This window comes from Rana temporaria, chromosome 4, assembly GCF_905171775.1.
Source record: "Rana temporaria chromosome 4, aRanTem1.1, whole genome shotgun sequence".
Taxonomy (NCBI): domain Eukaryota; kingdom Metazoa; phylum Chordata; class Amphibia; order Anura; family Ranidae; genus Rana; species Rana temporaria.
Window position 1 is genome coordinate 433,616,786 of NC_053492.1, and position 288,358 is coordinate 433,905,143.

General features: G+C 43.6%; 1 protein-coding gene across 1 annotated transcript; it reads right to left on the reverse strand.

Annotated features, from left to right (window-relative positions):
• Positions 1-8,712: 8,712 nt before the first annotated feature.
• KCNK2 (potassium two pore domain channel subfamily K member 2) lies at positions 8,713-214,634 on the reverse strand. Its single transcript, XM_040351449.1, has 7 exons — positions 214,126-214,634; positions 160,710-161,020; positions 114,220-114,337; positions 48,249-48,409; positions 41,682-41,868; positions 38,226-38,365; positions 8,713-9,399 (listed from the first exon to the last, which is right to left on the reverse strand). Coding segments are annotated over exons 1-7 (1,236 nt in total). The 5' UTR covers positions 214,127-214,634; the 3' UTR covers positions 8,713-9,081.
• Between the last annotated feature and the right edge of the window lie 73,724 nt (positions 214,635-288,358).

Here is a 288,358-nt window from a genome sequence, read left to right on the forward strand (position 1 = left end):
AAGTTGATTGCTGAATGTCTATTTTGTTGTGGTATTTATGATGTAGAAATGCATTTTATTTTGTAGATCACAGCGAATTCCCTTCCTTCTTCTTCACAAACTGTCCTAATCCAAGTTTACAAAATCGTAAGCTAACACAAGTGATAGCTCCACCATTTCCAGCATAAAACATCAATTCCATGGATAATTCTTGAATTATAGTGAATGATAGCCCAGTGCCTTAATATAGATAGGTTACCTACATAAAAAAAGTGGCAACCATTTTCTAGGTACACGTTTACCACTGATGGATGGCAACACATAACAACTAGTCAAATTTCACAGATTCACTGACCTTGGTAAACTGAAATCTGATTGGTTGCCTGGGTTGCTGCAAGGTGAACATCGCCATCTGTACTGCCTTTTTTGAGTGTTTGTACCTTGTGTTAAATGAATGCCATTATTTTTAAGCAGCTGATTGGCTAATTCCCATGAAAATCCACAGTGAGTAGGTGACAGGTCCTTTTTAAAGCTCTGCATGCGAGTACTAAACATTTCAAAGGACAAATACACCCAATGGTTTTGGGTGGCAGTGCTAAAGAAAACCTGTATTCTCATTTGAAGAAAGTAGTAGAGCTACCTAACAGTCACTGTCAGCAGGTACATTTTTTTCATCCATCTTCTGCCATCAAAATGCAGCCCAGAGTTCCAATAAAAAAAATTCACGCAAGTATTTTGAAGGTTAGACACATTCTCCCATTACAATTTGTACTATACGGACTGTGGCACAAACAACCTATTGGCACGTTTGTGCTTTACCATGTGGGGGCTTTAGAAAGTCACGTTTGGATACCTGGCTTAGCAGATCAGAAGATGAATGACTTGTATAGCGCTGCACATGCGAACTAAATCGCCTCTAGGCGCTTTTTCCAGCCAGTGTCTGCTTGGCTGGTGCGGTCATTTTACCCCGTAGGATCCCGACACGCTTGGGACACACAGATATACATATATACACAGGCATACCCCACTTTTAAGTACACAATGGGGTTTATTTACTATCGCTGGAGAGTGCAAAATCAGGCTCACTTCTGCATAGAAACCAATGAGCTTCCAGGTTTTATTACCAGGGTTAATTGAACAAGCTGGGGTTAGAAGCTCATTGGTTTATATGCAGAAGTGAGCCTGATTTTGCACTTTCCAGCGATAGTAAATAAATTCCATTGCATACTTAAAAGTGGGGTATGCCTGTACTGGGCCAATTTTTGGACGAGATCCAATTTACCTACCAGCATGTCTTTGGAGTGTGGGAGGAAACCGGAGTACCCGGAGGAAACCCACGCAGGCACAGGGAGAACATGCAAACTCCAGGCAGATGGTGTCGTGGTCGGGATTCGAACCAGCGACCCTTTTGCTGCTAGGCGAAAGTGCTACTCACTACACCACTGTGCTGCCCTTTGAAAGATGAATGAGGATGAAGGAAAAGGATCCTTCTGAAAGTTTATACTATCAGCTATGATGAGCACCATAGATTTGGCCAAATGAGGTTCACTTTACCTAAAGGTCAAACTTTTTAGTATGCCTTCCTAATGGGAAAACTTTTTTGTACCGTTTTGCAAATAGAAAATATTCTGACACTGAGAACTGTAAGTGGGGAAAAAAATATGCCACCCCTACAAAGTACAGAGTAGGTAAATCGTCCAGCTAATGAGCATAATGCCGCGTACACACGATCGGAAATTCCAACAAGAAAAATCCGATGTGAGCTTTTGGTCGATCGGACTTCTGCTGTCGGAATTTCCGCCAACAAAAGATTGAGAGCAGGTTCTCTATTTTTCCGACGAAAAAAGTTCCTATTGGAAAATCCGCTTGTCTGTATGCAATTCCGACGCGGAAAAAAAAACACGTATGCTCAGAATCAAGCAGAAGAGCCGAACTGCCTATTGAACTTCATTGATCTCGGCTCGTCGTACGTCTTGTACGTCGCTGCGTTCCTGACGGTCGGAATTTCCGTCAAGATTTGTGTGACCGCGTGTATGCAACACAAGTTTGAGCCAACATCCCATCAGAAAAAATCCACCATTTTTCTTGTCGGAAATTCTGATCGTGTGTACCCGGCATTAGCCTTCATTTTAATGGAATTTAATGTGGTATGGAACTCCAGGAAAACTGGAAATTCCAATATTTTGGGTTGTACCCTATGTGCGTTAAAGCAATCTTGTGCTGAACAAAGAAGTAACCAATAAGTAAATGCAGGCACCATAAACTATAAGTACTTATCAGAAGTCCTTGAAAGTGGTCTTCAGAAGCTCAGGTAGTCCTTCAAATGTGATATACTGCTGCATAGTAGATAGAATTGCCACCAACCTAAAATACAATGAACTATGTCTGATCATCTTCTAGGAACTGCTTTGTGCAAGACGTGTCTATTCTGAAACTATGTGAAAGTCATAATTTGTAGATAACATTCATGGGGCTTCTGCTGTGTGCTTCAAGATCAAAGCTGCCAACTTGGGCTGGTTTATTATTGCTGTTATGGTAGGCAAATTGGCAAACACAGAGGCCCAGATTCACAAAGACTTACGACGGCGTATCTCCAGATACGCCGTCGTAAGTCCGAATGTCCACCGGCGTATCCATGTGCCTGATTCATAGAATCAGTTACGCATAGATTTGGCCAAGATACGAGCGGCGTAAGTCTCCTACGCCGTCGTATCTTGGGTTGCAATAATTACGCTGGCCACTAGGTGGCACTTCCTTGATATCCGCGTTGAATATGTAAATGAGCAAGATACGCCGATTCACGAATGTACGTACACCCGTCGCAATTAGTTACGCCATTTACATAAGACATACGCCGGCATAAAGATAAAGCATGTCTCTAGGTGGCGCAGCCCATGCAGAGTATGAACGTCGGAACAAGCGTATCTTTTTACATCGTTTGCGTAAGTTGTACGCGAATAGGGCTGTGCGTAAGTTACGTTCATGTCACAGGCATTGCGCCGACATATCTTTGGGCGTAAATACGACGTGATACTGAGCATGCGCGCGCATGCGCCGTTCGTTCGGCCATGCATCTACAAGGGGTCAAGCCTCATTTAAATACAACACGCCCCCTACCAGCCTACTTTGAATTACGCGCGCTTACGCCAGCCCATTTACGCTAAGCCGCCGTAACTTTAGACGCAAGTGCTTTGTGAATACAGCACTTGCCTCTCTAAGTTGCGGCGGCGTAGCGTAAATACGCTACGCCCACGCAACGTAGAGCGGCCGTACGATAATCTAGGCCAGACACTTCTATGAGTTTCTAAACCTCTAGACCAGCTATAACTCTCTGTATGTCATCACACAAATATTTGTTTGCCAACATTCCATCCCAGAGCACATTGATTCAGAAAATCAATTGGAACAAGGCACCTACCACTAGTAATATTTACATTTCTTTCCGTATGGAAAGGATGGTGGTAGGTTGTGTTCATCCATTGGATTGTTTTTTTAAAAGCTGTTTGAAAATGACTGAAACTGCTAGAATTATTGCTGTGTGTGTAGCCAACTTTACTGCATAGCTCCCAACTGTCCCTGATTTCAAGGGACTGTCCCTGATTTGGAACAATGTCCCTCTGTCCCTCTTTCCTCCTCATTTGTCCCTCAGTTTGGTCTGATTTATATACCATATTTTCCGGCGTATAAGGCCTTGTACACACGAGCGGATCTGTCCGATGAAAACGGTCCACGGACCGTTTTCATCGGACATGTCCGCTAGCAGATTTTGGTCTGATGGTTGTACACACCATCAAACCAAAATCCCAGCGGACAGAGAACGCGGTGACGTATACGACACCGACGTTCTCTGACGCGGAAGTTCAATGCTTCCGCGCATGCGTCAAATCACTTCGACGTCATGCGCGGGTTCTCGGGAGAGCAGACATGTCCGATGAGTCATACTGACCATCGGACATGTCCGGCGGACATGGTTCCAGCGGACATGTTTCTTAGCATGCTAAGAAACATTTGTCCGCTGGAAAATTGTCCGGTCGGCCGTACAGACGATCGAACATGTCAGCGGAAACTGGTCCGCGGACCAGTTTCAGCAGACATGTTCGGTCGCGTGTACGAGGCCTAAGACGACTTTTTAACCCCTGAAATTCTTCTTTAAAGTCGGGGGTCGTCTTATACGCCAGTAACCTAACATGCTTACCTTATTCATGACATGCAGACCGCGGCCGTCCATTTTTCAAAAGCCGCGAGGACGAGAGGGCATCCGTGATAGGTGGAACACTGAACACAGTGTCTCCTGAGTGTTCCGCCTATCACGGAACAGCAGAAAGAGGAGGCGGGGCTTTTGAAAAATGGACGGCCGCGGTCTGCATGTCACGGATAAGGTAAGCAGTGACACACTGAGGCATGTAATTTGGCACAGTGAGGCATGTAGTGGCGCACAGTGAGGCAGCGCTCCATAGGACACAGCAGTGCCAGACAATCCCCTCCCCACTCAGTGAGCAGAGAGAAGCTTGCCATCCGTCGGCTCAGTGGAGATCTGCGGACTGATCTCCCGCTGAGCCGATGGGAGCAGGCGACGGAGTCCGCCAAGTGTGAATGAGGCCTAATTCTGTATAATTTTGTTACTTTTTTATATAATTCCCAGGGGTGTGTCCTATGCCTACATACTTTGGCTAATAAGTGTCCCTCGTTCCCATCTCAAAATGTTGGGAGGTGTGTTACTGCTGTACATGAATGGTCATTAACCCCTTCTTTTCACACTCATTCCCCTAGATCAATGTGTTCTGGTGCTGTGTGGTTCAGCATAGGATCGCTGTTTTCACAGACAGTTTCCTGGTGCAGGATGAGAAGAGTATACAGAATAGGGTTAAGCTTATTACAGACTCATTTCAGAAGTTGCCTGGAGTTCAGCATTAACTAAACTCTTAAAATCAGCAACAATTTTTAATCCTTATGCTGTTAGCATTAGTAAAAAAAAAAAAGAAGAAGGGTATTTTATATTTACTTGTTTTACATTTCTTTAGTTACTTCCTGGTTTCTGGCCTAGGCCACAATGATGTTATACATCGCAGGAGTCCTCATGGCAATTTTTTCTTTCATCTAAAGTAGGGGAGGAGGGTCTTTCTCAGCTAAGCACACCCCCCTGCTTGCATGTCTGAGTTAGGGACAGATGGATTCCAAGAAGGGAATGCTACATCAATCTTCTGCCCTTACTCAATATGGCAGCAGCTAGAAATACTAGAGTTCAAAGTGATTGCTCAACAAAATTAGGCATGGAGACATGGATGGATGGGTTTGCTGTAAATCTAAAAAAATAATGAAATATTGTTTCCAGTATGCGATACAGTTGAGTTCTATTTTAAAGGGGTTGTAAAGGTTTGTTTTTTATTTTTTAAATAGGTTGCTTTAAGCTAGTGCATTGTTGGTTCACTTACATTTTCCTTCGATTTCCCTTCTAAATGTTTTTTTTTCTTTGTTTTCTTTGTCTGAATTTCTCATTTCCTGTTCCTCCTCAGTAAGCTGTTCAGTAAGCTGTTCTGGCTGACTAACCACTGCTCGGATGATAGTGGCAAGCTTACTGAGGAGAAACAGGAAGTGGGAAATTCAGACAAAGAAAATTTTTTTTAGAAGGGAAATCGAAGGAAAAGGTAAGTGAACCAACAATGCACTACAATTGGTTAAAGGAACCTATCTATAAAATAAAAAACAAACCTTTACACCCCTTTTAAGTGTTGAGAAGAAATGTGACTTCATTCAGGTCTCTTGCAGTAGAGGGGTGAATGTATATGGAGAGGTAGATGTGAGCAGTACAGGTAAAAGCTGCAGATGGAAATTGTAATAACTGAATGTGGAGAGTGGCAGTGATGTGTGACCTTGCTGTGCTTGGTTGTCTCTCCTACTATGTGACGTCTATTGCAATTCACCTTGTCTGCCTGATGAATTCTACATTTCTGATGAGCACCAGGAAAGGAGGTGCAGGCTCCGCTTTGCTCAGCAGGGATCGCTCCGTGGATCCCCGCTGAGCAGGAAGATGACAGGTCTGCCTCTGCACACTGTGCAGGGACCGACCTGTCAGAGCCCCGCTCTCCCCTATGGGGGAATCGGATGACGACAGACCGTAGAGTCTGTTGTCACCGATCCAAACCGCCAGACGGAAGGAAAAGTAGGGTTTTCCTCCGTCACACTTTGGTGGATCAGATCTGGTCGGATGTCACCGCTGACATCCGTGGCTCCATAGGAGCATGGAGTGCCCATGCAGGTCTGCCTAAAAAAACTGGCAGACGGACCTGAACGGTCTGCTCGTGTGAAAGGGCCCTTAGGATCCTTTAGTGAGCCTTCACGGTAACAGCACTGGGAAGAGCAGTCAAGAAACCTATGCGTTTTTGCACACATGGCATTTTTTCTAAATAACAATAAGCTCAAGTGTGAAATGCATTCCTCCTTTGCTTTTCTGACTGACGTTGCATGTCTTTTACATTGCTCAGTAAAAGTTTCTAAGGACTTTACTCAATGGAGCGTGACCGTTCTTGTGATACAATTGTCAAGCTAAGCTGGTATACCAAGGGTCAACTCCCAGAGAATGTGTTTGTATAAAGGGTTAGTATCCACACTTGGTGAGCATGTTCTGTATTGAGTTACACTCACTATATTGTCAAAAGTATTGGAACACCTGTCGGATTGAGGCAGGCCAGTCAAGTTCCTCCATCTCAAACTCGCTCATTCGTGTCTTTATGGACGTTGCTTTGTGCACTGGTGTGCAGTCATGTTGGAACAGGAAGCGGCCATCTCCAAACTGTTGCCACAAAGTTGGGAGCATGAAATTGTCCAAAATGTCTAGGTATGCTGATGCCTTAAGACTCAAGTCACTTCTATTGCCGCTAATGGGGCACGACTTGTCATGCAACTTTGAACTCTCGAGTTGCATGACGCAGTGTGAACCAAGGCTTAAGGAGGCTATGGTAAGTACAAATGTTTTATGGTGCTTGCTGATGCAATGTTTGATCCTATACAATAGTGTCAAACGTTTTTTATTTGACTCAGAACAGGTATACTTTAAAGCGGATGTAAACCCTATTCATGAAATTTGAGCTGCGCACATATATCTGCAGTGTTTTGTTATCACTCTTCAAAGCACTATGTCCCTGTAGCTGTCTCCTGCTCCGTTCTTCTGTTATCAGCCTGATAACTCCTGACAAGTTCTCCGTCACATATGATAAAAGCAGCCTGAGTTTTGTGTAGGGGAGGTTGCTACAAATAGATTAGCAGAGCCCTGAACCATTCAATGTACAGAGCTGAAAGTCTCTACCTATGAGGAGAGGGGTGTGACCCTTTCCTTCAATCAGCTATCTTGGCTGTATGCCGAGGTTTCACTGCAGTGCTAACCAGGAAGAGAAAATCTCCTAACACAATGTGCACTTTCTAAACAGTATATAAAGCTGAAGACAGCAGATATACATGTTAAACTTTAGTAGGGAGATTTGTTTATTCTCTGTGTATCATCTGAGGCTGTTCACTTCACTAGGTATATGTGAGGGTTTACATCCACTTTAAAGTAGAAGTTTTGCCAGGCTATGGGCATTCAAATATTTACATGTTCATGAAGCGGAAATTCACCCCCCCCCCCCCTCTACCACATTTGGTACATAATTATTTTTGATAGGATATCCTAGGCAATCCGAGCAGAAGTTATGGCCTCCCTCTCTTTGCCCGCAGCCTTCTGGGACATGTCACAGATCTCAGAAGGCTGCGGGACCATTCACAAAGTGCATATATTTCATGTTGCCTAGTGACAAGCAAGACACGTGGTTTTGTACCCCAAATGTGACAAGCAAAACACGTGGTTTTGCGCGTTAAAATAAAGAGTGGCAATAATGGCAAAAGTTCTCAAAGGTGGATGAGCTTCTTTGCCACATTTGCCACGTGTGGGGCAGCCCATTAAAATGAATAGGCTGTCCCATTGAAATGAAAGGGCCCTATGTATGAAGCACGGCATCATGTTAATGGGGCTCAGATCAGTTGTAAATTTAAAGATGAATTGCTTTACTGTGTCTGCAGCTAAAGAGATCACTGAAGTTCTAATAAGATTTAGGAGTCACCTCCTCATGCAGATAAATTGAACGGAACTTCTAGCGCTAATTTGCGGAATTCATCTACAATGCCACCTGCTGCTAGTTTAGTATTACACAACATGGGACCAGCCATAAAATACGGTTCTCTGCAGGCAATGTTTTATATTCATGGTCAACCGTCAGTCTGATTACTGAAAACAGGGAATGGTGAGATTGTGATGCCCATATACTGCTGAATAAAGGAGTTATTTAAATATGTATTGTTTTCGGAAATCTGTCTAAAGTATTACTCCTCAGTAACCGCTGGGTGGATTTATCCTTTAAATTCCTTTGCCATCCTGTCTTTTCCTGCCTTGCATTGAGGCACTGCTGTAGTTATTCATCAAAGCAACAAGAATAAGCCAATAAAATACATTCCCCAGTTTAAAGGGCACCCGTCTGGATGGCTATTACCTCTCACTGCCCAACTCCCAGAAGCAGTGCTGGTCACAGACTTTGCGTTATGGTGCGGTGGTGTGTTTTTTCCCCAGATGCAGCACCACTTCCAGTATTTGGGCAATTGTGCCCTCCAACATGATATAGGAGCATTTTCTGTTGCAGGTAATTGCCATCCTGACAGATCCCCTTTAATTAAAAAAAAAAAAAAGAAAAAAATCAGCTATGGAGGTTGTGTTTCTTTACGTTTTAAGGCACTGATATGAAGTTTCTTAGGTTAAAGGCTGTACAGTATCTTAATGATTTTTCCAGTTACAAAAATGTAGTCCGTAAAACAATCCATTCCTTCGCCAAGCTGATCTCGAACATTAACAGGTTTACCAAAATTATGAAGATTATATTTCCGTAATGTTGCAGGTTTTTATGGCACATTAGAAAATAAAAATAGTCTGGGCATAGAAAGGCATTAGACGTTGTCGAACGTAGTAGCCATTATGAACTATGTATATTCTGTCTACATTGATTCCGAGCTCATGCAGAAATGCTGGTAGTCTTATCTATGGCGAATGTAGCATTTGTAGGTGGAGTTGGTGCAGGGGTGCTACTTAAAGTTTTCGATCACAGCGATCTCCTCAGTAGCACAGTGTGGAGTCAAGCCATTCAGGTAGATACTGTCGTATTTAGTCATAGATGACAGGGTCTCTTTTTCGCTGCTCAGGTGGTTCACGGACAAGGTTCTCTTGCACGGGGTCATCTCCTGGGTGGGGCTCATCCCGAGCTCCGCTGATAGTTTGCGTTTAACGGAGGTAGCCCGTTGGAACTTGTCATAGATCTCCACGCTCAAGCGTCTTCGGGTCTCTTTGAACTCAGCTGTGACGTTGGCTGTCCATTCGGCAGCGTGCATCCTGAATTCCCCTACCTGCAGGTACAAAAAATGTAGAAGAATGGGAAGGTCAGGCAATGTGCAATCAACAGAACATCAATGTGCAATCAACAGAATATTATTCAGTGAAGCAAAGCAGAGAACACTGATGATATACAATGGGGTTGATTTACTAAAACCAAAGGCCCAGATTCTCGTAGAATCGCGCAAAACTGTAACTATATCTCATTTACGTTACGCCGCCGCAAGTTTTACAGGCAAGTGCTTTATTCACAAAGCACTTGCGTGTAAAGTTGACGCAAACAACGTACATTTTTAAATTTCGACGCGGGAATGACGGCCATACTTAACATTGGTTGCCCCTCATATAGCAGGGGCAACTTTACGCCGGGCAAACCTAACGTAAACGTCGTAACTTCACTGCGTCGACCGGGCGTACGTTCGGGAATTCGCGTATCTAGCTAATTTGCATACTCGACGGGGAAAACGATGGAGGCGACACCTAGTGGACAAAAAAAAATTGCATTTAAGATCGGACAGCGTAAGAGCCTTACGCCTGTCGGATCTAATGGATATCTATGCGTAACTGATTCTAAGAATCAGTCGCATAGATACAACGGCCCAGATTAGGACTTACGACGGCATACATGGCGTTGCGCCGTTGTAAGCCCTTTGAGAATCTGGGCCAGAGAGTGCAAAATCTGATGCAGCTGTGCATGGTAGCCAATCAGCTTCTAACTTCAGCTTGAATGGACCTTGCCAAAATATGCATCATCACAGGGTGACTGATTGCTGTGGATGCAACGTCCCGGTATTATGAAAATGGAAACTAATCTAAACTCGAAAAAATTGACTCTAGATATTTATTGTAGAAAATATATATAAAAAAAGTATCTAAACTTATAATACAGTATTACATCAGCATGGGGACCCAGCGGGTATTCCAATAACACTTCCAAAACCTTATAATAATGCAAGTACGTTCACATCATGAGAATACATAAACATTAAACAGTAAAAGTGCATATAGGATTTGTGTCCTTGAAACTGGGTCCAGTATATGCGGGATATTAGTTCTTACTTTGCTCAACATGTTTCGCGCATGCGCCGTTCGGGAAAAACGTTCGGGAAAAACGTCAATCACGTCGGGTCACAGTAGATTTACATAAAACACGCCCCCCTGATCCAAATTTGAATTGGGCGGGCCACCGCAACTTACAGAGCAAGTGCTTTGAGAATACAGCACTTGTCCGTGTAAGTAGCGGTGGCGTAACGTAAATCAGATACGTTACGCCTGCCCAAAATTGCGCGGAGATACGAGAATCTGGCCCTATGTGCCCCGTTGTGTTGGTCTATCACATAAAATCCCAATAAAATACATTTATGTTTTTGGTGGTAACATGACAAAAATGTGGAAAATGTCAAGGGATATGAATACTTTTTCAAGGCACTGTATTATACAGCTTCAATTGATTTCCATACCACATCATGCTTTACTCATCATCCATGACCCCTGATAAGATGAACGTATACCCCTCCTTTTACCTCCAGTATACCATCATAGGCGTTCATCTCTTGAACCTATGGCCAGTTGCCAGACCCCTGGGTCACCTATTACTGGCCTGTAATATTTACCTTTCATGAGGATGCAATCAGAAGTCGTACAACTTTATTACAACCTTGTGTGTATGTGATTGCTATATATGTATGTATATAGGTATGTAATCATGTAACTGTGGTTTCAAAATGACAACTGTTTTAAAAAAATAATAATAATTGGAAGTAGATATCAATAATTTTTTTTCTATAATTCTACAGTTTCTTTGGGGGTAATCCACAAAAGGGATACGCCGGCGTATCTACTGATACGCCGTCGTATCCCTGTTTCTATCTTTGGAACTGATCCACAGAATCAGTTTCCAAGAGATAGACAGAAGATCCGACATGTGTAATTGAATTACACTGTCGGATCTTAAGGATGCAATTCTAGGCCGGCCGCTAGGTGGCGAGGCCATTGCGGCCGGCCTAGAATATGCAAATGAACACTTACGGCGATCCACGAACGCTCCGACGAGCCCGTCGCTCTAATGCTACGTCGTTTACGCCGAGTTACGCCGTGTAAAATAGGGCTGAGTCCTATTTGACTAAGCCCTATTAAGTATGGCCGTTGTTCCCGCGTCGAAAATTCAAACTCTATGTCGTTTGCGTAAGACGTCCATGAATGGCGCTGGACGCCATTTACGTTACCGTCTAAGCAAATGACGTCGGAGCGACGTCAGTTAGCGCAATGCACTAACGGACGGAGCATGCGCAGTACGTCCGGCGCGGGAGCGCGCCTAATTTAAATGGGACTCGCCCCATTAGATTCGGCGCGCCTTGCGCCGGACGGATTTGAGTTACACCGCCGCAAATTTCCAGGTAAGTGTGTTGTGGATCGATACCTAACTTAGGAAATTTGCAGCAGTGTAACTTAAATCACTTAAGTTACGTTGCGCTGCGGGGCTGTGGATTTGGCCCTTTGTGCTTGCCTTCCTGATGGAGCCGTTGACCCATGAAACGCGTTGAACTTCCAGCAAGAATCTCATCACCTTATGGGGTCATGGATGATGAGTAAAGCATGCTGTGAATTGGAAATCAATTGAAGCTGTATAATACATGTATTTTTACAATCATTACTATAATTCAACTGCTTTTTAACATTTGTCAGAATAAAATCTTGTTTTATCATTTGTGTGGTACCATTAACCACTTCCCGCCCGGCCTATAGCCGATTTACGTCCGGGAAGTGGTTATGAAATCCTGACAGGACGTTATAGAACGTCCTGCAGGATTTCATGCCGCGCGCGCCCGTGGGGGCGCGCATCGCGGCGATCGGTGATGCGGGGTGTCAGTCTGACACCCTGCATCTCCGATCTCTTTAAAGAGCCTCCGGCGGAGACTCTTTACCACGTGATCAGCCGTGTCCAATCACGGCTGATCACGATGTAAACAGGAAGAGCCGTTGATCGGCTCTTCCTCACTAGCGTCTGACAGACGCGAGTAGAGGAGAGCCGATCGGCGGCTCTCCTGACAGGGGGGGTTCGCGCTGATTGTTTATCAGCGCAGCCCCCCCTCGGATCGCCACACTGGACCACCAGGGATGCCCACCCTGGAGCACCAGGGTGGGCAAAAAAAAAAAAAAAAAAAGCCTGCAAAAAAAAAAAAAAAAAAGTCTAAAAAAAAAAAAGCATTAAAAAAAAGATGCCAGTCAGTGCCCACAAATGGGCACTGACTGGCAACCTGGCAAAAATCAGTGCTGCCACCCCAGTGTCCATCAGCGCCACCCCAGTGTCCATCAGTGCCACCCCAGTGTCCATCAGTGCCACCCCACAGTGCCCATCCATGCCCAGTGCCCACCTATCAGTGCCCATCTGTGCCACCCATAAGTATCCATCAGTGCCGCCCATGAGTGCCCATCTGTGCCGCCTATGAGTGCCCATCTGTGCCGCCTATGAGTGCCCATCTGTGCCGCCCAAGAGTGCCCATCAGTGCCGCCTATGTGTGCCCATCAGTGCCGCCTATGTGTGCCCATCAGTGCCGCCTATGTGTGCCCATCAGTGCCGCCTATGAGTGCCCATCAGTGTCGCATACCAGCGCCGCCAATCAGTGCCACCTCATCTGTGCCCGTCAGTACTACCTCATCGATGTCCATCAGTGCCATCTCATCGGTGCCCATTAGTGCCGCCATATCAGTGCCCGTAATTGAAAGAGAAAACTTATTTACAAAAAAATTAACAGAAAAAAATAAAAACGTATTTTTTTTTCCAAATTTTCAGCCTTTTTTTAGTTGTTGCGCAAAAAAATAAAATTTGCAGAGGTGATCAAATACCACCAAAAGAAAGCTCTATTTGTGGGGGAAAAAGGACGCTAATTTTGTTTGGGTACAGTGTAGCATGACCGCGCAATTGCCATTCAAAGTGCGACAGTGCTGAAAGCTGAAAATTGGCTTGGGCGGGAAGCTGCGTAAGTACCTGGTATGGAAGTGGTTAAAGTCCTGATTTTTTGTAGTTCATTTTTTTCTTGATGTCTATACATAGGATATGGTACTGGACATGGACATTAATACTGTCCAAAATTTAGAAGGGTTCCCCATATGGGGCTTCTTCCTCCAGACTGTCTCTGAATTTTCTATTTATGGATAGAGTTGGGCTTTAGAGAAGAAAGAGAAGGTTCAGAACTAAAGCATAATACATCCTTTCCAAGATTTGCTCCATATTAATGTTTCTGGGAAAGCGTACATTAATTAGTGAAACTTATACACCAGAGAGTTCAGACGAGTTTTTCTGCGGAAGTCCAGATGTATTCATAAGAATTCAGTCCCAGCAGACAGAGATTAAATCAATTCTTTATAAAGCCCTTTCTATCATTTCACCCCACTCACTGCACATCATAATAGTAAAAGCACTTAGTATTCCATCTGATCAAGGTAAATTGGACTGCATTAGGTAAATTTAATTTGCCCTACTTACTCACTGGTAAACAGCGTAATACGTTCTTCAATACACAAAATACAGAATAACTTAGGCGGGGGATATGTTTTTTATTTGTTCGGCTTTACCTATGTCTATTTAGAAAAAAATTGAAAATAGTTTATGTTGCTTTGAGGACTTTTTGTGATGATATGAAAAAAATTAGTCCATTCACCTCTATTTAAACATGCCTATGGCGGTTGCAGCACAATTAACCACTTAAGACCCGGACCTTTATGCAGGTAAAGGACCTGGCCAGTTTTTGCGATTCGGCACTCGCTTTAACTGACAATTGCGCGGTCGTGCGATGTGGCTCCCAAACAAAATTGGCGTCCTTTTTTTCCCACAAATAGAGCTTTCTTTTGGTGGTATTTGATCACCTCTGCGGTTTTTATTTTTTGCGCTATAAACAAAAATAGAGCAACAATTTTGAAAAAAATTCAATATTTTTTTACCTTTTGCTATAATAAATATCCCCCAAAAAGATATAAAAAAAACATTTTTTTCCCCTCAGTTTAGGCCGATACGTATGCTTCTACCTATTTTTGGTAAAAAAAAAAATCGCAAAAAGCGTTTATCGATTGGTTTGCGCAAAATTTATAGCGTTTACAAAATAGGAGATAGTTTTATTGCATTTTTATTATTATTTTTTTTACTACTAATGGCGGCGATCAGCGATTTTTTTTGTGACTGCGACATTATGGCGGACACATCGGACAATTTTGACCCATTTTTGTGACCATTGTCATTTTCACAGCAAAAAATGCTATAAAATGCATTGTTTATTGTGAAAATGACAATGGCAGTTTAGGAGTTAACCACTAGGGGGCGCTGTAGGGTTTATGTGTGACCTCATATGTTTTTCTAACTGTAGGGGGAGTTTTTTTCTTTATCCCTATATAACATTGGAAACCTTGAAACCACCATGTGATTGTGAGCTTGAAAGTTGCCATCACAACTGGACTCGGCAATGTCAGGAACCAAATTTTCCTTGCGAGATTAGGAGTTGGAGAATCGTCCTGACCTTAGGAGATCGATAAGGCCAACTGTATTCCTCATTGAGGTATGAGCTCTGGGAGCATTACGTTTACAAGAATTACGATGATTGAACACAGAAGAATCATTTGACACATCGTTTTAACACATTATTGGGAAGGACTTTTTACACAGCATAATCATTAGTTGTTCACATTATTTTGATATTGTGCACTTTGTTTATTTATCATTATCAGTTGAATTTATTTATTTCTTTATATTTAGAAAGTTGCACTGATCACTGTTCACTCATACCCATTTTTTGTGCACTGTGTACACTTAGACCCAGATTCTCAAAGGAGATACGACGGCGTATCTCCAGATACGCCGTTGTATCTCTGAGTCTGAGCCGTCGTATCTATGCGCCTGATTCTTAGAATCAGTTACGCATAGATTTGTATTAGATCCGACCGGCGTAACTCTCTTATGCCGTCGGATCTTAACTGCATATTTACGCTGGCCACTAGGGGCGTGTACGCTGATTTACACCTAGAAATATGTAAATCAGCTAGATACGCGAATTCACGAACGTACGCCCGGCCGACGCAGTACAGATACGCCATTTACGTTAGGCTTTTCCCGGCGTAAAGTTACCCCTGCTATATGAGGCGTACATGTGGCGTACCAATGTTAAGTATAGACGTCGTTCCCGCGTCAAATTTTAAAAATGTTACGTTGTTTGCGTAAGTCGTTCGCGAATAGGGCTGGGAAAGCATTGGCTTCTTGCGGGTTAATTTGGAGCATGCGCACTGGGATTCTTTTACGGACGGCGCATGCGCCGTTCATAAAAAGCGTCATTTACGTGGGGGTCACATAAAATTTACATAACACACGCCCACATCTACCACATTTGAATTAGGCGGGCTTACGCCGGCCTATTTACGCTACGCCGCCACAACTTTCTTTTGAGAATACTTGCCTGGAAAAGTTGTGGAGGCGTAACGTAAATAGGATACGTTACGCCCGCACAAAGATACGCGCATCTACGTGAATTCGGGCCTTAAGGTCTAGCAGCAGTTTTCACAATCATTTATCTATAAAATATATTTAATTGAGTTTAGTTGTTCACTTGGCAGCGCAAGGGATCTCATCTTAATTTGTGCTCCCTTCCTTCCCTCAGGCTCTGAGCCGCGCTACCTGGAGAAGATGGAGGAGGTGGGTGGAGCCAAAATCTGACAAGGTACAAAGGAGGAAGAAGTTCCTCCTCTGCTCTGAATGCTGGGGCTTCAGCCTCATGATGTGACGTCACTGGTTGCTAGACACCAATCAGCAGGTGAGTCTAGCAACCAGTGCAGTGGACAGCAGAGAGGCTAGCGGAAGGTGCAATAAGAGAGTTTAGGGAGTCGGGGCGGCGCCGCTGCTGCTGAATGTAACAGTAAGTGACTTTTCGGGAGCTTGCGGCGCCTGGGCGCGGTGCACCGTGAGGACACGCGCCCCGTGTGCAGACACCTTGCTCCGGGGGAGGTGCGTGCCCCCCCATGCGGACGCCCATGGATGTATACTGATGTAAACTGAACTGAACATGAATATTTAAACTAATGCACTAGGGATTCAGCTTTCTTGTACTTTTTTTCATCAGTTTTCTAGACAGAACTAGTGGCTCTTGTGTAAAAGGACCTTAAAGCGGGAGTTCACCCATTTATAAAATGTTTCCCCTTTTCCCCTTAGATTCCTGCTCGTTCGGTCTAGGGGAATCGGCTATTTGTATTAAAATATGAGCCGTACTTACCCGTTTTCGAGATGCATCCTCTCCGTCGCTTCCGGGTATGGGTCTTCGGGAGCGGGCGTTCCTTCTTGATTGACAGTCTTCCGAGAGGCTTCCGACGGTCGCATCCATCGCGTCACTCGTAGCCGAAAGAAGCCGAACGTCGGTGCGGCTCTATACTGCGCCTGCGCACCGACGTTCGGCTTCTTTCGGAAAATCGTGACGCGATGGATGCGACCGTCGGAAGCCTCTCGGAAGACTGTCAATCAAGAAGGAACGCCCATTCCCGCAGCCCATACCCGGAAGCGACGAAGAGGATGCATCTCGTAAACGGGTAAGTACAGCTCATATTTTAAAACAAATAGCCGATTCCCCTAGTAAAAACGAGCAGGAATCTAAGGGGAAAAAGTGCCCTCTAAGGGTGAACCACCGCTTTAAGGCCTTGTGCAGAGGGCAGCTGATGTCTGTACACTGTGAAGGGGCTGTTTGTTTATCCATCCCTTACCAGCAGGTGCTGCAAGCAAGCAGTCTATTCATGTCTATGAGGATGCAGTAGCTGTGTGATCGCAGCCACTCGTACTAATGTGACAGGCATGCAGGTACCATTGAGCGCCCCCCAAATGCACATTATCTGTGTTCAGGGCAGCTCTTCCACATCGACAACCCCTGTCACATTAGAACAAGCTGCTGTGAACATGCAGTTGCTGCATGCTCATAGACATGAATAGACTGCTTGCACGCAGCACCTGCTGGCTAGGGGGTGATTGAACAAATGGCCTGTTCACTGTGTACGGGCCTCAGCGCCCGTCTGAACATGACCGGATCTTCAAAAATAAATAAATATATAAGACATGCCCTTGTGTCACTTATGCTTTCTGGTGATTTTTTTTAGGCTGGCTTGCTCTCCTTTAATTATCACACAACAGCTCATTAGGCGCCTCATTAATGGTAAATACATTCTTAGGATTTTGTAAAAGTTTGGCTTAAGTCAATTAAATACAGTATTGCCACACATTTCAACTCAAATAATATTTATGCAAATGTATTTTAAGCAGCCAACTTGCATAATCTAACAGAGCTAATAATGAATGTTAATGATTCCAAATAACTGTGCTCATAGTGCGTGCATATAACATAACACCAGGGAAACTTTACTGCCGATAATCCACTTTTCTGTTCACAGTCAAAGAACAGCTTGCTTTAATAACAAGCAAGTTAAATTCTCAGATACTTATTATGTGCTGTAAATTAATTATACGTGGGCTAAAATTTCACAGCTGACAATAGGAAATTCTAGGAATTAAAAGTAAACTAGTCAGACATGAACATTTTTCATGTAAAGTGGTTCAGTAACACATTTGTCGTAGGGGCCCAGGCAGTCTTATATTCCCCTGTCCCCGATCCAGGGAGATATCAACTATCCAGCTTGTCTGTACAGCACAGCTGGTTGTCAAAATCTCCAAGGACTATGGAGAGCTCGTGCTCCATGCTCGTGCATGCTGCAAAAAGAGTGTACAGAACAAATGTGTGGGCCCAGCCAGTAGAACCTTGGCAAGCTGCACAGCCAATATCTTGCTGGATTGCTAACAGGTGTGTATGCAGGTAGTGATTACTGCTACTTCAGTGAGAAGTTAGGGGTTAACTTCCTTGTTTTTTTCTTGGTGGGTTTTGCTGAGTCTGACCCCCGGTCTTATGTGATATAAAAGGGATGGAGGTCCAGAACCAGAAGGTGAAGTAGCAAGGGAAAGAAGAGAAGAAGGAGATAGATCAGTTTATTCCTGATGCAGTTACCAGAATCTGTATGGCCAGTATCATGCCACAGTCGGAGCTAAGTTCCAGACATAGTTTCAGTCCGTATTGGACTTTTGCTTGAACAGGTATGCCAGGGCAGCTACAAGTCTGAAATTAGGGACTAGGGGCCAGATCCAGAGAGTAAGTACGCCGGCGTATCTACTGATACGCCGGCGTACTTTCAAATTTCCCGCGTTGTATCTTTAGTTTGAATCCTCAAACCAAGATACGACGGCTTTTGGGTAAGATCCGACAGGCGTACCCCTGGGGAGCCTGTGCTCAGGGAGTTCAACCCCCGGAGCCCCCCCTGCCCCCCCCCCCCATTTCCCCTCTGCTACCCTTGACCGCTCCTTCTTTCCTTCTCTTTGTCAGGGCCAAAGCGCTGTACTTCCTCCTTTAACACACCAGCGTAGTAGATTGGCTTCCCGGCGGCTAACTGGGCACTTTAGGCGTGTGCGCATACGCATGTGACCTCTCGGGGCCAATCACCAGCGTGACCGCCCTATTTAAACCAGCTCCTGTCAGTAGACAGATTGCTGGTTTATCGTCAGCTACTTCCTGAACCTGTGTCTCTGGAAACCATTTCCTGTTGGAATTCCGTTCGACTCACCTCTCACCTGGAACCTGACCTCGGATTGCTTCACCACTCTATTGAACTCTTCTGACCCCGACCTCGGCTTGTGACCTGGACTCTGTTGTTGTTTCTCCTGCCCTTGAACCTCTTGGCTTGTGACCCGGATCTGCTGTCTTCTCTGCTCCCCGAACCTTGGCTTGCACCCCGGACTTTCCAGTTTGTTTCTTGGACTCTTTCAGTACCGGTTATCCGGCTTCAGTATCATTTGTTCCTGTTTCCGTCTGCAGTCACCCAGAAGCACCTGTCATCTACAACCGTCACCGGTCAACGCTTCTCCACTGGCACCGGTACCGCCTCGTGCTTCCGCCACCTGTTCCAAAACTCAGTGGGCGGGCGCGCTTGGTCGTAAAGGTGAACCACCCTCGGCAGTTCGGTCTCGGTGAGTACTTGATTCCTGATACTCTTTCTCTCTGTCCTTAGTTCTGACTTTCTACCCTCTGGAATAGTACACACCCCCTTTTAGGGGGTCTTTCTTGAAATAAAGAGAAAATGTGGGGACCGGTCGCGTGACCCGGATACTTTGCTATAAATTGGCACAGTTGTTACTTTTCGTTGTATACCTAATCTATTACGTGTGGTGTGTGTATGGTTGTACCATGTCGGCCTGCGCGGGCTTGTCCCTGTTTACAAATAAACAATTTTGGAAAAAAAAAAAAAAAATGATGCAGCCCAGCACTAGTTCTGTAGACGAGCATTTAAACCAATATGTTGTTCTTTGATTCCAATAAATACACCAGAGGAAGGATTGATTGCACCCAGGCCACTGTTTCAGAACAATTGCTTTCCGTATAATTACGCATTCTTTTTCTATTTTGAAATAAATGTGCTCTATAAAAGCAAAGACAAGTGTAAAGAAGCCATAAAGTCACACCTGTGCCAAGCCACTCTACTTAAACAAATGAGATTTTGCAGTTTATTAGGCTTTCAATTACAAATATCTCTTATGTTTAGATAGAGATTTATAATGCTGAGCTTGTACTGATGATATCAAGAATAAAAAAAAAAAAAAAAAAGGCAGACACAAGCCGTCTTATCATAATGACTTCAAAAAATTCTTTATTTGTTTTTATCTGTTCCCTGCCTCTAAGGGAACCAAATGTTCTTTCAGCTGATGACAGCTAACTGTTTATTAAATTGGGAAATAAACAATAACAGGTCCCTAATAAACGTCAGTTATCTGCAATAGAAGGGGTAATACATTCATCTGTCTGATGGCTCGTGTCTTCTACTCTCCCTATGTTCCAGTGCTGCAGCCTTAGTCAGGAGGTATTGGGTGCCCGTGTATCCTGCTGCATGTCATGGTTTCTTCCTCAGACCCCTATGTAATTGCTAATGCCGCGTACACACGACCGTTATTCATGTCATTAAAAAAAACGACATCTTTCTCAACGTGATTCCTCTCAAGCCTGCCTTGCATACACACGATCGTGAAAAAAAAATGCTTGAGCAAAGCTTGGTGACGTACAACACATACGACAACACGTACAATGGCACTATAAAGGGAAAGTTCCATTTGAATGGCGCCACCCTTTGGGCTGCTTTTGCTGATTTTGTGTTACTGCGTGTTAGTAAGGCCTCATACACATGACCGTTTCCTCGACAGAATCCATCAAGAAACTTGGTGGCAGAGCTTTTTTGCCGAGGAAAACGGTCGTGTGTATGTTTTTCGTCGAAAAAACGGTCATGGAACTCGACGAGAAAAAAAGAGAACAAGTTCTCTTTTTCCTCGACGGGAGTTTAAATTTCCTTGTCGTGTTTCTCGTCAGGCTGGTTTACGACGAGAAACACGTTCGTGTGTATGCTTAGAAACCCGCGCATGCTCAAAATAAAGTATGAGATGGGAGCGTGCCTTCGGTAATAGTAGGGTTTGTAATGGAGATAGCACATTCGTCACGCTGTAACAGACTGAAAAGCGCGAATCATCTCTTACCAAACTTTTATTTAACACGCAGTAACATGAGATTAGCAAAAGCAGCCCCAAGGGTGGCGCCAGTGGAATGGAACTTCCCCTTTATAGTGCCGTCGTACGTGATGTACGTCACCATGTTTGAGAACGAGATTTTGTCTCGACAGTGTGTACGCAAAGAAAGCTTGTCAAGATTCTCGACAAGCCTAACAAGGAACTCGTCGAGGAAAACGATGTTTAATTTACGACGAGTTCCTCGATCGTGTGTACGAGGCCTAAAAGTTTGGTGAGAGACGATTAGCGCTTTTCAGTCTTCGTGCTTTTCAGTCTGTTACAGCGTGACAAATGTGCTATCTCCATAACAAACGCTAGTTTTACCAGAATGAGCGCTCCCGTCTCATAACATCGCTTCTTAGCATGGGCGTTTTTTTTACCCCTCGTTAAAGCCTACACACAATCGTTTTTCACAATGTGAAATAGAACGACGTGAAAAAACGCAGAGAAAAAATAGAGCAGGTTCTAAATTTTTAACGCCCATTTTTCACGTCGAGAAAAATGCTCTGTAGCCTACACACGACCATTTTTCACGACAAATTTATAAAAATTGCACTTTTCTCGTCATGAAAAACGGTCGTGTGTACGTGGCATCAGACCTCTAGTGATCCTGGGGTCAGAGGATTTGAATGGGCTGAGCTAAAAGCAACACATCCGGCAACGTAACTCATAGTTACTCATAGTTATTAAGCTTATAGGAAGGGAAGAAAGCGTCAAATCGGCATAGTGTAGCACAATTTATTAAAGTGGAGTTTCCATCCCAAAAATTTTTTTTTCATTATTGTGCTCATTAGACCTAAAAAAAAAAAAAAAATTGTACTCATCTGGAAATGCCTGTTGCTATGCGGTAAAAGAGAAGAAAAAGAGCGGAGGGCGCACCGACCTCGTGTGATACTGATAAAATGTATTTATTCAAATATTAAAATTAATAGTTATACTCACAAAATTGGAGTTAAAATCAGGCTTTAAAAATGAGTACAGCAGATGTCCAGCATCATCAGTGGAACACGAATAATCGTTTGAACGAGTATAACTATTGATTTTAATATTTGAATAAATACATTTTATCAGTATCACACGAGGTCGGTGCGCCCTCCGCTCTTTTTCTTCTCTTTTATAGTTTTATGAATTCCCACGATTCTGAGGAGGGCTGCAAGACTCTAGATGATAACTTTTAATTGAACTGCACCACTTCATAGTACTTCCTGAAAATATCAGAGCGCAGGAGATTTGTTTTTGTATATGTTGCTATGCGGTCCCACAAAATCTGCCTTTGGAATCACCAAGGATCCTGACATCATCTCCCTCTAATGCTCCTGGGAAATGTGTGTCATCATTTCCCAGGATGCAGTGCGCTACCCAATTATCACTCCCCATCCAAGACTTCCAGGAAGTAAGTGCTTGTGGGCTTCACAATGCCTACAAGCAAAATGACTAACTATGAATAACTATGCGGAGCGGCGGCGGATTGTAAAATAGTAAGTGATCGGATTTATATTATAAAAATGCATGACGAAAGGACATACATTTAAAAAATGCTAATTGTGGTTGGAACCCCGCTTTAAGTAAAATACCACATAAAACAAATAGAACTCACAAGCGGGTGAGGGGGAGAGAGAGGATGACAGTCCACAGTGGATTGTAATGAACTGGGAGCTGTGTGGTAGTCCTTGGTGGAGAAGAAAGCCGGCTGTGGTGGGCACATCGACTTTGGGCGGATGGATATACCATCACGGACACACAGGGCAGCCCGATGCCTGACAATCAATGGCACTGCAAGTTGGACACATTTTTTGTGTGTTCCTGGAATGCCTTTGGGATTGGTTTTAGCACACACAGATCCATAGCTTCGCTCAAGGCTGGCCTCTTCTGCACAAGGACAACCTGTGTTCCGGCCATCACAGTGCGTCTCCACTCTGTAGGCTAGGTTCACACTGCTGCGAATTCAAAATCGCGGTAAAATCGCGATTTTACCGCGATTTCGCGGCTGCGGTTTTGCCGCGATTTTCGCCGCGATTTAAGAGACATCTGTGCAGGGTTCAATGTAAATCGCGGCCCGAAATCGCAAAAAGTAGTACAGGAACTACTTTTTGAAATCGATGCAGCGCTGCAGATGCCGCGTCGCACCGATTTGGACGGTGCCATTGCCAACAATTGCCGGCAAATGCCGCCGATTTGAGATGCGATTTGACATGTGAAATCGCATCTCAAATCGTACCAAATCGTACCCAGTGTGAACCTGGGCTGAATGAAAATAGGAAAAAATCAGCCGCACTCCAATTAGCTCTTCTTAAAAATATACAGCATCTCACAAAAGTGAGTACACCCCTCACATTTTTGTAAATATTTTATTATAGCTTTTCATGTGACAACACTGAAGAAATGACACTTTGCTACAAAGTAAAGTAGTGAGTGTTCAGCTTGTATAACAGTGTAAATGTGCTGTCCCCTCAAAATAACTCAACACTGCCATTAATGTCTAAACTGCTGGCAACAAAAGTTAGTACACCCCTGAGTGAAAATGTTCCAATTTGACCCAAAGTGTCAATATTTTGTGTGGCCATCATTATTTTCCAGCACTGCCTTAATCCTCCTGGGCATGGAGTTCACCAGAGCTTCACAGGTTGCCACTGGAGTCCTATTCCACTCCTCCATGACGACATCACAGAGCTGGTGGATGTTAGAGACCTTGCGCTCCTTCACCTTCTGTTTGAGCATTCCCCACAGATGCTCAATGGGGTTTAGGTCTGGAGACATGCTTGGCCAGTCCATCACCTTTACCCTCAGCTTTTTTAACAAGGCAGTAGTCATCTTGGAGGTGTGTTTGGGGTCGTTATGTTGGAATACTGAAGTGCTCTGTGGCCCAGTCTCCGAAGGGAGGGGATCATGCTCTGCTTCAGTATGTCACAGTACATGTTGGCATTCATGGTTCCCTCAATGAACTGAAGCTCTCCAGTGTCAGCAGCACTCATGTAGCCCCAGACCATGATACGTCCATCACCATGCTTGACTGTAGGCAAGACACACTTGCCTTTGTACTCCTCACCTAGTTGCCACCACACATGCTTGACACCATCTGAACCAAATATCTTGGTCTCATCCGACCACAGGACATGATTCCAGTAATCCATGTCTATAGTCTGCTTGTCTTCAGCAAACTGTTTGTGGGCTTTCTTGTGCATCATCTTTAGAAGAGGCTTCCTTCTGGGACGACAGCCATGCAGACTAATTTGATGCAGTGTGTGGCATATGGTCTGAGCACTGACAGGCAGACCCCCCCCCCCACACCTTCAATGTCTGCAGCAATGCTGGTAGCACACATACGTCTATTTCCCAAAAACAACCTCTGAATATGACACTGAGCACGTGAACTCAACTCCTTTGGTCGACCATGGCGAGGCCTGTTCTCAGTGGAACCTGTCCTGTTAAACCACTGTATGGTCTTGGCCACCGTGCTGCAGCTCAGTTTCAGGGTCTTGACAATCTTCTTATAGCCTAGGCCATCTTTATGTAGAGCAACAATTCTTTTTTTTTAATCCTCAGAGAGTTCTTTGCCATGAGGTGCCATGTTGAACTTCCAGTGACCAGAGACACCTGCTCTCCATTCACACCTGAGACCTTGTAACACTAACAAGTCACATGACACAGGGGAGGGAAAATGGCTAATTGAGCCCAATTTGGAAATTTTTACGTAGGTTTGTTTTCGCTTTTGTTGCCAGCGGTTAAGAGATTAATGGCTGTGTGTTGAGTTATTTTGAGGGGACAGCAAATTTACACTGTTATACAAGCTGTACATTCACTAATTTACATTGTAGCAAAGTGTAATTTCTTCAGTGTTGTCACATGAAAAGATAGAATAAAATATTTACAAAAATGTGAGGGGTGCACTCACTTTTGTGAGATACTGTATTTAATATACAGCGCGTTGACTGCATACAGTGATATCTCCAACCCAAAGTCAACCTTCCTTGATGCGTTTCACCACTCATGGTATGCTCACAAGGATAGGTACTTTTTGATGCCTCATTCACATAAACACCTATAGACCGTGAATAGACCATGTTTTTAAATGGCTGGAGCCACCAGGTGCTGCATGCAGGCAGCCCATTCATGTCTATAGGAAAGCAGCAGCTGCATGGACAATGCTGCTCGTCCCAATTTGACAGTCATTCAGGTGGGAGTGAGCAGCCCCGAATGTGGGAAATGTGTGTTTGGAGCTGCTCACCCACACCTGCATGGCTATCAAATTGGGATGAGCTGCATTGTCGATGCAGCTGCTGCTTTCCTATAGACATGTGTAGCGCCCCCTTACTTTTAGTATGGGCACTACGCTAAAGTTAGTGGGGAATGGGAGAGTTATTTTGCTCCCATTCACAATTTGCTAAAATTGAGACTTCTGTCACTCCAGAAACGTCCACTGGGTCAGTCTGTGCTCCAGGGATGCAATACCATCCCTGGCCAGCAGTTGGCACCAGAGGGGTTCTGGCAGAGCAACTTTCCCCAGCAGCCAGTTAGAGAAGTTTCTTCCTCGCAAGGCATGCTGGGGAGGGGTATAACTGTGACAGGTGTCATGTGCTAGGCAAGTTTCGCAGGGTCCCGGTTCCAGGTGCGGCATCCACCTTCAGGGTGCGCGCATCCATGGACCCCGCCAGAGAGGCCCACCAGGCCAGAATTGCAGTCTACACAAACCCTCATCCGGGGGTAAAACGGGACTCCAGTGACTTACTGGGTCCCCAGTTCTATTGAAAGGATCCCAGGCTGGGTGCCGTTCGATTGGGGGGTCGGCTTGAGGAGAACCTGGAGGCAGGTTGTCCAACAGGGCTTGAACGAACCAATTGGGGATCTGGTGACCAGAATGTTGACAGGTACGTTTTGCTGTCATCCGGTGACCTATGCTAAAACCTACTGGGAGGATTCGCTCCATTTATCCATCTAACTCACCTAAAGTAATTGGCCTGTGGCAGAGGCCCTGGAGCCGGGTCTGTGAGAGAGATCTGTTCCTCCCAGCAAATCTAAGTGACACTTTGGCTGCCAAGCTTGTGAGAGGGGGTCTGTCTGGGGGCACTTTACCCACTCCAACTAGAGTGGCGACGAATAACAATTTGGTACTCTATTAAGCAAGTACTGCTCAATTAATATCCGGGCCTGACACTGCAAGGTTTTCCCTTTTCTTCATCAACCTGCTCTTCCCATTCAATGTTGATGTTGGCCGTGTTTGGCCAGGAAATAAAGCATTGGAGAACCTTTATTCACTGTCTGGACCTTCGCTCACTGCTTTGTTCTCCAACTGCACCCATACGCCACATTAAGGTAACTCAATATGCCGATCCCAATAACAAATCAGCGGCTCCTGCGGGGGAAGCGCTACACATGAATGGGCTGCCTGCATGCAGCATCTGGTGGCTCCAGCCACTTAAAGACATGGACCTTTCCACTTGTTACGGGGGTCTGGCTTTCTGTGACTTCATAGTTACCGTATTTATCGCGGTATAACGCGCTCCCGCGTATACCGCGCACCCCTAAAGTGGCCCCCAATCCTGTGGAAATAAGTTTTTGGGGTTTTTTGTACTTACAGTTTTGGTGTCTTGCGCGGCGTCCATCGGCGGCCTCGTCGGGTCTGGCGTCCTTCTGCGGCTTCGGGTGTCCTCTTCGGCGGGTCTGGTGTCCTCTTCGGCGGGTCTGCGGCGGGTCCGGTGTCCTCTTTGGCGGGTCCGGTGTCCTCTTTGGCGGGTCCGGTGTCCTCTTCGGCGGGTCCGGCGTCCTTCTGCGGCGTCCTTTCCGCCACGAGTTTGAATACTGCGCCGGCATATACCGAGCGCAGTACACTCGTGAATCTTCGGGCAGACTCGGCAACTGTCGCGCTGACGTCCTGTACGTACAGGACGTCAGTGCGAGAGGCGCCGAGTCTGCCCGAAGATTCACGAGTGTACTGCGCTCGGTATATGCCGGCGCAGTATTCAAACTCGTGGCGGGAAAGCGGGTATCGGCGTATATCGCGCACCCACGATTTTGCCCTGATTTTCAGGGCAAAATAGGTAATCCGTATTAGCTGCTGCTTCACTGTACAATTAGAATTCCTTGGTGGCCACAAAGGGAACTGTCACTGGACAGCACAATGGCAGTTGGCATTGCCTAGCCATCTAGGAACAGTTAAGCTTGATAACAAAAACTAAACAGGAGAGTAATACCGTGTGTTTCGACCGCACCAGTCAGGGGCTGTGTCCTTGAAGCCATGGGCTCACAGGAAGTGGGATGAATGATGCTAGATGTCATTCAAACTGGAAGAGTACAGGCCAGCAGGGATGGAGGAGGAGAAAGTAGAGACCAGGTGAGCAGCACTTTAAAAAAAAAAAATTGGCAACGGCAACAATTAAAAAAATAAAAATAAAGGAGCTGGGCTTTAGGTGATAGATGCAAAAAGAAAATACACTTAATCTGTTTTTGTATTTAACTTGCCAACTTTTTATATCGATGAGAAAACAAGAGGAAGTAATCTGTGCTCCTTTATTTCCGCCAGCTTCAAGAAAACAAACGAACGGCTGTTATAAGCCGCTAGCACTCGGAGTCACCTCCCCGGCGGCTGTTATTTACAGGGCACATTGAGCCTCTGGTGGAATTCAGAAGCCAGCTTGTTAGCAATACAAATAATTCTGCTATGGCTTAATGCTTTAATTGCAGGGCTTTATTTTTTCACACTTGAGGAATAAAGAAAATGCAAAAATGCGAAACAAAAATCAATTCACACAACACAAATCTCAGAGAGACCTTAACATAGTCTGATCCATTTCAATTATTTTGTGTTTGGTTTCGGCCAAATCCCCCGAATAAGATAGAAGACTTTTTATGTTTTAAATAAAATGAATGTATTTTTTTTCTTTCATTTTTCTTTCAGTGTCATTAAAAATGTGTTCAATCTTTCCCTTCTTCAAAATATACCATCTCCTTTGTTTAGAAATCAGTAACATCCTAATACATACAGCCAGGGCCGCCATCAGGGGGGTACAGGCAGTACACCTGTAAGGGGCCCGGAGGTCCCCAGGGGCCCGGATGGCAACCCCCTTTAAAAAAAAAACCTTTTATTTATTTATTTTTTATAAATATATATATATATATATATATATATATATATATATATATATATATATATATATATATATATATATATATATATATATATATATATATATATATATATATATTTTTTTTTAATATATTTTAATTTTATTTTTTATTAAAGGGCCAATTTTTTTGACAACCCCCTTTTTTTATAATTTTTTTATATATTTTTTTATTATTATTTTTTTATCCCTAGGGCCCCAAATGGCAACCCTCCTTTTTAAAAACAAAATCTATATCTTTTTTTTCTTTTTATTAAAGGGCCCAGAAGGCCCCGGATGGCTACCCCCCCCTTTTTTTATATATATTTTTCTTTATTTCTTCTTTTTTTGTAAAGGGCCCCCCCGCTTCTCAATTCGCGGCAGCCCCCCCGGTTCAATTTCAGGCGGCAGCACCCCCCCCCCCGGTTCTCTGCTCCAGGGGGCCCATGCCTGAAGCTGTGTAAGGGGCCCCATAATTCCTGATGGCGGCCCTGCATACAGCATATTATAGTAGTCATATGGAGATCATAGATCAAGAACTTTCATTCTTTTCAGATCTTTCCTTTGAAGCTGCAGGACCCCTGACCTGCAGTGCTGATTAAATGCACTCTACCAAAAAAAAAACCTCTCTAACAATAAACACCAAACTGAGCATGTGCAGCCTGTCCCGTAGCCCCTGTTCAATCAGGAGATGGATTAAGGACAGTGGAAGAAGGGGAGGAACAGAAAAGACAGGATCAAACAGCCTTTTTACACAATGCAGTGGATAAGCCCCCTAGGTTCCACAGTGAGTATAACAAGCATGCTTTATGCTTTACTGTAGATACATAATGATTTTACTCTTGTGGGTTTAGCAACACTTTAATGCCGCTTCGATATCACAGCTTGTTCTTAATGCCCCCACAGATAGGGAATATTCTGCCAGCTAACATTGCATTGCCATCTTCTATGAATCTCAACTCTGCCAGAGGCAAAACTCATCTCAAAAAGTATTTTGTTTCCAACTGGCAACGATGTGTTTAGGTGGAAATAGAAAACAGAATATCATAAAATGTGTTTAAGGGAATTTTACTTGCAGAACTTAATAACATCAGTGTTTAGATGGAACTGCACAGTGTTGGTTATTTTGTTCTACCTTTGGGGAAAATAGAAACTGAAATTTTAATAGATGTGATTATTTCAAACAAGCAACAAAAATTCACAATATATAGGCAGGGTACATATTGTGCAGTCATGATTGAGTTGAGAGCATTGTAAATACGGCTATTAGGGTAAGTTTTTGTGTTGAATAAGAATGTGTTAAATCACCAATTGTTAAACTAACTGTAGCCATCTAAAAATGCAACCAGACTAACAATTTTTGTGTCATCTTCATGTTAAAGTGGAAGAAAAGCATAACTATTCCGAAAAATGTTCCCTTCCCCCTCTTCCTACCTATCCTGCCTAACCGGTATAAAAAAGATGTGTGTACTTACCTATTCTCAAAAATAAGTTTGGCTTTAAATACAATTCAAATTATTACTAAAGGCTCTGGGGCAGATCCACAAAAGAATTACGCCGGCGTATCTATTGATACGCCGCGTAATTTTAAAGTTCCCGCGTCGTATCTTTGTTTTGTATCTACAAAACAAGATACGACTGCATCTGGGATCGATCCGACAGGCGTACGTCCTAGTACGCCGTCGGATCTTAGGTGCATTTTTCCGCCGGCCGCTAGGTGGCGTTTCCGTCGAATTCCGCGTCAAGTATGCAAATTAGCTAGTTACGGCGATCCACGAACGTACGTCCGGCGCATTTTTTTACGTCGTTTGCGTTCGGCTTTTTCCAGCGTATAGTTAAAGCTGCTATATGGTGGTGTACTCAATGTTAAGTATGGCCGTCGTTCCCGCGTCAAAATTTGAATTGTTTACGCCGTTTGCGTAAGTCGTTCGCGAATAGGGATTTGCGTAGAATGACGTCACCGTCGTAAGCATTGGCTTGTTCCGGTTTAATTTAGAGCATGCGCACTGGGATACCCCCACGGACGGCGCATGCGCCGTTAAAAAAAAGTTGTTTACGTCGGGTCACAACGTATTTACATAAACCCCCATCACATAGTTTTAAATTGTGCGACCTTACCCCGCCAAAGATAAGTTACGGCGGCGTAGTGTATCTTAGATACGCTACGCCCGGCGGGAATATGCGCCGCGCTACGTGGATCTGCCCCTCAATGTTTTTACCTTAAGACCCCTTACACACTGGAGGCGGTTTTTAGGCGCTTTAACGCTAAAAATAGCGCCTGTAAAGTGCCTTAAAAATGCCTCATCTGCAGTCCCAGTGTGAAAGCCTGCATTCTCTCACACTGGGGCGCTGCGCTGGCAGGGCGTTAAAAAAAAAGTCCTGCGAGCAGCGTCTTTGGGCACTTTAGCAGCGGTGAAATCCATGAGCAGCGCTGCTGAAGCACCTGCAAAGCACCGTGGCAGCAACACTCGGCTGCTACTGGGGGTGGTTAAAAGCACCCCGCTAGTGGCCGAAAAGCGACTCTAAAACAACGGTAAAGCGCCGCTAAAACTAGCAGCACTTTACCGCTAACGTGGCCGCGCTGTCAGTGTGAAAGGGCTCTGATCCATTCACAGCAATTAGGTAAAACTCGTCCCAGTACATGTGGCCCCCACCCTATTTCCAGAAACTCCCCTGCAGTTGTTGTCAGCCTGGGATCGATCTGTACCATTCCCTGAACTTCCTTCCTCTGTATGACACTGAAAATGCTTTCACACTCACAGCGCCCCGGCATCAGCGGTAAAACGCCGCAATTTTTAGCTACGCTTTTAACCCCTGCTAGTGGCCGGAAAAAGGTTAAAAGTGCCCGCAAAGTGCCGCTACAGCGCCGCTGCCCATTGATTTCAATGGGCAGGAGCACTTTAGAAGCGGTGTATTCACCGCTCTTAAAGCGCTGCAAACAAGCTGCTGGCAGGCATTTTTTTGACACCCTGCCAACGCAGCGCCCCAGTGTGAAAGCACTCTGGCTTTCACACTGGGATTGCAGCTGAGGCTTTTTTCAGGCGCTTTACAGGCGCTATTTTTAGCGCTAAAGCACCAGAAAAACGTCTCCAGTGTGAAAGGGGTCTGAGGGAAGCTAAGGGATAGGCTTCAATCAGAGCACTTTCACACAGATCTGCTGGAAAAATTTGGCAAAAAAGATTTTGCCATAATTTCATCATGTATGTGGTGCGGTTATTTAAAGGATATGTGGCTCAAAAACATGCATTGCTGGTGCATTTTCTCTGCATTTTTACCGCATTTCTCATTGCTTTCAATGGGAAGGTGTGTTTGCTTTAACTCCCCAAACATCAGGGCTTTTTTTCAGTAGGAACGCGGGGGAAAGCAGTTCCGGCACCTTCTGGACTGACTGTATGTAATGGCAAGGGGTGCTGGGGTGTGCTGCAGGGTATTGATGCTCACTGCTGGGGATCTATTTTTGCAGGGGGGTTCTATTATTGTTGCTGGGGGGGGGGGTTATGTTGCTGGTTGACAGTTGTTGCTGAAAGAGATCTACTGTTGAGGGAGGCGTCTATTGTTGATGGCAGCCAGAGAGCCTATTAATGCTGGCTGTGCGGAGATCTATTGATGCTCCTGGGAGTCTAGTGTTGCCGGCGGGGGGAATTTTGTTGTGGGTGGTCCATTGTTGTTAGGGGATCTATTGCTGCTGGCTGCAGGGGATTTATTTTACTGCTTTTCTTGATATCATTACCAAATCCCATACAAATTACTTAGCACCACAAAATGATACTTGGTTCTATATTGTCTAAAAGGGACGGTACTGGGGAGGTGGGTAGGGGCGGAGAAAAGGGGCGACTCAGAAAGGGGGAGTTCCTGCACCTATTGTCTGAGAAAAAAAGCCCTGCCAAACATGCTCCAAAAATGGAGAAGTGGAGGGAGTTGTGTGTGTCTATTAGCACACACTTAGGGCCAGATTCACGTAGAATCGCGGCGGCGTAACTTATCCTAGATAAGTTAGACCGCCGCAATTTTTCATCGCAAGTGCCTGATTCACCAAGCACTTGCGATGAAAACTACGCCCGCGGCCTCCGGAGTAAGGCGGGCCAATTTAAATGGCCGTGTGCCATTTAAATTAGGCGCGCTCCCGCGCCGGACCTACCGCGCATGCTCCGTTTGCGAACTTCCGCCGTGCTTTGCGCGCCGTGATGTCATTTCTTTGAACGGCGACGCGCGTAGCGTACTTCCGTATTCCCGGACGGCTTACGCAAACGACGTTGATTTTTAAATTTCGACGCGGGAACGACGGCCATACTTTAGACAGCAATACACTTGCTGACTAAAGTTAAGGCACCAAAAAAAAAAGTGTAACTCTGCGACGGGAAACTTGACTATGGACGACGTAGCGAACGCGAAAAACCGTTGTGGATCCGCCGTAACTCCTAATTTGCATACCCGACGCTGGTTTACGACGCAAACTCCCCCCAGCGGCGGCCGCGGTACTGCATCCTAAGATCCGACAGTGTAAAACAATTACACCTGTCGGATCTTCTGGCTATCTATGCGTAACTGATTCTATGAATCAGTCGCATAGATAGAACAACAGATACGACGGCGTATCAGGAGAAACGCCGTCGTATCTCAGTTGTGAATCTGGCCCATGATTTTCTCCTTTCCACCTGGCTAGAAAAAAGAAGACACCCGCAAACATGCAGTAGGGGACAGCCATCTTGGGCCCCTCCAGGACAAAAGCAAATAAACTCAAGGACAAAGATATGTGACAATTGGCATGTCTGGACTTCATTTTTTGAACTTTAAAAAAGAGGGTTTAATATCACTTATATTTTATTTTACAATACTGTTTTTTTATTTATTCTACAGTTTCGGTTCCGAACAGGTACTGGTCAAGGGAAGATGCTGAGGAAATCACGCTCTGCCCACTGAGCAATGCCTACTATACATGCTGTAAAAATATGTAAACGTAAACTAAAGGGCCGTACACAAATTCTGTCCGACGAACAATCTTCCGATTTGCGGATCGTTAGTATGGTGCTTTAGACAGCCGACTACATAAAAGCTGGATGTGCAGACTATAAAATTTCTTACACAAACTCAACGTCCGATTTTCGTATAATAAGTACAGTTTTAGTATGAAAAAAATCGTAAGAGCTCAGAAACGAAAGTATAAATATAAAACTAGTCAACACATTACATTCTAAAGTTGTATTCTGTCATACGAGAATTTTCATATTGTGGGTAACCTCTTTATTTTCGACATGAGACTAGCATGCAACAAAAAACAGATGTTCGGTCTTCTGAAAATCTGATCGTGTGTACGAGGCTTTGGGTTGGCCATGCATTATACAATCTACCTTGTACAATTTTCCTTTAAATTTACCCAAACCATATAATATGAAAGAGAATATATTTATAGAGCTTACACGTTAAGAGATAGAGAAATAGCCAAAAGCATTGCCGTCCCTGGTATGGAAAATGGATATATGTTCCCAATTAAGGGATGTGGCATGGGACTGTATGAATGCTATTTGGATGTAACGGGCATGAAAAAATATGGAACCGCAGGAACCATACACCATGGACACAACTTGTATATATATAAAAAAAAAAGTTTAATTTGACACATTAATTCATACAAAAAAGTGCTAAAAGAGATCATATGAGATGTTGTATTTCACCATTGGTAGAATTACAGGCTGTTATATACAATAAGTCCGACATGTTTCACCCATTCGGGCTTCCTCAGGGACATGTATGTATATAAAACAATCTATGAATGAATGAAAATATGTAAATACATAGAGATACAGAATCATATTTTTTGATATGTATATTCCATATGATTCTGTATCTCTATGTATTTACATATTTTCATTCATTCATAGATTGTTTTATATACATACATGTCCCTGAGGAAGCCCGAATGGGTGAAACATGTCGGACTTATTGTATATAACAGCCTGCAATTCTACCAATGGTGAAATACAACATCTCATATGATCTCTTTTAGCACTTTTTGGTATGAATTAATGTGTCAAATTAAACTATTTTTTTTTATATATATATACACGTTGTGTCCATGGTGTATGGTTCCTGCGGTTCCAGAGCTAATACCATATTTTTTCATGCCCGTTACATCCAAATAGCATTCATACAGTCCCATGCCACATCCCTTAATTGGGAACATATATCCATATAATATGAAGTCAAACCTAAACACTTTCAATTTGTATGCAATCAGGCAGACCCCTGCACTGCATAGTCAAAGGTAAATCTACAGGAATTTAAACAAGAAAATTGTATAATGCATGGCCATCCTTAACCTTTACTTTTGAAGATTCTGATGTTGCCATTTCTGCTGTTCCCAAGGGCACTTGACTGCCAGAATCACAGATTAGAATGCAGAAGTGTGAGCGAGACATTATGGTACAGAGGATCGAAAGCCGGGTACTTAGGCCAACAGATGCTGGTTTCCCTGGAGCTATGAACCAGTAATTTGCAAATCAGCCTTTACTGACTTTAAGAGGGATCCCCAAGCTCCCCTGATGGCATAGTAGTACACATATATTAGAAGTACTACATGGCAGGTTTTATCTTTAAAGGATAGCTGTACTTTTAAAACACAAGTAAACTTTTTGGAAAGAACAAAATATGTAGAAGAATACACCTCAACTGAGGAAAAAAAATGTTTTTTTTATATATTTTTGGGGGATATTTATTATAGCAAAAAGTAAAAAATATAAAAAAAATTCAAAATTGTCGCTCTATTTTTGTTTAAAGCGCAAAAACTAAAAACCGCAGAGGTGATCCAATACCACCAAAAGAAAGCTCTATTTGTGGAAAAAAAAGGACGCCAATTTTGTTTGGGAGCCACGTCGCAGGACCACGCAATTGTCAGTTTAAGTGACGCAGTCCCGAATCACAAAAAGTGGCCTGGTCTTTGACCAGCAATATGGTCTGGAGCTGAAGTGGTTAAGCTAGTGCATTGTTGGTTCACTTACCTTTTCCTTACATTTCCCTTCTAAATGTTTTTTTTCTTTGTTTTCTTTGTCTGAATTTCTCACTTCCTGTTCCTCCTCAGTAAGCTGTTTTGGCTGACTAACCCCCAGCCAGAACATGGGGGCAAGCTTACTGAAGAGAAACAGGAAGTGAGAAATTCAGACAAAGAAAAAAAACATTTAGAAGGGAAATTGAAGGAAAAGGTAAGTGAACCAACAATGCACTAGCTTAAAGGTACCTATTTAGAAAATAAAATGAACTTTAACAACCCCCAGCAGAAGGATGTAAACAATGCCATGGGTCTCTGAGTGATATCTAGGTACTGTAGGTATAGGGATTGGGAAAGGGGGGATAGACCTGTTTTAGGGGGGCAGGGATAAAAGGCTAAATTCATTTTGTCACCCTTTAATGTTCACATCAAAACCAAATAAAAAAATTATCTTAGTGACTTTGGCGTTGACAATATTGTTTGGGAGGGCTGGTTTGAGTATTTCTGTTAGGCCCCTTTCACATTGAGGAGTTTTTCAGGCGGTACAGCGCTAAAAATAGCGCTGCTATCCCGCCTGAAAAACTCCTTCACTGCAGACTCAATGTGAAAGCCCGAGGGTTTTCACACTGAGACGATGCGCTGGAGGGAGACAAAAAAATCTCCTGTCAGCAGCATCTTTGGAGCGTTGAGAGGAGCGGCATGTATACCGCTCCTTCACCGCTCCTTCCCATTGAAGACAATGGGAAACCGCGGCAATACCGGCCGCAATGCGCCTCTATAGAGGAGCATTGCGGGTGGTATTAACCCTTTATCAGCCGCTAGCGGGGGTTAATACCGCACCGCTAGCGGCTGATTCCCACGGCAATCCCGGCGGTATAGCGCCGATATTTTTAACGGCGTTATACCGTCACCGCGGCTCCCGCCCCAGTCTGAAAGGGGCCTAACTGATGATCTAGTGGGATATTTACACACAACAGTCTCTAGAGTTTACTCAAAATGTGAGCACCAGCAGAGGAAAATGCTAGAATGGGAAATCCACAGCATGAATGTGCAGCTGACAAATCCACAGAAAGTTCTTGATGAAGTTATGTTTACATGGACCAGAATGTAGCCATGTTTGTGGAATGTTTAAAGGGGTTGTAAAGGTTTGTTTTTTATTTTCTAAATAGGTTCCTTTAAGCTAGTGCATTGTTGGTTCACTTACCTTTTCCTTCAATTTCCCTTCTAAATGTTTCTCCTCAGTAAGCTTGCCCCCATCATCTGAGCTGTTCTGGCTGGGGGTTAGTCAGCTTGCTCGCCCCCTCCCTTGAGACAACATCCCTGCAGGGAGACGCAGTGAAAGTTCACAACGTCTCCCTGCAGGGGTGTAGTCCTAAGTGAGGGGGCGAGCAAGCTGACTAACCCCCAGCCAGAACGGCTCAAATGATGGGGGCAAGCTTACTGAGGAGAAACAGGAAGTGAGAAATTCAGACAAACAAAAAAAAACATTTAGAAGGGAAATCGAAGGAAAAGGTAAGTGAACCAACAATGCACTAGCTTAAAGGAACCTATTTAGAAAAAAAAAAAAAAAACCTTTACAACCCCTTTAATCAATGCCTGCAAAGAACAGGGGACCCTACTCAGAACATAATGTCTCCAATAAATTGCTCGGTGAGTGTAGGTTGTATTGATTATGTCAATGGACCAATGTAAAAATTGATTTCTCTTCAAGCAAATGAGGAGAAGTATGTCCATCCTATTACTCATTTATTGTAGACCGAACAGCAGTTGTCTTAACCACTTAAGGACCAGACCAATATGCTGCTAAATGACCCAAGGGGTTTTTACAATTTGGCACTGCGTCGCTTTAACAGACAATTGCGCGGTCGTGCGATGTGGCTCCCAAACAAAATTGGCGTCCTTTTTTCCCCACAAATAGAGCTTTCTTTTGGTGGTATTTGATCACCTCTGCGGTTTTTATTTTTTGCACTAAAAACATAAATAGAGCGACAATTTTGAAAAAAATGCAATATTTTTTACTTTTTGCTATAATAAATATCCCCCAAAAACATATATACATTTTATTTTTTTCCTCAGTTTAGGCTGATACGTATTCTTCTACCTATTTTTGGTTAAAAAAATCGCAATAAGCGTTTATCGATTGGTTTGCGCAAAATTTATAGCGTTTACAAAATAGGGGATAGTTGTATTTATTTTTTACTACTAATGGCAGCGATCAGCGATTTTTTTCGTGACTGCGACATTATGGCGGACACTTCGGACAATTTTGACACATTTTTGGGACCATTGTCATTTTCACAGCAAAAAATGCATTTAAATTGCATTGTTTATTGTGAAAATGACAGTTGCAGTTTGGGAGTTAACCACAGGGGGCGCTGTAGGAGTTAGGGTTCACCTAGTGTGTGTTTACAACTGTAGGGGGGTGTGGCTGTAGGTCTGACGTCATCGATCGAGTCTCCCTATAAAAGGGATCACTCGATCGATGCAGCCGCCACAGTGAAGCACGGGGAAGCCGTGTTTACACACGGCTCTCCCCGTTCTTCAGCTCCGGGGAGCGATCGCGAGGGGGCGGCTAACGAATAGCCGCGCCCTCGTCCCGGATCGCTCCTGAAGCCACGGGAACCGCCGCATGTACGGGGGGGGGGTCCCGATCGGACCCCCGACCCACGTCTAGGCAGGCACGTAGAGGTACGTTGATGTGCCTGTCCGTGCCATTCTGTGGACGTAAATGTACATGCGGCGGTCCGGAAGTGGTTAAAAAAGATGATTCACAGAGGATAGATCATGCACTGATCTCTACCTTCTGACTGCAACTGGTAAACATAGAATATTATTCACATGCAACATTTCCTATTTATAATAAATATATATATATATATATATATATATATATATATATATATATATATATATATATATATATATATATATATATATATATATATATATTTATATAAAAACAATGTAGAGTCCCTTTCAAGTCATTAGAATATACTCCAGACTTAGGGCTTATGCTTCTTTTTTTAATATCTACCACAGCTGTGGTTTTACAATTCTTTTCTTACTGGACTGTCCGCTAACCACCATGTCAACTAGCCAGGAGGACTTCTGTATGGGCATTCGTAAAATGATTAGTCAGTGTCAGCTCACCTCTTCCTTGGTTTTCTTGGATAGCACCCTCAGCCAGTCCCCAATCATACTAAGAACAGCAGCAAAATAAGCGAGACCCACCAAAATCCAAAACCACACCACTGGCTTATAGAAGTCGAGATACTCAATATCTGAGCCACCTAGAATATAAAATATTGAGATTACAGACCACACGTCAAATCATTTCTTTACAATTTCAATAACAGTCCTTAAAAGTGTTACTAAACCCAGGACCATGTATACTATATCTGGTCTCCCACAGTACATAGAACATGGAAATGCAATTATTTTAGTAAACAAACTGCTAAATACCTTTAATATTATGACATCTATCAGTCAAGCCAACCAAGCACTGGTTAAAGCTTGTAGGAGTTTTCTGACTGTCCTATCAGCCTACAAGACCCCTGACCCTCTGTCTGGACAGTGCTGATCATATGCACTCTCCTAGGGAAAAAAAACCTCTCTAGCAACACACACCAACTGAGCATGTGCAGTCTGACTCCATAGACTCTGTGGGCCAGATTCACATAGATTAGCGGATCTTTAGATCCGCGTAATCTATGTGATTTACGATCCGCCGGCGCAATTTTGCGAGGCTAGTGCAGTATTCACAAAGCACTTACCTCCAAACTTGCGCCGGCGGATCGTAACTCCCCCGGCGGAATTAAAATTCCGCGGCTAGGGGGAGTGTACAATTTAAATCAGGCGCGTCCCCGCGCCGATTTAACTGCGCATGCGCCGCCGGCGAAATTTCCCAGTGCGCATGCTCAAAATGATGTCGCTAGGACGTCATTGTTTTCGGCGTTAACGTAAATTACGGCCATCCGTATTCGCGACCAACTTACGCAAACGACGTAAAAATTCAAAACTCAGCGCGGGAACGACGGCCATACTTAACATTAGCTACCCCTCATACTCATATAGCAGGGGTAACTATCCGCTGGAAAAAGCCGAACGCAAACGACGTAAAAAAAAAGCGACGGGCGGGCCTTCGTTTCTGAATCGGCGTATCTCCTCATTTGCATATTCGTCGCGAGTAAAACACGAAACGCCACCTAGCGGACAGCGGAAGATTGCAGCCTAAGATCCGACGGTGTAAGTCACTTACACCTGTCGGATCTAAGGGAGATCTATGCGTAACTGATTCTTATGAATCAGTCGCATAGATCCGACCGTCGGATCTCAGAGATACGACGGCGTATCAGGAGATACGCCGTCGTATCTCTTTGTGAATCTGGCCCTGTGTTATCAGAAAATCATCAGGGGACAGTGGAAGTAGGGGAGGATCAGAGAAGCCAGGATCAACCTTTTTACACAATGTAGAGAATTAACCCCCTAGGTGCCACAGTGAGTATAACAAGCATGCTTTACTGTATATACAGACTCGATTTACTGTTGTGGGTTTAGTAACACTGTAATAGAAAATCCCAAATATCATGAAATTGTATTTCAATTCAGGTAGTATAATTAGCAGAAGTTTGTTTTTGTTATCGCGTACAAGTTGAAAGTTGCAATAAGACTTTAAGTTGTAGTTGCATTCTTCTAAAGCAGGGATATGCAATTAGCGGACCTCCAGCTGTTGCCAAACTACAAGTCCCATCATGCCTCTGCCTCTGGGTGTCATGCTAGATGCTGTCAGAGTCTCGCTTTGCCTCATGGGACTTGAAGTTTGGCAACAGCTGGAGGTCCACTAATTGCATATCCCTGTTCTAAAGCCTCGTACACACGATAGGTTAACCAGAGGACAAGGGTCTGAAGGACCGTTTTCATTGGTCAAAACCGATCAAAAACAATAGGTTAAAAAAAAGCCAACTTTAAAATTAACCTATGGATTGGTAACCGATAGGTCAAAACCGATCGTTAGTAGGCACGACCATCGGTTAAAACCCCACGCATGCTCAGAATCAAGTCGACGCATGCTTGGAAGCATTGAACTTCGTTTTTTTCAGCACTTCGTTGTGTTTTACGTCACCGCGTTCTGACACAATCGGTTATTTAACCGATGGTGTGTGGGCGTGACGGACCATCAGCTTCATCGGTTAACCTATGACAACGGTCCTTCAGACCGTTGTCCTCTGGTTAACCTATCGTGTGTACGAGGCTTTAGATGCAGAGTAGAAAGTAGAGTGGTTTAGTTGGGCTTACAAGAAGGAAATAGTGCAGATGCTTTTGAAGTCAAATGCTAGGATTATAAATTCTTAGTAATAGGACTACTGCCAATAATTCTATATGGGAATCTTAGATTCTATCACTATTTTCAAGCAACACAAAGGAAATTATTTAAGACAAATAGACTGATCATATTCCAAGGGAAATTGTACTTTGCAAGAAAAATTTTCTCGAGAGAGGAGGGGATGTGCTAAATGTCCACCTTGCATAGAATATCTAATCGCGTGCAAGAAAAATAAAAAAACAAAATTTTTCCTCGCATGTGGTTGGATGATAGAGCTTCCCCTCATTCACCAAGATCTGGGGTAAATTCCCCTGCAAAGTTGACTTCTATTGCTAAGCGACCAGTCTATTTGCTTTTAGTAATCAACCCCAGTGGGCCATATTCTGAGTATAGTTACGACGGAGTATCTCAGGATACTCCGTCGTATCTCTCTTTTTTGGCCCGCGTATCTATGTGAGTGATTCTTAGAATCATTTTCGCATAGATACGCTTAAGATCCGACATGTGTAAGTCACTTACACTGTCGGATCTTAAATGTAATTACCCAGCCGGCCGCTAGGTGGCGTTTACGTTCAGGTCTCATTTGTTTATGCAAATGAGCCTGATACGCCGATTCCCGAACAAATTTGCGTCGCGTAACCGTCGCTTACGCCGTTTGCGTAGGCGTAAGGTTACCCCTGCTATATGAGGGTAACCTTACGCCAGTCCCACGTACGCCATGTTAAGTATGGCGTCGGGTCCGCGTCGTGTTTTCCTGTCGGGTACGTCGTTTTACTAAGTCGTTCTTGAATACGACTTTACGTCAATGACGCACACGTCGGCGTCATTGACGTTTTACGCCAAGAACTGGAGCATGCGCACTGGGCTATTTTAAGCCCGGCGCATGCGCAGTTCGTTAGAATCGGGGGCGCGCTTAATTTAAATACAAGCCGCCCCCCCTTGGATTTACGCGGGGATACACCGGGCCAATTACACTACGCCGCCCCAAACTACGGAGCAAGTGTTTGGGGAATACAACACTTGCTCCTGTAGGTTGGGGCGGCGTAGTGTAAATGGTTTACGCGCCGCCCGCCTACAATGTAGGAGAATATGGCCCAGTGTGCCTAACTGCAATGCTATAATGGATTTGCAGAAAGCAGTTATATACAGTATGTTAACATGCGGGACACAGGGCTATAAACAGATAAAATGATGTGACACTTCAGTTGGACTATAAAGAATTTGCATTCTAGATTACGTAGAAAATGACTGATTTCACCCGTTATACACAATCTCAAACGTACCTGCCACGTAGTCTCCAAATCCAATTGTTGTTAAAGTGATGACCACAAAATAGAAGGCATCGAGGGTATGCCAGTTCTCGATATGTTGAAAAATGAGCGCTGGAATGGCGACGAAAAGTATACATCCAAATAAAATAAAGATGACAGTGGAGATGATACGAATTTTTGTCTGACTTACATTCCATTTCTGTAAAAAAAAAGTATGAGATTAGATAAAACACTGCTTTGGCCATGATATACAGTATTATTGATAAAGTGTTACTAAACCCACAACAGTAAAATCAGTCTGTATATGCAGCATAGCATGCTTGTTGTACTCCCTGTGGAACTTAAAGTGGAGGTTCACCCTCAAAAAAAATTCTGACATCACACGGAGTCGAGCCATCCTACCGACAGAATGCCGGTGGTTCTTTTTTCTCAGCACATACCTCGTTATCACGATTTTCACCTCACGGCAATCCCGCGGGAGTGGGCGTTCCCAAGCACTGCCTGTGATTGACAGGCTTCCGAACGGCGTATACTGCGCGTCACAGGTTGCCGAAAAAACCTGAACGTCTGTGCGGCTCTATACAGCGCCTGCGCACCGACATTCGGGTTCTGTCGGCAACCTGTGACGCGCAGTATGCGCCGTTCAGAAGCCTGTCAATCACAGGCAGTGCTTGGGAACGCCCACTCCCGCGGGATTGCTGTGAGGTGAAAATCGTGATAACGAGGTATGTGCTGAGAAAAAAAAAAAACACCGGCATTCTGTCGGTAGGATGGCTCGACTCCGTGTAATGTCAGAATTTTTTTTAAAGGGTGAACCTCCACTTTAAGGGGTTAATCCTCTGCATTGTGTAAAAAGGCTGTTTTATCCTGTATGGACAGATCCTCCCCCTCTCTGCACTGTCTATCTGGGGAAGGCCAGCTAACAAAGGCAGAGTAGCATACCTGCACATGCTCAGTTGTGTCTTTTATGCTGGAAAGAATAATTACTTATTCTCAGAGCTAGCCAGATCACATGATACTGGCATCACACATGTGGACGTGTATACAGGCTGAAGTGGAAATCTCCTCCAACCTGAACTCTCAGCACTGGAGAAACTGTGCAGTTTATCACTGATCGTGGTATACAGATCAGCCAAAAGGGTATATAGTGGCAGTATTTTAATGTAAAAAGAAGATTTATAAGCTGTGGGCACTGTGGGGGTGCAGATGAACTATTTTTATATTACTGGGTCTAGTAACACTTTAACCCAGGTTTTTCAGGCAAGTGGCTTAAAGCCCATAAATCACACTCCCGCTTACCTGGAAAAGCCAATAATACAATCTTTTCTCCAGCACAGAAGGGGTGCCAGCCCAGTTAATCACTGCACATGAACAAATACAAATTTGGATGGCTGCACTCCCTTTACCTTCAAAGCAACTCTTTAGTAAATGAAAAAATGTCCATAAAAGCAGCAAACGTACAAAATTACACATCAGGGGAGAGGTGCGACGCGTTTCACATTAGCTGTACTTCTTCCAAACAACTAGTGTGAAATGCATATCCTCTATCTCTCCAACATGTGTACTTTTGTACATGTTTGCTGATTTTATGGATAGTTTTTGGTTCAATAAAGAGTTGATTTGAGGATAAAGGGAGTGCAACCATTTGGATTGGTTTCTATGGCTTAAAGCCCAGCTCCATGATTAGAAAAAAAAACACTCCCCCATACTGCATAGTTATGTCTAGGCAGTGGTGGCTGGTGTTAAATATTTCAGGGGGGGGCGGAAAACTAACGCCAGCCCCCTCCAAGACGGACGATCGCCGCAAGCAAAATTTACCGTGAACACACCCCCGCGGGAGATGCGCGGTGGACGGGGAAGGCAATCGCACAAGCACCGGACACCCCCGGCGGCAGCAGAGACTAACTATAAGGAGGCAGGGGGAATGAAGAATTCTCCGTTCTCCTCCGGGCTGAACAGGATGTGTCCTGAGACATGATTGGCCAGTGTGTCCTAAGACACGATTTGTAGTCCTAAGACTCCCTGGCCAATCAGGTCTCAGGAGCTGCTTCCAGATGGGCCAGTAGGATAATCAGAAAGACAATAGCAAATATTCATTCGCTATTGTCACACAAGTGGGTGTGCTCAGGGTGCAGTACTTTGCGCCCCGAGCCCACCCTTTTTTGAAGCCTATTAGAGCCTCAGGGCTCTTATCATTTTGAATCCAATGCATCTGGTGCCCGGCATGTAGATTAGGGGGGCGGATGCTAGATGGGGGGCCTGCATTATGGGCTGCCACTGTGTCTATGGGATTGAAGATGTTCTTTGTTTACATTGATCCCCATTCCAGCTCTCTTTGGTGCGATTGCAAGTGGCCGGCGGACATCGCAGCGAAGCGCTGCGGGCATGCACGCCTGCTATAGCTATTAGAGAAGAGAAGGGATCACCGCTCCAGGTGGGTCACTATGTAGAGATGGACTGACTCAGGATGCCGTGGGTGCTGGCAATGCACTGACCATGCATAAGATACAAAGAAAGAGGATGGATAGCCGCACTCCAATGACCAAACGGTTGTCTTTTATTCAAAAAAACACAGCAAGTACATCACTTCACAAGGTGCAACAAAGGAACAGGTAGATAGCCGACGCGTTTCGCACTGAGCTAGTGCTTAATCATGGCTAGGCTAGTGCATGATTAAGCACTAGCTCAGTGTGAAACGCGTCGGCTACCTGTTCCTTTGTTGCACCTTGTGAAGTGATGTACTTGCTGTGTTTTTTTTTAATAAAAGACAACCGTTTGGTCATTGGAGTGCGGCTATCCATCCTCTTTCTTCGTATCTTATGCTATAGCTATTAAACGGACCGACGTGCAGCTACGGCGATTCGCGCAGCCGAGCCAACCTGCCGCAGTAGAACTGCAATGGCTGGTCGGCAAGCGGTTAACAGACCAACCTTTCCAGCAAAAGTGATAGTTAAAGGGTTGAGGCAAACCATTTAACACTGATAGGGCTACTTACAATGAAAAACAGTGTGAATGATATGAAAATGTTAACTTTTTGCAAAAGTCTGGAGCAATGCCCTAATCTCAATCTCTAGCCTCTCCCCAGGTGGGGAATTATGCAGAGACAAGATAACAGTTACATAAGTTGTTTTCCACATGCTGGCTAGGACTGACAGCCCCGGGGAGGGGGGCTCCTTCTCTATGGTGTGTAATAGGTGTGGGGGAATTGCAGGGTCTTGGCAGACACCGTTAGGCAGAGCGTTTCTTCGCTCGATTTGCAGTGTTGAGTTGTTTATCAGCTGAACAGTTTGCATTTGGCAGAGGATTCTGTAAACATTGGCAGAGGAAAAGGTTGAAAATCTATTTCATCTTTTATTTGCACCAAAAGACAGGATTATATCTGCCATGCTGCAAATGTCTATTGTAAATTCTTTGTAAATTCCTTAAATAAACTAACAAAACATGTTGACTTTGTATACCTCTATACTTTTTTAGGGTTTTTGGTAAGGTTTAGAATTTTTTAGCATCAAGCAACCATCTTTCACAACTTAAATAATCCAAAAAACAGGCTAACCTAAAAAATGTTCATACACCACCCCTCAGCTCTTCCCACTATCCTGTGCAATATACACAACGATGATACATCAAATAACCACTTCAGCTCCAGAAGATTTACCCCCTCCATGACCAGGCCATTTTATGCAATATGGCACTGCATTACTTTAACCACTTGTCCACCGGGCCTATTTTGGCACTTCTCTCCTTCATGTAAAAATCAACATTTTTTTGCTAGAAAATTAATCAGAACCCCCAAACTGTATATATTTTTTTATAGCAGACACCCTAGGGAATAAAATGGCGGTCATTGCAACTATTTTCTCGCTCGGTATTTGAGCAATCATTTTTCAAACGCCTTTTTTTGGAGAAAAAAAACGGTTTCAGGAATAAAAAAATAACAAAACAGTAAAGTTAGCCCAATTTTTTTGTATAATGTGAAAGATGATGTTACGCCAAGTAAATAGATACCTAACATGTCACGCTTTAAAATTGCGCACACTCATGGAATGGCGCCAAACTTCGGTACTTAAAAATCTCCATAGGTGACGCTTTAACATTTTTTACAGGTTACTATTTTCGAGTTACAGAGTAGGTCTAGTGCTAGAATTGTTGCACACGCTCTAACGCACGCGACGATACCTCACATGCGGGACTTGCATGCGTTTTCACTTCTGCGCGCGAGATAACAGGGACAGGGGCGTTTTTTTATTTTATTTTTATTTTACTTAATTTTTTTTATTTTTACACTTTTTTTTACATTTTTTTTTTTTTTTTTATCACTTCTATTCCTATTACAAGGAATGTAAACATCCCTTGTAATAGGAATCAGTGTGACAGGTCCTCTTTATGGAGAGATGTGGGGTCAATAAGACCCCACATCTCTCCTCCAGGCTTACAAGCATGAAATCGGTGAAAAAAAATCACAGATCACATGCCGACAGCCGCGATTGCGGCTTTGTTTACTTCCGGGTACCGGGTGTGACGTCATAACGTCGCGCCCGGGCCTCCGACGGTCATAGAGATGACTGGTGACCATCTGGTCACAAGTCATCGCTATGCTTTCCAGGCAGCACCGACCCTTTCGCTCTCCGGGCCCCCGATGGCACGGGAGAGCCCGAAGAAGCACCGGATGGCGGCGGGAGGGGGGGACGTCCCCTCCCGCTGCCTATAAGAATGATCAAGCGCCGCTTTGATTGTTCTTATCATGCACAGATTCGGCGGCTGAAGACGGCAATATCTGAATGATGCCTGTAGCTGCAGGCATCATTCAGATATCACCGCAGAAAGTGGAGGACGTCATATGACGTCCTCCCGTGGACAAGTGGTTAAGTAACAATTGCGTGGTAATGCGACGCTGTACCCCAAAAAAATTGATGTCCTTTTTTTCTCACAAATCAAGCTTTTCCTCTTTTGGTCACCTTTGCAGTTTTTATTTTTTTCGCTATAAACCATAAAAAAACTGACAAGTTTGAAATATTTTTTTACTTTCTGCTATAAAACATATCCAATATAATAAAACATATGAATTTCTTCATAAAGGCCAATATGTATTCTGCTACATATTTTTGGCAAAATAAATTCCAATAAGTGTATATTGATTGGTTTGCAAAAAGTTTTAGCGTCTACAAACTATGGATAGTATGCAATTTTTATTTTACTAGTAATGGCGGCGATCAGCAACTTATAGAAGGGATGTGACATTGCAGCGGACAAATCAGACACTTTGAAACTTTTTTGGGAACCAGTGACACTAATACAGTGATCAGTGCTCCAACCCTCCGGCACAGCAAGTTCCCTGTGGGGGTGCTGGGGGAGGGGGGCCCATTGTGCCCGTCCGCCTGTGGGTTTGGGACCTCTGTGGCTGACTCGGGGTTCACTGGTCTTGCAGTTTATGACATGTTTTGAGGGGGATATGCTCCCTTTCTATATGCGCTATAGGTGATCACCTCTTTTGTTTTTCATTTTTGGTCTGTATCCAGTGTTTAGATAGCTTGTGCGCATTGATTTTTTGTAAAACTGCGATTGTTGTATCCCATCCTCTGATCTTACTTTAAGACAATATCCTGTCTTTGCAATTTATTATTTGTTACTATGTTTCTTCTTTTTCGAAAATAAAAACGTTTTGAAAGAAAAAACAAAAAGTGTTCTAAATTGAACCCGTTTTCTTTGGAAAGCAGCCACAGCCTGAGGCCTCGTACACACGACCGAGTTTCTCGGCAAAAACCAGCAAGAACCTTGCTGGGAGATATTTTTTTGCCGAGGAAACCGGTCGTGTGTACATTTTCGTCGAGGAAACTGTCGAGAAACTCGACGAGCCAAAAAGAGAGCAAGTTCTCTATTTTCTCGACGGGAGTCTGATTTGGCTCGTCAAAATCCTCGACGGGCTGGTTTTCAACGAGAAACTCGGACGTCTGTATGCTAAGAAACCTGCGCTTGCTCAGATTAAAGTATGAGACGGGAGTAAAAGTAGCATTTGTAATGGAGATAACACATTTTTAAAGCTGTAACAGACTGAAAAGTGCAAATCGTCTCTTACCAAACTTTTATTTAACACGCAAACACATGAAATTAGCAAAAGCAGCCCCAAGAGTTTAGCCAGTGGAATCGAACTTCCCCTGCCGTTGTATGTCACCGCGTTTGAGAATGAGGAGATTTTGGCTTGACTGTGTGTACGCAAAGCAAGCTTGTCGAGTTCCTCCACAAGCCTAACAAGGAACTCGACGAGGAACTCGATGTGTTTTGCCTGTCGAGTTTCTCGGTCGTGTGTACGAGGCCTGAGTAGAAAAGCCTGTTCTCTGCCAACTTGCTGCAGAGAAGGACCCTTGCTCTCGGTGTGGAAGACGTGGCCAGTTGGCCACTCTGTAAAAGTCTGAAACAACCCCTGCTGAGTCAGAGCCCTCCAATCAGCATGGAGCAGGAGCTTTGGTAGTTTGGTTAATTTTTGTTGCAGCTTCTCTGAAAAATGTAATTTTGGTACTCAGTCATTTAGTCATGTCTTTTAAATAATTATAAAATTGAATATAGTATACTGTATATACTTACTACAAATATGTCTTCCACTCGGGCTATCCCTTTTCCAAATATAGTTCCCAACTGATCTCCAACCCCGGCTAACAAGAACCCGAAGAGAGGAATTCCCAGAAGAGCATAGATAATGCAGAAAATCTTCCCACCCTTTGTTCGAGGCGAGATGTTTCCAAATCCTGCAGACAAACACATGAAGAGCTATTAGATTCATATGGGAGATGAATGCAGTGGAATAGTACGTAATATTAATAATAACATGAATAATAAATGGAATATACTGTGAATATTAGCAACCTTTAAATATGACAAATACGATGCAGTCTGTCATTATCATTAACATAGAAGTTTTTATTTTTTTTCAGGTGTCCCTCCTCTAAAATCGTTTAAAGCGGAGGTTCACCCATGGAGAACACATTTTCCCTATAGCTGGATGCTCGTTTTGTCTAGGGGAATCGGCTAGTTGTTTTAAAATATGATCCGTACTTACCCGTTTACGAGATGCATCCTCTCCGTCGCTTCTGGGTATGGGCTGCGGGACTGGGCGTTCCTTCTTGATTGACAGTCTTCCGAGAGGCTTCCGACGGTCGCATCCATCGCGTCACGATTTTCCGAAAGAAGCCGAACGTCGGTGCGCAGGCGCAGTATAGAGCCGCACGGACGTTCGGCTTCTTTCGGCTACTAGTGACGCGATGGATGCGACCGTCGGAAGCCTCTCGGAAGACTGTCAATCAAGAAGGAACGCCCGCTCCCGAAGACCCATACCCGGAAGCGACGGAGAAGATGCATCTCGAAAACGGGTAAGTACGGATCATATTTTAAAACAAATAGCCGATTCCCCTAGACAAAACGAGCATCCAGCTATGGGGAAAAGAGAAAAAAAACGCAAATGGGTGAACTCCCGCTTTAATTACCTGCCTTTCCAGCAAGCAGATTTGTTATTTTTCCACATGAGGTTGGGGAAAACCATCTACTGTAACACTGACAATGCCCAGCTTTTTATTCATAGGTTTAAAACTTTTCTCCAACAGGAAAAAAAGTTGCCATAACTGCCTAAGAAGTGTTAGCTGGAGTTAGGCTTTATTATTTGTCTCTTACTTAACCACTTCCTTACTGGGCACTTAAACCCCTTCCTGACCAGAGGACTTTTTGCGATTCGGCACTGCGTCGCTTTAACTGACAATTGCGCGGTCGTGCGACGTGGCTCCCAAACAAAATTAACGTCCTTTTTTCCCCACAAATAGAGCTTTCTTTTGGTGGTATTTGATCACCTCTGCGGTTTTTATTTTTTGCGCTATAAACAAAAATAGAGCGACAATTTTGAAAAAAAAAAAATATTTTTACTTGTTGCTATAATAAATAGCTAAATTTTTTTTTTTACGTTTTTTTTTTATCCTCAGTCTAGGCCGATACGTATTCTACATATTTTTAGTAAAAAAAAAAAAAAAAAATCGCAATAAGCGACTGGTTTGCGCAAAAGTTATAGCGCCTACAAAATAAGGGACAGAATTATTTTTTTTTTTATTTTTTTTTTTTTACTAGAAATGGCGGCGATCTGCGATTTTTATTGGGACTGCGACGTTATGGCGGACACATCGGACACTTTTGACACATTTTTGGCGCCATTCACATTTATACTGCAATCAGTGCTATAAATATGCACTAATTACTGTATAAATTTTTTTTTTTACTAGAAATGGCGGCGATCTGCGATTTTTATTGGGACTGCGACGTTATGGCGGACACATCGGACACTTTTGACACATTTTTGGCGCCATTCACATTTATACTGCAATCAGTGCTATAAATATGCACTAATTACTGTATAAATGCTTTTTTTTTACTAGAAATGGCGGCGATCTGCGAATTTTATTGGGACTGCGACGTTATGGCGGACACATCGGACACTTTTGACACCATTCACATTTATACTGCAATCAGTGCTATAAATATGCACTAATTACTGTATAAATGTGACTGGCAGGGAAGGGGTTAACACTAGGGGGTGAGGAAGGGGTTAAATGTGTACCCTAATTAGTGTTCTAACTGTGGGGGAGGGGGGGGTGACTGGGGGGGGTGACCGATCTGTGTCTATGTACAAGAGACACAGATCCGTCGCCTCTCTCCCCTGACAGCACCGCTGTCTGCGAGAGCCGGGAATGAGAGATGATCTCATATGTAAACATATGAGATCATCTCTCATTGGCCGCACAGATCGCCTAGGAAACGGCCGCTCCGATTGGCCGTTCACGGCGATCTGTGACTGGCTGTGTCCAAGGGACACGGCCAGCACAGCAGTTCCCCGCTGCGCGCTCGGGAGCGCGCGCGGGGAACGCGAAAAGGGGAGGCCGTAAAAAGACGGCCTGTTAGGGATTGGGAGCCGCGCTGAGGCCGTACAAAGTCGTACGGCCGTCAGCAAGTGGTTAAACGAAAAGAAAATTCCTAGCTCAACTTACCAACCAGCCTGCAACCAACCCAATTATCTAACAGTACGAAAAGAGAGATAACCCCCCGAATGGGACTTTAAAGGCCAAAACACAATATAGATATAAAAAATATTTATTAGGACAAAATGGACCTATTGACATTGGCTCTGAACGCACATTCAGCACCTAAGTACATAAAAACATAAAACATATTCCATATCCATATGGAATCACCAAAAAGCAATGCGTGTGTCGGATGGCAAAAAGAAAAAACAGAACATAACACAATACACAACGTAAACTGTAACATCAAAAACACTCTCCAAATGGTAGATGCTGCCCGATGCGTTTCTGTTTTTTGTCAAACCATCATCAGGGGCTTCAGGAGGGGATATTATGCGAGATTTGACATTATGCTCTCGAAAACTGTGACACCTGGTAAATGGTCGACATACAGCTGAAAAAGTAGATGTGGATCTCCCCAGCGTTGTTCGTATGCATAAATTATATGCAGGAGAAGATAAATAATTATAGCTTCACAAAGAACGCTCCCGAAGAGTGGAACTTGGGTAGAGTCCAAGACCTGCTGATATGTATGCAGACAGGTGGTTGTCCAGATGCCCATGGGAATCATAGGACAATTTTCTATATTGGTCAGAATAGACCTGGGAGGTAGTGAGGATCGCTAGGGGCGTTATCCCCAAATGTGGATGGGTGCCTGATAACGCCCCTACCGATCCTCACTACCTCCCAGGTCTATTCTGACCAATATAGAAAATTGTCCTATGATTCCCATGGGCATCTGGAAAACCACCTGTCTGCATACATATCAGCAGATCTTGGACTCTACCCAAGTTCCACTCTTCGGGAGCGTTCTTTGTGAAGCTATCATTATTTATCTTCTCCTGCATATAATTTATGCATACGAACAACGCTGGGGAGATCCACATCTACTTTTTCAGCTGTATGTCGACCATTCACCAGGTGTCACAGTTTTCGAGAGCATAATGTCAAATCTTGCATAATATCCACTCCTGGAGCCCCTGATGATGGTTTGACAAAAAACAGAAACGCGTCGGCCAGCATCTACCATTTGGAGAGTGTTTTTAATGATACAGTTTACGTTGTGTATTGTGTTATGTTCTGTTTTTTCTTTTTGCAAACCGGCACACGCATTGCTTTTTGGTGATTCCATATGGATATGGAATATGTTTTATGTTTTTATGTACTTAGGTGCTAAATGTGCGTTCAGAGCCAATGTCAATAGGTCCATTTTGTCCTAATAAATATTTTTTTATATCTATATTGTGTTTTGGCCTTTGAAGTCCCATTCGGGGGGTTATCTCTCTTTTCGTATATACCAGGGATGTGGCCAACACCACAATTGTTGGATTCAGTAGCACCTCCTCCTATATCAATTATCTAACAGTATGCGTTAAAAACATGGGTTTCATTAACACACATTTGCAAACCGTGGTGGTGCGTCCATTATGGGCGCACGGATACTGCCCCCTCTGTCATGCCACCCCTCCTCTATGTAAAATGGATAGATTCATGCAAAGCATTGACAGAGAAGCATGGAGGATGCAGGAGCCGTCGCCTGACCCACTGCCTGTCCCACAGCTCGCCGTCATCACCCTCTGCGGATGGGGTAAGTGCCGGTGAGCAGGCATATGATGGACACAGAAGGTGCATATGATGGGACAAGAGGCTGCATATGATTGGCACAGAGGCTGCATTTTATGGTCACAGTGGCTGCATTTTATTGTCACAGAGGCTGCATTTTATGGGCACAGTGGCTGCATTTTATTGTCACAGAGGCTGCATTTTATGGGCACAGTGGCTGCATTTTATTGTCACAGTGGCTGCATTTTATTGTCACAGAGGCTGCATTTTATGGGCACAGTGGCTGCATTTTATGGGCACAGAGCAAAAGTACAAACAAATGGCCATTGCCCCACCTATAACTGGTAGCAAGGAGCACATGGAAGGGTGTCGCATATCAACTAAAGAAAATTCCCAGCTCAACTCACCATCCAGCCTGCAGCCAACCAAATTTTCCTGTTTAACAGTATGTGTTAAAAACAGGGGTTTAGATTGCACACATTAGTAAATACATGCGTAAGCTGCAGAGCCACTTCATGGCGCCCAGCAGCACAATGCTGGGTGTCCAGTGTGCCTTTAAGGAGGGGTGGGCTCCCTCCAGGCTCACCGGCCCTCTGCCTATCCATTATAATGCATGTGCTTCCACTGTGGAGGCTCTCAAAATTTAGAGTTAAAACGGAAGATAATATCGAGGTGCTGTCAAGAGGCAAACTAAACTCCTGTTTTTAATGCACTCTGTTAAACAGAATAATTCAGTTGGTTGCAGGCTGGTCGGTAAGTTGAGCTGGGAATTTTCTTTGGGTTTTGTTTGACATGCGTGGCCCTTCCATGTGCTCCATGCTGCAAAGGCCAGTTATAGCTGGGGCAGTGGACATCTGTTTGTACTGTTGGATTACTTAAACTAAAGTCCCCAATACTTACCTCTCCTTCAATGGCTCAGTGTAGCCCACTGGCACCAGCATCGTCTGCCTGTCTTCTTTGGGGTGCTGGGCTGCAGCCATCTTCATTGGATGGTGTGGGATGATGTCACTATTGTGCATGCGCATGAGTTGCGTCATTCCAGCATACAGGATCTGTGCTGAAATGTAAACTGCGCATACATTCCAGAGAAGACTGCAAGCAGGCAGGTAGGTTTCTTTTATTGTTGAAGAGACATTGCATGTCTCTTCTGCAATAAAGAATATGCCTGCAGCGCTCACGGACGTGCCAGGCAGGAGAGTGGTGGGAACAGCTGACTGCGACTCTTAGCCACAGCCTGAGAGGCAGAGCCAGCAGTCAATCAGGCAGCTGGGTGGATCCGGACATTATTGTCCTTCCAGAGCCCGGAGCGGCTCTGCCATGTCAGCCGACAGTGTGCTGTCAGTGATTTCTGGGTCAAAAGCGTGCAAGAGTAAAAGCACTCCTGTGACTAAGGCTGCTTTGACACTGAAAGCGCCCGGGCGTCAGAGGTAAAACACTGCTATTTTTAGCGATGCTTTTTGGGGGTGAAAAGCGCCCCGCTAGCGGCCGGAAAAGGATTAAAAGTGCCCGCAAAGCCCAGCTACATCGCGATTTTCCGGCGGTTCGGTGGCGCTGCAAAAAAGCTGCTGGCAAGACTTTTTCTGACACACTGCTAGCGCACCGCTCCAGTATGAAAGCCCTCAGGGCTTTCACACTGGAGTGAATGGAGCGGCTCTTTCAGGGCACTTTGCAGGCGTTATTTTTAGCGCTATAGCGCCTGCAAAGCGACTTAGTGTGAAAGGGGTCTTACAGGAGGAATATGGCCAAAAAGGCTTACCAAACGTATAACATAGATATATGGCAGCAAGGCGTACTAGGGACGTGATTTGACACTTCCGGGTAGGGGGCGGCAATACTGTGATTAAATGTCGATAAGCAGATGCCGGCCAATCTATCACTGACGGCACCCAGTGATAGTCATGAATGTAGACTGGATAGGGCTCTATGTAAACAAGGCAGAGCCCTGTTCTGTCAGTGGAATAAGTAGTAGATTTTCTATCCCCGCAAAGCAGGAAACAAAATCGATTACTTCCCCTAATAAAAGCACCTCCCATAGTAAACCAAAACACTGGCTAGGTACACATTTAACCCTTTGATTGCCCTAGATGTTTAACCCCGTCCCAGCCAGTGTAATTAGTACAGTGACAGTGCATATTTTTAGCACTGATCACTATATTACTGTCACTGGTTCCCAAAAAGTGTTAAAAGTGTCAGTCTCCGAATGTCCATCACAATATTGCAGTCCCGCTATAAGTCACTTACTAGTAAAAAAAATAATTCAATACAAATTTCAGTATATATCCCATAGTTTGTAGACACGATAACTTTTGCACAAACCAATTAATATACGCGTAATGGGATTTATTTTTTCACCAAAAACATGTAGCAAAATACATATTGGCCTAAATTTATCCCAAAAAATAATTTTGTACATTTTTTTTATTGGATCTGTTTTATAGCAGAAAGTTAAAAATATTATTATGTTTTACTTATTTTTAAATTGTCAGTCTTTTTTTTGTTTATAGCACAATAACTAAAAAATACCCAAAAGAAAGCTCTATTGTGGGAAAAAAAGGACATACATTTTGTTTGGGTACAGCGTCACATGACTGCGCAATTGTAACACAGTGCCATATCGCAATTTTTTTTTTTAGATGTGATGGCTGCATTATTTTTCTTTAGGCATTCTTTGCTTTACTTGATCTAACCTGTAAGTCTGTTATTCTTCAACAGAACATACAATTCTGCAGATGTAGCAGTTATAGGGTTGAGACAAGTCATTAAACACTGACAGGGGTGCTTACAGCTGTCACACATTTGTCGTACAAACTTAAAAACAAACTTGCATGGTCACAATCTTTGTAACGCCAATAAAATAAGCCCAAAAAAATGACTGGTTGCCATGGGAACCTGCTCTTTGTGCCTTATCTTTTTTTCTTTGCACTGAATTATTAAATGAGACTGTTAGAAATGAGATCGAGTAGTAGGAACTGCCAGAAATAAGGTGGTTTAGTAAAACTAAAAATGGAAAAGTATTTATTGTGGTAAGCAGTGGTCTCCAAACTGCGGCCGGAGGCTGGATGCTTGCTTTTATCTGGCCCTTGGGGTGCTATTTAATTCACTGACACCAATGAAGAGCACAATTTCTCCCAATGACACCAATGATGAGGCACAATTCCTCCCAATGACATTAATGATGAGGCACAATTACTCCCAATGACATTAATGATGGGGCACTGTGTAAATCGATCGAGGATACCGCTCGATCACACAGCGGAGAGGCATCGCAGGATCCAGGGACAAGGTAAGTAATTCCCTGCCTGTGGACACTGCGAGGCGATCCAGAGTCTGGCTCGGGGTTACCACTTTTGGTTCTGAAATTTCACCCCGAGCCAGAGTCTGGAATACTGCCAGGGGGGTTAAAGTTTTTTAGTACAAAATGTACATATCCCAAACCCCACTAACCATCTTCCATAAACCTCCTTGTACTAAATACACGGTTCAAATCTCTGCCAATTCAGCAGGAAACGGCCGTGATTCGAACTGTATATGGGCAGGCTAAATGTACCAAGATTGTCAATCAACTTGGGTACAACTAGCATGCCAGGTTTTACCTGCGATTATCGCTAGCGGCTGCTATAGCTGCTAGAAATAATCAGCTTCCCCTGCCCTCCCCCACCTTCACGCCAAGAGAGGACAATGGCCCGGCAGGAGGGATTGCCGTATCAACACAGTTTGTGTTGATGGGGGAATAAAGCAAATTTCGCTCCATGTATGGCCGGCCTTAATTATTGTAAATCAGTGACCAGAAAGATGGCACTTAGACAATGAACACACTCAGTTGCCTAAAATAATTGAATTTACTGTGCCACATTGTCTGAATTCTGTATCTGATAATTATTGTAACCTTGAGTATTTTGACAGGGTCTAAATAAAGTAACATGGGAAACCGAGTGGATAGGTACTACCACACTTTAATCATTTTGGTGATTTGTTTCATCAATCACAATGATTTTTATCTGGATGTAGTATCCTGGAGCTCTCAACCTAGAAGTCTATCTAAGATCAAATAAATTACAGTAGTGCTGATCACAGAGTCCCTAACCAGTTGTCCCATAGTTTGGACACCCCCTATGTTGATACACCAGTTTCTCTTGTGGCAGTAGAATACCAACTGGATATTTCCATAGCACATGAGTAGGAGGACTAGGAGATCTCCTCCTATCAGCTTCTGGTCGATAAACAACAATCTAATAATAGTGGTATATTTATGCAGAAATAATTGTTAGCCTCTTCAGCAAAATACATATAGGGCCAGATTCACATAGATTTACGTTACTCCACGGCGGCATAACCTATCCCATTTACGTTACACCGCCGCAGGTTTACAGCGTAAGTGCCTGATTCTCAAAACTCTTACCTTTAAAGTTGCGGTGGTATAACGTAAATGCGCTCGGCGCAAGCCCGCCCAATTCAAATGGGGCGGGCACCATTTAAATTAGGCGCGTTCCCACGCCGAAACGTACTGCGCATGCTCCGTCGGGAAAATTACCCGACGTGCATTGCGCTAAATGACGTCGCACGGACGTCATTTGTTTAGACGTTAACGTAAATGGCATCCAGCGCCATTCACGGACGACTTACGCAAACGACGTGATTTTTTAAATTTCGACGCGGGAACGACGGCCATACTTAATATGGCTTAGAACACCTAGGGCTCAGCCCTAATTTTACGCAGCGTATCTCGACGGAAACAACGTAAAGTTAGATCGACTGGCAGCGCGGACGTTCGGGAATCGCCGTAACTAGTCATTTGCATATTCTACGCCGACCGCAATGGCCTCGCCACCTAGCGGCCGGCCTAGAATTGCATCTTTAAGATCCGACAGTGTAATTCAATTACACCTGTCGGATCTTAGGGCTATCTATGCGTAACTGATTCTATAAATCAGCCGCATAGTTAGGACGGCCGGAACACAGAGATACGACGGCGTATCTCCTTTGTGAATCTGGCCCATAGTTTGGTTAATAGTGGTACCATCATCCTAGAATTAATTCAATAGAGATAGGGCTTAAGGGACCCCAAAACCCAAAAAGATTCAAAAATTGAGAAAACGGGCAGTAGGGCTTTTACAGTACAAGATGAGTAGATAGACTCAGAAAGAGCAGGTATATTAGAATTTTGGATACATTTATTAACATAGTATTAAGATAAAAACATCAAACAACAAAAATTGAGAAAGCAGGCAGTAGGACTATTACGATACAAGATGAGTACACTCAGAGCAGATATATTAGAATTTTGGATACATTTATCAACATGATATCAAGATAAAAACATCAAACAACATAAACAATAAAAGATAACAATACAAATATCGTGACAACCATACGTGTCACCGAAAGTGCAATCGCCTTGGGGAAATCCCAGTGGATCTGTTTCGGTGACACATATGGTTGTCACGATATTTGTATTGTTATCTTTTATTGTTTATGTTGTTTGATGTTTTTATCTTGATACCATGTTGATAAATGTATCCAAAATTCTAATATACCTGCTCTTTCTGAGTCTATCTACTCATCTTGTACCGTTTTCTAAATTTTGGGGTTCTGGGGTCCCTTAAGCCCTATCTCTATTTGTATATTTATGCAGGGTGTAGTGATCTCCATCTAATAACTAGACATATGCACACTGAAATATTTTGTTTCGGAATTTTGCTTTCGTCCAAAAAATACATTTATTTAGTTACTCCCGATATTAGTTTTTATTTATTTTGTTTCGTTAAAAAATGCAGTTGTCCGAAAATCCGAATTAAGGTCGAATCTGTCAATTGAAGGCTTATGGTGTCTGTCGAATGTTCTAAGAAGATTCGACGAAGCAGCTAAACTGTACGACGCAGCAATCGTACATTTCCAGTTGAACGCTCTGGCCACAAGCTATAGTAGAATTCTAATGTTTTATGACTAGTAATAATTATATTTATAAATTATTATTACTAGTCAACCAACATTAGAATTCTTCTATAGCCTATGGGCGGAGCATTTGACCGTAAATGGCCGTTAGTGGCGATCGTATGTTTTTAGCTGCTTCGTCGAATCTTCACGTCTCTATAATGTCGAATCTTTTCTCTTTGTGTCTAATAATCTTGGACTAAAGTTAGGTCAGGCGCATTCAACCGCAGATTCGATAGACACAGGTCGCTATTGTCACCGTCATCTCTAATCTTCTATCTATATCGAACTGTTGTCGCAACAGAACAAAAATAAAGCATTTTTTATGTTGGATCTTTCAGATTTCTGTATACTACAGACATACCCCACTTTTACGTACGCAATGGGGTCTATTTACTAAAGCTGGAAAGTGCAAAATCAGGCTCACTTCTGCATAGGATCCAATAAGCTTCCAGGTTTTATTACCAAAGCTTAATTGAACGAGCTGGGGTTAGAAGCTCATTGGTTTCTATGCAGAAGTGAGCCTGATTTTGCACTTTCCATCTTTAGTAAATAAACCCCATTGTGTACTTAAAAGTGGGGTATGCCTGTATATGTATTATTTCATATTTGTTCTACCTAAAAAAAGGAAATAAAAAATTAGTATTTCGAAACCCTGATCATAACATGTATTATTCCCCCTGTTGTAGAGCGATACCTCATGGCCACAGAAGCCAGATCTGGGAACATCAGACTCCCTGAAAGGTCTAATAAACTAATGTGTGGAGGAGCCCACCGGAATCTTCCCTTAACTGTAACAGAATTGTATTGAGCTTAGACTGTTACAAACATTACAGCCTGACTCTTTGGCTATGTAGAACAAGATAAGAATCATCATTAATTTTAGTTTCTTATTATTTCCATTAAAAATAAACTATGCTTCGCTGAAGCACTATAGCATAGAAATACGCAACCAACTTCATGTACCTGCCTAAGAGCAAGAATGAAGGCTCGGCAATTCTGGTTGGAAGCAGCGGTATGATGTGGAAACCCTAATGTTCTGCTCAGTGATGCAATGGGCTTCAATAAACTTCGCCTGAGAAGGAAATTGCTTGGGAAGGGATGGGTTCATCTGTCAAGTGTCTTGTGTGACGCCATTATCACCTACAAGAACAGAAAAAAACAAAGGAGAGCTGTCACACTTTTGTTTCTCAAGGTCAAAAACAAATTTACAAGGCAATAAATTTTGCACTGGCATTATTTATAAGTCCAAAAAATATGGAACTGTGCCAAAAGCCTGGTAGCCTTTTCTAAAGGGCTGAAAGTTAAGAGGTGTATCTTTATTTTACCTTTCGTTCAAGGGAAGGCATAATTTGTTTTTAATCCTGAGTCGTGTTCTCCTAAGATAACTACTTAAATTACAGCTCCAGCATTACTTTATTATTAAAAAAAGATAAGTAAAAAGTGTTTGTTAAATTTAGGCCGATGGTTTTCTTTACTTTGTGTTATCTAATTACAAATACAGTGGAACCTCGGATTACGAGCATAATCCGTTCCAGGAGAATGCTCGTAATCCAAAGTACTCGCATGTCAAAGCGAGTTTCCCCATTGAAGTCAATGGAAACGAAAATAATTTGTTCCGCATTGACTTCAATAGCATGTAATACCGCATGCAGCCAGAGGTGGGGGGGGGGGGGCGGAGAGCCTCGGAAATGGCCTAAAAGGCCCGAGGACACCTCGGCTGACCTCGGAAAGACTTTGTTCCCGAGGTTTGCTGAGGTCAGCCGAGCTGTCCTCTGGCCTTTCCGTGCATTTCCGAACGACGCTATTTGGCTCCACTAGGTCCCCCCAGCTCAGGCCAAACACGGTACTGCACACCGCTTTGGCCTGAATCGTGCTCGTTTTCGAGACAACACTCGCAAACTGAGTTACGATTTTTATAAATACAGTGCTTGTATTGCAAAACGCTTGTTAACCGCGTTACTCGCAATCCGAGGTTCCACTGTAGTAGTTTCTAGTCTATATTGTCTGATTTAGGCAGGCCATAGATAGTGTGAATTTCTTTCCTGCAACCACAGGCTGCAGGAAAGATATTTGCACAATTCCTCCATCAACACAGACCGTGTTGACAGGGGAATCCTTCCTTCCGGGCCATTGTCTGCTTCCGACAGGGGCAGGGGTGGGAAACCATCTCCGCTGGGAGAAGACAGTGTTTATTACTAACGGTTAGAGCAGTTGCTAGTGAGATTCGCAAGCAAGACTGGCAGGGTTACAACCCAAGATGATAGATCAATCAAATAGTTACATTCAGCCTGCCCACGAACGGTTCGAATCTCGACCGTCTATGGCCAGCCTTACTCAAAATAACAAAAGTGAAAAATACTGTATACAAATAATTTTCTAGGAATTTCTATGGATGATGTTATGTGTGTACTGTAAGCCATTTCTGGCTCTCCTTGCTTTTGAAGCATCCCCATAATCACATGGGTAGCTTAGACCACTCTTTTTCAACCAGGGTGCCCAGGCACTCTGGGGTGCTTTGAGGTTTCTTCAGGGGTGCATTGGCAAAAATTGGTTTAAAAATTGTATACAAGCCAGCAGGTGGATCAAGCCTGCTTTTAGTTACACAAAGCCTTTCTAGACACTGGCATCCTAACAACCAATTACATCAGTTAATAAGGAGGATGAATGTTGCCTCCACAGCCACCTTGTTTGATCCTCCTGTGCCCCTTTCCCTCAGCACTGGGGCCACATTAGCTGACTGAAGGAAAGAAGTTGAGGGATAAGAGAAACATTGGAATACTAGTCTGTACCAGTGTGCAAATGTGTGTTTGTTTTGGAAGAATAAATCACCTCTAGCGTTGGGTGTCCTGCATTATTTAAAAGCTATTAGAATATTTTTTTTTACGTTTTAGAATGGGGTGCCTCAAGACTGTCCATAATTTGAAAGGGTGCCTTGACTGAAAAAAGGTTGAGAAACAATGGCTTAGACCATACTCATTCAGTCATAAGGCCAGGGCCACAATCAACCTTGACAAAGTAGTGAAATAAGAGATGGACAGAAAGTCCTGGACTTCGCTACTGGGGGGAAAGGGGGGTCCTGACTGAACTCTGGTGGTAAAGACAGTTTGAGGCCTAGCTAGCCTGGAAAGAAATGAAGAAATCGTGCTACATGTGTATAGAGTGATAACCAGGGGATTGCTACACAGTAACTTAGTTTAAAGAAATGGTACAAAAAGTTCCAGCGACTTCAGAGCGCTTAGTATAGCAAGTTGCAAGTCCATATTGCTCAGGCTTTAGAAGCTCAGAGAAAAAAGAGGAGAGCCACAGGGTCATATATATAGTTCTCAAAGAGGACTATGCACTATTTAATTCTATATGTAGATCCCAAGAATGTTATTTATAGAAGAGCATTATAAGTTATAATGCTAATTCTGCGCCATAAACCTTAATAAGTAGTTTCAAAGAAAGTTGATGTTTTACACGTAGCTACCAAGGAATGGCCTGCTCTATAGCACTCAATAGGTAGCTCCTAAGAAAGGTCCTGCATCACAGACCATTATAGGTAGGTCTTAAATGGATTCCTTTATCTTGGTAGATCTTTATAGGTATATTCTAAGGCCTCGTACACACGATAGGTTAAACAGAGGACAACGGTCTGATGGACCGTTTTCATCGGTCAAAACCGATCGTGTGTGGGCCCCATAGGTTATTTAACCATCGGTTAAAAAAAAGCCAACTTGCTTTAAATTTAACCGATGGATTCCTAACCGATGGGAAAAAACGATCATTAGTAGGCACAACCATTGGTTAAAAATCCAAGCATGCTCAGAATCAAGTCGACGCATGCTTTGAGGCATTGAACTTCGTTTTTTTCAGCACGTCGTTGTGTTTTACGTCACTGCGTTCTGACACAATCGTTTTTTTAACCGATGGTGTGAGGATGTGACTTCTCCATGGAATTCTACAGAAAACTCGTAAATAAGGTCCTACATCACAGAGCTCTACATGTATTTCCTATACATCCATATAGCAGTATAAGTAATTACTAAAGAACCTAGGTGGCCCATTAGGCAGGTTCTGTGTGTATCTAGATACATCCCCCTCTATGGTTGCACCAGATGATCCATCTCATTGCATCCCCTAAGACTTTGCGGACTCAATGATAATACAAAACACTGACTAATTATTATTGAATATACAGGTAATTCCTACAAATTTGGATCTAACTTGCCATTGTGCTCTCAACCAATCCAGGAAAATTACAATGTTTTTGTATACGATATATAATTGTATTGTTATTAAGTCTTCTTGTATGTTTTTCGAAAAAAAAAAAAAGTTTCTATTTTTAGTGTGTACAGTGCCTGATAAATAAATTCTCCTGAGGAAGCTACTACTCATGGTGAAACATGTAGAGAACTATTCAGTGTGCACCTTTCAACTGTACTGTATGATCAGATTTTCATATTTTGGCATTTTACATTTTCAATAAATAATATTTTTTCAATATAACTTTGTTGTAAATTTGCACCTTCAAAATCCCATAAATTCCCCACTTTTGTATAAATAGTTACTAAAGAAGTTTCTGTTCCATAGAGTTTTACAGGCAGTTTCTAAAAAAGGTCATGTACTATAGACTGGACTGGTTCTTTAAGCAGTTTCTGTGCAAATTCTGTGCAATAGATCAATAGAAGTATATCATAAGAAGGCGCTTTGTCTGTACTTCCTGGGGGAAGTGGAGGGGTTTGGGGAGAAGAGGTAGTGGCAGGAAAGATGGTAGGGGGGGAACTTTGAACTTTGAATAGCAATGGGAGGTCAAATGATTTATTTCACATAGCTCCAGCTTGCCTTATTCTTCAAATAAAAAGTAGTTCTATAAAACCAATGGAAAATATTAAGGAACATTAAACTAACGCTCATTTTAACATTTTATCTGTTGTAAAATGATTATAATGTACTGTATGTGTGGTTTCATCAGTCTCCTGTCATCCTTGCTGTATAGTTGGTGGAATACAAAAAAAAAAATTGTTGCTATGCTTTCAGCTTCTAATTTTCACAAGTGATACTACCCTTCATCTTATATATATTCATAATGCATGATGTTATAGTAAATGCATCAGTTATTTGTTTAATCTTTCATCTATCTTGTCAGAATGATGTGTGTCAGCTGTCTTTTATTCACTATTTTAGGTACATACATTTTTCTTCTGTTGAGTATACAGGATTATTGAAGACGTGTGCTTTATTTGTATAGTAACTAGACAAGAACAGACGTTAGTCAGTGTTTTTTTTTTCTTTCAGTCGGTTAGTGGGTAATGGGCACCATGGTTGATGTGGATCTACATCACTACATCTACATAGTTTGACTATGGGTGTACATTGTGGGAATATGTTATTATTGTTAAAGAGGAAGTAAACCCTCTTGAAAAAAAAAAAACCCTGCAAGAAAAAGGCATAATGAGCTAGTATGCATAGCATACTAGCTCATTATGTATTACTTACCTGAGATCGAAGCCCCTGCAGCGGTGCTCGTTCCTCACCTCCGCCGCCGCCATCTTTCCCCGAGTGTCTTCCTTGTATTGCGGCTCCGGCGCTGTGACTGGCCGGAGCCGCGATGACTTCACCTCCACAACCACCAGGCCTTGGTTGTAGGGAAAAGGACTTTGTCAAAGGTTCTTTGTCAGGCGGTACAAACCCTGGCAAGATGGTAGGCGCATGCGCGCAGCTTTCAAGATGGCCACCGGCGTCTGAAGCTCCGCTCCACCACGGCCTAACGCTGCTCACCGGAGCTGACTAAACGCCCCCACAGCTCTCACACCGGGACCATCGGGTAGGGGAAGCACCCCTGAACCCGCGGATGTCTTTACCGCCAGTCCGGAGGGACTTAACAGGCCAGATGGCGGCGTCTCCCGGCCCCCTCAGCTATGCCAAGATGGCGGCTCCACGAGGCCTGCTAGAATCGGAGCAGAAGGAGGACTCCATAGCCGACCAGGACCATTCCCCCCCGCAATCCCCAGGTACTGGATTCCCCCCTTAGCTGCAGCAGCGTCTCCTTCATCCACGGAATCACTGCTGGGCAGGATGGGATCCGCATTCCCCACTACCCCCATGCTTGACCCACATACAGGCCTCCTGCTTACTGTCAGTGAGGTGCAGGAGGAGGCCCCCACCCCCACTGACTTTCCCTCTATGATGGCTGCTTTCTCCCAAATGCTGTCCAGGAGCCTGGCACTGAACGCAGCACAAATTACATCATCAATCCATGCAGACTTGCTGCAGTTGGGGATGAGGATGGACACTATAGAGCAAAAGGCGGACCAGGCAGTGGCACGTATCAATCAGAATTCCACTAGGTTACAAGAGGTACAGGATCAACTGGAGACGGCATTTGCTAAGATCGACGACCTCGAGAACCGATCGAGACGCTATAATTTTAGGGTGAGGGGGCTCCCGGAATCGGACAAGGAGGTACAAGCGGCAGTGAAAACCCTGATTAAAAGCCTCATCCCGGACATAGCTGAGCACCGTCTTGAGCTTGACAGAGCACACAGAGCCTTACAATCCCCCCTATCGGATGGCCTGCCCAGGGATATCATTGTGAAACCGCACTACTATGCTGTCAAAGAGGAGGTGATGAGGAGAGCTAGGAGATCGGACAATCTCACTTTAAACGGCCACAATATCCAAATTTTTGCGGATCTGTCACCTTACACAGTGCAGAAGAGGCGCTCACTCAAACCGCTGCTGCAGGTCCTTATGGGAAAAGAAATCACTTATAGATGGTCCTTCCCGCTACGAGTGAATTTTTCCTACAGAAACAAAAATTTCGGCTTCTCATCATTCCCAGAGGGGGAACGCCTACTAACCCAACTAGGACTGATTGTCCTGGAACCGCCTTCTTCACAGTCCGGCAGGGGGACACCTGGATCCACGAAGAGACCGCCGCCTGCAAGCCCGCTGCAGAAGAATTGGCTGACACAGAACCACAAGCGTTCCAAGGAGAACTCTTTCACATGAGAATCATCATCTGAAGTACTACCAGTCCTGACTGGTCTGGTCCACTGAAGAACTATCCATCCCACATTGGTATGGAGGGTCCCTGTTTCCCCCCCGGTCCCAACGTTGGCCCTTATGGGAACTGTCTTCCTATGCCATGAACTGGTTGCCTTGTTGAGGCCTATCGGAACTCTGATAAGCAGTTACTTTTTTTTTTTTTTTTTTTTTTTTATTATTAGCTTGTGTTGCTCTTTTGTCATGGCTTAGGGACTGGGACTTTTGTCTGGGACTCTGGGGGGGGATACGATTTCGGGAGCCCTGGGGGTCCCGGGGGGACTAGGTTCTTCAGTATGGTCGCTAGGAATTGTTTATCTTTGCACAACTAAACCTTGCATAGGAGGCTAGGGGAAAATCAAGGTCACAGTTTGGTCGAGCGGGGGGGGGGGATGGATCTCAGTTCTTATAATGCTAACGCACTAGGAAATGGGGGTGGGTTTTACATGGCCCACGGGCTCCACAGGCTGGCATCTTATAATACGGGTTAAGTCACTGGATACTGGCCCTTTTCCTTTTTTCCCGCCTCAGGTTAGTTTTTTGTTGGGGGCTCGGTTACAATTTGTGGGCCTTGGCCTACACGGAAGGGGCGTTTAGTTTTTGGGTATCATAGGCTCCCGGTTAGCCCTAAGTGATAGAATAGGGGTGACGAGGCCGTGGTGGATTCAGTGCACCTCCATTGGATCGGGATCACCTTTGGTGAAGCCAGATCCGTTACCGGTAGCCTGGTTTTAGGGTCTTACCGGTGCCCTAAACTTTTTGGGGTGAGGGCAGTTTTGCCCACTTCACCCCGGGGAGGGGGGGGGGTCAGGGAATGGATTCCAGTCCCTCAGCCCAGACCCAGGTCCCGCGACGCTACGAGTGCCCGAACTACGGAGGGAATACTCGCGACAGGACACAGGTAGGCTGCATTGGTATAGTGGGGCTCCCAAACCTCTGATCCATGGCTGACACAGGTCCCCCGCCACCAACACTCAAGATCATCTCCCATAACACTCAGGGCCTAAATTCCCCCGTTAAACGCAGGAAGCTCCTCCAGTCATACTACTCTATGCACGCAGACGTCCTTCTGCTGCAGGAGACGCATTTCCCGTCCACCTACAGACCCACGTTCCTCCACCACCGTTATCCCCAATTTTACCTGGCCTCGGCCGACACTAAAACGAAGGGGGTGGCCATATGTTTCGCCAGACACATCAACCTTTCCTTGATGGAATCAATAGTGGACCCGCTGGGCCGTTATATCCTGGTCTCAGGCCATATCGACGGGGAACTATACACCTTCGTCTCATATTACACCCCGAATAAGGGCCAAAGACCCTTTTTCGACTCACTATTACGCAAACTACAACCACACTTGAGGGGCACTGTCTTCCTGGGGGGAGACTCGAATATGGCGTTTGACTTCTCACTGGATAAGACGGCTAACGGCACATCTAAACCTAAACGCCCCTCCAAACAGAGCTCCAACATAGCCAAGCTCCTCCACTCGGTAGGGTTAATTGATGTTTGGAGAGAAGTAAACCCACGCACAAAAGATTACACCCACTTTTCTGCCCCCCACAACTCCTATGCCAGGATTGACCACATTTTCACCCACGCCACGACACTTCCGTTACTATGTAACGCCAGGATTGTAGACACCCCCTGTCAGATCACTCAATGGTCACTCTGCTCACTAGGAGACCAACGGGCTCTAGAAACCCGCCTCGCTGGCGCCTGAATGAGTCGCTTCTAAGCGATCCGGTCCAATGCTCCTTACTAGAGGAGGACATTAAGGAATATTTCCTTATCAATACAACGTCTGAAGTCTCCCCTGCCACGGTCTGGGCCGCGCACAAAACGGTCATCAGGGGAAAACTGATACAGGTAGCTGCTAAACTTAAAAGGGAACACAGGGCGGACAATATCAGGCTTACAGAGACCTTTCACAAGCTGAAAAAAGCACACAAACGCCAACCCACGGCTGATTCGCTTGCCAGACTGGACGAAGCGAGAGCTCTTCTTAACTTATCACTGACGACTGCGGCCGAGAAGCACCTCAGGTGGTCCGGGGCTAGGTTTTACTCCCAAACTGACAGGATAGGCTCACGCCTGGCCACCAAACTGAGCCCCAAACAGCGGGCGCTTGCTTTCCCTAAAATACGGGTCCCCACAGGGGAGCTGACACAGAACCCAACTAAAATAATGGACTCATTCCTTCAATTTTATTTGGGGCTCTACAAGCCTGCTCAAACGCCCCCTTCCCCGGCAGGGAAGGACTTTTTGGACGATCTCCCATTGCCATCCCTGACGGGGGAACATAGGGACATCATGGAATCTAGGGGTGTAACGGATCAAAAAACTCACGGATCGGATCGATCCTCGGATCAGGAGTCACGGATCGGATCATTTTCGGATCAGCGCAAAAAAAAAAATGTGTGTGTGTGTAATATATATATATATATATATATATATATATATATATATATATATATATATATATACACATACACACACATACATTTCACGGGTGGATTAAAGAGGAAGCAGGTGAGGCTGTTTGGGACTTGTTAAAAGTACAATCTTGATGTTTTTACAGCTATATATATATATATATATATATATATATATATATATATATATATATATAATTATATATAGCTGTAAAAACATCAAGATTGTACTTTTAACAAGTCCCAAACAGCCTCACCTGCTTCCTCTTTAATCCACCTGTGAAATGTGCTCTCCCCCCCCCCCCCCTCCTCCTCTCACACTAGTGCTTCTCTGCTACTATTCCCTCTCCATGTCGGCTTGCCAGAGCCCAGTGCACAGCGTGACACGCCTCCCCGGGGAGGCGGGGAGGCGTGTCACGCTGGGCTCTGGCAAGCAGACTGGGTGGAGCAAGATCGCTCCGGAGCTAGGCCGAAGCCGGGGACTTTCCTAGGCCTAGGCTCCGGAGCGCTCCGCGGATCGCGGGGTGTGCCGATCCGAACGGGGTGGCCCGTTCGGATCACGGATCGGTGACGATCCGTTACACCCCTAATGGAATCCCCTTTCACTCAAGAGGAAGTTCTGTCCACAATTAAGGCCCTCAAGCTGGGTTCATCGCCGGGCCCGGACGGCTTCTCCACCGGTTACTATAGGAAATTTGGTCCATGCCTGGCCCCTCACTTGACGCGACTGTTCAACTCACTCAGGGATGGAGCCCAACTGGGGACAGACCGAAACTCTGCCTACATCTCGGTCATTCCGAAACCAGATAGGGACCCTAGCGAGGTGTGTAATTACCGCCCCATTTCACTGATTAACAACGATATTAAAATCATGACGAAAATACTAGCGAACAGACTGTCCGGCTTCATAGCCTCATATGTACACAAAGACCAGGTGGGCTTCATCCCTGGGAGACAGGGAACAGACCAGATCAGACGGGCTATAGACATCGTCTCCCTTCTGCATTCACAGTGGGACGGAGGACCGCGGCAGGGGGGTTTCTTATTATCTATAGACCTACATAAGGCTTTTGACACTATAGACTGGGCGTACTTGAGGGAGGTTCTGAAAAGGTGGGGGTTTGGACCCAACTTCCTGAGCCTCATTGGGTCACTTTACTCCAGCCCCTCCGCCCAGGTGCGACTTATGGGCAGATACTCTGAATCCTTCCCGATTGGCAGAGGGACCAGGCAGGGGTGCCCCCTTTCCCCGCTCCTGTTTGCAGTGGCTATCGAAACGCTGGCGGTAGCACTGAGGTCGAATCCTGACATTAAGGGGGTAATCTGTGGACCAAAGGAACACAAATGTGCCCTGTATGCGGACGACCTCCTACTCTTTGTCACTTCACCCCTTAATTCCACGACGAACATACTCCAGACCCTACGGGTTTTCAGCGAGGTGTCTGGCCTGCGGGTAAATGTGGGCAAATCTCTGGCTATAAATATCTCAGTTCCCCCGGACCTACTTAAACAGCTCACTGATACCTTCGACTTTCAATGGGCTCCCTCACACATTACGTACCTAGGCATCAAGCTCACACCCCATATCGAAGGTCTATTTAAAGCGAACTACCCCCCGATGATCAGCAAGTGTAGAGGGGATATTGGGAGGTGGGCTAAAGGTGGGCTGTCCTGGCTGGGCCGGGTGAACGCGGTAAAAATGACCCTTCTTCCACGTATGCTATACCTATTACGGTCGCTCCCGATCGCGGTACCGAAACATTTCCTTAATAAATTCCAAGCAGAGATTACACGGTTTGTGTGGGGGAAAAAGGGGTATAGGTGTCCATCAGGCGTTCTCTACCGTTTAAAAACACAAGGAGGTATGGGGCTTCCTAGTTTATGGGGATATTTTCAAGCAGCCCAACTAACACAAATTTCGACGGCCTTCTTCCAGGGTTCGAAACCGGACTGGCTCGCAATGGAGAGGCAGGCCATCCCATCGCATACCATTGATTATGTCTTGGGGTGTGACTCCAAACGCAGACCAGTCATTCTAACGCCCACGCTATCTCACTCCGTAGCCCTATGTTCTAAACTATTCGCACGCCCCGGTCTGATTTCCCCTCTGAAACCCCTCTCGCACATATTCCATAACCCAGACTTTCCCCCAGGGATGGACATCAAGGCGTTCCGGTGGTGGACGGATAAAGGAATGTACAGGATAGGTCACTTCCTAGCTAGAGAGGGCCCACTGTCACTAAAACATTGCAAAAAACAACTGGATATGCCCTCCGAGGAATTTTTTAGGTTCTCCCAAATCTCCCACTATCTCCACACTATCTGGAAGGACAAGTCAGCTGCCCCGAGGATAACGCCTTATGAAAACTGGTGCGCAAACTCTAGGGATCAGAGGGGTGGGATCTCGTTAATTTATATGACCCTGATGTCTAAGACTGATAAGCCCTCGTACGCCTGGGTCTGGGAGGAGGAACTGAACACGTCTTGGAGCACTGCAGTCTGGCACCGAGCAACGGAGCGAGCATATAAAGGTATTCTCAATACATGTCTCATAGAAGCTAGTCTTAAGGTGATGTTTAGGTGGTATTACGTCCCCTCTAGACTGGCTAGAATGTTCCCGGGGTCCTCTCCTTTATGTTTTAGGGGATGCGAATTGGAAGGTAACATGTTACACATTTGGTGGTCCTGCCCCCGCATTAGACCCTTCTGGAAAAGAGTCTTCCGCACCATGGGCTCCTTGCTAGAGAAAAGGATACCTCCACAGCCTAACACGGCGCTCCTGAATCAGTACATCCCAGGCCTACCTAAACACTCCAGGATTTTATCAGTTTTCATTTTATTGGGGGCCAGGATGACCATAGCTAAAGCTTGGAAGAAACCCGCAGTTTCTTTCCAGATGTTTAGGAGGAAAGTCTCCTGGATAATGTCACAAGAACAAATAGTAGCAAAGCGGGCGGACCAGACTGACAAATTCAGATCTATATGGGAACCCTGGGCTACCTTCTGCAACGTTTCTCTCCTGCCTGGAGTACCACCTGGAGGTGGGATCACCCCATCCTGATCCTCACTAAGCTTCTCTGTCATTTTCCTCTTTACCACGTTTCTCTATCTCTTTCCCTCTCTCCCCCTGTAAGCACCTCCCTTGGTGCTTGATGCTGCTGTCGGGTAGGATGTTAAATTTCAGGAGAGGCCCCACTTTGTGGGGTCGCCTCGAGAGCGGGCAGACCTCATCCCCCGAGGGGGCAGAGTGCGGCTGATTTATACCGGCCCGGGCACCTGACCCTGGTACTCGGGACGCAGTGTGATCCCTTATAGGGGCGTCCGGTGTGCCATGGGTTATGGGACCTGAGCGGTACTAAAGTATTAGTAGGAACCTTGAAATGGCGCTCACACTACTGGTTTTGACATTGTGATCTGCTCGCTCTAGAGGAGTTCATTGACTTTGTTCTGTAGGATTAGGGGAGTTTCTCTCCCGACGTGAATATGTTAGATGTAACTGACGCATCTTATACATGTACCAATGTTAAATGACATGTTGTTCTTTGGAAAAACTTTCAATAAAAACATTTAAACACAAACCCTGGCAAGATACACCCCCACCCCATTTTCAAGGCATGTAGCCTGGTATGATTCAGCAGGCCCTTCCAGACTGCATGTCTGGTCACATATCTGGTATGGTAGGATTTTTTTGGGGGGCCCCATACTTTTTTTATTTTTCTTGATCTTTGCATGGGGTCAGTCCTGAAGGGTCTGGAATTGAATTTGAGTGGAACCTCACCTTGTTATATTTTTTTTTTTTGCGTGGGGTCCCCTATAAAATTCATACCAGAACTGAAGGACCTGAATGGAATTGCAGAGGAACCCCCATGCATTTTTTTTTTGTGGGTATACCCCATTGACATCTTTACCAAATCATCATCTAGGATAAGGGTTTGGTATAGATAGAGGGAACCCCTGGCCGCACTGTTTACAGACAGTATGAAGCAGCTGTGAGCTGTCATTTTGGCAGTAATTTAATCACACTTTTTTGCTGTAGTAGGTTATAATTATACAAATCTTAACCAATACCCGAATCATACCATGGTGGGTGTCACCACAGAAAATTAAACTAACCAAAAATTAGGGGGGAAAAAGTGGAACTACCGTGTACTATAGAGAAAAAGGAGGGTATCCCCCAAAAATACACAAGGGGCTTTAAAGGCAACTAGTAAACAAAGTATATTTACAAAAAAAGATTTATTTAAATATTGTTAAAATATTGGTGCATACATCATCATGTATCAACATATCAAAAGATGAGACAGAGCTGAATAAGTTGAGAGTGTATTGTGACCAACGCGTTTCAGGACCTGTGAGGAGTCCTTTCTTCAGGAGCATTCCATAAGGAGATAAACAGTTTACAACACTATAGTGAAACATAACTTAAATTAAGATTTAATGAAAGCATTGACAAACCTGATGCAGACTTTGTTGAGCTGGTATGTTTCCAAAGGTCACTATCTACGATGCTCAAGTCTACATCAAGTTTGTCAATGCTCCCATGTTTCATTGATTCTTAAATGTATGTTATGTTTCATTATAGAGTGTAGTAAACCTTATCTCCTTATGGAATGCCCCTCACAGGTCCTGAAACATATCAGGCACAATACGAGGAGAATACACACTCAACTTATTCAGCTCTGTCTGCTCTGTCTCATCTTTTAATATGTTGATACATGATGATGTATGCACCAATATTTTACCAATGTTTAAATAAATCTTTTTTGGTAAATATACTTTGTTTACTAGTCCCTTTAAAGTCCCCTTGGATATCATTGGGGGATACCCTTCTTTTTCTCTATGGTTCCAATTTTGGATGTTGGCAACAACAACAACAACCGCTCCCAAACTTCCCCAAAGATGCTGCTTGCAGGACTTTTTCTAACGTCCTGCAAGCACACCTCCCCAGTGTGAAAGCACTTGGGCTTTCACACTCAGACGGCATTAGAGGTAGTTTTCAGGCCCTTTCCAGACGCTATTTCTAGCGCTAAAACGCCCGAAAAATGCCCCAGTTTGAAAGTAGCCTTAGTATAACTGATTTTGTGTTGCCTTTTTAAATATTTTTATTTTGTGTTTTAATCTTTTTTATTGAGTTTTCAAGTAAGAACGAAAACAATATAAAATATCAATATCAGTACTGCCATCATAGTCAGCAGGGCAGCCATCAGAAATTTTGGTGCTGCTGAAAATAAAAGTGTTTTCTCTCCTCTCTTCAGCTGCGACATGAGAGCGATGAGAATGGGGGGGGGGCCCTGGGAACATTCGGGCCCCTTACAGGTGTAATGCCCGTACCCCTCTGATGGTGGCCCTGATAGTCAGTGTATATAAGAATGGAGAAATCAAAAAGAGGGGTTAATCATAGTTCCATAAAAAGAGTTTATTTTATTTTAAGATTTGTTTGTTGATTGTAAAATGTGTTTATAGACCTTTTTGTCCTAGCCATGTTTTATAGGGTCATTTCTGAACACATGTTTTTAAATTAGTATTGATTGGAGTGATACAGCTTTGTCGGTAGAAAAAATGGTACTACAGCGCTACTACAATATAATCACAAAAGGAAAAAAGACACACAGCAAATATAACCAAATAGTAGAGCTGCAAACATACAATATAAGCTACAATATAAGCGGAATTGAACTCACCCCAACAGAAATGATTACTTTGGATAAAGGTCTAAAATTTGCTCCAAAAAGAAATCTAAATAAGTTTGATGTATTTGTTGATGTCCAAAAATATACTAGAAGATTAAACATCAAAAAATATATGCTGAATCAACCAATTAGGAACCAAGCGTCTAGAAATATGGAAGATGGGAGGGTACAATACAGCACCCTAAGGAATAAATCCCTCTTCAATCCGCAGGTTTCTAATAACCATCATGTAGAGGTGTTCAATAAAATGGTTTTGAGGGACCTTGAAAAATTAAAAGTCAAAAGAATACCTGATTCTAAGGCCATTCACAAAGGCATAAAGGAATTGGAAGAAAACAAAGAAATTATTATTAGGCCAGCCGATAAAGGCGGGGCAATAGTGGTCCTATCGAAGGAATACTATTATGAAGAACTTGGCAACCAATTGAGTGATACTGATACATATATCAAACTCAGAGGAAATCCAACTATAGAGTATAAAGAAGAACTCCTCGAGTTGGTACACAAAGGGAGGATAAAAGGAGTCTTGAACAAAAGAGAGGAAAAATATTTGGCCCCAGATGTCTGTAGAGTTCCAATTATTTATACAGTCCCAAAGATACACAAAAATCCCCTGAGACCACCAGGGAGGCCCATAATAAATGGAATCCAATCCATCAATTCCAGATTGGGCGAGTATGTTGATCAGTTTATGCAACCATTGGTGCCCCAAACAAGGGCATATCTAAGGGATACTAAGCACTTAATCCAAATTTTGGATAAGATTGTTGTTGATGCTGAATCTACATATCTGCTGGCCACAGCAGATGTGGCATCGTTATATACAATCATTAACCATGAAGAGGCCATTGGGGCCTCTAAATGGGCTTTGAACAATTTTAGTAATCTTGTCTCAAAGCAGAAACGGTTTATTTTAAGATCTTTAGCTTATGGCCTCCAACACAATTATTTTTGGCATAAAACGGATTATTTCAGACAATTAAATGGAATAGGGATGGGAGCCAAATACGCTCCAAGCGTAGCCAACATCTTTATGTCTGAGTGGGAGGAAACTGTGATCTATAACAACATACCAGAAGAATTAATATTGTATCGGAGATATATAGATGATTGTATAATAATATGGAAAGGTGATAATACTTCATTAAAACAGTTTTTTGACAAACTGAATGAGAATGTGAAAAACATCAAACTGACGTACACAATAAGTGAAACTAATATTCAGTTTTTAGATCTTGAAATCTCATTACAGTCACAAAAAATCACCACAAAAACCTATTTTAAACCGGTGGACCGCAACAGTTATATACCAGTGGACAGTTGCCATTTTGAGCCCTGGTTGATAAACATCCCGAAAGGCCAAATGATACGAATTAAAAGAAATTGTTCAGACCCCCAAATATTTTTAGAACAAGCTGAAATGATTGGCACCAAGTTCATCAAGAAAGGATATAACCAGTGCTTCGTACAAGATCAAATAAAGAAAGTCCAAGATATTCCAAGACCTGACCTAATAAAAGATAAAGAAAAGCCTCAGAAATCAGAACATGAACTCCCTATTATTTTAAATTACAACGTTCAGCATAAACAAATTGAATCCATCTTTAAGAGACATTGGCCTATCCTAAAAGCTGATAGGCAGTTGCAAAGTATATTACCAGTTGTACCTAGGGTGGTATATAGAAGAGCGCCCACTTTGAGGGATCTAGTGGCTAAAAATGTCCCTGACCCACCAACTAAATCTAGTTTGCTGACCTTCTGGCAAGGGAAAGGGTTCTTCCCGTGTAAACGTTGTTATGCATGCAAGAAAACAAACCAAAATGGCCAAAAATGCACAAAGTTTATATCCAATGTAACTAAAAGAGAGTACGAAATAAAACATCTGATTACATGTAGAACAGAGGGGGTGGTCTATGTTCTGCAGTGTCCATGCCTATTGCAGTACGTGGGACGCACCAAAAGACCGCTATGGAAACGTATTAGGGAACATGTGCAAAACATAGAAAATGGTTTCCCGAAACACAACGTCTCTAGGCATTTTGAACAGTGCCACCAGAAAGACCCCAAAGGCTTACAATTCTGGGCAATAGATAAATACACACCCCATTGGAGGGGTAGCCACAAGGTACGAGAACTAAGCAAAACTGAATCCAGATGGATCCATGAGATGGTCACTTTAGCCCCTAATGGCTTAAACATTGAGTTTGACCTGAATTGTTTTATCGCGGACTATTAATCATGGGTTAATATTTTTTAAATATTTTAAATATATTTTTAAATATATTCTTCAAGAATTATTTTATACTTTTTATCTGTTGTAATTATACAATTTTTTAAAAAAAGGGTAGTAATATATCATTTTATAACATTACATGTGTGGAAATGGATGCATCCCATCAATGAACATTAAGCAAGAATGGGATTGCTACTTACCTGTATAGAATGGCTTAATAGCCATTGCCTATTTTTATGGTATTGTTTGAGATTGATGACTTTGTCTTAATGCAATTCTATTAACACCCACTGGAGGGAGTGTGGTTTCCTGATGTGGGCTTAGCCATGTCCATTGAGGAATCCTTGTAATAGCGCTCCATTGACCACTGGGGGCATACAGACCTTGTCCTTGCCAAACAATTCCTTTTTAATTCTTTTAAAATTGGATTGTCTATTATAAAATATTTGGATTATGTAATTAAAGTCGGATATCACTGTAAATGAATATGCTTTACTATATGGATTATGGTATATGTCAGCAATGATGTGATTGATCCCTCCGTCGCAAGTTTTTTCCTCCACAGCCAGCACAGATAAAAGCTCGGCTGATAGGGTCACTTGGTTAACCCATGACTAAGTCACGTGCCTAGTGACGTAACGCGTGGGGGAGGAGCCTAGTGACGCGATCGACGGGAGATCCGTCTGAATGAGGAGATCGCAACGCTGAGCGGCTTATCCCATTTTCTGCCTGAATGCTGTGATTGATCGGGGGTTTCGTGAGTGGTTTACCGCACTGATTACCTTTCTGCTACAATTTATTATACAGTCTTGCACTATGTCTTGTCTCCTTTCTTACATGAGCTGACATCTCCGGATGAATGGATATTCATCAGCTGCCTGATATCATCGTGTGTAGCACTATCAAGTTCATTTGGGACTGACCTTTTCAGGCTAATCTATCAGCCTGTGTGTGCAATATCCCTAAGCAGCCATTAAGACTTCCTTTATTTAGTGTGTCACTAATTTTTGTTCTTTTACAAACACTCGCACAAGGTGTGAGTATATAGGGATGTTTTAGTTCCTTTCTGGGGCTTTTTTTTTTTTGGCATATAATTGTACTTGAATTGTATATATTATTTATTTTGCTTATTTTGCACATTCTGATTTATTCATTTATTGTTACCTCCTGAGAAGGGTGTATATGAGGTATCGTTAATAATATTTGTACTTACATCAGCAATTGTTGGTAATAGCGCAGCACATATGTTTTAAACAGCTTTGTCGGTGACTCCTCCATGCTCCGGGCTGTGTTTAAAAGGCAGAGGAGTATTGTAATAAGCCAGCTATGATTAAGGCTTGGGTTGAAACGCATTAGAGTCTTGTTGTCTCTTGATATCTAGGACTGTTTTCCATTTTAATAAATAAAGGACAATTCAGGATTATATGTGAATTCCCTCCTTTGTATTACATTACACTGATACGTAAACCCCCTACACCAGGGGTGTCCAACATTTTTTCAAAGAGGGCCAGATTTGATGACGTGAACATGCGTGAGGGCCGACTATTTTGCCTGAAATTCTTTGAACCATTAAAATTCGGTCTAAGTGTGTTCGTCTGAGCACCAATACACTGCCCAACAAGAATTCTCTTGCCTTTGTGGCTGTGTGTGGTGAAGAGATGAGCTTGGGCGTGTTATTTGGATATACCGTATTTATCGGTGTATAACACGCACCTTCACTTTAAGAGGTAAGTTTCAGACAAAAAAAATGTTTTTTTAATTAAGAACTGTGAAGCAAAATAAGGGTCAATGCCCATGAATGCAGCCTAATCAGTGCCCATGAATGCAGCCTCACCATTGCCATAAATGCAGCCTCACAAGTGCCATGAATGCAGCCTCACCATTGTCATCAGTGCAGCCTGATCAATGCCCATCTGCAGCCTTGGATGGGACAGGGAGGGGGGTGGGACGAGCGCCAACAGATTGCATACAGGAGAATCTCCTGCTTACACGGCAGCCTCTTTAATACAAAGTCCCGACTCCTATTATAGAAAGAACGATCATCCAATGGCAGCCCAGGAGACAGGACTCCCTATTACAGATGCCGCAGAGTAAACAGGAGATTCTCCTGTATGTAATCTGACGGCACTCATCCCGCTCCCCTCCTTGTCCCATCCGAGGCAGTGTCGATAAATACAGTATATATCATTTGTGGCCCTGGGGGGGGCCACAAAAGATATATATATCCAAATTACCAGGGGGGGGGCCACATTAAACCAGAACGCGGGCTGCAATTGGCCCCCGGGCCGGACTTTGTACATGCCTGCCCTACACGATTGCTGTAACAGGAAAGTGGAGGAAAGACCATGAAGACGGTCAAAGTCAATCTGACTGCATATCTACTTCGGTCCCATCGGCTTTCAGCAGTCTTCAGACACATACACAAAGTTCTGTGATCTGAATGTGCAATCATATCAAAGAAGCATTACAGGTTCTCCCCCTTCGGAAGGCTAACCCACACATTTCTAGCAGGGGTGAAGTGGGAGAGGCTCAAAGAGGGTATGTGGTCTACTCAGTGCCGGCCCAAGAATGAAATGCTGCCCCCCCCCCAGAAAAAAAATCACGCCAACCAAAAGGCCCCCACATTCATTATATTATATCATGATAACTAAAGGGGATCCGTCATGGCTCTATACATGTATAAAGGAGTATAACGAGGACCTGTCATTGCTCTATACATGTAAAGGAATGTCAAGAGGACCTGTCATGGCTCTATAAATGTATATAGGACTATAAAGAGTACTTGACATGGCTCTATACATGTATAAAGGAGTATAACGAGGGCCTGTCATGGCTCTATAGATGTATAAAGACAACCTGTCATGTCATACATGTATAAAGAAGTATAAAGAGGACCTGTCATGGCTCTATACATGTATATAGAGGACATGTCGAGACTCTTTACATGTAAAGGAATATAGAGGACCTGCCATGGCTCTATAAATGTATAAAGGAGTATAAAGAGGACCTGTCATGGCTCTATACATGTATAAAGGAGTATAAGAAGGGCCTGTCATGGCTCTATAGATGTATAAAGAGGGCCTGTCGTGGCTCTATACATGCATATAGGCGTATAAAAGGACCTGCCATGGCTCTATACATGTATCCAGGAGTATAAAGGGACCTGTGAATTGCCGACGGCCACAATGTCTTTTGCGCAAACTAATCAATGTACGCTAATTGTGGGTTTTTTTTGGTACCAAAAATATGTAGAATAATACATATTGGCCTAAACTGAAGAAAATTGTTTATTTTTCTAAATTTTGGGGATATTTATTATAGCAAAAAGTAAAAAAATATATATATTTATAGCACAAAAAATAAAAACCGCAGAGGTGATCAAATATCACCAAAAGAAAGCTCTATTTGTGGGAAAAAAAGGACATCAATTTTATTTGGGTAGCGGAGCTGGCGGAACGGGCTGGCGGGCATCAGTATGCTGCCCCCCTAAAAGTGCTGCCTGGTACCCATGGTACCACCCGGTCCCATCATAGGGCCGGCCCTGGGTCTACTCAAGGCGATGTCCTGTGTAGGAAGCATCATTATACGTCTTCTGGCACTGAATCATCAAGGTATAAGGAGCGGTAAAACATTTCATTTTTAGTTTCATCACAGAAGTGCTCTTATCCTTTAAGTGGAATCTCTAGTACTATTTTGCTTAGCGGTTAGTTCAATCAATCTGTTCCCTAAGAAGCACTCCTAAAAGAAAAAATCTCTAAAGAAAAAAAATTGGTCTGTATAACTCATTCTGCAAGATACATTCAGTGATACATGTCCAATTTAATTCAACTCATTACAATGAATTCACTTTATCTACTTGTAGCCTTCCCCGCTAGCAGATAACTTCTCATCAGTGTTTCTAAATGATCAAATCACTCACATGGGGGAACAGAAGTAATGTCTGACCCGAGGAAGCAGATAATTAAGTGGCACATCTCACTCTGCAGTATCGGCTGCCATATAGGAAGAAATAAGCCAAGGGGCAGATTGTAGGCACAATAGGTGGACAGAGCTAAGCTTTCATATTACATTAAACCTCTTAAATCTCTGCCACGGCCCCCTGAAATACCCCAATACCCAGAGTATGGAGAAAGTAGGCAGGCTTACCCCCTGGTGATACGACCTATCACCAGGCTGGAGCACTATCATGTATGGGGATGGTGGTATGCCTAGACCAATGCAGTTGGCAATTGGCAATGTATCTGCAGCCAAAACTTTGTTTTTTACTTTTTGAATGGAGCCAATCCTAACAAGGGCACACACAAAGCAACTATTCTCCATGTGTCCTGTTTATACTTAAAGTGTTACTAAACCCATCTGGCAGTATATAGCAGTCTTATGACTTCTGTGAGTGTCTGGTTAAAGCTTGGAGGAGGAGTTTTCATTTGGTTATGATTGTCCTATGAGGCTGAAGGATCCCTGACCCTCTGTCTGGACATGTGCTGATCATATCCACCGCAAAAACAAACTCTCTAGCAGTATACACCAAACTGAGCATGTGCAGAGTGCTATCCAAGGCTCTGTACTATCAGCAGATGGTTTGGGGACAGTTAAAGAAGGGGAGGATCCGAGAAGATGGGATCAAACAGCCTTTTTAATACAATGCAGAGGATTAACCCCTTATTTTCCACAGTGAGTATAACAAGCATGCTTTACTGCATATACAGACTGATTTTACTGTTGTGGGTTAAGACTAGCCTGTGCGATAAAATTCAGATTTTTACATTACTATTTGGTAAGGGAACTGGCACACTTTTCTGTGAGGTGGATTCTTACACGTGGACCAGAGTTTCATATATTTCTCTTTCAAGTTTACTTATTTGTTATGCAGTGAATTATATGTTCTAAGACTGTTATTTCACCATTTATTTAATGCACATTGTTCAATATGGTTTAATATGAGTATACTTTCTTTTTGTGTTTTACACACATAGAGGGGTAGATCCACAAAAGAATTACGCCGGCGTATCTCTTGATACGCCGCGTAATTTCAAATTTTGCGCGTCGTATCTTTGTTTTGTATCTACAAAACAAGATACGACGGCATCTCGGATGGATCCGACAGGCGTACGTCTTAGTACGCCGTCGGATCTAAGATGCAATTTTTCGGCGGCCGCTAGGTGGCGTTTCCGTTGAACTCCGCGTCGAGTATGCAAATTAGCTATTTACGGCAATCCACGAACATAGGTCCGGCCGGCGCATTTTTTTACGTCGTTTGCGTTCGGCTTTTTCCGGCGTATAGTTAAAGCTACTGTTATGAGGCATACTCAATGTTAAGTATGGCCGTCGTTCCTGCGTAGAAATTTGAAATTTTTACATCGTTTGTGTAAGTCGTTCGCGAATAGGGATTTGCGTAGAATGACGTCACCGTCGTGAGCATTGGCTTGTTCCGGGTTAATTTCGAGCATGCGCACTGGAATACGTGCAATTATTACGTCGGGTCACAACGTATTTACATAAAACACGCCCCCATCACAGAGATTTGAATGGCGCGCCCTTACGCCGCCAAAGATACACTACGCCGCCGTAACTTACGGCGCAAATTCTTTGAGGATTCGAAAAAAAAAAAGTTACGGCGGCGTAGTGGATCTTAGATACGCTGCGCCCGGCGGATTCTTGCGCGAAGGTACGTGGATCTGCCCCAGAGTATTTAAGCATTGATCACCACGGAGATGTAAGGCAGTGGTTCTCAACCTCAGTCCTCAAGTACCTTCAACAGGCCTTGTTTGAACTTAGCGCAAATCGCCATCATTGTACGTCGGTACCTTGACACTAAATACTGTTGTTATGGCAGCAGATAGCTTCCATAACCCCGGTATTTTCAACAACGGCGAGAGGTGCTCTTTCAGATAAAAGTGGTCTCCGCTGCGTTCCAGTCATCTCCGCCACTTACCAAAGCTGACAATAGCGGCGGAGACAATCATGTCCTTCCCCCTGACAGGCATGGAGCCTAGTAAGGGAAAGATGGCCCCCGCTCGGCTCCATAACATTGAATCAATTGTCACTTCCGCCCAATGGTCTTAAAGGCGAAATAATTCTAGCACTAGACCTCCTCTGTAAGTAACTCTAAACATATAACCTGTAGAAAATAAATCGCCTATGGCGATTAAGGGTCAAAGTTTGTCGCCATCCAACAGGCAGGCACAATTTTAAAGCACGACATGTTGGGTATCAATTTACTCTGCGTAACCTTACCTTTCACAATATAAAAAAATTGGGCTAACTTTTCAGTGGTCTTCATTTTTTAAGTAAAAAAAGTGTATTTTTTTACCAAATAATTGCACTTATAAGACCGCTGCACAAATACGGTGTGACATAAAGTATTGCACGACCGACATTTTATTCTCCACGATGTCTAAAAAAAAAAAAAAAAAATATATATATATATATATATATATATATATATATATATATATATATATATATATATATTAAAAAGTATTCACAACACTGAAATCAAGTCCGTTTCCAATGAAAAGTACAAAACAGCGCTGATGTTGGATCAGAGGTGGCCAACACCACCATACAGTAGATAATAGATGGAGATCCTCTCCCGGGTGTTTTGAAATAAAAGGGGAAGAAACAGTCCACTTAGTAGTAGTATGAAGAGATAGGTAGCGTGCACCTTCCACCACACTCACGATCCACCACGTGTGAGACAAACTCCCCGCAGGGTTTCAAACTCCCCAGAAGATTAAAATAGTCTCACACGTGGTGGATCGTGAGTGTGGTGGAAGGTGCACGCTACCTATCTCTTCATACTACTACTAAGTGGACTGTTTCTTCCCCTTTTATTTCAAAACACCCGGGAGAGGATCTGCATCTATTATCTACTGTATGATGGTGTTGGCCACCTCTGATCCAACATCAGTGCTGTTTTGTATTTTTCATTGGAAACGGACTTGATTTCAGTGTTGTGAATACTTTTTAATATCTCTTTTATTTATTTAAACAGCAGCTCCACATTTTTCTTTGCACTGGCTGCTGCTAGTGTAAGAAATTTACCTGTTCTGATTATTTCTGGAACTTTGGAGGAAAAACATTTTCCCGTTGGCGCTGAGCTCTGTATCGTAGGCCATTTCTGAATACACACCCTTTTCATATATCTATATATATATAAGGTTTGGGGGTTCTAAGTTAGTTTTGAACAAACAAAAATGATTTTAACTTGTAAACAACAAGTGTCAAAAAGAGGCTCGTCCTAGTGGTTAAATCAGAGTTAATGGATTGGTATTTTGGACAGCCAATATATCTAAAAGAAATTCCCAAAGCATGGCCTGTTGGGGGTACTTGAGGACTGAGATTGAGAATCACTGATGTAAGGGTCACAAATGAAAGCAGTATTAAATCTAAAAACTAAAATGTATTAAATTATGCAGCTCACCAAATCATAAATGTAGTAGCTGCCTTATTTTTTATTTATTTTTACGTCTTTTTCCTTGATTTTCACCTGGTGATCCAGCCAGTAAGTGTGTTATTTTTCAACTGTGCTGCTTCTATTTCACAGTGAAGGGTACTGTTAATGCTGCAGTATACAAACACATTTTGGATAATTGTGCACTTACAAGCTTGCAGGAAAGGTATGGGCTAATTTATTTTCTGTTCCAGCGTGACTGTGCCCTTGTGCACAAAGCCAACGCCATAGTTTGATGTGTTAAAAGAGCTCCAAAAAGCTCCTATAGGTGTGATAGGTGTCCACATATAGTTGACTGATTGACAGATATACTGCCTCAGGAAATGTCCATTATTTTTCTAGGTAAACATTTTTAAAGGTGCTACTGACATGAAATGTTCACCACATGTCGATCCATACATACAAAACAAAACAAATAGCTTCAGAAACTAAGTTATGTGTAATAAAATAGAATGACACAGGGAAAGAGTATTGTACATATGAAGAAAGGGATGTACAAAAATGGAAGCCAAGACACCAGCTGAAATCTATCAGTAATTAGAAAGCAATCCTGCTCCTTGTCGGTGCAAATTAATATCAGCTGGTTCAGTCTCAACTGATGGCCTATAAAAATGTGTCTCATTACCAAGGTGTCACACAAGAAACATCTCATGATGGGTAAAAGCAAAAAGCTCTCTCAAGACATTCACAACCTTATTATTGCAAAACATACTGATGGTATTGGTTACAGAAGGATTTTGAAACTTCTGAATGTTCCAATGAACACTGTTGGGGCCGTAATCTGGAAATGGAAAGAACACAATTTCACCATAAACTGACCACGACCAGGCACTCCTCACAAGGTTTCAGACAGAGGAGTGAAAAGAATCATTAGAAGAGTTGTCCAAGAGCCAAGGACCACTTGTGGAGAGCTCCAGAAAGACCTGGAATTAGCAGGTACAATTGTTTCAAAGAAAACAATAAGTAATGCGCTCCCCGCCATGGCCTGTATGCACACTCACCACACAAGACTCCATTGCTGAAGAAAAAACATGTTGAAACTTGTTTAAAGTTTGCTGCACAACATTTAGACAAGCCTGTGAAATATGGGGAGAATATCTTTGGATGCCATAATACACACTAGGGTTGTCCCGATACCGATACCGGTATCGGGACCGATACTGAGCATTTGCGGGAGTACTTGTACTCCCGCAAATGCCCCCGATGCCAGATCCGATACTACCCCCGTGGCCGCAATGCCGCCGCATACCGCAACGCCGCCGCCTAGTTATTCAGTGTGCTGGGAACATTACAACTTTAATTTGAATAGCTGTCTGTTCCCCGCCGCGCATAGACACTCCCCCTTGCTCGGGATTGGACGGGTGATCTGTCTATCAAAGTGCAGATCACCCAACCAATCCCGAGTAAGGGGTAGTGTCTATACGCGGAGCGGCGGGGAACACACAGCTATTTAAATGAAAGCTGTAATGTTCCCCGCACGCTGACTAGGTATGGGGAGACATGGCTGCATATGTGGGGGGACATGGCTGCATATATGAGGGACATGGCTGCATATGTGGGGGACATGGCTGCATATGTGGGGGACATGGCTGCATATGTGGGGGACATGGCTGCATATGTGGGGACATGGCTGCATTTGGGGACACATTTAAAAAAAAGTATCGGTATTCGGTATCGGCGAGTACTTGAAAAAAAGCATCGGTACTTGTACTCTGTCCTAAAAAAGTGGTATCGGGACAACCCTAATACACACCATGTTTGGAGGTCAAATGGCACTGCACATCACCCCAAAAATACCCCCATACCAATATTGAAGTTTGGAGGTGGGAACATCATGGTGTGGGGCTGTTTTTCGGCATACGGTTCTGGCAAACTTCATGTCATTGAAGGAGGGATGAATGGAAAAACGTACCAAGACATTCTTGATAAAAATCTGCTGCCATCTACCAGGATGATGAAGATGAAACGAGGGAGGACATGTCAGTAGGACAAACACAAAGCCAAGGAAACTCTCAATTGGCTTCGAAGAAAGAAAATAAAGCTGCTAGAATGGCCCAGCCAATCACCTGACTTGAATCCAATAGAATATCTATGGAATGAACTACAGATCGGAATTCATAGAAGAGGCCCACAGAACCTTCATAACTTAAAGACTTTGCGGTAGAATGGGCCAAAATCACCCTTGAGTATTGCATGCGACTAGTTTCTCCATACAGGAGGCATTTTGAAGCTCTCATTACCAACAAAGAATTTTGTATGAAGTATTAAATACATTTCAGCTAGTGAGTTCGATACCTTTTCCCTGTGTCATTCCATTTTTATTACACATAACTTAATTTCTGTACTTATTTGTTTTGGTGTCTTTGTATGTATGGATTGCATGGGTTGTTATCGACATGTAGTAAAAAAATTCATGCCAATAGCACCTTTAAATATATTTATCTAGAAAAATGAAAAATGGTGACATGTTCATTAATTATTTTACCTGTTGTATATTCCACAAAGTGAACATAGTGGGGGGGGGGGGCACTTGGTAAGAAACCTAAACTCTAAAATCTCTAAACCAGGATGTGCATTTTGTTCCTGTAATGCCGCATACACACAATCGGACATTCCAACATTAAAACAATGGATTTTTGTCCGATGGATTGTTCGCTCAAACTTGTCTTGCATACACACAGTCACACAAATGTTGTCAGAAATTCCGAACGTCAAGAACGCGGTCACCTACAACACTACGACGAGCTGAGAAAAATGAAGTTCAATGATTCTGAGCATGCCTCGAATTGATTCCGAGCATGCGTAGGATTTTTGTGTGTCGAAATTGGCTATAGACGATCGGATTTTCCGACAAGAACTTTTTTTGTCGGAAAAATTGAGAACCAGCTCTCAAACATTTGTTGTCGGAAATTCCGATGGAGCATAAACACAGTCTGATTTTCTGACCACAAGCTCAAATAGAACATTTGTTGTCAGAAATTCCGACCGTGTGTACGCTGCATAAGTGTTGGGTTTGTAGTAGGATGGGAAGCATTGTAATCTATTTCTGTGGGCTCCAACATGCTGGCCTCTACACACAATGCAGCCAACAGAGAACTCTGCCAGCCACAGCCAAGTGTAAGGCCCCTTTCACATGGGGTGGATCAGTGATGATTCGCCCCGTGCACATCCGCTTGCTCAGCGGGGATCGCTCTGTTGATCCCCGCTGAGCCGGCGGATGACAGGGCGGTCCCCGCACACTGTGCAGGGACCGCCCTGTCTTTTTTCCGCTCTCCCCTATGGGGGAATCGGATGAACACGGACCATCTGTCCGTGTTCACCCGATCAGATCCGCCAGATGGATGGAAAAGTATGTTTTTTCCTCCGTCACACTTTGGTGGATCGGAGCGGGTCGGATGTCAGCGGTCCGCAAAAAAAAACTGTCAGGCGGACCTGAACGGGCCGCCCGTGTGAAAGAGCCCTAACTCTTGTTTTGTGGATATTTTCAAATGTGTTGATTTCTTAAAAGCAGACCTAAACTCTACATTAATAACTTGCCCTCCTAACCCCACCCCCTCCCTAAATGAAAACTAAGATTGCAAGGGAAGCTTAGAATACTAATGCCTCGTACACACACGGTCGGACTTTCCGAGAAAAAAATCAGACAGGCTTTTTTTTTCGGAAAGTCCGGCCATGTGTAGCCTTCATCTGACTTTTTTTGTTGGAAGTCCGACGGATCTTAGATAGAGAACCTGTTCTCTTTCTGTCTGTCGGATTTCCAACGGGCTCATGGCGGACTTTTGCACGGTCAAGGCATTACCTTTTTAAGAGCTTCAATCTTCCACTAGTAAGCGGGCCTGGGCTTCTGAGGGGGAGGGATCTGTTTGGGGCACTGATTGGCTGCTCAGGATGAAGATGATTCCACTCCTACTGTGTCTCAAAAATAGAATCAACGATCAGATGGTAAACAGAAGATGGCCAAAACCCTCAAAAGATAAATAATATGTAGTCCCAGCTAAGTACCGTGTTTCCCTGAAAATAAGCCTGGGTCTTATATTCATTTTGGCAACAAAAGACACAGTAGGGCTTATTTTCGGGGTAGGTCTTACCATGTAATGTGCTGTCTTCTCTCCCCCTCTCTCTCCCTGCCTGTCAGGAATCCCCAGTGTGAACTGAGGTAAATTGCTTGTAATATCCTATAATCCACTCTATTACAGTAGTATATAATGTACAATGTGTGTGTTTCTGTAATATAATTGTACCAAATGCCTTCATTATAGCACCAATCTGTGCTTCTGTGACCTCTCTTCCCCGCATTTATATTACAGAAACACACACATTGTACATTATATACTACCTGTAATAGAGTGGGTTAAAGGATTTTACAAGCATTTTAAACTAGGGCTTATTTTCAATGTAGGGCTTATATTGCAGCCGTCCTGGTAAAGAACGCTAGGTCGTATTTTCGGGGTAGGTCTTATTTTCGGGGGAAACACTGTTCAGGGAGGAGCCGTGAAGATAACTATCCTGCAGTAATCCTGCATTTTGGTCCACTCTGGCACCATCACTGATCTCATGTAGGCACTAGGCCTACAGTAAGCTTTCCAAAGCTACTTTTTGGTTTTCTCTTGCAAATCATTCTAGTATTGAAGTAAACTGTAATATACATAGCTATGGTTTCCAAATAAATATACAACGTTATGCAGTTTTTAGCCCCCAAGAAGTGGACCTGCTTACCAAGCGCTGTTGATGGAGTACGGGAGGAGGTTGAGCAGATGATACTTTATTATCTCGCTATTGTGTATAATACATATTGCTGCGACAAGCAAAACTGTACTTTATCTTAACGGGAAAGGACACATGTGACCGGGTATGATTTTAACAAATTGAATTTCCCATGAGAAAGAAAATAACACGCTGCATCACGCTAGCGTGACTCACCTGTTATTACAGATGGACAACTTTGGATTTATGGCAAATCACATATGTTTTTCTTTCAGTGAAACACGTAAACAATGTTCCAAGACTCCAAAAAAGTTTGTTTAATCAGATCTGCGGTCAGCAATAAAAGTCCTGTTTATACTGACATCCATCACACGCTAGGTACACAAAGAACTGGTGAATGATTCAAGTCTGGATTAACAATAATGGAAAAGACAAATGTTCTAGCTCACCACCCATGAAAATCAAACATTCATATTTTAATGCTAACATTTTATATAGCAACAACTCTCACAATTTAAAATTGAGATATTTGAATCCATGGCCTTCTCCCTATCAGAACACCATAGCACATCAGGGGAGATTGCTGTACTAACATCAGATTGTTCCGACCTGATCTGTCAGTTTTTTTTGTTCAGCCTTTAGTAGTGTGTATGAGGCTTTAAAGTGGTTGTAAACCCTCTCTGACATGTTTTACCTACTGGTAAGCCTAGATTAAAGGGTCACTAAAGGAATTTTTTTTTTTTTAGCTAAATAGCTTCCTTTACCTTACTGCAGTCCTGGTTTCATGTCCTCATTGTTTGTTTTTTTGCTTTGATGTTGCTGTAATTCTTCTTTGTTCTGGACACTTCCTGGTTTTCTGTTTCCCGATCACCACAGTACTGGGAGATTTCTCACTGTGGTGACTAATCAAGGAGGTGTGTCTAAAACCCCTCAGCACCAATCCAGTTTCGTTTTGTAAAACCTTCACTGCCCTCTATTGGCTCTTTGTCTCTGTACATCAGAGAACCAGGAAAACACAGCAAAAACGAAACTAAACTGCAGGCACATTATATGATTGTTTTTTATCAATTTTTAGTCATTTTTAAAAGGAATCAGTTAACTATTATGTCTCTATACCCTGTAAACAGTCATTTCAGCCCAAACATTTTTTTCCTTTAGTGACCCTTTAAGGCTTACCTGTAGGTGTTTGCAATATGTCCTAAACCTACATAGTTTAGGAGATATTTGCCACAAAAAATGCACCGTTGTCTACGGCGCATACGCGCCGTGGACAATGGCGCATGCGCGGAGTGACGTCATCGCTGCTCTGGCCAATCAGAGTGCCAGAGCGGCGATACCCGGCCGTAACCTCCAGGAGAGATGTCTGCGGCCGGAGGGGGAGATGAGGATGGCTTCAGGGGCTTCGATCTAAGGTAAGTAATGCCTAATGAGCTAGTATGCTAGTCATACTAGCTCATTATGCCATTGTCTTGCAGGTTTTTATTTTTATTTTTAAAAATTTGGGGGTTTACAACCACTTTAAGAACTAGGGGCCAGATTCACAAATGAGATACGACGGCGTATCTCCTGATACGCCGTCGTATCTCTGTTTCTATCTATGCGACTGATTCATAGAATCAGTTACGCATAGATATCCCTAAGATCCGACAGGTGTAATTGTTTTACACTGTCGGATCTTAAGATGCAATACCGCGGCCGCCGCTGGGGGGAGTTTGCGTCGTAAACCAGCGTCGGGTATGCAAATTAGGAGTTACGGCGATCCCCGACGGTTTTTCGCGTTCGCTACGTCGCCGCTAGTCTAGTTTCCCGTCGCAAAGTTAGTCGTAATCTATGATACCCTACGCCGCCGCTGCCCTACGTGAATCTGGCCCATATTTCCAGAATAGCGACACTGATAACTAAGTTGTCCTAATCCAATCACCATGTTATGTGTGTAGGCAGATGTTTATTGTCCAAGAACACAGTGTCGGGAGTAAAAGTTTGTGAAATCACCCTGTCCTAATTAAATAATTGAATAACCATGGTTATGGAGAGGTGTTAACTGTTCAAGTTATATGGCTATGGGTGGGGGTTGAAATGCTAAAATGCAACATACAGTGCTACCCAAAAAATAAATATATAAAAGATTAATAAAATAACAAATAACCTATAAAGGCAGATGAATTGAGAGAAAAGGCCTAATCTCAAAACTGTCAAGCGCTCTTGGTGCAATAAAACAAATCAGAAAAAATGAATATATATATAAAAAAAAGTATATATAAAAATATAAAAATAAAAATATAAAATATATTAAAATGCCAACCCTAATGGCGAGAGCTGCTACCCAAAATAGGTTTTATACAAAACAAAAAACAATGGTATATAAAATAAGTCATATGTGACCCAAGCAGCGCTTATACATGATGTCGAATGATGAAACGCATCATATGGAGCTAAACGACGAACGTGGTGACGTCAGCAACCATCAGGAACCTAGGCTGTAATCCCTGAGGCACTGATAAACAGCGAGCGGTAGGAGACGCCGTACGTTATCTTGAAGCTGACTCTATGTGTTATAAGGCTTTTTCTATATTGTTCAAATGTGAGTGTACATCCGGAAGGGGTTGTTTTTTTAATTTAATTAAAGCTTGTCAAACAAGATTACACTAGGTCCGTCCCCCTTTTTTCCTTCTAAATCACTGAGTGATCAGAGTGACTGGCCAGGATCGAGCAGGGATTGGGGATACCCAGGTGGATTGCCTTTCTAACCAATGACATACATGCTGTTATCAGCTTTTTCTGGTAAGAGTTGAACCAAGAGGGGATTTCTATGCACACCCCCCTCATTTCCGTTTAAGTGCACATGTGGAGGTGTCATTTTCTAGCGTCAGCAGGATTTCTATCTAAGGGATTTAAGGACTATTGTTTTTCTTGTATATAAACGCACCTCTACATTTCTGTTCACGGACCTCAAGGGATGGACATTTATTGATTATACTACATATGTTCTGTGAAGAACTTTTATATGTATAAGCGCTGCCTGGGTCACATGTGACTTATTTTATACAACAAATAATCTATGCAAATGAAAAGTACACTAAAGCAATACACCAATGCATCAATGACTATTAATAATAACTATGAAATAAAAAATAAATTATTGACAAAAATGCTGTGCAAATGAATAAAGGTACATAGATCAATACATCAATTATCCATCCACTTTCTGCTCTAGGAGCGGCCTCCTCTGTTGACAGCGTGCTGACATCACAGTACTTAAGCCCCTCCCAACATGTTTTGTCTATATGGACATCATCAGGAGTCCACAGAGTACTGTGGGGTTAAAGCGGAGGTTCACCGAAAAGATCAACTATATTCTATCTTAATCAATGCAATCTCTGCATCATTAAAAGCCACACATTTTTTTTTAAATAAATAAATACCGTTTATTTCCATTCCCAGTTAGACTTCCGGGATTCTTCTCCTGCGGGAGTAGGCGTTTCCAAGCCTTTTCCCGGGCGCTGCAATGTATTCTGGGAGCACAGTGTCGTGCTTCCCAAGATACATTGTGAAACACAATGCAGCGAAATCTCGAGAGATTTCACCTACGAAGTGACATGTGACACCGCTTCCAGGAAATGATTGCTTGTGGGCTTCACAATGCCCACAAGCAAAATGGAAACTAACAAGAAACTAACTGGTTTGCGCAAAAGTTAACGCGTCTACAAACTATGGGATATATTTACGGAATTTTGGATTTTTTGAGAGACTGCAACATTGCAGTAGACAAATCTGACACTAAGTGACACTTTTTTTGGGACCAGTGACACCAATACAGTGATCGGTGCAAAGAAAATGCCTAATGACACTGACAGGGAAGGGGTTAACATCATGGGCAATCAAGGGGTTAAATGTGTTTCCTATGAGTGCTTTCTAACTTTGGGGGGGGGGGGTGCTTTGACTGCCAGAAACACAAGAGCTCCATCTTCCCCTCTTACAGAATGGCAGGCAAACAAGTTAGACCGCCGTTCTGCCTCCTCTCAGAATGATCGCCAGGTCCCACTGATTGGATCTCCCTGTGTCCAATCACAGCAGGAGCGGGTCCAGACCCAGTGCACGAAATTGCGTACAGGTACGTGATTTCGTGCAGGAGGGCCGCCCTGCCTCAGTATATATGCATGGGGTGGTCCTTAAGGGGTTAAACACTGCACGATTTATGGAATTATAATTCATTTATCATAGACAGTACATTTTGATTGATTTATTTTTTCATTGCACCGCTTGTTGGATAGATTATTAATGTATTGATCTATTCACCTTTATTGATTTCCACAACATTTTTGTCATGAATTATTTTATTTTATTATTTTGTATTTGTTGATACATTGTATTGATTTAATGCATCCCTTTTTTATTTGTATAAACTATTTGTTATGCTATGAATTCTTAGGCCTCGTACACACGACAGAGTTTCTCGGCAGAATTCAGCGAGAAACTCGGTCAGAGCCGGATTCTGCCGAGAAACTCTGTCGTCTATACACTTTTGGCCCGATGGAGCCGCCGAGGAACTCGTCGAGAAAATAGAGAACATGTTCTCTATTTTCTCGTTGTTCTATGGGAGAAGGCGGCCCGCCAAACTCCTCGGCGGCTTCATCCCTGAACTCGACGAGGAACTCGATGTGTTTGGCACGTCGAGTTCCTCTGTCGTGTGTACGAGGCCTTAGTGCTTTATTAATTTATATTTTGGGTAGCGCTATATGTCGATAGATAGTTTTTAATATCATTTGGATATCCGTACAGCAGCTTGGGTTAAGAGGAGTTTAATGTGAGCAAAGACATTTTTGTATTAGCTTTTTTAACCCCTTCCATACAGGGCATTTTCACCCCCTTCCTGCCCAGACCAATTTTTAGTTTTCAGCGCTGTTGCACTTTGAATGACAATTGCGTGGTCATGCAACACTGTACACAAACTAAATATTTATGTTTTTTCCCCCCCCCACAAATAGAGCTTTCGTTTGGTGGTATTTGATCATCTCTGCGTTTTTTATTTTTTGCGCTATAAACAAAAGAATAGCGAATTTAAAAAAATAAATAACAATTTTTTACTTTTTTATTTAATAAATATCCCATTTTTTTTTTAAAAAACTTTTTTTTTCCTCAGTTTAGGCCGATACGTATTCTTCTACATATTTTTGCTAAAAAAAAATCGTAATAATTGTATATTGATTGGTTTGCGCAAAAGTTATAGCGTCTACAAAATAGGTGATAGATTTTTTTTTTTTTTTTTTTTTTTTTTTTTTTTTTATTGTGACAGTGACATTGCGGCGAACACATTGGACACTTTTGACACGTTTTTGGGACCATTCACATTTATACAGTGATTACTGCTATAAATATGCACTGATTACTGTGTAAATGTGACTGGCAGGGAAGGGATTAACCACTAGGGGGCGCTGAAGGGGTTAAAATGTTCCCTATAGTGTGTTCTAACTGTAGGGGGGGGGACTCACAAGGGGAGGAGACCGATGTGTGTTCCTCTGTACTTGGAACACAGCATTGGTCTCCTCACCTCTGACAGGAGGTGGATCTGTGTGTTTACACACACAGATCCACACTCCTGCCGTGATCACCGGCAATCGCGGGTGCCCGACGGCAATTGCGGCCGCCGGGCACGCGTGCCGGGTCACGAGTGGTGCCGCGGGCGCGCATGCCCTAGAACGCCGGGAATACAGGACGTCATATGACGTCCACCCGGATCAAGGGAGGGTTCCTGCCGACGTCATTTGACAATGCGCCGGTAGGGAAGGGGTTAAATGTTACAGTGACATTATATGCGGGTGACAGATGGTATTAAAGCCCCCCCCCCCCCCAGTTTAGCCTTGCATAGTGTGGGGAAGACTGTCAAATTTGTATTACTGTCTGTGTCCCCATTGGGCAGATTCACTCTCTCTATTTGTCATAGTAACTGTTATTACCAAGACAGAAAGTAATGGGAAATCCAACCATTTACTCTGTTGTGGTGCGTTAACACATGCACATTGATAAGCGTTGCATTAAGGCAGCCTGTTGCTTACAATGGGCTGCCTTTTGCACCATAACGCACCAAAAGTGCTACTTTGGTAGAATTTGCAAATGTATTTGCAAATATGTGCAAAACGTTTTTAATGTGAAATGTTAGACAGAACAGTTTGGTTTGTTGCAGGCTTGCTGGTAAGTTGAGCTGGGAATTTTTCTTTATTCTTGTTTGACAATGCGTAGCACTTCCATGCGCTCCATGGAAGGCCAGTTATAGATTGGGGCAGTTGCTGTTTGTTTTTTGATTAATCTCGATTTCATCTGCAACATTCAACACTTTTTGCCCCTTAGTACTAATTGAGCATCATTTACAAGCAAAAAGCCTACCTGAGTATTGTTGCTGACCATGTCCATCTCTTTATGACTACAGTGTCCCCATCTTCTGATGGCTCCTTCCAGCAGGATAATGCCCCATGTCACAAAGATCCAATCATCTCACCACTGGTTTCTTGAAAATTATAATGAGGTCACTGAACTCCAATGGCCTCCACATTCACCAGATCTCATCCAATAGAGCACCTTTGGAATGTGGTAGAACGGGAGATTTGCATCATGGATCTGCAGCAACTGCGTGATGCTATCATGTCACAATGGGCCAAAATCTCGGAGGAATGTTTCCAACACCTTGTTGAATCTATGCCATGAAGAATTAAGGTAGTTCTGAAGATAAAAGGGGTTCCAACCTACTAGCAAGGTGTACCTAATAAAGGCTCAGCTGGTATTGGCAACAGTTACCCATGCATGAGACACAAGACACACAGGAATGGTCAAAGCAGGTGTGTCCTGCACTTTTATACAGCAAGGCATTAAACAGACACATTTTCAATGTAGGTGAGCTTATACTGAATGTTCAAAGCATAAAACAAACAAAATTGCTGCTTGTCCGGGTCAAAAACGAAACTTAGTTCAGTTGCTGATTTACAATGTGTCCCCTAAGGCATTGGCCCTCAACCTCCCCCACACCAGGGACTGGCCATGCTACAGTCAGCCAAAAACTGCCCCCCTGGATAGCAAGAAATAACTGCTTGTTTAGTCTAATGCTGCGTACACACGATCGGAAATTACAACAAGAAATGTTCGATGTGAAACTTTGGTCGGAAACTCCGACCGTGTGTAGGCTCTATCGGACATTTTATGTCGGAATTTCTGACAACAAAAATTTGAGAGCTGGTTCTTAATTTTTCCGATCGTCTGTATGCAATTTCGATGCACAAAAATCCACGCATGCTCGGAATCAAGCAGAAGAGCCGCACTGCCTATTGAACTTCATTTTTCTTGGCTCGTCGTACGTGTTGTACGCCAACGTTCTTGCCCTTCGGAATTTCCGGCAACATTTGTGTGACCGTGTGTATGTAACACAAGCTTGAGCCAATATTCCGTCGGAAAAGAATCCACGTGTATGTGTATGCGGCATTGGGTAGAGGAATACTTACCCTATCACTGGCCCCCTAAAAGCCACTCTCTTCTCTACTCTCATAATGTTGGTAAGCCCTCAACATCCTCATGTACAATGCAGGACTGTTGGTCTTCCATTGTACATGATGATGTCGGAGAGGACATCCCTCTCTGTGGGTCTTTTTACCCGACTATGGCATCCCTCGCTACTCTTACCCATACCAACCCAAATATCAATGCACTGTTATACTTGAATGATAACCTGTCTTTCTTGGTAGCTCCTTTAGAAGACCTTTGATAGTATTGGGCATTACACGGGTATTAAGATAAACTGGTCCAAATCTACATTTTTTTCCTGAATAAACATGTACAACTGACAGCAGGTCATACTTCTCAACAATGGGTACAATGTTTTAAAGTGGAGGTTCACCCAAAAACTCAATTTTTAACATTAGATTGAGGCTCGTTTTATGAAGGGGAATCTGGTGTTTTTTTTTTTAAATCGAAGCAGTACTTACCGTTTTAGAGAGAGATCTTCTCCGCCGCTTCAGGGTATGGGCTGCGGGACTGGGCGTTCCTATTTGATTGACAGGCTTCCGACAGGCTTCCGACGGTCGCATACATCGCGTCACGATTTTCCGAAAGTAGCCGAACGTCGGTGCGCAGGCGCCGTATAGAGCCGCACCGACGTTCGGCTTCTTTTGGCTACTTGTGACGCGATGTATGCGACCGTCGGAAGCCTGTCAATCAAATAGGAACGCCCAGTCCCGAAGACCATACCCGGAAGCGGCGGAGAAGATCTCTCTCTAAAACGGTAAGTACTGCTTCGATTTAAAAAAAAAACACCCGATTCCCCTTCACAAAACGAGCCTCAATCTAATGTTAAAAATTGAGTTTTCGGGTGAACTCCCTCTTTAAGTATTAAGAGCCCACATCCCTCTAGATCTTAATTCTTTATAAAGCTTTAACATTACTCCAATTATTAACCAGTGTATCTCTAGATGTGAGGCATGGCTCTCTCTACCCCTATCGGTATTTGGCAGAATGAACCGTATCAAAATGGTTTTGCTACCCAAGAATACTTATGTATTTAGACAATCTCCAGCCTGTATTTCACAGTGAATTAAAAAAAAAAATATTCCGTAATATCTGCCTTTATATGGGTGGGCAGGCCTCCTAGAATACCGCTTGTTACTTTACTCCCAAAGTGTGGTGCAAGTTTGGCACTACCTAATATACTATTTTCCTCCAGTTAAGCCATCCCCCATACAGTTACAAAGCATTCCCTAGGAGCACACTAAACCCTTTGATCACCCCTGATGATAACTTTCAGTGCAATTTCAATTGCACTTTGCACTTGTAGTTTGCAATTGTAGTGCAAAGTGGATTTGCCTTTAGAAAACAACCCCCTTAGGCCCCGTACACACGACCGGATCTGTCCGCTGAAACTGGTCCGACGGACCAGTTTCAGCGGACAGATCCGGTCGTGTGTAGGCCCGACCGGACAATTGTCCAGCGGATCGGACAGTTTCCAGCGGACAAAAATTTCTTAGCATGCTAAGAAATCTGTCCGCTGGAAACCTGTCCGTCGGACGCGTTCGGACGTCTGTACAGACTCACCGGACACGTCCGACCGACCGCCATCCCTCGCATGCGTCGTACTGATTCGACGCATGCGTGGAAGCTTTGAACTTCCAGGGCCGCCCACGTCGCCGCGTCATCGTCCACGTCCCCGCGTATTGTTTACGCACGGATTTCTGTCTGATGGTGTGTACAACCATCAGACAGAAATCTCCGGGTGGACATGTCCGCTAAAAACGGTCCGGCGGACCGTTTTCAGCGGACTGTCCTTCCGTGTGTACGAGGCCTTAGTGTCCAATTTGTCTGCCGCAATGTTGCCATCCCACTAAAAATCGCAGATCACCGCCATTACTAGTAAAAAAAAAATGCCATAAAAATATCCCATAGTTTGTAGGTGTAATAACTTTTGCGCAAAATCAATCAATATATGCTTGTTGGGATTTTTTTTCCAAAAAACATGTAGCAGAATAAAGAACATATTGGCCTAAATTGATGAAAAATTTAGTTTTTTTTTTACATTTTATTTATTGGGTATGTTTTATAGCAGAAAGTAAAAAATATAGGTATTTTTTTCAAAATTGTCACCCTTTTTTTTTGTGGATAGTGCAAAAAATAGAAACTGCAGAGGTGATCAAAAGAAAGCTCTATTTGTGGGGAAAAAAAGGACATTTTTTGTTTGGGTAAAACGTTGCATGAAAGCGACACAGTGCAATATCACAAAAAATGGCCCGGCCATGAAGGGGGTGAAACCTTTCCCGGGCTGAAGTGGTAAACCAAGAACAAGATGCAAGGTACTGTTTCTATTTTTGTTTTGTTAGAAAGTACAAGAACTTTCCTCTAAGCTCAATAGAAGAACTTTCCGGAGCAAGTCATTTCAAGTGGTATCTAATGATATAGAGTGGGCAGGTGTCTGGATGCTGTTGCAGCCGGTGATTGCTTCTCTTCTCTGCTGGTGTTGGATTAGGCTACATAAACGTTTGTTGATCCATACTTCTGCTTTGTCACTTATAACACCCTCATGCTGCTTTAGGACAATCATAACTGAAAGTACTCTGTTCTTGTTCCTTATTAAAAAAAGGCAAATTAAGCTCAATTGATTTCTTTGTTTCAGCCAACAGTATGTGTTCAGACATGTGCAAGCATTTATACATGAAAGCTTTCAAAGAGCTGGGTATTTCAGCAAGTTTGAGTTCCTAAGTGTCTTCTCATCTCCTTTGCAGGGTAAATGGAGATAAGGTAAATGGACATAAGAGTCTAACTCTAATACTGGGGAGCATTGGCTGCTGTTTGCCGGTCGGTCCGGCACTTACTCCATCGTGGCGGGTGGCAGCGTGGTGCACCAGCTCAGCGGGTCCTAGTGTCCTCTCCTCCATGGCAGCTTCAAGCTCCTCCCCTCCTCCTCCTAGGCATCCAATAGGATTGCCTGTTCTTTCAACCATTTGGGTAACTAATGTCAAACCCTGCTTCCTGATTGGCTGGGAGGAGGATCAGTGTTACAACAGCAAATATCGATTCGCTGTTGTACCACACCAGGGTGGGCTCAGAGCACACTCTCTGCGACCCGAGCCCATCCTATAGTGAAGTCTATTAGATGGTGAGGTATTTGAGTGTCTGATATTATGTGATTGCTTAATTTTGTACCAATAAGCAATTTTTGTACGCGGCACGGTCTAGTCTTGGCGTCTTTATGCGGGGGGCATATTCCTTTTCTATGTTACCCTGGGGGGTTTTCTTTTTGAAGTCTATTATTGCCTCTGGCTCTAAGTGGTGCTTAAAAAAAAAAGCCTCTCCCCATTGGAATCCATGAGCCGGTGTCCTGAAAGGGGCCGGACTCATGAAAAGCGGAGGTGGCGATGGACAGGGGGCCCGTGCTCCCTTAATGGCCCCTGCTGGGGAGGTGTTTAACTACTCCGGGGAGGTATTAGGATACTAAGGGGAGGGGATAATTTATTCAAGGGAGGTGATTAGTTAATTGAGGAAAGTATTTCCTTATTCAAGGTGTATAGTTAGCCCGCAGAGTTCATTCTGGTGTCATTTGGTGGGTTTATGACACGGAAAATATTAGTAGACTCAGAAGATTTAGGGGTTGATTTACCAAAGGCAAATAGAGCAGTTGCTCCAGAGATTAAAGTGGTTGTAAACCCCATTCATGAAATCTGACCTAAGTATATATATATATATATATATATATATATATATATATATATATAATCTGTAGTGTTTACTTATCTCTCTCCAAAGCCCCAAGTGCTGTTTCTCTCTGGGGCTCTGTTCCTCTGTTGTCAGCAATCACTTCCAACAAGTTCTCCGACACACAAGAGAACAGTAGCTAAAAACTTGTGGGAGGGTGCTTAGAGGGAGATAAGCAGGGAGCTTGTCTATTCAGACTACAGCTCTGCATGTTCCTTCATTCCTCTGTGTATGTGGAGGAGGGGTGTGTCCCTTTCCTCCAATCAGCTCTCACACAGTGTAAGCCCAGACTCCCCTCCCACTGCTGAAAGAAGAAGAAAGATTTCTAACACAATCTGCACTTTCCAAAGAGTGTAGAAAGGGGAAGACAGCAGATATACAAGTAAAACGTATGTAGGAGGATTGTTTAATCTCTGGGTATCACAGTGATGGCTGGTGGTCTTTTGTTGGGGGGGGGCAAACAATTCATTGCATATAGGGGGGTGGCCTGAAGAGGAGGGGGCGGCACCCGGGCGCCCCTAATGGACGGGCCACCCCTGGTGTGTCATCTGAGGCTACTTACTTCACTGGGGGGGGCTTACAACCACTTTAAGTAAATGAGAAGAAGCTCTGCTGACTTCTATCATCCAATCATGTGCAAGCAAAAATGCTGTTTTTTTTTTGTTTTGTTTTTCTTTGCAAGTGATTGGGTATTCTTTGCAAAGTGAAGCTTTACCTCATTTACTAAGCTGAGGAGCAACTGCTATTTGCCTTTAGTAAATCCACCCCATAGTGTTACTGAATCCAGGCTAAATCATCATAAGGGACATGGACAGAACCAGGGTCTGCCTGCTCAGAATCCAGAAATACATTTGATGACAATGGTTACTGCTTACTTTATTGGAGTGCCCTTTAAAATCTTTCTAAAACTAAATTTCAGCCAGAAAATAAACTTCAGCAAATAGCATATTTAAAAGCGTTCAATTAACCCCACATGTGTTTGTGCCGCATTTGCAGAAACGACCAAGATTATCTGATTACTTGTAGGAAAACAGGCTTCCATGCCCAGGCAGTGAGCTCTGGCCTAAAGGCTGTATCTGCAGCCTTCCTTAGAATAATATCCTGTGTCCCCGCTGATCCTGAACATTAAGTCTAATGTGAAATACATCAGCTGCCAGCAGACTGGCTCTGTCACTCTCCAGCACTGGCTGTCTCTCTGGACATTGATGTGGACTTTGAGTTGTGGACATTTTTCCTATAGGAATATTTCAGCAGGCAGGTGAACCGGTTCAAGGTTTTTGAAAATTGCACTGTAAATGATTTATTTTCCTGATAGTAACAACATTTTACATTTAATTACAGTCAATTGGAGAAATAATTGGATTCTTTAACTGGAACGGGGGCCGTAATTGGCCCCCGGGCCGTATTTGCACATGCCTGACTTATTCCAACCACTACAGTCCTCATGAGATAAGGGGTGTCAGGATTGTACATATTTCGGGGAATGCTTTTTTACATTTAGTCTTATTGAAGAAGTCTAGACCAGTGTTTCTCAACTCCAGTCCTCAAGGCACCCTAACAGGTCATGTTTTCAGGCTTTCCATTATTTTGCACAGGTGATTTGATCAGTTTCACTGCCTCAGTAATTACCACAGCCATTTCATCTGAAGTAAATCCTGAAAACATGACCTGTTGGGGCACCTCGAGGACTGGAGTTGAGAAACGCTGGTCTAGACTCCAGAAAATAATTCTCCACAGTATGCTGGCTGGGAACAGGCTATTCTACTCAGGCTTTTCTGCTTTTTTTTTTTATTCTTTATCTTGAGGAATTAAAATTCAAAATACATATTACAACATAGGATACAATAAGTGAGACACTGCGTGACACATCCTATACGCATTAACAATAATTTCAAACACAAGTTAGGTGGCCATGCAACATATCCTGGCGACGTACAAGATCATACTGGTTTCTCTCTGGGGCTCTGTTCCTCTAATATCAGCAATCACTTCCGACAAGTTCTCCGACACACAAGATAACAGTAGCTAAAAACTTGTGGGAGGGTGCTTAGAGGGAGATAAGCAGGCAGCTTGTCTATTCAGACTACAGCTCTGCATGCTCCTTCATTCTTCTGTGTATGTGGAGGAGGGGTTTGTCCCTTTCCTCCAATCAGCTCTCACACAGTGTAAGCCCAGACTCCCCTGCCACTGCTGAAAGAAGAAGAACGATTTTTAACACAATCTGCACTTTCCAAAGAGCCTAGAAAGGGGAAGACAGCAGATATACAAGTAAAACTTATGTAGGGGGATTGTTTAATCTCTGGGTATCACAGTGACGGCTGGTGGTCTTTTGTTTGGGGGGGCATCAAACAATACATTGCATATAAAAAGAGGAAAAAATTGCGCTAACAAAATGGTGAATCAATTAAGTGAATAAATATGGAGGCAGCAATTGCGTGACCTAACACAAAATAATAATGGAAAAGAGAGAAAAATTGCGCCAACCCAATACGTGCAATAAAATCCTTTTGTGTGTCCACAAAAAATTATTCAAATTATCAAGGAAAAAATCGCACAAAAATAAGTGCAAAAAGTAAGTACAAATAAGTCCTTAATACATGCACATATGCAACATTAAAGTCCAAAATGGTGAAATCCAGGACAAACGACACCCAGTGTGTAAATAATAACATAAACGTGATCCGCCACCACATGGACTGAGGCTTACCACAAGGCAACCAAATAACAGCGTTATTTATGGTTAACACCAGGATACTCCAGAGTATGGGGAACAGCTTTAAGTTGGACCCGGGATGTAAACAGACCACAATTCATAGGAATGAATTTATCCCGCCAAGGATTCCTATGAATTGTGGTCTGTTTACATCCCGGGTCCAACTTAAAGCTGTTCCCCATACTCTGGAGTATCCTGGTGTTAACCATAAATAACGCTGTTATTTGGTTGCCTTGTGGTAAGCCTCAGTCCATGTGGTGGCGGATCACGTTTATGTTATTATTTACACACTGGGTGTCGTTTGTCCTGGATTTCACCATTTTGGACTTTAATGTTGCATATGTGCATGTATTAAGGACTTATTTGTACTTACTTTTTGCACTTATTTTTGTGCGATTTTTTCCTTGATAATTTGAATAATTTTTTGTGGACACACAAAGGGATTTTATTGCACGTATTGGGTTGGCGCAATTTTTCTCTCTTTTCCAATACATTGCATATAGGGGGTGGCCTGAAGAGGAGGGGGGCGGCGCCACCCCTGGTGTGTCATCTGAGGCTACTCACTTCACTGGGGGGGCTTACAACCACTTTAAGTAAATGAGCATTTTTTTTTTACGATCGTGTGTATGGCCTGACAAGAATCATGTCAAGAAAAACTTTTTGTTTTTTTCCATGACATTAAAAAACAGTCGTGTGTACGCGGCATAAGACTTTGCACACTTTTTTATGCATCTGAAATGTATTTTGATGATTTAAAATTCCATTGAGCGTTAAACCTCAGGTGCACTAAAAGCTTCAATACCTTCTGGTGGAGTTGAAGGCTAGCCCACTCCCCTCACCTTCCAAACCTCTGTATTGGTTCATCACTATGAGAGGTGGCGTCAATGTGTGCAACAGGAAAGTATGGGATGCAGGTGTGGTTGGAGCAAGACCTCAATACCGGCAGGAAGCTTCAGAGGTTTCAGTTTGGGTCCCCAAGGTTTTAGGACTCCCTATGTAATCATGACGGCATCTCTAGTTTCCTCTAGTTTATGAATGTGGCCACAAGCAGATTTTCAAATGGCAGTTTGCATTATAGCCTTGGTGCCCAACTTGTGCCCTTGGTGTTTGAATTGAGGCCCTCGGGTAATAGCGGTCAATAAAAGCAGAACTGATTTGGTTTTAATAACAATAATCTCTAGCAGTATTTTCAAACATTTCCCAAGTCACTGACTGTCCCTAAAGCATGACTTCACTCTAAAAAAAACAGTCCTGTAGAACAGTCTCAGCGGAGTTCCAACCACAATTAGCATTTTTTAAATGTATGTCCTTTCATCCTGCGTTTTTATAATATAAATCTGGTCACTTACTATTTTACAATCCGCCGCCGATCCGCATAGATATTCAAAAAAGATAGTTTATAAAACTATATCTACACCGTTGTCATTTTGCTTGTGGGCATTGTGAAGCCTACTGGCACTTACTTCCTGGAAGTCTTGGATGGGGAGTGATAATTGGACAGCGCACTGCATCATGGGAAATAATGACACACATTTCCCAGGAGCATAAGAGGGAGATGATGTCAGAATCCTAGGTGGTTTCAAAGGCAGATTTCGTGGGACCGCATAGCAACAGGCATTTCCAGATGAGTAAAAAAAAAGAAAAAAAAATGTTTTTCTTTTTTAGTCGTAAGCAACAGTATGAAAAAGCGAAATTGTTTTTTTGATGGAATCTCCACTTTAAGTATATGATAGTTATCTCTAGCATTACATATAATAAATATTACCATGTGTAAAAAATGAGTACTAAAGCATTGATATGAACCAAAAATATTAAAAAGATAAATAAATGATTAAAGCTGCAACTATTTTAAAAGTGTAGTGATATCCCCATATGTACTATATTAATAAAGTAATAATGCGCTAAAATCAACCTTCCGATATTACATAAATTCATACACATTCCAATGGCATAAAAAAACAATGGGGCAGATCCACATACATACGCTGCGCCCGGCGCATATGTAAGATACGCTACGCCGCTGTAACTTACTTGGCTTTGGTTTGAATCCTCAACAAATTTGCGCCGTAAGTTACGGCGGCGTAGTGTATCTCTCACGGCATAAGGGCGGGTAGGGGGCGTGTTTCATTTAAATGAAGCGCGTCCCTGCGCCGAACGAACTGCGCATGCGCCGTCCGTAAAAACTCCCAGGGTGCATTGCTCCAAATGACGTCGCAAGGACGCAGCAGCAGCTTAAACTATACGCCGGAAAAAGCCAAACGGAAACAACGTAAAAAAATGCGACGGCCGGTCGTACGTTCGTGGATCGTCGGAAATAGCTAATTTGCATACTCGACGTAGATTACGACGGGAACGCCACCTAGCGGGCGCAGAAAAATTGCATCTAAGACCCGACGGCGTACGAAGACGTACACCTGTCGGATCTAACACAGATGCCGTCGTATCTTGTTTTGTGGCTACCAAAACAAAGATACGACGCGCAAAATTTGAAATTACGCGGCGTATCAAGAGATACGCCGCGTAATTTCTTTGAGGATCTGCCCCAATAGGTGTAAAATTAGAATGTAGCCGTGAAAGTCCAATATGTGAACAAAATTTTACCACCACCAATTAGTGGGTGTACTGCTCACCTAACGGTTAATTAGTTGATTGCCAAAAGAAAGGAAAAACACACACATCAATCTTGATTGAGAGAAAAATCCCTGGAGTACTATCCAGATAGGATCTCACATCAGAGACTGATAATCTTCATATATAGTGGATAAATATATAATGACTTCTCCGAATGCAGTGATTCTCAAAGAAAAATTAGGACATCATCATTGCGCAAGTTTGCTAAGGGACAATAGAACAAGAGCTTTGGATAGCTACACTCACATTTAGCTTGATAGTGTAACGCTTATAGAGTGGTCAGTGCAGACAGCGGAATTCCTCTCCCTCCACATCCAGCACATTCAAGCACCGTGGGTAGTGTCTCTGGCTACATACGGCCCTTTGGAGACACCACAGGCTGCAAGTGAGGTCCCCTGTTTATTGTAAGTTGACAGTCACAGCTTTATAGGCTAAGCTTACTTTTTCCAGAAAATAGCCTATGCAATCAAGGGGCCCCCGGGATGTATGAAAACCTGTGCAGCTTTGTAAAATGTTCATTCGTTTTATTGTCATACTGGTATGTGGGGCCCTCTGGAAGCCTGGCTGAACAACTCCCAGTTTGCAATCTCCATGTTCTGCCTTGTTGTTAGGATGTATATATTGTTGATGTTCACTCCTGTAATGCTGGGAGTGATCACCTATTGGTTTTTACATCCTTGCAACAAGGCAGAGGGGCCCAAATGCCCTACAGGTATGACTATAAGGCCCCGTACACACGACCGAACATGTCTGCTGAAACTGGTCCGCGGACCAGTTTCAGCAGACATGTTCGATCGTCTGTACAGCCGAGTGGACAGGTTTCCAGCGGACATTTGTCCACCTGACCGTTTTCGAGCGTACAAATGTTTCTTAGCATGCTAAGAAACATGCCCGCTGGAATCCTGTCCGTCGGACATGTTCGGTCGTCTGTACAGACTCACCATACATGTCCGACCGGCCGCCATCCCTCGCATGCGTCGAATGACTTTGACGCATGCGTGGAAGCATTGACCTTTCAGCGTCGCGCACGTCGCCGCGACGGCGCAGACACGTCACCGTGCTGTCTGTCCGCGCGGATTGTCTCTCATTTCTGTCTGATGGTGTGTACAACCATCAGACAGAAATCTCCGACCGGACATGTCCGCTGAAAACGGTCCGGCGGACCGTTTTCAGCGGACTGTCCGGTCGTGTGTACGAGGCCTAAGAATAATGAACATGTTACAATAATGCACAGCTTTTTAATACTTACTGAAGCCCCTTGCCTGCTTAGGCTATTTTCTGGAAAAGGTGAACTTGGCTTTTAAAATCAATATGACTCCTAAACCTAACCTTTTGCCTAAACCTGACCCTAAAACGAATTCCTAACCATTGCTTTATGTATGCATCTACATTTTTCACATGCCAGCTTTACTACCCTTTTGTTGCCAGGTCTGTACATCGTATGGACCTGACAGTGGGGGGTTTCACCAGGATTGTGTGTAAAACTGGCAGGCAGACTGCTGCCTGTGAGGTGAAAGCATTTGTTCTGCTGCCCAATTGCTCACACATACCCCTGATACCAGCGCCCCCCCACCTCGCCATGCTTTCCGGGCACTGCTTGCCCATCTGCAGGCCTGGGACTAACATGGCGGGTGCTGGCGGCTGGAGGGAGAGGAGAAGAGCGCACACACGTCCACTCTCCCTCCCTTCTTGTTTTGACCCGGAAAGCGACGTCTATGACATCACTTCCTGGGTTAGTGTCTCCGGGCCAGATTCACAGCAGAAATACGCCGGCGTATCTACTGATACGTCGGCGTATTTTCAAATTTGCCGCGTCGTATCTTGATTTGAAATCCTCAAACCAAGATACGACGGCTTTTGGCATAGGTGCGACAGGCGTACGGCTTCGTACGCCTTCGGATCGTAGGTGTAATTCTCCGGCGGCCGCTGGGTGGAGTTTGCGTCATTTTCCAGCGTCGGGTATGCAAATTAGCTGTTTGCGGCGATCCACGAAGGTACGCGCGTTCGTCAAATTCTCTTACGTCGTCGCTAGTCGGTTTTTCCCGTCGCAAACTTAAGCCTGCTATTTCATGGCTTAGATTTAGACCAGCCATGTTAAAGTATGGCCGTCGTTCCCGCGTCAAATTTCATTTTTTTTTTTTTTTTGCGTAAGACGTCCGGGAATACGAAAGTACGTTACGCACATCACCGTTCAAAGAACACGTCGGGGCACCGTAATTTTGCGCAAAGCATGGCGGGAAATTTCCAAACGGAGCATGCGCAGAACGTTTGTCTCGGGAATGTGCCTAATTTAAATGGTACACGCCCCATTTGAATTAGGCGGGCTTGCGCCGGACGGCTTTACGCTATGCCGCCGAAAGTTTACACGCAAGTGCTTTGTGAATCATGCACTTACGCTGGAAACTTGCGGCGGCGTAACGTAAACGGGATACGATACGCCGCCGCGAATCTACATGAATCTGGCACCCCGTGTCCCCGGCTAGCTTATCTGGGAAGTAATTTTTTGCAATGCAGTCTTCATTGCAAAACATTAAGTGAAGCCAAGAGGAGACATGCAGGGTTTTGTCCACTATGCAATGAAAAAAATGATAAGTAAAAAAATTTATTTTTTTGCAAAAAAATAAAGTTACATCCCAGCACGCAAAAGCCCCCCACTTATACGCACATACAAACAAAAACATATGCGTCTGGGTGCATATGCCTGAAAATGTTGATTGTGATGCAATTCACTATGGTGTGTTTTTTACAGAACTTTTTGCATTTCCTAGACCTTTGCATTAATAACATGTGACATAAAAATTTGAAATACCACTCATTTTGTCTCAAGGGTGTCTGCTTTCAGAAAATATATACTGTTTGGGGGTTTTGTGTAATCTTCAGGCCTAAAATGATTTTTTAAACATGTGTGCAAAAAACTTAGCAAAAGTGTTAAAGGTTGATAACTGATTATTATTTTTCTTGGGTGTGATCATTTTTCAAATGCCATGATAAAAGCTCTTTGTGCTGAAAATTGGGGTGACAAAATTTATGGCAACAAAACTTCAGCGCCAAGAAAGGAAAGTGTCCTGTTCAAGGTTTCTACTGCTGATATGGAGTCTATCCAAGAGGAAGCCTTTTACGTTATTTTTACATTTTATACACATTCTAGTGATTAAAATGTTATGTTCTGCACTCTCAGTAAATTATTAATTGACTCCTTTTCACATCTGTGTGCCCTGACATGTCAATGTTCTATGCCTGGGCTGATTTATTCAATCAAAAATGTCAAACTCTTGGTATGAATGCTAACCAACTGAGAAATGCTCAACAGAAGGTAAATGGTATGTACAGTATTTCCATTTCAGCAGAAAAATTACAGCAGAGAGCAGCGCTGTTCCAACCAAAGCAACAAAACCATCACACATCAGAGAAAGAAATATGAAGAAGCACGTAAATAACGTTTTCTTTAGCTAAATGTTAAAGTGTATATTTGGGTACAATATATATATATATATATATATATATATATATATATATATATATATATATATATATATATATATATATGAGGTGCACCGAAATGGTAATTTCAGAACCGAACCGAAACCAAAATTAAAAAAAATGTCAGGCCGAAACCGAACCCGAAAATGACTTTTCTTTTTTTAAATAATTGTATGTTAAAACACCACCTCCACCTCCTACCCCTACCACCCCCTGCCACCATCACCTCCTGCCAGCTCTTGCCGCCATCACCTCCTGCTCTCGCCACCACCTCATGCACCCACCACCCCCACCTCCTGCCAGAATCGGTTCTTGCCACCATCACCTCCTGCCCCACCACCTCCTGCCAGCATTACCTCACCCACCTCCTGCCACAGTGCCACCATTACCTTCTTCCACCATCACCTCATGCCCCCATCACATCCTGCCACCACCAGCTTCTTTATTACCTTAAAGCTGGTCTGTGCTGGACATGGGGCTGTGCTGTGCTGGACATGGCTGTGCTGTGCTGGACATGGCTGGGCTCTGTGCGGCTGGGCTCTGTGCTGTGCTGGGCTCTGTGCTGTGCTGGGCTCTGCTGGACTGGACTGTCACTGCTCTGTCCTCTGCCTATGGCGAGTGCACTGCACGAGCCAACGAGTGTCACTGCCAAAGTGTCCCTCCTGAGTCCTCCTGACTCGATCGGCTATTCAAAAATGGCGCCGGGTGGCGCCATTACGTATCTGGTTATGCGCCGCCCGGCTGAGCAGATACAAGCTTTCCCGAGCCCGGTCGGCTTCAGGCTTGGGAAAGCTCGTATCCGTTCAGCCGGGCGGCGCATAAGCAGATACGTAATGGCGCCACCCGGCACCATTTTTGAATAGCCGATCGAGTCAGGAGGCAGTGACACTCGTTGGCTCGTGCAGAAGATGGAGCCGTGACAGCCCAGCAAACCATTTTTTTAACGGGCACCCAATGCCCATATCGGCAATTTTAAAGCTGTATAATATACGTTGGGGATCGAAAGTTTGGGCACCCCAGGTAAAAATTTGTATTAATGTGCATTACGAAGCCAAGGAAAGATGGAAAAATCTCCAAAAGGCATCAAATTACCGATTAGACATTCTTATAATATGTCAAAAAAAGTTAGATTTTATTTCCATCATTTACAAATTCAAAATTACAGAAAAGAAAAAAATGGTGTCTGCAAAAGTTTGAGTTAATATCTTGTACTGCCCCCTTTGGCAAGTATCACAGCTTGTAAACCCTTTTTGTAGCCAGCCAAGAGTCTTTCAATTCTTGTTTGAGGTATCTTTGCCCATTCCTTCCTTACAAAAGTCTTCCAGTTCTTTGAGATTTCTGGGGCTGTCTGTCACGCGCTGCTCTTTTAAGGTCTATCCATAGATTTCAATTATGTTTGAGGTTCCGGAGATTGTGAACGCCATGGCAAAACCTTCAGTTTACGCCCCTTGATATAATCCCCCGTGGATTTTGAGGGTGTGTTTAGGATCATTATCCATTTGTAGAAGCCATCCTCTCTTTAACTTCAGCTTTTTCACAGATGGCATCAAGTTACCATCAAAATTTGCTGAAATTTATTGAATCCATTTTTCCTTCTACTCGTGAAATGTTCCCTGTGCCACTGGCTGCAATACAACCCCAAAGCATGATTGATCCACCCCCATGCTTAACAGTTGGAAAGAGGTTCTTTTCATTAAATTCTGTGCCTTTTCTTCTCCAAACGTACCTTTGCTCATTCCGGCCAAAAAGTTCTATTTTAACCTCATCGGTCCACAGAACTTGTTTCCAAAATGCATCAGGCTTGTCTATATGTTCATTTGCAAAGTTCAAACGCTGATTTTTGTGGTGAGGACGTAGAAGAGGTTTTCTTCTGATGCCTCTTCCATGAGTGGATAAGTGTACCACAAATCCAGTGTCTGCCAGATCTTTCAGTCAAACATAGGTTTTGAATTGCTTTTCTCACAATCCTGCGAGCTGTTCTGTCTGATATTTTTCTTGGTCTTCCAGATCTTGCTTTAACTTCCACTGTTCCTGATGACTGCAAATTCTTAATTACATTCCGAACAGAGGATATTGACATCTGAAAACGCTTTGCTATCTTCTTATAGTCTTCTCCAGCTTTGTGAGCGTCAAACTATTTTCCGTTTCAGTTTTCTAGACAACTGCTTAGAAGAACCCATGGTGCTGATTGTTGGGGCAAGGTCAGATGAGTCTGGGCATTTAAAACCTTTGAGATTGACATCACCTGGTCTTCCCAGACGATGATTTAGAACAATCCATGACACTGGCAGGTCTCAGCTTTGCAAAGGGGGCAGTGCATGCTATAAATTCTGCAGGGTGCCCAAACTTTTGCAGATGCCATTTTTTTGTTTTCTGTAATTTTGAAAGTGTAAATGATGGAAATAAAATCTAACTTTTTTTGACATATTATAAGAATGTCTAATCTGTAATTTGATGCCTTTTGGAGATTTTTCCATCTTTCCTTGGCTTCGTTATGCACATTAATACAAATTTTTACCTGGGGTGCCCAAACGTTTGATCCCCACTGTATATAAATATATATATATATATATATATATATATATATATATATACACACACATACACTGCTCCAAAAAATAAAGGAACACTTTGAAAACACATCAGAGCTCAATGAGGAAAAATCTCATGCTGGATATCTATACGGATATGGACTGAATAATGTATTAGGAATGAAAGGATGCCACATCGTTTGATGGAAATGAAAATTGTCAACCTGTACAGAGGGCTGAATTCAAGACACCCTAAAAATATAGGTGAAAAAATGATGCAGCAGACTAGTGCATTTTGCTGAAATTTCATTGCAGCAACTCAGAATGGTACGCAGTAGTTTGTATGGCCCCCATGTGCTTGTATGGCAATGTCGGGGCATGCTCCTAATGAGACAACGGATGGTGTCCTGGGGTATTTCCTCCCAGATCTGAACCAGAGCATCACTGAGCTCCTGAACAGACTGAGGTGAAACCTGGTGACATCAGATGGACCGAAACATATTGTCCCAGAGGTGTTCTATTGGATTTAAGTCAGGTGAGTGTGGGGGCCATTCAGTGGTATCATTCATACTCCAGAAACTGGCTGCATACTCTCTCCACATGAGGCCGGGCATCGATGTGCACCAGGAGGAACCCAGGACCCACTGCACAATGGGTCCAAGGATTTCATCCCGATACCTAATGGCAGTCAGGGTGCCATTGTCTAGCCTGTAGAGGTCTGTGCTTCCCTCCATGGATGAGTCTCCCCAGACCATCACTAACCCACCACCAAACCGGTATGCTGAACGGTACTGAATGGTACTGGCAGCATAATATTCTTCATGGCTTCTGCAGACCCTTTCACGTCTGTCGCTCAGGGGGAACCTGCTCTCATCTTTGAAAAGACGGTTGGCTGGCTGCGTGAGGGAAAAAAAAAAAACGATCACAGGCCTCTGTCAGAGGGACATCCGTCTCTCACACAGAGAGTCACCTATCAATGCTCACCAGTGCTGCCAATCAATGCCCATCAGTGCTTCATCATCAGTGTCATGGATTGGTGCTACCAGTGCCCATCAGTGCCGCCTATCAGTGCCACCTCTCAGTGCCCTTCAGTGCCACCTCACCAATACCCATCAGTGCCGCCTTATCGGTGCCTATTAGTCCAGCCTATCAGTGCCCATCAGAGCAGCCACATCAGCCCACATCAATGAAGGAGAAATACCACCAAAAGAACGCTCTATTTGCGTGGAAAAAAAATGATAAAAATGTAATTTGGGTACAGTGTTGCATGACGACACAATCGTCATTCAAACTCCGACAACGCTGAAAGCTGAAAATTGGCCTGGGCAGGAAGGGGGACTAAGTGCCCAGAAGGCAAGTGGTTAAGAAAGCCAAAAACCAGTGCTGTCTAGTTAAAATGTCCCTAAATAAATAAAAATCACAGAAAAGAAAGGCCTAAACCCCCACAACTACACAATAGCAGTCTAAAAGAAAAAAGCTTATCAGACACAAATATATAACATTTTCCCATAAAAAAAATATTTAATTATTCAATCTTAGAATGTTATAATGAACTAACAAGTTTATTCTTGTCTTTAACCTAACCTTGCAGTAAACCTGTGCTTTTCCCATGCAGGGAGGCGCAGATCAAAGTCCTGATTGACAGCTATTGTCGGAGCTACTGCTAAAGATGCTACTGACAGGTGGTGATGAAGTGATGCGACACCTTCTCACAGTCTGTTTTAAACCCATTTTTGCCAACAAACATGCTGCTGCAACTGCTTTGTGTTTGTGGTACTTCCGGATTGATTTGAATGTATAGCGTTTGGCACGATCACTACAAGTTGGGTCAACTTTGCCACTGGTACGAAGCACTGTGGCCGTGGCATGTAAACACTTCTGTCTACTGCCTATTGCAACTTATGGGAGTGGTTGGCAGGTGGCAAAAATGCAGCTCAACCTTGCATTTTTGCCTCCTACAACTACAAATCTAAATGAGGCCTAAGAGCCTAAGAGCTGTTTGGGGGTTGGTAAAACCCCATAGTTCATTGTGGCCCACAACCAGTTTCCAAATCACCTAAGTGGCCCTCACTCTTCAAAAGGTTGAGCACCACTGCATAAGAGATAAGAAGATGGACAGGCTGGCAACTTAGTACTGGGAGGTGGAGCTGAGCTACAGAGAGAAAGTAAAAGTGAAACTGGGAAACTTCAGGTCCAAATTTAGATGATGAATTACCCCACAGTGCCTGCAGCTACAGAGGTCAGTGAAGGTTTGTCATAAAATGTATTTACTGCTTGTTAAGAATGTGTAAAAACCTTAGGCCCCTTTCACACGGTCGGACCGTTCAGGTCCTCCTGTCACTTTTGACAGTGGACCTGAACGGCCGCTCCATGCATGCTTATGGAGCGTTGGATGTCAGCAGAGAAATGTCCGCTGACATCCGACCTGATCCGATCCGCCAATATCAGATGGATGGCGATACGTCCCCATCCGTCCATGGCAGATCAGATCGGATAAGATCTGATGAAAACGGACATGCTGTCCGTTTTTATCACATCTCTCCATAGGAGATAGCGGTGCTGCACAAGCCCCTCCCCGCTCAGTGAGCAGAGAGGGACTTGTCATCCGCCGGCTCATCGGAGATCAGTTGAGAGATCTCCCGCTGAGCCGGCGGGAGCTGGCGGACTCTGTAGTGACGTGTGGAAGAGGCCTGAATGTCCATAGTGTGGACACGGGTACAGGTTACACTCTTTTGTCTCAAGTTTATTACACAATTATTGTTCACATGGTTTTGAATACATAAAAAATCTATTTATATGATCAGAATTGATATTTAACAGTGACAAGAACAAGATGAGCACACAATTTTAACCTGTGATATACAGTGATTTGATGGTATAAAGCCAGGGGTGAATAGAGAATATGTAAGATATGTTTCCACCTTGCTTGCCAAGCTGTTCTTTCGTTACCTGACACTTGAATTAAAGCTATTTGGGCGCGCTGCCCCTTTAGGATTTCCTAAGTCTTTTCCCAAGTGATTTGTCCAGCCATTGGGAACACCATTGTTTATTTGAATTTCGTTTTCGTGTCATTTATCGTTATTGGTATGTGTTTGGTAAACCAATAAAGTGCTGTGGCCATGTCATGCCATTAGGTTGTGTTTCTGTGTCGTTAATATTTTATAGATTTAAGGTTGGTTGGGGTTGTGGCCTCCAGTCCTCAAGAAAAAAATAAGGAATACATCTGCCATTATGGAAATTACAGCCCTGCTGTGATGAGTGAAATGCACATCTCTTGCCAATAGAAATTTCTTGAGGATACCTATAGGTTTTGCCTACACAAACTATGTAAAGTGAAAGACTTGCCACAAAAAAAGCTCCTTGTAAAAGAAGCTTAATACTTACCTCTCTGGTAGATGGTGACTCCTATTTTTGCTCTCTTGAAGATCTACAGTAGTTGAAAGGCTTTTAGAATCAGACAAAGTTTTGTTGAATGCCTAATGCCTTGTACACACGATCGGAATTTCCGATGGAAAAAGTCAGACAGACTTTTCGCCGGGCAAAAGCCTAATCGTGTGTACGGAGCATGGGTCTCCCACTGTGGGGCTCCATCCATTGGCTCCTTACTTAACTGCCATTACTTTGTCCTGTAGCAACATGGGAACCAGAGCATGGAATCAAAGCAAAACACTGGAGACACAGGCATCCTGCAAATGTGTGGCTGATATGAAAGATGAAGGACCATAGCTCTTCAAGACAGCAAGATCAGGGTCACTGCCTGCCAGAAAGGTCCGTATTCATTTTTTTTTTGTTTGCAGGAAGGTTTATTTTGTACATTATTTTGTGGTGACAGTTATTTTAATAACAATTTTAATAAAGAGATATATAAACACAAAAGCAGGTCCTACCTATTGTGGTTATAACAGTCCCAGCAAAGAAGAACGAGCTGCCCAAGTCCCAGTGGCTGTTTTGGCTGGAGCCGTTTCCCAGAGGTATTATTCCCGCATTAATGGCAGCCATTACATGCTGTAAGTTTGAAATAAAGTTGTTAGAACAAGGCAGTAATGACAAATGAGACATCGTTTTCAGAACACAAGCTGGCTGTGGACCAACAGTGTTTGGCCGTAGTCAAGTACACAGTGGGTGCATTGCCAAAGGCCTATAGAACTCAATGTGCCTTCCCAGAAGCTATAGAGATCTGTTCCATATACCTTAAATATCACCTTCTGGGGGGGGGGGGGGCTAAGGGGAATTTTAAAGAGCTTTTTAAAAGGGATCTTAACTTTTGGAAGCTGTACTCAAAAAAGGCATGCATTGGGAGAAATACAAATCATCAGTTATGTCTGTAGACTCCTTGCAACTAATTGTTTCCCCATTGCTGAGCTACAATGCCCTGTTCTGTACTGTGTATGTGCAAAGGCAGCCATCTTGGTATAGGAGGAGCAGGGCTTTGTATCATCATGTCAGAGCTGCCCCTTGATGACTACTTGTGGAATTTTGAAGAAGTAGCAGTAGTGGTGAGGGAAACACAGATCAACAGAATGCATGAAGCAGAAACAGGGAGATCCTTGCACTGCAGGTCCTCAGGTACAGCTTCACCCCCAGCTAGGAGAATAGTGAGTGGCACAGTAATCACATTACTATTTCTCACGCCAAAACTTGTGAGACTAGCAGTCCTAGGTGTGTCCTAGATAAACATATACCACAGACAAATAGATCTTAGGCTACAGAACAGCAGTGCCTTGAGACAGGACGTTAAAGCGGAGTTCCGCCCATTTAAAAATCAGCAGCTACAAAAAGTGTAGCTGCTGCACTTCTAATAATTAGACACTCACCTGTCCCACAGTCCAGCGATGCGGACATACGAAGCCCTGCTCCTCTCCCCCCCCTCCTTGATTCTAACTGTGGGCGCCGGGCTGTGGCTTCACAGCCGGGTGCACACTGCACATGCGCGAGCCATGCTGCGTGCTGTGATTGGCCGGGCAATCTTCTGGGACCTGTGACGTGCCCCAGAAGATTTCAGGGAGGGAGGGGGGAGAGGTGAACTTTCTTTCCAGCGCCGCAGAGTCAGAGGAGGAAGTGGGAACTGGGTGCCCTTAAAAACTGGGTAGGCTCCTGAAGAATGACCGTCCCACTCTGCAGACCAAAAGAAGGAATACTTGGGACCCGGTGTGTAACATGACCATGGATTCAGATAGGAGTTGTGGGCCATTAAAATATATATTTTTTTACTAGGGTAATTAGATAGAAGGTGTTAAAGTTTAGTTGGCATGGTTCCCAGACCAGAGAACAGCTTTAAATATGAAACAGTTAATTGCTCTAACCCAAGGGTGTCCAAACTTTTGAGCTTCCTGGGCCACACAGGAAGAAGAGGAATTGTCTTGGGTTACATAAAATACACTAACAATAAGAATAGCTGATGAGCACAAAAAGTCAGGCAGATCACAAGTTAATGATCGCTGATATAGATAATGTACTTAGCTACCTTGTTTCCCTAAAAAATAAGACCTACCCTGAAAATAAGACCTACTGTTATTTATGAGAAGGGCTTCAATATAAGCCCTACCCCGAAACTAAGCCCTAGTTTAAAATGCTTGTAAAATCCTATAATCCACTCTATTACAGTAGTATATAGGTGGCCTACACCTATAGCAAGGGCATTATTCAACTTTAATCAGAGCATCACAGTATGTTTTCATCTACAGATGCCCCCTTTCTGCATAAGCAGGTTTTTGGTAAACGTGAACTAACCCTTTAAGTTAACATTATTTCATTTATTTTTTTAATAGGGTGGTCAGGAGTCAGAAACCCTATCAGGTTTTTTATTGCCATCTGTGTTTTGCTGGAGACAATGGGGCAGATCCACAGAAGAATTACAATTTCAAAGTTCCCACGTCGTATCTTTGTTTTGTTTCTACAAAACAAGATACGACTGCATCTGGGCTCGATCCGACAGGTGTACGTCTTAGTACGCCGTCGGATCTTAGGTGCATTTTTCCGGTGGGCGCTAGGTGGCGTTTCTGTCGAATTCCGCACCGAGCAAAATAGCTAGATACGGCGATCCACGAACGTACGTCCGGCCGGCGCATTTTTTTACGTCGTTTGCATTCGTCTTTTTCCGGGGTATAGTTACCCCTGCTATATGAGGCGTACTCAATGTTAAGTATGGCCGTCGTTCCCGCGTCCAATTTTTAATTTTTTTATTTTTTACGTAGTTTGCATAAGTTGTTCGCGAATAGGGATTTGCGTAGAATGACGTCACCGTCATAAGCATTGGCTTGTTCCGGTTTAATTTCGAGCATGCGCACTGGGATACCCCCATGGACGGCGCATGCGCAGTTGAAAAAAAACGTCATTTACGTCGGGTGAAGACATATTTACATAAAACACGCCCCCAACACATACATTTGAATTGCGCGCCCTTACGCCGCCTAAGTTACGCTACGCCGCCGTAACTTACGGCGGAAATCCTTTCAGGATACCAAAAAAATTATTTAAGTTACGCCGGACGGAGGAATGCGCCGATCTACCTGGATCTGCCCCCATGTGTCCTAGTAACTAAACAAAGTCATTACATTGCCACTGGAGTCTTCAGGTACTGTATCTACGAGGACCCAATGGACAGTCAATGGGCAGTGTCTATGTCACGAGGTATTGGTGTAGACACCTGAAGAATGACCGTCCAACTCTGCAGACCAGAAGAAGGAAAACATGGGACCCGGTGTGTCACATCACCATGGATTCAGATAGTTGTAGGCCATTAAAATATTTTTTTTTACTAGGGTAATTAGATAAAAGAGGTTAAAGTTTAGTTGCCATGGTTCCCAGGCCAGAGTACTGCTTTAAATATGAAAAAGTTAATTACTCAAAACCAAGGGTGTCCAACCTTTTGAGCTTCCAGGGCCACACAGGAAGAATAGGAATTGTCTTGGGCCACACAAAAAACACACTAACAATAAGAAAAGATGATGAGCAGAAAAGTCAGGCAGATCACAAGTTAACAATCACTGATATAGATAATGTACTTAGCTAACGTGTTTCCACGAAAATAAGACCTACCCTCAAAATAAGACCTACTGTTATTTTTGAGAAGGGATGCAATATAAGCCCTACCCCGGAAAATAAGCCCTAGTTTAAAATGCTTGTAAAATCCTATAATCCACTCTATTACAGTAGTATATAATGTACAATGTGTGTGTTTCTGTAATGTAATTGTGCCAAATACCTTCAGTACAGCGCCTCTCGGTGCTCAGCTGACTTTCAGCTGCTCTGCCCCTCTTCTCCCAGCTGTCAGCAGGGGATTTGCCCCCCTCCCCCTGTGCAGGACTTGGAGCGCAGAAGAGAGCTCCAGCGGGTCAGGGAAGCACCGATCGGCGCTATAACGAAGGTATTTGGCACAATTATATTACAGAAACACACACATTGTACAATATATACTACAGAAATAGAGTGGATTATAGGATTTTACAAGCTTTTTAACTCTATTAACACTGGGGATTCCTGACAGGTGGGGGGGGGAGAGGAGGAAGAAGACAGTGGTAAGACCTACCCCGAAAATAAGCCCTACTGTGTTTTTTGTTGCCAACATTTCTATAAGACCCAGGCTTATTTTTGGGGAAACATGGTAAACTTAATTTTTTAGTAATATTTTTTATCATGAATGTAAAAGAGGGCAGCATACTGTAAAACAAGTGCAATAACTGTTTTTGATGAAATAAGATATCCAGATTTGTTTGGATGGATGTAGTAGCAATTCTCAATTAATTCTCAAAGTGCTCATCAGATATTTTGGGTCTAATATTGCCCTTCATGTGCTTCAGCCTTGAAAATAGTTGCTCACAAAAATAGTTGCTGCCAGAAACTGATGACATGAATCAGGCACGATTATAAAGAATGGGAGATTTTTCTTTGGGAAGATCAAACTATAAATTTTTTCTTTGGCTGCATTTTTAAAGAAATAAATCCCCTAAAAAATCTAAATTTTTAAGTAAGTTTACCATTTTGTGTTGGGCTGCATTCACAGCCGTCTTGGCCCGCATGTGGCCCATTGGCCCCAGATTGGACACCCCAGCTCTAAACTTTCGGTCAAACTCTTAAATTGTTGCATTTGCTATTTTGAATTGCTGAAAAAAAAAGGAAAAGGCAGCTGGTAAAAAATCATCATTATTTGCATATCCCCAAAAAAAAAAAAAAAATCGGCATTTCCTGGTCCTTTAACCGTTTGCCGACCGCTGCACAATGATATACGTCGGCAGAATGGCACGGCTGCGCAAAGCAACATACCTGTACGTCCTGTACTAGTGTCAACTCAATGTCCGCCTGGGGCCCGCGATCGCGTCACAGAGCAGAACGGGAGATGCCTATGTAATTCCTAGTTCTGCCTAGCAACATGACAGAGATCTACTGTTCCCTGTCATCGGGAGCAGTGATCTCTGTCATGCTGTAGTGAGCCCACCTTTCTACAAGTAGAATCACTCCCTAGGACACAATTAACCCCTTGATCGCCTCTTGGGTTTAACCCCTTCCTTGCCAGTGTCATTTACACAGAAATCAGTGCATTTTTATACCATTGATCGCTGTATAAATGACAATGGTCCCAAAATAGTGTCAAAAGTGTCCGATGTGTCCGCCATAATGTCGCAGTCACGATAAAAAATCGCAGATCGCCGCCATTACTAATAAAAAATAATAATAATAATAAAAACGCCATAAAACTATGCCCCATTTTGTAGGCGCTATAACTTTTTGCGCAAATGAATCAATGTACACTTATTGCTATTTTTTTTTTTAACAAAAATATGCAGAAGAATACACATTTATATATTTTTGGGGGATATACAGTACAGACCAAAAGAGTTTTTTTTATTTTCATGACTATGAAAATTGTAGATTCACACTGAAGGCATCAAAACTATGAATTAACACATGTGGAATTATACATAACAAAAAAGTGTGAAACAACTGAAAATATATTTCATATTCTAGGTTCTTCAAAGTAGCCACCTTTTGCTTTAATTACTGCTTGGCACACTCTTGGCATTCTCTTGATGAGCTTCAAGAGGTAGTCACCTGGCGCAGCACCCCATCACTCTCCTTCTTGGTCAAATAGCCCTTACACAGCCTGGAGGTGTGTTTGGGGTCATTGTCCTGTTGAAAAATAAATGATGGTCCAACTAAACGCAAACCGGATGGAATAGCATGCCGCTGCAAGATGCTGTGGTAGCCATGCTGGTTCAGTATGCCTTCAATTTTGATTAAATCCCCAACAGTGTCACCAGCAAAGCACCCCCACACCATCACACCTCCTCCTCCATGCTTCACGGTGGGAACCAGGCATGTAGAGTCCATCCGTTCACCTTTTCTGCGTCGCACAAAGACACGGGGGTTGGAACCAAAGATCTCAAGTTTGGACTTATCAGACCAAAGCACAGATTTCCACTGGTCTAATGTCCATTCCTTGTGTTCTTTAGCCCAAACAAGTCTCTTCTGCTTGTTGCCTTTCTTTAGCAGTGGTTTCCTAGCAGATATTCTACCATGAAGGCCTGATTCACACAGTCTCCTCTTAAAGGAGTTGTAAAGGTAAAAGTTTTTTTACCTTAATGCATCCTATGCATTAAGGTAAAAAAACATCTGACAGCACCGCCCCCCCCCCCCCCGAGCCCCCGTTTTACTTACCTCACCGTTCGAAAGTCCCGGGCGCGTGCTTGTCGTCCTGCTCGGTTCCCAGCCTGGCCGTTGATTGGCTAGGCTGGGCGGATTGATAGCAGCGCAGCAATTGGCTGGAGCTGCTGTCAATCACAGCGGATGATGCGGCGCGCCGGGGGGCAGGGCCGAGTGATACAGTCGGCGGCTATGGCCGCTGCTGTATCACGGGAGCGCGCTCGCAAAAGCTTTCCACCATGCGAGGGAGCTCGCATGAACGTGGAAAGCTTTTGCGAGGAGGAGCCGAGACAGCCGCCGAGGGACCCCAGAAGACACGGATCCGGGACACTCTGTGCAAAACGATCTGCACAGTGGAGGTAAGTATAACATGCATGTTATTTAAAAAAAAAAATAATTGTACCTTTAGTGTTCCTTTAACAGTTCTAGAGATGTGTCTGCTGCAAAAGGTGGCTACTTTGAAGAACCCAGAATATGAAATATATTTTCAGTTGTTTCACACTTTTTTGTTTGTATAATTCCACATGTGTTAATTCATAGTTTTGATGCCTTCAGTGTGAATCTACAATTTTCATAGTCATTAAAATAAAGAAAACTCTTGGTCTGTACTGTATATTATAGCAAAAAGTTAAAAATATATATATTTTTTTCAAAATTGTCGCTCTTTTTTTGTTTATAGCACTAAAAATAAAAACCGCAGAAGTGATCAAATAACACCAAAAGAAAGCTCTATTTGTGAGAAAAAAAGGGCGTCAATTTTGTTTGGGTTTAACGTCGCACGACTGCGCAAATGTCAGTTAAAGTGACACAGTGCCGAATCGCAAAAAGTGCTCTGGTCAGGAAGGGGGTAAATTCTGCCGGGGCTGAAGTGGTCAAACTGGGGGTGTTGAAGGGGTGTGTCCTCCACCTGCATTTTGTGCGCTACAAGATTTCCCTAGTTCCTGGGAAGTTGGAAGGTTTGCACAACGCTGCTTTTGGTTTCAGATGACACTACATTCACTGTTTTAACTGCAGAACACAAAGCATAAGATGTGCCTGTTCCATGACGGTTGCTAGGCAACTTGAGCTATGCCCCCTAAAACCTGGCATAATGTCTGCTACAAGCGTGACAGCTGGAGAGTGTAACAAATTGTATTGATCTAATGCAGAAATTACCAAAGATATAATATATCCAGAAAACTGTAATGTACTTCCAGTCCTCTTATCTACTTCCATCTGCCAGACACGTGATAGAAATACATAACCCCACATATTAAAGGGAATTCTCACTCCAAATTACAAAGAAGGAATTCTTCCTTCATTCCACTCATGAACAACAGGGGTAGCCCAAATTTTTTTTTTTATCTTTTAATTTTTTTTTATAAACATGGCAAAGAAATCAGCTTATACATAATTGGGCCAGATCCACGTAGATCGGCGTAACTTTAAATGGGCGTAGCGTATCGTAGTAACGCTACGCCCCAGCAACTTTGAGAGGCAAGTGCTGTATTGCTGTATTCACAAAGCACTTGCCTTTAAAGTTACGGCGGCGTATCGTAAATCTGCCGGCGTAAGGGCGCGGAATTCAAATGATAAAGATGTGGGAGTGTTTTATGTAAATTCTACTTGACCCCACGTAAATGACGGATTTTTTGAACGGCGCATGCGCCATCCGTGGGGGTATCCCAGTGCGCATGCTCAAAATCATGTCGCAAATAGTCAATGCTTTCGACGTGAACGAAATTTACGCAAAGCCCTATTCGCGAACGTTTTACGCAAACGATGTACACAGCGGAAAATTCGACGCTGGCCCGACGTCCATATTTAACATTGCGAACGCCTCATAGAACAGGGGTAACGTTACGCCGAAAAAAGCCTTACGTAAACGACGTAAAAAATGCGCCGGGCGGACGTACGTTTGTGGATTGGCGTATCTAGCTAATTTGCATACTCGACGCAGAAATCAACAAAAGCGCCACCTAGCGGCCAGCGTAAATATGCACCTTAGATCCGACGGCGTACTAAGACGTACGTCAGTCGGATCTAGCCCAGCTTCAGGCGTATCTTATTTTGTGGATACAAAACAAAGATACGCCGGAGCATCCTAGAAGTTACGCGGCGTATCAATAGATACGCCGACGTAACTTCTTCGTGGATCTGGCCCCATGTATATGATTAAAAAAAAAATATATTTTTCATTCATTAGGTATATATATATGGAGGCAACCATATTCACTCGTTATGTAGGCAGTATTTCTTAACTGGGGTTCTGCAGCATCCGGGTGGGCAAACTAGGGTTGTGAGGGGTGCCATGATACTGCCGGTATTTTTGCAGAGCATCATGCAATTTCCATGGTGCAGGCGGATCGACCATCAGCACCATCAAAACACATGACTCTGATCCAGGGCAGCCCTAGATTTTTTAGAAGGGGATAAACTCTGATGTGAAAGGGGGGGGAACTAAAGACTAACCCTTGGTACACATTAGTGTGGCATGTTTGTGGGCACTGGGCACATATCACAGGTACAACAACCCATTCATTTGTATAGGCTGCTGTGGAGTCCCTTGTACTTCTTTTTAAAAAATTGCACAGAACCTAAACGCATGGTTTTGCTGCACCATACTGTTTCGTATGCGTGAAAATGTAGCGTGGGTGCTGATGCAAGAAAAAGTGCAACGCTTTTCTGTGCAAGTTGGAAATGCACACATTCCCGACACGTACTAGTATGAACCGAGGTTGACTGAGAAATCTGATGTGAAAGGTAGGGGAACGGTGGACTCAAGATTTTGCATACTTTAGAAGGGTACCATTACTAAAGAAAGGTTGGGAAACACGAATGTAGGTGTAGCACCCAGATGGTTTGGCAGGATTGCTAGTAAATTTACCTGCCAGGTATAGTTGCCATGGCCAGTCGATAGGAGATCAATTGATTCCACCCTAATTCTGGAATTGCTGCACTTCTGTTGCTAGATGGCGGGTATTTGGAAACATTAAATAAGACAAGGGCATTGCAAGGACAGATTAGGAATAGATAGAGTATCTCAGCCAATGTGTGGGGATCTTCTTGGTCCCTTGGCCTGCTGAGAGGGCCTATTTATTTGGGTGAGGTCAGGTGATCAGGGTTCTGTGCCACCTGGACAGCTGTCTGGGTGGATGTGTGTTGTGCTGCCTGGGCTGCTAGGCCAGAGTTTGGGCCTATCCCGGGCACATCTGGCTACTAGGCTGTCTGAGGGCCTATCCAGAACCAAGAGAGCAGCGTAGGGTTGGGTTTTCGGCTTGCAGTCCAACCAGAAGTGACGGTTCTCCCAAACCTGTCGTGGTCGGAAGTAGAGGGGAAGCTGTGGCCACTAAGTTACCAACCACCTTGTTGCCAGGGACCACAGTGAGTAGCTGAAGCAAGTACCGGAGCAGTATGCTCACCCACCGGGGACGCTAAAGAATTGGAAAACTCCTCTTATGATCCAATGTAAAGACCTCTATGACAAAATGTAATATTTTAAGGCTGAACTCTAGTTAGCCGTAAAATATTATACAAAGTTTAATCAATAGTTTAATCTGGGGGAGTATGTACTCCCAGTCCCATTGTCTTTGCCAGTTGTCTATTGCCTTGCCAGTGATGGTGCCTAGCCAGCACCATCACTGGACCAGTGCTTTTACAAACAAAAGTGTAATGTCTCATACACACGATCGTTTTTTCTGACAGAATTCCGCTCAAGCTGTCTTGCATACACACGGACACACCAAATTCCAACCGTCCAAAACGCGGTGATGTACAACACTAGCACGAGCCTAGAAAAATGAAGTTCAATGCTTCCGAGCATGCGTCAACTTGTTTTCGAGTATGCATGTTTTTTTCTCCGTTGGAGTTCCATACAGATGAACGGAATTTCCGATATATTTTTTTTCCGTCGGAAAAAAAGAGAACATGATTTTCGGATCGTTAGTATGGTGCTTTCAACAGCCGATTGCTGTTTTTCATCCAACAAAAGCTAGATGTGCAGACCAGTGGCGGCTGGTGACATTTTAGGATGGGGGGGCGCAAGACCCCGCCCCTCCACATTTGGTCCCTCCCACTTCTCATAAGCCACACCCCCTATAGAATACACCCACTCCGTCCCCTGTATTCCACTTGCTTCCACTCATAGTGTCAGGAGTATACAGCTCAGCATCACAGCACAGAGTATATAGCCCCAGCATCACAAATCATGGTATATAGCGCAGGCTTACAGATTGGCGCAAACAAACTAAAAAATTACACTGTTAGTTATGAAGGACTCTAAATGGGCATGAGATTATCAGAGACTGCGGACATACTGCACGAGATTATCAGAGACTGCGGACATACTGCACGAGATTACCAGAGACTGCGGACATACTGCACGAGATTACCAGAGACTGCAGACATACTGCACAAGATTATCAGAGACTGCGGACATACTGCACGAGATTATCAGAGACTGCGGACATACTGCACGAGATTACCAGAGACTGCGGACATACTGCACGAGATTACCAGAGACTGCGGACATACTGCACGAGATTACCAGAGACTGCGGACATACTGCACGAGATTATCAGAGACTGCGGACATACTGCACGAGATTATCAGAGACTGCGGACATACTGCACGAGATTATCAGAGACTGCACACATACTGCACGAAATTATCAGAGACTGTGGACATACTGCACAAGATTACCAGAGACTGAAGACATACTGCATTACTTGTCCTGCAACTTGGGAATTCAACGTTGCATGACAAGTCGTCCCCCATATCTGTGCGACTTCAAGTCACAGCGACTTCAAAGTAGTCCCTGCATTACTTTGGTCGCACTTTGATGCAACTTGAGGTCCATAGACCCCCAGAATACACAGGCATTGCTTTAAGTCGCATCAAACTTTCAGACTGTTTTAGCCTGAAAGTCGCAAGATTCTGCCACAATTTTTTGCTGCGATTTTGCAGCGACTTGAAGCAATGCCTGTGTATTCTGGAGGTCTATGGACCTCAAGTCACATCAAAGTGGGACAAAAGTAATGCAGGGACTACTTCGAAGTTGCTGTGACTTGAAGTTGCACAGATATGAACGGTTCTGATCAGGTCCAACTTATCCTGCAACTTTCCAGTCCCAAGTCGCTATTTCCACCAATTAAATATAAAAACCAATTGAATACGCGGGGGGGGGGGGGTGAGTATGGGTTCCCTTCCTGCCGCTATTTCCACCAATTAAATAAATAAAAAAAATAACATTTTAACAAGCCCGGAGGGGGGGGGGGGGATTGGATAAGGTCCAAAAAGAAATGAATGAATAAGCGGGGGGGATGGTTTGGCTATTTCCACCAATTAAATAAAAAAAAACAATGTTAAATACTTTTTTTTTAACAAGCCGGGGGGGGGGGGGGGGGGGGATTGGTTGGGGTCCAAATAAAAAAATGAATAAGGGGGGGGGGGGGGGGGTTGGGTGCCATCACAGCTGCTATTTCCACCAGTTAAATTAAATAAAAACAATGTTAAATACTTTTTTTTTTTAACAAGCCTGGTTTGGGTGGTGCCGTTACTGCTGCTCTTTCCACCTATTGACAAAAAAACATCTGAATCATCTGAATAAGCGGGGGGGGGGGGGGCATGGTGGTCGGCCGCTACGGTCGGTATTTTTGCCCAAAGTTTTTTTTTTTTTTATAGGTCGGGTGCGGGAAGGGGTCCGTTTGCTGGCTCTTGCATACATGCCCGCTATCTGACACACTTTAATTAGGCAGGGAGGGGGTTCATACCTGTTACTGCAGGCATGCTGGCAGATAGCTTCGAGGCGCACTCAGCTCCTGAGTCCCGACGTCACTTCCAGTTCTTCCTGAGACGTCGGGACTAGCACAGAGACGTGCGGGTGCACACAGAAAGTGTGCACCCAAGCCATAACAAGACAGTCCATCGCGCCGGAAGCAAGTGGCGCGATGGAGAACGCCACAAAGGCATTTTTTTTTCTGCCAATGTAGCGCCTCGTCTGCAATCCCGTGATTGCACAGACGTGGCGCTACCCACACAACACTGTGTCCAGCGCCCGGCGCTCGGACACAGTGCACCTAAGTACCTTTTTTGGAAAAAAAATTCCTTAAAGGGACATGTTTAAATAAACATTTTTTTTTTTTTTTTTAGATTTTTTTTTACTGATTGGGGGAGGGGGGCGGCGCCCGGGCGCCCTCTATGGACGGGCCGCCACTGGTGCAGACTATAAAAATGTTGTCGTACGTGAACTCAACATCAGATTTTCATTTAATTAAAAATCGTAAGAGCAAGACTAGGCATGCTCAGAAACGAAAGAATTCCATACAAAAATAGTCAACACGTGACGTCACTTCTAAAGTTGTGAAAAAGAACTACAGCGCTACTAACAAATAATCTCAAAGAAATCACACAAAAAATACTAAATAATACAGCAGCAATCAAAAAACGGTGAACTAAACCAAATGATAAATGAATAAATACTGATGCGCTCGTATTAACTCATGTGCAATGTGAATCGTACATATACAATCAAGCAAAAAACCTGGTGAGAAGACTCTTAATATATATGTGAGTAGATCGTGAAAAAAGTCCTGATGATTGAATCAGTCAGTCTGCAGTGCTCCTTCCCTAATTGCCAAGCTCTCACTTCAATGTGATCAGGTTACAGCAACCTCCAGCAGCGATCAGATGTTTCCAGTTTCATTCAGTCACATGCAAAAGAGGAGGAAAGGAAACATAGCGCAATATTGTACCATATAGATGTGGATAAAGGTTGCACTTAGTGCACTCACGTATCCTCGCTTATAATATAGACAGGGTATGTTGCCGCTCAGTTTAAGTGGAGTCCTCACTCGGGATAGACATCCGATGGTCCGTCACTGTAGGCTCCTCCCCCACATGTATCGTCACTCGTTACGTGACTTAGTCATGGGTATGGTCCGTCACTGTAGGCTCCTCCCCCACATGTGTCGTCACTCATCACGTGACTTAGTCATGGGTATTCTAGAATACCCATGACTAAGTCACGTGACGAGTGACGATACATGTGGGGGAGGAGCCTACAGTGACGGACCATCGGATGTCTATCCCGAGTGAGGAGTCCACTTAAACTGAGCGGCAACATACCCTGTCTATATTACAAGCGAGGATACGTGAGTGCACTAAGTGCAACCTTTATCCACATCTATATGGTACAATATTGCGCTATGTTTCCTTTCCTCCTCTTTTGCATGTGACTGAATGAAACTGGAAACATCTGATCGCTGCTGGAGGTTGTTGTAACCTGATCACATTGAAGTGAGAGCTTGGCAATTAGGGAAGGAGCACTGCAGACTGACTGATTCAAGCATCAGGACTTTTTTCATGATCTACTCACATATATATTAAGAGTCTTCTCACCAGGTTTTTTGCTTGATTGTATATGTACGATTCACATTGCACATGAGTTAATACGAGCGCATCAATATTTATTCACTTCTAAAGTTGTATTTTGTCGTACGAGAATTTTCGTAGGGTAAGTAACCTCTTCACTTTCGAGACTAGAATGCAACAAAAAGACAAATGGTTGTCCAAAAATCTGTTTGTGTGTACGAGGCTTTAGTTTGTGCTAAAAGGTGTCCCTCTTTGTCATCTTGGCAATTTGGAAGGTATGCTCAGATTCTGCCTTCTGCTTTGCAGTACTGTACAATGGTCGTTCTTCACTATTGCTTTTCACAATGCATGTCTACCTGTGTGGCTCTAATTTTCTTTTAGCCATTTGTTATTATAAATACAATACAGTATATGACATTTTATTGGCATTATAATAGTAAGCGCTCCCTGCTATAATTCCTGGCTCTGTTCCTATCCATCCGGGAGTTTAGGGTGCTCCTGCCCACTGTTGTGTGTTCCAGCTCCTCTTGTTACATTCTGCATCATATAAAAAATAGACGATGGGCACCCCTCATGATAGCTGTAGCAGTGGTGAATCTGGGAACTCTGAGATTTACGCATAAAAGTCACCAAGTAATACATTATAAAAAAGATCAGGTGGTTTAATGCTCCACTAGCTACCAAAACTGTAACTGTAATATCAGTTTTGGGTGAACTACCCCTTGAAAATTTACCTTTTTCAGAATCTATTGTCAGTTTTTTAGACATTTGGCAAATCTTCAGTCCCTGGGTCAGCCTAGATTGCTCATGACTCAATGTACTTTTAGAGCTCTTTCACACTGGGGCGTTGTGAGCATCGGCGGTATTTTTAGCAGGGCTTTACTGTCGTTTTAGCGGCGCTTATCGGCCGCAAGCTGGGCGCTTTTAACCCTGAAAAAAGGTTAAAAGCACCAGCTTCGGCGTCGCTGCCCATTGATTTTTAAGGGCAGGGGCGCTGTAGGAGCGGTGTGTGCACACCGCTCCTACAGCGCCTCAAAGATGCTGCTTGCGGGACTTTTTTTAACATACTGCCAGCGCACCGCTCCAGGTTTTCACATTTTAGAGACAGGAGGGGCGCTTTGCAGTCGCTATTTTTATCGATATAGCGCCTGTAAAGCGCCTCAGTGTGAAAGAGGTCTTAGGCTTGTGACCAAGCGCAGGCGTTCTACCTCCCAACTTTATTAGATGGGACACCTATTAGTAAATGTATATTGGCATAGGACACACCCCCTACCCCGCCGCCTTTAAGGAGAATTACAGTATACAAAAAAAGATTAGTTAAACCCACAAGTGCTTTTTTCTACCACTACTATTCCTTTATATTGGCTTTTGAAATATATAAATGCAGACATTTTGAAATTGGATAAAAGTAGGGTTGTCCCGATACCACTTTTTTAGGACTGAGTACAAGTACCGATACTTTTTTTTATGTACTCGCCGATACCGAATACCGATACTTTTTTTAAATGTGTCCCCATATGCAGCCATGTCCCCCCACATATGCAGTCATGTCCCCCCACATATGCAGCCATGTCCCCCACATATGCAGCCATGTCCCCAAACATATGCAGTCATGTCCCCAAACATATGCAGCCATGTCCCCAAACATATTGCAGCCATGTCCCCAAACATATTGCAGCCATGTCCCCAAACATATTGCAGCCATGTCCCCCATATATGCAGCCATGTCCCCCACATATGCAGTCATGTCCCCAAACATATGCAGCCATGTCCCCAAACATATTGCAGCCATGTCCCCCATATACGCAGCCATGTCCCCAAACATATTGCAGCCATGTCCCCCATATACGCAGCCATGTCCCCAAACATATTGCAGCCATGTCCCCAAACATATTGCAGCCATGTCCCCAAACATATTGCAGCCATGACCCCAAACATATGCAGCCATGTCCCCAAACATATTGCAGCCATGTCCCCCATATACGCAGCCATGTCCCCAAACATATTAGAGCCATGTCCCCAAACATATTACAGCCATGTCCCCCACATATCCAGCAATGTCCCCCCACATGCAGCCATGTCCCCCATACCTAAATGATGCCGCCGCGTTAATCACAACGCGGGGAACATTAGAGTCAGCTTTCGTTTGAAAAGCTGTTTTCCCTGCCGCGCTGTGTATAGAGACACTCCCCCTTGCTCGCGATTGGACAGATCCGTCCAATCCCGAGCAAGGGGGAGTGTCTATGCGCGGCGGGGAAAACAGCTATTCAAACGAAAGCTGACTCTAATGTTCCCCGCGCGGTGATTAACGCGGCAGCGGCGGCGGCTTTGCGATATACGGCGGCGGCAGGGGGGGGCAAGTATTCTATTTAGGCATCGGGGGTATTTGCGGGAGTACAAGTACTCCCGCAAATACTCGGTATCGGTCCAGGACACCGATACTGGTATCGGTATCGGGACAACCCTAGATAAAAGGTTTAGCACTGGGAAACACTTTTTGATAGATAAAAAGTACATTTTATATACAACTATATAGATCAGACCAAAATGAGGGACAAATGAGGAGGAAATAGGGACAGAGGGACATTCATTTCAGTGGGCTGCCCTACATGCAAGAAATGCAAAAAAGTAGTGCTGCGGCTCCATGCGGTTTAGCAAGCGTGCATTTGCAGATGAGTAGGGGTGTCATTTACATTTCATGGTACCGACACGCGCCTGCTAAAGGGCATCGCGTTTCATTGCATGCCAGGAAAGTGATTTTGCATGCAAAGGTCTGAATCTAGCCTTATGGCTGATGTGGTAACATTCAATTACTCTTGCTTTCAGATCATTTATTGCTCTACATGGCCTTAAGGCTTTATTTAGAGATTCCTTTAGTGCGACGGGCAACTTCTAATCCATATTTGCAATTTCATACAACTGAGACCTCAACTTTAATTAAAGTATAACTAAAGGTCTTTCTGTTAAAAAAAAACCTGTTCGTTTTGGATAGAGTAGAGATGGATTAGAACAGCTTTTAGGTTTGTATTGCTGTCTGTGCCCCTTTTAACCACTTCAGCCCCAGAAGATTTGGCTGCTCAATGACCAGGCCATTTTTTGCGATTCAGCACTGTGGCGCATTAACTGACCATTGGGCGGTCGTGCGACGCTGTACCCAAACAAAATGTATGTCCTTTTTTTCCCACAAATAGAGCTTTCTTTTGGTGGTATTTGATCACCTCTGCAGTTTTTATTTTTTGCGTTATAAATAAAAAAGTGCGACAATTTTGAAAAAAACCCCACAATGGGCCAGATTCAGGTACGGCGGCGCATCTTTGAGGCGGCGTAGCGTATCCTATTTACGCTACGCCGCCTTAAATCAGAGAGGCAAGTGCTGTATTCTCAAAGCACTTGCCTCCTAAGTTACGGCGGCGTAGCGAAAATGGGGCCAGCGTAAGCGCGCGTAATTTAAATGAGGATGAGGTGGGCGTGTTTTATTTAAATGAATGGTGACCCGACGTGATTGACGTTTTTTACGATCAGCGCATGCGCCGTCCGTGTACATATCCTAGTGTGCACTGCGGCAAAGTACGCCACAAGGATGCATTGGTTTCGACGTGAACGTAAATTATGTCCAGCCCCATTCACAGACGACTTACGCAAACAACGTAAAATTTCAAAATTTCGACGCGGGAACGACGGCCATACTTAACATTGGCTACGCCACCTAGGGGGCAGCTTTATCTTTACGCCGGCATACCTCTTACGGAAACGGCATATCTTTACTGCAACGGGCAAGCGTACGTTCGTGAATCGGCGTATCTACTCATTTGCATATTCTACGCCAAACTCAATGGAAGCGCCACCGATCGGCCAGCGGAAATATTGGACCCTAAGATACGACGGCGCAGGCCGTCGTATCTTAGGTAGGTTTAAGTGTATCTCAGTTTGAGCATACACTTAAACATACGACGGGCTTAGATTCCGAGTTACGTCGGTGTATCTACTGATACGCCAGCGTAACTCTTTGTGAATCTGGCCCAATATCTTTTACTTTTTGCTATAATAAATATCACAATTTTTTTAAATAATAAAAATCACAATAAGCGTATATTGATTGGTTTGCGCAAAAGTTATAGCGTCTACAAAATAGGGGATATATTTATAAAATTTTTATTAATAATTTATTTTTACTAGTAATGGCGGCGATCAGCGGTTTTTATCGGGACTGCGATATTGTGGTGGACAACTCTGACACTTTTGACACATTTTGGGGACCAGTGACATTTATACAGCGATCAGTGTTATAAAAATGCACTGATTACTGTATAAATGACACTGGCAGGGAAGGGGTTAACACTAGGGGGCGATCAAGGGTTTAACTGTATTCCCTCAGTGTGTTCTAACTGTAGGGGGGATGGGACTGACTGGGAAGAGATTGATTGGTGTTCATACATTGTATGAACACACGATCAGTCTCCTTGCCCCTGAGAGAACCAGGATTTGTGTGTTTACACACACATATCCCCATTCTCGTTCTCGCATCAGTTCCGGGGACACGCTTCGGGACCCACTCCGGAGGCAGCTTAAAGAGCCGACGTACAGCTACGACGGCTCGCACAGGGGGGCCAGCCTGCCGCAGCGGTTAAGGAGATCTCTATTTGTCTTGTTTACCATTATCATTGAAAGTGAAAATAAAAGAAAATCACATATTTTGGGTTGTTCCCAGAAAAGTAATATAGGGGAAATCTTCCAATGGGGACACTAGTTCTGGTGACCTGGGGGTCCCCAAGGGATTCCATTAATTTGCAGGATATTACTCTCGTTTTCTGTTTGGCTATGGGACAAGAAGTGAAGTGAAATCTTTGTAATGGGACACAGATGGTGAAAAAAAAAAATCTGCTAGGGGTTATAACCCCTACCTTGCTTTATCAATAATGAAACAAAAAATGTTGCCTTTAGTTCTACTTTAAATCATTAAAAACAGGTTACATCCGCTCCTGATGAGTTCCACGAAACGCGTCAAGAAATTGGATGCTTCTCATGTTGTTACCATCTAGGAATAATTTACAATCCTACTGTACTATGCTGACGTTATTTATATGTTTTACATTCTTGTTATTCATACGGAACAAAAGAGTCTGGCAATACTATGCACTACTATTTTACTATGCTATTATACTTGTATATATTACTGTATGGAATAAATATTTTGGGCCCGAACCACGTACCTCTGCGCTGGGCGCAGCGTATCTAAGATACACTACGCCGCCGTAACTTTTTTTTTCTGAATCCTCAAAGAATTCGCGCCGTAAGTTACAGCGGCGTAGTGTATCTTTGGCGGCGTAAGGACGCGGGATTCAAATGGATTTAATGGGGGCGTGTTTTATGTAAATACGTCGTGACCCGACGTAAACAACGTTTTTTTTTAACTGCGCATGCGCCGTCCGTGGGGGTATCCCAGTGCGCATGCTCGAAATTAAACCGGAACCAGCCAATGCTTACGACGGTGATGTCATTCTACACAAATTCCTATTCGTGAACGACTTACGCAAACGACGTAAAAAATTCAAAATTGGACGCGGGAATGACGGCCATACTTAACATTGAGTACGCCTCATAATAGCAGCTTTAACTATACGCCGGAAAAAGCCGAATGCAAATGATGTAAAAACAATGTGCCGGACGTACGTTCGTGGATCGCCGTAACTAGATAATTTGCGTACTCGATGCGGAATTCGATGGAAACGCCACCTAGCGGCCGCCGAAAAATTGCAGCTTACATCCGACGGCGTACTAAGACGTACGCCTGTCGGATCTAGCCGAGATGCCGTCGTATCTTGTTTTGAAGATACAAAACAAAGATACGACGCGCACAATTTGAAATTACGCGGCGTATCAAGAGATACGCCGGCGTAATACCTTTGTGGATCTGCCCCTTTATATTTATATAAAATGATTCCTTGTTTACAATTTACTATTATATAGCAGTTTGCATATTACCAGTTACTAGCCAGCCATATTTGTATCCATTTGCCTCGTATGCTTCATATAAAGTCCCACTGTTCTCCCCCCTAGTTAGTCTTGCAATTTAGGGATGGAGGCTATGAACTTGAATTTTTTATAGCCTCATATAAAGTCCCACATGTTTTTATCCTTTATCAGGTTACAATCAAGTTGCCCTCCTTGCTAGAAGGATAGAACACTGGGGAATTTGTAACTTCAAAGCACAAAATGTATCCTATTTGGATTCCGCTTCGGTTGAAGAGAAAGTACCGAGCAGAAAATGCTGAGATGACAGGCAACACGAAGGTTAGAAATGAACATATCAACATTCAGAATGCTTACACTTCAATACAGCAGAGACGGCAAAACAGAATCAAATGAGGTTTTCGGTAAAGCGACTGTCGCTGAAATCAATTTTGAGAACAAAGCTGCCCTTGCTTAAAAGACGTTGAATACTCACAACTCCTGCTACAGATCCCTGCTGTAGTAACAGGATGAGAGGAGTTTGGGTGGAAAGTGCAAAGAGATAGGAGTTCAGTTCTGTAGTTGACCCCCCCCCCCATGAGACTTAGTGGGCGTCCTGCCTGCAAAGATGTGAAGCTTCCAGTGTCTGGTATTTCCTAGCTGGCTAATACCTGGTAAGGTCCAATATCCGGAGTAGGACTGAAATTGGGAAAAGGACTAGGTAGTGTGCGCAACAGGAAAAAGCACCAACTGCTGTCCAGTAACGGTGACAGCAGGGGTCAAGTCCTGGGGAAAAAAGTGTGGGAACTCCCACCCAAGATCCACTCCCCCACCAAAAAAATGATATGCTCATATGCATAATTACTAAACCGCTTGCTTAGAAAGAAGCAAGTTCTTTCTAAATACCGCGATAACTCGCGGCAGACCTCTGCAATGTCTCCTGGGAACAATGACAAAAGCTCCCAGGAGACATTGCGGCATTGAGGAAGTGACGGAATACCCATACACTACCCGATGAATCCATATACAGGAAGTGGCCAGTAACATCAAGGATTAATAAGGTTCGCCTGCCTCTGATAGTGACTCGAGCTGGGCATCGCCGCTGGGCTCGGGCGGCTCGGCTGCTCTAGTCCTGCAAAGGGAACTGAGGGCCAGATCCACAGCCGCCATGCGCAACTTAACTTTTCAGAGTTAAGTTACACTGCCGCAAATCTCCCAAGTTAGGTGCCGATCCACAAAGCACTTACCTGGAAATTTGCGGCGGTGTAACTTAACTCCGTCCGGCGCAAGGCGTTTCTAATACAAATGGGCGATTCCCATTTAAATTAGGCGCGCTCCCGCGCCGGACGTTCTGCGCATGCTCGTCGGGTAACTTACCCGACGTGCATTGCGCTAACTGACGTCACTCCGACGTCATTTGCTTAGACGTTAACGTAAATGGCGTACAGCGCCATTCACGAACCTCTTACGCAAACGACGTAGAGTTGAAAATTTCGACGCGGGAACGACGGCCATACTTAATAGGGCTTAGTCAAATAGGACTCAGCCCTATTTTTACGCGGCGTAACTCGACGTAAACTACGTAGATTTAGCGCGACGGGCCCGTCGGAACGTTTGTGGATCGCCGTAAGTGTTCATTTGCATATTCTAGGCCGGCCGCAATGGCCTCGCCACCTAGCGGCCGGCCTAGAATTGCATCCTTAAGATCCGACAGTGTAATTCAATTACACATGTCGGATCTTCTGCCTATCTATGGTAAACTGATTCTGTGGATCAGTTCCATAGATAGAAACAGGGATACGACGGCGTATCAGTAGATACGCCAGCGTATCCCTTTTGTGGATAACCCCCTGAGTTCCTGCTGTGAAAAAAGTGCAGGAACTCCATTCCCATGCGTTCCCGCAGGACTTGAGCCCTGGGTGACAGAAGCTAAGTACATATGCTCTGAAGTAAAATGCAGCATAACGGTTTATTCTGAAATTTGATGTCCTGAAACCATATGTGCTGTGATTGCATGCCCTAATGTTGTACAACTTGAAGTTGGAAAGTAAAGTTTTCCGAGGATATTGGACTCGGTTCTGTTATTACTTGTGGCCTATCCCTGGTACTTGGCTCGTCTGGGAGAAGTGTGTGGTGAGAAAGGGAACTTGATATGGTACCAGTGTTGCCAACCTACCAGATTGAAAATTACTGACACAGCACCCAAAATTTACTGGCACAGCCAAGTTTTTACTGGCATTTCCAAAAAGTTACAAAATTACAGTTTTAAGAACAAATCTCTGTATTTAGGCTACAAATAAGTACAATATGCAATTAGAAATGGGATTTAAGATAGATATTAAGGCAACATTTTTTATTTATTTATTTTCAATATAGTAAGTAAGTAGCTCAGGGACGGGACTCAGGAGGGCAAGAAATTAGAATGGGCGGCACACACACATGAAACTGATTTTCAGTGACACGGACAGTAATGTGCAACAGCAAAGGTCACCGACACGACACATGCCCTCCTGAGTCAGTGACAGTCTCTCTCCACACCAGGGGGTCCCTCCACTCCAAAGCACTGACAGTCCTGCTCCTGGCTTGCCTTGCTACCGTCCCTCACACGAGGCTCCAGCTGCTCCACTTGGCTGCTGCATGACATCACACAACACTCTCAGGCACCACCTCCACCAGTCCCGCCTCCTGATGGCACCAACTGACAGTCTCGGCCACCTCCGGACCCGAATTACGCATGCACCGTTCCAAGCCATATTTTTTACTGCCAACCTTTCCTCTTACTGGCAGGAGAAAAGTGCCCATTTTTTACTGGCTGCCAGTAAAAATACTGACGGTTGGCAACACTGTATGGTACATGTGCCTACAAGGAAGTGATGGCCAGACTGCCTAGCTAAAGTCTACACCATCCAGTGGCCAACTCCCTCTCTGAAACATGCACATCTAATGCCTTGTACACATGATCGGAATTTCCGTTGGGATAAACTCCGACTGATTTTTCCGACGGAATTCAATTCAAGCTGTCTTGCATACACACTGTCACACCAAGTTCCGACCGTCAAGAACGCGGTGATGTACAACACTACGACGAGCCGAGAAATATTAAGTTCAATGCTTCCGAGCATGCGTCGATTGATTCTGAGCATGTGTTCTTTTTCTCCGTTGGAGTTCCATACAGACGAACAAAATGTCGATATAAAAACTGGCTGCATTTGGGGGGACAAACTGGCTGCATTTGGGGGCACAAACTGGCTGCATTTGGGGGCACAAACTGGCTGCAATTGGGGGCACAAACTGGCTGCAATTTGGGGCACAAACTGGCTGCAATTGGAGGGGCAAACTGGCTACATTTGGGGGGACAAACTGGCTGCAATTGCGGGGGGACAAACTGGCTGCAATTGGGGGGAGCAAACTGGCTACATTTGGGGGGACAAACTGGCTGTAATTGGGGGGGCAAACTGGCTACATTTGGGGGGACAAACTGGCTGCAATTGCGGGGGGACAAACTGGCTGCAATTGGGGGGCAAACTGGCTACATTTGGGGGCAGAAACTGGCTGCAATTGGGGGGGGCAAACTGGCTACAATTGAGGGGACAAACTGGCTGCATTTGGGGGGACAAACTGGCTGCAATTGGGGGGACAAACTGGCTGCAATTGGGGGGACAAACTGGCTGCATTTGGGGGGACAAACTGGCTGCATTTGGGGGCACAAACTGGCTGCAATTGGGGGGACAAACTGGCTGCATTTGGGGGCACAAACTGGCTGCAATTGGGGGGACAAACTGGCTGCAATTGGGGGCACAAACTGGCTGCATTTGGGGGCACAAACTGGCTGCAATTGGGGGGACAAACTGGCTGCATTTGGGGGCACAAACTGGCTGCAATTGGGGGGACAAACTGGCTGCAATTGGGGGCACAAACTGGTTGCACTTGGGGGGACAAACTGGCTGCATTTAGGGGGACAAACTGGCTACATTTGGGGGCACAAACTGGCTGCATTTGGGGGGACAAACTGGCTGCAATTGGGGGGACAAACTGGCTGCATTTGGGGGCACAAACTGGCTGCAATTGGGGGGACAAACTGGCTGCATTTGGGGGCACAAACTGGCTGCAATTGGGGGGACAAACTGGCTGCATTTGGGGGGACAAACTGGCTGCATTTGGGGCACAAACTGGCTGCAATTGGGGGGACAAACTGGCTGCATTTGGGGGCAAAAACTGGCTGCAATTGGGTGGACAAACTGGCTGCATTTGGGGGGACAAACTGGCTGCATTTGGGGGCACAAACTGGCTGCAATTGGGGGGACAAACTGGCTGCATTTGGGGGCACAAACTGGCTGCAATTGGGGGCACAAACTGGCTGCATTTGGGGGCAAAAACTGGCTGCAATTGGGTGGACAAACTGGCTGCATTTGGGGGGACAAACTGGCTGCATTTGGGGGCACAAACTGGCTGCAATTGGGGGGACAAACTGACTGCATTTGGGGGGACAAACTGGCTGCATTTGGGGGGACAAACTGGCTGCAATTGGGGGGACAAACTGACTGCATTTGGGGGGACAAACTGGCTGCATTTGGGGGGAAAAGGTTCTCTTTCTAAGTCCATCGGAATTTCCAAAGGAAAAACTCAGATGCCGGGCACACACACGGTCGGAATATACGATCGAAATTCCATTTGAACTTTTTCATCGGAAATTCCGATCGTGTGTACGTGGCATAAAGTGTGCCTAGGGATGTTTTCTTTCACTCTTGCTCAGACAGAACATCAGTACGGTGACTGGGTGCAATGCAAGGAGATGCAGTTTTAAAAATCAGCAGGAAGCTGATCAATTATACAAAAGAGCCTAGTAACCAAAATCAAAACAAAATGGCAGCTGCTTCAATCAATTTAGTATAAGCTTTTCAAAGTAAGGTACATATGCAAAGGGTTTTTCCGCAGAGCAGTCATAATACAAAAATTCCCAGCACCACACCTATAGGCTAGATAGCAAAAAAATAAAAATTACAGTGTTTAAATGATTTACTTCAAATCTTTAAAAGCGTCCATCTTGGAACATACATAGAAATAAATGTATTGAGGGCAGGTATTCCTGGAGGGACCTGAAACATTTAAAGAGGAATGATCTGGCTTCAGGCATACCTGCCTACAATGTTATCATTGTTATATATGTTCCAAGATGAAGGTTCTCATAGAGAACTAGGGACCATGCTTCACAAAGGGGCCCTGTAGAGGCAGCATGGCTTCCACATATATAGTATTTTATTTATTTTTTATTTTCAAATATTGTTTTTGGTTGGTGACTCCATGCTGGTAACTCATATGGTACTATCCCTTGATGCTGGATGTCATTTACACAAAGCGCTGATTGCTGTTCTAGTAATAGACAGCATATCCCTCTGGTGAATGAGTATTTCTACCATTGATAGAAGGATTGTCATTACGGGTGTTTCCAAGAGTTGGGTGAAGGCTGAAGTGGAGCTTTTATATGTTTTACACCCATAACAATACAAACTGTTTATTTTTGTTGTTCTGACAAACTTCAGTTTATGGTCACATCTTTCTGGACACTTTTATTATTTTAGCACTGCATTTTTCTTATAATTTGGTTATTGGTGTACTATATGTAGCAGGTACTTCTCCAGACAGAACTAATCTATTAAAGGACAGCTGTCTGCTGCAGCAGCGTGGGCTTTTTCACCCTCCCCCTTTCTCGCTTAACACACAGACTCTCAGAACTGCTTGTTTGTATACTCCCTATTGGAAGAGCCTGAGCCAATCATCAGCCAGCAGCAAAGGACTGTGGGGGAGGAGATAAAAAGCCAGAGCCTCTTTTTGCCTACACCCCATCAGGAGAGCATTTCCTGCACTCTATGTGTGTGTGGAATCGTGGCCTACCAAGGGGCACACAGCCTGCAACTCCAGCCCAGAGGAAAAGGTTGTTCATTAAGCTCCAGCCCAGAGGAACAGATTGTTCATGCTAAAGAAGGACATCCTGCAACAGCTCAAGGACTGAATGCCACTGCGACACACCTGTATCTAAGATCGATCGATCTTTCAGGGGAGGACCGCTGACTGTGTACAGGATTTGGTGAGGGGGCTTTGCCAAGAAACCTTTAATGATTTTCATAGAATCCACATCCAAATATTGTCCACAGAGCTCCTACATTGCCAGTGAAGATAATAAAACGCAAAGCTTTGCCTCCAGGACATTTCCGCGGTTGCTCTTAAAGGGGACACACCACGGGTATTGGGATCATTTCACTGGGTGTGTACTAGAGGTATCGTAGGCCGGCCTGGGGTTCCCCTTTAGCCACAGAATCTCACACACACCAAAAGTTATTAAGGAGTCTATTTAATCTGTACATATTGTTACCTATTGCTTTCGTTGTTTGCATAGTGTTCCTGACAGTTTTCTTTAAACTGTTTCAACCAAGTCCTGGGTACTTACACAGGTCCTGGCTGACTAATGTTAACCTGAATTTTACCTTTCTTCAAGTAAATTACAAGAAGAACTGTGTTATGTATTCCTGCTGAGTTATTCCATTAATCACATTGCTAGGTGTGCGAGAGGGGCTGAAGGGTTGAAAGGCCGAGTAACGGACTGAACAAACAAAAACAGCTCCCTCGGGGGTTTGCTACAGATATATCTATACTTATTACATGCGGCTGTTTTAACTGCTTGCCGACCAGCCGCCGCCAGGTCGGCTCTGCTGGGCAAAATCACGTAGCTATACGTCATCTCTCCGAGCAGCCGATAGGGGCCCCGCTCGCCCCTGATGCCGACGTGCGTGCCCGGCGGTCGCGATCACCGCCGGGCACCCAGGGGGGGAAATGACCTATCGTCTGTTCATACAATGTATGAACAGCGATTTGTTATTTCCCCATGTCAGTCCACCCCCCCTTCAGTTAGAACACACCCAGGTAACATGATTAACCCCTTCCTCGCCCCCTAGTGTTAACCCCTTCACTGCCAGTGGCATTTTTATAGTAATCAATGCATTTTTATAGCACTGATTGCTATAAAAATGCCAATGGTCCCAAAAATGTTTCAAAAGTGTCCAAAGTGTCCGCCATAATGTCGCAGTACCGATAAAAATCGCTGATCGCCGCCATTATAGTAAAAAAAAAAAATATTAAGAAAAATTACATAAAACTATCCCCTATTTTGTAAACGCTATAACTTTTGCGCAAACCAATCAATAAATGCTTATTGCGATTTTTTTTTACGAAAAATATGTAGACAAATACGTATCGGCCTAAACTGAGGAAAAAAATAGTTTTTTTATATATTTTTGGGGGATATTTATTATAGCAAAAAGTAAAAAATATTCATTTTTTTTTTAAATTGTCGCTCTATTTTTGTTTATAGCGCAAAAACTAAAAACCGTAGAGGTGATCAAATTCCACCAAAAGAAAGCTCTATTTGTGGGAATAAAAGGACGCCAATTTTGTTTGGAAGCCACGTCGCATGACTGCGCAATTGTCAGTTATAGCGACGCAGTGCAGAATCGCAAAAAAGTGGCCTGGTCTTTGACCAGCAATATGGTCCGGGGGTTAAGTGGTTAATTTCACTGAAAGAGCACTGATTTTATTTTACTATTTTATTCCCACTCTAGCTTTATTGACCTATTCTGGGTGATTCCAATTTTTCATGCTGCTGCAGAAGTCAAGCTAACACACCCAACAACCTATTGGTTTTTCGTCATTAAAATTTACATCCAGCAAAATCTTCTTTTTTTTTTTTTTACGTGGATACAGTTAGAGAGATTTAACTTCACTTCATATCCCGCTGACAGTGTGTATCTAGACAGGAACTTAAGGGCCCGGATTCAGATACAATGGAGTATCTATCCGCGGGCGTAACGTATCTCAGATACGTTACGCCGCCGTAAAGTAGGGCGCAAGTTCCGTATTCAGAAAGAACTTGCGCCCTATGTTACGGCGGCGTAGCGTATGTTGTCCGGCGTAAGCCCGCCTAATTCAAATGTGAATGATGTGGGCGTGTTTTATTTAAATTTAGTGTGACCCTGCGTATTTGACTTTTTTTTTTCGAACGGAGCATGCGCCGTTCGTGAAAGAATCCCAGTGCGCATGCTCAAAATTACGCCGCAAATCGTCATTGCTTTAGACGTGAACGTAACTTACGTACAGCCCTATTCGCGAACAATGTACGCAAACGACGTAAACTTTTCAAAATTCGACGCGGGAACGACGTCCATACTTAACATAGGATACCCCTCATATAGCAGGGGTGACTTTACGCTGGAAAAAGCCTAACATAAACGACTTAAAAAAATGCGCCGGGCGGACGTACGTTTGTGAATCGGCGTATCCACCTAATTTACATATTCCTCGCGTAAATATACGGAAGCGCCACCTAGTGGCCAGCGTAAATATGCAGCCTAAGATACGACGGTGTAAGACACTTACACCGGTCGGATCTTAGGGAAATCTATGCATAACTGATTCTCTGAATCAGGCGCATAGATACGACTCCGCAACTCAGAGTTACGACGGCTTATCTGGAGATACGCCGTGGTAACTGCTCTCTGAATCAGGGCCCAGGTAACTATTTAAGTGCAACCCTGTGTCCTGGATCCCTATAATAAAAATAGAGCATGTTCCCATTTCTGCAGTGCAGTGCATTTTGAAAAATATATTTACATTTTGTCCTGCATTTTAGTGTATTGTGAGGTCAGTGGCAACTATTCCGAAAGTCAGTGGCAACTCATGAAAATGAATATAGCATGCTTTTAATGTATTAAAATATGTTGGCAATGGGAATACCAACCTTTGGTCGATGGCTGGTAACTATCTACTCCAAATCCTAAAACGCATTGGTAACGCACGTCAACGTGCATCAATAATGTATGGCAATGTGTAAAGGAAGCTCACATTGACACATGATAACGCACCTGTCTAATGCTATGAATAATCTCACCTCTACGCAGAGCATAACTCTAATTGGGTTTGAAATTAAGTAAATGATTGCGGTGTGTTTAGCCTTGACAGCTCTGTCAGTGAGAAGTAGAGATATTTCCATAATCTCTCTGTGTTCACAAATCACACAGCGGCCTTACTTATGAGAAGAAAACACCGGCAGCAAAACTTTATTTATTATTCTCTACAAGCTTTCCCGTGCCCCGAATCTTTGTAGAAGCTCCCCCGTGCTCAGAATCTCTCATAAACAGAATTATTAGTGTGTACAGTTTACAAAAACTGTAGGAGAACTAGATCAGTATTCAAGGCAAAACAGGAAATTCGATCATTAATTCACAATACAGAGTTTGGGCTGCATCTGCTTTTTCAGTATAATCTTTGGAAGGAAAAATGATGTCCACCCATGGTGCTGAGAAGGTTAGATCACATTTGAAATACAGATAATAAAATATTCCTGTAAGGTAAGGTGACCAGACATCCCTGGTTTCCGGGGACAGTCCCCGGATTGAGGACACTGTCCCCGGACCAAGTCTGTCCCCAGTTTTGTCCCCGGATTGGATTTGAACAGGGGCTGGGGCCATTTCAAAGATAGGTCAGTGCAGAATAAAAAAAAAAAATTCTGAATTGCACACCCCCGCTCCACCGCTCCTACTAGCTTAGGGGGGTGTATTTTTTCCTTTATCTGTGCCCCTTTCTGATGATCATGTGCTGGTCGGAGCGGAGGGAATATTTCTTCAGTTTTGGGTGCATGCCCATTCAGTTCCGCTCGCATGTTCTTCTGTCTTGGCTCAAGTCCCAGCCAGCCGCCTGCCTGCTTATCTCCTTGCCTTCCCTGGTGGAGTGATCTTCCTCCGCTCCCCACCCAGTAGTAGCCAGGGCCTGGAGAGTAAGACTTGGCAGGCTGTGAGGCAGGTGGCGACGGGCAGAGAGTCACTGATTGCCACCATTACTAAAAAAAAAAAAAAATATGTCCCCGGATTTAATTAAAAAAATCTGGTCACCTTAGGCCTGGTACACACGATAGGATTGATCCGCGGATACGGTCCGCCGGACCATATCCGCGGATAAATCCTCTGCGGATTTTAATCCGATGGAGTGTACACACCATCGGATCGAAATCCGCGCCGAATTCCCATCGCGGTGACGTGTCGCGCCGTCGCCGCGATGATGACGCGGCGACGTGCACGACGCTGTCATATAAGGATATCCACACATGCGTCGAATCATTACGACGCATGCGAGGGATGGGTTTGGACGGATCGATCCGGTGAGTCTGTACAGACCACCGGATCGATCCGCTGGTGCCGATTCCAGCGGATAGATTTGTAAGCATGTCTACAAATTTTTATTTGCTGGAATTCGGAAATATCCGCGGATAAATATCCGCTGGAACGTACACACCAGGGGATCTATCCCCTGGTGCGGATGGATCCTCTCGTGTGTACGGGGCCTTACTGTAAGGTAAATGTATGTGGTTGATTAAATCTATCAGAGAATTCCTATTAATCAGCAGGCTCGAAGGAATATGCATGTGCCTAACTATTAGCCAGGTGCGCATGTGGTTGTTTGTGTGTCCCATGGCGTGTGTCTATGGAGTTGCACGCCCAGTAGCATCATTGGTGCCAGGCGCCTATATAACAGATGTTCTAACTTCATGTCAGTGCTGACTGGTGTTCCGCTGAATCTTGTGTCCTATATATGATTCCTGATACCAACCTGGCTAACTCCTGACCTGATCCTGGATTCTGCCTGTACTGTTGCTTTCAAGTTCCTTCCTATGTGACTACACTTCTGTCTCTGATTTGGCGCCACACTATTACCTGCACTGGCTGCATCCATACTTCCCAACTGTCCCTGATTTCGAGGGACTTTCCTTGATTTCGAGCAATGTCCCTCTGTCCCTCATTCCTCCTCATTTGTCCCTCATTTTGGTCTGATCTATATAAATGTATATAAAATGCACTTTTTATCTATCAAAAGGTGTTTCCCAGAGCTAAACCTTCCATCTGATTTGTAAATTGCTGCATTTGTAAATTCTAAAAGCCAATATAAAGGAATAGTAGTGGTAAAACAAGCGCTTGTGGGTTTAACTAATCTTGTTTTTTTATACAATTCTCCTTTAAGGGGGTGTGGAAAGGGGTGTGTCCTATGCCTGTATACTTTTGCTGATAGGTGTCCCTCATTTCCATCTCAAAAAGTTGGGAGGTATGGCTGCATCTAGCATCATCTCCATTCATTCCTGTGTGTTCCTGCCGCAAACTCATTGGAAGCGGTAATAGACTACGCTTTCTGAATCTAAAGCGCAATTGGATTTCCCCTATAACTCATACCATATGTTCTGCTGGATCTTCCAAGTCTGCATCTCCAGCCCAAGGTTCTGCCATCACCATCTAGCAGCAGCCAGGTCCCTCCTGTCCCTTATGGCTATCTGTCTTCATTCCAGTGGTGCTGGAAGAGGTGCCAACCTTATCATTTAAGTTCCATATCTAGTACATGACAGAATCAGACTATGTTAGAACTGCCAGTATCTACTTTTGTAATATTTTAATATCTTGTGCTGCCACCTAAAAAAGAAAAATTGTGGAAGATGTGCCTATAAAAGGCAAGCAGAGGTCAAAGGACTAGTCACCATTATTGACTGTAGGCTCCCTGTTTATTGGCTTTCACACTGGAGTGAAAGGAGCTGCTCTTTCAGGGCGCTTTGCAGGCGCTATTTTTATCGTTAAAGCAATGTGCAATGAGCCAGTGTGAAAGGGGTCTAACCTAGCCCACCCTTCCTCTCCACAGATACATACTTAATTACCTCAATCCAACAGCTGCAGTTCCATTGTTTACATGCAGCACTGCAAGTCTTCCCTGTCCTGGTCGCACCTGCACATTACAGCCCCATACCTCCCAACATTTAAAAAGTCCACTGCGGGACAGTTGTTGAGCGCGGCGGGGGGGGGGGGATCAAAGTTGTTGAGGGGGGGGTAATTCTGTGCACAGAATGTCTCCTCCATCAGCAGTCATCGATGCACCGCTACGGTTCCTCCTCCAGCAGTACTGCCCATTCAGCTCTGCCCGCCTCCTCCTACAGGCTGAGTACTGCCCATTCAGCTCCGCCCGCCTCCTCCTACAGGCTGAGTACTGCCCATTCAGCTCTGCCCGCCTCCTCCTACAGGCTGAGTACTGCCCATTCAGCTCCGCCCGCCTCCTCCTACAGGCTGAGTACTGCCCATTCAGCTACGCCCGCCTCCTCCTACAGGCTGAGTACTGCCCATTCAGCTCCGCCCGCCTAATCCTACAGGCTGAGTACTGCCCATTCAGCTCTGCCCGCCTCCTCCTACAGGCTGAGTACTGCCCATTCAGCTCCGCCCGCCTCCTCCTACAGGCTGAGTACTGCCCAATCAGCTCCGCCCGCCTCCTCCTACAGGCTGAGTACTGCCCATTCAGCTCCGCCCGCCTCCTCCTACAGGCTGAGTACTGCCCATTCAGCTCCGCCCGCCTCCTCCTACAGGCTGAGTACTGCCCATTCAGCTACGCTCACTTGTTGAGGGGGGGGGGGTTGCTTGCAGTTGTTGAGCTTGGATCCTCAGTGCGGGAAATTTAACCCTTTTGCAGGACTGCGGGAATATGCAGTCAGTGCGGGAAAATCCTGCAGAATCCGTGCTTGTTTGGAGGTATGCAGCCCCATAGACTGCTATAAGACCGTCTCTTATTGTCCCTGACATCAGGACACATTCCCATAGAGGTCTATGGGTGACTGATGTGCAGGTGCAGCCAGGACAGTTAACACTTGCACTGCTGAATGTATACAAACTGCGGAAACGTGGCCATTGGATTGAAGTAAGTGTGTATCCGAGGCAAATAGGGGTACGTGCACTTATCTTTTAAAGTGGTATTAAAACCAAAAATGCAATATACGGCAGCTTACCAATCCATAGATGTGTTGGATGCTTTATTTACATTTTTTGGGGGGGGCTTTTTCCTTCTCTTTTCACCTGATGATCTGGCCAGTGACACCTCCTGTATCCACTCTGGATGAAGGAGCAATAGAAAACATGTGCTACTTTACATGCATACTTTAGACACACCCCAGGTATGACATTTAAAGGAATATTTCACTTTTATTTTTTCACTTTAAGCATTATTAAAATCACTGCTCCAGAAAAAACTGCAGTTTAAAAAACTTTTTTTTGCATTGATACATGTCCCCTGGGGCAGGACCCAGGTGCCCAGACCCTTTTTAGGACACTAACTTGCATATTAACCTTTAAAATTAGCACTTTTGATTTTTCATGTTTATGTTTCATAGACTTTAACGGTGTTCGCGTGTTCGAACACATTTTTTGCCTGTTCGCATGTTCTGATCTAAAGGCTTTAATTAAAGCAAAAGGAGTTTCAACAAAAAACTGACACAAGGGAGTGATTCTTTTTCCAACTCAGTGATCCTGTTTTTGAATAGTTATTTTTTTTTTACATGATGGTGTTATATCTTTCACTTGGATGTTATAAGTAAGTACAGCTGGATAAAACAAAAATTGTGTCTGTCTTAATTTCAGGCTGCAAAGCAACAAAATGGGATTATTTTAAAGGGGGTGATTCTTTTCTATATCCACTGTATATTCTCCCATCAAATGATTAACATCAGATCAGTATAGAATGAATTTAAGTGTATGGATGTTTCACACAATTATAGAACACACACTACACGGATTACATTACACATTTTTTTCACTTTAAGGAAATAGCACCTTACTTTAGTTATTGATTTTCAGCATAGGCGTGCGCACAGGGTGTGCCGGGTGTGCCTAGGCACACCCTAATCTAGGCTGTGCTGATTCTTCCTGCTTCCCGTCTCTCCCCTGCAGCTCCTCTCAGAAGCAGGGAAGGGGCTGGTAAATATTTAATTAACTAGCCCCTTCCTTTTCTGAATGAACACAGTGAGTGATCTGTACTGATTGCTCCTGTCTTCATTGTTAACTGAAGCATGGTAAACTACGTTTACTGTAGACTACAGAGAAAGGGAAAGGAGATTCTCAGTCCTCAGAAGTGAGACATCAGTGAGACATCAGGGGTCTGTTTAGACTCTCGATATGTCACCAAAGCCCTATAACGAGGCTCCTAATTTTTTTTAGAAAAAGTAATAAAAACTATATTGTAAAAAAAATAAAAATAAAATAAAATGTAATGTAAAAAAAAAAATTAGGTGAATAATAAAAATAAAAAACTACTGACACTGTCCACTGCCCTACTGGCACCAATCTCAGCTCTACTGACACCCTCCGCTACTCTGCTGATATACACATGTGTTTGTGCTCTGGGGTGCACGGCACACCCTAATGCAACAGGCTGCGCACACCAATGATTTCAGTATAGATAAGGGTTTGGTTTATTTACAATTAGGGATATACATAGAAGATAAATGTTAACTACAAGGGAGAGGATGATGGTAAGGGACCACAGGTGGTAAGGTGGAGAGGAAAGGAGTCCACTCTCTAAGCCAGAACAATCATTCTCATCTCAAACGGGATACAGGTCAGAGCTCTGTCCATCAATGACAAGTCTAAACAAATTACATCCTTGATCCCTCATTAACCACTTGAGACCCGCGCTATTGACAAAAGACGTCAACAGCGCGGCTCTCAGGTGCCAACTGGACGTCTTTGGACGTCATTTAAAGTGCATTACCCACGCGCGCCTCTGGGGGGCGCGCAGCGGGTAAGCACTGTCCCGACGCATCGCTGGGAAGCCGATGCGTGTACCTGGCGGCCGCGATGTCCGCCGGGTACACGCGATCGTCGGGAACACAGCAGGGACGTGGAGCTCTGTGTGTAAACACAGAGCTCCACGTGCTGTCAGAGGAGAGGAGACGGATCTGTGTCCCTTGTACATAGGGACACAGCATCGGTCACCTCCCCCAGTCACCCCCCTCCCCCCACACAGTCAGAACACACCCAGGGAATACATTTAACCCCTTCCTCACCCCCTAGTGTTAACCCCTTCACTGCCAGTCACATTTATACAGTAATTAGTAGCACTGATCGCTGTATAAATGTGAATGGTCCCACATTTTTGTCAAAAGTGTCCGATACGTCCGTCGCAATATCGCAGTCCCAATAAAAATCGCAGATCGCCGCCATTACTAGTAAAAAAAAAATAAAAAAAAAATTGGATATTTATTATAGCAACAAGTAAAAAATATATATATATTTTTTTAATTGACGCTTTTTTTGTTTATAGCGCAAAAAATAAAAACCGCAGAGGTGATCAAATACCACCAAAATAAAGCTCTATTTGTGGGGAAAAAAGGACGTCAATTTTGTTTGGGAGCCACGTCGCACGACCGCGCAAATGTCAGTTAAAGCGACGCAGTGCCGGAAGCTGAAATTTCGCTGGGAACGAAGGGGGTTTATGTGCCCAGTAAGCAAGTGGTTAAAGAAAAGTTCATCATTGTTCTCTGTTCCAATTATGTGACCTCAGGTCTCTGGAGGTGGCCAAACAGGCTGAGATAGCACAATACTTCGCTCTCGGCAGGATGTCAGCATTAACAGGTGTAACCTTATGATTACCCCACGGGGGTCATACTGTATAATTATCCAAATGGTTTTACCATCAGAAGATATCACTCAGTGAGACTGCCTAATCAGCATTTTCTAGCTGCTTCATGCCCTCCATATGCACACAAAAATACATGTACAGTAAAACCTTGGTTTGAGAGCATTTTGCAAGACAAGCTAAATTTTTAAATACATTTTGACTTGATATACAAGCGATATCTTGATATAAAACTACAGGCATAACATATACTTAGTTCTGGTGAGTTCCCCACTTCAGAAATTGGTGACGGCGGCACGTTTTGGTGGAGTAGCCGTCACTTATTTGTTACAGCACGGAGCACTATTGGATTCATATTTATTTTTGTTCAATTTTTGGACTTTTTTTAATATTGGATTTATTATTGGATTCATCACTGGATTTTTTAATGGACACAGTTTATTTATTCATTTGTTTTTCATTGTTTATGGGCACAGTTTATTTAATTCACTTTTAATATTGCCATTTGGTATCATTAATGTGTATATAAGAAATGTTTTTGTGTTTATAGCACGAACATTTATAACTACATTGGGTTCACCATAATAACAAATAGGTTGTAGGATTGGCGCAGTAACACAATTTTCCACATATATTAAAGGGTCACTAAAGGAAAAAATTTTTTTTGCTGAAATGACTGTTTATTGGGTAAACTGATTCCTTTTAAAGATGAATAAAAATTGAATCTAATCTATCATAAAATGTGCCTCTAGTTTCACTTTTGTTTTTAAGGTACATACATGAAGTTCCGGGTGAGAGGTGAGTCGGGAAGACTCACAGAACAAAAACAAACAAATCCCGGGCAGTGTTTTGTTTTTAAAATGAATCTGATTGGTTCTGAGGAGTTTTAGACACACAGTAATGACAGCTTAGACCACCGTGAAAATCTCCCAGTACAATGGTTATAAGGAAACAGGCAACCAGGTAGTGTGGAGATCAGAGCAGAATTACAGCTACTTCAAAGCAAAAACGAACAATGAGGACATAAAACCAGTACTGCAGTAAGGTAAAGGAAGCTATTTAGCTAAAAAAAAAAATTTCCTTTAGTGAACCTTTAATATACACTCCACCATTTTGGGGGGTGTACACAGGACTGCAGCAGATCTATAGTAGACACAAAGGGGCAGATCCACGTACCTTTGCGCCGGGCGCAGCGTATCTGAGATACACTACACCGCCGTAACTTATTTATTTTATTTTGAATCCTCAAAGAATTTGCGCCGTAAGTTACGGCGGCGTAGTGTATCTCTTGCTGCGTAAGGGCGCGGAATTTAAATGGATGTAATGGGGGCGTGTTTTATGTAAATACGTTGTGACCCGACGTAAACAATGTTTTTTTTTAACTGCGCATGCGCCGTTCCTGGGGGTATCCCAGTGTGCATGCTCGAAATTAAACTGGAACCAAAGCAAATTCCTATTCGCGAACGACGTACGCAAACGACGAAAAAAATTAAAAATTGGACGCGGGAATGACGGCCACACTTAACATTGAGTAAGCCTCAGAATAGCAGCTTTAACTATACGCCGGAAAAAGCCGAAAGCAAAGGACGGAAAAACAATGCGTCGGCCGGACGTACGTTCGTGGATCGCCGTAACTAGATAATTTGCATACTCAACGCGGAATTCGACGGAAACGTCACCTAGCGGCCGCCAAAAAATTGCAGCTTAAATCCGATGGCGTACTAAGACGTACGCCTGTCGGATCTAGCCGAGATGCCGTCGTATCTTGTTTTGAGGATTCAAAACAAAGATACAACGCGGGAAATTTAAAATTACGCCGGCGTATCAATAGATACGCCGGCGTAATACCTTTGTGGATCTGCCCCAAACTATATAGAAAAAAGATTTGCTCCGGTGACACAGAACATATTTAACCACATCAATACTGGGCACTTTCGCCCCCTTACTTCCCAGAACAATTTTCAGCTTTCAGTGCTCTCGCATTTTCAATGACAATTGTGTGCTCATGCTACACTGTACCCAAATGAAATTTTTTATCATTTTGTTCACACAAATAGAGCTTTCTTTTGGTGGTATTTATTCACGACTCTGTTTTTTATTTTTTGCGAAATAAGCGAAAAAAGAGCGGAAATTTGGAAAAAAATTATATTTTCGTCTTTCTATTTAAAAAAAAAATCCAATAAAATCGAATTTTGTCATAAATTTAAGCCAAAATGTATTCTACTACATGCTTTTGGTAAAAAAAATCTGTTAAGTGTATAATAATTGGTTTGTGTGATTGCGTACATATGTACGCAAATGATCATGTACAGATGTGCGCAGGTGATCACGGACATATGTGTGCAAATGATCATTGGGACATGTGATTTTACTGTTACATATGTGGGGGGCAGGTGTTTTTACTATGTGGGGACATGTGTGGTGACATGTGTGGTGACACGTGTTTTGGGGACATGTTTGTTTACATTCTTTGTTTTACATTGTGTGGGACACTAGACTGGTGATCAGTGAGTAAAAAGCTGAAAAAAACAACAGCTCATACTCACTGATCACCAGCCAGCTGCAGCGATCCACCCTCCCCTCCTCACCGACGACTTCTGTGTGAGGAGAGGCGATCACCTAGCAACCGGCTCTTTGTTTACATCACATGACGGCTGTGATTGGACACAGCCGTCATGTGATTAGGAGGGCCAATCACAGAGCCCTCCTGCCGATCTATGATGCGCCGGGTGACACGAGTGCATTAGGATCGCGCCGCTGCGCGGGAACACGCGCGCGGTCACCCTCCTTCTGAGGGATGTACCTGAACGTCCACTCAGAAGGAGAGAGCGCCCACCCGGCCGTATATGTGCAGTGGCCGGGTGGGAAGTAGTTAAGATTTTACTGTCACTGTCTTATGAAATTGTGTATACAAGTTTCTATTTATGCGTTTTTTATAAATAAATACTTATAGATCTTTTACTTTAATTACCTGTACCGCCAAAAGTCCAATTTATTAGTCCATTTATGAACAGACGTGCCTAGGCACCCTAACATACGAAGAAGGACAGTATTTTTGGAAGAATTTAAGATAAAGTAATTAGTCTGCTGTACTTGTAGGAGTAAAGCTTACTCAGTAAGCCCAAGCAGGATTAAATCATTGTTATGACCCACATCCATTCCTCTCACTTTTTGTGTAATTTCAAGACAAGGGTTTATTCTTCAGGGCACAGCCTAAAAAATCATTCTGGGTATAAATATTTTGTACATAGTTACATTGGTCCAGCTTGGAAACTGTGTACTGAATATACCATACCTGACAATGCTTCTAGAACAGGGGTGCCCAACTGCTGGCCCACGTGCCACATGTAGCTTGTGGCGCCCCCTGATGTGGTCCGCCACCTCCTGCTCTGGGATGGCGGGTCGCCAAGACCAGATCGTGGGTTCCCAACCCGCCATCCCCGACCGTCAGAAGAATGTAAAGAACAGAGCCGGCGCTAGAGGAGGCAGATCTGATGCTTCCTGTATAGTGCCTGCTCCTGTCATAGGCAGAGTAATACTAAATGTACTCCACTCCATTAATTAGTTTCTCAATATCAACTATTATTTATTGTAGGCTACCCCAGTCCCTAGCTGCTCCTGATGAGTGGAATTATTCCACGAAACGCGTCGAGCATACAAACATACAATATAGCTGTCATGTCACAGTGAAGATGTTTATTACTATAGGCTTGATATATTTTTCTGAATCATCAATTGTATTTTACTATTTATTATGGTTATATGTCATTCTGGGTCACATTGCTGGTTTCATTGTTTATCATGTGTTATTATGTTTATTTTTGTTACTATTAGAATGCTATGTGATTTACCAATCATGCTTCTGTTATACATTGTAACTCATTTATTGATCTATGCTGTTTACCTACATTGCATTGTGCCCTAGCATGCCATTAATAAATATATTTTTTATCATATAGAATGACTCATGCCACGTACACACGAACCGTTAAACCGATGAGAACGGTCTGATGGACCGTTTTCATCGGTCAAAACCGATCGTGTGTGGGCGCCATCGGTTAGTTAACCATCGGTTAAAAAAAAAGCAACTTGTTATAAAATTAACCGATGGATTCCTAACCGATAGGACAAAACCGATCGTTAGTAGGCACGACCATCGGTTAAAAATCCACGCATGCTCAGAATCAAGTCGACGCATGCGTGGAAGCATTGAACTTCGTTTTTTTCAGCACGTCGTTGTGTTTTACGTCACCATGTTCTGACACGATCGTTTTTTTAACCGATGGTGTGTAGGCGCGACGGACCATCAGTCAGCTTCATCGGTTAACCGATGACAACGGTCCATCGGTCTGTTCTCATCGGATGGACTGATCGTGTGTACGCGGCATCACTCTGCCCTAGTGTTTCAATTAAAGTCCCAACAATTTCCTTTTCCCATTTCAAGGTTTTACTGTAGTCTGTTCTCTTAGCAGAGAAAGCGGCCTAGAAGTTGATTTTCTATCAGCTCCAACACAATATACAGTATGCAACTTCATTAATGCTTAACTCCACGCAAAACAACGAAATAAACAGATGAAATACATATAGTATAAGGGAGGAGTGTACAGAGCAGGGTGTATTACTGGATTTTAAACTGTATAGGCACTTATTTTTTATATTTTACATAGCTATACCTGCAAAAGTGCCCAGCCTGAAGTGATCTAACAGGAGTTCATTTTCTGACTAAATGTACACTTTAAGGACAGTTTTTTTTAATAGACCGTAAGTGAAATTTCAAAATGTCAACTTGTTTTGGACACAGAAAGCACCTCACAAACAGCACTGGGCTGCCACCAACAAAATCTAACATGCCATCCCTGATATCACATTATTGATCAAAGAAGTCCCTATTTTAACAAGGTTAGAAGACTTGTACATATATGGCAGCATGCATATGTGCATACACCTTCACATGAGTATGCACCTGGGGCAATATGTGCCCACCCCACACTATGCACTTTAAATAGACTGATGTAGTCAGCAGCCATGGTCATACTGAAGGTTCAGATATATTGATACCTTGCCAGTGCCAGGACAAGATCATCCAGTGCCCAGGGCAAAGATGCCAAACTGTGCCCCCCCTTCATTATGTGCGAGCCTGTGAGGAGGAAAGGGAAAGAGAACACAGCCTGGACCTCCTCCCGGCTCTCCCCTCCTTTTCTTGCCACTTCCAGTGCTTGGATGACAAAAATAGTGATGCCACTGTAACTACTCCCGTCAGCCTTATAGTAGAAGGAATTTGCAGAGCCCCCATCCCTACAATACATGCTGCACCCAGAGCAGCCGACCTTCTGCCCACCCCTTGTCCCGTCCCTGTTCCTTGCTGGTGATCACAGTCAGTTGACAATGATCCCATGGCAATTTTGCAAAAACATAGAAATTAATCTCACTTCACAGTGCCTTGCTGATCCTCTTACCTCATTTCAAATCTACCTCACAGGGTCAGTCTGATTGAAAATTAGGTTGCCTCCTTTTTTTTCACATAGTGTTCTTTAAGTGGGGATGGTAATAAAAAGTATCTATTACTCATTCATATTATTGTCTGACATAGTTAACAATCTATATTCATTTTTAAAAATATATAATTATTTGCATTTTTATTCCAGTTTAATATGGAATATTCTTGTGATTTCTAGGTTCTTGGGGCCAGATTCATGTAGATTTGCGGCGGTGTATCGTATCCCGTTTACGTTACGCCGCCGCAAGTTTCCAGCGTAAGTGCTTGATTCACAAAGCACTTGCGTGTAAACTTACGGCGGCGTAGCGTATTGCCGTCCGGCGCAAGCCCGCCTAATTCAAATGAGGCGTGTACCATTTAAATTAGGCACGTTCCCGCGCCGAACGTTCTGCTCATGCTCCGTTTGGAAATTTACCGCCGTGCTTTGCGCGAAATTATGGCGCCCGACGTGTTTTTTGAACGGCGACGTGCGTAACGTATTCCCGGACGTCATACGAAAAAAAAAAAATTTAAAATTTTACGCGGGAACGACGGCCATACTTTAACATGGATGGTGTAATTTTACACCATCTAAATAGCACACTTAACTTTACGACGGGAAAAACCGACGTAAGAGAATGCGACGAACGCGCATACCTTCGTGGATCGCCGTAATCAGCTAATTTGCATACCCGACGCGGAAAACAACGCGATCTCCACCCAGCGGCGGCCGAAGTATTGCATCCTAAGATCCGAAGGCATACGAAGCCGTACGCCTGTCGGATCTTAGCCAAATGCCGTTGTATCTTGTTTGTGAATTACAAATTAAGATACGACGCGGCAAATTTGAAAGTACGCCGGAGTATCAGCAGATACTCCGGCGTACTTATTCTGTGAATCTGGCCCTTAGTTGGCAAGCACTATTGAGCAATCCCATTATCATTATTAAAATATCTAAAGTCTATGTGAAACACAATGTTAATGATGGCCGTAAACCTTGCAATCTTTGTCCAGGTTTTAAATCACATTGGCGTTCAGAAGTAGTATTTTGTTAATCATTGGTAGAAAGGAGAACTTTTTATATTCAGTAGCCAGTACAATAATGTGATTTGGAGTCCCCGGTTTGCCTTTTCATGTGAAGTGTTCATTTTATTAACGGGTAGGCTCTAATATACTTCACACTTTTTCCATCTATATCTTTTTTCTTGTCACTTTACAACTAAAATATAACCTGTAATAACATCTGTATTCAGCCTTGCTCCATTATCTCGCTTCTGCTGTAATTTTAGTTTTTTTTTTTGTTACATAGTGAGCCGTAAAATGGCCATGTCTGATCTCAAGAAGAGATGAAACCACTTGAAAGTTTATCCATAAATCGAAATGTGTCAGACAAGAAAAAGAGCTCCGCTGTCTCATGTATTACTTCCTTCATCATTTTGTAGTTTGACTAGCTGGGCATGAGCTTATTAGATATTCTTTTTCGGTCCAGGACAATTCAGGAATCGTGCTCTCTATAAAAGCCATGCTCAGAAGTTCCCACATACCATTATGACAAAGCAAATGGACTTTGGCAAACTTTAAAGTGTACTTGTAGATTGACAAGGACGGGTTATATTTATTTGTCCTCTTCGGCAATATATACAGTACCAACCTTCAGCCACCAAGACCTAAAATCAGGCTTATGCGGTGCTATAGACTTATAGCTAGATTCACGTGGTTTGCCGCAACTTTAAGGTGGCTTAGCGTATCGTATTTACGCTACGCCGCCTTAAGTCAGAGAGGCAAGTACTATATTCTCAAAGTACTTGCCTCCTAACTTACGGCGTTGTGTCGTAAATGCGGCGGGCGCAAGCGCGCCTAATTCAAAATAGGCTGAGGGGGCGTGTTTTATCATAATTTTGTTTGATTGACGTTTTTTTGGAACGGCGCATGCGCCGTCCGCCTACATTTCCCAGTGCGCATTGCGGCTAAGTACGCCGCACGGGCCTATTGATTTCGACGTGGACGTAAATGACGTAAATCCCTATTCACGGATGACTTACGCAAACAACGTAAAATTTTCGAATTTCGAAGCAGGAACGGCGGCCATACTTTAACATTGGCTACGCCACCTAGGGGGCATCTTTAACTTTAGGTGGCCTATCTCTTACGGAAACGGCGTATCTGTACTGCGTCGGCCGGGCGTACGTTCGTAAATAGGCGTATCTAGTGATTTACATATTCTACGCCGACCGCAATGGAAGCGCCACCTAGCGGCCAGCCTAAATATTGCACCCTAAGATAGGACGTCGCAAGCCGTCGTATCTTAGATAGGTTTAAGTGTATCTCTGTTTGAGAATACACTTAAACTTAGGTCGGTGCAGATTCTGAGTTAGGTCGGCGTATCTACTGATACGCCGACCTAACTCTACCTGAATCTAGCTATTAAATTTAAAGGCCCTGGTGTTTGATGATTGGCCAAGTGTTGTCACATGCTCCCTGCTATCTGGAAGTTACATGAGCTGTATGGGGCATGTTAAATTGACCCAGCCGAGGCTCAAAAGGCCCATACAATAGAAGAAGTATCATACTCACCTCTCTGGTGGCCTGTGTCTCCTACATTCCCTTCATTCTTGTGCTGCAGCCTCCAAAAGACTCTCTGGCATTCAACACTTCCAGAATTTTCAAATGCCTTTGCCCCAACACTGTGGGGTTGATTTATTAAAACTGGAGAGTGCAAAATTTCTTGCAGCTCTTCATAGAAACCAATCCGTTTTCCAGGTTGTTTTTTTAAAGCTTAAAGGGGTTGTAAAGGTTTGTTTTTATTTTCTAAATAGGTTCCTTTAAGCTAGTGCATTGTTGGTTCACTTACCTTTTCCTTTGATTTCCCTTCTAAATGTTTTTTATTCTTTGTCTGAATATCTCACTTCCTGTTTCTCCTCAGTAAGCTTGCCCCCATCATCCAAACTATTCTGGCTGTGGGTTAGTCAGAATGCTTGCCCCCCTCCCTTGGGACTACATCCCTGCATGGAGACGCTGTGTTCACAGCATCTCCCCGCAGATATGTAGTTCCAAGGGAGGGGGGTGAGCACGCTGACTAACCCCCAGCCAGAATGGCTCAGATAATGGGGGCAAGCTTACTGAGGAGAAACAGGAAGTGAGAAATTCAGACAAAGAAAAAAAACATTTAGAAGGGAAATCAAAGGAAAAGATAAGTGAACCAACAATGCACTAGCTTAAAGGAACCTATATAGAAAATAAAAAAACAAACTTTTACAACCCCTTTAAATAAACAAGCTGAAGTTATGAGGCTGATTGACTACCATGCACAGCTGCACCAGAATTTAAAATCTCCAGTTTTAGTAAATCCACCCCTGAGGTTCCACTCTCTGATGCTTTTGTCACGTTGAGGCACAGCAGTGATGTAGGGGTCGTAAGATGGAACCACAGGCATCTGACAATAACAAAAGTGTTATATGGCAAACAGTGTTTTGAGGCTAATGGTAAAAAAATACTGCACTTATCCAACAAAGTAAAAAACAGCAAGCAACTATAATGCCCCGTACACACCATCACTTTATGTGATGAAAAAAAACGACGTTTTTAAAAACGTCACTTTAATTGACCGTGTGTGGGGGAAAACGTCATTTTATGTCTTGTAAAAAATGACCCAAAAAAATTGAAGCATGCTTCAAGTTTATGTGCCGTTTTTCAAAACGTCATTTTTTACTTCACAGAAATTGACCGTGTGTAGCAAAAAACGTAGTTTAAAACGAAGTTTTTTCACCCGCGCATGCCCAGAAGCTACTTATGAAGCAAGCTTCAATGGAAAAAGTGGTGGAACGTAACCTCGCTTTGCTAGAACATTGTGAGAAAAACGATGGTGTGTAGGCAACTTCGTCTTTGAAAATTGAAGTTTCAAAAACGTCATTTTTTACTTCACAGAAAATGTCGTTTTTTTTCATCACATAAAGTGATGGTGTGTACGGGGCATAAGTGTTATATTACACTAAAAACAGAAATGGATAAAAAAAAGCTGCGCTATAACAAGTGACTAAATACAGATCCCTCTCAATAGGGAAATTAAAGTAATGAATGAATGCAATAACACAAATGATGAGTGTAAATGGTGATAAACACACATTACAACAGTCCAAATCAGTGAAAACGATAACTTATTAATTTAAGCAAGAATATACTGAAACACAAATATGTATAAACATATCAACCCAGTGACATGTGTGTACATAGAGTCCAAAAAGAAAAAAACACAAGATCCGCAGATTGACAGCGGCGTCTAAAACTGGGTGAATTCAGTGTGAAGAAAATTCTCCCAAATTCCAGAAAACCGTGTAAATAGGAAAGCCACCACCTTAGATAATACTGCCTCTTACCGGCTGTATTGATCTCTGATTAGGAGATCAAAAGCGCATGAGACAGATAACTCTTAGCAGCTCTTCACCAAGGGGGTCCTCGTAGTAACTTTCACAAGTATAGATATGCCATGAAAGAGAAGGACTTGCATAGTGTAAAAAATCTGACGTCACTGCGACACCAGCTGAACCCGAAAGACACGGGCATGCACATTGAGGAGCCGGCCGGCTCGATTTCTTTTATATGCTCCGTAACAATTGGCTAATTGTAAGTGCGCATTTTTTTATACCTTTAATAAATCACCTTGGATTTTACACTATGCGAGTCCTTCTCTTTCATGGCACATCTATACTTGTGAAAGTTACTACGAGGACCCCCTTGGTGGAAAGCTGCTAAGAGTCATCTGTCTAATGCGCTTTTGATCTCCTAATCAGAGATCAATACAGCCGGTAAGAGGCAGTATTATCTAAAGTGGTGGCTTTCCTATTTACACAGTTTTCTGGAATTTGGGAGAATTTTCTTCACACTGAATTCACTCAGATTTAGACGCCGCTGTCAATCTGTGGATCTTGTGTTTTTTTCTTTTTGGACTCTTTTTACACACATGTCACTGGGTTGATATGTTTATACATATTTGTGTTTCAATATATGATTGCTTAAATGAATAAGTTATAATTTTCACTGATTTGGACTGTTGCAATCTGTGTTTATCACCATCCACACTCATCATTTGTGTTATTGCATTCATTCATTACTTTAATTTCCCTATTGAGAGGGATCTGTATTTAGTCACTTGTTATAGCGCAGCTTTTTTGTATCCATTAGTGTTTTGGGGCTGCAGGACTGGAACGATGGGAATTTAGAGAATACCAGAAAATGAGTATAATATTTATTCTATTCCAATAACCTGTATTTTTGAGGATTGTCAGGATCACTAACCTAAACGCTTAAATAGACAAAGAACATTCTGAGTTACTAAACTGGAACATTTATGTAGAGCAAAAGTTCCAAGTTCAGTTGCTGAATACAGTGACTTTTAGAAAGAAGCCCAGTAATGGCACCCTACATATTTATTTTACTACAGGTATCCTTTAAAAACTTCTCTATATAAATAAAAATAAAATGAAAAAATGCTCTGAAGATTTAGATAAGATCAGAATGTGTGCATCTAAGTAGTTATACATACTTAAAGGATATTCTTTTTTAATTTACTTTCCTGGAGAAGATTCTCTTTCATGCTCCACCAAAGTTAATCACTTTACCAAAAGTCTAAACATTTTGCTATTGTCATCTGTCCTGAAAGGGAGAATCAGCCATTCTGACTTTTCCCCTAGCCTAGGCTTTTGGTTGGGATTTAAGGCCTTTTGTTACTCTTTGGTCTTCCATCCCAGCTAGTTAAGACAGCTTTAAGTTAACATTTAATTATAGATTTGCTTAAACAGATTTGTTCAGACCTATGGTGGACTACCTGCCAGATTTAGGAAGCCTCGTTTTCACCTCTTTAGGGAGCTTTTCCCTTTAAGTCTAATATTGACTGGTAAAAAAATAAGTCAATGGTTATATGTTTTTGGTTATGACTAGCAGAATGCATCATGGGTTTAATCGATGACAATGAGGTTACCTTTTAGGATGGTTGGGTTACTCTTTCCAGTACTTTCCTTACTGGCGCAACTAATATTTGTAAAGGTGGCTTTTTAAATTAAGTCCTCCACAAAAAAACAGAGGTTTATGAGTGACCATAGGGAGTTTGTGCCCCAGTCTGTTTAGATTGCATCTCTGTGAAAATGACAAAATTAACAATGGTTGCACACAAACAGTATCCCAATGCATAGCCCCCAACTGTCCCTGATTTCGAGGAACTGCCTTTGATTTAGAACAAAGTCCCTCTGTCCCTTTTTTATCCTCATGTGTCCCTCATTTTGGTCTGATCTATATGTTTGTATATAAAATGCCCTTTTTATCTTTTAAACGGTGTTTCCCAGTGCTAAATCTTTCATTCAATTACTAAATTGTTGCATTTGTAGATTTCAAAAGAAAGTATAAAGGAATAGTAGTGGTAAGGAAAAAAAAACAGATTCCTTATCCCATCATTGTTCATTTTATTAACTATACAACACCAAATTGAGTAATTACCTGTATAAGTTCATCCAGTTCTGTTGTGTTCACACAAGTATGTTCTGAGACAAAATTATTTTTCTGTATCACAATAGTAGTCCTCTGTGATGTCTCGTAAGGCTGCTCCAGGGCTTTGAAGACTGTAGCTCCTATGACTAGGTAGAGAACCACCACAAGAAATACCGTGGACACAGTTTTCCATTTCATCACACTCAATGTTATGCCCCTCTCCTCCAGAGTGGACAAAAGGTTGGGTTTGGCAGAAAAGGAGAGCCTTGGCTTGGTGTTCTGAGTAGCTGATTTGGGATCCAGTAAATCAGGAGCCGCCACTATGGAAAAATAAATGTTTTCACTCATTAATTATTTGAATGCTTGGCTTATGATTTCTAGCTTATTGGTAGCACTTTTAATAAATAGACCATGATTTCAATGAAAGATGAACTCCAGGCTAGTAGACAAATAGGCAGTTGAAAAACATATATGGATATAGCTTCACCTGACAGAGCATTTGTCATTTTGTTCAGTGTGTCTTAAGTGATATATGGATTGAACATTAAAGAGTACAGCCTCTTATGCGGCGTACACATGATCAGTCATTCCAAGAACAAAACCGTGGATTTTCTTCCGACGGAATGTTGGCTCAAACTTGTGTTGCATACACACGGTCACATAAATGTTGTCGGAAATTCCGAACGTCAAGAACGCGGTCACGTACAACTCTACGACGAGCCGAGAAAAATGAAGTTCAATGATTCCGAGCATGTGTCGAATTGATTCCGGGCATGTGTAGGATTTTTGTGCGTCGGCATTGCATACAAATGATCGGAAATTCCGACAAGGACTTTTGTTGTCGGAAAAATTGAGAACCAGCTCTCAAACATTTGTTGTCGGAAATTCCGACAGCAAATGTCCGATGGAGCCTACACATGGTCGGAATATCCGACCAAAAGCTCACATTGAACATTTGTTGTCGGAAATTCCGATCGTGTGTACACAGCATTACATGTTTCTGCTTGAATCAGTATAAGACAGCATTCTACAATAAGCACCTAATACGGCTTAAAGTATTAGCAGATATGCATCAGTTATGGTAAAACACACAGCCATAAGCACAGCAGGATGTACACATTGTACATTCCTATTTAATATTAGCACTAGTTTGGAAAATACATAATTGAAGTAGGTAGCAATTAGACAAACTCAGGAAACATACAGTAGGTTACTTGTCCAGCGACTCGGGCTCCCAACACATTATCCATTTTCTACATTCAGTTGCTCTATTTGTTAATAATGACTTTATGTTATCCAATATGAGCATGTCCTGCAGATCAGGATCAGACCATGAAGGGCTTTACTAGAAAGCAATATCAAGTGCAACTGACCATCAAGAAAGCTTGCTAGAGCCTCCAGAGGGTTTTCATCTTTCTTTGAACTTTGTTTGATGAGCACTAGTCCTTCCTTTAGGTTTCCTCCCACTGTCCCACACTCCAAAAGATGTGCTGGTAGGATAATTGGCAATTGTCTAAATTTAGCCCTAGTATGTGTATGTATGCATACTAGATAGGGACCTTAGATGGTAATCTTCTAGAGGGCCGAGACTAATGTTAATTTACAATATGCTGGTTCTATATAAATATCTGTGATAAATATATAAAAATATATTAGCGGTCAAAATTATATACTTTATAATTTCAAGGGTTGCAGTCACTCATCTCTAAACAAGGAGCTGATGTCATTTATTTCCCTGTTTTACCAGGGAAGTTGCTACACTGGCTAATGGCTCATTCAGGGCTTTAAATGTCTCTTGGGTGTAGTGGGCAGCTTCCCCTCTTGCCCATATGGTTAAATCTACCCATGTGGGATCACATGAGGTCTTGAGTAGTCATAATGCACAGTGATCACGGTAAAACATCTGCCTGCCCTACAATATGTGCTTGACGACTGTATTTAATATGATATACTGTACAGTATATATTGTAAGGGATGGCAAGGATGGGCAGATAGAAGGCAGATATTGTGTCACCATTATTTTGGTTGTAGTCCCTTTAATGGGGAAGACAAAATGAGCAGTTTCAAGTGCTAAGGGACTTTCACCCATACAGGTTAAGGGGCTCCAGGGTAAGCCGTTAAAGAGGGAAAACTGTTTGCAGTTTTTCCATGTTTAGGTCCTAAATGGGGCCTGGAATACAGAGACTCAGGGAGATTTTGAGTGGGAAAGAGGCCTCTAGCCTGGAGGGGTTAACCCAACTGTGGAAGAGCCCTGAAAAAGGCAGAAAGCAATCAGCAGGTATCAATGAGGTGTTGTTTTGAACAGGACAGAGTGGAAAAGGAGCTGTAAACTGTTTGGATGCTGAGATGCTGCTGGGTTTGGTGTGACAGTTTCTGGACCCCTGGACCATTCGGGAACCATAATCCCTATTGTGGGTCAAGTTTTTGTTGCCTGCGAGTCAAAATTTTATGGATTGTTGGTTAATGCCGAAGGTAAACTGTTTTGTTTGCCTATTTGCAGAAATAAAAACTGTTTGTTTTTTCTAAGACACAGCTAATCTAGACCCCCAAAATATATTCTGTTCCAAAAGGGTGAGTAGCATGTGTGGCTGAAAACCTACAGTATGTGCTTGCAATCAGGTGGACTGCAGCCTTGCAGTCTATACAAAATCCAACAAGAGGATGCGACACAACAATTCAGCGTGGTAAATCTATGCAGTACTCTTTATTTTTGTAAAACAACAGTACACAAACTCATATAAACACGCAAAGGTTTTAGTCAATCCCACCCCTTTTCAACTTAAGAAAAGTTAGGGACACAGCATTGTTTACTTGTACAAGCATTCGTACTGCTATTTTGGTACAGATTCAGAACACATACATATATATATATACACACAGGTGCATCACATAAAATAAGAATATCATCAAAAAATGTATTTATTTTGGTAATTCAATTCAAAAAGTGACAGCACCAGCAGATGACATGGCTCCCCAAATCATCACTAACTGCGGAAACTTCACAATTGACTTCATGCAACTTGGATTCTGTAAATAATGGTAACAAAGATGAATCCGCCCTGTCTGTGTTCCCACCGCTGCGCTTATGAACAAATAATGATAATCAAATTGGCGAAAGAGTGAAGCAGCTACTTTTAAAAAATCAAACTGTGAAAAACATATTCTAAAACCCTAAAATTAGTGTAATAAAATATAAGCAGCGCTGTAAACAATGTAAGATGAAATATCAGTTTTCACAGGTATTCAAAAATAATGCTAATGTCCATAAACATCACCATGTGACAAAAGTGAATATGTGCACAAATTCCCAAAAAATATACATAAATGTGTTTAAATATTAATTAAATATAAGTCCATGTATCACATCAAGTAGGTTTGTGAAAAAATAATGATAATAGCTTCCAATCTTCCACCACACCCAGTGTCATTGATGGGATTGGCTGTGCGGCGCAGCGAACCCTCCTTTTTCCCCCCCCCCACGTGAACTCAGGGTGAGAGTAAAACACCATCCTCCAACTATGGGCGGAAGAATAATCTCCACTATCGTCTCTCCATAGGCTCAACGGTTGTGCCCGTGACCTTAAGGGCTCTTTCACACGGAGCGGACCGTTTCTGGGTCCGCTCTGTGTGTCTCCGTCGGCTCAGCGGGGATCCCCGCTGAGCTGTCGGCGGATAGGGCGGTCCCCGCACACAGTGCAGGGACCGCCCTGTCTCAGCTCCGCTCTGCCCTATGGGGAACCGGATGCAGACGGACCGTCTGTCCGTCTGCATCCGTTCCGTTACGCCGGACGGAAGAAAAATAGGGTTTTCTTCCGTCCGAAAACCGGATCCCGACGGACGCGGACGTTAGTGGATGCTCCATCCGCTAACGGACGCGATCCCATAGGGATGTATTACAAGTCCGTTAACGGACTTGTAATAACGGATATGCGGAGCGGACGTCTGAAAGGGGCCTAATACACTCGCTTCTGGTTGCAATATTTCAATTAGATACAATATATCTCTGTCATCAAAACACTCCCACAATTCCTCCGCAAGTTTACCATAACTGTAGAGTTCATAAGTACAATGATAAACAATATCAAAATATATTAATTAAAATTAGCTCCAAGCATTATGAGATTGATTCCCAAATAACGGATACTGAGAAATTGAAAATAATATGTAAACCAGTATAATTAGATCTCACTAACATGGATGAGTGGTAGAGAGAATATATACATATCTGCACACACACATACATATATATATATATATATATATATATATATATATATATATACAAAAAAATGTGTCTATAGCATTCCCAATGTGACTAAAAATGAGTACACCCTCAATATTAATTACAATTATTGAATTGGTTGAAACTGGGATTATCTGCTATACCTACCAGTGAGGTCTTTTTGTACACGTTTACATGCCGAACACGAGAGTGTAAGGCAATTTGAGTTGGCGAGTTTTGCATCTGATGGGAGAGGATTCACTGACACCAGGTGTGGTGGAAGATTGGAAGCTATTATCATTATTTTTTCACAAACCTACTTGATGTGATATATGGGCTTATATTTAATTAATATTTAAACACATTTATGTATATTTTTTGGAATTTGTGCACATATTCACTTTTGTTACATGGTGATGTTTATGGACATTATTTTTGAATACCTGTGAAAACGGATATTTCATCTTACATTGTTTACAGCACTGCTTATATTTTATTACACTAATTTTAGGTTTTTAGAATATGTTTTTCACAACTTGGATTCTGTGCCTCTCCACTCCACTTCCTCCAGACTATGGGGCCTTAATTTCCAAATAAAATGCTAAATTTTCCACAGTCCGTGATTATTTGGGGAGCCACGTCCTCTACTGGTGTTGGTCCACTGTGTTTTATCAAGTGCAAAGTCAGCGCAGCCCCTTGAACAGGAAATTCTAGAGCACGTCATGCTTCCCTCTGCTGACCAGCTTTATGGAGATGCTGATTTCATTTTTCAGCAGGACTTGGCACCTGTCCACACTGCCAAAAGTACCAATACCTGGTTTAATAACCATGGTATCACTGTGCTTGATTGGACAGCAAACTTGCCTGACCTAAACCCCATAGGGAATCTGTGGGGTATTGTTAAGAAGAAGATGAGAGACACCAGACCCAACAATGCAGACGAGCTGAAGGCCGCTATCAAAGCAACCTGGCCTTCCATAACACCTCAGCATTGCCACAGGCTAATCGCCTCCATGCCACGCCGCACTGATGCAGTAATTCATGCAAAAGGAGCCCTGACCGATTACTGAGTGCCTACTATACTCTACATGGACATACTTTTCACTGCCAACATTTCTATATTAAAAATCCTTTTTTTATATGGTCTTATGTAATATAAAAAATTTCGGAGATACTGAATTCTGGGTTTTTACTAGCTGTAAGCTATAATCAAAATAAAAAAGAAAGAAATGCATGAAGTAATAATAATAATATATGTAACGCATCTATATAAAATACATGAGTTTCACTTTTTGAATTGAATTTCTAAAATAAATATAATTTTATGTTATGCACATATATATATATATATATATATATATATATATATATATATATATATATATATATATATCACTGTTATTAACCAAGCTCCACTGGCAGTAAAATGTCTAAACTATAATAGTGTTAGAAAAATGACAATAGTGAATCAGAACGACTTTTAGTATTTAGACGGAGACTCCTGTGAAATCATTATATAGATTTACACAGCACTGAGTTGTACACTAAATAATTTATAACGTCGTACCAACAAATTAGCCATTACTTCAGCATGTTCACTTCCACACACTGATAATGTAGTGGTAAGAGACCACGTCACACAACACACATAAGTAGTATGCTGTTGGAAAGGATATTAAGCCTTGTTTGAACTCACAGAGACTCAATTCCAGGGTGTGAGCAATAACCTACTATTAATAAAAATGTGCATATTATTCGGCAGGGGTGAAAAGAAAATTGTAACATCTGTATTGTACTCTTTGTCCTACTGAATTTTACTTGAGTGAAAAAACCTTATGGTCTCATGCACACTGGGCGTTATAAATGCCACTTCTAGGAACATTTGACATTTCTGTTTATGCCTCTAAATGCCCCTCACTGTTAACCTATGTATCTATGCAGGCGTTAAGAGGCAGAAATTTATTTTTAGCGCTTGAGAGTTAATTCATTTTGTGACAGACCCAACCAGGACAGTGGCTTTTGGAGGGGACTGCAAGGTAGACTCTTGTCTACTGATTATAAACCCTGGCTTTAGAGGGGTTCTATTCTTGGGAGCTGTGTGCCTGTGGGACTCTTGGTGTGGTCTTGCTTCGATTCGGGTACATGTCTCCCTGAAGCACACAGATTTGGGGCCTTTGTGCCCAAACCCACAATGACTGCTTTAGACTGTGAGATTCAGAGCAGATGTTAATATAATCAGCTCAAAAAAACCTGAGGCTGGGGTCTCCTTCTATAATCTGTTTACTAAGGTGTCTTTCTCCCATGGTAACATTTCTCCATTGTGTGCCTCCTAGGTGTGAATTCCCATTTTTAAGTGAGTCACCTATTGTTTATCTCTGTCTGCTCATCTATTGGAGATGTACTTTATTGTGTCCACTTTACTTTGTTACTGAACTATTTGTGGAATGTTATATGTTTATGTTGATTATCTCACTGTTTAATTAGACTACTGCTTATTTTATGGTAGCTGTTCCTTAGATGTGCCGTTTACAGTTTGTATTGGTTAGGATAATGTGATCTCTTATCTGATCTTGCATGGTATAAATTCTGCGTGAGAGTACAATAAAGTGAGTTCCGGTACCAATTTGCATCTAACCTAGTGTTGTCTAGTCCTTGGGTGCTCAGCTATAATACCTGGGTCCAGACTGGAAGAAGCTGTATTTTGATGGAAGCACTCAAGCTGGGTGCAGTATGGTCCGTCACATATTTCAATGGCCAGAATTAATTATAATTCTGGGCAATGAAAGGAATTCATGATAAAGCGCTTGACATGCCTAAATGTGTTTACAAAAATGCGTCTCTAGGGTGTTTTTGATGCTGCTTTTCTCCTACCAGGAGAAAGGCCTTCAGGAGAGCTGAGCAAACGACCATTGTGCATGAGGCTTAAAAGAAAACCATTTTGGAAGGGATATGTAAAATTTCACTGCTGACATCAAGCCCAAGTTCAAATTGAACAAAGTTTTCAAATTGTTGACTGGTGCAGTGGTGAATATTCTTAGCCGTTCCCAGGCTCTGCTCCCTGCAGACTCTCCAATCCAGGAGTGCGGTGCTATGTCTCTTCCAGATTCTATCATCTGGTTCAGCATCATTCATCCAACCTCCTGTGAGTCCAGGGTATCAAGACTTGGCCCATCACTTTGGACTTACAGGAGAATCCTTCAGAGAGTGACAGTACTTCATAACATGCTGCTGTTCTGCGTCATTTAGAACCCAGCCACCTGCCAGAGGAAGAAGAGGGAACCTATAACATCACAGAACTTGACCCAAGGTCTTTGAAAAAAATAATAAAAAAATGTACTTTGTGTAACTCTTCTGCCAAAAAACTCCCCTCCCCCATTCCATATTCTCCCAACAATTTTTATACCAAACTTTGCCCACAGCATATGTGCAGATCAGAGTACATTATTGGCCCATTTCTGGCATCTGTAAGATGGCAAGAATGGAGTCAGGTGCCAGGAAGATGTAAGTCCAACATAAACACAGATCATAAATCATTATTGGCCAACCCAATGGCTAAAGAAAGAAGACCAGGAGCCAAACCCAGAGTAAGCAAAAGCGAAGAGAAGAAGAAGGGAGAAAAGCAGTTATGGGGATCGTCGATATGTTGGCATTGAAAGGCTATGATATAAAAGTGACAAAAAATCATATTTTACATTGTTGGATCTTAACAAGGTTCCAAGTAGAGCTTCAACATGCAACAACAAGAAGAAATGAGAGTGAGACACAACATTTTTTGAGCATTCAATTTAATGAAAACAACGAATAAACTGAAACAGGCTGTTTTTCAGCTGATCAAAAGTTTAGGACCACATGCCTTTAAAAGGCCAAATCTGTGCAAAGATGTGGATTCATTGTCATTTTCTGTCAGGTAGTCACATGTTGTGATGACAAAGACAAAAAAACTCTCCCTTTTTGAACGTGGTCGGGTTGCTGAACTGCATAAGCAGGGTCTCTCATCAAGACACTGGACGATCCTCGACCCAAATTAAGGCCCTTCCTGGTGCTGACTGCAGCCCCATAACCATCAGACGGCATCTGAGACTGAAACAAAAAACGTCTTCAAAAACCTCGTCTCCTTGAACGCCACAGAACTGCTTGTTTGGACCTTGCAAGAGAGCACCACACATGGGACATTCAAAGGTGGAAGAAAGTTTTATTCTCAGATGAGAAAAAACTTAACCTTGATGGTCCTGATGGTTTCCAACGTTACTGGCATGACAAGCAGATCCCACCTGAGATGTTTTCTACGCGTCACAGTGGAGGGGGCGCAATAATAGTCGGGGGTGCTTTTTCCTTCAGTGGAACAATGGAGCTTCAGGAAGTGCAGAGGCGTCAAACGGCGGCTGGCTATGTCCAGATGTTGCAGAGAGCATTCCTCATGACTGAGGGCCCTCGTCTGTGTGGTAACGACTGGGTTTTTCAACAGGACAACGCTACAGTACACAATGCCCGCAGGACAAGGGACTTCTTCCAGGAGAATAACATCACTCTTTTGGCCCATCCTGCGTGTTCACCTGATCTAAATCCAATTGAGAACCTTTGTGGATGAATGGCAAGGGAAGTTTACAAAAATGGACAACAGTTCCAGACAGTAGATGGCCTTCGTGCGGCTGTCTTCACCACTTGGAGAAATGTTCCCACTCACCTCATGGAAACGCTTGCATCAAGCATGCCGAAACAAATTTTTAAAGTGATCAACAATAACGGCGGAGCTACTGAGTTCATGTTTGGAAGTTGGTTTTCTGTTTTGGGGGGGGTTTAGGTTTTTTTTGGAGGTGTGGTCCTAAACTTTTGATCAGCTGAAAAACAGCCTGTTTCAGTTTATTCGTTATTTTCATTAAATTGAATGCTCAAAAAATGTTTTGCCTCACTCTCATTTCTTCTTGTTGCATGTTGAAGCTCTACTTGGAACCTTGTTAAGATCCAACAATGTAAAATATGATTTTTTGCCATTTTTAAGTGGTCTTAAACTTTTGATCAGGACTGTATATATATATATATATATATAAGAAGGCCAGTATGGTGGCCTGAGTTTATGGGAGGAGCCCGGAGGGTATTTAAGCAGCCCACTCACACATGCTCTTTGTCGGTTCAGTGTGCGGTACTACACGTCACTGGGCCGACTCTTTCCAGCTCACCTCATGTCCGTGAGTCTGCGCATTCAATCGCATTCGACATCGCAAGCGCTTTGCGGCTTCTCCCTTCATGGTCTTCGCCGGCGGTTCCCGCTTACTGTCGCAGGTAGGATTCAAACCTTTTCGTATCTTGTGCAATCTTGCAATTCGTTATGCTTCCTATCCTGCATCCCTTTTGGAAAAAAACTGCCTCTGAGTTACTTTTGCTCATGTTTCAACATCATTTGGCTCAGGCATAGTACATTTGCAACTTCCTTCTGCCAAACATACGATTCATTTGTAAATCCATTTGGAGATTGACATGTGTTTGTATGGGTTCTTTGGCAGATTGAGGTGGTAATTGGACTCACATGGTGCCTTGTCTGCACTTGATTAGCCTGGGGGGATGGGTGGTTGGTAGGTGTTCGGTTTCAAAGCAATGGGTAGCATACACTCTACAACCAATTCGTATCAGATTCGTTCAATACTCCTTACTATCAATTCGTATCGGATTCATTTCATGCATTTTACAACCATTTTGTATCACATACATTGCATACTTTCTACCGTTGTCATTCATTGTTTCCCCCATGTCGTGTGTTTTAGTTCCCACAGCGGAACTTACGAATTGCTTGTACACGGCTCTTCTCTCTCATTTATTTACCAAAGTTATTGCCTGTGCGTCATGCATGGCGCCACACCACACTCTTGGGATGTGTTGCACATCCACTCCAGTCCAAAGCAAACCCAGTCGCACTTTACTGTCCCAGGTAGGATTCGTTAGCTTGTTTGTCATGTCAAATTCGTGGCCACTCATGGTGTCACCTGTACCATATGTTTGGTTCCCGAAGTGGAGCTTACAAAGCATTGATACGTACTTCTCGTGTTCTATTTTCTACACCAAACCTCGTTGTTTTGCCCCATGCACGGCAGCACGCTACACGTTCCCGACATGTTTCACTCCAGCCACAGTCCGCCGCAAACTCACTCGCATGGCCCACTGTCGCAAGTAAGATTTACACATGCCTTATGTCTTATCAATTTGCTACCATTCGTTCTCTCCCATATCGTTCATTAGTGGCCCCTGCGGAACTTACGATTCAAACAGGTGTTGTCCTTCTACCTTATACTGCTTGCTTAAGGTACAAACAAACCAGGTGTTTCTATCCTTTCTCAGTAATCCAATACTTATTGATTGAGACCTTGCAACCATGCAAATCATCTCAGCAGTCTGATACCCTTGCTGAGACCCTTGCAACACATGACCCTTACAAAAAAAAAAAAAAAAAACGCAAAAAGGAAAAAAAATAAATATATAAAAAAAAAAACAATTGCCGCCACGTAATCTCAGCCCAGCAACCTGACACGTGTTGAGACCGTTGCAACTACGCAAAATTTGTTTCCACAGCCTGACACCCTTGTTGAGACCCTTGCAAACGCAATACCGTCTCAGCAGCCCCACACTCATCGAGACTCTTGCAACCACACAAAATCGTCTCAGCAGCCTGACACCCTTGTTAAGACCCTTGCAACACATGACCCTTACAAATAAATAAATAAATTAAAAAAAAAAAATATATAAAAAAAAAAAAAAAACGCAAAAAAAAAAAAAAAACGCAAAAAGAAATATAAAAGTGCAGAGAAAAAAAAAAAAAAAATTGCCACCACACAATCTCAGCCCCACAACCTGACACCTGTTGAGACCGTTGCAACGACGCAAAATTAGTCTCCGCAGCCTGACACCCTTGTTGAGACCCTTGCAAACGCAATACCGTCTCAGCAGCCCCACACTCATGGAGACTCTTGCAAGCACACAAAATTGTCTCAGCAGCCTGACACCCTTGTTAAGACCCTTGCAAACGCAATACCGTCTCAGCAGCCCCACACTCATGGAGACTCTTGCAAGCACACAATTGTCTCAGCAGCCTGACACCCTTGTTAAGACCCTTGCAAACGCAATACCGTCTCAGCATCCACACACTCATGGAGACTCTTGCAAGCACACAATTGTCTAAGCAGCCTGACACCCTTGTTAAGACCCTTGCAAACGCAATACCGTCTCAGCAGCCCCACACTCATGGAGACTCTTGCAAGCACACAAAATTGTCTCAGCAGCCTGACACCCTTGTTAAGACCCTTGCAAACGCAATACCGTCTCAGCAGCCCCACACTCATGGAGACTCTTGCAAGCACACAATTGTCTCAGCAGCCTGACACCCTTGTTAAGACCCTTGCAAACGCAATACCGTCTCAGCAGCCCCACACTCATGGAGACTCTTGCAAGCACACAATTGTCTCAGCAGCCTGACACCCTTGTTAAGACCCTTGCAAACGCAATACCGTCTCAGCAGCCCCACACTCATGGAGACTCTTGCAAGCACACAAAATTGTCTCAGCAGCCTGACACCCTTGTTAAGACCCTTGCAACACATGACCCTTACAAAACGCAAAAAAAAAAAAAAAAAAGCAAAAAGAAATATAAAAAGTGCAGAAAAAAATAGAAAAATTGTCACCACACAATCTCGGCCCAGCAACCTGACACCTGTTGAGACCATTGCAACCATGCAAAATCGTCTCAGCAGCCTCACACCATTGTTGAGACCCTTGCAAACGCAATACCGTCTCAGCAGCCCTACACTCATCAAGACTCTTGCAACCACGCAATACCATCTCAGTAGCCTCACACCATTGTTGAGACCCATGCAAACGCAATACCATCTTAGCAGCCCTACACTCATCAAGACCATTGCAACCACACAATACCGTCTCAGCAGCCTCACACCATTGTTGAGACCCTTGCAAACGCAATACCGTCTCAGCAGCCCCACACTCATCGAGACCCTTGCAACCACGCAATACCGTCTCAGCAGCCTCACACCATAGTTCAGACCCTTGCAAATGCAATACCGTCTCAGCAGCCCCACACTCATCAAGACTCTTGCAACCACGCAATACCGTCTCAGCAGCCTCACACCATTGTTGAGACCCTTGCAAACGCAATACCGTCTCAGCAGCCCCACACTCATCGAGACCCTTGCAACCACGCAATACCGTCTCAGCAGCCTCACACTGTAGTTCAGACCCTTGCAAATGCAATACCGTCTCAGCAGCGCCACACTCATCGAGACCTTTTGCAACCACGCAATATCGTCTCAGCAAACCAGACTGAGACCCTTGCAACCACGCAATATCGTCTCAGCAGCCTCACACCATTGTTGAGACCCTTGCGAACGCAATACCGTCTCAGCAGCCCCACACTCATCGAGACCCTTGCAACCACGCAATACCGTCTCAGCAGCCTCACACCATAGTTCAGACCCTTGCAAATGCAATACCGTCTCAGCAGCCCCACACTCATCAAGACTCTTGCAACCACGCAATACCGTCTCAGCAGCCTCACACCATTGTTGAGACCCTTGCAAACGCAATACCGTCTCAGCAGCCCCACACTCATCGAGACCCTTACAACCACGCAATACCGTCTCAGCAGCCTCACACCGTAGTTCAGACCCTTGCAAATGCAATACCGTCTCAGCAGCGCCACACTCATCGAGACCTTTTGCAACCACGCAATGCCGTCTCAAAACAAACCTTCATACTCAAGGCCCCTGCAACCACACAATATCGTCCCAGCAACCTGACACTCACTGACACCCTTGCAACCGTACAATATTGTCTGCAGTAGTATAAAACACTTTGCGGCAGGCACCTACGTGCAAACCCGAATACAAACTAAACTTGCAAACACACCTCAGTGACAAACGATCAGCCACACAGTGGCGCCCAGTTGGCCGTTCGTCTTCAGTGGCGCGCGGGCCGCTCATCTTTTCTCTGTGTTTTTTTCCCTGCGGTTGGTTCAGGTTTTCATCCAGCACCAGCGAGTGCACGTTGGCCTGCGAGTGCACGTTGGCCTGCGAGTGCATGTATATCGTCTTGTTGAGCACCTGTGTATTGTCTTAATTTTCTCACACCAATGCAAGATCCAGTCCAAGTTCTCAAACTAGACCAAGCATCAGTAGCAGACTTAGCTATGTGGGACAACTTCCCCACCTGATAGAACAGCATTTCAATCTTCATCCTGGCAGTGTCAGCCGAGCCACCAAAGGCTTTTGCAGCCATTTTTAGGCCGCCACTGGTTCTCCAAAACTTGGCCCCCAGAAATTCTCTTAAAATTTTTCACCCAGTCTTCATCACACCTCATGCTGCACCCCATCGTGGCAGCTGCCCAGGTCTGGGACCACACTTGAACAGGACAGACACTGTTCTTCACTTCCTGCGCAGGCTCACGCAGCTGTCACTCAGTCACCAGTTAATATCTTATGTAGACCTTTTTTCAGGCAAATGCAAAAAGCAGCTGATGCGCTTTCCTATTCCAACCTTGGAATGGATGTTTTTTCCAGCAAGAGCCTGGAGCCGACCCAACAACTATCCCTGTCCCACCATGGATATTGCTGACGATGGACTGAAGTCACATCTCACCAACGCAATCCAACTTATTAACCACTCCTTGGCACTCAACACACTGAAGGCCTATCGCACTGCTTGGAACACTAATCGGAAATTTTTGGCCCCTTGCCCCGAAGCAGCAGTTGGACACATCCTAGCCTTCATATCGTATTGCCACATGCAGCTGACCATTTCTCAATACTATCACGCCATATCTAGGTGGCATCCAGCATTTCCTGTCCCTACAGGACCCCAGTAAACCGTCAGTATTCTCGAGCCCATGCAGTCAAGTCCCTCCTACAGGGCATACAGAAGCACCAACCTGTAGTCAGTGGCAAGCGCCTACCTTTCAAGAGTCCCATCTTTAGGGACATGTCTAAAAATCCTTACTCATTCCCTGTTTAGGGCTTTGCCCAGACTAGTCACCCGAACAGCCATCTACCAGGCCTTCTACGGTTCCCTACAACCTAGTGAATTTAGTCAGCGGCTCCGGCAGTCACACACTGCTCCGACGCCACCCGACTCGCTTTCGAACCACTACACTCTCACAGTCTGCAAACGCAACAAACCAGCCCCTGGGGTTGACATCAACCTGTTTCAGACTGACAACGCCTGATGCCCAGTGACGGTGCTCGACCCACTACTGCTCCATCTACCCAGCCAATCTGATGGTAGCTCGTTGCTACCCTTTCTATACCAGCTCCCTGAGTGTCAGCCAGTGTGTCAAGCATGTCAGAATCCTCCTAAGTAACTTGGGCTTCAAACCCCAGTCAGTTCTCTGGACATTCTTTGGAGCAGCCTCAGTTGCCTCCCAACAGGGAGTACCAGACTACGTAATCAAGATACCAGGCTGATGGAAGTCTCCTTGTTTTGCCACATACATCCCAAATCCTCATGAAGGAATGGCACAAGCCTTTACCAAGCTGGCTAAATAAATACAAGAAATCAATATAAACTATTTCCCTATCTGAGTCTTTTGCCCCCTTTTCTTGGCATACTGACCAGACCACCAAGCCACACTTCAGGTCTATTTATGTTGTAAGTCTTGTCGCGTGTTTATGTGATCCACATCTCTCTCGGTCAGAGGGTAACGACCATAAATAAGAAGGCCAGTATGGTGGCCTGAGTTTATGGGAGGAGACCGGAGGGTATTTAAGCAGCCCACAGACAGAATTCTCACCGCTCCAGGTGAGCCTCGTGATGATCAGGGGTTGTTGAACCACCAGGGTGCTGGCAATGCGGTAATAGCAAAAAAACAAAAGAACAAAAGCTGGACAGCCGCACTCCAAAATTTTCTTTAAAAGAGATGTCTTTATTTTCAACTGTGCATACAGTCACTGCAAGCCCACAAAAATCAGTATGGCCAACGTTTCGCACTGGCGTCAGTGCTTAGTCATGACTAAGCACTGACGCCAGTGCGAAACGTTGGCCATACTGATTTTTGTGGGCTTGCAGTGACTGTATGCACAGTTGAAAATAAAGACATCTCTTTTAAAGAAAATTTTGGAGTGCGGCTGTCCAGCTTTTGTTCTTTTGTTTTTTTGCTATTTAAGCAGCCCACTCACACATGCTCTTTGTCGGTTCAGTGTGCGGTACTACACGTCACTGGGCCGACTCTTTCCAGCTCACCTCATGTCCGTGAGTCTGCGCATTCAATCGCATTCGACACCCTCCCGCCCTTCCCTTTTTCAGGGCACTTCTCAGCATATCCTTCTTCAATTAACTACCCATTACTTACCTTGGGTATGCCCCCTTTTCTTGGCATACTGACCAGACCACCAAGCCACACTTCAGGTCTATTTATGTTGTAAGTCTTGTCGCGTGTTTATGTGATCCACATCTCTCTCGGTCAGAGGGTAACGACCATAAATATATATATATAAAACTCAACGTGTGTGTGTGTGTATGTATGTATGTATGTATGTATGTATGTATGTATGTATGTTCTAGCATCACGTCCAAACGGCTAAAGATATTAACATGAAACTTGGCACACATGTTACTTATATGTCAGCAACAAACATAGGATAGGTGGTTTAACCCTTACCCACCCCCATTTGCCATGGTCGGGGTTTTTCTTTAAAGTCCCAATCAACTCTATGGGAAATACATGTTACTTCATAACTTCCAAACGGCTGTACATATTTCGATAACACTTGGTCACATGTTACTTATATGTCCACTTAAACTATAGGATAGTTCATTTATCCCTTAACTACCCCCATTTGTGAGGGTCGGGGTTTTTGTTTAAAGTCCCATGCAAATCAATGGGAAATGTATGTTCCCACATAACTTCTGTACGCCTGGAGATATTTCAATAATACCTGGTACTGTCATGTTACATGATATTATTTTTATTATGTACTGTCTCTTTAATCCCTATCTAGTTTGACTCTTGTGGCATTCCTTAGTTTGCATGCTGCTCAGTCTCCTCCCCCTCTTTTCTGTATCAGTCATTTCAATGCTGTACTTCATGTGACCTGTATGTTTCTTCTACCTGCATGTAAGAATCGTTCTTTTACCTGTTGTAACTTGCATTCTACGGATCATACGACGAATAAACATCGCCAGATCTTCTTTCATGTGAGTTGTGACTGAGTAAGCTATCTGGAAAGGTGATTTGGGATGGATAATCTCTTCAGGGCAATGAGCTCCATGTGCTACTGAAAACCACATTCATAGCCTTTGTAACCGATTCAGAATAGTAAAAGAACGTATCCAGCAGCCTGCACAGAGATAACTGCGTCACAGGACAGATCATAGTGAAGTGTAACTGTGTGTATTGCATGAGAATTCTGCATACAACCCCAGCACAGCTTGTTACAGCTCCTCACAGTATACAGACACTCTTCACTGCTACAGTCAAGCCTGTGTACTGCAGGCCATCATGAGTGGAAAGGGCTCAGTGTGTGATGAAACACCACAGCATGCTTCACACAGAGAAAGCCAGGATGAGGACCCAGAGTCCACTGCATTGACCAAACGCTCTGTGAAACCCACTTGGAAGGTTAAAGAGAACTATGAATCCATGAGAACTGAACTAGCAACCAGTTTGAAGCAGATTTGGGATAAAATCCTCACCCACATTGATGTGATTTCATGTCCCAGCCATGAGGTACTGCAACTAGAGGGCGCCATAAAGCATCTCTCTGCTTCATACGAACTGTACCAGACTACAAGCAACAAGTATAAAACTATTCTGCAAAGCATCAACACTGAGGAGTCCTTAGAGCAACTTAACAATGCCCAGCTTCTTAATGAGGAAAGAGAAAGCTTTATCCAGCGAACTAAAGCAAAGGCAGAAGCAAAATTAATGCTGCCACGGGACACTGTATCTCACAAATCTGTATCCACCAGACGTTCTAAAGGTTCCTCTAGATCCCGAAGTTCAAGGCACTCAACGCTTAGTGAACAGCTAATGAATGCCCGCGCCAAAGCAGAGGCTATCAAGGTACGGGCCGCATATGCAAAAAAGAGAGCAGAAATGGAAACCGAGGCAGCGCATCAAAAGGCGGTAATGGAAACCGAGGCAGCGCATCAAAAGGCAGTAATGGAAACCGAGGCAGCGCATCAAAAGGCAGTAATGGAAGCCGAGGCAGCGCATCAAAAGGCAGCAATAGAAGCTCAAACGGCACGTCAAAGGGCAGCAATTGAAGCTTTAAAGGAACAGAGCAACTACGAGGCAGCTGCAGCAAAACTAAAGGTTTTGGAACAAGCTATCGGTGCAGATGAAGATGCTAGCGAAAGGGTCAGCGTCAAGGCAGATGTAGAAGATCCTTTTGAACGCACTAAGAACTATGTTCTAAACCACAGCAGTGAACACTCAATTACCTCCACGTTTCACGGCAACGCAAGGACTTCACCACATCATCAGGTAAAAGCTGTTCCAGCCACTTCCTACATGCAAACCCACCCCAGTGCAGCTCCCGACTGTCATGCTGATCCCGCATATGTCACAAAACGGCACACTAATCCGCAAGCAAGTCGCCAGCCTCCTGCTAACAGTACTGTTCCAGACCTTCACCCAACAATTCAGCTGAATGCCCTTGCTGCACCATATCTTCCCACGTCTCTTTGCAACGATACCATAAACAATGCTATCCACAACAATCAACCAGCAACCTCCTATGTAAAGTCAGAGGCAACAGAGGTAGTAAAGTACTTACTTCGACATGAGCTCGCCAAGTCAGGCCTAGTAAACTTCGACGACCATCCTGAAAATTATAGAAGCTGGAAAGCCGCTTTCAAAACTACATTAGGCGGTATCGGTTTTACTGCCGATCGTGAGCTGGATCTGCTGATCGGGTTGCTTGGCCCACAGTCAACAGAACGTGTCAAGAGCCTCAGGTCAGTTTACATCGACAATCCAACTGCAGGTCTCACCGCAGCATGGGAGCGTCTAGAACAGACTTACGGTAGTCCTGAAGCCATAGAGAATGCATTGCTCAAACGATTGGAAAATTTCCCAAGGATATCCGGTAAGGACAATATAGAGTTCCAGAGACTCAGCGACCTTCTTCTCGAAGTCCAGCTTGCCAAAACTGACCCTAAGCTACCTGGCCTCAGTTACCTGGACACTGCTCGAGGAGTTAACCCTATCGTTTGCAAGCTTCCGCATGGCCTACAAGAAAAGTGGATCCAAGTTGGGTCATCATACAAACGGGAAAACAAGGTTTCCTTTCCCCCGTTCTCCTACTTCTGCAATTTCGTCAGGAACATTGCTGACACCAAGAACGATCCTAGTTTTGCATTCAGCGAGTTCAATACTCCCCCACCTAAAGGTGATAACCTACATACTAGCTACAGGAACCGCAGAGGTCCCGTGTCTGTTAGGAAGACAGACATTATTCCCACTCCCGCCTCAAACAAGAGCGGCAAGATCGAAAACCCAAACCGATTATGTCCCATCCACAAGAAGCCTCATCCCCTCAAAAAATGTATCGGTTTCAGAAAGAAGCCCCTACAAGAACGAAAGGAACTCCTAAAGACTTTTGGGGTATGTTATAGATGCTGTGCTTCCACCGATCACTTTGCCAAGGAATGTAAAACTCCTATCAAGTGCATAGAGTGCGGTTCCGAGGACCATGTGCAAGCACTCCATCCCCTTGAGTCCAATCCTTCACAACATGCAGACCTTCCTCCTGGGCAGAACCACAGCGGGAAGAGTACAGATCACGTACCTAATTCCACCATGGTATTTTCTTCGTGCACTGAAGTCTGTGGGGAAGACCACTGTGACAAATCTTGCGCTAAAATATGCCTAGTGAATATTCATCACAAGGATCAGCCAGAAAGGACTTTAAGGGTGTATGCTATCTTAGACGATCAAAGCAATCGATCGCTTGCACGATCCGAACTGTTCGATCTATTTTGCACAAAAGGAGAGGTTCACCCTTACACATTAGGCACTTGTAGTGGAACTACAGAGGTTTTTGGAAGAAGGGCTCATGGATTTATTGTGTCCTCCCTAGAAAATAACCTACAATTACCCTTACCTACACTTGTAGAGTGTAACCAGATACCAGCCAACAAAGAAGAAATACCTACACCAGAAGTTGCCTTCTACCACCCTCATCTAAGGTCAATAGCCAGTGAAATCCCACCACTTGACAAAGATGCTAAAATCCTTCTTCTGCTGGGAAGAGATATTCTAAGGATCCACAAGGTACACAGGCAGGTCAGCGGACCTCCAGAGGCCCCATTCGCCCAGTACCTGGACTTAGGCTGGGTCATCATAGGCAACGTCTGTATAGGCAAAATGAAAAGGCCTACTAACATTTCTTCATTCAAGACAAATGTATTGCCAAATGGTCGTAATACTCACTTTGAGCCATGCCCACATCACTACTGGGTAAAGGAGAAGGTAACTAGCTGCAAGTTGCGACATTGCAACGCAAACCTTTCCCGCACCTACGATGACAGCTTTGGTTCTACAGTTTTCAACGTAAGCAGTGAAGACGACAAGTTGGCTCCTTCGGCAGAAGACAAAGAATTCCTTAAAGTAATGGACAATGAGTTCTTTCAGGAAGATTCCAATAGCTGGGTAGCACCCCTACCCTTTCGCCTCCCGAGAGAGAAGCTACCAAACAATCTACATCAAGCAGTCAAAAGATTCTCCTCCTTAAAGCGTACTTTAAGCAGGAAGCCAGAGATGGAAAGACATTTTGTGGACTTCATACAGAATATCTTCGACAGGGGTCATGCCGAACCCGCACCCCCATTGAAAGAAGGAGAAGAATGCTGGTACCTCCCTTCCTTCGGTGTGTATCACCCACGAAAGCCAGACCAAATCAGAGTTGTCTTTGACTCCAGTGCCCAACATGAAGGCTTCTCACTTAACGACATGCTCCTCACAGGGCCCAACTTGAACAACAACCTCATTGGAGTCCTAATTCGCTTTCGTCAAGAACCTGTAGCGGTGACGGCCGACATTCAACAAATGTTCCACTGCTTCATCGTCAAGGAAGATAACAGGAATTACCTCAGGTTTCTATGGCACAAGGACAACGACATCAACAAAGAGGTAATTGATTACCGAATGAGGGTACATGTCTTTGGGAACAGCCCTTCCCCAGCTGTAGCAATCTATGGACTAAAAAAGACAGCTCAGCTTGGAGAAGCTGAGTATGGATCCGATGCTCGTCAATTTGTTGAAAGGAACTTTTACGTAGATGACGGGCTCAAATCTTTTCCTACTGCTAAAGAAGCAATTAATCTTCTTACCAGAACAAAGGAGATGCTAGCTGTAGCAAACTTGAGACTTCACAAAATTATATCTAACAGCCAAGAGCTAATGAATGCATTTCACCCTGAGGACTATGCCGCCAGTGTGAAAGACCTTGACCTTGGGTCAGACACACCCCCTATGCAGAGAAGTCTAGGTCTGCTGTGGAACATCAAAGTAGACACATTCACCTTCCAGGTGTCAACCTGTGACAAACCCTTCACCAAGAGAGGAGTCTTGTCCGTAGTGAACAGCATCTACGACCCACTGGGATTTATAGCCCCAGTCACCATCCAAGGTAAGATGTTATTAAGACAGCTTACTACTGATAACATAGATTGGGACACTCCGTTACCTATTGAGAAACAACAAAGATGGGAGAAATGGAGAGGTTCTCTGAAGACCTTAGAACAGCTCCAAATTCCACGTTGCTATGCCCCAGTCTCCATCTCAGCCGCTGTCCAGAGGGAAATCCATATTTTCTCTGATGCATCACTTGAAGCTATAGCTGCAGTGGCCTATTTGAAGACCTCAGGAGTTAATGGAGACATACACTGCAACTTTGTTCTAGGCAAGACAAAGCTAACACCAAAACCCGCACATACCATACCCAGACTTGAACTTTGTGCAGCTGTGCTAGCAGTGGAAATAGCTGAAGTCATAATGAGTGACTTAGGCAGGAGTACCGGCTATACCCGCTATGGCGGGGAGAATATCAATATCACTATTGACTGTGCTACTGTTGAAGTCCCACGATTACAAACGATAGACTGCAGGACTCAAGCCATCTGTTTTTTGGACGTCATGTTTCATTGTTCATTTACTGCATACCTTCTTGTGTTTGCGGGTATCTCGTATCTATGGTTTACACACCAGTTTTACCTTTAACGTTTCTTTCCCTACAGGTTCAAGTTGGGCTTATCTTTATATATGTAATAGACTTTGAAATCTGAAGATTTCAGGCGGGGAGTGTCATGTTACATGATATTATTTTTATTATGTACTGTCTCTTTAATCCCTATCTAGTTTGACTCTTGTGGCATTCCTTAGTTTGCATGCTGCTCAGTCTCCTCCCCCTCTTTTCTGTATCAGTCATTTCAATGCTGTACTTCATGTGACCTGTATGTTTCTTCTACCTGCATGTAAGAATCGTTCTTTTAACTGTTGTAACTTGCATTCTACGGATCATACGACGAATAAACATCGCCAGATCTTCTTTCATGTGAGTTGTGACTGAGTAAGCTATCTGGAAAGGTGATTTGGGATGGATAATCTCTTCAGGGCAATGAGCTCCATGTGCTACTGAAAACCACATTCATAGCCTTTGTAACCGATTCAGAATAGGTACACATATTACTTATATGCCAAATAAAAATATATGACAGTTAAATTAACCCTTACCTACACCCTTATATAAAAGATGGGTATATTTATATTACTATGATTTTCCTCCCCAAAAGGTTAAGATAGGAAGACCGGGCAACGCCGGGTATTCAGCTAGTATATATATATATATATATATATATATATATAGATAGATATATCTATATATAGATATAAATATATCTATATATACAGTATATATATTTTGCTTTAAAAATCATATGGGGTCATAGTAGGATTGTTAGCTCCGAGGTCCAGCCATTGCCCTGCCAGTACTGGGCTTGGGCCCCAGTGGACTTTTGCTGTCACTAGCACTTGCTTTGATCATTTTATTTTGCACAGTGTGGCTTCACTGGCATTTGAACTCAGTTCTGTTGCTAAATTCTATTAAGGAAGAGGAAATTTACTGTTTAACTTAATACAAATCACAATGACTCTAAGCTGTCTGCCGCTAACCCATGCTGTGACCCAAGTGCAACTCTGTAATGGCATAAGAATATAGACCCGAAGGCACAGCCATTGATCAGGATTACTGAGGTATAATACAATGAAATGTCAGCTCAGCTTCACCTGCTGATTCTCCAAGTGCTAACATCTCTATGCAAAGGAGAAGAGTGCTGAGCTATAAGGATCACTAACCAAACTAGGAACCTTGAAAGTAACAGAATAATAATGCTATATAGTGGATTTGTCAGAGCCCTCTTTGTGTGCACAGTGCTGCAACAGAAGAGTCAAGTAAATTTAGTTAATAAAAGTAAATGATGAAATCCATTTACTGTATGTGTTAATAGAGAGACAGAAAAATGGGGCGGGGTTTGATAGATAGAAGATATATAGATGATAGACAAATAGATAAATAGATGGTCGTAGATGGTTTGTTCATCCACACAAATGAGGTGGACGATGGAATTCCCCCTACCAGGACATTGTATTCTGACGGAGGAACCTGCCACTGCCAGAATATACTAATCAGCAGCTGCAGGTCCAAATGTAATAGCGAAGTTCCGCTGCTCACAGGTGAATAACTATGGCCATAATACACCTGGTGTGATGCAGGCAGTGGGGTGCACACCCTGTCACTGCTAATAGAAATCAATGCAAACAAAAAACCACACTGGGATTGTTTTGGTCAGGGATTGAAGTCAGACGCATGTCGCATGTCGGCCTTAGGCTGGGTTCATACTTGTCCGGCAAACGCTCCGACATTGGGAGCTCATGTCACATGACGTGTGAAAATCAGTTTCCCTATGAGAGCTGTCTTAACTGGTCCGACACAAGTTGGTCCGATTTTAAAAATGATCCCTGCACTACTTTGGTCCAACTTTGATCCTACTTCAGCCCATTGAATATCACTGAAGTCGGATCAAAGTCGGATCACCGTCTTGCATGATCCGACTTTGGCATGCGACTTGTGCTCTGATGATCTTGAGGAGGAACTCCACGCCAATTTTTTTTGGTCTGGTATGGATGTTAAGGGGAATGCCCTATGCTGAAAAAACAGCATGGGGGTCCCTCCAAAGTCCATACCAGACCCTTATCCGAGCATGCAGCCTGGCCGGCCAGGAAAGGGGGGGGACAAGCGAGCGGCCCCCCTCCTGAACTGTACCAGGCCACATGCCCTCAACATGGAGTGGTGGGTGCTTTGGGGCAGGGGTGCGCCCTGCGGCCCCCCATCCCATGTTGATGAGGACAATGGCCCCTTCCAGGGCCATTGGTTGTGGGGGTCTGTGGGCGGGGGGCTTATCCGAATCTGGGATCCCCCTTTAATAAGGGGGCCCCCAGCCCCCACCCTATGTGAATGAGTATGGGATACATCGTACCCCTACCCATTCACCTGAAAAAAAGTGTCAATAAAAAAACACACTACACAGGTTTTTAAAGTAATTTATTAGGCAGCTCCGGGGGTCTCTTCCGACTTCAGGGGTCTCTTCCGACTTCTCGGCTCTCTCCATCCTCTTCTCCGTGCTCTCCGGTTCTTCTGCTCTTTTGCTAACTCTTGCCCGGTCTTCTCCATCGTCTTCTTCCCTCTCCCACTATAATGCAGTGTGCGTGGTGTGCAACAACTTATATTGGCATGGGGCAGGGTCACCAAGTGATGTCATCCGGTGACCCAGCCCCCTTATGACATCACCGCCCCATCATGCCCCAGTTGGTGATGTCATATGGGGGCGGGGTCACCTCAAGCGTCACCCCACTAGCCTGCTTGGTCCCAGGCCTGGCACACAATATTGCTCTGCAAGCGTCACCTCGACTAGCTGGGTCCCTGGCTTAACATCTGCTGAAGTTTCCCAATTCTTCAATGCCCCCGGTTGGTGAGAATACTGCTCTGGTACTTCCTTTAGCTACTCACAGTGGCCCCTGGTAGTAATGTGGATGGTCCCTTAGTGGCGACAGCTTCCCCTCTACCTCCGACCACAACGGGTTCTCCGGCCGGCAGAACTGTCACTTCTGGTTGGACTGCAAGCCGCAATCCCAACCCTACGCTGCTGTCTTGCTTCTGTATAGGCCCTCAGACAGCCTAGCAGCCAGATGTCCCCAGGATAGTCCTCAGTCTCTGGCCTAGCAGCACGACACACGTATACCCAGCCAGCCGTCCAGGTGGCACAGAACCACAATCACCTGATCTCACCCGAATAAATAGGCTCTCCCAGCAAGCCAAGGGACCCAAGAAAATCCCTGCCCATTGGCTGAGATACCCCATTCATCCCTAATTTGTCCTTGGAAAAGCCTGTCTTATCTAAAGGTCCCCAGACACCAGATATTACTTTAGGGAGAAGTGCAGCAATTCCAGAATTATGGTGAAATCAATTGACCTCCTAACAATTGGCCAAGGCAACTATCACTTGGCAAATAAATGTACTAGAAACCCTGCCTAAACATCAGGGTGCTACACACAGATTGAAATTCAGCTGGTCCCTGCTGAGTTGGACAAATTTTGTTCCATCTATGGCCAACTTTAGATTGTAAGCTCCTCGAGGGCAGGGACAGATGTGGAAGTACAATATATATGTAAAGTGCTGTGTAAATTGATAATGCTATATAAATACGATGAATAATAACAGATAGATCTAGATAGATAGATATTGAATGAGAGAGAGAGGAATAGATAGATATGTATTGAAAGAGAGAGAGAGAAATAGAATTAGAAATAGTTTGCATGTTCTCCTTGTGCATGTGTGGGTTTTCTCTGGGTACTCCGCTTTCCTCCCATACTACAAAAGCCATGTAGCTTAATTGGACCCTCTCTAAATTGGCCCTAGTATGTGTACTGTACGTATAACTATGAATTAGGAACCTTAGATTGTAAGCTTTTTGAGGGCAGAGACTGATGTGAATGTACAATGTATATGTAAAGTGCTGCATAATTTGATGCGTTATATAAGTACCTAAAGTAAATAAAAAATAAAATAAGCTGTGGAGCAAAGTGCAGGTTAGGTCAGGGTGCACATTTTGTGGACATAAAATAAAATATTTGCTTTTATCTCTGCACTGTGCCGCCACTCTTTCCTTCTTTATATGCTGATCTGGCCGCGGACCAGGCAGAAACCCGGGTTTATACATCAGCCAGAGGGTCCCTGCATGCTGCCTTGGAGCGGTAAAGGGGAGGGACTGATGTGAATGTACAATATATATGTAAAGTCTTTGTGTAAAAACTAGATATTATATAAATATTCTAATAATAATAGATATTACAGGAAAAAGAAAAAAAAAATAGCGAGGGAGAAAAAAAAGAAACATTGATAAATAGATAGATAGATGGATAGATGTTTCAGATGTGACACTGACAATAGAATGGGGCTGGGGTGCAGGATATACAGTACCAAAAGTATTGGAACGCCTGCCTTTACACACACATGAACTTTAATGGCATCCCTGTCTTAGTCCATAAGGTTCAATATTGAGTTGGCCCACCCTTTGCAGCTATAACAGCCTCAACTCTTCTGGGAAGGCTGTCCACCAGGTTTTATTTCAAAATTACATCTCCAGGAGGAGATGTGTGTCAGTAGGACAGAGGTTGATGTCAGTAGTTTTTTTATTATTTTATTTTTGTACTATTTATTACAAATTTATTTGTATATTATTTTTTACAATTTTATTTTTATATTATTTTTTTACATTTTTTTTAAATCCCCGTTGAGGGGCTTTGATTAAATATCATCAGGGGAAATCTGCACCACACAGGGTGATTAGGGTATGCCCAGGCACGCCCCCTGCGCATGTCTTTGAGTGTTTCTATGGCAATGTTTGGAGTTCCCTTTACTGGAACTGAAGGCCCATGCCCAACCAGTGAAAAACCACTCCACACTACAATCCCCCCTCCACCAAATGATTTGGACCAGTGTACAAAGGAAGGTCCATAAAGACATGGAATAGCGAGTTTGGGGTGGAGGAACTTGACTGGTCTTCACAGAGTCCTGACCTCAACCCGATAGAACACCTTTGAAATGAATAAGAGTGGAAACTGTGAGCCAGGTCTTCTAGTCCAACATCAGTGCCTGACCTCACAAATGCGCTTCTGGAAGAATGATCAAACATTCCCATAGACACACTCCTAAACCTTGTGGACAGCCTTCCCATCAGAGTTGAAGCTGTTATAGCTGCAAAGGGTGGGCCAACTTCAGCTCTTTACCACCACCCTGTGGGCAACTTCTGCTATTGTTGTCTGATCTTTAACATTGGTTCTGAGAATGCGTGTTTGTACTTTGGACTTTAGTCCGATGGACTTGTGTACACACAATCGGATTAACCGACGCAGGACATTTGTTGCCGGAAAGTTTGTCTGTTCTCACAGCGAACATTTGTCCGATGGAGCGTACACGCAGTCGAATTGTCCGATCAAACAGGTCCGTCGGACATTTGTTGTCAAAAAGTCTGATCGTGTGTATGGGCCTTAAGACTGGGATGCCATTAAAGTTCACGTGCGTGTAAAGGCAGGTGTCCCAATACTTTTGGGAATGTAGGGCCGGATTCACAAAGAGTTACGCCGGCATATCAGTAGATACGCCGAAGTAACTCGGAATCTAAGCCCGTCGTAAGTTTAAGTGTATGCTCAAACTGCGCCGTCGTATCTTAGGGTGCAATTTTTCCACTGGCTGCTAGGTGGCGCTTCCGTTGATTTCGGCGTAGAATATGTAAATGACTAGATACGCCGATTCACGAACGTACGCTTGCCCGTCGCAGTAAAGATACGCCGTTTCCGTAAGAGATACGCCGCGTAAAGATAAAGCTGCCCCCTAGGTGGCGTAGCCAATGTTAAGTATGGCCATCGTTCCCGCGACAAAATTTGAATTTTTTTTACGTTGTTTGCGTAAGTAGTCCGTGAATGGGGCTGGACGTAATTTACGTTCACGTCGAAACCAATACGTCCTTGCGGCGTATTTGGAGCAATGCACACTGGGATATGTCCACGGAAGGGGGATGCGCCGTTCGTGAAAAACGTCAATCACGTCGGGTCACATAACATTACCATAAAACACGCCCCCCTGTCCCACATTTGAATTAGGCGGGCTTACGCCAGCCTATTTACGCTACGATGCCGCAACTTACGGAGCAAGTGCTTTGAGAATACAGCACTTGCCCGTCTAAGTTGCGGAGGCGTAACGTAAATAGGATACGTTACGCCCGCACAAAGATACGCGGCTGTACGTGAATCCGGCCCATAGGGCCAGATTCACAAAAGAGATACGACGGCGTATCTACTGATACGCCGTTGTATCTCTGTGTTAGGGCCGTCCTAACTATGCGACTGATTCATAGAATCAGTTACGCATAGCTAGCCCTAAGATCCGACAGGTGTAATTGAATTACACTGTGGGATCTTAAGGATGCAATTCTAGGCCGGCCGCTAGGTGGCGAGGCCATTGCGGTCGGCGTAGAATATGCAAATGAATACTTACGGCGATCCCCGAACGTCCGAACGGCCCGTCGATCTAACTGTACGTCGTTTCCGTCGAGTTACGCCGCGTAAAATTAGGGCTGAGCCCTAGTTGTCCTAAGCCATGTTAAGTATGGCCGTCGTTCCAGCGTCGAAATTTAAAAATCAACGTCGTTTGCGTAAGACGTCCGTGAATGGCGCTGGATGCTATTTACGTTAACGTCTAAGCAAATGACGTCGGTGCGACGTCATTTAGCGCAATGCACGTCGGGTAATTTACCCGATGGAGCATGCGCAGTACGCTCGGCGCGGTAACGCGCATAATTTAAATGGTGCCCACCCTATTTGAATTGGGCGGGCTTGCGCCGAGCGCATTTACGATACACCGCCGCAAATTTACAGGTAAGTGTTCTGAGAATCAGGCACTTACGCTGTAAACCTGCGGCGGTGTAACGTAAATCACATACGTTACGCTGTCCAGGAGCAACGTAATTATATGTGAATCTGGTCCATAGTGTATAAATGATGTACAGAGGGTAGTAAACTACCAATCAGATTCCATCTTTCCCCATCATAGAGATGACAATTTCCCTTTAGGATTCATGATCTGAATACTAATAAAGTATTCTAAATCTGACTGTCAGAACAAACACAGAAGACGGCTCCTCTCTCCATTTCTACACTTTTCTTACTAAATAAGCCTTCTAATTGTACTTGAAGCTAAACATAGCTTCAGAAGCTTCAGAGAGGGCAATAAATAGATCATTAAAACAATTCAGCATGGGCGGCTGTGCTTTATTTAGTAAAACATGTTGTGTCTCTCCTTCTCCCCTCCAGCAATGAATCCATTCTGATTCACATTACTATACAGAGGTCTCGGCTCCAGCGCCCAGCCAGGTGCATTAGCACATACTTGATGACTTTTCATTCAGCACATTTGGAAATCAGAGTGCCTATTCTTCTGATTTATTTTTGGATTAAATGGAATCATATTAATAGAAAATAAGATTTGAAAGGAGCAGGCTTTTGAAAGAAGCAATAAAGAAAAAAAAGCACTGTGCGTTATTTACAGACCTACAGCCTGTCTGTCTATTATTTTTATATGACAACATTTCAGCAAATACCGCTGATGCTCATTATTCCAAACAAGCTCACACATTGCTAATCCGGCACCCTGACAAGTCATCTGCCACAACACAGCTCTCTGCCTTCATAGTCAGCAATTAGCAATTTACAAGAAAATAGAGCATAAAAGCAAAGCCAAAAAGATAAAAGCAAAAAGGGTGCAAAAGGTAATGCAGGAAGTAATCACAGAAAAGTGCAAACTTAGGGGCAGATCCTCAGAGCGAGTACGCCGGCGTATCTACTGATACGCCGGCATACTTTCAAATTTCCCGCGTCGTATCGTTGTTTTGAATCCTCAAAACAAGATACGACGGCATCTGGGTTAGATCCGACAGGCGAACGTCTTCGTACACCTTCGCATCTAAGATGCAATTCTTCGGCGTCCGTTGGGTGGCGTTCCCTTCGTTTTCCGCGTCGAGTATGCAAATTAGCTATTTCCGACGATCCACGAACGTACGAGCGCCCGGCGCATTCCTTTACGTCGTCTCTAGTCGGCTTTTTTCGGCGTATAGTTAAAGCTGCTATTTCGTGGCGTACTCAATGTTAAGTATGGCCGTCATTCCCGTGTATAATTTAAAATATTTTTTTGGGCGTAAGTCGTTCGTGAATCGGAATGGACGTAATTTACGTCCAGGTCAAAACCTGGACGCCGGACCGGACAAGGCCGCCGATGGATGCCGGGCAAGACACCAACGAGGGGCATTCAAACTGTAAGTAATTCATTTTTTTTCCTGAAATTTCCCTTCTAGACTTCGGGTGGGCGCTATACGCCGGTGCGCGCTATACCCAGATAAATACTGTATATATCACAGGGACCCTACTTCCCCTGATTGCCCTATTGTTCTCCAGCACCACACTGTGACAGGAGTGACTTTGGGTATGGTTGTATTCCATTGTTCTGTTGTGTCTGTCGGCCTTGGGAGAAAAGTATATTATGGGATGTATGTCTAGGTGAAAGGGGGGGGATCCCTCCAGCAGCCCCTCCCTGCTGATAATAATGTTTAAAGCGGTTGTAAACCTTAAATTTGCACTTTTACCTACAGGTAAGCCTATAACAAGGCTTACCTGTAGGTAAAAAGAATATCTCCTAAACCTGTACGGTTTAGGAGATATTCCCCTCGCAATGCGGGCGGCGCATGCGCAGGGGGGATCCACGGCGGAAGATCCGGCAGCCGCCGGACCTTGCCGATTTTAAATCTCCCGCGCGCATGCGCGGGAGTGACGTCATCGCCGCTCCAGCCAATCACAGCGCTGGAGCGGCGATACCCGGAAGACACGCCGGAGCAAGATGACATCTCGCTCGGCGTGAACCAGGTAAGTGTTGTTCACCTCGTTTTGAGGTAGGTATTTCATAATCAGCTATTATGCGGTGCATACTAGCTGATTATGCATTTTGCCTTGCAGGTAAAAAAAAAAAAAAAAATTATATATGCGGTTTACAACCGCTTTAATGATGAGAAGTTTGAATACACCTGACCTGTGTGTCTATTGTTATTGGACCGTTTACCCCGCCCTGAATCCAAGGGAGGGGGGAAGTGTCCCTGAGTTGTATATCTGTTGTTACATGTGTTTGAATAAAGAGTCGTATGCTTTTCATCCTACACTGAGTTACGGCTTGTGACTGGTGGGCTAAAGGGTCTTGAATCGTGTGGTACCGGACAGAGGAAGCATTTATGGTGGACGGAGGTCCATTACAGTATATAATAAACGTAAAAACAAAATTCTCTCTGCAGAAATTTAGTTTAATGAGGTCTCAAGCAATGAGACCCTTTTGGCCACCCTAGGGAACATATAAAATAAACGACTTCTTTCTTTGTGAAGGTATAAAACCCCTCTAACCACTTCCCGCCCAAGGACGTCATATGACGTCCTGGACTTTCAGTGGGGATATCTGAAAAATGCCTGCAGCTACAGGCATCATTCAGATATCCATCTCTTCAGCCGGCGATCTTGTGCACCATAAGAATGATCATAGCGGCATTTCTGCCGCTTGATCATTCTTATAGGCGACGGGGACGTTCCCCCCTCCCACCGCCATCCGGTGCTTCTCTGGGCTCTCCCGTGCCATTGGAGACCCGGAGAAACGATCTGCCGGCGCCGGATGGGAAGCATAGAGATGACTGGTGATCAGAGGCCCGGGCGCGATGTTATGACGTCACGCCCGGGTACCGGAATGTAAACAAAGACACAATCGCGGCTGAAAGCATGAGATCAGTGAATTTTTTTTCACAATCTCATGCTTTCCAGCCTGGAGGAGAGATGTGGGGTCTTATTGACCCCGCATCTCTGCATAAAGAGTACCTGTCACGAACCATTCCTATTACAAGGGATGCTTACATTCCTTGTAATAGGAATAAAAGTGATCAAAAAATAAAATGGAAAAATTAAGAAAGATAAAATAAATTAAGTAAAATAAAATAATAAAACATTTTTTTTAAACACCCCTATCCCCAGTAGCTCGTGCTCAAAAGTGAACTCACAGGTAAGTCCCGCCCACAGCCCACACATGTAAACATTGTTTAAACCACACACGTGAGGTATGCGCCGCGTGCGTTGGAGCGCCAGCAACACTTCTAGCACTAGTACTCCTCTGTAACTCTAAACTGATAACCTGTAAAAAAAATTAAGCGATGCCTATGGAGATTTTTAAGTACTGAAGTTTGGCGCCATTCCATTTCAAAAGGGTGACATCTTACGTCTCTATTTCCTCGGCGTAACTTCATCTTTCACATTATACAAAAAAATTGGTTTAACTTTACTGTTTTGTTATTTTTTAATTCATGAAAACTTTTTTTTCCTAGGGTCTCTGCTAAAAAAAAACATATATATAGTGTTTTTCTAGCAAAAAAATTATGATTTTTGCATGTAGGAGAGAAGTGCCAAAAAAGGGCCGGTATGGAAGTGGTTAAACTCAATCATACATGGGAAAATACACTATATTACCAAAAGTATTGGGATGCCTGCCTTTACACGCAAACTATCTTTATTGGCATCCCAGTCTTAGTCCTTAGGGTTCAATATTGAGTTGGCCCACCCTTTGCAGCTATAACTGGTTCAACTCTTCTGGGTAGACTATCCACAAGGTTTAGAAGTGTGCCTATGGGAATGTTTGACCACTCTTCCAGACGGGCATTTGTGAGGTCAGTGGACGTGGATAAGAAGGCCTGGTTCGCAGTCTCCACTCTAATTCACCCCAAAGGTGTTCTATCGGGTTGAGGTCAGTACTCTGTGCAGGCCAGTCAAGTCCTCCACCCTAAACTCGCTCTTCCATGTCTTTATGGATCTTGCTTTGTGCACTGGTACGCAATCATGTGGGAACAGGAAGGGGCCATCCCCAAATTCTTCCCACAAAGTTGGAAACATGAAATTGTCCAAAATGTCTTGGTATGCTGACGCCTAAAGCCTCGTACACACGATCAGTCCATCCGTTGAGAACGGTCTCAACGACGTGCTGAAAAAAACTAAGTTCAATGCTTCCAAGCATGCGTCGACTTGATTCTGAGCATGCGTGGATTTTTAACCGATGGTTGTGCCTACTAACGATCGTTTTTTTCCCATCGGTTAGGAATCCATAGGTTAATTTTAAAGCAAGTTGGCTTTTTTTTAACCTATGGTTAAATAACCTATGGGGCCCCCACACGATCGGTTTGGACCGATGAAAACGGTCCATCAGATCGTTGTCCTCTGGTTAACCTATCGTGTGTACGAGGCCTTAAGAGTTCCCTTCAATGAAACTAAGGGGCCAAGCCCAACCCCTGATAAACAACCCCATACCAAAATCCTCCCTCCACCAAATGTTTTGGACCAGTGCACAAAGTAAGGTCCATAAAGACATGGATGAGTGAGTTTGAGATGGGGCCAATATTAAACCCTACTGAGTAAAACTGGGATGGCATTAAAGTTCATGTGTGTGTGTGTAAAGGCAGGCATCCCAATAATTTTGGTAATATGGTGTATGTCAGAACATCCAACATTTATTCTTTCTACGACTATCCCTCAAAAGGTACAAAGCTTGACCCAAGCAAGTTCCAGAGCATTTTGAAAGGACCAAAACGAAAATTCAGACATACTTCAAAAACCTTCTAGACCAATGTTTTTTTTAACATACACTATAACTCTTTTATTAACTTCCTACTAAGTATGAGCTGACCATACCTGGTTTTGGCTCAAGGCAGGTTCAGCAAGCTTTTCTGAATGTCGAATGAAAACCCCACTAAAGTCAATGGGAATCAAATGTTGAAAACCTGTAATAGCCATCTAGGCTAATAGGCAAAAGATTGTCAAAAAATATTATTGTGGGCTGCGAACTGCCTTAGGGAAAATTATGTTTTGCGAGTATCAGTGATTTTAATTACCGTATGAAAAATTACTTTAAATAACATGCCTGAGGGATGCCCTGAATCTGCCTGTGAAGTGGCACATATGTACAATGTATACAACCTACTACAGCAAAACTGACATTTATAGAGAAAAAAAGTCCAATTAAATTGCTGGTAAATTATAGCTCCCGGCTGGTTACTTCAGTTTAAAAATAAAGTGGCTGGGGATTCCCTTCGTCTATACCAGACCCTTATCTTCTTTCTTTTTTTTTATCTCTTTATTGTTTTTTTTTTTCCTTTAAATCAACAAACTAACACAGGTACAGTGCACAATACAAAACACAATACACGTTGGTCAAAGTATATATTCATCATTGAGATCCTCATCGGATCACAATACCATTTTCCTATCTAGTAAGTAGATTAGCGACATAATAAACAAAATACTATCTAGAACATAAAAGCTTTCAGTCACCACAATGTCAGCCCTATCATGTATACCTTTAGCAAATCTTTTAAAAATAATCCATATAATCTATATAGCAATATATGTATCAGTATCATATCTAAAATGTAATATTAAAGATTAAGGTGCAGATCCACAAAGAAATTACGCCGGTGTATCCACAAAACAAGATACGACGGCATCTCGGCTAGATCCGACAGGTGTACGTCTTGGTACGCCGTCGGATCTAAGCTGCAATTTTTCCGCGGCCGCTAGATGGCGTTTCCGCCGAATTCCGCGTTGAGTATGCAAATTAGCTATTTTCGGCGATCCACGAACGTACGTCCGGGCGGCGCATTGTTTTTACGTTGTTTGCGTTCGGCTTTTTCCGGCGTATATTTAAAGCTGCTATTATGAGGCGTACTCAATGTTAAGTATGGCCGTCGTTCCCGCATAGAATTTTTAATTTTTTACTTCGTTTGCGTAAGTCGTTCGCGAATAAGAATTTGCATAGAATGACGTCACCGTCGTAAGCATTGGCTGGTTCCCACAGACGGCGCATGCGCAGTTAAAAAAAAAACGTTGTTTACGTCGGATCACAATGTATTTACATAAAACACGCCCCCATTACATCCATTTGAATTCCGCGCCCTTACGCCGCCAGAGATACACTACGCCGCCGTAACTTACGGCGCAAATTCGTTCAGGATTCGAAAAAAATAAAATAATTTGCGGCGGCGTAGTGTATCTTAGATATGCTGCGCCCGGCGCAAAGGTACGTGGATATGCCCCTATAAATGTATATTGTTGGGGGATGCCGTGTAGGGCTTCTCCAACCACTTAGCCCAAATGTTTTCATATTTACGAGAACAATCTCTGTTCACATAGGTATCTCTATGTAATGGTAAACTGTTAATAACCAGTTGTTTCCAGTATACTAATGTGGGCGGGGAAGGCTTCTTCCAATACAGGACAATAGCTTTTCTGGCATAAAATAAAGTAATATTAGCGAATGTCTGCTCTGCCTCTGTAGGAAGAATATCCTTAACCAAACCCAACAAACACACTGGCATGTGGGTGTGTAAAATAGAATTTAACAAAGCCACCACCTCCATCCAAAACCCTAAAATATATGGACAGGTCCAGAAGATGAGTGTGAAATCTCCCAGAGCCACATCGCACCACCAACAGTCGGGAGAACATGTAGGGTTTATCTGGTAAAGTCGGTATGGCGTAAAATAAGCTCTATGCACCAATTTAAATTGAATAAAATGATCTGTTAGGGAGGTCAAAGATCAAAAAGGAGAATCCCACACTTCATCCCAATCATCAATGTCTAAATCAGGAATGTCCCGCAGCCATCTTGCCATAAGGCCCTCTAGCACCAGGAGAGAAACTGTAATAAAGTGAGAATACAATCTGCAAGTAGGTTTCTCCAAACAATCAGAGCCAAGTACCATTTTGAAAAATAGACTGTTCGATCATTGGATTAGCTTGTAGAAACTGGCCATTGAAGGCATGGGAAAGCTGATAATATCTAAACAAATATGAACTGGGTAAATAAAAATTTAAGGTAAGTAAATAAAAAGAGGGGGCCATATTCTGAGTAAAGTTACGATGGAGTATCTCAGGATACTCCATCGTATCTCTCTTTTTTGGCCAGTGTATCTATGCGAGTGATTCTTAGAATCATTTTCGCATAGATACACTGAAGATCCGACATGTGTAAGTCACTTACACTGTCGGATCTTAAATGTAATTACTCCGCCGGCCGCTAGGTGGCGTTTACGTTCAGGTTTCATTTGTTTAAGCAAATGAGCCTGATATGCCGATTCCCGAACGAATATCGCGTCGCGTAACCGTCGCTTACGTCGTTTGCGTAAGCGTAAACTTACCCCTGCTATATGAGGGGTAAATTTACGCAAGTCCCACGTAGGCCATGTTAAGTATGGCGTCGGGTCCACGTCGTGTTTTCCCGTCGGGTACGTCGTTTTACTAAGTCGTTCTAGAATACGACTTTACGTCAATGACGCACACGTCGGCGTCATTGACGTTTTACGCAGAGAACTGGAGCATGCGCACTGGGCTATTTTAAGCCCGGCGCATGCGCAGTTCGTTAGAATTGGGGGCGCGCTTAATTTAAATACAAGCCGCCCCCTTGGATATACGTGTGGATACGCCGGGCCATTTACACTCCGCCGCCCCAAACTACGGAGCAAGTGTTTGGGGAATACAGCACTTGCTCCTGTAGGTTGGGGCGGCGGAGTGTAAATGGCTTACGCGCCGCCCGCCTAGAATCTTAGAGAATATGGCCCAGGATACCTTCTGATTAAGTACAACCTGAGAAACCAACTTAACATTACACTTGGTCCATACAATAGGTTCAGGTAATTTATAGATCTGGAGCATTTGGAGAAATTGCTACTCTAGGATAATGCTCACATCTAAGGCCAGCCCCCCAAGCTCGAATAGTAGTAAACATTGAGGGAGTCAAATGATAGAGGGCTCAAGGGCCTCTGAATAATATAAACTTAAGAGCTTCTATAGATTCCACCACCACCGCTTCCAACCGAGTGAAAGGATTGGAAAGATCTGGACATAACCACCATGCGGCCTTCACCAGCTGAGTAGCTAAAAAATATTTATAGAGATCTGGAAAAGCTTATTACAGTGGCACATCAAAGTTGTCAATTTCTATCTAGGTTTATTTGGGACCCATAAAAAGAGAAGAATAATGAGTGATTGAGTCTTACAAAAAAATTATCTAGGAATCCACTGAGGAAAGTATCTAAAGAAGTATGTAAATGTTGGAATAATTTGCATTTTCAAAAGATTATTACGTCCCAATAAGAATAACAGTAAAGATTCCCATGCCTTCAGCTTTGGCGCGCATGTCCCTCAAGACTGGGGTCAAATTCAAGGAAATGAACTCCAAAGCCTGCCGAGATATCACTACTCCGAGGTACTTAAAATACTCTAACTGAATGTCAGGAGGAGCTGTATTTTGAGCTGGAAATAACAATGATTTTGTCCACTTAACCTTCAACACCGTAATGGACCAGAAGGAATTTAATATCTGTAGAGCACCCTGTACGGAAGGTCCAGCGTCATATAGGAACAATAGGAGGTCATCTGCATATAGGGCTACCCTTTCCTACAGCCAACAATCTTCGCATCTCTCCAGACCCTTATCTTTGATGAGAAAAACAATATGGGATTTACTCTTATGCCGCGTACACACGACCGTTTTTCATGACGGGAAAAATGCAATTTTTTTAATTGGTCATTAAAAATTATCGTGTGTAGGCTCCAGAGAATTTTTCTCGACGTGAAAAATGGGCATTAAAAATTTAGAACATGCTCTAATTTTTCATGTGTAGGTGTAATTTTTCGTGTGTAGGCTTTAATGACGGGAAAAAAATGCACATGCTCAGAAGCAAGTTATGAGACGGGAGCACTCGTTCTGGTAAAACTAGCATTTGTAATGGAGATAGCACATTCGTCACGCTGTAACAGACTGAAAAGCATGAAGACTGAAAGGCGCGAATCGTCTCTCACCAAACTTTTACTAACACAAAATCAGCAAAAGCAGCCCAAAGGGTTGTACGTCACCGCGCTTTGCTCGAACATTTTTTTTCATGATCGTGTGTATGCAAGGCTGGCTTGACAAGAATCACGTTGAGAAAAACTTATTTTTTTCCATGACATGAAAAATAGTCATGTGTACGTGGCTTTAGAATACATATCAGAACTTTATCCTAGATCAGGGGTGCTCAACCTGTGGCCCTCCAGCTGTTGTGGAACTAGAAGTCCCACAAGGCATTGCAAGGCTGACAGTTACAAGAATGTCTCTTAAAGGCAGGGGTATGTTGGGACTTGTAGTTCTGCAACAGCTGGAGTGCCACAGGTTGAGCACCCATGTCCTAGGTGATGGTTTGGTATGGTTGTGAAGAGGACCCTATACAAAGAAAAAACTCTCCTGTGAGGTCCCCCGAAATTGGAGTCCCCCCAAAGCCCATACTAGACTCTTATTTCAGCATGCAGCTTGGCAGGCCAGGAAAGTGGGGATGAGCATGCACCCTCTTCTCTGGAACCATACCCGGCCACATGCCTTCAACATGGGGAGGTACCTTGCCAGAGGGGACCCACCTGGCAAAGCACTTTGTTTACATATTGATAAGGATAGGGGTCTCTTTTCCCACAACCCTGGCTTGGTGGTTGTGGGGATCAGTGATGTCAGCATTATTCCCGCCCCTTTGTTTACATGGCTGGGGATTCCCCAGAAGTAAATGAATGGAGCCAGATGATGTCACTGGTTGCTAAGGATGTGTCGGAGCCTGGCGCTTGGAGTGGTTTAATCTGTTTACTAAGGCATCTTTCTCTCGTGGTATAATTTCTCAATGTTGTGCCTCCTAGGTGTGAATTCTCATTATTAATTGAGTCGCCTATTGTTTCTACCTGTCTGTTATTCCTCTTGGAGATGTGACTAGCATTATGTCCACTTTACCTTGTTACCAAACTATTGTGGAATGTTTATATTAATTAGATTACTGGTTATGGCAGCTGTTCATTAGATGTACTGATAGTATTGTTTACAGTTTGTATTGTTTAGAAAAATGTGATCAAGCCCTTACTTAATTTTGTGTGGTGTATATATATTCTTAGGTAGATTCACATACAGAGGACTAACTTTAGGTTGGCCTAGCCTAGTGTTTTTAGGCTACACCGCCGTAAATTAACTAGGCTAGTAGTGATTCTCAAATCACTTACCTGCTAATTTTCAGCGGCGTAGCCTAAACCGAATGGGCGTAAGGGCGCCTAATTCAAATTACTAGGAGGGGGGGCGTGTATTATGGAAATGAGGCTTGACCTCATGTTTTTTTACGTTTTTGCGTACTGCGCATGCGCCGGGCGCCTACATTCCCCAGGGCGCATTGCGGCTAAGTAGGCCGTACGGGCCTATTGATTTCGACGTGTACGTAAACGACGTAAATCCCGATTCGCGGACGACTTGCGCAAACCACGTAAAAATCCGAACCTCGCGGCGGGAACGGCGGCCATACTTATAGGTGGAATAACTTTAGGCGGCCTATCGCGTACGGAAACAACGTTAATCGACTGCGGCGGGCTCGCGTTCGTTCGGGAATCGTCGTAAATTCTCATTTACATAATCTAGGCCGGCCGCAATGTAAGCGCCACCTAGCGGTAAGCCAAAACATTGCAATCTAAAATAGGACGGCGCAAGCCGTCCTATCTTAGATATGTTTATGTGTATCTCTGTTAGAGAATACACTTAAACATAGGTCGGCTTAGATTCAGAGTTAGGTCCGCTTATCTGTAGATAACCCGGCCTAACTCTTTGTGAATCTACCTATCTGTGTTAATTTAGAATAGAGTCAGTTCCAGTTTACAACTAAGCTAGTGTCGTCTAGTTCTTGATAGTGTTGCTCACGAATATTCGCATTGCGAATATTCGTTACGAATATGACATATTCGAATATTCGCGAATAACTCGAATTTCGCGGCCAAAATTCGCTATTCCGAATATTTTTCCAAATTTATTTTTAAAACAGATCACATCCTAGTGATCTCCATCGACGTCTAAAAGCATTGCTGGTATGATTAGAGACCCTGGGCCGAGTAGCTAAGCTGAGGCGATCCTTTTATGTTGACGAATATTCGCAATCGCGAATATTCGTATTACGAATATTCGCGAATACTTTCTCCGCCCTTCTTTTGCATCAGAGCCAATCAGAGTTCTCCTACCACAGTTGTCATAGGAGAGAGTGGAGTGTTTCTGTGCGTTTTTCCAGTGTATCACATCTGCCTCAAGGATGGAGCTGAGGAAAGGAATGAGAGGGAACCTGAGCTGGCAAGGGAAGATCTGATCAGTTGGACAGTGTAAGTAGCTCAGCACACCCAGTGGATACAAAGGGAAAGACTGCCTGACGTAGCATAATTTCCAAGGACAGAATTGTGCTAAATCTTGGTGCCTTGTCCTGGGAAGTTCTTCAGAGCAGTCAGGTGGGCTGGTAGTCAAGCAGTCAGGTGGGTCGGTGGTCAAGGCAGCCAGGTAGGCTGGTAGTATATGCAAGCATCAGAAATCGGAGAAGGTCTACAGAGGAAGCAAGATACTTCTGCATATAGTTTTCAGCTTTGTACTAAGTCTTTAAGGGGGACTGAGAGCTCCTTGTCCATAAAGGATCTTGTCACTGATCCTTAGAGACTGCGTGTTTTTTCCCGGAGGTGGTACAGTCCAGGATCTTCATTTCTGTACATGGTACATAGGAAGTTTGTCCTCATCTGTTGTTTCTTCAAGTCAAGTTGGGCATCTCACAATCTCTATACCCTATCCAAGTTGTTTTCCCCAATGAAACAACAAAAATAAGCCCATGGACTGATTTCTTGTGTCTGGATGCAAGTTGGAAAATGCATGTTGCCTGGCTATGCAGGAATAATGGAACCAGTAACCAGCAGCTCCTGCGGGGGGGTTGTGCTACAAGCGTAAAAGTATACAGAGACGAGCATGAAACACTGCACTTCTGGTAGTCATTGGGCATCATGATGTCACTAATTAAGGTTGTGATTAAGCATGCGTTTTGTTGACACAGAACATCGTCAGAAGATTGGCGCATTGCTCTAATCTATTGCACAAGTGGTCCATGATCTCTGTTCACCTGGAGATCATGGGGATCTGGTAAGAAGTTTTGTGAATAGTGGTGGACAGGGGTGGACTGACAACTCATGGGGTCCCCGGGCAATAGGAGATTATGGGGCCCCCAGGCAATAGGAGATTATTGGGCCCCCAGGCAATAGGAGATTATGGGGCCACACAGTATACACATACACACACACAATATACACACAAAGTATACACATACATATACACACACAGTATACACATACACACAGTATACACATACATATACACACAGTACACACACACACATATACACGCAGTATACACATAAATATACACACAGTACACACATACATATACACACAGTACACACACACACAGTATACACATACATATACACACAGTACACACACACACACACAGTATACACATACATATACACACAGTACACACATACATGTACACACACACAGTATACACATACATACACACACAGTATACACATACATATACACACGGTATACACACACACACACACACACAGTATACACATACATATACACACAGTACACACACACACACACAGTATACACATACATATACACACAGTATACACATAAATATACACACAGTACACACATAAATATACACACAGTACACACATACATATTATTTTAGGGACAGATGTCAAAAAAAATATTTTCATACTATCCCTGGTTTTGCTGAGGCTGGCAACCCTGATGGGGCCCCCTAGTGGCATGGGGCCCTCGGCAGTGCCCGAGTGCCTGAATTGTCAGTCCGCCCCTGGTGGTGGAGGACTCCTGATCAGAATACTCACCTGCTGCCTTCTCTTTGGCCCTTGATGATTTGCATGAGCATTTATGATTGACTATTTGTGCAATCATTATAATACCATGTTTTGCATTGTTTGAGCATGTTTTGTAGCCATTTGTTTGCTTTTATGTGCATTTTTATTAAGTTCATATTAATTATAGGAAGCACACCTATACGTTTATACAGATTCACATTTATCTGGTATTCAGATAATTTAGCATGCAGCATCCTGAATGTTTGTGGGATACACTGAGTGCAAAAAAGTTATTTATTTATTATCTGCACTCACTAAATTATGGAGAAGCTCAAGGACCATCCTATGGACTGTGCTGGAAAATATCCTGTTTCCCACTCTTCTGAATACATTTTTTTCAGCTCTGCTCTAGAGATCTCAGTTTTTGTGCGTGGTAGGATGTGCTCTGTAGAGAGCTAGAGGGCGGATTGATAGTGAAGTAACAGCCGTCATGTCTCTGGGGTATAATGCAATACAGCTTCCCACTTAAAAGAACTAAGCACAATTAATGAGACCTATAGATTGTGGCACTTAGAGATGACAAAGTAATTAAAGGTTCGGATGACATTTGTGGCCATCAGCAATTTGCAAAACTCAGTCTAACGAGAATCTAACAAAACACTGACAGATCCCAGAATGTTGGGCTTAACAAGCTTCTTTAGAAAAGCAAAGAGGGAAACGCAAAGATCGTTATCCCACCGCGGAGGCAGTTTGGCTCTACACACTGCCTTATGGCATAATAACAGAGAGGTAGGCGATTTAGAAGAATCTAAGCAGAGCCTCCGCATAATGCAATCAAGGGGTACGAATAGGTGCTGTTATTAGCAAATTAAATAAACAAAACACAATTAAAAAGAAAACCAACAAGCCAGAAGCCTAATAGCAAGGGTTCATGGCTGCATTCATTATAGTTCTTTGCTTCTATATATCTCCTGACATAAGCGTCTGATGTTTAAAGGGGATGTGAAGTGTATTGTCAGTGAGCACATACTGTTTGGCCCAGATTCAGAAAGCCTGGCGTAGGCATGTGCATTTCGTTTCGTTCCGAATCGAAATTCGGACGAATTTTTCATTATTCGGACATTCGGGTGCAAACGAATTCCCAAATTGCAATATTAATGAATTTACCGAATCCGAACGAACGTTTTCGATTCCAAATCGAAAACCCGCGGACGAAATTCGATCGGAATTCAAATTTTTTTTTTTTTCGAATTCCGATCGAATTTCGTCCGCGGGTTTTCGATTTGGAATTCGAAAAAAAAAAAAAACATTTTTTTTTTTTTTAATTCCGATCGAATTTCGTCCGTGGGTTTTCGATTTGGAATTCGATTTTTTTTTTTTTTTTTCGAATTCCGATCGAATTTCGAAATTATATTCGAAAAGAGACTATTTGTTGTCGAATCTGGTCGAAATACTTTCGAATTCGACCGGATTTTTCGAAATTCGGTCTAAAACGAACGAGTTCCGAAAACGAATTTAACACATGTAACGAACCTAACTTAACGAAATTAATTAAATAACGAATTAAAACGAAACGAAACTAAACAAAATTTTCCCTTTTGCACATGCCTAGCCTGGCGTTACTTTGTGCGGGCGTAGCGTATCTCAGATACGCTACGCCGCCGTAACCTAGTGAGGCAGGTTCTGTATTCAGAAAGAACCTGCGCCCTAAGTTACGGCGGCGTAGCGTATGAGGGCCGGCGTAAGCCCGCCTAATTCAAAATAGGAAGATGTGGGCGTGTTTTATGGTAATTCGGTGTAAATTACGTTTTTTACGAACGGCGCATGACGTATCCCAGTGCTCCAAATTACGCCGCAAAGCCTCATTGGTTTCGACGTGAACGTAACTTACGCAAAGCCCTATTCGCGAACGACTTACGCAAACGATGCAAAATTCGACGCTGGCCCGACGTCCATACTTAACATTGGCTACGCCTCATATAGCAGGGGTAACTTTACGCCAGAAAAAGCCTTACATTAACAACGTAAAAAAATGCGCCGGGCGGACGTACGTTTCTGAATCGGCGTATCTACCTAATTGGCATATTCTACGCGTAAATCTCCGGAAGCGCCACCTAGCGGCCAGCGTAAATATGCAACTAAGATACGACGGCGTAAGAGACTTACGTCAGTCGTATCTTAGCCAAATTTCGACGTATCTTGCTTTCTGAATACAGAAAGAAGATACGCCGGCGCATGCTAGAATTTACGCGGCGTATCAGTAGATACGCCAACGTAAATTGTTTCTGAATCTGGGCCTTTGTATTTACTTTAAAGCTGAACTCCAGGATAAGCACTTTGGGCCAGATTCACATATATTTGCGGCGGCGTAACGTATCGTCTATACGTTACACCGCCGCAAGTTTTCAGCGCAAGTGCCTGATTCACCAAGCACTTGCGTGTAAACTTACGGCGGTGTAACGTAAAGGCGTCCAGCGCAAACCCGCCTAATTCAAATGGGGCGTGTACCATTTAAATTAGGCGTGCTCCCGCGCCGGACGTACTGCGAATGCTCCGTTTTGAAATTCCCACCGTGCTTTGTGCGAAGTGACGTCATTTTTTTGAACGGCGACGTGCGTAACGTACTTTCATATTCCAGGACGTCTTACGCAAAACAAAAAAAAATTGAAATTCGACGCGGGAACGACGGCCATACTTTAACATGGCTCGTCTAAACTTAAAGCGGATGTGCCACGGGAAAAATATATTAAAAGCCAGCAGATACAAATACTGCAGCTGCTGACTTTTAATATAAGGACACTTACCTGTCCTGGAGTCCAGCGGTGATCGCAGCAGATGACGAGCCGATCGCTCGTCACCCTGCTGCTCCCCCCTCCATCCTCGGTGAGGGAACCAGGAAGTGAAGCGCTCCGGCTTCACTGCCCGGTTCCCTACGGCGCATGCGCGAGTCGCGCTGCGCCCGCCGATTGGCTCCCGCTGTGTGCTGGGAGCCGAGTGTTCCCAGCACACAACGGGGGGGCGACGGGAAGGAAGGAAAAAACCCGTCCTTTGCCCGTATCGTAGGGCCGGAAGTGGGTGCAGATACCTGTCTGTAGACAGGTATCTGCACCCCCCTCCCCCCTGAAAGGTGTCAAATGTGACACCGGAGGGGGGGAGGGTTCCGATCAGCGGGACTCCACTTTAGAGTGGAGATCCGCTTTAAGCCATGTAAAAGCATGCTTAACTTTGCGACGGGAAAAAATTACTAGCGACGATGTAACGAACGCGAAAACCTTTGTGGATCGCCGTAAAAGCTCATTTGCATACCCAACGCAGGGAAACGACGCAAACTCCACCCAGCGGCGGCCGAAGTATTGCAGCCTAAGATCCGAAGGTGTACCAAAAGCTGTCGTATCTTGTTTGTGAATCACAAATTAAGATACGACGCGGCAAATTTGAAAATACGTCGGAGTATCCGTAGATACTCCGGCGTATCTCGTCTGTGAATCTGGCCCTTATTATCTAAAAACAAGAATCATGTGTATTCTTACTTGAATCTTTGGGCCAGATTCACGTAGAAGTGCATACGTAGATGCATACGTAGATACGTTACACCGCTGCAAGTTTTCATCGCAAGTGCCTGATTCACAAAGCACTTGCAATGAAAACCTACGCTCCGGCGTAAGCCCGTGTAATTCAAAGGGGCGTGTGCCATTTAAATTAGGCGCGCTCCCGCGCCGGACCTACTGCGCATGCTTCGTTTCGAAATTCCCGCCGTGCTTTGCGCGAAGTGACGTCATTTTTTCGAACGGCGACGTGCGTAGCGTACTTCCGTATTCCCGGACGTCTTACGCAAGAAGGAAAAATTTACAAATTTCGACGCGGGAACGACGGCCATACTTTATACAGCACATACGTGTGCTGTGTAAAGTTAGGGCACCAAAAACGACGACTAACTTTGCGACAGGAAACTAGACTAGCAGCGACGTAGCGAACGCGAAAAACCGTCGTGGATCGCCGTAACTCCTAATTTGCATACCCGATGCTGGTTTACGACGCAAACTCCCCCCAGCGGCGGCCGCGGTACTGCATCCTAAAATCCGACAGTGTAAAACAATTACACCTGTCGGATCTTAGGGCTATCTATGCGTAACTGATTCTATGAATCAGTCGCATAGATACTCTGAGAGATACGACGGAGTATCTCCTTTGTGAATCTGGCCCTATGTGTGCTTTTTGTATTTCTTCCAGATCAGTTCAGTAATCCAGTGTGAGACTTTCCCTCTGTGCGGGAGCTCCCTGTAATAAAGACCGGTCACTGCTGCTCTCTCTCCTTGTGCAGGATGACTGGTCTTGTCTCCGCCCCCTCCTCTAGTTTTCTTTTGGGAAGTCTGTAGTGGGTGGGGCCTGCAGATTCCCTCCCACAGCTAGGGTTGCCACCCTTTCTTCAAGACAAACCCGAGCACTTTAGAGGTCCACAGCAAAGGTGAGCACACAGGACCCTGGGGGCAGCAGAAGGAAGAGGAAGCTGCATAGAAAGGCGTTTACTAGACCAGATCCCCTGTATTTTCCTCCTGCAGCAGCTGAATGCCATCAGGAGGGAGAGGAGGAGAAGCCAACATTCAGCTGCTGCAGAAGCCCCCTGAAGCTACACCCACAGTCCTGTCTGAATAATGTGTCCAGTTTTCAGGCCAATATCACCAACATCCTCTGCCAGGGATACGTGAGGATGAAAAGCTGGAAACTGGGGGTAAGGGGACCGGGAGAGGAGGGAACCACTGATCATCCTTCCCATCATCCCCTGAGCAGTACTGACTACCCCAACACTGCCCATCCCTCAACCACAGTCTGGTCTGAATAATGTGTCCGGGTTTCAGGGGGAATGAAACCCGGATACATGATTCAAAACTCGGACTGTCCAGGTGTCTCCCAGACAGGTGGCAACCCTACCCGCAGCTCTGCTGTCTGCACAAACTGTATGCAGCACAGTAATGTTGCTACTGTGACTTTTATATAGTAATAACAGGGTTTGAAAAGGCATTTGATATACACAAAAAATTTAGATCAATTGTGGTTGATGACAAATGTGTGACCCGAGTTCAGCTTTAACCACTTGTCGACCATATACTGTACATTAACTGCGGCAATGCGGCTCTCCTGTGCAGATTTACGTATCTGTGAGTGATCCTGCACTTCCCACTACCCCCTCCTGCTGTGATTAGACACAGCGGGAGCCAATCAGCAGGTACCGTGGACTCGATGTCCCCCGGGACCCGCCGATTATTCAAGAGAGAAGCAGAACGGCGGTCTGCCTATGTAAACAAGGCAGATCGCTGTTCTGGAAGAAGGAAAGGTTGTGATCTTGTGTTTCTGCAAAGCAGGAACTCGGATCTCTGCCTTCCCGTAGTACAAGCACCTCCCCCACAGTTTGTAAGCACTACCTAGGCACACATTTAACCCTTTGATCGCCACAGAATGTTAACCCCTTCTCTGCCAGTGCATAGTTTTAGCACTGATCACTGTATTAGTGTCACTGCTTACCAAAAAAGTGGCAAAAGTGTCACTTGGTGTCCGATTTGTCCACTGCAATGTCGCAGTCCCACTAAAAGTCGCTGATCGCCACCATTACTAGTAAATATATATATATATATATATATATATATATATATATATATATATATATATATATATATATATATATATATATATATATATATATATACCATAGTTTGTAGACGCTATTAGCTAGATTCAGATAGACTGGCATATCTTTGATAATAATTCATACATGAAGCTGATTGCATTAGCGAGTATAGCTAATAAACTTGAATACTCTAGATTTATCATAATACTAAATAAGCAAAGGAAAACATATATGAAATCCGTTTTACCTTCCCAAAGATTTTTATATCTGTCCATCCAAATTACAAAAATTGTATAGCTCTGCCATACAGCAAAGCGTTGTCTGGCAGGAGAGCAGACGCGATTGTTCTCTGTTGCAGTTCAGTAACACTTATGCCGCGTACACGCGCTCGGAATTTCCGACAACAAATGTTCGATGGGAGCTTGTTGTCGGAAATTCCAACCGTGTGTATGCTCCATCAGACATTGGAGAGCTGGTTCTCAAATTTTCCGACAACAAAATTCGTAAATTACGATCGTGTGTGGACAATTCCAACGCACAAAATTCCACACATGCTCTGAATCAAGTACGAGGTGGAAGCGCTCGGTCTGGTAAAACTAGTGTTCGTAATGGAGATAGCACATTCATCATGCTGTTACGGACTGAAAAGCACAAGGCTGAAAAGCGCGAATCATCTCTCATCAAACTTCTACTAACACGACTGGTATTGAACTTCCCTTTAATAGTGCCATTGTACGTGTTGTACGTCACTGCGTTCTTGGCGTTCGGAATTTTCGACAACATTTGTGTGACCGTGTGTATGCAAGACAAGTTTGAGCGAACATCCGTCGGAAAAAAAATCCACGGTTTTGTTGTTGGAATTTCCGATGGTCTGTACGCGGCATTACAGGTCTTGTCCCTCCCCCAGCCTGTGACTGGAATGAAAGAATAAGCAATGCCATCTTTAATATTGATTGGACCCTGGGCAAACATTTTCTTGGCCCGTCCAAAATCCACTTGTCAAATTTATTCAGGTAGTGTAGGCTCAAGTGGCTGCTGCTTTGGGCCCCACAACAATCACTGGGCCTGGGGAAGCTACCCCTTTTGCCCTGGCTTAAAGGGTCACTAAAGGCAAAAAAAAATGTTTTTAAATAACAAACATGTTATACTTACCTCCACTGTGCAGCTCGTTTTGCACAGAGTGTCTTTTGGGGTCCCTCGGCGGCTGTCTCGGCTCCTCCTTGCAAAAGCTTTCTACCTTCATGCGAGGGAGCTCGCATGGTAGAAAGCTTTTGCGAGGGTGTTCCCGTGATACAGCGGTGGGCATAGCCGCCGACTCTATCACTCGGCCCCGCCCCCGGCGTGCCGCATCATCCGCTGTGATTGACAGCAGCGCCAGCCAATGGTTGCGCTGCTATGAATCCGCCCAGCCTAGCCAATCAGTGGCCAGACTGGGAACCGAAGAACATCACATGGACGCATTAAGGTGAAAAAACATTTACCTTTACAACCCCTTTAAAGACAGCCCTGAGAATAAGCAGCAGACTATGCCACACTGTTCCCCAGACTAATGCCACACTGTCAGCATGCTCCTTGTAAGCACTTGAGCACTGCTAATTTCCACTTTTTTCTGCTTCTTCCTCTCCTAGTCAGAGCTCTGCTGTACAGAGATTAAAGAAGGCTGATACCAAGTAAAAATCAGGTACTTACAATGCTTGCATTAAAAAAAAAAAAAAAAAGAATGAATAATGTATCAGCAAATACAGAACTGTAGTAATTTACGTCTTTTATATCTTTTATATATGCTCGGAGTTCTGCTTTAAAGCCCATCTCCAGGCAAAGATACAACTTTTGTTGCATCTGATAGCGCCCCTAAAAAAGCTTTTCTTTGGGTGTGCACGTGGGTATCGGTGTGAACAAGAAAATATCAATAGGTTTTCAGCGTGTTTTTGTTCCTATGTGGGCCAGATTCACGTAGATGGGTGTATTTTTGGGCGGGCGTAACGTATTTGATTTACGTTACGCCGCCGCAAGTTTTTCAGGCAAGTGCTTTATTCACAAAGCACTTGCCTGTAAAGTTGCGGCGGCGTAGCGTAAATCACCCGGCGGAATTCCAATTTTCGGCGGGTAGGGGGCGTGTTTCATTTAAATGAAGCGCGTCCCCGCGCTGAACGAACTGCGCATGCGCCATCCCTAAAAAATCCCGGCGTGCACTGCTCTAAATGACGTCGCAAGGACGTCATTGGTTTTGACGTGGACGTAAAATTTCAAAATTTCGACGCGGGAATGGCGGCCATACTTAACATAGGATACGCCACCTAGGGGGCAGCTTTATCTTTACGCCAGCATAGCTCTTACGGAAACAGCGTATCTTTACTGCGACGGGCAAGCGTACGTTCGTAAATCGGCGTATCTACTAATTTGCATATTTTACGCCGAACTCAATGGAAGCGCCACCTAGCGGCCAGCGGAAATATTGTACCCTAAGATACGACGGCGCAGGCCGTCGTATCTTAGGTAGGTTTAAGTGTATCTCAGTTTGAGCATACACTTAAACATGCGATGAGCTTAGATTGCAAGTTACGTCGGTGTATCTACTGATACGCCGGCGTAACTCTTTGTGAATCTGGCCCATGTGTCTGTATCTTTTTCTGCATTCACAAGATGCAAGCTTTATGGTAATGTGCTGAAATCACACAGACAATCAAGCATCTTCTAAACACGCTCAAGCGCTCTCAAGATGTATTTGACAAATGCATTGTGGGAAATCAAATTGCATGCTTGCCGACAAAACTCCAATATCAAGTGCCGATGACATAACCGTATATGAAATGCCGAAATCACGAAGGCAAACACTGCACACCTATACAGTAGGCAATTCCTAAAGCTGGCTGTAGATGGGATAGCTGTTCCTCCACAAAGATTTGACCAAACTAGATTTAGACCAAATACAATTTGTGATGATGCTCTAAAATTCAAATAATTGCAAAAAAAAATAAATAATTAAAAATCTGAACTGGTTTCCCTGGAAATCACCTGTCATTCTAAGTGTATGAGCTGTTAAGTAGCACAGATGTCACAGCAGGTCCCCTTCTCCCCCCTCTGAGTGATCGTCCTCATCACCAATACCATCACTTTCTAAATGGGGACTGCCGAGAATTTTTTTCCATTATGTTGGAAAATCTATTTGATTATTATCAGTGATCAATTATTTTTAACTGAAACAAACTGACTGTCACACAAGCTCATTGTATTGTCGAATAAACGCCAAATTGGACGACACATTGTTCTGTCTTGCGGCCAGCTTGACTTGGAGAATATCCCTCTAGATCAGCCTTTCTCAACTAGGGTTCCTTCAGAGGTTGATTGGGGTTCCTTGAGAAATTAGCAATTTTTGGTTCTCAGATGAGTAACCACCGACTCCAATGATCCTTTACACTATCTGTCAAGGTAAGTCTTCCCTCTGTGCCTTCTCCTAATGGCCACCTATAACAGGGGGGTCCTTCTCCACTATTGATTGATAAAAGAGGGCACTTGACTGACTACTAATGTGAAGAAACGCAACAATTTTCTCTGTCCGTGTTTTTCTGCCCATTATTATTTTCGTCATTATTTTGTCATTCATAATTTAATTATTTTTACTGAAAATAATGTACTAGCAAGGGGTTCCTTGAGACCCTGCTAAAACGTTTGAAAAAGGATGCACTAGATGTAATTGCAACTTAGGATGTTCTTTAGGCATAAGTACAAAGAGGTCCGGTAAGGTTAAGCTAGTTTGCATTTTTAACCTAAATGTGCGTGCTTCTGTAAGTAATTTAATCTTAATAAACGCATTTACATTCTAGCACAGGAATATGGAACAATAACAATGCAAAGCAACATGTAGGAACTGTCTTATGTAACATCAGCCTGAAATCTCCACTTGATTGCCTGATTCCTTAGTTCCCAGACTGACATTTCTTATAAAAATTGCAAGACCAGGAACCTGTGGCTTAACAGCTGTTATGGAACTGCAAGCCCCAGTAGAGCCAAAATCCCAAATGTCTCATCTTGTCTATCATGACTGCTAAGAGAACTAAAAGCCTCAGTAGAGCTGAAATCTCAACTGGCTTGTCTTGCAAGTCACGACTGCTATGGAACTACAAGCCTCAGTACAGTCAAAATCCCAGATGGCTTCTCTTGCCAGTCACGGTTGCTATGGAACTAGAAATCCCAGTAAAGCCAAAATCTCAGACGGCTTCTCTTGCCCGTAATGACTGCTATCAAACTACAAGCCCCACAAGATCCAAAATCACAGCTGGCTTTTCTTACCCATCATGACTGCTATAGAACTACAAGCCTCAGTAGAGCTAACATCCCAGATGGCTTCTCTTGCCCATCATGACTGCTATGGAACTACAAGCCTCAGTAGAGATAAAATCCCAACTGGCTTCTGTTGTCTGTCCCGTCTGCTGTAGAGCTACAAGCCCCAATAGAGCCAAAATCCCAGATGGCTTCTCTTGCCCATCACGACTTCTATGGAACTACAAGCCTCAGTAGAGATAAAAACCGAGCTGGCCTCTGTTGTCTGTCACGACTACTATGTAGCTACAAGTCCCAATGGATCTAATATCCCAGATGGCTTCTCTTGCCCATCACGACTCCTATGGAACTACAAGCCTCAGTAGAGCCAAAATCCCAAATGGCTTCTCTTGCCCATCACGACTCCTATGGAACTACAAGCCTCAGTAGAGCCAAAATCCCAGATGGCTTCTCTTGCCCATCACGACTTCTATGGAACTACAAGCCTCAGTAGAGATAAAAACCCAGCTGGCCTCTGTTGTCTGTCACGACTACTATGTAGCTACAAGTCCCAATGTATCTAATATCCCAGATGACTTCTCTTGCTCATCAAGACCGCTATGGAACTACAAGCCTCAGTAGAGCCAAAATCCCAGATGGCTTCTCTTGCCCATCACGACTCCTATGGAACTACAAGCCTCAGTAGAGCCAAAATCCCAAATGGCTTATCTTGCCCAACACGACTGCTATGGAACTACAAGCCTCAGTAGAGCCGAAATCCCAAATGGCTTCTCTTGCCCATCACGACTGCTATGGAACTACAAGCCTCAGTAGAGCCAAAATCCCAAATGGCTTCTTTTGCCCATCACGACTCCTATGGAACTACAAGCCTTAGTAGAGCCAAAATCCCAGATGGTTCCTCTTGCCCAACATGACTGCTATGGAACTACAAGCCTCAGTAAAGCCAAAATCCCAGATGGCTTCTCTTGCCCATCACGCCTTCCAGAGTCAGGTACAAAGGGAGGCTGAAGACTAGAAAAAGCACTTACTTCTTATTTCCACGCTCTGTGCAAACTGTGGAACTGCAAGCCCCAGTAGAGCCAAAATCCCAAATGTCTCATCTTGTCTATCATGACTGCTAAGAGAACTAAAAGCCTCAGTAGAGCTGAAATCTCAACTGGCTTGTCTTGCAAGTCACGACTGCTATGGAACTACAAGCCTCAGTACAGTCAAAATCCCAGATGGCTTCTCTTGCCAGTCACGGTTGCTATGGAACTAGAAATCCCAGTAAAGCCAAAATCTCAGACGGCTTCTCTTGCCCGTAATGACTGCTATCAAACTACAAGCCCCACAAGATCCAAAATCACAGCTGGCTTTTCTTACCCATCATGACTGCTATAGAACTACAAGCCTCAGTAGAGCTAACATCCCAGATGGCTTCTCTTGCCCATCATGACTGCTATGGAACTACAAGCCTCAGTAGAGATAAAATCCCAACTGGCTTCTGTTGTCTGTCCCGTCTGCTGTAGAGCTACAAGCCCCAATAGAGCCAAAATCCCAGATGGCTTCTCTTGCCCATCACGACTTCTATGGAACTACAAGCCTCAGTAGAGATAAAAACCGAGCTGGCCTCTGTTGTCTGTCACGACTACTATGTAGCTACAAGTCCCAATGGATCTAATATCCCAGATGGCTTCTCTTGCCCATCACGACTCCTATGGAACTACAAGCCTCAGTAGAGCCAAAATCCCAAATGGCTTCTCTTGCCCATCACGACTCCTATGGAACTACAAGCCTCAGTAGAGCCAAAATCCCAGATGGCTTCTCTTGCCCATCACGACTTCTATGGAACTACAAGCCTCAGTAGAGATAAAAACCCAGCTGGCCTCTGTTGTCTGTCACGACTACTATGTAGCTACAAGTCCCAATGTATCTAATATCCCAGATGACTTCTCTTGCTCATCAAGACCGCTATGGAACTACAAGCCTCAGTAGAGCCAAAATCCCAGATGGCTTCTCTTGCCCATCACGACTCCTATGGAACTACAAGCCTCAGTAGAGCCAAAATCCCAAATGGCTTATCTTGCCCAACACGACTGCTATGGAACTACAAGCCTCAGTAGAGCCGAAATCCCAAATGGCTTCTCTTGCCCATCACGACTGCTATGGAACTACAAGCCTCAGTAGAGCCAAAATCCCAAATGGCTTCTTTTGCCCATCACGACTCCTATGGAACTACAAGCCTTAGTAGAGCCAAAATCCCAGATGGTTCCTCTTGCCCAACATGACTGCTATGGAACTACAAGCCTCAGTAAAGCCAAAATCCCAGATGGCTTCTCTTGCCCATCACGCCTTCCAGAGTCAGGTACAAAGGGAGGCTGAAGACTAGAAAAAGCACTTACTTCTTATTTCCACGCTCTGTGCAGTCTCTCCTCTGGACAGCAAGGCATTGTTTGATGGTGTCTTACTACTGGATTCAAGAATAGAAGGGTGTATAAATATATTAATTGGAGAAGGGGTGTAGAAGCAATCCACAGCGTGCCAAACCCAAAAAGAAGCTGGAGGAGAAATACAGACCAGGAGGGGATGAGGTGGAAAAGTGAGTGGAGAGCAAAGAGCAAGCTACTGTGTAGATGGGAGGGAAGAGGGGGATCAGGATCCAGGGGGGGTTTCAGCTGGAAATGAAAGCATTGCAAGAGAGGCAGAACTACAAAGAGCTAGCTAGGGAGGGAGGCTGCTGTGTAGAAATGGAAAATTTCTCAGTCAGGGAGACGGAGGAATGCAGGAGAGACAGTATAATGGGAATAAAGGAGATGCTGGTGGCTGCTAGTTGATAGTGAAAAGCAAATGAGCTAGCACCTGCTTCTTCGTCAGCTGAGCGACTGTGGATTGTCCATCCACTCCCAAGCTACTGACACCCTACAAGGCTTTTCATTCCTTTCTATTATTTAGATAAAAGCGTGGGAATGGGATTAGCTTAAGGGCTGGTTTAGACCTCTGTGCTGAGAACCTTTAAACAGTGTATTTGTGATTCTGCGATAGGGCACCCTTTGATTAAAGCTTTCATCGCACCCCGGGCAAACGACATCCAATCGGCTGCGTGCCGGAGATCGTGACCACCAAGGTGTGAGCAAACCCATTGCCATAGAGGGGAGGGAGTTTACAGTGGACATAAGATATATTTCTTCATGTGAAGTTAATGCAAGCTAAATAATATGCAATTAAGTTCACAGGAGATTTAATGAGCCCAGTGGGGAGTTCACAATCCTCAAACATTTTTTTTCTGGCCTCTTGCAAAGCCTATTCGAAAGCTTTGTTAACCCCTTGCGTTGACCACTGCTGTCTTTTCTCAAGGGGTTTTAAATGATGGGAGACAGAGGTGGAGTTCCTGATAATGTAACAACTATGATTGGCAGTTACAGTGGTCACATGATCAGAAGCTCCTCCCACAAGTTCCCAATTCCTAACTGTGGCTAGGAGCTGTCGGTGCGAGCTCAGTCAGTGTGCTGGGAGGGTGCAGTGAGCATGCTGTCAGTACAGAAAAACAGTGCACCATGGACGCATTTATGTGACACATGAGTCTTAAGGTAGGGCGACCAGACATCCTCGGTTTCTGGGGCCAACCCCCGAATTGAGGACACTGTCCCGGACCAAGTCTGTCCCCGGTTTTGTTCCGGATTGGATTTGAACAGGGGCTGGGGCAATTTCAAAGTCAGTCAGCGCAGAATAAAAAAAAAAAAATCAGTATTTTTTCCCATTATCTGTGCCCCTTTCTGATGATCATGTGCTGGTCGGAGCGGAGGGAATATTTCTTCAGTTTCGGGTGCATGCCCATTCAGGTCCGCTCGCATGTTTTTAAGTCCCGGCCAGTCGCCTGCTTATCTCCTTGCCTTCCCTGGAGGAGTGATCTTCCTCTGCTCCCCGCCCAGTAGTAGCCGAGGCCCGGAGAGTAAGACTTGACAGGCTGGCTGTGAGGCAGGCGACGGCAGCGATGGGCAAAGAGTCTCTGATTGCCACCATTACTAGTAAAAAAAAAATATGTCCCCGGATTTCATTTAAAAAATCTGGTCACCTTATGTTAAGGTCCATCCTGCTGCCAGGATAAAAAAGAGCATGGTATGCTCACCTACTCGGAATCTCCTCTCCTGACCTAGAGAGACTCCGACAAAGATGTTGGACTCTGAGGACTGGGGCAACAGATGGGACTTCCCATTCAAAATACTGGTCTCTCTAAGAGACCGACTTGTGCAATACAAGATAGTTCATAGGGCCTATATTACTCCCTATAGACTAAGCAAGATGGGGTCTACTCATTCTTCTGAATGTTGGTGATGTGGCCAGCGCCCAGGCGATTTTATCCACATATTCTGGTCCTGCCCTAACATAACCGTATACTGGTCACAGGCGCTTACGGTGATCAATCTCATTGCTGATATTACCATAATCACACTCCAAAGATTTCCCTGCTTGACCTGGGGGAGGACATAGCCCCCCCCCCCCCCCTGGGTTGGCAGACAGGACTCTGATTGGCCTTTTACTATTCTATACCAGGAAAGCCATCTACACTGAAAGAAGCTGGCATCCCCTCCTATTACCGCATGTAAACGCTTAGTTAATAATGCTCTTTCTTATTATAGACGCACATACCTCCACAGAGATTGCCCCAAGAAGTATAAAAAAATCTGGGCCAAATGGCTTGCAGAACCATCCACGGCCGTGGACAATTAACAACTTTTACCAGCAACCACACCTACGCTCTCTATTAGCTGGAAAATAATCGAGTTTAGGTTTTGGGGTTTTCAGTTATTGATAGGGACAACCCCGGGTTGGCGGTACACAGGTCTTGATACAGATAAATACTTTATAGGTGAGATATAGTTGGCTAAGTTACCCTGTTTAACTTTTTACCATAAATGACTCCTCGTGACTTATTCACCCCTGTGTGGGTAGAATGCCGAAACTGTAAATTGTTTGTTGTTTGTCTTATACGTAATTCATACTAAAAAAAAGAATAAAAAGATTTATTAAAAAAAAGAAAAAAAAGAGCATGGGTCAATTTTGTTATATAAAATACCATTTATTCAGGAGAATCTTTTCAAGGGCAGCATTGAAAATGCAGAAATTCTTTTCATAATAAATTCTTGGGAGATGCCTATGGCATAAGCCACACTGTTGTACAGAGGCCATACAGAATGCAGAGCTTACATAATGACTTTCCTGGACCCTGATGCTGCCGCCTACAGACACCAATTGAGATGCATTAGGAGAGGTAGTTGTAAATGGTTGTGCGCTACGGGTTGCGTTGCATAAAGTACCTGCATGCATATTGACATATGCTCCAAATGCATATAGCGTGCATTTGAAACATACATCAGTGCCCATGCAACCCTGGCCATGTATAACTCCCTCTTCTAATGCATCCCGAAGTGTGGAGGGGGTGAATGTGGAGGCAACGAGTCCCAGGAAAGTCATTACACAGGCTCTGCATGACGTATGGCCCCTGTAGGGCTGTGTGTATGAAGCCGTAACGCTGCCGTAACGCTGCAATGGAAGTTACAGAACAGTATGTTGTTGTCGTTTAAAAGTGACAATAAAAAACAGCTAAAAAATGGCGTGGGGTTTCCTATAACTTTCAAATCAGACCCTTACCCAGGCATGCAACCCACCTCCCCCTCTCTTACTGAATCATACTAAGGAACGTTGTGGGGGGGTACCTTGCTGGGGATTATGACAATGTTGGGGTTGAACTTACCTTTATTCAGCTTATCCCCAGCCTTCATCTGCTTTTGTCTCCAGAAGGATAATACCATCTTTGTTTGGGCATCATCCAGGGTAGGTTTCTACTCCCTGGACTGAAATGCCGACTCAGAGATGTCATAAATATCTGGCACAGATCAGCCCCTGCTGTAGCCTCTCATCTTGCGATTTGCTATAAAGTTACAATGTTGCAGTTTGATCACGGGTGGAGAGGAGACTGAGAAAATGCTTTCTCCTGCCTGCAGCAGACTAATGGTTTCATCTCAGCCTAGGCAAAGTCACTTGGATGGAATGTACCAATTATGAAAGTATCACTCTTCATAAAAATGATACTGTTGCTGTGTAGAGTGATAGGGCAGCACAGTGAGTAGCACTTTCGCCTAGCAGCAAAAAGGGTCGCTGGTTCGAATCCCGACCACGACACCATCTGCCTGGAGTTTGCATGTTCTCCCTGTGCCTGTGTGGGTTTGCTCCGGGTACTCCGGTTTCCTCTCACACTCCAAAGACATGCTGGTAGGTAAATTGCATCTTGTCCAAATTGGCCCAGTATATATATGTATATTGGTGTGTTTGACTGTGTGTCCCAAGCGTGTCGAGATCCTACGGGGTAAAATGACCGCACCAGCCAAGCAGACACTGGTTGGAAAAAGCGCCTAGAGGCGATTCAGTTCGCATGTGTAGCGCTATACAAGTCATTCATTCTGAAAGGGTCCACTTTAAATATGAAATGGATAGATGAAAACATGTGAAGCGCTACCCCCACAGGAGCCGCTGGCTGTAATGGGTCCTCTGCTCTCTCCCTTAGCAATAGACGGAACCTCACTTCCGCTGATACCACCAGAATACACACAGTTGTATTAATAGAATTAGAATGGCAGTCAAGGAAGCAATTCAAGGAGTCAAAGTTAGTTAACACACAAAAAAGTCAAGGCAATAGCAATACAGTGCAACAAACACTAGTACTTTAAAAGCGAGTCTAAATGCCCATTGCAGTAACCAGAGCACAAACAATAGCTCTTTAACTTAGAGATAAAGCTCCAAGTGACTTAAATGACTACCAAACAGAGAACAAGCTAGTTCACTTAGGAGCTCACAGTTGGCAGAGTCAAAGCTTAGATCTAGAAGTCCAGAAAATCCCCTGCACACCAGTTCTGTTACCAGATAAACACTTGGGTCTAAATATATTATATATTCTGCTGGTTTAGTCGGGGCCCTTTATGGTGGCATGCAAAACAGGGTAATATACTTTTTTTTTCAAACATTTTGTATTGTGTGGCACAACAGCACATGGAAGAATACTTCAGCAACATCCATCAGATGTACTAAGCATAATCATCAGATACCATTTCAAAATACCAGAGATAACATCGGGTAAAATATAACCTAGGGTAATGTTACTTTAAGGTATGGCATCAAAGCGGTAGTTTATTTTTTTGTGGTTGAACTGGATGGACTTAGTAGAGAAGTTCACTTTAAGATGTAATAATAAAACAAAAGTTTCATAAAGAAGGGTTAAACATGGTCAGTAGGTGTGCTCCTTTAAGTTGATTAGACAAAGGTAAATGCTGTTGAAGCACAGGATCAGTTGAACATGAGGCGAAGTGTAGAAGAGGAAGGCAGCTTACAGCAATAGACTGCACCAATCCTTCCCGGGCTTTTCCTTTTTATGAAGTCCTCCCCCTTGGCTGTGGCTTGTGTGCTTTGTAGTTTGTGACTTTGGCTTGCTGTATCGAAAGTTCTGCTTCCAGACTACATTTCCCAGCATTCTCTGTACTTGCATCAAGCTATAGCGAGGCTAAATGCTGCCGCCTTGTGGGAAAATAGAGTTCTGCATCTCAATAACTATTTACAGGGTTACACATGCATATTTGAAACAAGATTATGGTTTTGTAGAACAGACTGAAAAAATGTTGCAATTGCTTTTGTATTTATTCTGTTTCAGAATAAGGGCTCTTTCATGGAGTCTGCCTGCTCAGCAGAGGATCTGTCCGCTGATCCCCGTTGAGCAGGAGGATGACAGGTCTGGGTCTGCTCTGCTTATAAAGAGCAGACATGGACACAGCCCGCTTTCCTCTATGGGTGGTCAGATGCAAATGGACCACCATTCCGTTTACATCATCTGTCTGTTTTTAGCCGATAGGATTGGATCGGATGTTGGTGGGTGTAAACGGACACACCAACATAGAGGGCAATGTGTGGTCCAATCAGGTCTGCCTAAAAAACTGATAGGTGGGCCCGATCGGTCTGCCCATGTGAAAGAGCCCTAATCAGCAGTGACAAATCATAAGCCCTGGTACCTCCCTATTAATATTCTGATTCTTTATAGCTATGTAATATCGGAATATCTCAACAATGTTATAAGCCTAAATACTACAGACAACTATTAAACCGGAAGCATCCAGAGTAAATTCATGACAGATCCGGGGGAAAACATACAACTCTATTTCAATAGGTGCATGTCCAAGTGCTCTTTTTTAGCAGCTAGATCTCTTTTAAACAGCATTGGACTTGTGCAGAGTACACCAGTGGATGAAGACATGCAGACCTTCAAGGGAAATAAGAACAGCATGTACTGGTAAATATATCCAAAGAAAAATTCTATAGTGGCTTTATGGGACTTTTAAGGCTCCAGTTATAGGCCTGGGAACACCCTACTCACCCCGTGCGCCACTGGATCCAAGGGGCCTGGGCAGCATAGGAATTGGATGTGAAAAAAACACTGACTCACACTGTAAAAGCCACACCACCTATGTGGATGAGCCTCAAGACCCCATTCACAAACAGAGCTTTATTTATTACCTCAATACAGTTTTATCTTTAAGATTTAGCAGGAATTTTGTGTGTCTGTGTGTAGGTATATGCAGGGCAGCCATCAGATATTTTGGGGCCCCTTACACAGCTTTAGGCCTGCCTCCCCACGGGCCTGACCACCAACATAGTCCCCAGGGTCCACCCACTGGCTGTCCCACTGAATCCGCCCACTAGCCAACCCACTGAGTCCTTCATTGCACACACTTTTATTTTAACACTCCTTAGGCTGGTCATACATTGTACAATTTTTGTACAATTTTCTTCAAATTTACCTTGAATGTAGTGCAAGGTCCTGCCTGATTGGAAACAATTGAAATTGTTGTGTAGTTTTGACCTCATATTACATAGTTTTTCAAGTCATCAGTGCTTTCAAGATTTAAAAGTAAGGATTTATTTGTTGCCCAAAAGAGACATCCCAATCCAGCAGCTGTACACACTCTGCCCCATGCACATCTGTATGCAACGCCCCCCCTTTCCTCATGTGTATATATGCCACACACACACACACACACACACATATGTACACAAACATGTACGTGCACACGCACACAGACACACATGAACACACACGTACGTACACAGACACACACACATGTACACAACCACGCCCCCCCCTTCACTTGTACAATAGCCCTTACTTGTAAGGTGGTCTTCCTAGTCCCAGCTTGTGTTTCCACATGTGGCTGAGACACAGAGGAGCTGCAATCCAGGATACAGTACAGGCAGCACACACAATGCGTGCACATGCAGGAAGTAACCAGAGGTGGCAGCAAAGAGCTCGATGTGAGCTTAGTGAGACAGAAAAGCAGCAGCTGCCGACTTGCACACAAACGATAGAGCAGCCGCCGGGCTCCCCTGCACCCACCCCTACCTTCTCCAATCCCTGTCAAGTGACCGGGCCCATTGAGACGTTTAGGCCCCTAACACGTGTATGGGCTGTGCCCCCCTGATGGCAGCCCTGTGTATATGTACTATATATATATATATATATATATATATATATACACATACACACACACACACACACACACACATATATGTATATATATATATACATACACACACACACACACATATATGTATATATATATATACATACACACACACACACACATATATGTATATATATATATACACACACACACACACACACATGCTTTGAGGTGCACATAATGCAATAGGCTGCGCACACCTATTGCACTAGCAGAAAAACACATACAGTATATATATACCGTATATACTCGAGTATAAGCCAAGTTTTTCAGCCCTTTTTTTGGAGCTACAAATACCCCCCTCGGCTTATTCTCGAGTAAGTGTAACTGAATTCTTGACAGGTGTCCATTTTTTTAAAAGTCGCAGCTTCCTCCTGGTGTTCCGTTACGTGATAGGCATTTGACACCGTGTTCCGCCTATCACGGAGGTCCTCTCATCCTCGGACTCAGTTTCCCAGCAGACACTGTGTTCAGTGTTCCGCCAATCATGACGTCCTCTTGTCCGAGGATGAAAGAATGTCCGTGATTGGCGGAACATTGAACATGGTGACTGCTGGGAAACTGAGTCCGAGGATGAGAGGACCTCCGTGATAGGCGGAACACAGTGTCAAATGCCTATCACGGAACGGAACGCCAGGAGGAAGCTGTGACTTTTAAAAAATGGACGCCTGTGAAGAATTCGGGTACTCGGGCACAGTGAGACTGCAATGGGCACAGTGAGGTATGGCACAGTGAGACTGCAATGGGCACAGTGAGGTTGCAAATGGGCATTGTTGACCCTTATTTCCGCTTACAGTAGCTGCTGCATTCTCACCCTAGGCTTATACTCGAGTCAATACGTTTTCACAGTTTTATGTGGTAAAATTAGGTCCTCGGCTTATATTCGGGTTGGCTTATACTCGAATATATACGGTGATAAAAAAAAACAAGCTGTATTATAACAACATTGAAACAAATAACACAGATAAGCTGAGTGTCATTCGCGTTACATATTTCCGTTCATAGCTTTACATACAGTATACTGGTGTAAGTATTGTATCATAGTTTACTGTCCTGGCTGGTTTTAAAATTTGGCATAGGCTGCTTATATATATATCTCTCATCAATGGTGTTCAGTTTTTCTCCAGAGGAAAAGGAAGTAATCCAGCATATAAATTAAGACACAGATGTTCTGTTGTTGTTGAAGTTTAAATATCAACCAGTAAACCATGATATCATATTGACACCGGTATATGTATCAGAAGAAAAATTTAACTATAGATACTCAGCCTATCTGTTTTATTTGTTTCAACATTGTTATAATAAAATATGATTTTTATTGCATTGACTGTGTACATGTGTTTGTGTTGGTGTCTTCATAGTCCCATACAGCCACTATAGCAGGGGCCGGAAACCCGCCAACCGTGATCTACCTGTCGATCGCGGGTAGGTGATGATCTTTCCTTGCCGACCCCTAGTACCTGGAGAGGAGGGTTCCTTGCCAACCCCTGGAACCTGGACGGGATGGAGTAGAAGTGACATTTACTGGTACCGATCCACTGTATTTTCCTCCTGCACCCGCTGAAAGCCGCCTCTCCTCTGCTCTCCCTCCATCAGCATTCAGCGGCTGCAGGAGGAAAAGGGATCAGTATGAGTAAATGTTGCCCCCCCCCCGCCACCCCTCCTGTCCCTGTTGCTCTTCTTACATAGCCCCCTCATATACTTTTCTGGTAAACCCCCCCCCCCTCTCTGGCCTCTCCTTTCCTTCTGGCTGCTCCAGGGAAGCATTTCAGGATAGAGAGTGGGGGAAGGAGCCTTCCTTTTTTGAGCCAGTAATTGTTACCAATCATTCACCGTGTTCATTCATAACTTAAGCATAGTAAACTGTGATTACTATGCTTCGGTTTATACATGAACAGGAGCCACTCAGCAAAAAAGCACTTCCAATTTATTCACTGTCCAGTGCAGCTGAAGCTGCAGAGAAAAGGTCTGGAAATCTCTGTCCTCAGTTCCTTTCTCTGTCTCAAATGTGAGACATCAAGGTTTTGTTTAGACCCCTGATATTTCACCAAAGACCCCCAGCAGGGCTTCTGAAATTTTTAAAAAAAGTTATCAAAATAATATGGTAAAGAATTATAAAATAAAATAAATAAATTTAAATAAATTTAAAATAAAATTGTAAAAAATAAATGATAAAAAAAAACACAACTACTGACACTGTGCACTGTCTCTTGCCTTTCTGAAATTGTCCTCTGCCCTGCTGGCAAAGTCCCCACTGGCACATACACTGCTCTATAAGCTGACACAATCACTGTCTACTGCCTACTCACACCATCCACTGCTCCACTGACACCAACCTGTGTCCTACTGACACTGTGCACACACCATGCCTCTACCCTACCAACACCATTCACTGTTCTACTGACACTGTGCACACACTATGCCCTACCCTACCAACACCATTCACTGCTCTACTGACACTGTGCATACACCATGCCCTACCAACACCATTCACTGTTCTACTGACACTGTGCATACACCATGCCCTTCCAACACCATTCACTGTTCTACTGACACTGTGCATACACCATGCCCTTCCAACACCATTCACTGCTCTACTGACACTGTGCACACACCATGCCCTACCCTACAAACACCATTCACTGCTCTACTGACACTGTGCATACACCATGCCCTACCAACACCATTCACTGCTCTACTGACACTGTGCACACACCATGCCTCTACCCTTCCAACACCATTCACTGCTCTACTGACACTGTGCACACACCATGCCTCTACCCTTCCAACACCATTCACTGCTCTACTGACACTGTGCACACACCGTGCCCTACCCTACCAACACCATTCACTGCTCTACTGACACTGTGCACACACCATGCCCTACCCTTCCAACACCATTCAATGCTCTACTGACACTGTGCACACACCATGCCCTACCCTACCAACACCATTCACTGCTCTACTGACACTGTGCACACACCATGCCCTACCCTACCAACACCATTCACTGCTCTACTGACACTGTGCACACACCGTGCCCTACCCTACCAACACCATTCACTGCTCTACTGACACTGTGCACACACCATGCCCTACCCTTCCAACACCATTCACTGCTCTACTGACACTGTGCACACACCATGCCCTACCCTACCAACACCATTCACTGCTCTACTGACACTGTGCACACACCATGCCCTACCCTTCCAACACCATTCACTGCTCTACTGACACTGTGCACACACCATGCCCTACCCTACCAACACCATTCACTGCTCTACTGACACTGTGCACACACCATGCCCTACCCTACCAACACCATTCACTGCTCTACTGACACTGCTAATTTTAGGGTAGGCTATGTTTATATATTTACAGTGACATTTGTTTTATTATATTTTTCAGAATTTTCCTTACTATTTAGTTGGACATTGCTAATTAATTTCAATTTTTTTTTTCTAAAAAAGGGTACCAAACCCTGGTGATCTTTGATCTCTTTCATATTGTTCAGGTAGATCTCCACATCTCAAAGGTTGCCCACCCCTGCATTATAGAATTATTCTTTGAATATACATCTTGATCTGGACGTTGGCACTATTTATAATCTCAAAAGTAGAATTTTTCATTTGTGAGTGCAGTTCTTCAATGATTATAAGGTATTATCAGTAAACAATACGCGGGGCGGCCCTGGAAGTTCAAAGCTTCCACGCATGCGTCGAATCAGTACGACGCATGCGAGGGATGGCGGACGGTCGGACGTGTCCGGTGAGTCTGTACAGACCACCAAACACTCCGACGGACAGGTTTCCAGCGGATAGATTTCTTAGCATGCTAAGAAATTTTTATCCGCTTGAAAACCGGTCGGCTGGACAAATGTCCGCCGAAAAATGGCCGCTAGGCCGTACACACGACCGGATTTGTCTGCTGGAACTGATCCGCGGATAAATCCCAGCGGACAGATCCGGTCGTGTGTACGGGGCCTCATTCTTCTTTCTTCTTTGAAGCCAGTTGACAGGAGCTGTATTCTGTTTGGGGTCGTTGTCCTGCTGCATAATACATTTGAGGCCAATCACATGCCTCCCTGGCATGATGGATAACCATTTATTTGGCAATGTTGATGACCGTAGACATTAACCCAGCAAATGAAAGACACATAATGCTTACTTTAAGCTGTTAAGCAGAGCAGCTGTAGGAAGGTAGTGGCTAATTGAACATGCCTCTAATGACTAATATAAAAATAAACATTGTCACGCTTCTGTACACATAGATCCAGTGCCGGGTTTTGTCTCCTGTCTAAATTGCTCGGTTCCTGCCTATCCACTCTGATCGCCTTTGCACATGTGTGTAAAGGCCCATAAACACGATCACAAAATTACCGTCCGAGGCTCGATCTGTTGAATTTCTGACCAATAGTATGGTGCTTCTGACAACCAATTCCGACTTTTCGGATGACAAAAAACGCTGTTGCAAGCTTGTAAATTGTGGTCGTCCAAAAGCACAAGGTCCAATTTTTGCAAAATGTGTATAGTTATCGTCCAGATAGAACCAAAGATAAAAAAACACACGCATGATCGGAAGCCAGGAACGACCCTAAACCACCCGGAACAAATTGCCCAGGAAAACTAGAAATTGTATTCTAGAAAGAACTTTTGTCTCATGTCTACTATAGGTGTAGCGCTACCCCCTCAGGAGCCGCTGGTTAGATTTGGGATCTACTCTCATTAATTGATTCACCCCCTTTAATTGGCCCTCCCTTGGCACACCAGATAAGTGCAATAGTATTGTGACCCCTATTTGGTTGGGGCCACAATAGCATACATAAACATGCAATGGTAATACAATAATATTGTTACCTCTTCCAGTTGGCCGCTTTCCAAGAGTAAACATACCTCACACAGTTAGTATAGTCAAACCAAAAGAATAGCTTTATTTTGCATATGGAAAAGAAGGCAAAGGGATTTGAACACAGGTTAAATATGCACAATATACACAAACATTAGCAATAAAATGACTCTGCAAGAGTCAACAAATAAAAAAAGGAAAACCCAAACTAAATGGTAATATTGTTAAAGGGTCACTAAAGGAATCAGATATCAAACATGTGGCTCCGGTTTATGGAGTAACACTAAATTATCAGCTGAAGTGGGGTTTGAAGTTTAGGCATGTGCCCTCTCACCCGAACAGGCCCGATCCGCCTGAGTTCTTCACAAAGACGTGCCGATCAGTCACTGCTCCACAACACGCGGTCTCCGGTATCAGGCTCTCCACTGTTACGATCGTCAGCTGGCAAGTTTTCTCCAGTCACCTGGAACACAAACTGGACACCCTTGGACTTGCTTCCCTCTGGATGGTTGGTCTTCCGGTGGATCCAGGCCCAGGCTTCCGGCCTAGCAGCTCAGCTGTGTTGCTATCCACAGCTCCGCAGAGGAGAAGATGCAGGTCCTGAGAGAGCGAAGTGAGCTCCTCCTTCTCTTTAAGTAACCTCCCCCATAAGTCTGTGCGGAGGTGTCATGTGTTCCAAGAAGGCAGGGCATTGTGGGAAATGTAGTATATTCCTACTAAGTGTCAATGGAGTCCATATCTCCCGGTACTTCCAATCCCACAATGCATTGCCTCTAAAGAAATATCAACATATATGTACAAATGTGGCTGGAGCTCCGGTGGGAATTCAGGCTATCAGTAGTCCATGATAGTGTGACCCCGCTACATAGGTGTTTTGGAAAAAGGAATAATAGCATATTTTTAAAAGGGATGATGGACAATGTAATATTCCTTTTAATGTAATAATCTTGTTGTGTGTCTTCTCTTCTTATTTTGAATTGTGGCCAATATACATGTCAAACGTTGTAGACTTTTATTATCTATGACACGATTGTCCATGTTTTCTTTCTGTAATCCTAAAATCACACTGACAATAATTTATAGTTTCAGATAATCACATTTGTGTGTATATATATATATATATATATATATATATATATATCTTTCTTTTAAATTTTTCTATTTTTATTCGCCTTGTTAGGTATTACAACACCAAAGATAATACTTTATTGGTCCAAAAATATTTTTATTGAGTTCAAATAAGAATTAGCATCTTTACTTGCATGCATCAAAACATATATACAGGCATGAAAAGGTTCAACTTGAATTTCTAGAATTGAAAAAGAAAAATGCCAGAAGATCACCCAAAAAGATATACCCCCCCCCCCCAAACAAAAGTGTCATGACAAATAAGTATAGTGATAGGCCCAGATTCACAAAGCACTTACGCCGACGTATAACAAGTTACGCCGACGTGCAAATGTGCGCCATCGTATCTGTGCGCCAGACCCACAAACTAATATGCGCCTAAAAACAGGCTTCACCCCGCCAACGTAACTTGCCTACGCCGGCGTATGGTGGGCGCACATTTAGGCTGGACGCATGGTGGCGCTCCCATTGATCAGCCATTCAAATATGCAAATGAGGGAAATACGGCAATTCATGAACGTGCGTGTGCCCGGCGCATGCTACGCGAGATGCGTGTAAGTTGTACGTCCGGCGTAAATTTATGCCCCATAAAGGAGGTGCAACCCGGCAACAGACATGCACAGGTCTGCACCAGGGAACACAAGCCAACGTATTTTGCATTGGACGTGTGTCTGGCTGGGCGTACGTTATGTTCACGGCGTACGCAGTGATCCGGCGTAGCTTAGGCAGTTGTGCCGGCGTGGTTGTGAGCAGGCGAATGGGGGGGTGCTGTCATCACGGAGCATGCGCAGTTCGTAATATGTACCTGTATGGTGCTCGGCCCATCATTTGCATGGGGTCACGCCTCATTTGCATGGGTTCATGCCCACTTCCACCTACGCCGATGTACGCCTTCAAAACCCACAACACGCTGGCGCAGCGTTGGGAACACTGGCTTGCTGAATGCAGTTCTTGCCTCTCCCAACTGCGTTGGCGTAGCGTAATGTGCGCCCTGCTCTCTGTGAATCTGGGCCATAGTCTTGGGACCAAGATTAACCTGTGCCCTCTGGTGCCTGTTATTGTTGTCATTAAAGAGGAGTTCCACCCAAAAGTGGAATTTCCACTCATTTGTCTCCCCCCCCCTCCAGTACTACATTTGCCACCTTTCAGGGGGAGGGGGAGGAGTGCATGCTCCGCAAACTCATCGCCTATTGGTCCTTTGAGTAACCTGGAAGTGCCATCATCTACACAGCCCACCGCTTACCCGGAACTGTCGTCATCCTCCCGGCTCCCTGTGTAATTGAGGTCCAGGAAGCATTGGCAACTACCTGTGCAACCTGCTCTACACCAGCCTGCAGCCATCGGAGTAACTCTCCTCCCAGGCGTTCCGACATCTCATGTTTGACTTGCTTATTTTAAACCTACTCCTGTGAGCATGTATGCTGTACTTGCCCCCTAATTTTCATGTAATATACTGCACTTAGAGTGGCGCCTCTGTGCTTTCTCCCCAGCTGATCAAAGATTTGCTTCACATCTTCACTGGGCTGCCTCCAAAGTGTTTTAAAACGGACTGTATGGACCCCAATGCCGCGTACACACGATCGGTTCATCTGATGAAAAAAGGACCGTTTTCATCAGACGAACTGATCATGTGTGGGCCCCATGGGTTTTTTCCCATCTGTGAAAAAACTTAGAACCTGTTTTAAAATTATCTGGTGGTTAAAAAACTGATAGAAAAAAACGATCGTCTGTGGGGAAATCCATCGGTTAAAAATCAACGCATACTCAGAATCAAGTCGACGCATGCTCGGAAGCATTGAACTTAATTTTTCTCAACACGTCGTAGTGTTTTACTTCACCGCGTTCTGACACGATCGTTTTTTTAACTGATGGTGTGTAGGCAAGACTGATGAAAGTCAGCTTCATCGGATATCTGATGAAAAAATCCATCAGACCGTTTTCATCAGACGAACCAATCGTGTGTACGCGGCATAATAGTCACATGTTTTAAAATATTGCCTTGAAAAAATGTCTCCCTGTTGTTTTAGCTATTATTTTAGCTTGAGTTTTTCACACCGCTGCTGGTGCAAGCACCAACTCTCTCCTATACATAAATCTCCTTTGCTGCTGCCTTGAATTTATTCATATCTGCAGAAAACTGCGCAGGGTATTTATTTTCTGCCGAACATATTGAATATCAGGATGTGGACATACACTTTTGGACAGGTCAGCCAATTTGGTCATTGCCTAATTTTTTTTGTTTATCTGAGTATTCTTTTGATTTTGTTCGCCATAAACAGGGCATCTGCCTATACAAATCAATGAAGTGTGGCAGAAACTCTGGGGAGGCGACTTTGTCTGCAAGACATAAAGCACATAACAAAGTCAGTTTATGTCCTGACAAACTTTTTAAAAACTTTTCAGTATAGGCCCTGAAACCCCCAAACACTATGAGCTCATTTTAAAAGTGTACCTTCAGTCGTTGCCAAGTTCGAATCTTCGAACGTGCGTACGTACGACAATTGATACAAGATCTTTCCGCGTTTTATACACTGAGCATACGTAGTACTCCACCCTTGTCCTTCTCCTTAGTGTATTACACGCCTTTTCTCTTTCGGGGCAGTGGGGGAGAGAGATAATGGCGGAGAGACAACAGGTGTGTGGGGAAAGCAGCAGTGAAGGAAAGCAGGAGAAAGCACTTTCCAGATCCAGGAGGAGGCAGAATAGGAAATTAGAGAAAATTTAAGATAACATACATGATATCCAAAACAGAGTTATCACCGTCAAATCGATATTTTAGCTAAAATTTAAAAAGAAAACATGTTTTAGTGTTTGACGTTATGTTGTACATCAGTTTGTACAATTTTAACTTGACTAGCCTTTGCACATTTTTCCTCCCATTTTTGGAATAATTGCAATTTTTTTATTTAAGTACTTTATTTTTTTTTTGTCAAAGTTCGAAATATGAACCCATAACTCGATGACTCCTCTTAATATGTGGTTGGCTCCCCCAGCTAGAGAATGGCAGGGTAGCTTGTGTTTCCTTTTTTAAAAAGTCATGTAAAAAAAGCTTTTGCACATTGCACAAATGTGCTTGTTTTGTATTGTACTGTTTACCTTCTCCAGTTCAATCTACATGTTTACTGGAAAAATACTTGGTTTTATAAAGAAATGTGGCTAATGTTAGCCAAGTTACATATTAAAAAGTATGAACCAACTTTGTGTCTGTCCTTGCCTCTTTAGGAATGCTGTATTTTCTTTGCTGGAAAGTACAAATACATACTTTGATAAATTGTGATGCAGATTGATTTGTTCAACATAGCCTTATGTGGAGAGTGCAAAAACTTTTGCAACTCTGCATATAAACCAATCAGCTTAAAGGTTTTCAAGACACAGATTAGTTCCCCAAAATGAAGTTAGAAGCTGATTGGCTCCTATACATATCTGCAGCATAATCTGTGATTAATTCACATCTCATACTCAAGAAACACATTAATGTACATGTGTAAACTAAACAAACACCTTAACCTGCTTGGTCAGGTCACCTAGATATCTGCCTGCCAATCCACTGAAAAATGTAATTATTTCTGTTTGCCCTAGCGCTTTGGGAGGCCAAGCATGTATGGGCAATACCAATGGGCGTAAGCTCCTCAATGAGATCATGGGCTTCTTGCACTTGTTTTTTCCTGGCCCAGCAGGGTCCTTTTCAAATTGTAGTAATGTGATGTACCTGTGTGCATGTCTGTGGAGGTAGCTGTGCAAGATGCACAATATTGTCTACCTTGTATAAGGCCATATTTATAGATGTTAAAAATAATTGGAACCTGTTGGCCATGATCCCAAATGCGTTTTCCAACACTCAGCGTGCCCTGGAGAGACAATATTTAAAAATCTTTTGCTCAGGGGTGATGTTGCACATTGGACAGGGTTTGAGCAAATGTTCCCCAAGTGCAAAGGCCTCATCAGCCACAAAAAAAAGTTAATCTGCTAGACATTATCTTCACATGAAGGCAGGTTCAGAGTTCCATTTTTCAGACGAAGATAAAATTTGGTTTGGTTGATTGCACCGCCATCTGAGTTGCGACCATTTTTGCTAGATTTTTGCCAATGTCCAAAAATATAAATTGCCATTCACCACCGCCAGAAGAATACTGAAAAAGCCCTTATAATTGTTAAAAAAAGAACCTGAGTTGGGGCGTGGGGCAATGCGGACATGTTTGCCATCAATTTCACCTACGCAGTTGGGAAAATTCAATTTCTCTTTGAACTGGGCAGCAACTTCTTTCCACTGCTCAGGGCTTGATGGAAACTGTAAGTAAAAACAGAAAATAAGTTACTGTCGGACTTATGCATTTGTGTGACAAAGATGTTATGAACGTTAAGCTATATGAGGAAGGAGCATTCCATCTTTTACCTGTTTCCAGCTGCGGGAAAACCATTGTTCTGGGACAACGTCATATGATGTTATCGCGAGAATGTGCCTAGCGCAGCCGCAACATGTTGCGTTCCGCTGCAATCTGTCACCTGCTGCATCCACCAGACACAGTGGATGACCGATCACTACAGTGGCCTGCTGACAGTGTGATGTGATCATTGAGAACACTCACAGCAGACTGCATCACATTCTATTCACTGTATGACAAACATGTTATGAATGTTATGCTATATAAGGAAGGAGCATTCCATTTTTTACCCGCTTCCAGCATGTCTCATTGTAAAATGATGGTGCTGTGGTGAAATTCACTGCTATAACCAAGTATGTCAAAAATGTATCAACAAGGGAAAAAAAATGATGGACCTAACAAAGTGACCAAAATGTCCTACTTCCAAAAACGTAGCATGCCTCTTACTACATACCTCAGATTGGCTACTTTCCAAAAAGGTAATTTGGTGGGATATTTGTACTGTCAAGATGTTATTGGGCCTCAAGAACTTGGCTAGGCTGTCAGTACATCAGGATTTAACCATTTACACATATATATATATATATATACCATATTTTGTAGACATTCTAACTTTCCTACTGAGAAAATAAGAGACAATAATTTGGGTTATTGTCATGCAGGAAATTATTATTATTATACAGGATTTATATAGCGCCAACAGTTTGCGCATCGTTTTACATCAGGGAAGACAGTACAGTCACAATACAATTCAATAAAGGAGGGATCAGAGGGCCCTGCTCGTTAGAGCCTACAATCTAGAAATGTAGCCGAACCCAATTTGGCCCAAACTTATGAAGAAAAAATTGCAAAATCTGCATACAGAAAAGAATAAAAATGTGGTTTGGCCTTTTTTCGTAGGGAGCGCCCAAAAAAAACTGTGGTGATTAAATATCACCAAAAGAAATGTTGATTTGGTTTAACCACTTCAGGCCCAGGCCAATTCTGGCACTCCATTTCTACATGTAACAATCATTATTTATTTGCTATTTTTTGCAAGAAACGTTACATAGAACCCCCAAACACTATATATATGTTTTTTTTAGCAGAGAGCCTAGAAAATACAATGGCGCTCATTTTTATCTCACACAGTATTTTTCAAAAGCTTTTTTTTGGGGAAAAAAAAGTAGTTTCATGCTTTAAAAAAAACAGTAAAGTAAGGCCAATTTTTTTGCATAATGTGAAAGATGAAGTTACGCCAAGTAAATAGATACCTAACATGTCACACTTCAAAATTGCACACGCTCGTGGAATGACGCCAAACTTTGGTACCTAAAAATCCCAATAGGCAATGTTTTAATTCTTTTTACTGGTTACAGTTGGGCGGGACTTACGTATGCGTTCGCTTCTGCGTGCGAGCACACGGGGACAGGGGCACTTTAAAAAACAAATTATTGTTAATTTTACTTAATTTTTTTTTATTTTGACACTATTTTCGCCACCGTAGGAACGATCAAGCGGCGGAACAGCTGCTATAATCATTTCTATGGTGTAGGGAATCGCTGGCTGAAAATGTCGATATCTGAATGATGTCTGTAGCCAGGCATCATTCAGATATAGCCCCACAAATCCCAGGATGTCATATGATGTACTCTGGGCCTGAAGTGGTTAATAAATTGCTCTAAACTTGGGTACACTGCTGCAAGACCACGCAATTGTCATTCAAAGTGCAACAGCGCGGAAAGCTGAAAATGAACCTGGGCAGGAAGGGGGTAAAACTGCCCAGTAGGCAAGTACCGTAGTTAAAATATGAATGCTTATCGCTTACATTTGGAAGGTTGGCTGATTTGTAAACAAGGGAGAATGTGTTCAAGCACAAAGTAACACGGCTGAGAAAATACACATAACTTTAAAAAAAATAACATTAAGGCCTCATACACACGACCGAACATGTCTGCTGAAACTGGTCCATCAGACCAGTTTCAGCAGACATGTTCGGTCCTGTGTAGGGCCGTCCGGTCAATTTTCCGGCCGACCGGACAGGTTTCCAGCAGGCAACTGTTTCTTAGCATGCTAAGAAACATGTCCGCTGGAAACCTGTCCGCCGGACATGTCCGATGGTCAGTACGACTCATCGGACATGTCTGCTGGCCCGAGAACCCGCGCATCACGTCAAAGTGATTTGACGCATGCGTGGAAGCATTGAACTTCCGGGTTCGCGCACGTCGCCGCGTCGCCAACACGTCGTCAACGAGTATTCTGTCCGCGCGGAATTTGGTCTGATGGTGTGTACAGACCAAATGATCCCAGCAGACATGTCCGATGAAAACGGTCCGCGGACCGTTTTCATCGGACATGTTGGGTCGTCTGTACGAGGCCTGACATTATTGAAAATTTTCATACCTTAATATATTCTGGAACTTCAATGAGGGCCAAACAGGTCTCTGGTAAGATCACTCCCAGAGCTTGTGGGGAGATCCCAGTGGTATACTTGAGATCCTGAAGTCTTCTTCCCGTGGCAAGGTATCTTAAGGTGGCAATTAACCTTTGCTTTGGATTGATGGCCTCCCGCATTAACATATCCTTTTTCAGGACATACTGTAGGTGGAAACAACTGTCAACTAATGATCAAACAACTGTCACCTGATTAAAACAGTCGTCAGTCATCCTAAGATAATTGCGAAAATCATCTGGGTTATTCTCTTGGAGAAGGTACATATGGTAAAACTGATCATGTTGACGGAACCAACTTTTGCACCAGCTTCTCCTCTTCTCATTTTTTTTTTTTTTAAGCACTTGGCTTAGGCCAAATATTTCTATACCGACAATAGCAATAACTGTGTCATGAAATGCAGTTGATATATCAACGATTTGTCGCAAATCACGAAACATTGATTCCGAAAAAAACGATCAAATGTAGTCACTGGATTTTGGCTGCATGGGTCACGTTATGCTATTTCACTTGCTTTATACTACAGAAGCACATAGGACACATTTGCCTTTGTCGTACGATAAAATTGGGACAAGTTAGTAACATTCTCTGCCAACCTGATGACACGCACCTTCTTAAAAACCATTCAATATATCGGATGATTTTCTGATCATGTGTACCCTGCTTAAGTGTTAGAGCAACATGTCTTCACGTGGAAGCCGGACCCCTCTGTTCATGTGGTGTTTGATGCCATCTAAGTATTCCCATATTCTGTGTGTTGTTTGATCTTTGTTCTCAGTGTTTTTCCTCTGGCTGTGCAGTTACAGTGTCTTGAAAAAGGATTCATACCATTTGAAATTTTCCACATTTTGTCACGTTACAACCCAAAATGTAAATGTATTTTATTGGGATTTTATGTGATAGACCAACACAAAGTGGCACATAATTGTGAAGTGGAAGGAAAATGATAAATGGTTTTCATTTTTTTTTCGAATAAATATCTGAAAAGTGTGGCGTTAATTTGTATTCAGTGCCAATACTTTGTTAAACCACTTTTTAACAGCTGCAAGTCTTTTTGGGGATGTCTTTACCAGCTTTGCACATCTAGAGAGTGAAATTTTTGCTCTTTCTTCTCTGCAAAATAGCTTAAGATATGTCAGATTGGATGGAGAGCAGTGGCATACCTATGGGGGGGGGGGGTGCAAGAGGTGCTCTCTGCTCTGTAGCTCTGCTGGCTCTCTGTGCTCGTGTGAGTCGGCTGCTCTGTCATTGAGCTCTATACTGCCACCTCTGGCTGCTTTATGTATGTGCACCCCTCATGTTACTGCCTGTAATATATTTATACAGGGACATCAAGACCTGAGACAAGGAAGAGCACCTTTCAAGTGGGGGCTGAAGTGAAGGGAAGAGGCTGTTTGAGTAAAGGGGGGGGGCAGAGCTGTGTATGTGTGTTTACAGATGTGTATGGGGGGGGGTTGTGTCATATTTCTAAGGAAGCATGTTTGGGAATAGGAAGAATGTTTTTTTTATGAAGAATGACCATTGCCTTTTTATGTTGGTGCAAACCAACCGGCATCTAGTATTCTTTTAAAGCGGTTCTCCACCCTAAAGTGGAGTCCCGCTGATCGGAACCCTCCGGTGTCACATTTGACACCTTTCAGGGGGGAGGGGGGTGCAGATACCTGTCTAAAGACAGGTATTTGCACCCACTTCCGGCCACACACTACGGGCAAAAGACGGGTTTTTCTGACTTCCCGTCTGTCGCCCGTTGTGTGCTGGGAACACTCGGCTCCCAGCACACAGCGTGTGAGCCAATCGGTGGGCGCAGCGCGACTCGCGCATGCGCCGTAGGGAACCGGGTAGTGAAGCCGGAGCGCTTCACTTCCTGGTTCCCTCACTGAGGATGGCGGGGGGAGCAGCAGAGAGACGAGCGATCGCTCGTCCTCTGCTGCGATCGGCGCGGGACTCCAGGACAGGTAAGTGTCCTTATATTAAAAGTCAGCAGCTGCAGTATTTGTAGCTGCTGGCTTTTAATATTTTTTACCCATGGCACATCCGCTTTAAGAAAACACAAAGGTGCAATTAAAGAGGTATTAAACCCAAAAGCAAACATTTATTTTATTGCTGCTTGCCAATTCTTATGTGATGGCTGCATTTATTTTCTTTTTTTTTAGGCTTTCTTTCTTCTATTTTCATCTGGTGATTCAGCCAGTAGGTCTGTTGTTTTTCGAAAGCACAAGCTCTCCAGAAGAATGTATCAGTTTACATGGATGAGGCAAACCACTTACCACTGACAGGGGTGATTAAAATGATCAGATTTTATTTATTAATGCAAAAACTTTATCCCAAAAGGAAAAAAAAAACATTTTCTGTTACTGATTATATAGGGCCAGATTCAGAAAGATCAGCGGATCTTTCTGCTGGCGTAACGTATGTCATTTACATTACGCCGCCGCAAGTTTTTCAGGCAAGTACTTTATTCACAAAGCACTTGCCTGTAAAGTTGCGGCGGCGTAGCATAAATCACGTGGCGGAATTCAAATCTGGCAGGTAGGGGGCGTGTATCATTTAAATTAAGCGTGTCCCCGCCCCGAGCGAACTGCGAATGCGCCGTCCGTAAAATATCCCAGTGTGCATTGCTCCAAATGACGTCGCAAGGACGTCATTGGTTTCGACGTGAACATAATTGACGTCCAGCCCCTATTCACGGACGAGTTACGCAAAGGACATAAAATTTTCAAATTACGACGTGGGAACGACGGCCATACTTAAAATTGGATACGCCACCTAGGGGGCATGTTTATCTTTACGCTGGCATACCTCTCACGGAAACGGCGTATCTTTACTATAAAGGGCAAGCGTACGTTCGTGAATCGGCGTATCTACTCATTTGCATATTCTACGCCGAACTCAATGGAAGCGCCACCTAGCGGCCAGCGTAAATATTGCACCCTAAGCTACGACGGCGCAGGCCGTCGTATCTTAGGCAGGTTTAAGTGTATCTCAGTTTGAGCATACACTTGAACATACGACAGGCTTAGATTCCGAGTTACGTTGGCGTATCTACTGATACGCCGGCGTATCTCTTTGTGAATCTGCCCCAAAGTGTTTGGCTTCAGTTTGTTAGTGTATCCAAGTCTTCTGAAACATTTAATGCTCCCCTCCCCCCGACTGACAATTCTGCTGGGCATCCTGTGCTCATTCATCCATGGTCGTGTCTCACTAATACAGGAGGTGTGGTACTGGACAGATCACCAGGTGAAAACAGAAGGTAAAAAAGCCAAAGAAATTAAAACTGATGCAGCGACCACCTCTAATGATTTTATAAGCTGCAATATATTACATTTTTGGTTTTGGTTTTATATCGCTTTGGTAATCAATTAAGTAATTAGAGTTGTGTATGCAAGGCAGTGCAATTAGTTAAGTGATTGGATAATACTATACAGCTCAGTAATAAGTTAAATTAAAAGACTACTTTGCCTAAATTATATATTATTATTTTTTTTATTAAATTGAAATTAAATTATATTGTATGTTAAGTGTGTTTAGATTTTGATTTATTATTGCAATATCTACATTTTAAAGCTGAAGTTTATGTATGGCTCTTTTTTTTTTTTTTTACACTTGGATTAATGTAAGTGTTAAACATGTGCAGAATAAACAAAAAGTTTTGTTTAAATTCATTATTTACATAAATTCATTTCATTCATTTAATTTGTTTTCGGAATTTGTTTCATTTTTTTTCTAACTCAATTCGACTGAATTTAAAAAATTTGAATTAATTCTAATTCCATTTGAAATTCGAATTCGAATTTTGAAAGATGGTTCTATTCTTTAAATTTTTTTTTCTTTTCTTTTCTATTTTATTATTTTCTTTTCTATTCCTATTCTAATTTCAGAAGATGGTTATATTGTTTCTATTTTATTCTCTTCTATTATTTCATTTTCTATTACCGTATTTAGGCTTGGGTTCTCTCGCAGTCATGTCCTGGAAGTACAGGACATACACGAGTGTACTGCGCTCGGTATATGCCGGCGCAGTAGTTCAAACTCAGCGCGGGAAGCGGGGATACCGCAGAAGGACGCCGGACCCGACGAGGAGGACACCACCGAAGCCGCAGACGGACGCCGGACCCGACGAGGCCGCCGATGGACGCCGCGCAAGACACCAAAACTGTAAATAATAAAATCTTTTTTTTACAGGAATGCGGGTCCACTTTAGGGGTGTGCGCTATACGCCGGAGCGCGCAATACCCCGATAAATACGGTATATTCTTTTCTATTCTTTTCAAAATTTGAATTCTGGAAGATAGTTAAATCCTTTCTATTTTATTCTATTCTATTGTTTTTTCTATTTTATTCTTTTAAATTATACTCTATTCTAGTATATTATTTTCTATTCTATTTGAATATGAATATATTCTATTCAAAACTAGAATTTTGGAAGAAGGTTATATTGTTTACAATTTATTCTATTGTTTTTTTCTATTCTATTGTATGCTTTTTTTTTCTATTTGAAATCCAATTTATTCTATTTGAAATTCAAATTTCAGAAGATGGTTATACTCTATTTTATTCTATTCCATTCTTTTTTTTATTATAATCTTTATCTTATTTTCTATTTAATTCTGTTCTTTTATTTTCTATTCTTTTTTGTTCTGTTGTACTCTATTGTTTTCTATTCTATTCTACTTTTCTATTATATTCTTTTATTTTTTTATTCTACCCCTTTATTTTCTAATATTTTCTATTCTAGTCTATTCTGTTATTTTCTATTCTATTCCTTTATTTTCTATTTTATTCTCTTCTGAAAGTCGAATTCAATTCAAAAAGTATCCTAATTTTATTAGAAAAAGATTAGAATTCGATTAAAAAACTATCCAAATTTTGTCTGAAATTTTGTTATTTCAGATTAGTTTTTTTAATTAAAATAGTAATTCATTTAAATTCGGATACATCTAAATTCCTGAATTACGAAAAATATGTCTGAATTTTGATTCGGAATTAAACAAACTGCACATCTAGTAAGTATGCACTGTATATGTCGTACCTGTGGAAGCTGGAAATCACTGTGGTAGTCACCAGTACTCCAGTGATCTCAACTAGTTTCTGGGCCCTCGTGTCGAGCAGCTGCCCTGTTGCATAGTGACCACAAAAGGGCGCTAGATGCCATTTAGAGAACGCAAGCATTCTCTGATTGGAGGAGGTGGAGATTGTGACATCACCACCCCCCTTCACCTCTAAATGGCGCCTCTGCCAAGCAAGTAACCTCCTGTGTAGACTAAGCAGCAGGGCAGAAGCTTGGCACAGAACCTGGAAGCTATCAGCAATCACTTTTTTTTCTTTATTACTCTTCTGTCACCAAAATGTAATTGCCTACAAAAGATTAGAGCAGATACTTACTTTTTACATGGCCCACACTGATGAATGCTACTCTGCTGAAGAGAAATATTCCACTAAAATCTGCTTAGAAATCAACAATTCTATGAGCATTGATCTCCTGTGTCACCTGCTGTGCTCTTGTAGTGACATGGAAGTCGGGTGGACCAAGGCCACCAAGGTCAGGCCTCAGGGCGGCAGTGGGTGCAGGGGCGGCGCCAGTTGTAACACACAGCAGGAGACTGCTGTGTCACGGAGCTCACTGTGAAAAGTTTGGGCGCGCTGTGATAAAAGTCCCGCCCAACTCCTAGACCAGCTCGTGTGATAGAGGTAGTGTTCTGTCTATCACACAAGCTGGTCTAGGAGGAGGGTGGGACTTTTATCACAGCGCGCCCAAGCTTTTCACAGTGAGCTCCGTGGCACAGCAGGAGATGCCCAATGTGCATAATGCACACACTGCCTGGTGAGGCTACATTGTTTGGCACAGTAAGGCTGCAATGATGGTGAGGGGGGCTGTAATGGGGCACAGTAAGGCAGCAATGATGGTGAGGGGGGCTGCAATGAGGGCATGGTAAGGTTGCAATGATGGTGAGGGGGCAGTGATGGGCACGGGTTGGGGGACTTTCAGTTTTTTTTGGTGGGGGGGGGCGGCATTGAAAGACTCGGCCTTGTGGCGGCAAAGGGAGTACATTCGGGCCTGGGGGAGGAACCACAGAGCACAGCAGGGGAAACAGCTCAAATGCTCACAAAATTCTTGACTTCTCAGTTGATTTTAGAGAAAGACGTTTCTTTAACCAGGAGACATCATGCCCGTACCCCCGCTGTCCTTGGTAGATACCGGACCTGGCCTTGAGGCTGTACAGTAAGTCTGCCAATTGTCTCCACCTTGTTGGGACATAGTCCCTGTCCTCCCCTATTTCTAAGGCATTATCATTTACCCTTATCAATTTTTCTTTCCAGTATATTACTTTATAACACTCCTGATGAATGATGCCAACAGTTACCTGTCTCTATTACATATGTTCTCCAATTGATTTATTTTACCATGTATATCTGCCAAAAACATTATTAATAAAAATGCCATAAAACTACCTCCTATTTTGTAGATGCTATGACTCCGACCGTGGATCCCACGGACTCGATGTCCGCGGGCATACCCGCAATCGTGTCACGGTGAGGAAGAAGGGGGAAATGCTAATGTAAACAAGCATTTCCCCAGTCTTCCTAGTGACAGGACAGTGTACACAGCTTCCTGTAATCGGAAGCTGTGATCACTGTCGTGTCACAGTAAGCCTATCCTCCCTACAGTTAGAACACATCCCTAGGCACACTTAACCCCTTCAGCGCCACCAAAAGGATGTCAATTTTGTTTGGGAGCCACGTCGCAGGACCACACAAATGTCAGTTAAAGCGACACAGCACCGAATCGCAAAAAGTGGCCTGGTCTTTGACCAGCAAAATGGTCTGGGGCTAAAGTGGTTAAGTATGGGCATTTGTATTTTAGCCACTAGGGGGAGCTTCTTGGTGGTTTAGTGCAGGTATGATATGTCTTTCTTGTCAACTGTTAACTGGTAAGACCAGGGTGGGAAACTCATAGGTCTGTAACTTAAGTGCAAGAAGTCTAGTGCTAAAGTAATATATATTTTGATATTGGATTAAAAGTTTAGACCACACTACAACTAGAAATAACATAGAGCAATTGTTTAGCTGAAAACAGAGATTAATTTAGTAGTGGTCAGCTGCTCATTTGCATTTCATCAGAAGTGTTATATTAAGGTTCTGGAAAGCCTTCCTAATTCGGAATGTACAGTGTGCGGGTTGTACCCAAGCTGCCTGGCATATGCCCATCACGAGTAGCTGAGTCACCACCTAACATAAGGGTTCCAATGCTACCAAAGCTTCACAGCCCAACTTGTTATTGTCCTGTGTCCAAATGGTGGCTAGAGGCCAAAGCTTCTCATCCTCCTGTGAAGTTCCACAGCCAGCTCCTCAGAAAGATCACGTCAGGTCCTCAGCTCTGCCATGGCTGAGACCTCAGAGAACAGCTACACAGCCCATAGGCTGCCTCGGGGGGCAGCAGCCCCAAAGGCTTTGAAACCCTTCCTGACAAGGAAAGAAGAACAATCTCTCCAGGGCTTCATACTATTTAAGTCAGGACTCTGTACAGGCCAGTCAAGTTCCTCCATCCCAAACTCCCTCATCTATATCTTTATGGACCTTGCTTGTGCACTGGTGCGCAGTCATGTTGGAACAGGAAGGGGCCATCCCCAAACTGTTCCTACAAAGTTGGGAGCATGAAATTGTCCAAAATGTTTTGGTATGCTGACGCCTTAAGAGTTCCGTTCACTGGAACTAAGGGGCCAAGCCCAACCCCTGAAAAATAACCCCACGCCATAATCCCCCCTCCCCCAAATGATTTGGACCAGTGCACAAAGCAAGGTATTGCAGCAGACCTCACTGACTGGTAGTGCAGGTCCTCCTTCTTTCCATTTTCTCTTTGCTCTATAGGGAATTATAAGTACCGTATTTATCGGAAGTATAACACGCACAGGCGTATAACACGCAACCTAACTTTAAGAGGGAAGTTTCAGTAAAAAAACTTTCCACAGCCCCCTGCGTATAACACACAGGCACAGTTTACCCTCTATTTTCAGGGTAAAAAAGTGAGAGTTATACGCCAACAAATACAGTATATGTGGATGATACCAAGCCAAAATCAGGTGTTTACAACTTCCTGCATTTAAAATGTTTCATTGTATTTATTTATGAATGGTGTTTTTCATATCTCCTTAGATGTCAACTTTAAATCCTATCTATGGTCAAAATGTAAAATCATATATTAATTTCCACATTGAAATTTATTTATTTCTATCCTACTCCTATTAATCTGAAGGATCATGAAGTTTGTAAACTTACTTTGTGAAGATCCCCACACATTTCCTTCCTTAAATTTTGTTACACGTAGTCACTATGCCCTGTGAGAAGGCACTGCTGTGTCACACATTTCTCAGAGCCTGCCTTCTGACCTACAGAGGAGCTGAGAGGAGGAGTTCCAGGAGGCAGAGTCTGTACAGGAATCCTGTTTGTAGGCAGCAAGATCCCATGGGATATGTAGTCCTTAGAAATAGAAAGTAAACTGAGGAGAAGTTGGAAATAGAAGGCTAGCAGACAGACATAACTTACAACATGAAACAAGATTTGTGTTATTATAATGCCAGTGTTATAAAATAAAAGTGTATGATGCAGCTATAGATTTATTTTAAAGGAGTTGTAAAGGCAGAAGGTTTTTTTATCTTAATGCATTCTATGCGTTAAGATAAAAAGCATTCTGTGTGCAACAGCCTCCCTAATACTTACCTGAGGTCCCTCCCTGTTCAGCGATGTCCACGAGTGTTTCAAGACTCTCATTTCTGATTGGTTGAGACACAGCAAATCAAAGTTAGCTTGCCAATCAGGGGAGAGAGGTAGCCTGCTGGGTCAGGTCTCCGCATCTGAATGGACAAAGGGAGCTGTGACTCAGCTTGGGTGCCCTCATAGCAAGCTGCTTGCTGTGGGGGCACTGAACAGGAAGGAGGGGCCAGGATCACAGGAGAGGGACTCGAGAAGAGGATCAGGGCTGCAGGGTGCAAATCCATTGCAACAGAGCAGCTAAGTATACCATGTTTGTTATTTTTATAGGGAAAAAAACAATTACTTTATCTGAAAAAAGAGAAATAGGTTTGTAAAGTTTAACTTCAAGTAGCTGTAAAAGACACACATTATTGCAGCCCTGTATCCACTGATGCATCATTGAATGTATTTTTTAAAATACAGGCAGTGCAAGTACCTGAATGCAATTGGTTTCAGTCTCTTGCAGTCCCCGTAACCCAGCCTGTAGGAAGAAATCGAACAAAGGGCCAATCAGTTGTGCTGTAGGGCTCATGTGCTAAGTATAGTGATAGGAGAAGAGAGTAGAATGACAGAGACATAAGCCTATCAGTCTGCTGTTTACCCTTTCACTGTTTAATGACAGGTTGGGGGAGGGAAAAGTCTTACTTAAAGACCAACTCAGGGCAAAAAATAAAATATATTTTCTCATGCAGTGGGGTTGGAATGGGTAACTACTCGTTTTTGTCTATGTAATTGCAAAACACAGATATACTCACCTAATCCACAGATCCTCCTTGCACAAGACTGATCCTTGTGGCTCTTGACCCCCCCCCCCCCGTGGTCTAGTGCAGGGGTCTCCAACCCCCGGTCCGCGGCCCACTGCCGGGCCGCAGCCTGTTTGCTGGTGGGCCGCGAAGCCTACGCTATCTGAGGTGCGGCGGTGGCGAGCGAGCAGAGAGATCGCCGACATCGCCACACTTCCGCCCACACAGCCCCACCGCACTTCCGCCCACACAGTTAGGGGTGAAGCAGGCATTGTGATGATTGAAGTGCTAATACCAGCCATTTCCTGTCATATTGGCCACGAAAAACCGCATCATCGGGCCTTGGCACAATTTTCATCCACAATGCCGGTTCCCGGTGCCAAAAAGGTTGGGGACCACTGGTCTAGTGGACTTGAGTAGTAGACTGTTCCTGATGTCATCAAGCTCATAGACCTTCTCTGGATGTGAGGACATCAGGAACAGTCCATCGCTGGATTGTGGGGGAGTGCGTTTGCCGGTGGAGTGGAAAATCAGGTAAGTATACAGCTTTTTCCTCTTCCCTGGACAAAACGAGCAGTTGACCTGTGCAGTGCAGGTACAGCCCCACTGCATGGGAAAACTTTTTTTTTTGCTCATGTAGCACTACCCCGAAAGGGGCTGCTGGTTTAGATTTGGGCCTGCTATTACCTACTGTTCCATATGCTCATTGCAGGGGCTGCTGGTTTAGATTTGGGCCTGCTATTACCTACTGTTCCATATGCTCATTGCAGGGGGTTGTCCTTGAAGAGTAGTCCTTAAGAATGTACGCACCAAACACAAAGTCTCTTTCAAGGGTTTTATTAACAAAGTTCTCCAACAGAGGGGTAGAGGGACAAGGAAAGACTCAGTCACTTTGCAAAAAACAGGTACCACTTAGATCCAGAGGATTAACTCAGCTCCACACTGGATTGTAGCAACCACCAGCTGGTGCGAAGCTCAACAAAGTCTCTGCCAGAGACTTGATGAGTGTCGTCAGGTTGTCCCACGAACATCTGCCACAAGATCATGTAACCGACTGCACACTCGATATAGTTCCAACAAAAGTTACACAACTCACGATGCCAAGAATCTTTCAGCCGGACCGGCAGCACAGTGAGGTAAATTCGTCAGGGTACGTCCATCAATTGAATCCCACTTGTTCAGCTTCCTTACATAGATTAGGTAGCGAAGGACCATCCCTGGATCAGTAGGCCCCAGAAACTCCTGGGCCTACTCTCAGTTGCTAGGCCTACAGGCTACAAAACAGCTCAACATCCCTGAGGCCAGGAGGGCCCTCAGGTCGGGATCGGAAGACAAACCCCGCTAAACGGCGTCTATCCCTTAAATACCCCTCCCCAGAATGCACAGCGGGTTGACCACGCCCCCTGAGCCTCTTCTGAGAGAGAGATATCCAATACGTCCACGGGACCTGCGTTGACAGCGACACCTACCACCAGGGGGGAAACTTGTGCAACCCAGCTGAACTGAACAGAACCAACAATTTAGAATAATTATCCTGAGCCAAAACTACTGCTCAGGGAACTATAATTTAACACAAAGCGCCTACTCATTGGGAGCAGGGCGCTACACTCGGAGTTGGGCTTTAACTGCAGCTGAGAAAATTCAGATCTACTATCCTGCCAGACAAGACTGTACTGTGCAGCAGAGCTGTGTAAATATCAGGACTGAATAGACAGAAATACAAATCCTTTGGCCGGTAAAGCAGTTCCCACATATATATATATATATATATATATATATATATATATATATATATATATATATATTCCATTTGTGTATTTACTGTAGCTATTTGCCTGCTATACAGTTTTTCCATTAATTTGAAAAGACTTCTCTTTGCATACAATAGCAGTCTATAAGAAAGGTTTCATGTGAATAGGCGGAATTAGACCACCAACATAACATTATCTGAATCCTTTTATATAAGATTAAAGGAAAAAGACTGTAAAGATGTTGAGAGTGGCGGAATACACCACTTCAACTTCTGCCTGAAATGAAGAACAATGCCATCGTCTATACATTATATCAATTGAGAGCAGAGCTGCTTGAGCAGAAAATAAATTATTTTCTTCCCGGTTCAGATCTGTCAACTACACCATAGAAATTTTTTATCCACATCTTGAGAGAAAAATTCAAATTTTTGCACAAGTACTTGACAGGCGCATGGAAAAACCATAACAAGCAAGTACTTTTTCAAGAAAGGGCTATATTTGTTCTTGCTCATTAAGAATGTGAAGCTGAGTTGGGTGCAATGGAAAATGATCGCGTCCCGATATGACACCGAACTTTGCAGAGAGGTCACGGCAGTCACTAATCTTTTTTCATCCTCATGTGTGAGGTTAGTTTGAGCATTGTTAGGATGTGATGTTTATAGAATCTATAAAACGATTGAGTACAGCTGTGCGGATTAATCCCCACACATGCTTATTAAAGACGACCGTTTGGTCCAGCTGCTTTTTCTGGTATACTTATAACATGACCGAGATATTTCCATTGTGCTGTACTTGAGGCCCTGGCAAAATTACCAACACTCCTACATTCCTGCTAATAGCAGCCGCATCTATACTGGTCATGAATAGAGATCTCTTTTGATATTTTGTATCATTGCCAATGGTCTGTCTTCAAGGTATAAACATTTTAATTGCTGTGGAACTTTATCTGGACAGCTAAAGACACAACTGAAATACATATATGTTAACTAGAGTTGAGCGGACACCTGGATGTTCGGGTTCGACGGGTTCGGCCGAACTTCGGAAAAAAGTCCGGGTTTGGGACCCAAACTTGACCCAAACTTGAACCCGAACCCCATTGAAGTCAATGGGGACCCGGACTTTTGACTACTAAAATGTCTCTAAAAAAGCGAATGGGAAGGGCTAGAGGGCTGCAAATGGCAGCAAAATGTTGGTAAGAGCATGGCAAGTACTCTGCAAATAAATTTGGATAGGGAAATAACTTAAAATAACATAAAAAAAAAAATCTTGACCTAGGAGGACGAGGTCAGGTTTAGGGTTAGGGTTTATCTCACACGTACAGATATGGAGGAAACATTGCAAAATATATTTTTTTGCCCTAAATGGGTGTTTTTTGAATGGAACAATAGAAGAACACCAGCTAAAAAGTGTTTATCTCACACCTACAGATATGGAGGAAACACTGAGAAACACTGGAGGAAACACTGCAATATATATATTTTTTGCCCTAAATGGGTGATTTTTGAATAGAACAATAGAAGAACACTGGCTAAAGTGTTTATCTCACACGTACAGATATGGAGGAAACACTGGAAGAAACACTGCAAAAATGTTTTTTTGCCCTAAATGGATGTTTTTTGAATAGCACAATAGAAGAAAAGTATATAAAGGCTGTATCTCACAGTAACATATGCAGTGCTGGTGTAATATGATTTGTGAAGCAGGACTGACTCCTATATATTTCTCTCCCTATAAGAACAATCAGGAACGTTTCCCTAAAGTATCTAATGCAGAGTATCTCACAGGAACATATGCAGTGCTGGTGCAATATGCAGAGTATCTCACAGGAACATATGCAATGCTGGTGTAATATGCAGAGTATCTCACAGGAACATATGCAATGCTGGTATAATATGCAGAGTATCTCACAGGAACATATGCAATGCTGGTGTAATATGCAGAGTATCTCACAGGAACATATGCAATGCTGCTGCAATTTGATTTGTGAAGCAGGACTGACTCCTATATATTTCTCTCCCTATAAAAACAATCAGGAACCTTTCCCTAAAGTATCTAATGCAGCGTATCTCACAGGAACATATGCAGTGCTGGTGTAATATGCAGAGTATCTCACAGGAACATATGCAATGCTGGTGTAGTATGCAGAGTATCTCACAGGAACATATGCAATGCTGGTGTAATATGCAGAGTATCTCACAGGAACATATGCAATGCTGGTGTAATATGCAGAGTATCTCACAGGAACATATGCAGTGCTGGTGCAATATGCAGAGTATCTCACAGGAACATATGCAGTGCTGGTGCAATATGCAGAGTATCTCACAGGAACATATGCAGTGCTGGTGTAATATGCAGTGCTGGTGTAATATGCAGAGTATCTCACAGGAACATATGCAGTGCTGGTGTAATATGCAGAGTATCTCACAGGAACATATGCAGTGCTGGTGTAATATGCAGAGTATCTCACAGGAACATATGCAATGCTGCTGCAATTTGATTTGTGAAGCAGGACTGACTCCTATATATTTCTCTCCCTATAAGAACAATCTGGAGCGTTTCCCTAAAGTATCTAATGCAGAGTATCTCACAGGAACATATGCAGCGCTGGTGTAATATGATTTCTGTAGCAGGACAGTCTGACTCCTATCTAATTCTCTCCCTCAGATCAGATCAGCAGCAGCCTTTCTCTACCCTATCTAAAGCAGAGTGACGAGCTGTGCTATGTCCCTCTAGCTTATATAGAGTCTGGGTCACATGCTGCACTGGCCAATCACAGCCATGCCATTAGTAGGCATGGCTGTGATGGCTTCTTAGTCACAGGAGTAAAACAAATGGTGATTGGCTGCCCTGCAGCCCGCCATTACATTGCCGAACACCGGACCCGAACCCGAACTTACAGCAAATTGTCCGGGTTCGGGTCTGGGTACAAAAAAAACAAAAGTCCATACCAAACCCGAATTCAACCCTAATGTTAACGTGAATGTGACCTGGTCTACAATGTCTGTAAGACATCAGTAAGGCCTTAATTTGCAGTTGGGGGAGGTAAAAATGTGTGGTTAAAGGTTTTTACCGCTCCCATCTGTCTCCCCCTGTAGCACCCTGGTCTTAAACTGGGGCTACAATGCAAATGTAGTGTTTGGCTGGGCTGTAGGCAGCTCAGGCTGATTGCACAGTTTATCTGGTCTTTCCATATTCTAAATTAAAGTGGAACTAAACCCTCCATTCACCCAGTGAAGTGAACAGCCTCAGATGATACACAGGGATGAACCAAATCTCCCTACATAGGTTTTACATGTATATCTGCTGTCTTCAAGAGAGATAACACAATACTGAGGATATATGTGCCCAGCTCAAATTTAATGAATTGGGTTTACATCCACTTTAAGTTGTGCATTTCTCATTGTCTCAAGTAGGTATCACTAGTACCACAGGCCAGTATTTGACACTTTAACTAGACTGAGTTATAAATATTTATATTTCTTCCAGCCAGCCCAGTAGGAGGTTCTTGGCCACTGGTGCATTGTGGGAGAGGATATACAGTATATATATATACATATATGGGCTGGGCTATGTTCTCGCTCTCTTGCCTCAGATCCTTGGTCAAGGTAGGTGCTGCTAAAGTGAGCTCTGCAAGTAGGCCCAGAAGCTTATCTGGGGCCTACTAATTCTGAGGTAGTCCTTAGGCTGTCTTGCCCGGCATAGAAAGGGGAAAGCTTGCTACTCTTTAGCCAGCATGAGGGCCTGGAGACTAATTTGGAGGACGCATCTGAAAGTAACAACGTCATTAGTGTTGCAAGGATGGCTTTAAGGTTCTGACACTGTGAAACTGGTTCTACAATCTGAAATGTGTTTGCAGTATTGCTGGGTCAGCTTAAAGGTTCTGGTACTGTGAGGCTTCTGGATCCAAGTTCTACATTAAACCTTTGAAAAGATCAAAAGTGACTGGCACACAATTTTTGTTCAAAACACTCCATTATAGCCATGGGGCCGGATTCAGATACAATGGTGTATGGTGTATCTGTCCGGCCGGCGTAACGTATCTTAGATACGTTACGCTGCTCTAGCTTTGGGTGCAAGTTCCGTATTCAGAAAGAACTTGCACCCTAAGTTACGGCGGCGTAACGTATGTGGGCCGGCGTAAGCCCGCCTAATTCAAATGGGAATGTTGGGGGCATGTTTTATTTAAATTTGGCTTGACTCCGCGTATTTTACGTTTTTTTTTAACGGCGCATGCGCCGTTCGTGAAAACATCCCAGTGCGCATGCTCGAAAATCGTGAAAGTAAATTAAATCCAGCCGTATTTGCGAACGACTTACGCAAACAATGTAAAAATTTCAAAACTCGGTGCGGGAACGATGGCCATACTTAACATAGGATACGCCGCACATACCCCTCATATAGCAGGGGTAACTTTACGCCGGAAAAAGCCGAACGCAAACGACGTAAAAAAAAAGCGCCGAGCGGTTGTTCGTTTCTGAATCTACATAAATAGTAATTTGCATATTCCACGTGTAAACAAACAGAAGCGCCACCTAGCGGCCAGCCAGAAAATGCAGCCTAAGGCCGGGTACAGACGAGAGGATTGATCCGCGGATACGCTCCGCCGGACCGTATCCGCGGATAAATCCTCTCTAGGATTTCCGCGGATTTGGATCCGATGGAGTGTACTCACCATCGGATCGAAATCCGCGCCAAAATCCCTTCGCGATGACGTGTCGCGCCGTCGCCGCGATGATGACGCGGCGACGTGCGCGACGCTGTCATATAAGGATACCCACGCATGCGTCGAATCATTACGACGCATGCGAGGGAGGGAATCGGACGGATCGATCCGGTGAGTCTGTACAGACCACCGGATCGATCCGCTGAAGCCGATTCCAGTGGATAGATTTCTTAGCATGCTAAGAAATTTTTATCTGCTGGAAATCGGTCGGGCCGAAAAAAATCTGCGGAAAAAGATCCGCTGGGATGTACACACCAGCGGATCTATCCGCTGGAACTGATCCGCAGATCAATTCCAGCGGATAGATCCTCTCGTGTGTACAGGGCCTAAGATACGACGGTGTAAGACACTTACACCTGTCGGATCTTAGGGATATCTATGCGTAACTGATTCTCTGAATCAGGCGCATAGATACGACCGACCCCACTCAGAGATACGACGGCGAATCAGGAGATACGCAGTCGTATCTCTTTTCTGAATCCGGCCCATGGAGTATAAAGGGAAAAAAACTGCGCTAATGAGCAAAAAATATGGATGGACCAGTCCAGGAGCAGCAATTAGATGTTAGATATAACACACAAACAATGGGAAAGAAAAATTGCGCTAATTGAAAAGTCTGATGATATGTTGAAGCCATGGAGTAAATGCTAGCCACCCTCCTGCCTCTGGAGGTTGCACCCTGCCTTTAGAAGACCCCAGGGGGCGCTACACCCCTTAAAGGGGAGTTCCAGCCATTTGTATGTTTATTAAAAGTCAGCAGCAACAAAAAGTGTTGCTGCTGGCTTTTAATAAACAGGCACTTACCTGCTCCAGCGCTCCAGCGACGCGCCGGCCGGGGCTCCGCTCCTCTCCCCCCCCTCCCCGGCCGGCGTCTTCATCTTCAGTGTGGGCACCCGGCCGTGACAGCTTTCGGCTTCACGGCCGGGCACCCACTGCGCATGCGCGAGCGCGAGCGGCGCGGCACTGCGCATGCGCGAGCGGCGCGGCCCGGCGCCGCGCCGTGTAATTGGCCAGGAGATCGCCTAGGACCTGTGACGTGTCCTAGGCGATCGCCTACAGCAGCCACTTCCTGAAGGCGACTAAGCTTAGTCGCCTACAGGAAGGAGGAAGTGGGACAGGAAGTCCCACTCGTGCTGAAGCCCCCACTCCCCCCCCAAAAAAATTACATGCCAAATGTGGCATGTAAGGGGGAGAGGAGTGGATTGAGAGGAAGTTCCAAATTTGGGTGGAACTCCTCTTTAAGCTGCAAAGGCAGCGGATAGGGGTGTAGACAGTTGTAAACATTATCCCTGCTGTTGGGTTCGGTGGGCTTGCTGTTGCCTTTGGTTCAAGGGTTGCTATATTAATAGAACATTTTGGTACAGTTGACCAGATCTTCCTTCAGTCCTCCGGATAGATCTGGGTGGTTAGGTCACTTCCCACTGAGCCACATATGATAGGGGTGCTGAGTGCACTTTCTTTTTTAGGGAAGCATATAGGACAGAGATAAGGCTAGGATGAAGTATGTTCAAAGCTTGTCTTACAAAAAGGGTACGTTAAAGTATGAAGAATATAAATTATCCAGTGTCGAAGTTGAAAGTACCTGTAAAATTCTAAAGGGGGAGCTTTGTGTGTTTCTTGGATGGAAGCCCGTGTTGGGAATGCACAGGTTGTCAAGAATGTTGTACTCCATTCAAGGAGGGAAACGTGGCTTGTTGTTAAGCTGCATTTTTGAATGGCCCCCTAAGCTGCAAAGGCAGCTGTAAGAGGGTATACACATGCCATGGTAAAAATGTAACAAATCTCCCACGTTTGACGGGCAGTGCCATCCACAAAATGCATCCCATTCAGGTGAATGGGCATTTGTTGCAACAGTGTGCAATGCGCATGGTTGCAGTGTGGACATGCAGACTTTTAGGGGCTCAAACAGGCAGCGAGCAAGCAACATAATGCCTTCTCACTGCCTGTCAAAACCCTCTGTAAAGGGATCCACTCTTCTGAGGGCTAACCCAAGTGTAAATGAGCGGCAACAGTGCTAAAGTGCTGGTATCTTGTGGTGGCTGGGCCACTCAAAGACATTAACAGAGTTGTCCCGTGTGCTTAGGGTCGTTGTCCTGTTAGAAGATGAACCTTCGTCTCAGTCTGAGGTCCAGAGTGTTCTGGAGCAGGTTTTCATCAAGGATCTCTCTGTACATTGCTGCAGTCATCCTTGCCTCAATCCTGACTAGTCTCCCAGTTCCTGCCACTGAAAAACATCAGCATGATGCTACCATCTCCATGCTTCACTGTAGGGATGGTATTGGCCAGGTGATGAGCAGTGCCTGGTTTCCTCCAGACATGACACTTGCCATTTAGGTCAAAACGTTCAATCCTTGTTTCATCAGACAAGAGAATTTGGTTTCTCATCGTCTGAGAGTCCTTCAGGTGCCTTTTGGCAAACTCCAGGCAGGCTGTCATGTGCCTTTTACTGAGGAGAAGCTTCTGTCTGGCCACTTTACCATAGAGGCCTGATTGGTGGAGTGCTGCAGAGATGGTTGTTCTTCTGGAAGGTTCTCTTCTCTCCACAGAGAAACGCTGGAGCTCTGTCAGAGTGACCATTGGTTTGTTCATCACCTCCCTGACTAAGGTCCTTCTCCCCTGATCGCTCAGTTTGGCTGGGTGGCCCACTCTAGGAAGAGTCTTGATGGTTTCAAACTATGATGGAGGCCACAGTGCTCATTGGGACTTTTAAAGCTGCAGACATTTTTCTGTACCCTTTCCCAGATCTGTGCCTCGATACAATCCTGTCTCGGAGGTTTGTGCTCTGACATGCACTGTTAACTGTGGGACCTTATATAGACAGGTGTGTGCCCTTCCAAATCATTCTCAATCAATTGAATTTACCACAGGCGGACTCCAATCAAGTTGTAGAAACATCTCAAGGACGATCAGTGAAAACAGGATGCACCTGAACTAAATTTTGAGTATCATGGCAAAGGCTGTGAATACTTATGTACATGCGATTTTTTTTTTTCTTGAAGTGTATTTTGTGCGTGAACTCGAGAGAGGAGCCGGACTGCGGGAGTTGGGAGTAGGCAGGCCTCCCCCAGAGGCAATCTGCCACCTTTCTCCATGCCCCGGGTGGCAATGGCGGGTGTGTGAGGGGGTCCTCCCACATAGCCCACCCTACCTGCTCCGCTTTGAAGCCCAACGGGGCAGAGGGACTCCCTATAATTTAGCTTAGACCGGGATCCGAACCCCTAGCTGCAGAGGTGAATGGCTTGTCAGCGCAGTGCCAATCGCGTTAAGCCACCGCAGCTCTTGTTTGTTTGTTTTTTTATTTTGAATAAATTTGCAAAGATTTCAAACAAACTTCTTTCACGATGTCATTATGGGGTAATGTTTGTTAAAAAATTATGAAAAAATTTTTTTTAATACATTTTGGAATAAGGCTGTAATGTAACAAAATGTGGAAAAGGCGCTGTGACTACTTTCCAGATGCACTGTACTATCCTGTCGGTGCTTCTGAAACCCTCTAGAATCATTTATGGGCCACTTCCAAAATGCAAAACCTATAAAAAACAGTCCAAACATGCAATGTGTGCTGTTCTCATATTATGAGTTCAAACCAAAGAGAAATAATCATCTGCTTCTCATGCTTGGAATATAACTAATGACACAGAGCTCCACCTTGTCATAGAACTGCTTAAATATTGTCTTTTAGAAGCAGAGTCAATAGAGCATAAGAGGGTTGATGATCAGAGTGAAAAATTATCCAAGACAAGAGATGAAAAATATGACAGAATCTGTGGAAGAGGTGAAGGCACTGCAAGCTGCTCGTATGTTAAAAAGGTAGTAAACCGTGGACTTTAAGCACTTCAGCTTTGGAAGGTTTAACCCCCCCCCCCCCACATGACCAGGCCATTTTTTTGTGTTACTTTAATGAACAATTGCACTGTCGTTTGACTGTACACAAATAAAATGTATGTCCTTTATTTCCCACAAATTTCTTTTGGTGGTATTTGATCACCTCTGTGGTTTTTATTTTTTGTGCTATAAACAAAAAAATACTGACAAATTTGAAAAAAATATATATTTTTTAATTTCTGCAAAAAAATATACCCAAATAAATAATGTAAAAAAAAAAAAACGAAATTTCTTCATCAGTTTAGGCCAATATGTATTCTGCTACATATTTTTAGTAAAAAAAAAAAATCCCAATAAGCGTATATTGATACAAAAGCTATAGCGCCTACAAACTATGGGATATTTTTGATTATTTATTTTTTACTAGTAATGGTGGCGATAAGCAACTTATAGCGAGACTGCGATATTGCGACAGACAAATCAGACACCTAACTGACACTTTTTAGGGACCAGTGATACTAATATAGTGATCAGTGCTACAAAATATGCACTGTCACTGTACTAATGACACTGGCAGGGAAGGGGTTAACATCGGGGGGGGGGATCAAAGGGTTAAATATGGTCCTAGGGAGTGCTTACTAACTGTGGGGGATGTGTTTTGCTTGCTGGAAGATAAAGATCCGTCTTCCTAGAAACCCAGGATCAGTACATTCCCCTCTCACAGAACAGCCACCTGCCTTTCATAGGCAGGCCACTGTTCTGCCTGTCTCCCAAACAATCGGCGGGTCCCGGCAGACATCATGTACGCCAGATCCACTGATTGGCTCCTGATGTGTCCAATCACAACGGGAGTGGGTCGCCGGCAGTGCACGCTCGTGCCCCAGACCCAAAAGTGTCAGATCACATACTACAGTAGGTACATGATCTGGCACAGAGCAGCCACCCTGCTGCAGTATATATATTGCAGTAAGGTGATACATATATACAGAGTCGCTCAATGTGACTGTCATAGGAGTAGAATCACCAATTAGGAGTTGTCCAAATCACAAAAATATCAAAAATCAAAGAGGTAAAATATAATATAAAAATGGACAATGAGTATGCATCGTAGAAAGTCTCCATACCATAAAAAAATAAAATAAATTGAAAACAGAAAACCAAAAAGAAAAACTCAATCGGTAATTAAGCGAAAAATAAAGAGAAATTCATAGCAATTACATGAGGCCCGATTGTCATGGAGCCCATAGAGGTTCAAAAGCGGTTAGAGTTACATCAATCTAAGTGGCAGTAAATGAACCATGGGTCCTATTTTGCATCAAAGGAAGATTTAAAATCTTGTAATGTGTGAATTGTTTTTTCCATCAACTCGTTTTCTTTTTTAGGCTTCCTTTCTTCTATTTTCACCTGGTGATCTGGACAGTGTGTTCTGTCTCAAGGACATATAGCTAAACCTTATTGTCCCATAAACTTCAGATACCATATTTCTTTGATCTCAGTTTTATTAGAACAAGCCAAGTGAAACTACAAAATAACAGAAATAGACCTCAATAAGTACAGTATTGCATACATTACAGAAACAACGATCTACAACAGGGGTCCTCAAACTACGGCCCTCCAGATGTTGTAGAACTACACATCCCATGAGGCATTGTAACACATTGACATTCACAGACATGACTAGGCATGATGGGAATTGTAGTTCCTGAACAACTGGAGGGCCGTAGTTTGAAGACCCATGATCTACAATATAGGATGGGATAGTAAAAACGTACTTTTTAAGTTCTCTAAGGGGCGATAGATTGAGGAATATATGTCTTGCTTCCTGCAGTATCTTTTCAAAGAATGGTGGCTGCTTCTTCCTGTGAATATTCTACCCAGAATTCCCTGCTTACTAACAACTTCCTTAACAACACATACAGTAAATCAAATAAACAGAACAACTGCAGCAATACCAAAAAAGAACAGTAGATGGAGCCTGCACTCCACATATGATTTTCTTCTGTAAACTACAAACCTTACATGTAATTTTAACAACACAGATACAGATAATCAGCATAGACATCTGGTGGTCAGGACACAGTGTGTCTGCTGTTTTTCAAAAGAATAAGCTCCCCAGTAAAATGTATCAGTTACAGAGATGAGACAAAACCATTTAACACTAGCAGGGGTGCTTACAATGATCAGTTTGTATTTGTTTACGTAAAACCTTTATCGCAAAAGGAAAAAAAATGCTTACAACGTGTGAGCTGGAATTTGGCTTTAAAGGGGTTGAAAAGGTAAAAAAAAAAAAAATCCCTAAATAGCTTCCTTTACCTTAGTGCAGTCCTCCTTCACTTACCTCATCCTTCCATTTTGCTTTTAAATGTCCTTATTTCTTCTGAGAAATCCTCACTTCCTGTTCTTCTGTCTGTAAATCCACACAGTAATGCAAGGCTTTCTCCCTGGTGTGGAGAAAGCCTCTTGAGGGGGGAGGGGGCGAGCAGGAGGGTCAGGACGCTCTCTACTTTGCAGATAGAGAAAGGAGCTGTGTGTTAGTGGGTGTCCTGACACTCCAGCTCGCCCCCTCCCCCCCTCAAGAGGCTTTTTCCACACCAGGGAGAAAGCCTCGCATTACTGTGTGGAGTTACAGACAGAAGAACGAGGAAGAAATAAGGACATTTAAAAGCAAAATGGAAGGATGAGGTAAGTGAAGGAGGACTGCACTAAGGTAAAGGAAGCTATTTAGGGAAAACATTTTTTAACTTTACAACCCTTTTAATTTGTTAGTGTATCTGAATCTGCTAGTACATCTAACACTCCCCTCCCTGCAGACTGACACTGCTGCTTTTCCCCTGTGCTCCTTCATCCAGAGTGGGGGCACTCTCGTACAGGAAGTGTGTTACTGGCCAGATCCCCAGGTGAAAACAGAAGGAAAAAAGGCTAAATAAAAGAAAATGAATGCAGCCACCGCATCTAATGATCGGTAAGCTGCAACATATTACATGTTTGGTTTTGGGTCAGCAGAACAGCCAGAATACTAGTATTTTTGACAAGGGCAGATATCAGCAGTGGCATTCACCATGTTTCTCCCATGATAAATAACAGGATACCTATTAGCTGACTGCATAAGTTTCCAGCAAGGAACCTTTCAATCCAAATTCGTTCTTCTGACATCACCCAGAGCCCAGCCAAGCCAAGTATGGAAATAACGTTACATATCTATAAGCATTCCGACCTTTGACAATACCTGGGAGCTGAGCATTGTATTTTGGATGGAGGACAGGGAATATCTAAGCTCCATTGCCATCAAGGATCTTTGTCATTGTTGAAGGACAGGAGTAGAATGATAGGTGCTTGCTTACAAGCACTGCTACCTTATTGGACTAGAAGAGAGAACACCTTTAACTGAGTATGCAAATATTATTATTAGCACCATAAAGCCCCTTTCACACTGGGGCAGGATGTGCGGTGGCGGTATAACGCCGCTATTTTTAGCGGTGCTATACCGTCGGATATGCGGCGGTATTCGGCCGCTAGCGGTGCGGTATTAATCCCTACTAACGGCCGAAAAAGGGCTAATACCGTCCGCAATGCGCCTCTGCAAAGCCGCATTGCCGGCGGTATTACCGTGGTGTACCATTGTTTTCAATGGGAAGGAGCGGTGAAGGAGCGGTAAACACACCGCTCCTTTCACTGCTCCAAAGATGCTGCTTGCAGGAGATTTTTTTTCCTCCCGCCAGCGCATCACCTCAGTGTGAAAACCCTCAGGCTTTCACATTGAGAATGCTGGGGCAGGATTATTTCAGGCGTTATTTATGCGCTATTTTTAGCGCTAAAACGCCTGAAATACGCCTCAGTGTGAAAGGGACCTAAAGCTGTAAAAAAAAAAAAAATCAAGAAATCAGTGTATTTTGGAGTATCATGTTTAACTACTTCATTACACGTTTACCCCCTTCCTGCTGATTTTCAGCTTTCAGCACTGTCACACTTTGACAATTACAGTAAAACCTTGGTTTGAGAGTAACTTGGTTTGAGAGCGTTTTGCGATACAAGCAACATTTTTTACAAAATTTTGACTTGATATACAAGCGATGTCTTGATATAAGAGTAGCGTCATGTCACAACTGAGTATGAAATAGAAGAGAGGCGCCTCTAAGTGTAGCAATATGGTTACATGTAATGAAGGTGCAACATTGAGAAACTGACATGGTTGATGATTAAAACAGGCACATCTAAGTATGAAGGTATCCGGGGTAAAGCTGTCCACATAGACCATCCTCTGCACCACCCTTGATGTCGTCACTTACACGAGCGGTTCAAGCCTCGCTTTCAGATTGCTCTACTGCAGGGTAGTCTTCTCGGCCACAATTGCAGACTGACAGCGGTGAGAGCCGGCGGTGAGGAGGACGGTCTATGTGGATCGCTTTACCCCGGATGCCTGCATACTTAGATGTGCCTCTTTTAATCATCAACCATGTGAGTTGCTAAATGTTGTACCTTCATTAAATGTAACCATATTGCTACACTTAGAGGCGCCTCTCTTCTCTTTTATACTCTGTAGCTCCTGCTGGATTTTGCTTCCAATCCTCTTGGGAAAGGCTTCCATTTGTGGATGGACATTTTATGGTTACACAACTTATCCCATTGCTATAATCTTTTTATATGGACTATAAACTGAAGGATTTATGAGTAAATTGTTGCGGAACAAATCATTTGAGTTTTTATTATTTCCTATGGGAAAATTTGCTTTGATATACAAGTGCTTTGGATTACAAGCATGCTTCCGGAATGAATTATGCTCCCAATCCAAGGTTTTACTGTACTCACTCAGTCATGTACAACACTATACCCAAAATAAATTTTTATCATTTTTGAGACAGATAAAGCTTTTCTTTTGGTGGTATTTAATCAATCTGTTTCTTTTTTCTTTTTTGCTAAATAAACAAAAAAAAAGACTGATAATTTTGCAAAATAAATAAAAAGTCTTTCTTCATAAATTTAGGCCAAAATGTATTCTGCTATATTCCTTTGGTAAAAAAAAACAAATTAAAACATTTTGCTTGTCTTGCTAAACGCCCTCAAACCAAGTTACTCTCAAACCAAGGTTTTACTGTATTTTGTCCATTTTATGGTACCCTAAATAGTTGTGCATCCACCACCTCACCCTCTTATGTGTCTCAGTGGGCTCGAGACTTGATGAAAATAATTGACCCAGCAGACTGGAGCAAGGCCTTGTCTTCCGTAGCACTGCCTCTGTCCGCCTAGGTTCACACGATTTTACCGCGATTTCGCCGCGATTTTCCCGCGATTTTGCCGCGATTTTGGCCGCAATTTAATGTAAATCGCCATTGCCGGCAAATGCCGCCGATTTGAGATGCGATTTGACATGTCAAATCGCATCTTAAATCGTTCCAAATCGTACCCAGTGTAAACCAGGGCTCCAAGCCGCTTATACAGTTATCTTCTGGTGGTTATCTTCTGGTGGCCCTGATTTCCCATGGCAATGCTAACTGCTTGTACTTTTTGCGGAATAATGAAATTGTTAGTTATTGCTTTTTAATGATTTTTAATAAGCCATTGGTTTTATAGTCTGTCAGATGTGCTGTGAAGTGCAGCACCCAGTTGGTCTCACATAGCTGGTAGTATTAACATATGGCCACTAAATGGCATTTCCATTGTATTTCCTATTGCCCAATTGGTCTCACATACAAGATCTATCATGTGACCAGGACGCTTCCTGACGACATCATCACAACGAAACGTACGTTGAGGCATTTTGCTCAGCCACTTACGGTTTCGGCACTCTGAGGCGGTGGAACACACGCTACATCTACGCTAGTGAGACCTAGTGCAGCAAACACTCCACAGCAGATCCCACTTTAATCTCGCTTGATACCTCAATGCCAAGGCACTGCTTTCAAGTTATATATGTATTATTTATTGAATATTACCTAATTAACTACACATTACTGCACTTTAGCACTTTTTTAGCGCCCCCTTATCACCATCCATCCCCCCTCCAATCCTAACTGTACTGACAGATGCTTTGGGATTTGTGGTCATTGCGGGGATGTTCTACACAATTAGTGGGTCCACAATTAGTGGGCTTCTGGTCCCGAATCTTTACCCTGTACACAGTATTGAAAATTTTAGTACAAGTACTTGTTCGAAAATCTACTAGTTTATGGCCACCTTTATTGTGTAGAAGTGGTCTTAACCTCACAAAATCAAATTCACTGTGCTCAACCCGGATAGGTCTTTGTGCAAGTGATGGTGCATAAGCTAGGGCTCCTGGATGCCCACCATATTGTCTGAATGCAAAAGCTGGCATTCATCCACAGACTGTAAAATCGTCTTTATTAAATAATTGTGATTAAAACACAATGGCATAGACAGTGTTGACAGGTTTCAGCTAGGTACAGCCTTAGTCATAAGATGAAATGCGTCATGCTGTTAATGCCATGTAGGTCTCAACATCACCCCTCCAAAATATTTCATTAACTTTATAAAGCTAAGGTCATGCTTACCTTTTGCCATACTTTGAAACATATTTTTACTATAGCACAACAGGTGCTCTTTAGTGACTGTCGACTTGATTCTTTTCTTTATAGAATTTTCAAACTGCTCTTTGTATATTTTCATTGTATCATCTCAACTGTGTATTTCCTTGAAATTTTTGAAAGTTCCAGTAGAGCCCTGACCCAGCAGCATGGTATTGTGGTGATAGCACAATAGAATTCTGCTTGGCTACTCTATCACTTTGCTATTATAACAAAGTAACTTCTAGCAGATTATCACTCCATAAATAAACCTATCTTGCACACTGCAGTTTAATTAGTTTACTTACTGTTGCACATCATCTCTGAGTTCCGTCTGGTTGTTATTTATTGGTTGTCTGCTCGGGGTTCGGTGCTTCTGCTTTGAAAAACAAATTAATTTTGAAAGTTGCTACAAAACCTAGCCTGTCATAAATTACTTACTATGCTTCAGGGGAGCGTTTTATGTACTTTAAGGCATTAAAATTTCATTTTCGTTGTACCAGAGAATCATATGCTCTAAAGCCCTGTACACACGGCCTGGATTCCCGTCAGGAAAAAAAAACATTGTTTTTCCTGACGAGATTCCTGCCAACGTTCTCTTGCCGGCCGAGTGTACACACACACCATTCAAAAGAACCGCCGTTCTTTTGAATGGCACGAACGCGGTGACGTCATTTACTATGACCGGCATGTGCTCGTCACATTCAATGGCGTCGCCACCATCTTGCTTCACCCTACCTATGCCTTGGGAGCTACCGCGCATGCGTCAAAGTCATTTCGAGCATGCGCAGGTTTCCATGGAGAGGTAAGTATACACACGCTCGGGTTTCTCGGCAGGAAAACACTGACAAGAATCTCACGACGAGAAAATAGAGAGCAGGTTCTCTATTTTTCTAGTCTAGATTCTGGGTAGTTTTATTGACGAGAAACCTGAAAGCCTCGTACACACGCACGTTTTACTCGGCAAGAAAGCTCTGCCAGCAGTTTTCTTGCTGTTTCTTGCAGAGAAAACCGAGCGTGTGTACGAGGCTTTAAGCCTCGTACACACGCACGGTTTTCTTGGCAAGAAAGCTGCTGGCAGAGATTTCTTGCCGAGTAAATCGTGCGTGTGTACGAGGCTTTCAGGTTTCTCGTCAAGAAAACTGCCCAGAATCTAGATGAGAAAAATAGAGAACGTGTTCTCTTTTTTCTTGTCATGAGATTCTCTGCAGTGTTTTCCTGCCAAGAAACCCGAGCGCGGGTATACTTACCTCTCCATGGAAACCCGCGCATGCTCGAAATGACTTTGACGCATGCGCGGTAGCTTCCAAGGCATAGGTAGGGTGTAGCAAGATGGCAGCAATGAAATCGAATGTGACAAGCGCATTCTCGTCGTAATCGATGACGTCACCGTGTCGTGCCATTCAAAAGAACGGCGGTACACTCGGCCGGCAAGAGAATCTTGCCAAGAATCTCGTCAGGAAAAACAACGTTTTTTTTCCTGACGAGATTCTGGGCCGTGTGTACAGGGCTTTGGACTTTTTTCTTCTCTTCTCAGTTTGACTAGTATGCATTTTTGAACTTATCTCCTTTGGTACATCTACGAAAATCAAGCAAAGATGCAAACTTTATTACCCTTCCCCTTTTCTTTTCCTTTGTCAATTTAGGGGTTGACTTGTACACACAATGTCAATATTTAATGCAGAGATGTGATCCCTTCCAAATTAGTCTGATACAGTGTTCAGTAATTCAGTATCCTCACACTTTCATTGTGTTTCTTTGGGGGTATAGAAAAACCCCCCTAAGGATTAAACTCTTACCAGACTGTGCTGATAATAGGCACAGAACGCCGGATCAAACTGTCGGGATGTCAGTCTTCTCCCTGATGAGCTAAACAGCTGATTTACCTACTCCGCGCTCTCCAGGTGGTACGATAATACACTAATAAGCTCATTCATATGTAAGAAAGAAAAAGAGCTCCATAGCGTAATATAGTTAAAACTATGTTAATTGTTCCCCCCTCTTACAAGACATGAACTTACAATATATACTTCAAAGAACTGGCATATGACAAAAGTAGGAAGGTGGATAAAATGTAGCGCTAAATGTGATGTGCCGTGAATATGTACACAAATATATAAAATAAAAAATAATGATTGGTCAAATAAAAGTCAATCTCCAATCATATACATCAAGTCCAATGAAGTGAATCAATCCTTATGAAACAAACAGAGTCCGTCACAGAAAGGTAGTTGTTTCCAGGTAGGGATTGATCAAACCGGCAGGTGTGTGGAACATCTGTAGTGATATGTCATCCAAAATGATAAGAATATTTACTCTTACCAGATAGGGTGGACCCGAGTGTCAGCGACAACGAGTCAGAAAAGCATGGGTATCCAGATCAGCAGGTTGAACCAAGTGAACCAAGCTGATACGTTTCGTCCTAATAGGACTTCTACTGGGGCATCAGGTTTTTTGATGCCCCAGAACTTCCCTGTTTTAAATTAGCCTCAGAACCTGTGTAATTCATATATGTTTGGGTTAAAAGGGATGAGGTGGCAACCCTAGACAGGACAAGTTTGATCATTGGAGGAGAGTAGATGGAGTTCCCAGTATAGTTAAAGAACTGGTTACGCTGTGCTCTCCTGCTTAGCGTGGTCAGTTTTTAATAGTAAAGCAGAGGGACTGGCAGGACCAGGGATTTCACAACAAAGAGAACAGGATACTTTCTCATACAAGCGCAAGGTACAGCAGACACATATCAGGAATATGAAACGCTTTAAGGCTTCAGGCATTGAATCACAGTGATAGTTTTATTTTATCACAAAACTACACTATTTTTATTACTTTCTGTTATTGATGTTGATTAACTAAAGGCAAACGGGCTGTTCACTTGGCAAGGGAAGTTGCTCATGAAGAGGGGTAGGGGAGGTGCAAACAAAGCTGCTTTACAGATGCCCAATGTGCTTTGTTTTAAATGATGACAATATCAGTTGTTTCCGTATTTTCTGGTGTATAAGGCAACCGGACGTATAAGACGACCCCCTACTTCTAATTTATTTCTACAGTTGTTGCCTATACTCACTGTATAGGATGACCCCCCATCCGAGGCTTCATATTACCTATATATTCTTCTTCTTAATGGAAGTTGGAGCCATACGGCACTGAGCCAATCACGGCGAGCAATGTATTCTATTAATGAATACATAGCCTGCTTGGATTGGCAGAGGCTGTAACATCATCAGCCCACGCCTCTCTGACTCTCAAAGACTACTGTATGTAGCCTGCTCGGATTGGCAGAGGTTGTTACTCCAATCCAAGCAGGCTCTGTATCCCTTAATAGAATAAATCGCTTGCCGGGATTGGCTCAGCGGTGTATACTGTATGTAGCCGAAGATACATACAGTATTATCGCACATCCGGCAGGCTGACATACAGCCGACTGCATTTGATACCCGGCACATAAGACGACTTTTTGGGCAAGTGTAAAAGGTTGTCTTATATGCCTGAAAATATGATAGGTTGTCGGCCCACATGGTGCCCAAGATTGTAATGCCACACAATAAAAACTTGCAGTTTTGTGCAACAAAAAAGGCAGGCTTCATCCACCCATAGGCTTTTTGGCAATTTGGGGCAATTTGGAGGCATTTTGCAATGGCACCCCTGAAGAACCCAGACAGCACTCCGGGATGCCTGGGCACTTCAGTTGAAAAAGGCTAATCTTAAGTTCCACTACAGAAGTGTAATGTGCAATTTACAATGACCTTTGTGGCATTCTTCTCTATATATCCTGCTATGAAAACCTGGCTATCGGTAATGCCACTATCGCTCCCTGACCTTTCAGGCACAGCACTCAGCTCACCATTGGTTAATTTTCAGTAATAGTTGTACTGCACACAGATGTTTTTTTACCTTCATTCATAGAATGCATAACGGTAAAAAACCTAGGGCCAGATTCACAGAAGAGATACGACGGCGTATCTCCTGATACGCCGTCGTATCTCTGTGATCCGCCCGTCCTAACTATGCGGCTGATTCATAGAATCAGTTACGCATAGATAGCCCTAAGATCCGACAGGTGTAATTGACTTACACCGTCGGATCTTAGGATGCAATTCTAGGCCGGCCGCTAGGTGGCGATTCCATTGCGGTCGGCGTAGAATATGCAAATGACTAGTTACGGCGATCCACGAAGATCCGCGCGTTCGTCACAATCTCGTACGTCGTCGCTAGCCGGTTTTTCCCGTCGCAAAATTACACCTGCTTTAACATGGCTTATCTTTAGATCAGCCATGTTAAAGTATGGCCGTCGTTCCCGTGTCGAATTTCGATTTTTTTTTTTCCGTAAGACGTCCGGGAATACGAAACACCGTAACGCACGTCGCCGTTCAAAAAAAAACGTTGGGGCGCTGTAATTGCGCGCAAAGCACGTCGGGAAATTTTAACACGGAGCATGCGCAGAACGTTCCGCGCGGGAACGCGCCTAATTTAAATGGTGCCCGCCCCATTTGAATTAGGCGGGCTTGCGCCGAGCGCTTTTACGTTACACTGCCGCAAGTTTACAGGTAAGAGCTTTGTGAATCAGGCACTTACGCTGTAAACCTGCGGCGGTGTAACGTAAATGGGATACGTTACGCCGCCGCAGAGTAACGTAAATGTCTCTGAATCTGGCCCCTAGAGCCTTTAAAACCACTTTAAGCACATGTCTAAATGAAATGTGCCACATCTCTAATCATATTCTTTAATCCTTTGAAGTAAAAAAGTGAACGTCCATTTTTTTAAAATAAGTCTGAACTACAAGCCAAGTAATCACATCCATCGAGTCCTCCTTTACAAATTTCCTCAGCTGTGACATTACTTATTAGACTCGATTCTAGTCTCTGAAAACATATGTTCCCTTCTTGCGGTAACTTTGTTATAATGACTCTAACAGCCTCTTAAACCCATTTTGTGAGACCAGTTGTTAAGAAACAGGATGTGCCTGACTTTAAGTGTCTTCATCTAGAAAAGCAGAACTGTTTTTGCTTTTTCACTAGTTGTAATGTTCTATTTTTATAATGCAGGTTACAAGAACGTTGGAAAACCAAGTGACTTTAGTAGACTAATGTGGTAATATAGCGAGTTCCTTCCCATCCCTAAGTGATACTATGGGTTCAGTTTTTTTTTTAATAACAAACATGTCATACTTACCTTCACTGTGCAGTTAGTTTTGCACGATCGTCCTCTTCTGGGGTCCCACGGCGGCTCTCGCGGCTCCTCCCCGCATTAGCTAACCCCCTCTGGGAAGCTCTATCCCGAGGGAGTTACCTTGCGGGCGTGCTCCCAAATCATACACTCGACGTCCATAGCCGCCAAGTGTATGACTCTGCCCTGCCTCCTGGTGGCTGCGTCATTGGATTTGATTGACAGCAGCAGGAGCCAATGGCTCCGCTGCTATCAATCTATCCAATATAGAGCCAAGAAGCCGTGGGGAGAGCGCGGCGGAATATCGCCCACGGAAATTCGGGGCTCAGGTAAGTAAAACAGGGGGGCTGGGGGGCTCAGGTAAGTAAAACGGGGGGGGGGAGGGGGGCTTGGGTGCCAGACACTGCAATGTGTTTTTTCACCTTAATGCATAGGATGCATTAAGGTGAAAAAACACAAGGGTTTACAACCCCTTTAAAGTAAATATCCAAATGGTATATTACAGATCTATAACTGTAACAATCCACTTATAGAAAACTCATGGTTTCCTTGGGGTGCTGCTCCTCCCATGCAACATGACACTGCTGAGGAAAGAACACATTTTCCTTAACCACATCAATATCGGGCCCTTTCGCCCCCTTCCTTCCCAGACCAATTTTCAGCTCTCTCGCACTTTCAATGACAATTGCGCGGTCATGCTACACTGTACCCAAATGACATTTTTATAATTTTGTTCACACAAATAGAGCTTTCTTTTGGTGGTATTTATTCACGACTCCATTTTTCATTTATTATATTTCGAAATAAGCAAAAAAAGAGCGGAAATGTGGAAAAAAAACAATATTTTCTTCTTTATATTTTAAAAGAAATCCAATAAAATTTAATTTTGTCACACATTTACACCAAAATGTATTCTGCTACATGTTTTTGGTAAAAAAAATCCCTTTAAGTGTATAATAATTGGTTTGTGTGATCACGGACAGATGTACGTAAATGATCATGTAGAGATGTGCGCAGGTGATCACGGACATATGTGTGCAAATGATCATTGGGCCATGTGATTTTACTGTTACATATGTGGGGGACATGTGTGGTGACATGTGTTTTGGGGACATGTTTGTTTACTTTGTGTTTTACACTCTGTGTGGGACACTAGACTGGTGATCAGTGAGTAAAAAGCTGAAAAAAACAGCTCATACTCACTGATCACCATTCGGCTGCAGCAATCCGCTCTTCTCTCCTCATCGACAAATTCTGGGTTTACATCACATGACGGCCGTAATTGGACACGGCCGTCATGTGATCAGGAGGGTCAATCACAGAGCCCTCCTGCCGATCTGAGATGCGCCGTGTCCGGGTGACACGAACGCATCGGGATTGCGCTGCTGTGCGGGAACGCGTGCGATTCTCTTCCTTCTAAAGGACGTTCCTGAACGGAGAGAGCACCCAACCGGCCGTATATGTGCAGTAGCCTGGTGGGAAGTAGTTAAAGAAGAATTTCATGTATGCCATTTTATAAATAGTTACATTAGTCCGACTTGGACCAATGTAACTATGCGTATACCATACCTGTGAGATCCCTCTAGAAACTGGAAATTACTGTAGCACACACTTCTGGACGAGGTGGGGAGCATGATGTCACTGTCCCACCTCTTCAGCTCCTCCATTTAGAGAACACTTTTCAATCATTCTCTGAATGGTGGCCATTGCTGAGTGGTCATTCTCCTATGCTTAGAATGCAGAAGCGCAACCACTCGGCATGAGACCCAGAAGCCAGTGGAGATCACTGTTGAAGCTGTGCCGACTACAGTGATTTCCTGATTCTAGAGGGATCCCACAGGTATTGTATATGCATTGTTACATTGGTCCAATGTAACAAAGAAATCTTCTTTAATGTTGGCCTAAATGAAAAACTTGTTAATACAAACTTTTGGATAGAGTAGGGAAGGGTTATATCCCTGCCAGGTTTTCTTTTCTGCCTATATCCCATTGTGGAGATCCACCCTCACTTCTTTTTTTACAGACACAATAGGAAGTGAATAAGGCCCCTTTCACATTAGCGGACCGTTCGTCCGTTTATTACAAGTCCGTTTACGGACTTGTAATGCATCCCTATGGGATCGCGTCCGTTAGCGGATGAAGTATCCGCTAACGTCCGCAACCATCCACGTCCGTCAGGATCCGGTTTTTCGGACGGAAGAAAACCCTATTTTTCTTCCGTCCGGCGGAACGGATCGGATGAAGACGGACAGACGGTCCGTCTTCATCCGATTCCCCATAGGGGAGAGCGGAGGAAAGACAGGGCGGTCTCTGCACAGTGTGCGGGGACCGCCCTGTCCGCCGACATCTCTGCGGGGATTACGGATGATCCCCACTGAGCCGACGGACACACACGGAGCGGACACAAAAACGGTCCGCTCCGTGTGAAAGAGGCCTAACACAGTCTAGGGGGTGTCTTTTTAGTATTGATTGCTTGAAGACACTTTAACAGGGGAGGGGTTTGGGGTCACTGAGTATTCCAAAACAATCAACAGCAATAATGAGAGGACAAACTTCTTACTAATCGTCTTACAACAGCCTTTCCTAGGGGTAAAAGGGAATGACCACCAGTATATCTAGGTCTCTATGCGAGCAGCCCCAGTCCATTTAGTAACGTCAGGCACTTCGATTTCTTCTAGAACAAGCACACCCTAAGGTCTTTACTCACAATGTCATTGGAGCTTTCTGCCACCCAGCCTCCCCAGGAAGATTCTCAGTGGGAGATAAAAGGATCATTTTCTACACCAAGGATTTCAAAACAGAGCCCTCCAGAAAATACTCCTTTAGTGGTCTTCCCTGGGCCCTCGGCCCAGCTCCTGCTGAAACCCAGACTGCAATCTCCTGTTTCAGAAACTCTCTCCCAGGGGCAGTATCCTCCAGGAGACCAAAACTTTTCCTGAAGTGGAAAGACCTTCAACCAATTCTTCCGAAACATTTTTCATCTTTCCAGCCACCATCTGAATGACTCCTTCCTTTTTTTTTTTTTGCTGAACTACATGGTCTTGTATCTATTTTCAACCTGACTAACTATGTAACTAATGGATTGGCTGGGGCATGATAAATATTCATACTGGCCATCTGCATCTCACTACCCTATAATCTGGAAGCTTCTTACAAAGACAGGTGGTAGAAATCAAATACTTAGCTTAGGAAACCCTGAACAGTTAAAAAGGATCAATCTCTGGTCCATACACTACAGGGAAGCCAAAAACGAAATTTACCTAGCAGCCTAACTAGGAGGGTGCTACAAATGTGTGCCATGCCCTCCTTTATGCAGATAATATACCTGTAACCAAACCACTTAAGGACCTTGCCTGTTTTTCAAATTTGGTGTTTAGAAGATTAAAACATTTTTTTTGCTAGAAAATTACTTCAAACCCCCAAACATTATATATTTTTTTTCTTTTTTTAAAGTAGTGAGTGTACAGCTTGTATAACAGTGTAAATTTCCCATCCCCTCAAAATAACTCAACACACAGCCACTTCTCTACTTTGGGTGTTTTTCAGATTTGGTGTTTACAAGACTAAAACAGTTTTTTTTGCTAGAAAATTACTTAAAACCCACAAACATTATATATTTATTTTTTTCTAATACCATAGAGAATAAAATGGCGGTCATTGCAATACTTTTTGTCACACCGTATTTGCGCAGCGGTCTTACAAGCGCACTTTTTTTGGAAAAAAATCACTTTTTTAAATGTAAAAATAAGACAACAGGAAAGTTAGCCCAATTTGTTTTATATTGTGAAAGATAATTTTACGCCGAGTAAAATGATACCCAACATGTCATGCTTCAAAATTGCACCCGCTCGTGGAATGGCGTCAAACTTTTACCCTTAAAAATCTCCATAGGCGACGTTTAAAAAATTCTATAGGTTGCATCTTTTGAGTTACAGAGGAGGACTAGGGCTAGAATTATTACTCTTGCTCTAACGATCGCGGTGATAGCTCACGTGTGTGGTTTGAACGAGCTTCTGCGCGCGAGTTTGTCGGGACGGGGCTCTTTAAAAAAAATGATTTTCTTTTTATTTATTTTATTAATTTTTACACAAAAAAAAAAAAATGGGTCACTTTTATTCCTATTACAAGGGATGTAAACATCCCTTGATCCCTTGTAATAGAAAAAAGCATGAAAGGTCCTCTTAAATATGAGATCTGGGGTCAAAAAGACCTCAGATCTCATATTTAGACTAAAATGCAAAAAAAAAAAAAAAAATTGTCATTTGAAAAAATGACAACAATAAAATATGCCTTTAAGAAGCATGGGCTTAAGTGATGTTTTGACGTTGCTTCCGCCCTGCTATGCTATGGAGACGGGTGGGGACCATCTTGCCCTCACTCGTATCCCAGCAGAGCAGAAGGAAGGCCCCTCTCCCGTCGCCGATAACAGTGATCTCGTGGCGATCCTGCAGCAGAGACCACCGCTATCGTTTAAAGGACCGCTCACTGAAAGATGGATATCTTGGTTGTGGCAGTGGCTGCTGCCGTTACCAAAATATCCATCTTTAAAAAAATCCACTGTCGAAATTAAAGAGTGGTTAGCTGTAGTGATTTTTTTTATAGTTTCTCAGCAAGCAGGGTTATCAAGTTTAAATCTAACCTGTTAAGGGCCATTTTGTTGCTATGATGGCTAAAGAGTTGGAAGTGAAGCACACTAAGAACCCAATTAAATACCTAGGAATTTATATTTCCAGAAACCTTTTAAATTATACAAAGTTAAACTTCCCTAACGTAATTAATTTAATTATAGGTTCTCTTAAAAACGATGGACGTTTCCTTTTTATCACTCTGGCAGAATCATACTTTTCAAAACTGATTTAATGCCCAAATTAACATCCTGTTTTAAATTCCCCTTATCCTATTAAAAAAAAAGTTTTTCAACTAAGTTACTCAAATCTTTTAGATGCATCTGGGGGGAAAAAATCAAGGAATTAAAGAAAAAAAAAAAAGAACTTTATGATTTGTTTTCTCTCTGCTAATTATTAAAAAAAAATTAACATAGATGATATATGCAAAGTTATTGAAGAAGCTTTGGGGGCGTATGAAGTCTGTTTCCCATGAGTTCTGTCTTAATTGGGAGCATGGTACTGTACAAGCTTGACACACCAAAAACAAGGAATTAACAATAACTATAAGGGGGAAAACACTCTTTAGGGATACCAAAAGAGCCTGGAGAATTTACATATTAGATTGGGCTATGTGAAAAACATCTTAAATCACACCCATTTTCATTACATCATGTTTATGCTCGTCACTATATAAGAATGGTTTCTCACCTCATGCATTCAAGAATAGACGTAATTGAAATTGGCCAATCTCATCTAGCCAAACTTTTGCCAAAATTTACCAATTTTTATGTGAAATTTTCCCTATAGGCAAAATGCATTGGAGTAAATGTGGAAGGAGAAATTACGGTGCTGTAAGGTGATTTGGGGTGTTTTTTAAAGCTTTAGGGGCATTTTATTAGGAATTTCATATTACTTATTACATATATTATGTAAATGTTTTAAGGGATTTTTTGCAAAAAAAATACGAATAGCATTTTTTTCCGCATTTATTGCTTTTTATTTTGCTTTTATTCGGTTTATTTCATTGTTATTTAATAGTTTATACAATATAACATCAAATGCCAGAGAAAAAAAAAATGTTAACATACTTGCACATCTTTAAAGAGTAAATCCACTTTTGTTGGGAAAGAAACATTCCCCTCTGGGTGATCTATGTACATTACAAGGATTTTAACAAACTTTGTTGCAGATTCCTACCGTTTGTTATTCTGCAACAATTCTGTGTTTGTATGTGACCATGTGGAAAGTGAATCTAATGGGAGTGTTTTCATAATTATCAACCAGCTGCTCCACTTGCTGGGCTCTAATGAGTAAAATTGCAGGGTCTGTATCCCTTAAGATGGATTTTCTTTTGGAATTATCTCACAAAAAATTGCATTTTTGTTGCAGAGGATGCCTGAAATCTGACTTGTATCTTAGGCAGACTTCTGGGAAAATCAGTGAGCCAATCACACAAGGAAATTATGTTTCTGTGGAGCATTCTGTACACATAGCCATATTGCATTGTATTTTACAGAAAATTACAGAACTTTAGTTTGGAAAGGAAAGGTCATTTTTAATAACATTCAATTACAATATGGCTTGTGTCGCAACTGTTGTTTATATGTTATATTATTATTATTTTTTTTATTAGCTATGTTTTTTTGGAGTGACACTTTAAATTTGAAGATTTGCTTTTTAGACCCCGTACTCAAAAACAACTCATCCCAGTAAGTTGCCCATAATGACATTGTTTTATTGCAAAATTAAAGCGGGAGTTCACCCAAAAATCAACTTTCTGCAGTGAGATCCAGCATACTGCTGACATCTGCAGTAGGCTGGTCTTTTTTATTTTATTTTGGTACTTATCGTTTTAGCAGTATTTCTTCTATGGCTCAGAGCGGGGAATCCTGCGGGGAATGGGCGTTCCCGAAGGCAAGCAAGTTGATTGACGGCCTTCGATAGCGCGTCACGGCTTCCGAAAACAGCCAAGGTGACACTTGGCTGTTTACAGCGCCTGCGCCTGCCGTGTAGAGCTGACTGCGCAGGCGCCGTAAATTGCCGAGTGTCACTCGTGTGTATTTTCGGAAGCCGTGACGCGCTATCGAAGGCTGTCAATCGACTTGCTTGTCTTCGGGAACGCCTATACAAGGAAGTAATCCCCGCTCGGAGCCATAGAAGAAATACTGCTAAAACGATAAGTACCAACAAAAAAAAAAAGACCAGAATACTGCAGATGTCAGCAGTATGCTGGATATAACTGCAGAAAGTTGATTTTTGGGTGAACTCCCGCTTTAAAATTCAGAAAAATGGAGCCATAAGGCAAACAGATACTGGTGTGCTATCCCTTTAGCAAACCCATAGCTCTGGTAATTTATTTGCCTTGTTTTTACAAATAATTAAAAAATATATATAACAAGCATTCAAATATCTTTAACCCTAAAAAAAAATCAAAATTGACCCAGAATAATTAAGTGAACAAAAAAAGGGGGTAGCGGGACTTTATTTGAAGCACACAGTCAACAGTGAGGGGTCAGGACAGGGTACATTTATTACATACCATACAAATTCATACAAATTAATAAATAATGTCACGGTATAATTCATCTATATACAAAAGGAACATAAAGGAACAAAAAGAAACATAATACATGACAGTGGAAAGGGATTGAGCCTACACAACCTCAGACCTTCCCATTGCATCAAAATTATTTAAAACACGTGATCATATAAAATTACATATACATCATATTAATAACATAGTCGGTGTAAAAATTGCATATACAAAAGCCCTACGCGTTTCGTGAAGTATTTATAACCACTCTTCAGGCGCAGCAATGTCAATATCTGAAATTAAACATGTGAGTTTCTAGGCCATCATAAAAAAATAAAGCCTTATATTACCCCCTTTCCTCCTCGGAAGTACAAGCCCAATGTTTCTTTGAAGCAGCAGAAAGCAGGTTTAATATAATAACTCCTTTTCATAAAATGTTAATTAATGTTAAATTTCTTCAGGCAGCGGATGAACATAGTATGAGCTTCTGGAAAATATATTAATAATTTCCCAATATTTACAAATTATAAATTAAAGTGGAAGGCAAGTCAAATTCCCACTGCCTCCTGTACTATGCCCTCCTGACCCACCCACACTGTGCCCTACTGACCCCCATACTGTGCCCTCCTAACCCCCTGTACCGTGCCCTCCTCACCTCTATACTGTGCCCTCCTCACCCCTATACTGTGCCCTGCTAACCCTCCCATACTATGCCGTCCGGTACTGTGTGCTTCTGCCCCCCCTGCACCGTGCCCTGCTGCCCCCCATACTGTGTACTCCTGACCCCTGTGCTGTACCCTCTTGACCCCCTGTACTGTGCCCTCCTGACCCCTATACTGTGCCCTGCTAACCCCACATACTGTGACCTCCTGACCCCCTATTTACACCCCGTAATGTGTTCTCCTGACCCCCCTGTGCTGTGCCCTGCTCCCCCCATACTGTGCCCTGATGACCCCTCTATACTGTGTCATGACCCTACTGTGCTATGCGGACACTGTACACTTCTGACCTATTGTACTGTGCCCTGCTGATCACTGTACTGTACTCTCCTGACCCCCTGTACTGTGCTATGCACCCCCCCCCCCCGTATTTGTGTTGATTAGTCTTTGATTTATGGAATGTTTTCTTATTGTTTAAAATACATTTTATTGATAGTACTAAAAATATATACAGTATCTCACAAAAGTGAGTACATCCCTTACATTTTTGTAAATATTTTATTATATCTTTTCATGTGACAACACTGAAGAAATTACACTTTGCTACAATGTAAAGTAGTGAGTGTACAGCTTGTATAACAGTGTCAATTTCCCATCCCCTCAAAATAACTCAACACACAGCCACTTCTCTACTTTGGGTGTTTTTCAGATTTGGTGTTTACAAGACTAAAACAGTTTTTTTTGCTAGAAAATTACTTAAAACCCACAAACATTATATATTTTTTTTTTCTAATACCCTAGAGAATAAAATGGCGATCATTGCAATACTTTTTGTCACACCATATTTGCGCAGCGGTCCTACAAGCGCACTTTTTTTGGAAAAAAATCACTTTTTTGAATTAAAAAATAAGACAGCAATAAATTTGGCCCATTTTTTTTATATATTGTGAAAGATAATGTTACGCCGAGTAAAATGGTACCCAACATGTCACGCTTACAAATTGCGCCCACTCGTGGCATGGCGTCAAACTTTTACCCTTAAAAATCTCGATAGGCGACGTTTAAAAAATTCTATAGGTTGCATTTTTTGAGTTACAGAGTAGGCCTAGGGCTATAATTATTGCTCTCGCTCTAACAATCGCGGCGATACCTCACTTGTGTCGTTTGAACACCGTTTTCATATGCGGGCGCTACTCACGTATGCGTTCGCTTCTGCGCACGAGCTCGTCGGGACGGGGCGCTTTAAAAAAAAATTTTTTTTTTTTTCTTATTTATTTTTATTTATTTTATTATTTTTTACACTGTAAAAAAAAAAAAAAAATGATCACTTTTATTCCTATTACAAGGAATGTAAACATCCCTTGTAATCGAAAAAAGCATGACAGGTCCTCTTAAATATGAGATCTGGGGTCAAAAAGACCTCAGATCTTATATTTAGACTAAAATGCAAAAAAAAAAAAAAAAAATTGGAAAATGTCATTTTTTCAAATGACAAAAAAAAAAAAATGTTTCTTTAAGAGGCTGGGCGGGACTGAAGTTTTGACGTCACTTCCGCCCAGCCGAGCTATGGGGACGGGCGAAGGAGATTTTTTCTTCAGTCTCGTCCCCGCGCAGCTCCCGAACGGTGGCGATCTCCTCCGCCGCTACCGACGGCTCCGGTAAGCGGCGGAGGGCGCGGGAGAGCGGCGGGAGGGGGGGGCCCCCTCTCCCGCCACCGATAACGGCGATCTCGCGGCGAATCCGCCGCGGAGACCGCCGTTATCATTACCAGAACCGCTGACAGTAAAGATACATACCTCGGTTGTGGCAGCAGCTGCTGCCGTTACCGAGATATGTATCTTTAAAGTTAGGCCGTATATAGTCGTACAGCGGTCTGGAAGTGGTTAATGTCTAAACCGCTGGCAACAAAAGTGAGTACACCCATAAGTGAAAATGTCCAAATTGGGCCCAATTAGTCATTTTCCCTCCCAGGTGTCATGTGACTCATAACGTTACAAGGTCTCAGGTGTGAATAGGGAACAGGTGTGTTAAATTTGGTGTTATCGCTCTCACTCTCTCATACTGGTCACTGGAAGTTCATCATGGCACCTCATGGCAAAGAACGCTGAGGATCTGAAAAAAATAATTGTTGCTCTACATTAAGATGTCCTAGACTATAAGAAGATTGCCAAGGCCCTGAAACTGAGCTGCAGCATGGTGGCCAAGACCATGTAGCGGTTTAACAGGACAGGTTCCTCTCAGAACAGACCTTGACATGGTCAACCATGGAAGTTGAATGCATGTGCTCAGTGTCATATTGTCAGGTCATCTGGAGCCAGTTGACAGATGCACGCTATCGGGATCAGGAGTGCACCGCTAAGGTAGTGAAGCTTACAGCTGACTGCCGGGGATGGGGCTCTGGGTAGTTCAGGAAAGCAGGTCCTCTGGAGCACCGACACAAATTACAATGGGAGCTAGAGCATGAGGTTCCCCAGGGTCTAAGAGCCAGCAGGTGTTCACCAGAGCCCCTATTGGTGGGGATTGACTTTGCGGCAACTGGCTCCAGGTCGCGGCCCCCAGGGTCTCCCAGGTCATGCTCACGGTAGGCTACTGGAGGATAGAGAGGAAGCAGCAGACCCAGGGGCCTGTGGGCCTGTGATGTTATTAAGATGGCCCTGGTAGAGAGAATAGGCTTAGAATGAGGATGGGAGTAGATTTTAGCTTAGTTAGATTTTGACTTGCCTTCCACTTTCACGTTTACCTAAAGCTGTTTTTTTTTTTTTTGGAGAGAGTAAGGAAGAGTTAAAGCCGCTATCAGTTTTTTTTTCAGTCACATTGGGGGAATTTCCCTTTACATCCTGTCTTATAGACACAATGGGAAGTGAGAGAAAATCTCCCAGGCGTAAGAGGGCCCGCTGAAACAAATGTTGCAATTGGACTACTGTCAACTTTGCCTACTGTTTTAAAAACTGGGTCCAACAATCCTCATGTTTGCTCTTTATTCCCTTTTGTTTTGTTTTTGGGTCTGGTCTGTTTTGTATGGAACTTCAGTTGGTATATATTGTACAGTTTCTCTTTTTTATGTCATTAAAAAAAAAGAAGTAAAAAATGACCCATGACCGGAGCACATTCAGAATAAACAATAAAGACCACCAAGTAGATGAGATGTACTAATTGCGTGAATCAAATAGATGGGCTGGATGGAGATGGTACTTCTTAATTCTAAAAAAGGCACACCTAAAAATAACTCAATATGTTCCTGAAAACTGGCAAAACACGAGGTATACTCATGCTTTTGGATCACATGCTTAATTTCTCCTTAGCCAAAATGCAGATTATTATTCTTTTGGAATAATTTTCTGGACTGATAAGAATCCGTGAATTCATGTGCCCCATTCTCCAGAGATGTCTGAGTCAGTACCAGATTTTCTGAATTATTTGTAATTAAATAAACCAGCTTGTGTGTAAAAAGACTATCTGGGTTAAGGGCCTATCCCTCTATGATCGATGATGAGTGCATGGCCTCAATGAGCTGCAAGAGTCGATGGCTTTCCATTGCTTTTAATAGAGCTGTTCTATGGTTAATTGATGGCACCCCCTGCTGGGGTTCTCGTATGTAATTGGTGTTTGCCCTACAAGTGTGAGTGAGGCCCAAATGTAGCGGTCTGCCCTTTATCTATCCATCAGCATTCATGTGCTTCCACTGAGGAGACTTTAAACTTCAGAGTTAGGACTGCAGTACACAGGGAGCCTTGACGGGGCCTGCAGCTTACGCATGTATTTGCAAATGCGTGCAACTAAACCCCTGTTTTTAAACGCATTGTTAGACAGGTGAATTTGGTTGGTTGCTGATTGGTTGGCAAGTTTGAGCTTGGATATTCCGTGTTATTTTTGACATGCATGTGCCCTTTCCAGTGCTCCTTACTGTATAGACCAGTCATAGGTAGGGGTAGTGACAGTTAGTTTGTTTCGGTCGTTAGTATTACCTTAACTCACTTGATGGTCAGTGAACTTTTGGGGACATGTACCAATGATTGCATGGGCTACAAAACATTACCTTACAAGCAACCATGTACTAAATATGACATTGACTATGGCACTAAGACATTGAGCAACCCAGATATTAAACAGGTTAAAACTTATTGTCAAGTCACCTGTGGCCAGGTGACAAGTACACCCCGTTGGGGTCAGGGATGCTCCACAGGGTAGTGAACCCTATGGCCGACTGCTGCGATTAGAGAGGAAGCGTGAACCCAAGATCGCCCAGGGCGCGGAGTCTAAGACCCAGCTTTGTGTTCACCAGAGCCTCTAGTGGTGAGGATGGCCTTCGCCGCAGCTGGATCCAGGTTGCGACCCCTGGGATCCCCTAGCTCACGCTCCGCAGGGAGAGAGGGGAAGCAGCAAGCAGGACAAGCGGTAGTGATGGGTAAGCCGAGGTCAGGGCAACAGGCAGACAAGGGTAACTGAGGGACTGGAAAAAGGTCAGGATCACAGGCAAACAGGAGAAGTCAGGGACGAGCCAAAAACAGTACACAGGAAGATAATCGTAGCACACTGCAGACAGGAACTAAAGCTAACATGGTTGAACAGCAAAGCAAACTAGCAGTGGTTAATATAGGCTTCCTGGGATGGCCTAGGGTGGAGCAATACAGGGAGGAAGATGATAAAAGACAGTCAGAAGGAGGGTCAGGCCTCTAATGAACACATGGAGATCAGGTAAGCTGCCAGACTTTATTGCATATCTATGACACTTTTTCTAAAAAAAATACATAGCCAGATCATCCGAATAGACTTATACATATAAAACTATGGAAGAGGGCAGGCAGACACAAGTACTTTGGTATATATAGAATATAATAAAAATAAAAAAATACAGGGAGGAGGGTGGCAAAAAATGTATTTTGGTGTTGTCTTCCTGTATTTCTCATTCATTGATTTGGGAGCCTAATGCCGCATACACACGATCGGTTCGTCTGATGAAAACAGTACCGTTTTCATCGGACGAACCGATCGTGTGTGGGCCACATCGTTTTTTCCCCATCGGTGAAAAAACTTAGAACCTGTTTTAAAATTATCTGATGGTTAAAAAAAACGATAGAAAAAAACGATCGTCTGTGGGCAAGTCCATCGGTTAAAAATCCACGCATGCTCAGAATCAAGTCGACGCATGCTCGGAAGCATTGAACTTCTGACACAAACGGATTTTTAACTGATGGTGTGTAGGCAAGACTGATGAAAGTCAGCTTCATTGGATATCTGATGAATAAATCCATCGGTCCGTTTTCATCAGATGAACCGATCGTGTGTACAGGGCATAACCATTGTCCTGTGTCCAGGCAGTTTCCTCTTGAAGGCCTTTGATATCAGAAGATGTACCCCATCGAAACACCCAAATACACCTGGGAACCTTGCATTCCAAAATACCATTTCTCTATGCATATTATTTAAAGGAGAAAGCTTGTTTGTCTGTACTTCTCCTATGGATCACAGGAGCGCTGTATGTTTTGCACTCCTTTGACCCGTTTTCAGCAGAGAGTGGGATTGTCACATACCTTACAGCGGAGCCCGAGAGGATGAGGGTGGCCTCTTGCATGGTTCCGGTCCAAGGACCCCTGGTGGTGGATACAAGGAGTGCAGGGGCAACTAAAGGGTGCATGTGCCTGCAAGCCAAAGGCTGAAGCTTGAAGACACAGGGACTTCTGCAGAGCAGATGTAGGAACTGGTCACCAGATTCATTCAGCAGGAACCGGACTAGGATCAATGGTAAAATCAGAAACAGGCGGAAGTTGGCAACAGGCTGGCAACGGGGTACACAATCAAAAGGCAAAGCCATAGACATAAGTCCAAGCCAAGGTCAGTTAAGTAGCAGAGGCAGGCAAGGAGAATCCAAGAGAATAGTCAGAGGAAGACAGGTTTTCAGGAGCAAGGTCAATCAGGCAAGCAGTAAAAAGAAACACAGGAACAAGCTGAAGACGATTCAGCAATGGTACTAGTCAGACTCTTTATTTATATAGGGCGCCATGCACCAGGATTCGTGGGAGCGTATATGCGTGCACATGCGCAGTAGCGTGCGCGCGTTAGCATGGATGCCCCATTGCACATGCCCATTCTGAATCTCGTTCATCTCTAAGATTCCGCGCATGCGCTTTGGCGTTAGCGGAACGGAAATTAGCAGCTGCTGCATGAAGATGGGCGCTTGCTGCGTGAGTTCTCTGACAGGGATGAAGTCCGCTCTCTGCTGACATCCTGGATGTCATTACAACAATAAAGTCTGGATCCGCCAGGTGCCTGGACTGATGTCTGTCTCAGATGGCTGCCCCCGCCCCTCCACAGCTCAGCGCTCCAATGAGTGAGGAGGGAGCAGAGCAGAGAGCTATGACTGACAGTCTACAGCTCTCTGCTCACGGACTTCTGAAAACCGAGAAATCGGCGATTATCGTTCGCTCGGTTCTCAGTGTAGAGGCGCCAGGGGACAGATGCTGCATCCACCAAGGTAAGTATGAATCTGAAAAAAATCCTTTACTTCTCTATGAGATATTAATTAAAAACGTTTTTTAAACTGCACCAAGGATGCTATGTACCAACAATGAAATGTGTCCCTTGTGCTAAATATATAGAGTGTAGCTGGTAATTGCCAATATCTCAAAGATTTCTATGAAAGAAGGAGAACCCTCATAGGTGGGACTTTAAATGGCAATGAGTAACACAAGTGTCTTAAAGGGTTTGTAAATGTAAAAAAAAAATCCCTAAATAGCTTCCTTTACCTTAGTGCAGTCGTCCTTCACTTACCTCATCCTTCCATTTTGCTTTTAAATGTCCTTATTTCTTCTGAGAAATCCTCACTTCCTGTTCTTCTGTCTGTAACTCCACACAGTAATGCAAGGCTTTCTCCCTGGTGTGGAGTGTCGTGCTTGCCCCCTCCCTTGATGGGGGAGGGGGCGAGCAGGAGAGTCAGGACGCACTCTACGTTGCAGATAGAGAAAGGAGCTGTGTGTTTGTGGGCGACCTGACTCTCCTGCTCGCCCCCTCCCCCCTCAAGGGAAGACAGCGAGCGTACAGTCGTACACAGCTCGTAGCGAAGGCCAGCCCCGCTCCCCGCAATTGAGGATAGGCCAGGCCAGCCCCGCCCACCGCACATGACCACTTGACCCAATCACAGGGCGCCAGGGGCCGGCCTGAGACTAAACATGGCGGCTGGAGTGATGGGTCACGGAACTTAAAATTACGATAATGTAGCGCCGGTGACTACTACTGGCACAGTATTGCACCCCCCCAAATGCTGCGCCCGGGCCTAGGCCCCCCTTACACCCCCCACGCTACGCCACTGCTCAGTTGTAATAGAGACCCCTTGTCCCTTGTGCTGGTCCTCAGTCAGCTGCCTCTGGATACCCCTGCAGTGGTGATCTCTTGGTGCTGTGGGGGTTAATGTCAGCTAAAGCACCTTGACAGGCACTTCCCAAAAGTGATGACTATTCCCACCCTTTCCGCCCTTTTCCTCAATTAATAACACCTATAGATTCCCATATGGCAAAAAGGTTTCATGATTAGAGGGTGGACAGATGAATGAAAGACCCACCTACTCCAATCATGGAATGCTTTGCATTGTGAGAACATAAAGCATGGGTGCTATGAAAGGAGTACAGGGAAGGAAAGGGTGGGCATCGTTGGCACTTTTGATGAGTGCTTATTACAGCTGGTGAAATGAATTCCCACAGCACCGGGAGATTACTGCTTTGGGGGTATCTAGAGGCAGATCACTGAGAATAACTATTGTAAACAGCAGCCACCAGCACCCAAGACACAATTTATTGCTGGTAAAGCCTGATACACATGGGCTAAATATTGGCTGGTTTTTGGCACGTGTGTACATCAGCCTGTGTGACAGAAGCAGGCCAAACAGCCTGTTTCCATTGAAGGGGCATGCTGAAAAAACAGTATATAATCGGCAACTGATCAGCACTGGCAGCCAATCGGTGTCCGGGGGGGGGGCGTGGAACAGTCCCTCTTTCAGATCACAATGGCTTACCGGGGAGGTTGCTGTACTAACATTGCATAGTTAGTTCAGTCCGGGAAAAAAATTATAGTGTGTACTAGACTAAAGTAGAAAAAACAAGATGCTCAAATAACGTGATAATTCAAACAAAAAAACAACTAGCATACATATTTAAATTCATTGTGCTATTGATGTGTTGAAATCACTATAACAAATAGGTTGCCCTATTTGTGTCACATTCTAATAAGTCCCAGTGAGAAGGGATGAGCAAATCAATGTCCTATTTTCAAAGGGAAAGACGCATCAGATGGTGGTTTATTAGCTGGAATTGTACTGCTCTCCTACAAGTGAAATGGTGACATCAAACCAAAAGGAACCACAGAACAGTGATGAGATAGAAAGGAAATCCTCCACCTTCCAAAAAAACTCCCTCTTACCAAAAGGGAAGATCCCAACCAGAGATCTTCTGTTGGCGTGTGGCTTTCTAACCCAGCCTAGGGGTCTATGTAGCAAGATATCGTTTCTCCGGTATCCAATAAATCTCCCTACAGATGGTCAGATGTGATTACAGCCAAGTTGAGGAAGGAAAGAAGGCTGACATAGCGTAATCCATTAAAACATTTTAATGTAAAAAATAAATAAAATCGCACTTACAATAAGAAGATAAAAAATCGCATGTGAAAGTTTGTAGCCGGCCGGCTAACACAGCCCGTTCACTCCGGGACTCTGTATGTAGTGATGACGTCAGCACGCCGCTTCACCCTACGTCCTTTCGTCACAATTGACTTCGTCCTGGGGTACTAGACTAAAGCCTCGTACACACGATCAGATTTTCCGCAGACAAAGCCTCAGACTTTTGTCCGAAGGGCGTTGGCCAACAACTTTTCTTGCATACAAACGGCACACAACTGTCGGCCAACAGCATAGTTACGTACTACGCGGTTTTTCAGCTCATTATCGCCACTCTTTGGGCACCTTCTGCTAATGTTGTGTTTGGTGAGCGTTGCTTCCAAGCATGCGTATTTGTACTTTGGACTTTTGTCCGACGGACTTGTGTTGACACGATTGGAGAATCCGGCAACAGACTGTTGTCCATGGAAAATTTTAAAGCCTGCCATCCAAAATCCAACAACAATTGTCTGATGCAGCGTACAAACGGTCGAATTTTCCACCAACAGGCTGTCAACACACAATTCCAATCGGAAAATCCGATCGTGTGTACGAGGCTTAATTAGTCTCTGATGCAGAATCTCTGATGCAGTTTAAAAAAAAAAAAAAGATTCCACTAAACTCAGCTTTACCTAAACCAGTGGTTCCCAACCTCATGCAGCGTACACACGACCGTTTTTCATGACGTGAAAAAATTATTTTCTTTTATGTCATTAAAAACGATTGCGTGTAGGCTCCAGAGCATTTTTTGCGATGTGAAAAATGGGCATTAAAAATTTAGAACATGCTCTAAAATTCTGTGTCGTTTTTCACGTTGTCGTTTTTCACGTCGTGAAAAATGATCATGTGTAGGCTTTACTGACGGGAAAAAACGTGCATGCTCAGAAGCAAGTTATCACTTGTTCTGGTAAAACAAGCGTTTGTAATAGAGATAGCACATTCGTTACGCTGTAACAGACTGAAAAGCACGTAGACTGAAAAGCGCGAACCGTCTCTCACCAAACTTTCACTGACACGAAATCAGCAAAATCAGCCCAAAGGGTGGCGCCACCTGAATGGAATTTCACCTTTATAGTGCCGTCGTACGTGTTGTACGTCACCGCGTTTTGCTCCAGCATTTTTTTTCCTGATCGTGTGTAGGCAAGGCAGGCTTGACAAGAATCACGGCGAAAAAAACATAGTTTTTTCTAGACCATTAAAAATGGTTGTGTGTACGCGGCATCAGTCCTCTTGTGCTCCCAGCAGATAGTGTTTTCAGGATTTCCTTCACCTTGGACTTGTGCTTCAAAACAATGTCAATGGCTGGGTATTTATTTATGAGAGCTATTTTATCTAAGGAACATTCCCATAATATGGCTCATTGGGGTACTTGAGGACTGAGGTTAGGAACCACTGAACTAGATCCTTAAATTTCATAGTTGTTGGTATACAGTATGTTGCTGTTTAGACAGATGCAAATGAGTTCCACCCATTTTTGAGAGGGGGTCTTAAACTAAAGACCCCCTCTCAAAACCTAGTTTTTGGATATTACATTTTTTTTTCTTCTTTTTCTTACTTACCTTTTTTGGAAGTACCGAGTGTATTTCCGATCCAGCCGGGCCGCAGCCCGTGAAGTCACGTCCACTTCTACGGCGGGCTCCCCTGGAGTCTTTTGGGACATGTGTGTGTCCCAGAAGACAAGCTGGCTATTCACAAAGCACTGCGCGACTCGGGCATGCGCAGTAGGAAACTGGCGGTGAAGCCACAAGGCTCCACTGCCGGTTTCCCTTAGTTGGAATGGCGGTGCCGGCACCCGATCTGATGAACGGATCGTCCTCGTGGGGGGCGACATCGCAGGCTCCCTGGACAGGTAAGTGTCCTTATTAAAAGTCAGCAGCTACAGTGTTTGTAGCTGCTGACTTAAAAAAAAAAAATTGGTTGGAACACCGCTTTAAGCTGACCATGCACGACCACACGAGAACTTTTTGCCTGGCCACCCACAGAAGGAATTTTGGCTGTTTCAGAAGAAATAAAATGAATTGGATGAAATTTACCGTATTTATCGGCGTATAACACGCACAGGCGTATAACACGCACCCTAACTTTAAGAGGGAAGTTTCAGGAAAAAAACTTTCCACACACCCCTGCGTATAACACGCAGGCACAGTTTACACGTTATTTTCAGGGTAAAAAAGTGAGTGTTATACGCCAAAAAATACAGTAATTAATGCATGGTCAGCTTTACTGAGAGGATAAACAGGTAATAAAACTGGTATGGAGTGGGAGTAACTGCTGTGTTACTGCTAGCGACAGGTTGCAAAATGTATGACATACAGTAAAACCTTGGTTTGCAAGCATAATTCGTTCCAGAAACATGCTTGTAATCCAAAGCACTTGTATATCAAAGCATTTTTTTTACAGGGTATAAAAGAGAAGAGAGGCACCTCTAAGGCCTAGTACACGCGAGAGGATTTATCCGCGGAAACGGTCCGGGGGACCGTTTCCGCGGATAAATCCTCTGCCGGATTTTGATCTCATGGTTGTACTAACCATGAGATCAAAATCCCAGTGGAATTCTGTCCGCGCTGACGTGTCGCGCCGTCATATAAGGCATTCCATGCATGCGTCGAATCATTACGACGCATGCGGGGGATGGATTCGGACGGATTGATCCGGTGAGTCTGTACAGACCAGCGGATCAATCCGTTGGACTGGATTCCAGCGGATCGATTTCTTAGCATGTCAAGAAATTTTGATCCGCTGGAAATCCATCCCCGGGGACAAAAATCAGTAAAAACAGATCCGCTGAATCGTACACACCAGGGGATCTATCCGCTGGAGCCGGTCCGCGGATCAATTTCAGCGGATCGATCCTCTCGTGTGTACGGGGCCTAAGTGTAGCAATAAGTTGCTAAATGTTGGACCTTCATTACATGTAACCATATTTCTACACTAAGGCCCCATACACACCATAGAATCTATCCGCAGATAAATCCCATCAAATGGGTTTCTGCGGATAAATCCTATGGTGTGTACACTCCGTCGGATATTTTTCCGCGGATAAATCTCCCCTGGGATGGATTTCCAGCAGATGGATATTTGCTGACATGCTCAACAAATCCATCTGCTGGAATCCATTCCAACGGATGGATCCGCTCGTCTGTACAGACTTACCGGATCCATCCGTCCAAAGGGATTCCCCGCACGCGCCGTAATGATTTGACGCATGCGTGGAATTCCTTATATGACAGCGTCGCGCCCGTCGCCGCGTCATAATAGCGGCGACGGCGCGACACGTCATCGGCAGAGGATTTCAGCGCGGATTTCAATGCGATGGTGTGTACACGCCATCGCATAGAAATCTTCTGAAATCCTCGAGAGGATTTATCCGCGGATACGGTCCGCTGGACCGTATCTGCGGATAAATCCTCTCGTGTGTATGGGGCCTTAGAGGCTCCTCTCTTCTCTTTTATACTCTACTCTTATATCAAGACATCGCTTGTATATCAAGGCAAAATGTATTAAAACATTTTGCTTGTCTTGCAAAACGCTCTCAAACCAAGGTTTTACTGTACTTCTACTGTAAGTGGATTGATCGGGTCAAGGTAGTCTTCTAGAATTTTCATACCGCACACTTGCAGCTTCAGGCATTTGCTGAAACATAAAAGGAGATGTCATAAACGAGAGGCAACATAATGTGAAATCAGCTAGACAGTACTACTAGTTCTGGCTCCACACTGCAAGGGAACTTTCACATATTCTGCTGTTACTATGGAGATAAGACTGTCATTCTCAGCTGTACTATTTAACAACAGCTTCCTATCTGTGAAGTAAAGCTTTAGAAGGATCTCGACTTCATTTTTATTTATTTTTACTGTAAAGTAAAAGGAGTGTCTAAGCATCAAAAGGGAATCAACAGGAAATGGAGTTAATGAAACCCTAACTGAATAAAATTTAGTTTGCAAGCATGGGGATTTCTTTTTATTTAATAATCATACTTACCTAAGTGGATGTAGCATCGGTCCAGTAACAGCGCAGCTCGCTCGGTTCTCACAGCTCCCGAAGCAGAGAGCTGGTGACTGTCAGTCACCGGCTCTCTGCTCTGCCCCCTCCCCCAGCACTCACTTGAGTGCTGAGCTGTGGAGGTGGTGGCTCAGGCTGTCAGCGGCTTGCTGAGAGGCTGAGCCGGGTGTTGGTCCAGGCATGTGGGCAAATCTCGACTCCATTGTAGAACTTCAGCCCGCTGTCTGCTGAAAATGGGTCTCAAGAGTGCAGAACAAACTACACTTATGTGAGCCACAGGAAAAGTACAGCCAAACGAGCTTTGACTGTACTTCTCCTTTAAAGGGGTAGTAAACCTACGTGTTTTTTCACCCTAATGCTTCCAATGCATTAAGGTGAAAAAACATCTTGCCGTGTCCGGCCCCCAGCCCCCCCCCCCCCCCGGTTTACTTACCTGAGCCCAAATTTCCGTGGGCACGTCCCCACCGTCCTTCTCTCCTTGGAGTCCTAGCTTTAATTGGATAGATTGATAGCAGCGCAGCCATTGGCTCCTGCTGCTGTCAATCAAACCCAATAACGCGGGAGCCAGAGCCGAGTCATACACTCGGCGTCTATGGACACAGGAGCGCACCCGCAAGGTAACCCCCTCGGTAGAGAGCTTCCCAGAGGGGATTATCTAATGTGGGGAGGAGCCGCGAGAGCCGCTGTGGGACCCCAGAACAGGTGGATCGGGCCACTCTGTGATAAATGAACTGCACAGTGGAGATAAGTATGACATGTTTGTTATTTTTTTTAAAAAAGGGAACCATACACACCATCAGATTTCCTTCAGATTTACCAAAACCATGTAGTGCAAGGGCATTCCTGATTGCATAGAAATTGAAACTCTTAAGATTTGACCTCATATTAGATGGTTTTGGTAAATCTGAAGACAAAAATCGACAGTAAATCTGATGGTGTGTATGGGGCTTAAGTGTCACTTTAAGCACTGTGTATGATAGAAACGGTTTTGTTTTATACATTTTTTTTTATAAAACATATCTTGCATCGTAGTGCTGATCTCCTACATTTCCTCCAGCTCACTGGATCTCTCCAACGCAGTCTCTCTCAGACACCACAGCGAACACTCATGACAGGCAGCTCTTTACCTCAGCAGCCCAGTCTCTGATCACCTCTCATATGCCCATGTGAGACTACCTTGGACCCTGGCTTCTGTTTCCTTTTCCTACCTTCTCTAGCACTGTAGCTTCTGAGCTTTGTAGTCTCACACAGAGCTACAACCCTCCAGTCTCTCTGGAGAGAGTCCAGTGACTGTGGGGACTACCTCCTCCACAAGTCTTTGCTCCTCCAATCAGCCCGCAGACAAGGGGGGTGAGGCCATTCCGCCCCAGGGTGCACTGCAGCCAATCCCAGTGTCTGCTGTTGCCCCAAGCAGTAGGCGGGGCTCTCTATTGGCTGACTCTGTCTCTGTAGAGTCTGCAGTGTGTTGGTGGATGGCTGCAGTGTTCCAAATAAGAGCCTGGTCCATGCAGAGGAGAGAGTGCTGTGGACTGGGGCTACAATTATATGAAATGTAGTCAATGGTTTTACATATACTTTAAAGGTTTTTCATATCCTATGAGCTAGCCATGATATTCCTGTTAGGGATAATGTCTTGCCAATTATACTTATTGAAGCAATAGGACAGACATAGTTGTTGGGAATCTATAGTATTAAAGGAATACTGCAATTTGCCTATATATATATATATATATATATATATATATATATATATATATATATTATATATATATATATATATATATATATATATATAGGATTATTACCTGTGCTAGTGTCTAAACAAATATGGACAGGGGTCAACTGCTGTATGCAAGGCAGACCATTCTGATTCAAACAAAATAACATCAAAAGCCCTAATCAACCATAAACAATTGTGAAATACTACAGCTGTGCTCAATTAATCACAAATTTCTCTTGCCGTCTGGTTTAGAACATAAATATCCACTGCCTCTGTGAGAGCAATTATCAGTAGCAGATTGTTACCTGTTGGTTGGAAATCAAATTTAGAATTAGTTTACATTTGCAAAAGGGGGGGGGGGGGGGTTGTTTATTGAGTAACATTTTACCACACACAACCACATCCCCCATCAGGGGAATTCAATTCTAGCATTAAAGTTTTACTAAACCCAGTTCCCTTCACTGGAAACAAGGGGCCAAGCCCAACCCATGAAAAAAAAAACCACACCATAATCCCCCCTCCACCAAATGATATTGTTAATTAAAAAGTGTTAAAAGTGTTAACTCCTCTAGCCTAAAAGTGCCATAGAACACCTTAAAAAAAAAAAATTGAAGATTTGGTGTGTCATAAAGACTTCCAGAAATGTTAATTTTGCC

Coding starts and splice junctions, on each gene's coding strand:
- KCNK2 (XM_040351449.1), bottom strand. Junction 114,338..160,709: donor AACTGGATGAACTTATACAG/GTAATTACTCAA, acceptor TCAAACTTACAG/CATGTAATGGCTGCCATTAA. Junction 48,410..114,219: donor GACTGTTATAACCACAATAG/GTAGGACCTGCT, acceptor GTTTGTCTGCAG/GATTTGGAAACATCTCGCCT.